At 40.3% G+C, this 270,628-nt stretch overlaps 11 protein-coding genes and 1 long non-coding RNA gene across 16 annotated transcripts; 7 read left to right on the forward strand and 5 right to left on the reverse strand.

Annotated features, from left to right (window-relative positions):
• Positions 1–77,183: 77,183 nt before the first annotated feature.
• On the reverse strand, positions 77,184–78,580 carry LOC138200606 (uncharacterized). The gene is made up of 2 exons (XR_011178410.1): positions 78,450–78,580; positions 77,184–78,096 (listed from the first exon to the last, which is right to left on the reverse strand). It is a non-coding gene; the product is annotated as an uncharacterized lncRNA (long non-coding RNA).
• A 7,441-nt stretch (positions 78,581–86,021) lies between these two features.
• On the reverse strand, positions 86,022–90,391 carry hykk.2 (hydroxylysine kinase, tandem duplicate 2). The gene is made up of 5 exons (XM_069153433.1): positions 90,331–90,391; positions 89,492–89,800; positions 88,114–88,256; positions 87,696–87,876; positions 86,022–87,119 (listed from the first exon to the last, which is right to left on the reverse strand). Exons 2-5 carry the CDS (start codon positions 89,793–89,795, stop codon positions 86,677–86,679), a joined length of 1,071 nt encoding a protein of 356 aa, XP_069009534.1. The 5' UTR covers positions 89,796–89,800; positions 90,331–90,391; the 3' UTR covers positions 86,022–86,676.
• Positions 90,392–109,021: 18,630 nt separating this feature from the next.
• nmur1a (neuromedin U receptor 1a) lies at positions 109,022–122,279 on the forward strand. Its single transcript, XM_069152899.1, has 3 exons — positions 109,022–109,063; positions 117,084–118,026; positions 119,899–122,279. The coding sequence occupies exons 2-3, from the start codon at positions 117,108–117,110 to the stop codon at positions 120,267–120,269; spliced, it is 1,290 nt and encodes a 429-aa protein (XP_069009000.1). The 5' UTR covers positions 109,022–109,063; positions 117,084–117,107; the 3' UTR covers positions 120,270–122,279.
• Positions 122,280–136,208: 13,929 nt separating this feature from the next.
• On the reverse strand, positions 136,209–139,635 carry dynlt2b (dynein light chain Tctex-type 2B). Its single transcript, XM_069152900.1, has 5 exons — positions 139,506–139,635; positions 139,110–139,243; positions 138,514–138,583; positions 137,997–138,060; positions 136,209–137,903 (listed from the first exon to the last, which is right to left on the reverse strand). Exons 1-5 carry the CDS (start codon positions 139,550–139,552, stop codon positions 137,856–137,858), a joined length of 363 nt encoding a protein of 120 aa, XP_069009001.1. The 5' UTR covers positions 139,553–139,635; the 3' UTR covers positions 136,209–137,855.
• Positions 139,636–142,967: 3,332 nt separating this feature from the next.
• Positions 142,968–144,524, forward strand: LOC138200608 (receptor-transporting protein 3-like). The gene is made up of 2 exons (XM_069153436.1): positions 142,968–143,228; positions 143,851–144,524. The coding sequence occupies exons 1-2, from the start codon at positions 143,080–143,082 to the stop codon at positions 144,179–144,181; spliced, it is 480 nt and encodes a 159-aa protein (XP_069009537.1). The 5' UTR covers positions 142,968–143,079; the 3' UTR covers positions 144,182–144,524.
• A 355-nt stretch (positions 144,525–144,879) lies between these two features.
• Positions 144,880–146,854, forward strand: LOC138200607 (receptor-transporting protein 3-like). The gene is made up of 2 exons (XM_069153434.1): positions 144,880–145,136; positions 146,306–146,854. The coding sequence occupies exons 1-2, from the start codon at positions 144,994–144,996 to the stop codon at positions 146,637–146,639; spliced, it is 477 nt and encodes a 158-aa protein (XP_069009535.1). The 5' UTR covers positions 144,880–144,993; the 3' UTR covers positions 146,640–146,854.
• A 1,887-nt stretch (positions 146,855–148,741) lies between these two features.
• LOC138200331 (5-hydroxytryptamine receptor 3A-like) lies at positions 148,742–154,828 on the forward strand. Its single transcript, XM_069152903.1, has 10 exons — positions 148,742–148,768; positions 148,884–148,938; positions 149,235–149,398; positions 149,694–149,738; positions 149,853–149,959; positions 151,565–151,734; positions 152,150–152,310; positions 152,463–152,673; positions 153,407–153,599; positions 154,552–154,828. Exons 1-10 carry the CDS (start codon positions 148,742–148,744, stop codon positions 154,826–154,828), a joined length of 1,410 nt encoding a protein of 469 aa, XP_069009004.1.
• Positions 154,829–157,122: 2,294 nt separating this feature from the next.
• Positions 157,123–162,754, forward strand: LOC138200641 (5-hydroxytryptamine receptor 3E-like). Its single transcript, XM_069153520.1, has 10 exons — positions 157,123–157,143; positions 157,824–157,887; positions 158,201–158,364; positions 158,982–159,088; positions 159,410–159,511; positions 160,222–160,391; positions 160,545–160,708; positions 161,278–161,488; positions 162,128–162,286; positions 162,423–162,754. The coding sequence occupies exons 1-10, from the start codon at positions 157,123–157,125 to the stop codon at positions 162,752–162,754; spliced, it is 1,494 nt and encodes a 497-aa protein (XP_069009621.1).
• Positions 162,755–168,338: 5,584 nt separating this feature from the next.
• LOC138200642 (uncharacterized) lies at positions 168,339–180,243 on the forward strand. Its single transcript, XM_069153522.1, has 17 exons — positions 168,339–168,440; positions 168,536–168,580; positions 168,729–168,838; positions 169,612–169,781; positions 170,038–170,198; positions 170,947–171,157; positions 171,862–172,152; positions 173,150–173,357; positions 173,476–173,480; positions 174,999–175,159; positions 175,246–175,290; positions 175,722–175,828; positions 176,297–176,466; positions 176,577–176,737; positions 176,870–177,080; positions 177,885–178,094; positions 178,867–180,243. The coding sequence occupies exons 1-17, from the start codon at positions 168,339–168,341 to the stop codon at positions 179,172–179,174; spliced, it is 2,676 nt and encodes an 891-aa protein (XP_069009623.1). The 3' UTR covers positions 179,175–180,243.
• Positions 180,244–180,877: 634 nt separating this feature from the next.
• rubcn (rubicon autophagy regulator) lies at positions 180,878–204,995 on the reverse strand. 4 transcript variants are annotated; one of them, XM_069153437.1, is made up of 22 exons: positions 204,817–204,995; positions 202,142–202,295; positions 201,436–201,519; positions 199,885–200,044; positions 199,661–199,767; positions 199,117–199,342; positions 197,513–197,953; positions 196,828–196,875; positions 196,018–196,113; positions 194,828–194,943; positions 194,479–194,677; positions 194,150–194,257; positions 193,291–193,365; positions 190,472–190,532; positions 190,004–190,136; positions 189,670–189,815; positions 189,011–189,075; positions 188,440–188,678; positions 187,610–187,671; positions 187,359–187,512; positions 187,134–187,227; positions 180,878–184,027 (listed from the first exon to the last, which is right to left on the reverse strand). In XM_069153437.1, the coding sequence occupies exons 1-22, from the start codon at positions 204,852–204,854 to the stop codon at positions 183,891–183,893; spliced, it is 2,943 nt and encodes a 980-aa protein (XP_069009538.1). In that variant the 5' UTR covers positions 204,855–204,995; the 3' UTR covers positions 180,878–183,890. The 4 variants fall into 4 exon arrangements, with proteins under 4 accessions (XP_069009538.1, XP_069009541.1, XP_069009539.1 ...); XM_069153440.1 differs by lacking the exon at positions 204,817–204,995 and adding an exon at positions 202,446–202,633; XM_069153438.1 differs by lacking the exon at positions 196,828–196,875.
• A 4,752-nt stretch (positions 204,996–209,747) lies between these two features.
• Positions 209,748–243,313, reverse strand: tsc22d2 (TSC22 domain family 2). Of its 2 annotated transcripts, XM_069153441.1 has the most exons (4): positions 240,857–243,313; positions 225,640–225,711; positions 213,274–213,325; positions 209,748–212,368 (listed from the first exon to the last, which is right to left on the reverse strand). In XM_069153441.1, exons 1-4 carry the CDS (start codon positions 242,509–242,511, stop codon positions 212,021–212,023), a joined length of 2,127 nt encoding a protein of 708 aa, XP_069009542.1. In that variant the 5' UTR covers positions 242,512–243,313; the 3' UTR covers positions 209,748–212,020. The 2 variants fall into 2 exon arrangements, with proteins under 2 accessions (XP_069009542.1, XP_069009543.1); XM_069153442.1 differs by lacking the exon at positions 225,640–225,711.
• A 17,220-nt stretch (positions 243,314–260,533) lies between these two features.
• LOC138200611 (profilin-2-like) lies at positions 260,534–267,056 on the forward strand. Its single transcript, XM_069153443.1, has 3 exons — positions 260,534–260,897; positions 263,998–264,190; positions 266,899–267,056. The coding sequence occupies exons 1-3, from the start codon at positions 260,769–260,771 to the stop codon at positions 266,994–266,996; spliced, it is 420 nt and encodes a 139-aa protein (XP_069009544.1). The 5' UTR covers positions 260,534–260,768; the 3' UTR covers positions 266,997–267,056.
• The last annotated feature ends 3,572 nt before the right edge of the window (positions 267,057–270,628 follow it).

A 270,628-nucleotide genomic window follows, 5' to 3' on the forward strand; every position in this document is an offset into this window, starting at 1 on the left:
TATGGATACGTGTACACAGAGCCCCTGCAGAGGGAGGCTGCTAAACGATTCCTTGCGTGCCTTGGTAGGATATGCTTTGGAAAAGGTGGGCGGATGAAGTCTCTCTTCCACTAATCTGTGCTTCAGTGAAGACCACAGATGGACTGAATGTCCTGTTAGTGGGTGAGTGTGTCAGAGGGAATGTGTCCCAGGGATTAGACACTCTCTTTAGGAGCCTGAACAAGGCCCAAAGCAAATAAAGCCTTCATGATTAGTTATATGTTACAGCTTCTGGTTTTCCTGCTCTAAATTCCATTGTGATAGTAAAGTCAAACAGTGAACAAGTGGGAGAGGAGCATTGGACACTTTGACTGGTCAAAAGGTGGCTCATAGCTGCTAAACCTTTGAGTTTCCAGGCCCAGCATAAAGCTGGGCGATGTGGACCAAAACTCAGACCTTATTATTTTTAGGCTGAATACACAAAATATATCTCGGTATTTTCTGTCAAGTGAGCTGAATATTAATTTGTAAGTTAAACCACACTTAAGACAGTGTAATCAAATTGAAATATAGACAGGCTTTTACCCTGATTGAACATATGTAAATGAAAAAAGATATAAAATGAATAGTCTACATATAAAAAAATATTTTCGGACAAAACTCACTTTATTAACAAAAATAACTCACTACAGTAAGTGATAACATATGTATTCCTTTATCAGGTAGTGCTTACATTTTTTTTTTTTTTTAAATCACATTTTTCTTTCTCAACTTGCAACTTTTTCTAATTCCTGCAATTTTTCACAAAAAACTCACTTAAAACTCCACAAATTACATCGCAATTTTTGAGAAAATTCACTACAAAATCAGTAATTTTTGATTGCAACAATCACAAAAAAACAGCGAAATCATGGAGACACTGATAAATGGTATTGTCTCATTCTATATCTAGTTTGAAAATGCATTGATACACAAGTTGAAAAACTGCCCATCTCTAATAGTTCCTGCAACAATGCTTTCATATGAGCATAAGTACCATTAAAATAAATAGTCATTACAAAATATTGTAAAGACTTTTTTTTCTTTTTTTACTACATGTGATAGAGATATGAGCATTAACTGACAATAATGAAAAGGGAAAAAACTGAAATAGTATTTCTACAGTATATCATATAAAGATGGATATGCTGGTGTTGAATCTGTTGATTTTCCTGATGCGATGCACACAGTCTTACAAATACAGCTTTCATTCTTTACCAATTACGAGGAATCTGGATTACTTATCAGTTAAAATCCAAATCTTCCCTCCCTTTCTCAGACATGTTTAACTACCTTGTCTGAACTCCACCATCAGATTGACTCCATTCTCAACTCTAGTTTCTTTTTCTTCTTCTTTGTGGTCATCAAAGGGGTTAGCTAATCTCTAGTCTGTTTCAAGTACGCTCAGAGTTACTACATCCGCCTTCCCATAGAACCTGCATATTCTCTCCAAGAAACTCAGACATGAATCCACCGGGGAGAGAGCCTTTGAAATGTATGCTTTGGTTGTGTCTTCAGTGAGAACACTTGCATAAATAACCACACACAGATCCTCATGAATGCGTGAGACACCAGATACCGAGCCTGAGCCACTAATGGTTCTCAGTGTATTCTGGCCCTCCACTTACTAACTGGTTTCTGTCCTGTGATTCTCAAACAGTGATTGTGAAATATGTACCCTTGCTCTAAAAGATAACACCTAGCCTTTCGTTATTTTTACAGCCCTCATTTAGATGTTTGACTGTTGCTCTGGTAAGTAGCACTTCTGTCATATTTAAACCTTCCTGAGTTTGTCGAGGGAAAAACTGTGGAAGGATCGCATTTATATTTTATGAGTAAAACTTAGGCTCATATAGTGTATCTGAGTTCAAGTTCCACTATTTGACCTACTTTAAAGAAACCTAACCTTGGACTTTTAGTGGAAAACCATGAGGTTAAGTGAATGCTTTATTGTTTGTTCTTGCAAAATGTTCTTAATAGATATTCCTTATGCCTTTTTTCTATAGGAACATATATACATTTGACATAACGGTTACTGTATGGTTCATTTTCTTGTCACAAGGGATTGCATGATTTAGTCTTTTGCAATTTTCCAAGATTTGCTTACCATCTATAATATCTGTGGGCAATAAAAGTGGCCTAAAGTTTTGCTTATATTTTGGATGTGATCTGTTTTCCTGATTCCTCGCTTTCCTTTGAAACGGTGACCTTCGTCAACCAGTGGGATGCTACTCATCATTCTACTCAGCCTCCACAATGCAATGAGGGCTTCTTATATGAGGGTGTGATGCATCAAAGTGATAAATATCTTTAGGGTATTTCATTAAATTAACAGGCTGCCTACTCATTTACCCAGTGAAAAGAAAGCAAACGCAGTACTGCATTATTCTCTCTGGTACGTGCTTCACAGACCTCTGTATTCTATGGCCTTCAGGGAACTATGATTTTACCTGTATCTCTCCTCAATTTCTGAAGCTAGAATTCACATTATTGCAGCTATTTTCTGAGCTTCTGATTCCCTTTTCTATTAGTTTTTGTAGAATTGCTGGAACTGTGGCGATCCACTGATAATGATCTCTCTTGAATGTAGCAGTGTTGCGCAACCAATTAATTGGCTACTGGTCTAGGGCTACTCTGCAGGCATCTGAATTCTTGCATAGTGTAGGACCTCTGCATATTGGAAACAAATGAAAGGATATAAGGGCTCCTCACAGCCTGATGACCCAGAGGAAGTCGAGGGAGGTGAAGTCATCCTTGTCTGATTTCCAAATAAAACAGAGGACAACAGCTGAGAGAGCCCATGATCCGGTAGGTCTCACTCAATCACCCACCAGCGTGTCTGACGCCCATGAGGACATGCATATGCTCACACGGACCAGCATGTGCTCTGATGGTCGGTTAACTTCTTAAAGAGTGATGAAAGGGTCCAAGATAGAGGTTCTCGTTAAGTGACGGATAAGTGACCAGTGATCATCACTCAACAGTTTTACAAATGGCTTGTCTCAACTCAACCCAAAAAACTCTTTCAACTCATGAGGTTTTACCCTCCACTTCTAAATTCGACTTTTTTTTTTTTTTTTTTTTTTTTTTTTTTTTTTGGGGGGGGGGGGGGGGGGGGGGGGGGGGGGACTAAAGGGCACAAGATCCAGGCTATGAGGTCCAGAAACTATTGACTCCAAGTGTCCAGTGTGGCAGAAACAATAAACAAAATAATTTATCATGAAATTGGTCTTTTTGGGGAGGATTGAAATACACAAAGACAGAGAGCTGTTTTTTTAGACTTCTACATTTGTGTGGTCAGGCGCCAAACAAATCCAAGTGGTACCACAAAGATGAGATGTCCCTTAAAAGTAAGACTCCTTTCCATGTAAAACATCTCCAAATAATGGAGTACTGCCCCACACCTGACCATCAGAGGGAAACTACATATGTTTCCGTTCCAGAAACACTCCCAAAGACTGTCATTTGTGAAGCCACACATGTCCCTCACTCCAATACAAACCCCTACCATATGGTAGCAGTTAGCTCATCCCTAAGCATTGATTACTATGTTGGAGTACGCACAGACAAAAGAAGGCCCCTTTTCCTGTTATGTCTACTTGTTAAATTGTGTAGTTATACTTCAGATTTCTATTAAAACCCCCATAACTAAATCTAGAAACAAAAATTGAAGCTGTCTGATACAGCAAAAGCTTGTTTTATTTCTTCTCTATCGGCACGTTTTGCAGACAATCAGAATTATAACAGGCCACTCAGTGCTTCTTGGGAGTTTTTTCATGAGATTACCTGCTGTTGCTGGCTGAAAAGAAGAAGACAGCAGGACATAAAATGGAAACTCCTCAGGAATGGTGATTACGGGCCACTGAATTGGAACCAGCCAAGGAGAAACCAGATCTGAGCCTGCAAGAAGTATTATGGTAGATAAATCGAATAAAAACCTCGGCTCAACCCATCGCTAGTGTTTTGTCCCTGCCTCCCCCACCAACACCGCACATTAAAAAGCAGATGAATCAGAAGTCTGTAAAACATAGAAATAACCCTTTGAACTGTCAGTGGTAGACAGATTAAGAGGACGCAGTAGAGAAGGAGAAGCAGCGAGAGCTCAGGTAGGAGGGGAGCGATTTGAAAAATGGAACGCCTTTTATCATAGTTATCACCAAGAGTTACCGGTCTGAATTAGAGATGCAGGCTCCTGGCTACCAGCGGCTGCTAAAGAGAAAATAGTACCCAAGGACTCCCCTCTGTGACTCCCATCCCCCCTGACCAATCACAGTCCAGGTGCCTCACACTTGCTGGCTCATATTATTGAATTAAAGGCGAAGATTTATATCTCCAATGCCACAGCAATGGCTTTAGTCAGATTTGGAATCATTTATCCCATCAGAGTGTCGGCGAGTTGGAGGTTTGATTGATAGAGCCAGAGCAGTGGGGGGAGTCTACAGTTACACACTGCTGGGTTGCAGGCCAGAGCTCCTGCATCTTTTAATTCAGTGCTTAACAGCCTTATGGAGTCCAGAAGTAGCAACACTGTGGCACAGATAAACAGTTCCCATGAAAACAATGGCGGGGATAGAGCCATCTATATGTACCCCAGTGAAAGAGCAGATTGCAGACTATATTGTAATATGAACTTTTGATGAAACAAACAGCAGGGCAGCATTCTGGTTATAGTTGCCCAATCTCCTTCTCTTTCCCATCTGGTGCTATCTTATGTCCTAAGCTTTTCTTGTATATGAATGTTTTACAAAAGGATAACCTATGAGGAGCTATCCAGTTACTAATAAATAAAGCACAAAAAGGAGGCTAATCTTAACTCTGAGGTCAGACTGGATAATCTTGTTTAGACCATTGCTACTTGATAAGCAGTAAGTAATGGTATGTTCCCAAAAGTGATTTTCCTCGGCATTAAAGCACAGGAGTGACCTGGATGATCTTGTAAGCTCTAGTGTATGTAAATCAATTCTTATCATTCTAACGTCATTTCTGAAGAATCATATTTGGACCAGATGGGCATTTTACGTTCTAAGATATCCATTAACCTTAGCAGCTTTTGTGATGCGCCGAAGCCGCTCAGAAGCACAAATTGGACCAGAAAAGGATTCAAAATGCTTTGTTGCTGCAAATGGCAACAAAACATTACTCTACAGATGCTGAATACCTCCAAAATAGACACAGTATCCAAACCTGACCTGATTTGAATAGATCTATGTTTTATGTCTGTGTCTTTTAATGACGATCTTATCGCATCCCTTTCTTCTGCAGGGGTTGAATGGCACATGAGTGCAGAACTAGCGGGAAGCTTCACGTCTAATATTCAACCGATTGCAATTCAATGAGCATTAATTGACATTGCATCATGGATTTAGCTGCAAAGCCGAAACAGCAACAAACAACAATAATAAATGGCTCGTTTGCTTCATAAAGTGGATTATTAAACTATGATTAAGCTTATACAAAAAGAATGGTATAAAATTAACAGGAAAAACACAATTTCATTTTTAATTTCAGTTATCTGTTTAACAAATAATTGTCAAATGAAATTTCATGATGGCTCCTCTGGAGGGTTCTTAGCAAAATGATCCTTTGGAGCTATTGTTGACCATGCTCACAGCATGCAGCCAAGCTGGAGCTTTTAATCTAATTCAACCAGGGGAGTGCTATGCCATCCAAGACTTTAAAGGACTCCGAATGCCAGTCCCCTGATACATTAATGGGGCTTTTAAATCCAGAGCTATAAATGCATAGATGTAGATTTGTAGAACACAATAGATGGTGTGCTGGTTGGTGGGAAACCAGTGACAGATCATGTCTTTCTCACTGCACTAGCGGTCAGTCAGGGCGTCTTTGCTTGAGATTCACTAGATACTGAATGATGCTCGTTTTGTAGAAGTGTGGTTCTAAGATTCTGTGGTCCTTAATTTGACTCAAAAATAGCAACCCGAAACTTGGGAAAAAGATTTTAGCACATTGGAGGCAGAAAAACAGGATGCCTGCCTCAATTAGCTGATGTTATTATTTTCTCAGTTCCTGTAGGGATGCAGCAATAGCTGTGGAAAATCATCAAAAGACCACAGCAACACATGCATGTGACGGCAGAGGTTTAAAGTTCACCCCCAGGCCCCATTGCTCCATTTCCAAATTTTTACCACTTGACGGCATATTATTTTCATAAATAGAGGAACCACAATCCCAAATGAAAGGTGCAGGGACAATTAGATGATTGAAATTGGAGCTGTCTGAATTTGAAACATATGATCTCCAGGAATTTAACTTAACGCTATTAAGAAACACTAAAGGATCATATTGAGGCCTGCTGACTAGCTGTAAAGTGTGCGTTGAATTACAGTGGGCCTCTCTGATGCACTCAGTGGCCTCTGCACCTGGTTTCAACGCCGTGACATCACCGGTGGAAACGGGACTGTTTGGATTCTCACAACTGCATCAGAGGAGTCAATCAATCTTCATGCTTCATGGATATCCACTATCACAACAGCACCTAATCAAGAGATTAAAGGAGGCTCCTAATTTGTCCAAATTTGTGGTAAAAAGGATCACATAGTCAGGGCTGCAAGAGAAGGAAATTGCAGATAATATATATGTGGAAAGGTTCCATCTAAAATATGGAAAAATATGTAGAGGTTTGCCACAGCATCCACATGGATGTAGCGGTTTCACATGACATGGATTTTCAGAGTGCTGGTGGCAGTGAGATCAAACTCTTACCACAGTTACGGTGATTGGATTTGAGAGAAAGTCTGCTTTTTTTAAGTCACACACAAAATGTGGTGTTGGAAAAATTCAGGATTTCCAAAACATAAATGTGTAGAAATTAGAGATAATATTAATTTAATGGAATAATGCCCAAGAATGTATGAGTTTATTAGTAAGTGTCTCCATTTGGTGCAATTTGTTATAGCATTTGCAGCAACTAAGATATTATTAAATGTTTATAAATAACAGGATAATACAGCTTAAATAATGTACAATGAGTCAAGAAAATTCTATATACTTAATAATATTTAGAATTGCCGCAACATACTGATTGATAGGTCAATATCTGTCTGCTAGCCGATCATGTGTCCACCTGTTCTGTATCAGTCGTAAGAGGAAGCAGCTGTGTTGACGGCACGGAGCCGAGCTGACACGTGATACGCAGAATTTTCAGTTGACTTCACAACACGCAGGTTGATATAATGACCAGGTTAAAGGTCAAAGAGCCAGTTGTTCAGTCTGACACTGTGAATGGTTTATAAAATCAAACTAAAGAAATACATATTTATTATTAAGTGCAAATAACAGAAAAGCTTAAAGAGAAAAAGTATTCTTTCTTTATTAAAAAAACTACTAATTCATAATAATAATAATTTCTGTGACATTAACATTATCTCCTACATAGTGAGTGATGAACCTGTCTGCATTCTAGCCAAATCAGATGAACAAATAAAATATAAAAAAACAAAAAAACATTACAACAGTTTTTTTCTGTTTTTTTTATCACACTTTGCCCAGACGCTAATGTATGGAAATACATTTGCAGTTATACTGATTGAGGTGATACTTTACTGTGACTTTAATGGAGATGTCTAACTTGATATCTTATTTCCAAACATTGTTTTGGGGGCTTTTTTAAATTTGCCCACTGGATCAATAAAATGTGTTTTTCTAAGTTTCATCTTGCAATAGTAAACCTTTTAACAGTTATTTGCATTCCCTTTCATCAGATTTTTTTATGGGTGAAAAGGGGGGTTGTTGGAGAAGATTACTTTATGCACAGTTTTCATGTGCTATTTTCTGATAGCTTCCAGAAAATCGGTAAATAATCAAAGGTTCCAGAAAACATCTGGCAGACACTTGGTGTTCCAACAGTGACCACTTAACCAGAGTAGCCCCCCCCCCCCCCACACACACACACACACACACCCACAGATATCCTGCTCGAATATTTTTTTGGCCCTGACACTGTCTTGTGATTTCAGGGTGGTTGTAAAAACAGCAGGTCTGTGTCGGGCGATATGTTGAGCTGTTGGTGCTGACACAGTGACAAAAGAAGCTGCTTGGAACCCCTGTTGGTTTCCGGAAATTATGTATTTTTGGCCTGTTGAAAGGACTGCAGGTGGAAGCACTGACTGCAGTGTGAAGCGCAACATCAGCTTCCACAGTACTGTTTACAAGTGCATATATATGTGCTGTCAAATGACAAAAAAAACACCACGTTTTCATTGTCTCTTCTTTGATGTGTCATTTGAGGATGCAACTTTAAGTTTAATTTTGTGTGGAACCACATTGTTATGTTTCATTGTCAAATGGCACATTTAACTAGCAGATTTCAGAGCCCTGAACTAAACAGAGACAAAGATAAAAAAAATAAATAAATAAATTTAAAAAAAAACTGAGTCTATTGAAATATATATACAGTACATGCCATTTCTGTCCACAAGCTTTCATCAACCAGACTTCTATTTAATCCAAGTGGACCATATCTGGTAAAAAAAAAAAAAAAAAAAAAAAAAAAAAAAATCCCAGTTCTCATGTCAGTCAATGCACAAGCATTGTTCAACAGTCACATGATGCTCTGAAGGCAGTTTTGGTTCTTTTGAATGCATTTCATCTCCGAAGGTAGTTTGTTCCAGAGCATATGTTTGGATCTGAGGGCTGTTTGAAGGCAGATGTAGTTCCTGGCTGCATCCTTTCAACAGACTGCCTCCTGGTAATTGGCCATTACTCTAGAACTGAGAGACGTGCTGTCCAGAGGGCAACTACACTTGCCTGGAAACAATCATGGAGTTAGCAGGCTGGCAGACAGCCTTGTCACAAGAATATGTCTCTCCTGCTGAGTGTGTCTTCTCCAGGGATGATGAACTCTGACAAAAAAACAAAAAAACATGGTTGGAACCCAAAATATAATTCTGCAGGCTTTATTACAATCAACTCATTGAATCTACATCTTTAAAAATATATATATATTGTAGCAATTTGTCATTGTATGACAGGAGTTTTTGGCTGAGGGGTTCTTAAACAGAAACTCAAAACTGGTCTTTCTAAAAATTCAACCCGGTCTCATGCCAAAGCATATAATACACTTGTCAGTCTAGACGATACCATGTCAGTGTCACAGTACACGCATGTAAATTAGGCACCAAAAATGATGCGGTTAAGTTTTAGAAATGAACATGGTTTGAATGGTTAAATGTGACATGGGCACAAATTTGATTTGATTTAGGCACCAAAACTATTTGGTTACAATTCAGAAAAGGTTTACATGGGTAACGTTAACATTTTTAACTTATGTAACATACGTTATTTCAACGAAATCCAGGTTGACTTTTGCTTCCTCAAACGTTGTTCGTAAAGTCCTGTGTTTGTTCCATCCAAACACTCCTGACCTACTCCTTACTGAAACGTTATTTGGGTCCAAGCACCAATGGTGTGAAAGCCCTATTGTTCTTCAAGGAATTATCATTATTATTATTATTATTACTATTATTATTCTCCGTAAACAACTGCATTTTTTTTTAGGCTTTATCATGAAAGTTGGTACACGCGTAGATATACATGTTTTCAAGAGGGTCCGCAGTGATATTAAATATCTTCCTGTAATGTGTAGTGTATGCAAAACTTTTTCAATTTCTCCAAACGTTTCAACTTCACTAAAAGTTGAATCACCATCAACAGGCCAAGGTGGAATTTGAACCATTAATAGCAACCTTGGTGAAGTAGAATATTTTACCTGGTGAGTTAACCAGACTGTCGGTTGAGTCACTAGAAGCTCTGAGTGAACTCCATGAAACTGTTTCTCCTACCGCGGTTCATCCTCCGGCGCCGAAGATAGTCCAGCAGTCTACGACGCCGATGTTGACGCCGAGCTGGAAATGACCTCATGAAGATACGGGTTCGAGCCCCGCCAAGGTAACACACATGGTTCATGGTTTACCCGCCGAGGTAACACACAAGGTTCATGGTTTACTGAGGGTGAGTCCCCTTAACAAGCCACATGGTTCACAGAGAGTGAATCCCTCTAAGAGTAAGCCATGTGGTTCACAGAGGGCGAGTCCCTCTAAGGGTAAGCCACACAGGTTCGGGTTTGTACGTGCAGTCATACTAATACCAAACCAAAGGTCAACAACAATACAAAACAAAAAATACAAGTCCAAAAGTGACTTTTCTTTTTCATATTTCAGACAACATGATAGAATATTACAGTGGTGTTAGAGCAGTTGCCTCGCAGTGAGAAGTAACTTGAGGCATGCATGTCAGTTTAGGAAAAGGTCATACTCCAAAAAGTCATGAAAAGTCATCCAAAATATCCAAAGTATGTTGTCCAAAATATTCAAAGAAAAGTCATACTATAGGATGTCGTCCAAAATATGATATAAAAGTCATTATATAGCATGTCTTCCAAAAAGTGACCCAAAAATGACTTTTTTCTTTGCTGTAGTATGACTTCTTTTTTTTCATAATTTGGATGAGATGCTATGGTATGATTTTTTTTTTAAAAGTCATTACAGAAGGGGGAATCGAGCCCTCAAACCTTTTACTGAGAGGCAACAGTGCTAACCACTGTGCCACCAATCTTCCCATCATCTTTTCATAATTTGGACAACATGCGATCATATGATTTTTTTTTTTTTAAGTCATGACAAAGGGGGGGCTCAAACCTCAACCCTTCTTATTGACAGACAACAGTGCTAACCACTGCACCACCAATCTTCCCAGGAGATGATCTGCATTGTGACAAATCTTTGGCTCACTGCAACCTATGACGCCACCATCCACAAATATTCATTCAAATATGACCAAAATTGCCGCAGACATTGTTTAGATTGTAGATATATACATGTTTTCAAGGGGATCGGCAGTGATATTAACCAGACTGTTGGTTGAGTCACTGGAAAGCTCTGAGTGAACTCCGCCGCGACTCCTTCTTCAAAATGTCATCCTATAGTATGTCGTCCAAAATATTAAAAAAAAATTCATAGTATAGCATGTCGTCTAAAAAGTGACCCAAAAGTCATTTTTGTACATAATATATAGTATATATAGCCAGGGCGATGCGGCTAAGTTTGATGTTTCGCCGTGACACAGGAAGTTGATGTTTAAGGTCAAATGATGTTTCAAACCTCACGAAACTTTGCACGTGTCAGGCACCAACTTTCATTCAGTTTTTGAAGATGTTAAAGCCGCCAAAAAAAGGCCATTTAAAAAAAGAAAAAAAAGAATAAGGAACAAGATCGAGAAACAAATGAAAACTGCAAGCGGGAATATGCGGACCCTCGCGTGCTGCACGTCGGGGAGCCGGCAACCCGACCCGCCAGATCCCCGACGTGCAGCGTGCGAGGGCCCGCATATCACTGCTTGCAGTTTTAATTACTCTGTACTTCATCACATGACTTCCTTCTTCAACCCTGGTCATACATATGTGTACAATTGACACATAGACAAGGAAAAACAACGTGACACTAACAAGGTATCGTGTAGTGGATGGCCACTTTGGCTGAACAATTCTACTTTATCACAAAAATAATCAAATAAATTTAAATATAAAATATCAACGACATTCAGAAAAGACATATGGCATCTGGGGGAAAAAAAAACTACTGATATTTTTTTGTATATTTGTACTAGGTTTTGGTATGTGGTGTGTGTAATAGCTGTTTTCCTGTGCTGGATATTCACCCAGCATGTGGATGTGTTGCCCTATGAAGCCATATTAGGTGACCTTCAACAAGTGACTACATAATTACAGAAGAGCACGCAAGGTATGCCAAGTGACCTTCCTTCATCTGTGACCAGACCTAAACATCAGACAGAGAAAATATTAATAACAACTGACACATCTACCTGTGGCGCTGACTGGCAACTGGATCCAGATGGAGGGAGCATATCATTACCATTTTATTGGGAGATATCAAAACAGAAAGGCACATTCCAGGAACCCTTCACTCTCTTGCAGATTTTTTCATTTCAAATGAAGAATTAAAGCTGATATTGTTTGTCTGCTGTTTCTCTTTGTTCTCAGTGAGTGCTTGAGATTTGGGGAGGGAGAGTGGTGGGGGGTAATGCACTGAGGTGTTGAGAGAAGCAGAAAAGAGCAGGCTGAGATAGCGGAATAACAGAAAAACTCCAACTCGCTCAAAGACGTATTCCTTCGACACTCCTCACCTAACTGGAGCCTGCAGGAGCACACAGCCATAGCGAGCCCTAAAGCACACTCGCCAAGCTTTTTTAATTAAAACACATGACTGGAAGCAGACCTCCCACCCCCTCCTTTGAATTCTGCTGCAAACATCATGCTGACTCAATTCTTAGACTTGAGGCAGTGTGTGAATACCTGAGAACTCAGTTGACTTTCAGTGTTGCCACCCTTTCATCATTGAAAGGCAAGACTCCTTCTTTTCAGTTCATGCTTTTGCTGTGTGCAACCAGGGAGGCTTTCAGACCCCTCCGGCCCTCCTTCTCCTCCTCCTCCTCCTCCTCCTCCTCCTGCTCTCTCTTTCCTTTCGCCCCCTCTGACATCCTGGAACCGCTCTTTGATGGTCTCTGCTTCCACTTGAATCTTGCTTATTTCTCTGTGTACCTGAGGATGTTTAGTTATGTATATTTCTAGCAGTCCGTCCCTTGCTGCTGCCTCCGCACACACAGACAAACTTCTGTTTTCTTCCTCAAAGAAATCTCCGCAGGGTGCAGAAATCCCATGTCTTTTCGCCAGTGTGTCACAGCCAGCGTTGAGTTGCAGATTTCAGCAGGGAACGGTACAATGTACGTGCAGGTGTTGAAACCCACCGCTGCACCCCAGAGTCAGCATTAGCCTGATTAGATCACTGGCAGACGTGGCGCTCCAACAACAAGCGTACCCCGGCTCCGGGAGAAAGAAGAGGGTTTGGTGTATCCTACTTTGATCCAACGTCAGGAATTATTGAGAGGCGGCTCATGAAGGAAGCTCGAAGACAAGGCAAGAGTGATGAGAGGAAAGGTGACCCGACCAGCATCAGGCCCCAGACACCACAGAGGAGCCTCGGTGCCCGTCGACTCTCTCATACATTATATGACTGAGCAAGTGTGATTGGTAAAGTTGTGAGTGTAAAATTCATAAGGGAAGGTTACAATTTCAGTGAGTGTGAGCAGGAAGTTGGCAGTTGGGTGGAGAAACAGTTACAGCAGAGAGGCAGGCTTTTGTGATACAAATCTTGGAATTCTGGCAGTCTTCAAGTTTCAGACAAAATCTAACTTAAAAGCAGAAACATTATGATATTTTTGTCGTCGGGTACAAGGCTATGATTGTTTGTGTGATAGAAAAGGCCAAATTGGAGGCCAGATGTTTCCCTGTCCTCTGTGGCATTGATGAAAATGGAGTACAAATAATAAAACAGTAATATAAAGATATCAATATTTTGATGGATATTTGTGATTTTCATTATTAGCAAACTCCATTATGTGAAAAAATCTAAGTTATCACAAATGGCCAGGAGCAAGATCACTGGGCGAACAAATCAGCATTTCCCAGCGTGCATTCCTGCATCATAATGTTTGAGAATACCAACCCAATTAAACAGGCCGAAGTGATGAGTAAAAATAATAGCCTATTTATTTAAAAATATAGTTTTAGATCCTTTTAATCAAGAAAAATAAAGATGTATAACATGAGATGACTGAATACCATGAGAGTTATACACAAGGTGGGAAAGTGGCATACACAGCTATCATAAACAGTGAGGAGTAACAATATAATGTTGTGATAATGTTGAATGGTTACTTAGAAGACTGTGTGAAATGGTCTGTGCTTGAGAGGGCCTGACTTTCTTACATTGGCACCCAACAACTTCTGTGCCCCCGGTGCACTGGTTGCACCATCAATAGTTTCACCACCGATAGAAGGCCACATGAAGTGGGTAGTGATGACTAAGACTTACAAGCCACCTAAGAGATTTCCAACTCTTCTAAACTATTTTAGAACTTTTAAACTCAGCATAAGTTATATCTAATCAAAATGGCCAAATAGCTACTGAGATATTACCAGGAGAGACATTAATAGAGAACATATTTTTCACATTTTTGTATTTTTGTCTCAACCTAATCCAGCCACAGTTTGCACAGTGAAGTACTTCTTATTTTCACTTTTATTAACAAGTCATGGCAGTTGTTGTACATTGTAGGTCAGAAAATGTTTTGGTGATTCTAAATATACTTTTTTGTGAAAACAGAATGATTGTGGTAAGACGGAAAGAGAAGGTGTAATTATGAAGTAATATATTTTTGTTGACTACATAATCTGAAGCTGCCACACTTTCAAAAATAAATTCTAGCCCCTGTCATGTCCCTGTTTTCTAGTTGTTGGTCAGAATGCAAATAGCTGGGATAGCAGTGCAGGCATCTATAGCCAAAACAATATGGGACGGGGTAAAGATAGTTTCTGCCATCATTGTAGCACCTATTTTCTGAACCTGGGACACACTTCATGCAGAGGGACAGTAGAGCTCACAGAGGGTTCCCCCATTTCCCTTTAGTGATGGCAGTTCTCCTCGGCTGATGTCCACAGGGGGACATCACCAGTGTCGGCTGCAGCTCATCTATTCTGCCAAATGAAATGGCGCACTTTAAGCCCAAAGGGCTGAGGAGAGAGACAAGGGTGTCCTGAGGAGCTGACAGCATTCTGGCATTGAGCCCATGTCAACATTCACACTACGAGCCCTAGAGTGATATCACTGGAATAGAGATTTTTTACAGCCCAGCAAGCCCAAACACTATCAATCATATCTTCACACACGTGTAGGGTTTATGGCCAATGGACTGACACCCCAATTCCAAAAAGGCAGAGAGAAAAAACAACCACATGTTTGGAGATTTCTAAACAGCGTTCCAAGCTGCGTTAGTATTTATGAAACTATTTCAAAAGTATCTCGTTGTTATGTTATTTGATGATCCTGCTGCCAATAACAACTTAATCTGCTTCATATGTGGCCATGATTCAATAGCCCTTGAAATCTATATATATATATATATATATATATATTTTTTTTTTTTTTTTTTTTTTTTTTTTTTTTTTTTTTCCTGCACTTTTTCTGTGTTTTTGTTGAAAACCTGTAAACTCCTGGTTAGGATAAAAAAAAAAAAAAAAAGGAAAAACTCCAAGGAGCTGCAGTGTGTGTGCACAAGCGAATGTGGCTGACCACAATGGTTCATGTAAGCACTCAAAAGTGACAGTGCACAGACAAAGCTGAGCCATGGAAATCAAGAAATAATGTGGTGGAAAGAATCCAACAGCTATAAACAGGTTAGACCACACCATGCAGTGCATGGGCTTCAAGTCCATCTCCATCCCTGCATTCCTCTTCCTCTTTGGCCTGTGGAGCAAATTCCTTATGCTGATATTCTTACCTGTTTAATAGGATCTGTTCTGATGGGTCATACTCCCTATAGAAACTGTCAAATGTTTCTGTGTCTGCTTCCAAAGCCCACCTTTAAGAGGGGGGGGGGGGGGGGGTGGCAGTTGGTTTCATGTCCAAGAATAAAAGTTCATGTGTTTTCTGTCCAAGTGAAGAGCAGTGTGTTTTCTAAGAGCTGTAACTACCACTGCAGTGGGTCTATTAACTTTACAGTAACACACCAAGTGAGAAGAGTAAAACCTGTAAAATAGAAATACAGGGCGGAATAAAGTGAGGAAAGATTCATGCTGTTATGAGTCCCCACTTAGGATGTGGCTTTGATTGACATCGAGGACAAAATACAGACCGTCGAGATTTATAGCTACATGGGATTCAGCACTGCAGCACACATCTGGTTTGACCAATGTTTATGTGGCTTTGTGGAGCAGTGAAGAACTTTCTGTGAGGCTGGGGATGAAAGTCAGAAGGGGAAAAAGAAGAGTTATGCCATACGTTTATCATGTCTGTGTTGATAGTTAACAGCAGTAAAACTTTTGTTGATGCTGCATTTCATGTTAAAAGGCTGGATTTCTGCTCATTCAATAAAGGAATAGTAAAAAATTAGAGGAAACAGAAAATGATTTTCTGGCAGAGAGTTAAGAGTAGAAGATTGATATCTCTACTTTAACTCATAAGCTACAACCAGTTATCGTAGTTAGCTTAGTTTAGCATAAAGACTGGAAACAACTAACCGGGCTCTGTCCAGCTGTTACAGTGAAACACATACCATATGTGTGTGTGTGTGCGCGTGTGCGTGTGTGTGTGTGTGTGTGTGTGTGTGTGTGTGTGTGTGTGTGTGTGTGTGTGGGTGGGTGGGTGTGTACGTACGTGTACGTGTGTGTTATTATTTAAAAGTTCCAATTATTTTTCCGGTATAAAATTTGGTGTTGAAAATTGTGGAAATTTAATGGTAATTGGGCCGGCGACCAACTATGGTATCATGACACCTCTAGAACTCAATACTGTACCCGAGTGTCTCCGAGTGTGTCATGCATGGAGCATGGGAGCTTCGACTGGTGCTGCTGCCAACATGCTGCTCACACCACACCCAAAATATTTCCCAAAACATCAATCTATTCCTTGTCATCTATTCAGATGACAATATAATACCAAAACAAACCATGTCAAATATGCTCTACCCAAATATTTTTGCCAACTTTTTCTGCCTTCATTTATTCTTTTCTCTTTTAAAATGCAGTCTTCCCTCCTCTTGTCCGTGTGTGTGTGTCAGCAGAAGAACAGAACAGAAGCACGATATCGGTTTAGGGACACTCCAGTAAGTAGCTGAACTGTGATCAGCAGCTGCAGGACACGCTTTAGCACCTCGTGAGTGTTTCCAGGCAACAATTAGGGCCGAGCGTTTGTCTTCATTTGAGTTTAGGATGTTAAATATGCCTCTGGGATGGCCACTTGACCCCGGGAACTCTTATGCAGCCACAGAAAATACTTCTTCCTTTTTTCATCAATTGCTACTCTAATGGAAGGACAAAGCGGGGAGGTGAGCGGTTCAACAGACTGGTTACCAAAAGGAACGGAGGCGGTGCACCTATTTGAGAAGTTCATTAGAACTTATTTGTGATCCGGATGGACAGATACCAGAGAATGTGTGTGTGTGTGTGTGTGTGTGTCTGTGTCTGTGTGTCGCTGCGAGTATGTGTACATCTCTTTCCGTGCATGTTGTGTGTGCTTTCATGAACACATCAGGACACATGAAGTAGCCTGTTGATGCATGTTAACAAGCTGTGTGTGTTCTGTTTAGAAAAGAGGTAGCAATGTGAGTCACACATGGTGTGTGACATCTGAGGCGGCCTCTGGGAGGAGAAACCACAAGACTGTCTAATATCAGGTCGGCACAGAAACCAGTCACATGACAGACTTCAAACCACCCACTGCGACGTGTACACACAAACACACATAAGTAGAAATAATACACGCACATGCCGGGTCATTCGTCGTTACTCACACACATTATGTGTTTCACATCCCAACATGTTTACATAGACTTACATCTCCTAACTTAGCAGGGTGACCCTCCAGTGACACCCCTTCAGGGGACCCACTGTAACCCCGCCTCACCCCCATGTCGCCCGGGCGTCTGCAGGACATGGCCACCATAGGCCCGGCCCTGTGCAATCTGTCAGGAGGCCCAGAGATGTCTCACTTATCAATAGGCGAGGTGTATTATTTCAGGGGGCTTCCTCTTTCCTGTACAGGACAGTCCTACAGGGGAGGGCACCATGGGGCCATCAAACCACCTGGGGCCACTTAGACTATGAAAGGTGTACATGGTTAAAAGAAACGGACTTTCCCTGCAAGTTAGCATATCATGTGACAATGCGACTGCCAGGAGTGTGTTTTTCACTGCTGAAAGTGCCTCCCTACTCTCAACAGATTATGATTAATTTGCTTATTTGTTTGCTTTTGTCAAAGACATGCCGCGCACGGTTACAGTTGGTGCTTCCTTTCTTTAACTACACTGGAAACAAACGTCGAGCGAGCGGCTCGATTGTGTTCTTCAATGTTCTTCATTAAGCAGCCGTATTTAAAGAGGCAATTTAAATCATGCTTCACGATCTAAAGGTGTCACGTTTGAGCTCATTAGTGAGTTTCCCTGAGTCAAGATTATGATTAAAGCAATTAGACAGGAAGGGAAAATGAGCCTAAGTAATATGGATAATACTTCCAAAGTGCTGTCGAACTAACTTTAAAAGCAATAAAAGTTGTTCATGGTTTTGTTTTTGAGAAATATGAATCGACATCATGTCAGGAGGGCTATTAGCGCTGCACCAGAGATATAAAATGATCAGTGATTATTAAGGAGGTATTCTTTTTTTAATACACTGTATGTAACTGAACATAGGAAGGGATATTTTTTGCTGTTGGCACAGACTCAGATCGAGGCGGCCACTGGGCAAGCAAGGGGTGTTTGCTCAAGTGGAGCCAATTACTCAAAATAAATTGGGTCTTCCTCTCTAGTCTCTTCTTTGCTCTGCTCCCCTCTCTTCCCCATGCCATCCCTTCATCTCCCTGGTATAGGTTGTCATTTGAAAACCAGGTCAGATCCACAGTGTACCCCTCCTTCCAAATAAACAAGCTAGTAATGGCTGTTTACCCAGAGCACAAGAGCCATTATACGCAAGGAAGTTAAACACCTCTGACAGGCAAAATGGCCGCAGACAAATCACTGTTGTCCTTTCTGGAGGGATTGATTGGAAGAATGCTGATCTTTCCCTAACTGTTACCAGCAGCCGTACACGCCGGTGATGGCTTTTCAAAAAGGCATACCAACTGAATGGTGTAATAATTCAAGTCAAAAACCTTTTGTTTGTCTGCAATTACACTGTAGAGTGAACAGATGACCTTGCCTAAGATGGATTTCATCACCGTGGTTGCCACGGAGCCGCAGGCCTCCCAATCGGAAAGCACCCCCGTTCTTTTCAATCTGTTCAATCACCTCACAAGATCTGGACAACATAATGTGAAAGTATGGAGGACATGTAGAATGTATGTGCATTCATAATGGACTGTAAGGCAAACTATAATGAGCTTAAGGTCATCCCACCGAGTCATTATGAGATCAAAAATGAAGTCGGAAAATAATTTGAAATGAAAGGCACTGTTCTGTGACTTGCTGCTTAATTGGAAATGAAATGGTAAGGGAAACAGAACAATACATTTGTGGTCATACATGTGTGGAGAATGAACTGCATTAAATTACAGCCTGCTAACTGGGCCATAATGGATCATCACATAATGGGTGCCAACTGAGTAATTTACCGTCAGGCTGTTCGATTTTGAAGGTCGGGAGCAAATTAACTCAATTTGGTTCCAAAGTTTTACTGGAATTTGAAGTACACACATTATACAGTTATACTGTAGCTCCAACGTGACATGTGGTTTAACAAGCTGTTGGCGGAGGAAAGGTGATCGTTCTCAAAGAGGTTATCCTGTAACTGGATGGCCACAAATTGGATGCCAGAAATACTGACAAATAAAACCACAAAAAAAATGTTCTGACAATTTATAAACCAAAAAAAAAAATCCTTGTTTGGTAACCGGATGTTTTCTGTTCGGGCACCTCAGTTATGGAACGACCTGCCAGAGGTGATCAGGAACGCTAACACACTGTTTTCTTTTAAGTCACTCTTAAAAACGCACTATTTTAGACTTGCCTTTTGTTGATTGCATTTTTATTGATTGATTGTCTGTTTTATTGTCTGTTTTACTTTTGGTGTATTTTATCATTATATTTTATACTGTTGCATATTGTGTTTTAAATGTGTGTAAAGTGCTTTGTAACTTGTTTTTGAAAGGCACTATAGAAATAAAGTTATTATTATTATTATTATTATCGTTTCGTAAACAAAATATTCATCAAAGAAAGGAATTATGAAAATAATGGTTAGTTTCAGTCCTACTCACCGATTGATGTATCCTTGGGTCTAGAGCAGTCTTTCCCAACATGACTGGGAGTCTAGCCACGGGGCACGGGTCGATCACATTGTGCATGTGAAGTTGTTTTGTTCCGTCCTCTGCGTGGCTTCCGCCCAATTTTGGTGACTTCCTGATTTGGTCATTTTTTCTTGATTTTTGTGCTTCTGGCAGGTAAACATTGTTGTTATTCTGTTTTGGACTTTTTCCTTGCTGTTGTTTTTGTTCTTGTGAAGACCGTATAGTTTTGCCAATTAGGGATTTAAAAACATATTTTGATTAACCCAGAAGTGAAAAGCAAAAACGTATCAAAACCTACTTGTTGACTGAACTACTCCAAACTCATACACATGCACTCCGTGACAAAAAGTCCAAGAAGACATTGTTCTGTACTGAAGGGTCACAAAGCAAATAACATTGGTAAAAGAGCTGTTAAATAAATGTTTGGCATGTGGTATAATTCAGAATGAATGTCTCAGCTATAAAGTTGATCAAAACTCAAACTGAAAACCTATTTGATCATTTTAAAACAAAACTGTTCAATCCCATAATCCTAGAGAACTATAAAGAATTGAAGTTTTTTTTTCCCAAAATGGCTCCAACTTTAAAACAACAATGGAGTGTGAAGCTGGTTGCAGTTAGAGCCGGAGTCATATTCTTTACAGATGGTGCCAGAGGCACAACTAGCTCCGGGTCTGAGGGTTTTCCTCCCAGATTTGAGCTGTGAGAGAATGTACAATGGGCCGAGGCACGTTGTTGTAATTGGCTCACAACAGAGCAGTCTGCTGATCCTGAGATGTCAGGCTAACTTCAAATGGGTGTTGCCTGAGCTGTGATTCAACCCATCATCATGGCTCAAATCACAGACACAGCGGACAGTTGCACAGTGTTGAGCTGTAAACCCTGGCACAGCACCCAACGGGAATTTGTCTCATGCGTTTCCAAATGAATGGTTGGCAGGATAATGCAGCATGCATCCGGTGGAAACAATATGGCACAACACAGCCTGTGTGTGTGTGTTGGAATCTTGCATGTGTGTTTTCCTTTAGGCTATGCATGTGCATGTATCTGCACAATACCTCTATGTCCAGTAAAGCGTGCATTCTCTTCCCCTTCAGCTGTCAGGGTGCCAGGCAGCATTCAACACCTGGATCAGCAGGTCTCCCCCTCATGCACATCTACTCTTACACACTCCACTGATCTCCATCTCCCTGCAGAGGGAGAGGCTACACAGCTGCTAACTTTCCCAAGACTTCGAATACAGTCTCATACAGAACCGAGCTACTGTAATCGAGCCCCAGCAACGTTTCAGCACGTCCAACAATCCACTGATTCTGTGCTTGAGAGTCTAGAGTTGCATTATATCCGCCTTGTATTGTTTTACTTTACTTTTCATGTTGTATAATGTACTATGACAGCGTGGACTTTATTCTTCAGGATTACATTTCTCTACACAGGTTGTTGATAGATGCTTGGTGTCCTGTTGTTGCTGGGTCAGCCTGAGGGCCAGCTTTGGTAATTGTGCCAGATTACTGGTGCGATTAAAATACACTGCATGGTAAATGGGGGAATTATCATTGAGGCATTTGTATTCTCCTCCACAAGCCTTTGTTCAATAATGCATTCCTGATGTTGGCGAAACAATACACTCTCCTACAGTGCATGCTTAATTCCAAATGTGGCCGCAGAATCCAGAAAGGTGTGTGTTTTCAGTTTAGCCTCGGGGTCCCTGAGAAAGCCAGGCACAAATAATCATAACATTGCACTATTTTTAATCGTTTCTTCGGAAGTTTGGTTTCATTCAGCCTGAGCTCAGAGTCACGCTGAACCATCACAAGGACCTCCAACAACAGTCACTTACGACAACTTCTCAGGTGACCGATTACAATTCTGTAATCACACATGCAACCCTGTTGGCAGCCAATCAAACGGCAGCTTTCTGCCCACATCCCTCTGTAAATACCCCACGGGTCAATTTTCACTGGTCTCTACCACAATACGGCTGTCGTGAAAAGGACACGCACGCAAAAACAATCCGTCCCTGGGTAGAAACTGGCAAACCCACTGCATAGTTTTGGAAGGATGGGCATTACCCAGCTTTTATGTCACTCTCCACTGTTTCCTGGATACTTGGTGGTGAGTTAATTATGAACGCCAGGTGCTTTGGTTTGTTGAAGAACAAGTGGACGGCTGAGAAATCAAAGATTTCCTGGTTGAGTCCCATGAGAGGGCAAAGGCAACGGGTACGTTATTTTTCTAGTTTCAGGCTGAATCTCAAACATAAAATCTTTCTCTGAATTTCTCGAGTGCTAATAAAGCTTTAAGTTTAATGAATATGGTCATCATTCTGCAGCTGAACCTCCCTTTGAGAGTTCACTGCTCTGATCGGGTTCTTCAGCTAATAAGACAGACACCACTCTACCGGAGTCTGGCAGTACCGAGGGCAAGGAGAGGCTGGAGAAGTCTTACAGCTTGCAGATAAAGGACTTCATTAAAAGCAATATAGCATCTGAGCTGAAGGGGATACTTTGAACTGAGACTCACATCAACTATTCTCTCTAAACAAAGACTTCTCTACTATTTTGTCTAAAATGCTCCTTTAAAGCATGCACAGTTGATCTTACTTGAATTACTAAGAGCCAGTCTACATATATAATGTGGATCAGTGAGTGTAAAATCAGTATAGATAATTTTGAATAAGGTTATATTTTACATTAGACATATTTTATGTTATATAAGTTGTTTTCTTATAGTGATTATGAAAGTCTTTCACAATTTCTCCATAAAAACTTGCACTGAGAACACATTCTCAACAAGTTAAAAATGGTTTTTTTTTCGAAGCTTGCACTCACACTGAAACGTATGTTCATTAGAGATCTTAAGGTCTGCACTAGCATATCAAGCGAGCCCCTAAAAATAGCCTCTTTGCCATCCTGCAGCCCTTTGAGGATCAGAATGGAGTGAGGCAGCTGAACAGTGCCGCAGTAAAGCCTCAGTCCGTGGACAGATGTTTCAGAGAACAGGTGGCTGGGGTTGTCCCTCGGATTTGCATGGCTATGACAGACAGAGCAGACCTCACAGACTTCAAAGGCAAGGACTATGACTGCTAATGATCTGTGGAGAGAGGAAAGAGGAGTGGCTAGCTAGCCGGCGCCATGCAGGCAAGCACTTCCAGTACTAAGTCCACAGAGAAACTTTTTCCTGCCACTGCATTTTTCCCATAATGAGGTCATGGTTTCGACTACTGTTGAAGGGGTTATGTGTTACATGAAGCTACATCATCACATGTTACTGCATGCAATAACTGCAATCTGTTTGAGTAGAAGATGAAAAAAAAAATACTGACATAGATTTAAAAAATGATAGGACAATTACAAGGCCTCAATTAACATAATGTTGTTATCAAGTTAAATGATTACATCTTTTTTTTTCATAATAATCTGGCTGCTCTCAATGTGATGAAGGTGGATAAATGTGATTAGTCACTTTATACCCCTTTCACTTTATCCCATAAGGAGCTACGGCACCCTCTGAAAAACTATTCAAAAGCAAAGGCAGTGTTTGAAGACAAACTCCAAAATTCAGAGTTTTCTGAAAAAATGCTAACTACAACTGTTACTCCTCAGCTTCTGAGGCAGATAGAAACATCAAGTAGAAACATTTGGTAGCTTAAACCTTTGGCTTCAATAAATAATTGCACCTGCCCTTAAGTTCATTCAAAATCAATAGACAAAACAAAAAACAATGCATGAACTAGATGAAGTCAAATGTATGAAATGGGAGAGGGATTTTAATTTGAAACAATACAGGAAGTCACTGCATTTGGACGACCAATGGTGACTTTACTAGTCAGTGATGCCACATTTGACCAATATTGTGACTTTACACTCACTCAGAGATTTTATCTAGTTTATGGCCTTGTTGTGTTGTCTGCACCCATATATGGTAGTCAGGTCTGATGATGTCATCTAAAAGGTGCTGACATCCCATCCGGCTCCAAAAGGAGAAGCATACAAACATTGCTCCCAGTCTGAAAGGTATTTACACATATATGTAACATATATGGTAAGAAACAAGACTGTTTTTAAGTACTGGGTCATTAATAATAAAGAATCATGGATAAAACAATCATGTTGATGAAAGCTAAATGATGCTAAACGAATGTGGAGAGAGCGTGTTTAAAGAGCCTCAAAAATACTCTCCCAGAGTTTGAAACCAAGCATGAACCCTTCAGAATCTGAGTTGATGAGATTTCATCTTGTAAGGCAGCAATTAAGCCAGACAAGCCAAATCTCTGCCTACCCCCTCCCCTTCATCTGTCATATTTCCAGCTTTGATCTCCTCTAACCCCATTCATTAAGCAAATACAACACACTGCCACTTAAAGTTAGCAATGGAGCCCTTAACATCTAATAAATAATGCATTAACCCCAGATCAAAACATGCGAAGAGCACCAGGCAAAAGGGGCTGAACACATGGCTGGCACAGAGGGAGCTAAATGTATGCTGAATGGAAAAGGAAACATGCAAGGACACAAATGAAGCAAAAAGTCGCAGCAGTCTAGCATTTTGATTAATAGGACTGATTATGGATGCAGTTGTTTCCACCTATCAGTCTGAAGCAGAGTGTGTTGAGAGTAAAATTTCATACTGGGTAGCATCATCAACATGCATTTTAAGTAGCCTGCTGTCCTGAGTGAGAAGAATGAAGAATGGAAGAATACAATTCTTAGAATGAAACTCAGCACACCACTTTTATAGCAAAACCCCATTAAAACGTCATCCATTGTTGTACAGAAATGCATTTGAATTAATAGGTTTCAAAATTCTCTAATGAAATTATTGCCCTTTGCTAATATGCACTAAACTGCAGCTGAGGCTGACGACAGTGGAAATTGCTTTACTTAATTTGGTCATAAACCTGAGTACAGGTCATGTGAAAATCTTCACCTGATGACAGCATCAGATGTAAAATCTCCGGTAACGTTTGGTCACCATTACCGACATCATGAATGGATGCACTGACTGCACCTCTGGCATGTCAATCAAACAAACACACCCCAAAACATAGCTCTGTTTGAGGCCTAATATAATCAATTGTGGAATTATTTTCAGGACGACCACCAGAACACTGATCCAAAGGACAGAATTTAGCTGATAACACCACAACGATTTGTAGAAAAGATGTACTGAATTTGTACTTCATGAGAGAAGCTGATGCTCTTTGAATGGTAGTGTATTGAGGCCAGAGGTATTTACAATCCAGCCCCTAGTGGCCCTCGGTGGTAGATGCAATTTATGGCACTTCAGCATTGGCTTCATTTTTCAGACCTGGGCTATGTTCATTTTTATATACAGTCTATGGAGGTCACCAATGTCAGTAATGTTGATCCTTTAGACGCCACAAATGTCTTTACCAAATGTCATGGCAATCAACCTAGTAATTGTTGAGATAATTCAATCAAAACTGAAGTGGTGGACAGACTGACCAGCCAACAAACTGACATTGGTCTCCATAAAGCTAGCCACTAGCATGGTTAAAGGTCTCCACGATTAGTTGAGGAGTTTTCCTATAAATCATTCTGTAAGAGGAGCAGTTTAAATTGATCTCACTACCCACCTTTCTGTGATTTTCTATTAATACAATAACGTATGCCTTCATTTAAACCTACATACAAAACAAACCCTCCATGGTAATGTATTGTGGCAGGCCAGCTTTCTCCCGTGTGTGTGAAAGGACAAATAGTGTCCTCCTATTTCAGTTCCGGGGGCCTTACTGAGGAAAAGTGACCTGAGTCAGCAGGGGGGCTTTGACTACATCTTGACTTTATTACTCCCCACCCTTAAATCCCACAGTGACCTCCCTCTCTTGTGTGCCATGTTCAAATAAACATCCAGAAAAAACTATTATTCCTCCCTCTGTCCACTAATGTTCTTTGGGTTCCCTCCTCATCTTTCTCTCATTGTGTTTGTTTTCCCTACCTTCATCCTCTGATGGGAGACACGCCATTACCTGATGTTGAGCCACGCCGTGACCTTTGCCGACCCAAGCCATCCCCATCACACACACACGCACACACGCACGCACACACACACACACACACACACACACACACACACACACACACACACACACACACACACACATAGAGAAGCCACCCTGACTCGGCTTGGCGGTGGGGTTAAAGAGCTGTGTTGACTTTATGTCCGCTGGGATGTGACTTTGCTGCTGTATATTCATGATCTCCTTCAATGCAGACAGTCATCTAAGCCCTTGAAGCGGGGTTTAAAAAGGGATTTTGTTCATACTGCTCCATAAAAGCAGGAGCCCTGGATTTATTACTTGTTCACATTGCAAAAAGAATAACTTTCCAGAGATCAGGAAATGGTTCTATCACATTTCCATACACACCGAGATCTAGAGTAACACCTCAGTATGATTTCAATCTCAGGACGGCATCCTGCTGTGTCAATAACGCCAACACAAAATCGGCCTCTCTGCAGGTTTATAAATGTTACACTATCTGTACCGCCCCACCATTCACACATGACCTTTAAGAGATTACCGTTGGTCCCAGGTGGCCTTCATAATATGGGCCTTTGTAAATGGTCACAGTTTAGTCCGATCCAAAGACCCAGCTCCTTTTCTCCTCCAGTGTGTTTTCCATAATTGGAATATTGTCTCTAGGCTTTCAGTTAAAATGAGCACTCCGAGGTAATCTCCACCATCTTGACGAAATGCAAACACTGTCTCCAGAGGAGCCGCCTACCCAGAGAAGTTTTTCCTCTTTAATAACATCTTTTATTAAAGCAGGGTGAAGACAATTAGGGGTGTGTGAGTTTGGTGTCTTTAATACAGCCTTTATTGCATAAGCGTCCTCCTGTCCACTGAGGGAGGGCCTCTGAGTTTGACACAAGCGGTAGTGCCTGATGTTTAAAGGGGGAGACGCCTGAAGGGATTGGAGGAGTAATTTAATTAGAAGTTACACGCACCAAACCTCCCCAAAATTGTGGTGTAATTTCTTTTCACTTAGAGAAAGAATAGTAAATGATCCTGAGGTCTCCGGAATCTGTAACTGCCAGAGAAATGTACCCACAGTGACAACATATTTGAAAGCTTAATGAAGGCAGAATATTTGATACACAGTATGAAAAATGTCTAGATTATTTGCATCCAAAATTATTTAATGAGATCCCGCAGGGTGAGAGAAGAAGAAGAGGAGATTGAGTTGTGTTGCAGGTTTTGAGTAGAAACTGCCACAAGTTCCAAATCTATTGACATTTAAAGGAAGAAGTGATTATGTCTTATGTATTAAGTGATTTACTGTTAATTTGCAACAAAAGAACAACTTGAAATTTTGAGTTGAGGAAGTATTTTCTCACTCATATCTTTCTGAAAACGTGTAAATTAGCGCTGGTTGAACTGGCAGTAAGAAACAGCAGCAGCCTGAGGAATTAAGGCATTTTAAATGTTTTCCCACTTATTACTGGAGTTATGATGTTCACTTTGGTTTTTAGAAAAAAATTCAACATTGTTTATAGTTTTCCATCCACCTCCTTCTTGTGTGTGGTACTGTTGTGTTCGTGGGTGTTGTTGGAGCGGATTCCCTGTAGCTTCACCGACTCACCACAGGGTGCAAGCTGCACCAAGACATCAAAAAGCCTCTCTATCTGATTATGAAAATCCCAAGACCACAGACTCACAGCCAAAGAGAAGTTCATCCACTCTCACTCAAAGTAGTCCCACCACAGGGATGCACTGCAGAAGCAGCTGCCTCCTGTATGAGGCTGCAGCAGCTACTCCACTGCTCTTATAGAGGACTTTGTGAGACTGATCAGATATTCTGTTTGTTTTGCAGCAAGGGACTTCAAACTTTTGGAATTATTTTAAGATCAATGTAATGCCATTAAATTGAAGAAAAACATATTTTTGTGACTTTTTGGAATAACATGTCAAAGGCATGGAGATAGAATCATAATTTCTGGCAACATGCAATTTATTTACCATTCACTTTTCTCCAAAATCCAGTAAACCCAGTAGAAAAACAAATAACAATTTTGGCTATGGCAAATATTTTTTCTATCAACTTATTCATTTGCATTCTGCAAGCTCATACATTTCACAAACTCAATTTCATCTTCGCTTTACACGAGACTGGAATGTTTTCCCAGGCAGTGTGTGATTTGAATAACTATTGACTCTCTAAAAATATCTACTTTTTGCACTGCAGCCAAATATGGGGTTTTTAAATGCATGAAGAATAAAGGGGAACAAAAGGAGAAAGAGAGAGAAGTATTTGCATGCAGAAAAAATCTCCATGGACAATACTATCCTGAGGGTTACTGACCGTGGGGTACTTGGACTTTACAAACATTATAGCAGTTGACGAACGAGGATACTGAGAAAAATAAAAATGCCGTAGCTGAAAATATGTTTTTTTGCATGGTAACTCCAGCTAAATATAAAACTTCACATTAAATATCATCTACAAATAAAAAATAAAAAATATACACATATATCATTTATTTGTATAGGTGCAATAATACTTTAAAGATAGTATTGATGTGAAATGCTATGAAATTGCTATAACAAAACATGCTCTTGAAGGTTTTGACATTGCTGCAGTGTTAGACATTGAGCTAATGTGAATGCCTGCACCTTTAAATACAGTGTGTAGCTCATTGCTGAGTGTAATTAGACAATGGAGAACAAAATGAAATGACCAGTGATGAGTGAGAGTGAAAGAGATAGTCCTGAAGTGCACAGCTGATCACAACACGTCTGAGCACAGAAACATTATTGTATTTGTCAAACTGTGGGATGATTAGAGCTTGTCAAATTCAAATGGACAGACAGATGTTTGGGTGAAGCAGCCTGTGAAATCCAAGCCTTATTCAAAAGGAGGCTGGTTTGCAGCAAGCGTGAATAAATATGTAAACTCAACCTACTCTGTAAGGCGAACATGCCTTCTCTCATTGCCAGTCCTGCTCCGTCCCACATGTCATGCTTTCGGGGTCCATTAGTTATAACGAAGTGTAAAAATAACCTTCAATACACCTTTCTGGAAGGCTGCAGAGGTTTCTGACTGAAAAAAACAGGGATTCTTGCCAGTGGAAATCATTTCAGGATGGAGATTTTTTGAAAAGGGAACAAACGGGAGAAAAAGAGAGAGACCCTCGTTTGTCTCTGGTTTGAATCAAAGGCTTACGGAAATATGTCTCGATGGAGGTAAACTGTTCTCAATGGGAAACATGTGACCTCCGAAGTGGCAAGGTGCTTCGAGAGGAGTCGAGGGCTGCCCTCCCTACTCATGAAAAGGTGCGACGTGAAGCGCCGGAAAATCTGCAGGGGGCCTCTTTTTGTTTGCATTACAAATGGCTCGGTGTGGGGTGAGAGGTCAAAGCGATAATCACATATATAAACACCAGCTCATCCTGAGCAGTGCTTTGGAGGGCCTGCTGCTTGACCCTGCTGTTTCTGGCAGGTAAATGTTTGCAATGCATCAACATCCAGGGGGCCGTGGATGCATGAGCAGAGCTGCATACGGTGAAGTGTTTATTGGGTACGGTCTTTTAAACAAAGAAACGCTGAGGCAAAAATTATGGTATATGGTAAATTGTCACAGGCCCACATGTGCAAGCAGGCACACACGCTTCCCCAGACACACACATATAGCTCTCTAATTAATAGCTCCTCTGCCTCCTGAGTCTGTGAGGCAAGTCCACCCTAATCCCTTGGCACTTAGTTCAGAGTAATCAGCACACAGCAAAGTCTGCCTTTGGAACACTAATTAGCATCATTGATTTTCTCCTCAGACTCTGACATGCAAATAGCCCCAAAAAAACAAGTCACTTTTTTCTTTTTAAAGAAGCCCATCCAGTCAATGTAGCTCATTGTTTTAGCTGCGCTAGTTAAAATAGAGACGAGTCAGAAATGTGGGTTAAAGGCAGGAGAAGAAGAATGTTTCATCAACTGTGAAAAGACGTGATTAGAGTTTGTGTTTGCTGACATATTACCATATGGTGCTGATTGATCACACATGAAACATAGAAAAAAAAACTCAGGCATTTGAACACGTGGCACTTTCAAAGACCATCATTTGCAGAAGCTAGAGTGTGCAGTGGGATGTTGGCTAATGTAGCAAAAATAATCTAAAGGCATAACTGGCTTAAAGAATGTTTACACTGATACACTAATTAAGGTATCTCTCTGGTGATTACTTAGTCAGTCAGTTTAACAACCTCTCTTTCTGGTGGAACTGTGAAGCCTGCAGCCTGAGACGAGCCAGCGTGTGTGTGAGGTAACTTCAATAAGAATTGCCAGTGTCCACATGCCGGGGGGAGAAGTAAATTGCAAGTAATGGACTCTGAGAGCGCTGAGATGTTTATCAGACTAAATGAACAGAATCACACCAGAGGGATGTGGGGCTCTGCGTGTGGGACAACATGCCAGAAAGGAATCCCGATTAGGAATGATGGCTGCCATGAATTTATGTATTAAAAGTCGGAGGGGAACTCTGGCGGATCGTTTGGAGCAATCATTTTCATTACGCTCCAAATGCATGACAGTCGGGCATTCTTCTGTTTTGCTCTCACTGACAAAACAAATCCTCATAAACACTCAGTGTGTGTGACACACACTACCACAATAAGTTATTGTTTCCTATAATTAAAAAAAAAAGGTTGGAACTGTACTATTTTCATGTTAATTAGCTACTGGCCATGTCCAAGAAGCTGAATCAAAGTGACCACAATCATCCCTCGCCTCCTTAACAAGAGTCAGTGTGGAAACCATCACAGCTTAACTTAACCAAAACCCTCCACTGGCAAATCCATAAAAGGAAGGAAGAACAAGGACTTAAGGAGATTTTCTGTCTTCCAAATACACAAGCCAGACGCCAATTTATCGCTCTTCTCTTATTTTCTCCCTCTCTCTCTCTCTCTCTCTCTCTCCGGTTTCCCCTTCTCTCTTTCCTTCCATTCAGCTCCTATATTTTCTCTCTCTCCCTCTGCATGATTGCATCCATATGCTCTCCAGGGATAGATAGGGTCAACACCCTACTTACTCACGCCACAGAGAGGCACTGACACTTGTGAGAAAGCTTTTGCACAGACTCAAGCACACGCACACACAGAAATGCATGCAGATACTATGAGCGTGATTTTCTCCCTGCAGCCGGCCCAGACCGTGTAGCCTCAGCACTTAGTGGAGCGGATGGGCTCTGGGATCTTCATGCCAAATGCTTAATTCCACATCGTGAACATATAGAGTATGCTACTTTGCAATGATCCTCCTCCTCCCCTCCAATACATGTAGGATTGGCCCCTGAGAAGATCTGGCATCAATTAAGTGGCGCTCAGAAGAACTGGGCTTGATGGGGCCCGATGGATCTTTCTGCCTTCAATCCTCTATTTTGTTCAACAAAGCCAGGAGAGGTTGCAAATTTGAACCTGAAGACAATTGCAGTCACACTTGCAAGCGAAGAGAACCAAGGCCAGGAAAAGGAGACGTAATTAGGCTGCCCTACACCGGCGGCCCAAATCCTTTCCTCTTTCCATCTCAAGAAAAAACACGGCGCAGACACACGCAGATTTGTGCAAACAACACATGTTGTAAACCACAGAAGTTGTGGCTGTCTGCCTTGTGCGCAAAGCAACAAAGTACATGAACACACGCACCTTCAACCAATCACGCAAAAGAACAGAGACAAGCACGCATATCTGGAGCCACCAATGAAGCACCATAACATAGGGAGCAGGGATGGTCACTATTTTTGAATTTTCACATTGTCATTAACAAATAAATGTTTCTGCAGTTATCGTCTTCTCTTAATTTCCTTGTTTTTATCAGAACATACACCACAGCAATGTGTTACAACTACCAGAAGGCGACGGTAATACATGAACTAAACAACAATACAGAGAAGAAGAAGAACCCGTTACTACCAGGCTCCAGTAAAACATGTGAGGTGCTGTAAGATTAGATGTGACGGTAAAAACAGCAGACACATGCAAAGACGACAACAGCCGTCAAAAATGTCTGTGTGGAACTCTTTTAAATGCAAATAGATAGTGCTGCAGTGCAAACTCTGCAGGTAAAGCTTAGACTACCATAGTCACAATTGAGAGTAAAGTGCAGAACAGACAGATATCCCACAGATCAACAATCAATGGCTAGTTTTGTCACCAGACAAAGTTTGATGTTAGACTTGGCGACCAAACAACGACCCCGATCTCAAAGATAAAGCCAAAGCAGTTGGAAGTTTGATGGCATTTGTTGATCCCGACTTTACAGTGTGACTGTTACAGTGTGAATGTTTTTCTTTCTTTCTGTGTGTGTGTGTGTGTGTGTGTGTGTGTGTGTGTGTGTGTGTGTGTGTGTGTGTGTGTGTGTGTGTGTGTGTGTGTGTGTGTGTGTGTGTGTACGTGCAACGGCGGGTAGTCTTCAACTAATAGATTAATAGTTCCCGGCGAATATCGATTTGTATTGTTGCTTGAAACGGCCATCTTTAATGTGCAGAGAACAAGCAGTTCAGAAAGTCACTATCCACTTACTTTGTTCCATCTTTGTCTTTACTTCTGTGTCCATCGTGCTCATTCTCTGTCCCTGCTCTCACTTAACACACACACACACACACACACAGATATGATTGAAGGACATCGATAAAATCTGCTATAATGAACCCCTCCCCTAGACCTTGCCAGTGACCTTTGTGAATCCGATTTACTCTGCCGCATCTCTTATCATATCTCTGCTGTCACTCATAAATTATGCCAATATGACAATGGGTGATGGATCTACACGGACCTCCACTGACGCTCCGTGTATATTCAGCCACCCAGTCCACATCCATTTTGTCTATATCTAGGAGAAAGACGAGAATACAGCGTGGCGTTAACACACTTGTAGGAACATGAGTTTCATTCCCTTTAAAGCTAAACAGGCAGCTAAACAGGCAGCTAAACACAAATGTACAGCAGCTTAGAGACACACCACCGCTGTGATAGCCTGCTCTGACTGCCAAGCATCAAGAGGCTGTATGCTTTTATGTCTATGTTTAATCATCTTTCTTCCAGCAGAAATTTCCCCTGTCATACACATGTGTAGCATCCATTTATATTGGCTGTAATCCACTTAAACTAGAAACTATATGCCAATTGATCATTTTCAAGTGTGCCTACTGGCTTGGCTCACTGGTGCATCTAAAGAACAGAGCCATCACTAGGAGAGGCCCAGGTGGCCAGCAGGTTGAATCCTCGCTTGCTAGTACAGAGGCTCTGAATTCAGTGGGTGCTGCTGCACCTTTGATTAGGTCATGCATATTCACAAGAGGTGCCAAGGGACCGTTACATTCCTGATGCCCACTGATTGATTGAGGTGTTTGCAGGGCTGAGATTTGGGGTGGAATAGATTGAGCCTCCACCGTCGCGCCCTCCCACCCTCCGAGTGAAGTGCCCTGCTGCCAGGGGGAAAGAAGCTGCCGGCAACATAATATGTCACCGAGGTAACACACATCTGTCTGCACCCTCTGAGGCCAACTGCAGAGTTGGCAGTGACATTAACCACACTGAGAGGGGAGTAGTCTTTTCAAATTAAGAGAACATGCGCAAAAACAAATGTACACAAAAAAAGAGGCTTTAGTGAAGTTATTAGTTAAACCTGTGCTATTTTTAGTTCAGGCAGCTTAGGCACCAAATAATACACATCCACAACCAACATGTTGCATTACAAGGTACAAAAATTAAATGTTGAGCTTTTCTTTGTTTAAACATTTTCTGAGTATGAAAATGTTTAGGTCCACAATCGAAAGCTTTTATGATTTGTCCAATAAAACAATATCTGATCTTATTTTATCACAGTGTCTCACCTTCAGTATAGATAGAAATAAGCAGTACTGTTGCAGTGAGTCCTGAAGAGCCAGGTGCTCTGTATACCAATGAGCAATACTCATCAGGGGAAGCAGCGGTTTGAACAAGGGGTCGTGAGGTTAAACTTATTTTAATCAGGAGCTATCCAGTGCTGCGCTACCTCGACCCTGAAACTGTGGTCACAAGATCACAGAGGGAGCTCTCAGATTAGCTTGCCATCCGTTTTGAAAAATAAGGAGGGCGTTCTGCTGTTTTAATCCTATGAGAGAATAACCTCAGGCAAGGCCTTGACCTTGCAAACCGCAGACTTAACAGAGAACTTTGATTTGTCAACGATGACCACAACAAAGCCGGCCACACTGGCTTTCAGGGCTGAGGCTGCTGCTATCTTACACGTGTCATGTGGGTCATGTGACACTGAGGTCACAGGGGATTTAAGATGTTTTTGTGTGCGACAAGTATTATAGTCATAACAGCAACCCCTTAACCTAGTAAATGAACACCAAGTTTAACAATAATAACTATAATGATGAAGGAGACATAAAAGTGTAATTTCTCTATTTCAAACCATGGCAAGGTACTAATGGAGAACTTAATTTGGTGGAAAAATTCTACTGTTTAAGGAAACTCTCAATTAATGTGCACAGCAACAAGGATTCTGTTGAAAGCACTAATCCCCCTTATAATTCCCGTTATTAAAAATCTACATGAACATTAAAGTACAATCAACAATAGGAGAAGGTTGAGAAGGTAGAAACGCTGTGGTAGCAAACAGGGATGGCATGAGAGTAATCAGCAGAATAACAGTAATGTCAGTTTATAATGTCTGCTAAATAAATATACTTGGACAATAAATGTAGAAAACAAAAGCAGGAGCACTTTGACGGTTTTGAAACACTTTATTCCATAAACTGCCATGAAGGTCAGTTAATGCAATAAAATCTCCAGAGCATTGTATCTCCCATAATAATAAACAGTGTTGTACAAGTTACTGATAATTTGTAATTAGTTACCATCAACGTTTCTTTTTCCAAAGGTAACTCAATTGCCTTCCCAGTTTTTGCATACAAAAAGTAGTATGTTAATCAGCAACATAACTTTTGCATTGCTTTAAATGTCTGCCTCGCTGGCCGTATCATTTTAGCATTGGCTACCCTCCTTTAGCCCCCCGGATTAGTGACGTTTTAGTCTTTCACCCGTTCCAGTACTGGTGGAAATTGTGGGGATAGACTGCATTTGTCTACTATAGTCTGCAGTTCATACAAGCAACAATCATACAAGCCAAAATGAATGAGTAACAAGCCTACTTAAATTCAAGTAATTGTTGTTGCAATATTTAATTTGAAAAAAATTACTAGCAGGGTAACATTAGACCTTTCGAAAAACTACGACTGCCATCCTGAATCTATGCTATAATGGTGCCGTTTCCTTTGAATGCTAGCAAGCCCTTCTCACCTGAGATACTCACAGCATCACAAATTAAGATACATATTTACAATTACTTGGAGATGACTATACAGAAACTTAAAGTATCTTGATACAAGGAAAATACATTACAATTACCGTGTATCTACACGATAAAGAGAGACACATGTCCCCTTATGCAAGCCAGGCCTTCTTTTTTTCTCATAAACCAAACCAAATTAGTAATAATGTGGAGATCAGCTAGAGATTCCATTATGATATGACAAACTATAAGCCAAGCTAATACTGAGCTAACAGAAAATGCCTGAAGCAAACCCAAATAGCCAGGGGAAAATATGCCCCGGGCCAATTCAGCCGATTCAGGAGTATTCAAATTGTCACTTTGGACACAATCAAAAAAGCAAGTACTTGCCAGACATCATCACAAGATATTAGCTCAACTGCTACATGACCCTATTTTTGTAATACCAATGCAAATGAGATTCAGCAGCAAAGCATACTGATCAGCCAGCAGCACAGCATCACATGCATGCAGAGCCATATATTCCAATAATTCATGCTCATCTCAAATCGAATTTGAACAGCAGCCAAGCTGAACCAAGAAATAGCTAAAAAAAAATTAAAAAAGAAAAGAAAAAAAAGAAAACTGCAGCCATAGCTTACTGGTATTATTAAGTAAACACAGCCTGTATTAGCCAAGGCATGTGATACTACAGACTTATTAGCCTTCTTACTGCAGGCCCCGGGATACTGGCAGTCAAGGACCGGTAAACAGGCATCTGACAGTGTGGTTGTCATCCAACTGAACTGGTTGCTGTTTGACAACCAGCTGTTAGTTCCTTTTTAATAAAATCATCCAGACGGAAAAGTGCAGACAGAGTCAGGTAAACTATGGCTGGAAACAACGTTGGCATAAGACAGAGTTGACATAATTTAAAGCTTGTGATTGGATGTGTCTTAGAGAAATGCAACTTTCCCCTGAGTATGTGCTTGTACCTTCAACTTGTTTGCAAGGAATATAATCTCCAGCTGTGAGCACCTAACAGTTTTACTGGGAAAAATTAATGGGATTGTTACTTTCAGAACCTCAGGCACCACAAAATAGCTCCACCCACTTCACATCTCTGTTTGACTTAATGTTGCTTCACATCTATGAATGCAAATTATTGTCGAGTATATAGCAAAACAGTTGATGTCAATCAACAAAGCAACCGTGACTTCAGTCAGGATTTTATCCACTTAGACACAACAACAACAGTCAAAGTGGTGTTACATGTTTATGACCTTATAATAAATTTGAACTGCATATTTTACACATAATTCTTGGGGTCACAGACAGAATTGTTGCATGCTCATATCTTCCTGTCTGAAAAATTTTTTCCAATGATTGTTGGGGTATTTTAAAGCCAATGATGAGCTGAGTTGTGGTTATTAAGCTGCAGGTAATAAATGCAAAACAAAAGCATAGTGAAACTGAAAAACCTTAAGAAAATTGGCATTTTATAGCTGATTTTCTGTATTTACTGTCTGCTGCTTTGGCGCCCGTTGTGGTTTTATGGAGGTTTATTTCCCTTTAGCCAAATGTAGTTTTAAGGTAGTTGGTACATCAAGTTGATTGGCAGGTGTTGGGGTGGGAACTGAAGGAGACAAAAAGTACACTTTGCTCAGTCAAGCAAAAAAAAAAAAAAAAAAAAAAATTGTAACTTGAGATCTTGTGTTTAAAATGTTTAAATCAGGTGAAAAAAAAAAAGACACTTTTATTGATCATTTTAGAAGCTTTGAGCTAAGTTTTGACGATTGACAAGACAGTGAAACTGGAAGCACTCTCTGGTGCGCTTTCTCTTTTAAAACGGCACAATAAAAAAAGAGTGAAGTCGTAACTTTCCCACATGTGTGATGCCCCCACCGTTTGTCCCGCAGCATGCTGAAAGCACAGGCCAAAGAGCATTTTTGTTTGTTGTTTCATCACTGACTCATGCTTTATTGGTGGTGACTTAAAAGCTCCGACTTCCACTGTATAACATTAATGCTGAGAGGTTGAGATCAGCGGTGAGCGACATTCCTTTTATAATGTACCAGCAACAGTATGACATATTAGGCGGCAGACTGTATGCTTCACACACAATTCCATATAACAAAATCCAGAGCCATTATTGCTGCCTTTTGCGATCTAAAAAAGGTCGAGGGAAAATGTTAGAGGTCGGAAATGAGTGTCGTAGAATAGAGAAGGAATGAGGTCATATGTTGATGTGAAGTATTGTGGATCTAAACTGCAGCAGTGTTTAAATCAGGCTGTTGACGTGCTGCATTTGTGAAGCACATCCTGCATCTATTACAGTAAAATAACTGAATCATAGAATAACGGGCAGCCTATGGCCGGTCTGAACTTACACTCTAAACAGGACACACCCAACACACAGGGGCACACGTACACACAAACAGACACACACCTTCTTTCTAGCTATGCACAAGACTGATGGAAACCATAACATGGAGCTGAGGTCCTCTGGGGGATTGAGGAACGCCACACACTAACACGGCTCCAGTTACCCTGTAACCCGAGACGCAAGACTGGAGAGACAGAGAGACTCACACAGAGCCAGGAAGACAGAGACAGACGGAGAGAGAGAGTATGTCCAGAGGTAGTCAGATGACACCACAAACCAGCATGCGGAGCTGGATCAAATACTTCATCTGCAAATAACTGTCAACATTTACTACAGCCATCTCATGATACCAGATGGACGAGATTTAGTCTATCATGAAACTGTCTTACAGTCTTGAAAGAGTAGTGAAAGTCTATCAAATGTATTTACAGTATAAGTTCTAAGTAATTTATCACCATCGTTGACATTTACAGGCTTAAGTGATAATCAAATGAATAACACCGATCAAACCTCTTCCTACATCATTACCTCTTAAAGGCAACACATAATGGATGCTTCATGCAGACAGAAGACATGTGTGTGTGTGTGTGTGTGTGTGTGTGTGTGTGTGTGTGTGTGTGTGTGTGTGTGTGTGTGTGTGTGTGTGTGTGTGTGTGTGTGTGTGTGTTGGCTAGTGTCTGCACTAGGCAAGCAAAAGGGTGTGTCCAAACAAGGCGCTGCATTGCATTACATCACAAGGTGAGGGTGGCATCTTAAAGGTTGTGTCACTCACCTTGTGAAGTAATGCGTTGTTTGGACCATGAGTCAGCCTACATGGAAAGATGAAGGTGATTCAACATCTGCATGTTGCCCTTCACTGCTGTATATTAGACTCAGCAGTATGGAGGTTAAATAAATTTTTTTAAAAAGTGAGTTTTAAAAGCATCCAATTTCAGTGTCTGTAATTTAACTTTGAGTTAACTGGTATTAATTATAACCTGTTCAGTATATGTTAATACAGTAGCATTCAGCTGTATGCACAATAATCATTATTACAACGATCAAATCCTGTAAGTGAGAAACAACAGAGATAAGCCCCATTTTATAGCAGAAGTTGAATGAAGGATATGCCAGGAAGTACATATTTTCTAAATTGACCTCTAAAGGTCCTGAAATGTTTTTTTTTTTATTAACTTCTCACTCTAAGGAATGAGTTTCTGACAAGTTCGGGACAGTTTCTGTCATTTCGCATGATAGATTTGCATATTTGTGTTACTGTCGGAGCTCATCTTAATTGGCTTGAATTGGGCTGGCCTCAGTTTAAAAAAGGTGATGTGCTTCCATTCGCCAGTTGGGATTTAGCGATGGTTCAATCAAACTTCGACAGTTGTTAGCTCCAGTTGTTAGCTAAATACTGCCAGGCCCAAAGAAGAAGAAAAGCAGAGTTTTTAAGAGTTTAACTATTTTCAAACTATTCCCAAAGTGTTTTTTTTAAAACTAACATTGGTTAATGTTGATTCCATTATGAATAATTAAAGAAAAAGAATCAAGATCTACCCCCAAGTTTAGCAACATTTTATAAATATGTCTAGGATATTGCCTCAACTGTCTGACTGGGACCGTGCATTAAGAAAAAAATGTTGCCTCCTTGTAAATAACTTAAATCCAGGTGTGCAGTGAACACGGCAAAACTTTAAGAAAAAATTATGATCTTTGGATTTATATTTATATGATTTTAGGATTATTTAATAAACACGCATCATCAGGGGAGCCATTTCTAGAGACAGGAAAAGACAAGGCATAAAATAAAAATTTGAGGCATATCTTCATTAGGTGAAGTAAGACTCTGGGAACGTGGGAGGAAGATGGAGAGGGAGCAAAAGAGTCAAGGATGGAGAAAAGTTAATAACAAAGTAGATTAAATCTCCTTCACCCATTAATCAGCATGCAAGCCAAGAGGAAGAGAAAGCATCTTCCTGACTCTCTCAGAGCACTGATTAAATCCCTTGTATTATTGCAACTTGTATTTAGTTACATTATCTCACGGTGTTTGTTAATAGGTGGTCAAGATGGAGGAAAGATAAACACCAGAGGGAGTAGCAAAGAGCAAGTGAGGCCAGCACTGGGTAATAGTGATTGACTGAGTCTGCGGTGCACAAACAGCACAGCATTCTGTCGGTGAAACTGGGGCATTTTTATCTGCCTAATGAAGTCACCCCTGTTAACCTTCTCATAACATTTGAAAAGGTGAGGTAAAAGTTAGCTAATGAGGAGCATGTAACACGTACACCCAATGACAAACTACACTGTCAATTAGTTAGAAAATGTAATGTAATATTGCTCCACCAATACAATTGTTCCTTACCACTGGGGCCATTTGTGCAGCAGTCTGTATTGTTATGAACATCCACACGTATTTCCCTCGTATCCTTCTGCAAGACACCAAGGTCCCAAATCACTATGGGTTATTATGCAGCAGCTAAATGCCTGAAATGTAAACGTCACTATGATAGATGACTTCCATAGCTCCACTTCCCTTCTTGTGGCATCATAAACAAGTAAACACCTCAAACTGAGGGAACAAAACTAATCCCAGACCGCCCACCTCTGACCCCTCCCACTTTACACCAGGGACCAGTGTTTGCCTTGTGACAGCACTGTGATCCTGCTTCTGCTCGCCTCCGACTCAGCTTCATGCATGTGACATACTTTTGACGGGGGTACAACGCCGTCAAGGAAGCTGAGGAAACGCAGAAACGTTGAGTCCCGGGGTTTCCTTCGGGGAGCTGGCATGGGGTCTGGGGTCTGTTTGAACTCTGGCCTTTGCTGCTTGAGCTGTCCAAAATGTTGGTATTTGGAGTACATGGTTAAATCCACAGGGTGTTTGCATACCTGGGAGGTGAAGCGAAGTTTACATGATGCACTACATTAAACATTAAACAACCCTAAAATCTCAGAAAGTTACCATTTCTCTCTATAGGAATTTATTAAACAAAATCATATGAAATCTTTACTATAACTACACTTCGAATCCTTTAAAATCCCACGTGAGGAAATGTATTTTTGCACACACCATATTTTAAGCACATTTATGTTTTACATTGCAATCAGCACTGTGATTGCTACACTGAACACATGGCTTCATCTTTACATATAGTCTTCGCAGCAATGCCAAAAGTAGACAAGCTTTGGCAGTGTCTCTACATTTCATGATTAACTTTTCCATTTACATGAACAGAAGAATCAATCTGAACCATCTGCCTGGCACCTTCATTTATTTTCCAACAGCCTATGGAAATCCAAATTGTGCAGGCAGATTTAAAGTAAAAGCACATTCCCAGCTCGCATGCCAGTATGAGCCACGGTGACTTGGAGCTTTTTATTGTTGGTATGGGTTGCTAAGAAATGGTTCCTCTCTCATTTTAGGGGTCACCAATATAACTCTCCTAATTTGGGTGGGAGAGCGACTGCATGTAATTACAATAATCTTGTGCATCCCAGACTTGAATGGAGATGTTGCATCATGCTGAAAAGCAGCAGGAGGAGGAGAATTATGTTGAAAGTGGAGACAGAAGGGGGTTACGAAAACATATTCAAAAGTTTAGAATGAAAAAAATCAAGTTGATAGGCTATCTACCAAAGTCTTTACATTACACGTGAGCATTGCTGCTCTGTGTTTGCTATTCATTTCAGCAAAGGACTGAAATCGTTATCAGCTGTGCATTACTGCATATGTGAATCATTTAACTTTCAGCACCGGCTATTTACAGGATGGCAAAAACCAATCACAAACAACTGCAGGCCTCATCAAGCACACATTTTCAGACCATACATTCCACGGACCTACAGAGAGCCACTCATCTCCTTCACATATTCTCTACACAAGTCCACATCCCTGAACATTTTCACACTTCCAAACCAAAAAGAAAAACAGCTCAACTGCACTCTACCCTGGGCCAGTGTGAATATTATTTGCATTTTAAGCATCAACTGATGCCCTTATCCAGAGCAGCTATCAGTAAAAGGGCAAGCAGGGGTTCACTGGGCACTCCAAACTGCAGCGTGGTCCACCAGAATTTTGTAACATCAGCACAACTCTTAAAATGCAAACCCCATGCTGGGTGAACAAGAAGTGAAAGATCTACAGTGCATGTTTATCCACAAGGCTAGGACCACATGGAGGAGACTATATATTTAGCCTGATACTGAACCAGGACCTAAAAGTGATGGGTTAAGGGGGAAAATGTGCAGATTCATTCAAACTCAACTTTTCCTAAGTGATGTTAAAAGTTCTCTCCAACTCTCCGTCAACTTTGGCCAAACACCGACATGAGATTGTAGCGATAGGCTGGAAACCTGACCTGAGTTTGACCAAAGCTCTGGAGTTCGTGACAGTAAACTCCAGAGCTGAAAAAAAAGCATATTAAAGCCACTTTGTTTAAATATGGAGAATTTTTTTTCTGTGCCCCCAGTGGAATTATTAAAAACATGCCGTATGATGGTAGAGAGTAACACAGGCCAGATTGTCTGAAACTTTTGGAAAATGTCTCCAGATAACCTACCCAAACAAAGGTACAAACTGAGAATGAAAAATTGAGTATAAGTTCCCAGGACCTATCTGAAAGCTTGGAGAATATATTTCCATAGTCTCATCTGGAATACTATTTATACTTAATGCTGCATATCAAAAGCAACGTGGTCACAAGGAATCAAATAAGTTAAAAGTTTCTGAAGGCTTTTTAGTTGTACTTATGTCACTTGAATAGGTTTACACTAGAGTAAAATCCAGGCAGTTGTTTTAATAATGTAGATTATTCAGAATAGTGCTTTAACTAATACATTTAAAGGAACTGGTTAGCAAATATATTCAGACCAACATACCCAACACATGTATCTTACTGTGTTAAATGTGGTACTTAACTGAAGTGTTACTTTATAGATTGTGAAAATTCCCTTACTTCTTAAGCTAAATATTTAAAATCACCTCTTTATCTCATGAAAAGTTCATGTTTTGGACATTCGGCACAGTGGCGATATGCGAGCTCGCTGGCAAAACTGGACCTTTTCAGATTCTAAATATGCTTCTTTTGACTTGTGAAACGCAGATACAATAACATTATTAATGGGTGCATTTGAATTAGGTGTAACAGGATCAAGGTCCTGGTACTGTACATGCTGGCTCACTGGTATGGATTACTGGTGACCTTGGTGGAAGACACCTTTTTCAGAGCAGAAACTTTTGGCATGTCGTACAGGAAAAGCACAGGTGTGACTGATTATATTAAATAACAACAAGTCAAAATGTCCACTGTGAAAAAGGTCTGCAGAGCCATCATTTAAGTTACAAGTGGCACCTAAGATTCTACTGCAACAAAAAGTCAAAATGTTTGTTGTGAACAACCGTTTATTGCAAGCTTTCAAAGCTCTAACCTCTGATTCGTGCTTATTACAGTATAGACACCTACGAAGCCATTGGCCATTAGGTCTCTACATTCAGCAAGTCAACCTACACCATGTGCCCCCTAAAAAAGTGACAGTGATAAATGTTCCAGTCTACTTGTATTTCCTGCCACTGACGCATCACTCGTCCCAGTACACTGATGTCACCGTGGGGTGCCACAGGACCCAAAGAGCTGGTCAGAGCTTTTGCCTGTGAGTAATTACTCTTCTCTATCAAGGGAAGCTCAGAGAAGACATGCATCACTCATTCACTGAAGAAGAAAAAAAATCTCAATGGCTCACAATGGCACCCAGGAGCAGTGTGCAATTAATTGATAAACGCCAGGACGTGATGTCCCCTCAGATAGTATGGAAGGGCTGCAAAAGGGCGCACTGGTGCGTGAATCAAAGACTGAAAAATGCATTAAGAGAAAGTTAGTGAAATGCCATTAACCTACCAAAGCCCTCAACTGATAGTGATGGGCCATGGAGTGAGTTTTAAATTGCACCAAGCCCCCGAGATTATGGCAAAGTCTGTAAGTCTTCCATGAAGGCTTGAAACCCATTTTGATTGCTTCTGACACAGGCTCATGAAGCTCCATCTGCAAGACTTTGAATCTGAAAACCATCATTAGGGATGCGGTAAATGTGTTTTGACTGAGTGATTATTGTATATACACGTGCTGATGTATAATCAGATTGAAATTTTAGGAAAAAATATCATACTCTGCTTTGGTTGGCTGTTTTGTAAATACTGTGCACATGCCAGCATGACTACATGTTTCCCATAATAACATTACTATTAGCCCCTTCCCAAAGGGCACCATCAATAAAGCTGAGGGTTGAATTCCTTTCCTACACAGTGGATGACAAATCAACAGACTTGGCAGCAACTAGGAGCTCTTTTACACAGGAATTTGGTCATCCTGCACGCACAAAAACATATGTATAAAAACGTACTCATCCTCCCAAAAATAAACACACTCACACACACAAAGAGACACACACAAGCATCTTCCCTCCTCGTCTTACTGTAGAGATTCCCTCGGCTTTGATTAATATCCGGCGTCAGGGGGAAGTTCCTGTGTTTGGTTCCCGACAGGCAGGTTGCCCACTCCACATCTGGAAGCTCTAGCCCTGCCATCTCCCCACACACACACACGCACGCACGCACGCACGCACACACACACACACACACACACACACACACACACACACACACACACACACACACACACACACACACACACACACACACACACACACACACACACTAAAAGACTGCTGCCGCCAACACATTCAACAACTAAAAGCAGTCTCTCATTATACACCTTCCTCCCATTTGCTACCTTTGTTTTCTCCTCTGTAACCAATTATTCCTGTGATTCAAACTGTCTGATGTTGATTTAAATCTCACTTCTATTCCATTGTCATTTGGAATTCTTAAGAGTCAGGTTGTCTATTATATTGTAGTATTTTGTATTTAAATGGTATTAGGACAAGTCTAAAGTCTACATTAAAAGGGTGGGCTACAGAGAAATTTAAAATCATTGTAGAAGCATGAATACTGTAGGCAGGTTGGATAAGTTGGTATATATTTTTTTATTTTCAGTGGATGACCACAGTCTGATTACAGTGACAGTTTTGTGAGGTATTTTCAGCTGCTACAGTGGGGTTTTATGGCAGCGAATTGTCATCTGTCTGAAACATCAACCCAAACTGCAACAGGTTTGGAGTCTTGTTTGAACAGGTCTTCTTTGTGAAGCTGCCATCACAACAATGATCATACAGAGAGGATCTATTATAGCTGAGAAAAACAATCCGACAAACTAGACACAAAGTTAACTAAATACACACATGGGGGTTAATAACTGCTGTCCAACATGTTAACTGCGCACAGCTCTTTTCCCACTTTGGAGACGCACTATAAGGGTGCCATGCATTTATTTGTTTTTGCTTTTTGAGGGGGCATTGGTATGAAACGTTCAAATTCATCACACAAATCTAGGAGTCCATTTATTTGTTCTCCAATTTAAACAGTATATAATACTGATCTGGACTTAAGAGAAAAAGACAAGAAAGTCTTGCATATATTATTACCAATCTATTTGCTTTTCAATACTGTGTTTATTAGCAATACTGAACAAGAAAACACTGATTAAATTGGGTGACAGCAGGTTAACCAGCTATCAGTAATTCATATTTAAGGTACGTCAGGAAGAATGTTTACATTCTTAGCATGTAGCTGTTTGACTTGAACTAATTACCTTTTATGTCCATCTATTGTTTTTTTTGTCTGACTTTCAGTGCTATCGTGTTCATTTGTTTATACAAGTAATTTTGCTGCTCGTAGGAGAGTACCATAAGCGGACATCACTGTTAATGACTTGTGGGTTAAACACTTACTCTAAATTCACTTTAAACGGGAAATTCTATAGTGTACAAATTTATACTTCACAATGAGCAACAATTTTACAGAACTTCCACCGCCGGGCTGCTGAGCAGTTCTACCACAGACCTCCTCTGTTACTGCAGAGCTTTCCAACTAGAAGGAACCAAATAAACAGAGAGGGGGTTCTGTTTGTACCAGTCAGACTTAGATACAAATATAAACAACAGTATAGCCATCCAATCTGAAATGTTTTGGGGAGTACAGCACCTCTGGATCCTGGTGCTGTCTGATGGTTGGAGGGATTTTTTTTAAACTTGGAAACTCATCCAGCTGCAAGCAACATACAGAACTTCTGTAGGCATGCTTGACATTTCAGAAAAACTCTAGATGACATTTAGTGGCAACAGGAGACGTAACTGGTGAATTTACAGATGTTCATATGATTGATGTCATAGCTAGCTGACAGGTGTGCCAATTTTGTGTCAACAAAAAGGCGGGAAGATGACATAATCCAGCAGATGCAGTTTTTGCACATCAGTTTGTCTGTTTGGCATAGTTTTATTTTGAGTTAGCCTAAACATCACTCATTTTACATTACATTTTACTTAAATGAATAAAACTTACAGTTTTTGGTCCTTCCTGCAGGTTCCACACCATTGCAAGATGTGCTTAACTGCCTACAAGCGGGAAGGAGGTTTGCACAAGTCCACAATCACTTCTAAGAGCTTCTTGACTTACGATTCTTTGGAGAAACACCTCTTAAACTTCAAACTTAAAGGCTTGTAAGATGGATTTTATGACCATCTAAGCCTTAAGATGCTTTGGTAAAACAGGGCTCAGTATCATTTTCACAGTTTCACAATTGCTTCCAAACACAATTGGCTGTCTTTTGCCTCTTATGGAAGTGTGTTTAGCTCGCTGCATATCTGTGCACCGAAACGGAGAATGTGATACATTTGCTTTTATTGAGTTGGTGTATCAATAGAGCATAGTCTCAGTATTTAGACAAAGAGATACAAATAAATAAACAAACAAGATGCCCTGGCACGCAGTTAACATCTACATACATTGGACTATTATACTGTAACAATGCAATCCCCAATACAGCCAGGCTTTGCTGTTGCATTGCCATGTATAGACTCCAAACACATGCAAAACTCATGTTTAGCTGCCAGACCCTGCGAGTCCTTGTATCCAAAGCTTAGACAATAACTCTTACTGAAAACAATGTCCTCAATGCAATAAATCACCATGTAAACACAGCCAGTATACTCATAGCAGTATTTCAACACTGCACTGCATTTACGAACTGAGCCTTTACGGAGATAACAGGATTCTGTCTGGGCTGAGTGCATATAGTAGGTGATGTGTTGGTGTGCCAGGTACGGGCATACTCCATTCTTCATAAATGAAAGCCAAGTGAACTCAGTTATTCTGCAGAGGATGGGTGTGCGCTGAATGACACAACAGCATACAGTGGACCAAGGAAACAATGGACATGCTAATGTTGCAGCAACTACTTTTCACTAGTAGATATGAAGGGCTAAGTTTAGTTGGAAATTCTACCACTGGCGAGTCATCCATTTTCAAGCCCATAAATCAAATATCAAATAAAATTCACAGCAGTTTGATGATATAATTAAGTCTGAGGAAGGCAGACAGAAGATTAAAGAGAACAGTGTATATTATTATGTGCTCAGAACTTTATTATCTATGTACAATATGTTTTTATAATGTGCTGACCAATATTTTGAAGGAGTATGTGTCTGTTGTTTAAATATCCAGCCTCTTTAAATGTCCATGTGACAGAGTGAGAGTATGACACATTGGCTCAGAGACAGGCCTGTTCTGGCTGCTCCTTTGACCTTTTTTGTGAGCGAGTGAGACATGCCACCTTTCATTCCCAGACACTTCGTTAAGTCAACTTCCTCTCTCCCCTCAGACCAGTGTTATTGTAAAGTGTCACTTGGTGCTGTCAGAGACAGAAAAGATCGTTCTGTTTCTCCGTGTGTGTGTGTGTGTGTGTGTGTGTGTGTGTGTGTGTCCCACTTTCTGTCCATATATCTTATCAACTAGTTTGTAAGTAGTTGTGTATCTAGGTGTGTGTGAGAGCGTTTGAGTGGCCGCAGAGGGCGCTCATCTGAGAGTTAGCTATGACATGATACTGCCACTCAGTGGAGTGATGCCAGAATGCAACATCAATAAATGGAGGAGTGAGGCCCTCTCCACTGAGACTCCATTACATAGGAACAGCTGTTACTACATGTGCTGTATTTAAAATTGCATCAACTCATCTATATGGACGAATGAAGGAAAGAAGAGCAAAAACATTGAGTAACTGGCACAACTTACACTGATGAATACAGTGGTGAATTGTTGCTGCACAAAAGGTGAGCTCACAATTAAAAACAAACACGATAATAAAAAAAAAAAAGTGTTTTATTGTTTTTTGTAAAGTTATTCTCACTTCTAAACTTTTTATGCGTTTAACTTTTAAACGGTGGATGGAGCCTGAATTAATTGAGTCAACAGATCAATAATCTATAACAAATAATTCCAGATTTTGGGAAATATATTTACAACTTATATTTAAGAGCTGGATGAAACGATGGTGCTGTCTTATATTGGCAATGTAGAAATGAAGCTACTTCCAGCAACTGGTTAGCTTAGTTTAGCATAAAGGCTAGAAACAGCTGGAGACAGCTGGCTTGGCTCAGTCCAAAATTAACAAACTCTTCCTACCAGCACCTCTAAAAAAAAGCTCATTATTAACTTCTTATATCGCTGTTGTTTCCTTTGGATAAAAGCCGGTTAGCTGTTTGAGATTGCTTTTGATCTTCTCATACAACTTTCGGCAAGAAAGCAAAGTGTTTAATTTTCTTTAAAAATTACAGACAGGAGCTCCCTAAAACCTACACACTCAAACGTCTATCACTAAAACACTACTTCTTGCTGCATGCATTAACAAGGCACTTTCAAGACACAGGATATCTGGTTTCATTACCACAGAGGAATTTTGATAACACCCCAATTATCGCAAAGAGCTGTAGCAATTATCAGAGTGTGACACCACTGAGGCGAATTTTAGAAGATAATAGTTGTTTTAATTTAAGTTGCCACTGCAGAGAAAACTTTGCTTTGAACTTTGAACATGCCTTTCACCATGAAGCCCATCACAGATTGGTCCCCTGGGTTAACTTTGGGTGGAGAGGGTTATGAGAGCAGACGGATTCGTGGACAAATGAGGGTGATGACACAGACGGACGGGCAAGAGAGCAAGAGACAGAGACAGAAAGGGAACAATGTAGTAAAAAGGATGACAGTGTCGATAAAGTGAAATTGGAGATCAAGCCAACAGATGGAGGAGCGAAGACTGTGACCTGCCAAGTTGCTTGTGGCACTCCGGGCCCGGATAGACGGATACATACAGTCGGGAGATAAAAAGGGAGGGAGAGTGAGAATGACAGATGCATGGCGGGGAAAAAGCTGGGAAGGGGGAAGGAAGAAACAGCGAGATGAGAGAGAGAGAGGGAGAGAGAGGGGAAGTCAGACTCACACAAAGGGGAAATGAGCAGGGGATGAGTGGGCAAGCAAACAGGGGAGATCTGTGACATCGAAATAAAGAAAGTGTGCACGTAGAACGAGGGAGATAATGAAACCAAGCAAGGAATTAAGAGAGCGAGCTCAGGAGAAGTGACCAGTGAAGTAAAAGAGGGAAGCAAGAGAGCAGGGGAGAGGCCGCAGCTTGCCTTCCTCCGATTCAGATGTGGAACAATAGCTGCCTATCAGTCTGTCAGCACCTACAGCCGCAGAGGGAGTGAGAAGGTAGGAGTGACACGGTGCTCGCATCAATGAGCTATTGTCTGTCCATGAGTCTCCGCTGAGCCAAATCTCACTCGGTTTCCTATTAAAAACTTCTAACGCTATGAGTAATGGCTTGAACCAAGGGACACTGTTCCCTCTTAAGAGCCTGTAAACACAGCGATTGTGCAGATGCATGTGAATGTGTCTCAAAGTGACCGCGGCGTGCACAACCATAACACCATCTAATACTCGTAGAGGAGCTTTCACAGATGCAACACACTGTCCTGCACAAGGACAGACAAGCACACACGCATAAATATTGAACAATGATGTCCTCTAATGATTTCCATTACCTTCCTCGAAGCACAGGCTCTGTTTTGTTTTAAACTTTTATTGTTTCTTGACAACATGCATTAAATAACAGAGGGTGGGAAAGGATTGGGATAAACATCCCGGGATTCAAAATTAATGTAGTGTGTGTGCATGTGTTTATATGTGTGTACTGTCTTTCCCCCAAATAACAGCTAAAACAGACAACTGGACTTTGTACATTAAAAAAAAAAAAAAAAAAAAAAAAAAAACAGTCTTCCTGTTAGTAGACAACTGCTGCCAACACCAGCCACAGGTCCAAGTCCATAAGCACTGACATGTGGCCACACGCTGCACATAAACATGTGCATCCACACGTACACGGCTGGACTAAACTGTTAAAGCATTATGTAGCCACGGAGTGTTGATCGTCCACTTGCTGACTTCTATGGAGCAAGAAGCAACGCGGCACCAGACAACACAATGAAAATCTAAATCCCAAAAGGAGCAGCTAATGGTCACAGTGACTGACCTTCTAACAAAAAGGCAGCCATGAGAGCTGTCACTGCACAGAGCTTACTCATGTCTTTAAATTTGTTAACGACAAGATTGAGAACCTTACTTTAAGTCTACTTAAATCCACTCTACTTACAGACAGTGCTGTCACATTTTCAAGCAGGACTGCTGTCTTTCAGTGAAGCATCTTTTAATTGAATTAACTGTTATGTGTCTAGTTTATTCTCTCTTTAAGGAAAGCAGCTTAATTAATTCCCTCTACTTGCAACTGCTAAATAATGTATCTGAATTTGACCGAGAAAATCAGTAAATACATTTGAACAATAGAGATAAGCATGCCATCAAATCAGAGCTGTGATCTAACAGAAATAGTTTAGAAACTGTTCATAGTATTGTGATGGAAATGCTGCTACTTCTGCTGCTTTGTATTGTGGAAGAATTGAAAATGTCAGGTCAGTGCGGCTTCACCGACAGCCCAGACTCTGAGGAGAGTCCCTGTACATTTCACTACCGTTTACTATATGTCCTGAAAGCATTGAGACACTGTACTGCAGTCTTTCTGCTTGTGTTTTGGGGGTCAGTCGTGGCTGAAATTAAACTTGGATAATGAGAAAAATGTCATAGGGAATAAGGAGAAATTTCTTTGCAGCCAATGCAAATATTTTTGGTCTGCCTCTAATTTAAAAGGACAAGGCTCCAAATATTGCACATTCAGCAGGAAGAAATATACATATATACAGAAAATTATAATACTACACCCTATACTCTTTGCACTTAATTTTCAACATCAGCAGAATTTAAAAAGCATTTAAAAACATTTGTATTTTCTTCATCTAGCACAATGCACAGGCTTTAACTGAAGTTTTGAGAGCTACAAAGTCTTATCAGCTGATAAGTTAGTGGTTGAATTAGTAGTATTGATCAACAATCCAAGCAAACCTTCTGATATATTATGCTCATTTAGTTTAAAGGGGGAATAATACATCTTATTTAATACCCCTTTCAGCAGATTTTGTTGCACTACCCTGAAACAAATATTTACCTTTTCATTTTGTTATTTGCACATGACTGCGAATGGTAGCTGTGGGAAATAATATGTTTGCATTAGAAAAAATTCTGATCTATCCAGAAATTTTCATGTAATTGAAGTGAACTTACAACATACAGAGGGTACAAACCTCAACACAGACGCTTTTATAGCTTCATCAGCAGCTGAATGAACACCAAGTAATTTTGACAAGGTAATCATACAGAATACCAGGAAAACGTATGGCAAACCATCAGTTTATTTGACTTCAGCCCACTACATGTAAAAACATGGCTCTTCTGTGACCTACTAATATGGTGCAGTTATTAGTGTGGCTTCAGCCCAGCTTTGTATGCAGCCATTCAGCTCATTTCTACGTGTAGATCTGCGCTCGGTGTGCCGTGTTCAAAGGCAGGGTCAATGTGGTTCTGGTTAGGAAGGGAAACCGGGAGACAAAGAAGCAAGAGGAAAGAGAGCGGCCTATGTAAATTTTCTCCTAAATCAACATGGTGGAGCACACTTTCCTCCATGATTTTGACATGCAGAACTTTAAACAGCGTAAAATAAATATCTGCAAACAATAAAGGAGCACTTTGGGGTTTATCAGTCCCGCGTGTGCGTATGAAGAGCTAAGTGAGGAAAGTGACTGCTGAAGTATGTGTATGTGTATGTTAATGTATATATATATATATGTGTGTTGTAATGGAAATGTAAGGTAGAACGGTAAAGAATATGCATCTCTTTGCCTGCCATGCAACTGTGCATCTGTGAGGGGCGTGGTGGTGGCGGCGGGGTGATAAATGACGGCGGTTTCTTGGGCGTCTTTTTCGGACCTGTATGTATAAATACATATGAAAAGCCACATGTAGAGAACCAGCCAACCAGCTAACCAGCCAGCCAACCAGTTCCACACAGTCTCAGACATTCCACAAACCTCATTTCCCCCCACATTTCCTCTACTTCCCGCCCTCCCCCCAGTACCAGCAACTCTCTTTGATTCCATATCAGCTTGTTATCTGCCCAGTTTTACAAGCAAGAGGGAAATATTACAAGCACTCTCTTTGCTGGCTCACCATTACTCATGCTCTTTGAAGTTCATGTTTTCTCAGAAAAAAAAAAAATATTCCTCTCATTAAATCGTTTAAATGAGTAGTCGAGTGAAAAAAAAAAATCTGCTTTTTATTCAAAGTGTGAAAACGGGAACAAATTAATTCCCATGCAGATCAACACATTTCAAAAAATGTTCTTAGGTCAACAACCTCTTGATGTCATGACAAGAGGCTTGCCTTGTTATGTCAATAGATTAATTTTGAGAATTACATCATTGTGATCAAGGCCGCAAAAAATTTTTTATTTTTTATTTTATCCAAAACTGGTCAAATGTAACACTATAATGAGGTGTAACCTAAACACAAAATGAGTGACACTAAAAGTTACAACTATTATTATATGTCAGCGTTGGGAAAGCCACTTTCAAAATGTAGCCCGTAAAGCCCCGGGCTATTCTTCAGACATTCATTCTCCTTTCAAATAACTCAGAAAAAAAGTTTCTTTGAAATTTTGGAAATTGTGCCATTCAACCACTACAGGAAAATGTAGTTCAAGAGCCCCTCTGGTGAAAATAACATTATGAACTTTGTGAACATGTGATGTTTTTATGTCAGAAGACTTGTGAGCGAAATAAACAGGCAACACTGTGATTGAGCGTTTTCTTAACTGGACCTGCAAAGACAGGCTGAAAGTCTTAAAAATCACATATTCAGACAGTCAGGGTTTCATACATCACATACCTAAGAGAACCAAAGAGCGGCACATATTTGTGTATTCATATACCAATGCTTCATGAGCAAGGACCACAACCTAAGCTAAGTGATAACTTAGTGTAACTTAGATGTTTATTGATTATGATACTGTAAAAGGCGATGGAGCTGGGTAAGTGACTGTTGTTTGGGGGAGGCTTGATTGCGGATCCCCTTGGTATTTACAGTGGGTACGGGAAGTATTCAGACCCCTTTACATTTTTCACTCTTTGTTTCATTGCAGCCATTTGCTAAAAATCAAAAAAGTTCATTTTATTTCTCATTAATGTACACTAAGCACCCCATGTTGACAGAAAAAAACAGAAATGTAGAAATTTGTGCAAATTTATTAAAAAAGAAAAACTGAAATATCACATGGTCATAAGTATTCAGACCCTTTGCTGTGACACTCATATTTAACTCACATGCTGTCCATTTCTTCTGATCCTCCTTGAGATGGTTCTACTCCTTCATTGGAGTCCAGCTGTGTTTAATTAAACTGATTGGACTTGATTAGGAAAGGCACACACCTGTCTATATAAGACCTTACAGCTCGCAGTGCATGTCAGAGCAAATGAGAATCATGAGGTCGAAGGAACTGTCCAAGGAGCTCAGAGACAGAATTGTGGCAAGGCACAGATCTGACCAAGGTTACAAAATAATTTCTGCAGCACTCAAGGTTCCTAAGAGCACAGTGGCCTCCATAATCCTTAAATGGAAGAAGTTTGGGACGACCAGAACTCTTCCTAGACCTGGCCGTCCAGCCAAACTGAGCAATCGTGGGAGAAGAGCCTTGGTGAGAGAGGTAAAGAAGAACCCAAAGATCACTGTGGCTGAGCTCCAGAGATGCAGTAGGGAGATGGGAGAAAGTTCCACAAAGTCAACTATCACTGCAGCCCTCCACCAGTCGGGGCTTTATGGCAGAGTGGCCCGACGGAAGCCTCTCCTCAGTGCAAGACATATGAAAGCCCGCATAGTTTGCCAAAAAACACATGAAGGACTCCCAGACTATGAGAAATAAGATTCTCTGGTTTGATGAGACCAAGATTGAACTTTTTGGCGTTAATTCTAAGCGGTATGTGTGGAGAAAACCAGGCCCTGCTCATCACCTGCCCAATACAATCCCAACAGTGAAACATGGTGGTGGCAGCATCATGCTATGGGGTGTTTTTCAGCTGCAGGGACAGGACGACTGGTTGCAATTGAAGGAAAGGTGAATGCGGCCAAGTACAGAGATATCCTGGAAGAAAACCTCTTCCAGAGTGCTCTGGACCTCAGACTGGGCCGAAGGTTCACCTTCCAACAAGACAATGACCCTAAGCACACAACTAAAATAACAAAAGAGTGGCTTCGGAACAACTCTGTGACCATTCTTGACTGGCCCAGCCAGAGCCCTGACCTAAACCCAATTGAGCATCTCTGGAGAGACCTGAAAATGGCTGTCCACCAACGTTCACCATCCAACCTGACGGAACTGGAGAGGCTCTGCAAGGAAGAATGGCAGAGGATCCCCAAATCCAGGTGTGAAAAGCTTGTTGCATCATTCCCAAGAAGACTCATGGCTGTACTAGCTCAAAAGGGTGCTTCTACTCAATACTGAGCAAAGGGTCTGAATACTTATGACCATGTGATATTTCAGTTTTTCTTTTTTAATAAATTTGCACAAATTTCTACATTTCTGTTTTTTTCTGTCAAGATGGGGTGCTGAGTGTACATTAATGAGAAATAAAATGAACTTTTTTGATTTTAGCAAATGGCTGCAATGAAACAAAGAGTGAAAAATTTAAAGGGGTCTGAATCCTTTCCGTACCCACTGTATAAGGGTGACAGAAGGACAGAGAGGGATTGCGGGTGGGGCACAGAAAACAGACAGGTGTATGGGATTGGTAGGTATAGAGATGCATGTCCGGTTTAATCACTGCCAGGAGAGGAACTCCCTCACACTGGCTAATGTATAAATGCAGTGACAGACTGGGATCAAAAAACAGCCCTTGCATTTGAAACCGATCGGCCCTATTTTCAAACACAACACCAACACCAACCAAATACTAACATATAAAGAGAAACTAGTCAGGCTGACTAGGATAGCAGAAATTTCTTAACACAAAACACACAACAAAACAACACACACTATAATCAATACAGTTACTGACATGTGCTGACAACAACTTAACACAATTGAACAGGATGCTACAATCTGATACGCTCCACTAAAAGCACATTCAGCACAAATCACAGACTTCACCTCCCAAAGGTCTCACTGGTTCACAGAATGCTATGCTAACTCTATGCATGCTGTGCTCACACACCCGATTAAGACATCACCTAGTACAAAGCCTCAGCAACAGGGTGAGAGTGTGCAGTGTCTCACTGGGGGTTTCAAGTGGGGACGCCTCTCTTCACTGGTGTTTTGCCGAGTTAGACCCACGATACCTCAGGAAAGCTCAACAGCTGTCCGGGCATCCCAGAACTACTCCCCTCAATATTCACACCCACCACCCTGCTCTACCTGCTTTACCTCTACAGTAGTAGGACGCCTTGGAACTTCTGCTCCTGAGGCGATGCTTCGCTGTGGAGAAACTTCTCAGAGGCTCCTTGTGTGCAGGAGAGGGTTCAACAAAAAGTTTGAAGGCTTTTCGTTTAAACAAGTTGAACTGCCACGCGGCCACTCGGCCGTTTAGTGCCCTGACCGATGATCTGTTGGCCTGCCACGTTTGCTAATGTTGACATTTATTTAATTTCTGCCTTCACCTTTCAACTTTGCATCAAGAGGATCATGGGAGAAATTCTGTTTATGAAAAGTTATTTGGGCGATAAAAAATGTTTGGGCCTGAATCAGTAACTTTTGAATCTAAATCATCAAGGACAAACTAATTATTATTATTTTATTCATTTTGTTTTAATCGACACAATGCTGACTCATTCTGAGAAGCCTAAGTTGCCCAGAGTTGGGCGGCCCTTCTTGCATTTGCCCAATCCATATGGCCAGATGGTACTGTGTGCATGATTTGAAATTGTTTTTCTGACACCAATTTTGTCTCATTTTTGAAAATATTATATATATTATTATATCAAAATGCTTTGGATATTGTAAAAGCATAGGCTATAAAGACTCAACACTTGGTTCTATCACATTTAATTTACATCAATGTGAATTAATCAAGTAATGCTGGTTGTGTTATGTTGTTGCTAGACCTAATAAAGTGAGTGTATCATTTGTGAAGGGAATCTGTGTGTATTGAATAGAATATAAAAAGAACAAGCCCGAGCATAAAAGAACACAACAGCAGCAGGAATATTTGCATACATGTCTCTATAGGTCACGAGCTTGCAGCTGATTTACATATTTTGAGTTAGAGCAGACAAAGCACACAAGTCAGTCAACCGTTCTCTAGTGCAGACTTTTAATCCTTACATTCCCCACTATCTGACAGACATACTGTGAAGCAGGAAGGGTGGGATGCGCGTTCAAGAGCAACGATGGTTTTCACGGTCACAGACCGCTGCACAGGACCCTATAAATGTCATTATGCCGGGTGGGAGGAAGGAACGAAGATAGGGAGCCAAAGGTGGGATCATCCCAGCGATAATGTTTTCCACAGGTTTAAATCAAAGCCCACTATCTCTTACCCCAACAGTGGTGTCAGAGACAGAGGTTTAACTGCAAAAGTCTGGCACTCAAACCCAACATGCCCTCTCAACATTCTCACAGGAACGTTCCTGTAATTTGGGGATACATAGACGTGGGGGGAGGAAGGACTGATGGTGGGGTCGCTTCCCAGCCAGGGCTTTTCAGGAGGAGTAAGGTTCCAAACCATGTTGGTGTTGCACAACCATCTTGTGGACAGCCTGATCCTGGTTAGTGTTGGTCATAATTACAGCTAACAGCAATCACGCTGAGCATGGAACCTCGGTAAAATAACCCGAACAATTCTGGCTTTGGAGGAATTGTGGTTTTCCTTTTGGAAACTTCGAGGGTAGATCATGTTTCTATTTGTGGAGATATCTCGTTAGCGAGCAACACAGTGGGCAAGAGGAAAATCAAAACTAATATTTCCATGTGATTTATGGCCACCTTGAGTCTGTTTGGCGTGGTCAAGCGGTTTGGGGTTTGTATGCGTGACAACTGTGGAAGTAGTTGAGACTATCCAGACGATTTAAAGACGCTTTATCAGAGGAAATATGCTTTGAGATCAAAAGTGCTGTTGGACTTTATGATGAATTTTCCAAGTGTGTAGCATGCTGTGTGACACTGTGCAGTGACATAGCGGTTGAAATTGGCTGGTAGTGCAACCAAGAAAAAATATCAGCCTGGCTGGTGGCCAAGATTTTCAAGAGGGCTTCATTCATCCATGTGCTCGTATACATCTGCTGCTATCACTCAGTGTGTCTTTATGTTTATTTATCTACATCTCAGCCTGCCGCTGAGCATTGAACCGCAGCGATAATAATCAGAGGTGCTAATGGTTACTGATAATACACCCGTTACAGATAGTACACAGTTCTTTTAGCGCTCTACTCTCATACAAAAACAAACACACAGGGAAGTGCACACATACACAGAAACACACCCGGTCTGGCAGAGCTAATCCAAACGGCAGGGCTTCTCACTGACTTCCACAGGCGATGCTGGTGTCTGTGGCCCGCTGCCCCGAGGGCAGCAGCCTATCACTCTGCCCACAGGGTCTGACCGGACCCCCAAGCCCTGAGGGCATATGCTCCTCTCCACCATACCAAGCCATCACCTCGTCTCTGCTGCATTATTGATGAGTTCTTGTGCCCTGCGGAGCTCTCTGACAGCCGCTGCACTACAGATGGATTCCACTCTAACAGTTCGAAGCGAGACCAAGTTGGATTGGAGTTTGGGAGTTGTAGCAGTGCATGTATGTGCAGATTGGATGTGTCTATGTGTGGGGAGATAGAAACAGAAGAGTCTGAATAACAACGCATGAGTGTTTTTTGGCTCCTGCACTCTGCCCAGTAAGACTGTTTAGTGAAACAGTGTGTGGTGTGAAATCACGCTGTGGGTCATGGATTGAAAATGTTGATATGCTGTGTCTTTTTCTAACACTACTCATGAGGACTTTTGAGGACTTGGAGAAAACCTCAGTACCATATCAGCAACATATCCAGAGGGAAGGCTGTAGACTACCGGAGGGATTTCAAAGGAAACAGAGCTTTGTACTTACTCTGCGAAAAGAAAACTGTATTTTTCAGAGTCCAGGTTGTACTTTGGTCTGAGAACGTGAACTTGTGAATGCACTGCACTATGTGGAACGATGACGAGTAATGGTCTTGTCTGAGAGAAAGTTAGCTCCCAGCCAAAAGAACTGCAACCTTGGGAGCCTTTAACTGGCACGGATACCATAAACCCTCCTTTTTAAAAGCCATAAATCAACACGAGTAGACTACACTTTTCAAATAAATACCGGACTCAAGAAAAGAGGGTGGGAGTGGGACATGAGGGGTTGTATTTTGGGCAGTCGAGCGCTGGCAGTGGATTGGAGCTGAGGTGACGTCATGTGTTTAAAAATCACCCACACAGTGGTAGCTGTCCATTAGCCCAATCATTTGACCTTCTTCAGCACTCAAGGTTAAGCTAAATGGGATGTGTGGGTATTCTCAACAGTACTTATAGGTTATAAAAGGTAAAATCACCTGCAGACATAAGCATTATATTAGGATTAAGACTTTTTGCTTTGCTCCTGATTTGAGATTTAGTGCAGTTTGGTCCTTTTCAGGCGACAGGGTCGGAAAACATCAAGATAACACTTCGCTAGAGACTGCTTACATGTCCCCAACCAGTCCATCTTGACTGCTTTTTTGTGTGTGTGTGTGTGTGTTTGTGTTTGATCAATGGTTTGTGTGTTGGAAGAGTTGGACTTTGTATTTTTTTTTATTTTGCAACCTTACTATATTTAACTAAGTAAAACATTTTCTGCTGCTTCAGGTTAGATACATTTATTAGATTTTGGATTAAAGATGGCTCAATTCTTTGCACCTGAATTGGGTAGATCAGTAACAAATATCCATAAATACTAAGTCTTGTTTTTTTGTCTGGATAGTATTGATATATTATCAGACCCCCAAGAGCAAAGAAAAAAAATTCCTCATGGTTGGCAAATCACTCAATTTATACAGAAGCGTATTTATGCTCCATTAAACTTATAAAACATCACAGTACATCAGCTTTTTTAAATACAGTAATTTAAAGCATCAGTGATGGTGATTCTAAAATTCAAAGATCAGAATCAGATTTTTTTGGAATGGGTGGGCCATTCTTCACACTCAGAATCCTATTAATCATCTGCAGAGGTACAAGACTTCACAATTTATAAGTTGAAAAGGATTAAAAGAGAGATATACTAGAAAAAAAAAAAAAAAAAAAAAAAAAAAAGGAGTCCTAATTACTGTTTTCTAATGAGTTTATTGACCATTACAAGTCATTTATTGTGTCCTAGTGTTTGATCACCTCTTTATTTCTGACCCTGGCAACCACAGCTTGAAATCTATTACTATGAATATGATATTACCCTTATGCTCCGTTTGAACCTGTATAACTGTCGGGCTGAGGTAATTCGAAAACTGTTCAGCTGTTGTCTCCACTCCACTTGAAAAAACACCGGAAGAAGAGGAGAAACAAAAGAGAGAAAACAAGAGAAAAAAAAAACAGAAGTAGCACAGAGGTTGATAAAGTAACAGGATAAAAATAAATAAAGTAAAACGACAGGAGAGACACTCACTGGCATTCAGTCAGGGAGAGATATGGTCAAATAACGACATTGGCCGAGTTTGTGTACTGCAATAGAGAAGCGTCTATAACATGATTTGTAAGGAAGGGAGAGGATTACTTCTGGGCAACAAGCTGAAGTTTGCATACTGCAGTTAGCTCCAGCCAAGCTCAGCTAATGCTGCCTGTCTGTCTGATTCCCGGTGCTGTTTGTGGGCAAGGAGCCTGGAGACTGGAGCTGTCAGGGTTCTTGCCTGAGACGCCAGGCGCTCTCCCCTTCTCTCGCCCACCCGCAATTCACCCTCCCCCTCCCACCACCACCACCACCACCACCCACCTCCATCACCCTGCCGCAGCCTCAACCTCCCCAGCCGGTAGGCCAGCACGGCTCCTCCAACCTCTGTTTTGACAAGTGCTTTAGACATAATGTCACAGGGAACCCCCGGCCTGCCAAAAATGCTAACTAACCATAACACTAATTAGTCAGCGGGAGAATGGGGTTGGAAATGGTAGCTTGATGGTGGCGGCCATTGTGGGGGGACTTGGACCCGATCCTGATTGACAGAGGGAAAAGAGACGAAGAAGAGAGGGGAGGGAGTGGAGGTAGATGGAGGGGCCAGACTGGAATTTCAGGGAGTCCATTTCCCCAAATTCACTGACGGCAAGGTGGAGAACGAGGCTGTCAGACGGTGGGTTGAGTTTCGCATGATCTGTCCCTAGTGGGTTCTCCGCCCACTTATCTCCAAAGCCATCAGTGTCAGCGGGGTTACGTCTCCCATAACCGTTTAATGGTTTCATCACCCATGTCCCTAAGACATTTTATAAGACAAATAAAGTCCTTTCTCTTGTTACTTAGAGGTTTCTTTTTTCGTGTGGGTGTTGACGCAGTCGGACCTTTTGGCCAAAACATTAGAGCTGTCAAAGAAGATGGATACAGTATTAAAATGATTCAATCCTAAGCAATTTTTTGATGAATGACCATTAGTCATGCCAGTTGGATGACGTTTGGTCTTGCAGATGGTTAAAGTATTATTATTATTAAATGTATATTAAAAAAAAAAAAATTAAAAAAAGGGAAATTATGTGGTATATTCAGATAATTCAGCAAATAGTTGTACTAAGTTTTTCTGGTCGATAAAACAGGAAGTCAGATTCTCTTTCATGTGCGCAACAATCGATAATTCTGCTCAACTCTTGAATGACTTCAAAAGAGAAAGCTATTGTTTTTTACTTATGTGAAACATATGAAGAGGAGGCCAGTCATCGCCCTGCAGCTGCTTTCAAAATAGCAAACACATGTTGTCAGCAGAGTAATGACAGTCATGATTGGCCCCTCACACCCACATGAGGAGGACAGTGGAGCGAGAAACCCTGTCCCTGAATGATGCCTCCAAGCTCTCAAAAATCCATGTGGTCTACCGAGAGAATTTTCCCCCACAAAAGTCATCTTCATGGGCACACTGAGTTATTTGCTTGGATTGGCTGCATGGCGGCAGTGAGGCAACGGAGACAAGAGAGAATACAGTCAATGAACTTTGTAACATTTGTCTCATAATGTGCCAAAAATAAACCAGAGTACATTTTGCATAAAAAATGTCTGCAAAAAAATATAGACAGGTCAGTGAATTCCAGCAGCATCTTTAAAGTAAAATACATGACATTCAACTTTTCATAAACTGCAGAAGTAGTCATGCAAATAAGACCAGAGAGAAGTAGCAGAGATTGTGTGTGGTTTCTTCTAACACTTTACCCATTACAGTCTGACTTAGAGAAAACACGATTGGACTGGGGACGTGATGTGTTCAATGTTTAAAGCTACAGGAGGTTTGTGCTTGTGGTTTGTTTAAATATCATGCAACCGCTACCGGAGTTTATTGTTAATGGCATTAGTTGGGTTTCCAAAATGAGCCACAGCGCCTTCCTGTTACTCATCCAATGGGCTCATCAGTGTCTTTTCCTGACAGTGAAGTTGAATATCAGAACCTTAACATAAACTGTCCCAATCAAAGTTGTATGCGTGGCGCCTGAGTCACTTGCGAGTGAAGGAGGAACAGCTATATCGTGTTGACTTTGGTGGGAAATTAAAGGAACGCCGCAAGTTGTGCATAAAGTTGAACTGAATAACAATACATTTAATCTGGGTCATTAATCAAACATGAATACTCCTTATAAATACAATTGCAGGCGCACATTGCATAGCATCACACTTTGACGCTCATGTTACTCGTCTTGTGTGAACATATTCATTCTGCTTGTCTGCATACTACGCTTGGGCAAAGCTAGTTTCTTTAGTTAAACAATGCGAATTTTCATACTATAAGAAATGTGTAAATAATAAGGGGACCAAATTGTTGTTCACTGGTGCAGAACATTAAATCAGAGAGGTGCTCTTGTTTCAGTTTACCCATTACCTCTATCCCCAGGATGGATTCAACAGCATGTGATTTAATAACAACATTCTTGGACAAAGTCAAGGCAGTGGGATTTGGAAATGATGGGCTTTGATAGAAAGAGTATTTTTAAAAGCAGGGATATGTTTTCTATTACTGGCACCGGGAGCCAGAGAACGAAGTGGACAGTTGAAACACCCATCAACATGCACTTACACCACACCTAACGCGTGTATGAAGAGAAGGATACAGCCTTAGGGAAGTGGTATCGGACACAGACGTCATATCCTTGGGCTGCAGACTAAAACTCTCGACACTATTCTGTTACATAGCATTTCTAGACATATTAGTTGTGCATTATGTTCATCGAGGCCATTAACTGTGTGGTAAAACATCACTCTGATCCAATGCTATGTGAAGAAAGTATGATGTGAAATGTCATTATATTGGTGCTCAGTAACTGTGTCTTAATCATTAGAGGTTGTGAGATAAAATTTTGGAGCAGACGTTGAGTTCTCAGAATGACAGGCATTGTTACGAGCACCGTTATGCTCAGAAGTGAGACAGAAGTGGGATTTTATTCGAAAGCAATTCAAACGTATCACACTTCTTGTCACTGACAAAGGATGAAGAGATTTAAGATAACAGCAGAGTTGGGCAAATACAATAGTTATTGTATACATATCAGTAATATAGTATAAGCCTGGTATGAGTTGGGTGTAATTTTACTTCTCTGATGTTGCACTTGCTAATTTATATTATTGTACTAAAGGCATGCAAACAAGCTGAAGATATCTGACATTAGTGCTAAATAAAGAAAACACTCTTGATTCATTTGACCTTGATTTGTTCTGTGTCTGATGTGACACAATGGCCATACAACTTTTCTACTTTTCCCTCCTCTTTAGCTACCTGCACCCACACAAACTCGCGTACGCTGCCCTGACATTGTACCATAAAGTTTTTTTTACCAAAAGTTGAATCAGTTAAACATATTGTGCTTCTTATTAGTGATACCGCTGCACATTGATCAAATCTAAATGAACAAATAGATAAAAGGTAGAGACCCTCAATTTGGTGATTGTACACTGAGGAAGACTGCTTGTGTTGGTTCTGATGCTCATGTTTTTTTTGTGTGCCTGCTGGGGTCAACAAGGTGAAGTTTTGTGGCCTTCCGGGAAATTAGAGCTTATTTTGCATATTGGAATCAATAACAAATAGTGATTATTAAATGATACATCAGATTTCAGTAGTCGGGTCTTAAATGTTGTGAGTCCCTCTCCGTCCAGGCTTTAAAAAACTAAAGTATGTCTCTTGGGTTTCGATGCTCCATTAAAGTCACCATGGTGATGCAAGCTGTCAGTTTGCATGACTACTGCAGAGACTGACATCACGACTGCTAATTTGAAGCTACCACAGGTCAGCGCAGCACTTGTTGTGAGGTCACATCCTCAGATGAGCTCTTCCGGGACATGACAGAAGGCACAGCATCACTTCCTTTAAGCTGAGAAAAAACACAACTTGTTGTTTCCTCGGTAATTTGAACCACATGACAATGGAAGGATTAAGCCTTTGGCTAAGGGTCATTCCCAGAGTGCCTTATTAGTGGAAAAGGTTATTAGCACCACAAAGAAAATCCTGAGTGTCAGCAAAGAAACAAAAATAGCCACTAAGAGTGGAGCAAAGTTACATCACTGGACAGGATTAAAGCATTAGTCTGGATTCTTTCTCTCGGATAAAAAGGTACCTCTGAATCCATCGCCTGGTGTGAGTGTGGAACTGTAGGCCCCTTCCCAGGAAACCACATTTAGACTTTCATGTGTCTGTGAAATCCAAAATAAGAAAGTGAAACAAAAACAAAAACATTTTCCTCTGGTGTCTGAAATTCTGAAAATGTTCGGTTTCACTGTACATTGATGCAAAATGTTACAATTTTATCATCCTGTTCAGTTCCAGATGTCAGAAAGTCAACTGATTGCGATCGCGTTTTACATTTAGCTCGGTAAACGCACACCGCAGCCTGTCTAAAAATCAGATCTCAAATTTAACTGATCATTCCTCGGAAAAAAACAAGCTAGTCACAATCATAACTCCACTCTAAGGTGTCAAATCATTCACAAGTTTGTTGCCATTTGTCCGTATCAGAGAAGTCTAGGAGAGTTCATTGTATCTCTATGATTCACACTTTAGCATTCACATGCAGTGTAGAAACTGAAAATGCACTTTAAATGACACCTTGTACACAAGCAAATATTCTGCAACAGATCAGTGGGACTTCACCTTGACTCAGAGTGGACACATCCTGCAGATGTGACATGTGGAGACGTGACGATACCACACGAGGAAAAAGGCAGTAAAGGTACTTTTTCGTAAACTTTCAGTGATGTCAGTTAGTTGCACCTACAGCAACTATCTGTCTCTATGATAACATTTCTACTTATATTTTCCAAAGGATTATGGGAAATGTTGTTCTAAAACTCAAGCATCCCTCAAATCAAAGCAGGATAAAGAATAGTATTAACAGATATGACAAAATCCATTATTGTTATCTATGTTGCGCTATCAAAATCACAAATATAGTGGGAAGAACACTTGCATGGATATTCGAAAACACATGCACATTGACCCCTGCTGGAATCTAATGAAACCTGTTGGAAAATTAAGCAAATGTACATGTATAAACATTAAAGCAAATACATAAACACACACACACACAAGCAGCCACACATAAACACACTTCTTATTTCTGTTGCTTGCTTTTGATCCAGCAGGCCAACAGATGCCTCTGTGTCCTTCTCTCAGAAAAGCCAGTTTATACAGCCTCTGATTTATGAGGCTGCTGCATGCAGTCAAAACAACGCCTCTGACCCCTTTTCCCACAGTTCTCCTCTCCTCTGTCTATCAGCAGACGCCGGGTAGAGAATCTTTTTTTATAATAAGTGCAATAGCCGTAGGCCGATGTCACAAAGTATGTGCTAAAAATATATTAAGCATATAGGTGCTATAGGTCTATAGGTGCACAATTTAATGCATAACACCACACAAACGGGGCTGGAAAGTTTGGATGAGTTTAAGACCATCCATTATGCAATTTATTTATAAGTTACCAGACACAATCGTAATGGCTCTGATACTGTAAATTACATCTATCCTGTAAGATAAACCACTGTACAGCAATTTATTTTTGAATTAACTTAAAGACAAATTGGAGGGTAATTGTAGGATTATGAAACTGATTGTACTGGGAGACTGGAGCTGAGCATAAAAAATAAACATAAAGAACAGTCCTTCTCACAAACAGAAACAGACCTTAAAACAGATACAGATAATAAATGAGGAGAAAAAAACAGACTCGCATTGAAAAGGGGGAAAAGAACAGAGAACATTTTTGGGCTGCAGGAACATGTGTCTAATTCCTCAAAGGCCCATCTGGTCTTGTAAAACAGAGTTTAATATGTGCAGTAGGTCAAATAAAAAGGTTACAATGGGCAGAAAAATAGGCCAAATAAACAAATTCCAAAATGAGCAATCAGGTGAGACATTCGTAATGGAGAAATCAAACCTGGCATTGACAAATTGAAAACTGGCCCCTGTAAACTGTAGGAAATCTGGTATTACATGAATTATTTGACTATTTACAGAGGGGAGGGGGTACAAAAAAATGTTTCTTTCCTTTTCCTTTCTCTTCCTTTGAAAATGCATCACTTCCTGGTTTTTGACCAATAGGCATTCACACTAATGGGGATCCAGACTGAGTTCCCAATCACATACTTTTCCTTTTTCCTTTTAGTCCGTATTGCAGCTGCCATTACAAAGTATGTATAATTGGGACATACTACTTCATCTTAAAAATGCAGCTTGAACATTGATCGTATCGATCACAATCTGTAGCACGAAATTAGACGTAAAAAAGAAGCCACCAACTCTCTGCAGCTCGGTCGATGTGACATATCTTGCGCTACAGAGGATTGTGTGTCAGAAAAGCCAGAGTAGCATGCTGGCCTGCACACTGCAAAATACCACTGGATGTAGTAGGGCATCCTGGTACTTTTGGCATACTACATTTCACATACTATGTACACTAAATCTGTTTCTGGCATACTAAATGGTATGATAGTATAGGTATTGGAATGCACAGCTATCCTCCTGCTCAACTATAAAGTACAACACAATAAAGGTGTGCAAACCACTGCTAAAGATGATCCTGAAGAAAACCTGTGTGGGCCACAACATGTTGGTAATTTTAAATACATATTTCCATGTAAAATAAAGGCATTTTAATTTTTCATGAACCCTACGCTGTGCCTGATTGTTTGGAAGGAAACTTGTATTTTACATTTTGGTCTGAGACCATATTCCACAAGAGCCCTTCACAGTATAGAATTAGCCCAATCTTTCTATATGTGGTTGAATTTAATATTACAGAGAAATCATTAGCCAATGGTGATTTGAACAAATTAACATTTCTCTTCAATGGCTTTGATTTTAGAGGGCCTGAGAAGATTTCCGACCAACAAACACATGAAATCACACAAAAAGGATTCTTTTTTTTTGGTATGTTGGGGTGAATAGGTCTGAGTTCTTATGATTAATGCATCTTAAGAAACCTTTTTTACGATAGTAAAAAACATATTTGTAATGTTTTCTTTTACTTTTGTCTTGTTTAAACAAATCCTCGACCGAAGTCTTGACATCAGTGATCTGTCTCCATGTGTTTTCATTTATTGCAAGCAAAAACTCCCAAAACACCCATGAAATATTAAATATTTTTGCTCTGATGGACATTGTTTGTAGTTGAGAAGGTGCTGTGGAGCCAAGGCTGAATGATCTGGGTTACACTTTGCAGGAGAGCCTCATGGGTGCACAATGTTCTCTGATGCTAGCTGAATAGAAAAGTTAAGCAGGCCAACGACAGACCTCAGAGGGACGTTGCATCATGTAGATGGGTGTGAAGGGTCATCGGGGGTGATGCTGAGCCCCCTCCCCAGGGATTCACACTTCAGATGTCCACACCTCCCACTTACTCACTTCTTTCTCTCCTGATCTCTTGCCATCTTTTCCCCACCGGTGGCAAGTTCTTTCCGCCTCTGTCTCCACTGCCATGTACTCTCAGACCATGTATCTATAAACACATGCACACGCATATGTCCCTAATTACACGCAGCCAAACATCACACAATCACATCAAGACTCTTATCACAAACACGTGTCCAGGGTGGAACGTCCTTAGATCCCCAGAATTAATACTGAAAAGAATCAAAATATTATGTTCTCCATTATGAGTGCTGAAAAACTAATGAACAACAGCAGAAAATGAAAGAGTCTTAATACTCTTTCCTCAATCTTGCCAACAGCTGGAAAACAAAAATCAACCCCGCGTCACCTCAATTTCTCCCCTCAAAGACTGAAGAGATTTTGCAGAATTACTGGAAATTACATGTTGAATTAAAGCCCATTTTATCTCAAAACAGAGGGCTTGTGACAGAGACAAAAATATTATGGAGAGCTGGTAAAAGCTCTGCGTTGGCTTAACTACCCCTGCCACCCTGCATAATCTTACATTACTTTATTGTTTCAGTGAAATAGCGTTTTGTTTTGTTTTTTTTCAGCACTCAGCTTTCCTCCTAATTTCTCAACTTCTCTTTTAATGGACGGCATTAGTCAAAAGGGAAAGAGATAAACACACGTTTCAGCAAGACATTACAGCTCTTTTGGACTTTGCTTGGTCTCCAAACTTTTTGGACTCGCTGTTGCTCCTCTATTTTCATATCATGAGCGTTAACTCCAGTTTCTCTGTACCGGATCTCCCAGTGAAGCTCCTGGGCGACCGTCCAGACTGACAGTCTGTTTGTATATCTACTGTCACTGTCTGCCGTTCAGTGGTGTTGCAAAAACACACACACACACACACACACACACACACACACACACACACACACACACACACACACACACACACACACACACCACCTCCACTTACAGGGAGCCATGTTTACACACAGAGTCATACTACACATGCTGACCCACCCACACAGCCACCTGCCGTACCTACACACACACACTATGTTGGAGGTGATGAACTGTGCTTGACTTGTGCACTCTCTTCCAACAAATTGTCCACACCTCATGTTACAGTCAGTTCAGAGTGCACTTAATCACAGAGTGTGTTTACATTAACTCTAATGATACGGTTACAACCTCAATGAAGTGATACTTCAATAAACATTCAGGTAAACACCTGAAACATGTTTATTGTAGGAACTGTAACTGAATCAAGAGCTGGGATCATTCTACATTATAGTGATCTGGTGGTGTCTGCGCGCATGCGCACGCACGCACGCACGCACGCACGCACGCACACACGCACGCACACACACACACACACACACACACACACCTTGCCGCATGACGTAGCCCAGATGCACAGTGATGTGTTTAATAAAAGAGAGGAATGGCTGGAGGTGGAGGAAAAGTAAAACCTGCTTTTTGCGGTGACAGCAAAGCAGCTGTTACAACACAGCACATAACAGAACTCGAACTGAGTCAGTGCAAATTAATCAGAGCAACAAACACCAGCAGAGTTCTTCAGTTTTCTCATTACATTCACTGTATTATTTGCCTGCAGGCTCGCACATAATCGTAACTTTAGAATGTAACTTTAACTTACTTCCCATGTACATCTGGGTTTTTTGGGCGGAGAGGTGGAAAGCAACTGAGGTACATTTAGTCCAAATACGGCATTTTTGTATAAAATTTGGTTACTTGTACTTTATTATTTTAATTCTGTACAATGAGTGGCAGTCAAAGGGAGGACTTATAAGTACTGTACTTGGAACTGAAAGTACCAGGGCCTTTTCCTAAACCTACCAATGTTGTTATAAAGGTCCTTGTATCTGTGAGACCCTAGTGAGCTTTGACAAAATGGCAGTATTTGATGCCCTAGAATGAGAACGGTTTGACTTCTCCCTCTATGCCACAGGATATCAGTAAAAGAAAAAAAAATTAGCGAGATGTCTCTCTCCTCCTACACAGTCTTACTAAAACCCCCTGAGACAAGCTGGTTAATGACCTGAAATTCTGCAGGGCACAGGATGATACATCCTTCTTTCACTCGAGAACTTTCTCTGTCTCTATCACCCTGCTCTTGCCCTTGTTTATAGGAGACGTGTGTCTCCAGCAATCTCACATTTTCCTTGCATTTTGGACACGTTGTCTTTTGGGTCACTGCTCTTCGCACTCTCTCAAGTTGATTGGGGGGGGAAATGTAATCAGCCTCATCCAGGGTGTAGATTTGTTTTCAGCACTGCTAGCTTCCATTCGGCTCTTGATACCACTCATCATCCACCCAGTACTAAAGCAGAATAAAGTACTCAACAGCATTCTGTCATTAAACCTGTGGTCTGCAGTGCATATCTGAGTACAAGTTTCCAAGTTACTTAACTGAAGAAACAGCTGAGCTATTGTGTCTCCTCACTTCTGTCAACATCCAGCATCTCTGATGGCACATGTGCCCACACAACACTGATATCAGGAGGATATTCTGGCATCACTGCAGCATGGTAGGAATTTGAGTCACTGCAGGTCAGCAACAACAATTTTCACCCTCCATGAAAAGAATAGTTCAACATTTTGGGAAATACATTAATTCATTTTCTTGTTAAGAGTTACATATTTCTGATAAAACTCTAAAAATGAAGCTTGAACCAAAAAGCAATTCACTCGACTCATCATCCAGGCCAGAAGGGAGGGGAAACGGTTAGCCAGGCTTATGGTGCTTTTATCAACAATTGGGGAATGGGAAAGTTCCAACCCCTGAGTGGGAAAAATACACCTGAACGTCTGTCAAACTGGGAATACCCCACCATTAAAAAGTAAGAGGTTTCGGAGACTTCTGTGAAATAGGTTTGACGCCGCTTTACATGGCAGCTTTGTGGTGAAAAGAAGAAATGTACTCGCTCTGAAAATAAGGTGAAACAGCCCGACCTGGTTAGTCTTGCTTAGCTAACTTGCTCACTCTGCTAAATGGCAGCACATCAAAATGTGTAGAAATATTGTGTACAATTAATATTGACCCCTTCAGCTCCATTTCACAAATGGAAAGTTTTCCCAGTTCCCAGCTGCCTGAACGCACAATTAGACAAAGCGTAAAAAATTATATAATCACCAACCTGAACCTCTAAAGAAAACTAATAAATGTGGTTTATTTAAAAATTGGATTGTAAAAAACACAAGTTGTGGTTAGTTTTGTGTAAGAAATATTAGGCCTTATTCAAAACAGATTATTGAAATGTGGTGTTATCTGTATTTATAAGAGGCAGCACTGTTGTATTGTCCAATAAAAACACAATTCTTAACTTTACCGATAGACAAAGTGGGAGCAACAAATATTATATTTCAATTCTCCTTTCCAAAGGGATTACATCATCAAGAGCCAGCAGTAAATTATCAAAGTGTTGTTTCCAATGAGCTGACATTAATATCTCCAAACTGACCACATGCTGGGGTAAATGTTTACTTTATCACCTAAAGAATATCAAAACTTAATAAAGTAACATATTAGCATCCGAGGAAGAAAATCCTAACAGCTGTGAGGCTCAACATTTCAGCCATCACCGGAGGCTAGTGCAAAATGCATTCTGGGACACCTGGGCTACCCACAAGTCCACACAAGTCGGGTTGAGCAACATCACCTCCGGTCATTTGGACCAGTTTTGGCAAGACTTGAACTTTGAATTGGAGCAGTACTTGGACTGCGACTGATGACATTTCACAAGTCTGCGAGCACACAAGTACAGACAAGAGCACTGATTGAGAAAGGCCTCTTCTTCCCCCCGTTTTAAAGAACATAATGAATCATTTTTTTGTACCTTTTCCAGTATTATGATGTTCAACAGATGGAGGGAAAACAGCTGGTCGATTTTGAAAATGTCACACCCTACCATGGCTACATGAACAGAGACTGTAACATATATAAAATGCTGCCTCACAGTTACGCAATCAAATGTTGAATAAACCAGAGTGGCGAACAAAACAAAGGATGGAAGTTAAAGTCATTTGGAAAATGCACATTCATATAGGTCACAGCAGAGAGCAGTATATTTTCTCCCTTGTGTCTGTAATTAACTTATGTAGGGACAGTGTCCAGCCTGCAAAGACTCCGTTTGTGTCATCACTTTCTCAGTATTGACAGACATAAACAACACTTCTTCACCTTTCCAACAATCGAAACTTTGCACAACTCGATGGACAAAAACATTTGAGAGCCTCTGGCTTCTGTTCGGACAGTTGATCACAAAAAGCTGTTTACTTCATTGCAGCAGGACTTCCCATCAAATCAGACCGAGTTTCTTATTCATTTATCTTTTAGCTCTTTAAGATCAGATCTGGGTCAATATTGTCATAACATTTTTTTGTCAATGTTTGTACAACGTGTTTGAAAAACCACATGTTCAACACACCCTGCAGTGCGGCAGTAAAAGTTGAATTTTTCGTGACTTATGGAATTGACAGGAGTCGACTAGAGAGTTGTGGGTCCACTATGCAGCCGTTGGGTATGTGGGGGCGTTTGAAACTCTTTAAGTGTCAGACATCGTGTACGTTTTTATATTCTGAGTTCAGCTATACATTTGCTGTGTGGGTGGATCAGGATCATAGCACCAGCGAGTCAGACAATGTCGAGAATGTGAATCACAGGATAGAAAAAGTTGAGAAAAGTATATTAAATTTCACTTATATATAATTGTAAAGTAAGTGCGTTTTATGTTTTACTTTCCGGTTGCTAAAAGGATGACGTTTAACACAGCAACGTCGACTGCGTATTAAAGCCAAAGAGGCTAACAATTTAGCAAGCTAACCGGCGGGTAATGTAATGAGGAAAATTCAAAGACACAGAGGGGAAAATGTGGCCGTTGTGAAGATCAACATTTTCCTCTGACGTAAGGTATTATTTAAGTTATGAAGAAAAACTCTGCATAGCTAAAAGTACAATATTTAAGCTAGACATCCAACAAAAAAATGTACTTCTGTGGCCTCTGCCATTTTCATAAATGTCAGCAGACACGTCACAACTCGTGAACTGAGGGCGTATCGAGCATTTTGAGTTCCGACATCGTGAATACCACAAGAGGGCAGCGTTCATACGGACTCTAATATATAGGATCCCATTTAAACACAGCATAATATCAGACGGACAGATGCTAAATAAAACTTTTTTTTTTTTTTGTAAAAACATGGGCTGCTTTTAACGTATGCACCTAGTGGTTGAGCCAAGTTAGCTTCAGCAACTTTGTATTAGAACACTAAATTCTGCACATATTATTATTTACCTAAACACAAACTGTTCTTCAAAAGTACTTTATGGTATTTCAGAATGTGAGTTTCTCAGTGGAATCAGACAACTTTCTCCTCCCACACACACACACACACACACACACACACACACGCATTGCCTCCGCAGTCACCCTGTGACTCAGTCAGCTCAGTAAATCCAGTCTGTCCAATCGATTAGCCATCCCTCTCTATGCACCTCCCTAATGTTGGAGCTCTGAGAGGCCGCTGTGCTTCCCACCTGTTCGGTGCAGATAGCCCGTCATAATGCTTGTTACAGCAAATGTGACGTCCAAGACGTCCATTGAAAGGCGACATGTGATAATGTGCGAAAGTTGTAATGAATTCATGCCGACGGCTTTCTTTCGTTCTCCCATTGGTAAGCGTTGTAGGTTTGATGGGGAGCAGTTCATGACAGAAGACTGAGAAACAGCATCCGGCTGTAAAAACCCAGACGCTCTGAAAGGAACTGATAAGACTGGAGAAGCCACTGAGCAACCGCAACAGCTTACTAATTGAGGCCACTGTGTCTTGCTCAGCCTTACTCCCAGTTTGGGGAGCATCCCCTTTGTTTTTGCATGATTTCAGTAGCCAGATGCTGTATCGATTACACTGCTGCTAGAAAGTTGTCAAACTTTATAGGTGACTTTATCCTTGAAGTTTCTTCTGAATACAAATAAAAATGTCATTTTCTCAGTTTTGCCAAGATAAAGAAAAATCATTAGTATACTTCAGCCTTGCAAATTGGTGATAACTGCTTCTGAGTAAGCAAAGTTAATCAATAAACATTAGTCAACTGCATGCTCAGAGTGGTGCACAATTAAGCACTGAACACATCTTTGTGTAAAAGCTGCAAGTTCAGCGTCTTACCAAGCCAACATAATAGAAGAGAGGATTCATTAGCTTTGTGTCAACTCTGATGTATATATATAAACCTATAGATCAACCATCAAGGTAATATGCATTACACAAAAGTCTGTCAGGGATCCATGTCGTGAATTAGTCCTAACAGGTCAGTTTGGCAGCAGCGACAGCCTGGCAAGGTGGCCAAGAGCTGTAAATCTTACGAATTAAAAGACAGAGACTAACAGTTGTTTTAAATTAGACAAAGATATACAACTGAATACAGAGCCAAGGGGCAAAGGGCTTGTTTTTTGTTTTTGTTTTTTTATTCTCATGCAAGTATGGACTCTAAGTGCCGATTAAATCTGGGTTTTAATGCATTTTCTTATCTATTGAGTTAAAGAGGATGCTTTACATTTGGACTAAGGATTAGTCATTATCAGCAATGATGTTTATTTTTGTTATGAAATGTACAATTTCCTCTATGCGACAATTTTAAAACTTGTTTATATGTCACGTTTATCTAGACTCTAAATACAAAGGGTTGACTGGCAGCCAGTCAGAGATCTCAGGGTGGTCTGAAACTAGCTGCACTGCAATCCACTTCCAGTTTTACTGCAAATGTTTCTGATGTGAAGAATCTGTTCTTCAGCAGTCTCATTTCTAAAGTAATTAAAAGGTTTTTGGTTTGTTTCACAACAGTATTAAATAAGGTTGGCAGGTTATTTAGCCGTGGTTAAAGGTTTATGGCTTTACAAGAGAGAATTCAGCAGTAATTTATCATTTTCTATGTAATCGCATATTTGAAATGTCAGAAAACAAATGTTGCGTAACTGCTAGGTTAACAGGTTGTATTTATAAGACACATTGTGCACTTGTCTGACAATAGAAACGGAAAACTGTGTAAATAAGAACAAATAAATCAAGAATCCAGACACAGACTGAAAGCTAAAAGAAGAAATAGTTTTGCTGCAGACTGTACGTTACTAAAGTCAGTAGCAGTAAATTGTTTCATTCAGTATTAATTCAAACGAAATCACCATAAACATGGGTATTTACAAGAGAAATGTATGCAGGTTTCTGTGGCAAAACCAGGTTTGAAGAAGAGATAGCAAAGCAGAGAAAACAGCTGGACATGAATCCTAAGCAGGATCACGGTGCCGTTAACATCACCACACCAGCTGGAGGAGCGGACAATTGTCTCTGACAGTCATAATGAAGCCAGAATCTGATGGACATTCTTGATGAACATGAGGACAGAGACATTTCCCTACTTCCAAAAATGAGGAAGAGTATATTATTTGCAGTTTAATACCCACGTAGATATTTCATGAACAATACACTGCTCTTATTGGTGAAGACCAGTCCAAGAGATATTTTCCCCTCAATAATGTTCCCATGGTCAAAAAATACAAACGCATCTGACAAACTGACCTCAAGGAGATGTGGTTGAATATTTTGGACAGCCCAAAAAAAAAGTCCGGAGACTGTATTTGCCCCATAAATATATATATATTTTTAATACAGTATTTGAGATCTTACTTATGACATTTCATTATATTCTTCACTAAACTGCATCTTGTAGCCTTTTGTTTGAAAATAGCTGCACAAATATTTACAAGTATGGAAAATAAAGACATAAAAATCATTCAAGAAACCTTGAAAATAAGCGCACAATAATAAATTCTGATGCTACAAGGCTCCACAGTGGTGGTCTTTGTAAATTAAATTTCTCATCTGTTTTTTTTTTTTTTTTTTTTAAAGGTGCCTGCGTACATCCAGTGCTCTGTTTTGAAATGCCAAGAGGATTAATGGCACTGATAAGTGGGGTTGGTGTATTAAGCGAAGTCCTTTGAGCGTTGCCATTTCTATTTCAACTATAATTTGTGGAACACGGATTAAAAGTATTACAAAGACAAAAAGAGAAAAGGCAGAAAAGAGAGAAAAAAAGAAAAAGAGAAAGAGAAAGAGAGAGAGAGAGAGAGAGAGAGAGAGAGAGAGAAGGGACTGTGGCTCATAATGGATACAGTGCAAAGGTTCAGATTCATGCCTCTTTAGGGTCACTGTGCACGAACGCCGGTGAACTACAGCGAAACAGACGGAGAACAAACGTGAACACAGGCAGACATTCACAGACGCACACTGTGACTTTTTCTGCATGACTGGAGGTTCGTACCGCGAGCTGCAGCGGGGGCAGAGGGCAGATGGTGCCTTTGAGGTGGGAGGTTGAAACGTAGGAAGGTAGACGAGGTGTGTGTGTGTGTGTGTGTGTGTGTGTGTGTGTGTGTGTGTGTGTGTGTGTGTGTGTGTGTGTGTGTGTGTGTGTGTGTGTGTGTGTGTGTGTGTGTGTGTGGTGTGTGTGAAGCCAGGCTCTGGCTGAGCTGTTTGCAGCACAGCAGCACTAGAAAGTGAGATAGCAAACGGAAAAAAAACAAAAAAAAACATTTTTGGTATGCTGTCAAACATATTCTCTGAGCTGTAAAATCTGGTTGACTACTGATAATAAACTCGTGGGCCAGATCTTGTTTCTTCAGTTATTGTGAATTATTCTGCTTGTGTGGTAGCTATTTGAACATTCCCCCAGTCACACCACAATATGAATTTTTAACCAACAATCAAAGATGTACACATTTTCACACTTTTGAACAGTTTAGCCAAAGTTCACACGCATATCCACAAACTGCTAATTTGATGCAGTTACAATGTGAGATATGACGTCTCGCCACACCTCCCAGGCCTGTCAGGAAAAAGGTTTAAAGGCTGAATGTGAGTCTGAGACTGATTCATTAGAGCCTTTTATGCTGGATGGGTGATGAGTGGGATGATGGCTCCATCTAGTGTCACACTTGTCCTTATTTTGTTTTTTAGCATCACAGCTTTCTTTATGATGATTGTTCAGAAGCTTCTTATTATCCCTGCCTTTTAGAAAAAGTTCTATAAATTAATATTTAGTCAATTCCACAAACAATACACGGTGCAGGTTTGACATTGCTGTGTATTACAATTACAATTACTTTTTAAAGCTAATAGGTGATCAATAAAGAGGTTTGTACAACAATCCACTGTGTTTGTTTTATTTAAAATGTAATATATTGCATGAACATAATCCAGATTCTCTGCAGCCATTCTCCAGAAGTTAATTTGTCATATTGTCAATGGTATCTTTTCTATGAACTAAAAACCTCAATAAAAAAAAAACAAATAAAGAGTCACAAGATAGATATGAACTAGCCAGAGAGATGTTCATAACCCAATTTTTTTTCTTGTTGATAGCTTATTACTGATCTGTAAATAATTATTTATGAATAATTAAAATCACTACTTACAATGTATGAATCCTTTGGGTGCCTTTGGGAATTATTGGGAGATAAACAGCAACAAAAGCAAAATATTGTTTGACTCAAACATGTTGAAATTCCAGTAAAGATAAACTTAAAAACCAAAGGTATCTCACAAAAAATAAAAGTAGATCAGTGGATCTTCTACTGGTTTAAAATATTGAATTTAGTACATTTTGATTGTCTTAACTCCAAGGAATACTGGGTAGGATTAGTATGCACCTATTCTCTTTCATGCTCATCCCTTGAAATTCCTTTACTTGTTACATGAATATGTGTTGGCATCTGTGAACCATTTCCTTTTTACTTCTTTCGTGCCCATCTTCCAGAGTTTAGCAAGAAGCCAAGTCCTGTTTTTGGCTGTCATCAGGAGATATTTTTGGTTGTCTAGGAATTTTTGCACATTGTACTGACCATAAACCAGAGACCGGCACAGCCGTCCAACCACCAGCCGGAAGAGGCTGGTGGTTGGACGTCGCTGAGCTGCATAACGCTCTCCCAACCAGCACTGCTCCACCCACATCCAGCGGACTGGGGTTCTCCAGCATCAAGTACATGATTACTCCCGCCACCTTAAAACACTTAGCATTCATTCATGAGCAGAGAAAAGTCCAGGATGCCTGACACCTCATGATGCCCATTGTCGACAGGCGTGACAAGGATGTTTGTGTTATTTAGGTTCCCATGTATAATACCTGAGAAAGACAAGAGAGACCAATTTTGGAGATTGGTGGCTTAAATATAGTGTGGGGGAAAAAAAACTTTATTTGTTTGAGGTAATTGAATCGTTCCGGTTTTTGACATAAGGCAAGACAAATTCCACTAATTCTGATACTGTCATGGTGGCAGCCGGAAAGATGTACTCCCTGCATCCCACCACCTCAACACCTTCATTTTAAGCCTCTGTGTATGAAGGCTGCACCACCTTCTGCCTCGTCACTGAACTTTGGCATTGGTTGTATTATAAACTACTAAAGATAATAGACTGAATTATTATGCACCCTCTTTACACAGATAGAAAATTAATCTTTCAAAAATAGTAGAACCGTAAACCGAAAATTACAACTGCTTATTTCCACATTCAGAAAACACAAAATTAGCATTATTCTGGTTTGTCATTATATTTCTGGACACCTGACAATAACCTGCATCCTCTTTAGTTCTCTTTTGGTCTTCACCAGCTACATTTTAGGAAACAATATTACTGGGTCTTTATTATCTAAATGCTCCACTATATTTACTATTGTATGTCTGTCTGCTTTTTGGTGGTATATATACAGTGGGGTTTACAATAAACAAAAAACCAAAACATAAATAAAACAAATTTAAAAAAAAACCAACCCTTTAAGATGCCGTGATGATGGTTTGATTTGGGCATTTCCACAAGGGTCCGCATGAAATAAATGCCATTGTCTGCCCAACTCTGCACAGGTCTGTGTGGACCTCCCTGCAAAGTTTGTAACCACCTGTACTGTATGCACTGTGCTGACAAAAGTCATGTTTATTTTGAGGAGAAACTTGCAAGGAGATTCGCCATTCAACTTCAAAAATTCAAAGGTTCCGGTGGACATCAGAGGTGCTTTGATTTGTACATGCTTTCCGTTGATGGCGCCCAAACTCAGTGGGAAGTCCGAAGTTTTCCAGAAGTTCATGGTCTGAGTAATAGGAATGGTGAGAGTGGTGGTTATAACACCCGTAAACATCCTCCGAAAGTTCACCCAACATAGAATTCCCCCCCGACTCTGAAGGTCCCTTTAGCTCTGTAGGGTTTTGTAGCTTCTTTCAGCTCATTGTTTTGGTTTTCTGATCTGCACCTTAACTTCTTTGTTTCACTCGCTGCTCTCATGGCTTCATGTTTAGCCGCAGCAGGCAGCTTTTTACAGAGAAAACAATGAAAAATGACAACACCAAACACATGGCAGAAAAAAAATCCATTCATGGAAAAGAAAGTCCTCCTGAACGTGAAAGGTCTATGATCCTATCATTAGAATATGACCTTTACACATACCTGTTGCAGTGTGTTATCCAAGAATGCATCCAACTTGCCGACATGATAAAGATCCTGCAGTCTTACTGGAGATTCTGAAATGGTATTTCCAGGAAGGCAGGATATCAGCCTCACGCAGTAGCTCTGTTTGCCTTGTCCGCAGTCTGAAAAGGTAGGGTCTGAAATACACAAACATTTTCAGTTCAACATGGTGTCATAATTATGTAAACTATGGTTAGAACTTCTAGAATTACAAATTCTAATTCATGTAAAACTATTTAATTGCAGGATAAAAACGCCTGCCCTGTCACAGCCCTGTATTACGCTGAAGGGTGTAATGCACCCGCCAGTCCACTAGATGACAGTGTGTCACATCACAGGTCAGTTGACGAAGCACAAGTGCTAAGGTCCGTGTAAGGAGGCAGGTGGTGGCTCGTCTGTGGATAAACCACCAGACTTAATGTGTGGTTTTGTTTTCCTAAACCTTACCACAATGTTTTTGACGCTTAGCTGGGAAATCTGTGACACCGAAACACTGCCCTCTAGTGGACTGGCAGGAGCATTACAAGCGTTGTCAAAGTACCAGGTTGCCTGTACCACTGGGCAGAGCTAGTGATGTTGCTTTCATGACATCAATACCTTTAAAAGAGCTAATTTTGTACTTATTTCCAGTTTTCACCTGTAACATAATTAGCAGGGGTTTTTTCTCAGAGAAGTGCAAACACTTGTCTTTTCAGACATTCTTAACAGTGCGGTAAAAAAAAATTCAGGGCAACACTTTGACCTCATTGCTCTTGAACGTAGCCCATATTGGTTCACTCGCTCAGCCTGTTCTTTCAGTCAGGTGGAGGGATGTTTAAGATACCTGTTGTGAACAGTAGGTGGTGTGCTCTTGCTGCATGTTTGCAGACATGGTGTGGGAGGAGTGTCATCTCAAGTCTAAACTTAATCCTATCCATGAAGTAAATGAACTGTAACCTAATAACCTAAACCTCCGCATCTATTGCCTTCCTCTCTTTCTCTAAATGCTCCTAAGTGATCATTGCAGGAGCCGTGGCTTCCAAAACAAAAAAGTCCTTCTTGGCTGCTTGCCTCCTGCAATATAGATGCAGCAGCAACACACATTCTTTATAGTAGGAAGGTGAAGCTCTAATATTCAGTCTCTTAAATCCATCTTGGCGAGGGTGAGAGAGTGATTGTTGCACCTTCCTTAGAACTAAATGAATAGTGCCAGCTTGAATGGAAGATGTTTTTAAATGTTATCCGTGGGGATATTTCTGGGTTCAATTCAGTTCAATAAAACTTCCAGTTGACGGTTTGTTTTTGAGCTTTCTGTGAGTGGAAAAACGAAATAATGAAACATCTGGTATTTTGGGAAATACGCTTAGCTTTTTGCTACAGGGTTTTGTGAGATCAATACTATTCACATTTCTCAAGACTAAACATAAGCAACCAGTTAGCTGAGCAATGAGGTTAAAAACGGGGAATCTGTGTGCTCACCTCAGTCAGAAAGATGATCAAATTCAAAGATAAGCACCTAACTAAACATATTGTTGTTTAATTCATACAAAACCATAGGTGGAAAAACAACAATTTACTGTCACAGTCAGTCATTCATTTAAGCCTCTTGCTACATGTGCTTGAGATTCTGACTTTGTTCACACATTCTGACTTAAGGTCAATGAAATTTTATGTAGCTGGAGATATTTTCCTTTTACCTATTTCCTCCAGACTCATTGGTTGTCGGTGGGCACAACCGTTGGAGCGGGCATTCCTCGCTGGCGTGGAAAGGACATGGCCAGAGTCTGCACCTCCAGCAGGGTGGTGTTCTCACGCTCTTCTGAGTTCATGATCTTCAGGGCGTACTTGCTAACCTCTTTGTCCACCAGCAGGAAGTTCTGGTCAACATAACTCGGCAAGGTGGAGATCTCCGTCACGGTCACTCCATATAGCTGCAGGGTCATTTCTGTTGCCTGCTGCGGGGTGAGTGTCAGCCGTGGAACGACAGCTGTGGTGATGTCTGCACATACAGTCACAGAAAATTCAGAACAACGGCTTGCACCAATGTAAGCAGATTTTCACAGGTTGTTTTTTTTTTGTTGTTGTTGTTTTTTTTTAGGAGTCTCCTTATTTCACTTTCCAAAACTGCAGCTTGACTGTGTAAAAGAGTTTTCTTACAAGGTGTGAGTTTACTGAACACAATGAGTATGCTAATGCAGAGAGGACAGAAACTCAAAGAGGAGATCACTTTCACTCTGGGTCAGTTTCTGTGCTACTTTACTCTGTTGACCGAACTTGTTCACTGGTCCACTGACAAAGAATAAGAGGCGGTGTGAAACTCTCCAAAGTCAGACAGGACGCTGGTACAACAGTAGTTGCCACAATAGATGTTGGTGTAGTATTTGTGCCTGTTGTAACACCAATTCCAAAAATACCTTTTCTTTGTGATTTACATCTTAAAATGGCCTTTTGGTAAAACTACTAGAACCCTAAAAAATAGCTGCAAGAACAAGAGTGGAATTATGCACGATGATGTTAATTATCCTGTGGCATGTCACTTTAATGAGCTCTTTCATCACGTCTCTGAAGGAATTTTCTTTCTCCGTTCGGTGTCTGTCTTATCAATCCTCGTGAGGTCACTATGTCTTCTTGAACTCTGCCATAAGGTAAGATCTGTTACGTCTATGGACAGAGACAGTCTAGTGTTCCAAGGTTAAGGTAAAGTAAATAAGTACATTTTATTGATAAAGCACTTTTCACAGACACAGTTACAGAGTGCTCCAACACAGTCTCTGCTTTAGGTTTCTTGGATATAGAAACGATCTGCCTCCCCTCAGGAGGCCACAATAAAACCTGATCAAACGCTCTAATTGTTGTCATTAAAGGTTGTTTGTCACCTTGTGTTTTTTTTCCGGTCATTCTGCTTTGATTTGAACTTGTGTTTTGCATTACTGTTTTGTTTTACTTTTGTGTTTTGTTCAGTAAACCAGCTTTGTAAATTATATTAAGAGTAGTTATTGTTTGCATCATAACAAACATCGACTGCAAAACAGGATATTCCACTGAAAAGAAATGAATTACAGAAGGACAGAATGCTCAAACCCCAAAGAGCAATACTAGTAATACATGCAGTGATATACAGTACAATTCACTTATAACTCAATAGATCAAGCAATAGAATAGCGGCTCACCTAACATCTGAGCTTCTATTGGACTTTGTTTTAAATTAATTGAACAGAAAACAAGTGCACTTACCCATTTGTTTCAGCAGATAATGTGGAGGACCTCAGAGACTGGCAGATCAGAATATATAAGACAGCAGCTTTAAATTGCACAATTGTGGAAAAGCCGGTCCGACCTGATTCCCCCACCACGCTATAATTTCCTACCAGCGTCTTTCCTCATCAAACTCTATTGATCTCACCCAATACAGACAACAACAAAAAAGAGTTTGGATGCTTTCCTGTGTAAAACAAACAAAACAATGTGGTTTCTGATCACTAACAGAGACAGCTGTATCTGCAACTTGTTTTGCATACATGTCTATCTGCTGTGACAGTTCAGTTCAGTTCAAAGTATTAGAATCAAATCTGTCCATGTGTATGTCAGTGGAACAAGTAGAAGCTTAGCATGAGCCCGACGGGCCTCGGGGCAAATTAGATATTGAATTGTTGATTATTGAAGTGGAAAAAAAAGAACCTCTGCAGCAGACAGATGTTAAAATGAGCCTTTCTTCAAATGTTAATGTGCTGTTACATTTTATTTCATGAACTTAAAAAAATAGGAAGAAAAAAAAAATCAAACAATGAATGTGGCATTAAATGCTCTTTAGCTAAAAGTATTTTTTATTCTTAATTAAATTTTCTCTTACTACTCTTTGTAGATTGCATTAATTTCTGAGATATATTTCGACTGTATTGTAATATGCGGCATATTAACATCCCCCCCCCCAAACATTTTCTATGATATTTAGGCCAAGGGATGGACAAAGATGTTCCAAAAGCTTCATCTTGTATTTGTTTGAAGTAGTGCACTGGTGGTAAAAGGTGACTGGCTGCCACACAAACAAAAAGCAGAAGATTTGCACCTCTACAACAGTAAGGTATTTTTTCCAGGACTCATTTTTAAACCGTCCCACCAATTTGTGGCTCAAGTCACACTATTAATGTGTTTCATACAAATCATTAAAACATTATTTTGCACATAAAGTTAATTATCAGTTTCAACAATAATAATGCACGTGATGCACCATAATGGTCCCTTTCCTATTTTCTACTAAAGGCAGTGCAGCTTTCTTTGGAAGCAGGAGCTCATGACAACCACACGAGGGCAGTATTACACCAGATTCTATTAGGAGCTGTGAAGAAAAATACTTGTAAAATAATTGATGGGAATTATTTTCAAGGCAAAAAAATTTGACTTCCCTGGGAAAATGGTGCAAAAATATAATTGATCTAAACTATTTAAAACTGGTGTTTGAGTAAAGTGGCGGACTGAAAGATCAGCCGAGACTTCCATAGACCCTGCAGAGCTGCTGAATAACTGTAATGTGGTCGAATCAGTGTGATCAACCCAGAGGCTGTAACACACCAGCGAACAATGAGATAACACGAGTTCCTTGTTATATTTTCAATTCAGAGTTAAGTGAACTGACCTGATTCACAAGTGGAGTAATTCCATGGACCATACATATTAATTATTTACCACATGACAGACAACGACACTGAAGAAGGAAAACACCCGCAGTGATACCCACCAATGTTCCAGTTAATCATTTTCTACAAAATTGACCTATGACTTCATGTGTACTTCCTCTGGGTCATTTTAGTTTAAGAGGCATTTTGGAGATAACTGAGGTTGTACTTAGGCGAACTACACTGGGGCGGACGCTCTCTTTTACAGACACATGAACTCCTATTTCCCAAGCAGGAATTAGATGAGCGTCAAAACCCTGTCAAGGAGTTAAGCAAAGAGTCATGCTAAAATATTCACAGAATATTTACAGTATATATATATATACACTCTTAATTTACTCCAGAAACACACTTTACCTGAATAAATATAAGTCTCTGTAAAGGAAATAATTAGAACAGTAAATAAAAGTAATAAAATTTGGACCCAGTCACAGCATTGAACAATCCTCGCGGGTGGCTTGCCACTCAATGAATTACATGTAAATTAATGTGTAACCAGGAACAAGATCTAATTTGCTTTTCTACGCACAAGTTCTGTTGTACAGGAGACACTGTAGCCTATTGAGGTATTTATTGTGTACAAACACACAGTAAAAAAGTCACATTTTACTGTCAGGATAAACAATGTGTTGACAATCATTACGGGAGCACAACTAGTGTTAACTAAAGGCACTTACAGACACATGGTGCCCAGAGTTTGGTATCTTTATTTTATGCAGGGTGCTTCTTTATAGTTGCGGCCAAATGTGTTTTTTCCATCACCGGTGCACCCCACTCTAATGGGACAAACTAATACACGTCATGAGTAACTTTTTGTGTGAACTGGGAGTTGCATTATCTAACTTTTAGTGGGAATTCTATGGTCACAAGGCAACTCGACTTTTGTTTTCAGTGATTAGATTTGAATCTATTAATTCCTTCACCTTTCGTCTGCCTTGGTTTGAGCAATGATGTTGAGAAACTTCATTTTGGCTACAGTGACGCGCAGGTTCATACATTTATTTATAAAATGTATGAATATTATATAAAAATGTTGAGTTAATTGAATAGATGTTATGATTTCGTGTGTGCAGATTTTTGCAAATGAAGAAAAAAAATATATATTAGTAAAGATGACATAATCAGTGGCTGAATCCACTCCTTCATTTACACCTTCACTACCACCCAACTTACTTCACAGCGAACCGTAAACACTTGTTAATCATTGTCATCTATAAAATGCGACGCATTGCACCATGGTAGTGTTAGTAAAAAGTGGTGTTCAGTATACCGTGGACATTACAGTTCTATTGAGAAAATGCAGTACAGTGAATAAATTGACACACTGCTGCGTATTAAACATCGTGCACTGTGTAGCAAACAGACACGGTCAGCACCTCAATATGTACGTGTAGATGCAAATGTTTGAATAGACATAAGTAGGTTGATCTTATTTTCGTAAACCATCTGCGGCTTTGTCAAACATGTAATAGGATAAAGCCAATGTCCATACGAGCAGCCTTGGTAAATGGAGACGAGCACCTTGGTACACAAGTCCACTGAAGTGTATGAACCTGGATGGCAACAGGCACCTAATAAACATTATTTAGTACCTTAAAGGTAATGACGGGTCAGTTATATTATAGTTGAATTATAATTGACTATAAGTTGCTCACAAGAGTCACCCTCCCTGGCTGTAAAATGAGGCCAATGCGGAGGTGCCAAATTCTTTTTTTTTTTTTAAGTGCAGTACCTTACCCACTTGAGGAAAGCAAGTCAATCCCCATAGACCCCTTTGTTAAAATACCTAAGTTTAAATCAAAAACGTATATGTTTACAACCAGGTGCAAAACATGCTTTTGGTCACTAGAGCTAATTTCCTTGTTCGGGAAAATCTTTGCCAATTTTTTGATAAGCAAGAACTGAGCTTCAAAACAGCTCTTCAGGAAACCTACTGGTGATGTCACAGAGGCTCAGTTCATTTTTATAAACAGTCTGTGGTTACTCACTGACTTTTGCTTTTACAGTACATGATTGCTTGTTCCCATAGTGTATCAATGCTTCCTGTACATAAAGCGTTTTGTCACTCTACCCTTTGATTGAGACATATTGCAGTATTCCCACTCCAATGCGTCTGAAATTGAAGGATTGCTTACAGTGCATCCGGAAAGTATTCACAGCACTTCACTTTTTCAACATTTTGTTATATTACAGCCTTATTCCAAAATTGATTAAATTCAGTTTTTCCCTCAAAATTCTACACACAATACCCCATAATGACAACATGAAATAATTGTTTTTGAAATTTTTGCAAATCTATTAAAAATCAAAAACGAAAAAAAAAAATCACATCAGTATTCACAGCCTTTGCCATTACACTCAAAATTGAGCTCAGGTGCATCCTGTTTCCACTGATCATCCTTGAGATGTTTCTACAACTTGATTGGAGTCCACCTGTGGTAAATTCAGTTGATTGGACATGATTTGGAAAGACACACACATATAAGGTCCCACAGTTGACAGTGCATGTCAGAGCACAAACCAAGCCATGAAGTCCAGAGAATTGTCTGTAGACCTCCAAGACAGGATTGTATCGAGGCACAGATCTGGGGAAGGGTACAGAAAAAAGGCACCTGAAGGACTGTCAGACTATGAGAAACTAAATTCTCTGGTCTGATGAAACAAAGATTGAACTCTTTGGCCTGAATGCCAAGCGTCATGTTTGGAGGAAACCAGGCACCGCTCATCACCTGGCCAATACCATCTCTACGGTGAAGCATGGTGGTGGCAGCATCATGCTGTGGGGATGTTTTTCAGCAGCAGGAACTGGGAAACTAGTCAGGATGGAGGGAAAGATGAATGCAGCAATGTACAGAGACATCCTTGATGAAAACCTTCTCCAGAGCGCTCTGGACCTCAGACTGGGGCGAAGGTTCATCTTCCAACAGGACAACGACCCGAAGCACACAGCCAAGATAACAAAGGAATGGCTTCGGGACAACTCTGTGAATGTCTTTGAGAGGCCCAGGCAGAGCCCAGACTTGAACCCGATTGAACATCTCTGGAGAGATCTGAAAATGGCTGTGCACCGACGCTCCCCATCCAACCTGATGGAGCTTGAGAGGTCCTGCAAAGAAGAATGGGAGAAACTGCCCAAGAATAGGTTTGCCAAGCTTATAGCATCATACTCAAAAAGACTTGAGGCTGTAATTTCTGCCAAAGGTGCTTCAACAAAGTATTGAGCAAAGGCTGTGAATACTTATGTACGTGTTATATTTTCGTCCTTTATTTTTAATAGATTTGCAAAAATTTTAAACAAACTATTTTCACTTTGTCATTATGGGATATTGCGTGTAGAATTTTGAGGAAAAAAATGAATTTAATCCATTTTGGAATAAGGCTGTAACATAACAAAATGTGTAAGAAGTGAAGCGCTGTGAATACTTTCCGGATGCACTGTATAATGTGAAAAAACACAATCCTTTGTTTTGAAATAGCGATCTTATAATTACACTTGATTTGGATGACTTGTGGCTCAACGGAAGCACCATATTTATGAATTCCTCGCATATCTCTCAGTTTCTGTCGCTGAACTGAGCAGCACTCTGAAACCACAACCTCTCCACCTGCTCCTTTCCTAGCTCCCAGACCTGATGGAGAATGCTGACACCCTTCTTGGATGAAATCATAAGATACTCTGCATTCTCTGGATGCAGGGTCACAGAGTAGCGAGCTAACACCAAGGACTGGCAGAAGCGGGACAGCACCAGCAAATAGAGACAATCTCTCTCCACCTCGCTGAGAGGGAGGACACTTTCCCAGCCAGCGAGGACGGGTCCACCCACCTCTATGGGGTTAGGGTGCACCGTCATCATGTACATGATAGTGATGGCGAGCTCATGGATGTAGTAGCCACTGTTCATGTCCCCAAAGTCAAGGATGCCGGAAATCCTGTAGCCGTCGGTCTCATCAGGTTGCACCAGCACGTTGAGGTCATTGAAGTCGCCATGGTTAACGCCTTACAAAAGAAAGAAAGAAAATGTTGTGATTTATGGGAGCTAAAATGCATTAAATCAGTGGCATATCCAAAGTCTGCTGACTGTGTAGAATCAGATAATGAGAAGATTTGGAACATAGTGTCAGCTGAGTCAAAGCAGGTGACTCTTATTATTTTTAATAATTAATTAAATAAGTATGAATCACTGCTGAGCATTACAAGCAAAAAATACTATTTAATATGCAATAGGAACTATTTAACTAATATTCTTCTTTTGTTGTTTAATGGGCAAAGAGCTTTTAGGTACATTACCGCCGCCTTCTGGCAGTAGTGATGCATTATTACCAAGGACCATTAAAAAAAACAAGAAGAAAAGGCAAGACGATTTTTTTAATGACTATTCAAAAATTCAGAAATGATGGTCAATACCTGGTATGAATGTGATAAAGATCAAAGACAAAAAAAAGGGTCTCTGATCACCTAAATCTTTTAAGAAAAAGCTTTTGACTGAATGACAATATCATAATTAAAAAGAACAAATCCAAAATGTAGGTTAAAAGTATGTCACAAAAATTTAAATAAAATGGATATACTCACACTTGCGGAAATTGGAGCGTTTGGGGTCCAGAGAGGTCTTGTGATGATGAATGACGGACTTCACGACCTCCTGAAGAGGATCTCCATCTAATACATGGATGTATGCTTCCAGGAGGGCAACATTAGACAGACTCCAAATGAACTTCTCCCTCTGCAGCATGTTGAGATGAGGGTGTTCCATCTGAAAAGTGCATGACACAAGTTAAACAAAGATAAATACATATTTTTGTGACTTGTGAAGTGTTGTGTTGTGTTGTGTTAAATGGCTTTACCAAGCTCAGCAAAGTTTCAAGTGATAAAAAAGTGATAAATTCCCTTGTGATTGCTTCAGTAAACAATCTTTAGGTTTTGTCTTGCAGCAGTTTTAACGCTACAATTCAGACATTTTAAAGCATTATAAAAGTTTGTATCATAATACCTTTTCAAGGATTTTGTCCATTCGAGCTGCTGTCTTGCCAGTTTCATACAGTAACTGCGGCGTTAGAGGAACCTTGGCGATGGTGGTCCCGGGTAAATACGTCAACAGCCGCACCAGGTACTTCTGACAGCCATAACCACAATCTGCCAAAAGTGAAGACAGGATTCGAATTACAGCCATTTACCTCACTCCCACGCCTCATGAAACCTGAACCTGTATGCTGTGGCTTTGCTGAAGGGCACATTTATCATTACTACATTACATTACTACAAATGTGAACCTGCCATGTTCTGCTACACTGCAAGAAATTGGAAGCTACAAATGTCTTCTTTTTTTTTTTTTTTTTTGCCTTGAGGCAGGACGTGTTAGTCTACTGGTCAAGTGGCCCATCACTTATCTTTATGAGCTCCCTGAAACGGCTGCTGGCCCAGGGCCGATTCCACGGCACGTTCACGCAGGCTCACACACATACAGTACATACTGATGATGTATGACGCGTAGCATCCTACAGATTTGCTCCAGTCGGACGTCAAACAAGGTTAATTTGGTAAACTGAAGCTTTTCTACAAACCTCTGTAAACAAATGCTAAAAACATGAAGACTGAGCTGTTTACACTGCTCATATGTATCTCATCAGAAAAACATTTAGCCGATTCTTCAACACAGGAAATAGAAGTCTGACCAAAGACCACAAATCACATCAAAAGTTTATATTGTTCTACACACTGATGTGAATTAATGTGATTATGCCATGACAGGCATGATTACATTTTCATTTATTGCTTAACCACAGGTACGTGAACGTTAATAAACACAGCTGCTGCATGTGTTGCTGTGTTGAAATACGTTTGAATTGAGCTTTGACGATGGTGGATACATTTTATCTTTATATGTGTATCGAGAAAAAAGCTTTGCAATTCAACTTTGTGACATAAAAAAAATAAAAAATAACGTACCTGACAACAGTTACCATCTTTTAAATGTTTCTAATTCAAATATTCCTCTCCACAATATGTGAAATAAGACCGACAGAAAGGGTCATAATATATACACACACTACACAGTTAATGTGCACTGAGCTGCTTTCACAACTTGTATGAAATAAAGTCCTCCTCCTTGAACTGTTTCAACTGAGCAGCATCTGGTTTATGCTCATTTCTAACTCCCATTCATTTAAATCGTTATTTGCGATGTAAACAGCATGCTATTTCATGAGTAATTCACAAGCGACTTCTGACAGAATGGATTCCAGATAAACCTGATTGACATATACTGAGCGCTAAGCTGCTGTGAGAAACTCAGTTCTGTTGAAGATTCGTATTTCTCCCTGTGGATTCAGTTTTCTGAAAATGGCAAATGTTGTCTGCTGGTTTCATACCCATTTCCTCCAGACTCATGAGCTGTCCTGAGCTGCTGGGCACAGCCGTTTGAGCAGGAAGTCCATTCTGGTGGAGGTAGGACATGGCATATGTCTGCACCTCAATCAGGCCGAGGTTCTTACTGTCCTCCGAGTTCATGATCTTTAGGACGTACTCGCCACCCTCAGTGGACGCTACGTAGAAGTTCTGGTCATCATAGCTGGGCAGTGAGTGAATTTCTGACAGCGTCAGCCTGAAGAGCCTTTTCACCATCTCAGACACCTGAGACAGGTGGACGTTGGGTTTGGCGTGCTTCCCTGACATGTGTGCTGAATGAAAACAACATGTCATCAGAGAACAGAATTTGCGTAAGGTAATTTAAAAAAGAAGAGCATAACTGCAATCTATAATGTGTTTGAAAAAATAAAATTAAATATACATTTCAGTTTAAAATGCCCAAAAAGTGAGCTAAACAAACCTGCACGTTCTGCAGGAACTCAATATTTTTTGCATTATGTGGTTTTTTGTTTTTTTTTACTTCAATACTGTTATTATTGGTGTACTTGTGTGACTGTGACTCTTAATATTTCGGACTCTGATATAATTACGCGATCTGTCAGATGCATGTATTAATCCCTGTACAGACACACATACACACACATCCTGAAGCCTGAACACAGTCAAACGGAATAAACAGAAACTTTCCTGTATTGTGGCCAACAGTCTGGTAAGTAATGTTAGCTCTCGTATTCACCTTGCACTCAATAAATAACGGTAAGCTACCTCTGTAAAATACCTTCCATAACCTCCAACAACATCACACATGTTAATATTACTGGACACAAGTCAGCAGACCAACCTCAACCTGTAAAAACAAACGGGGAAACAGGAACACGTTGCGTGGCCAGCGGACATTTCAGGATCTGAACTATTTGAGCCTGTTGAAAAAATATCTACATCCGGTGGGGTTTTTTCAAAATAAAACTAGCGCCAGAAGCGAATGAAGCCAAAAGGATGTAATTTGTGTCAGAAATACAAAGTAAAAATGTTTAGTATTGTGAGTTTACTAAGCTTGTTTTTTTTTTTTTTTCTTTGTTTTTTTTTGTTTTTATGGCTCGCATAAAGCCAGAAAAAAAAAGAGATAGCTTTCGGGTTTTATTTTCGAGGGGTGTTGGCAAAACAGAAAAAGCAAATCAATCTGGTCTCATACAGTGTCTCAAAAATCTTAATATAATAGGCTTGCTTATAGCAGGATCATTATCAAGGAAAAAAACGACCTGAAATAAACATCTTTTGGGCACTATTTGTATTTCTGTCCTTTTTTCTAGGTTATCAAACCTCACTCTAGTCTATTAGGAGGAAACAAGATTAAAACAAACACATGACATTATATGATTCACTGTATTTTCTGTGGTTTACACATGCAGGAGGTGGTGGGTTGCAAATTTTGAAATTAACTTAATAGAATGTCTAAGATATGTAATAGTTGTTCAATTAAGATTGTTTTAGTGAATAGCAAAGACAATATGTTTGGAAATTGTGGGTTATTTTAATGCACAAAGATAGGAAAAATGTGCAATTACAGTATTTTTTTTCTGTTAAACAATAAGTAACAACAAACAAATGGAGCGACGCCTGCGAGCCAGTTCAGGCAGTCAGCTCGAGCTGCTCAGCTCTGCATGTGACATGCCACATACATAATCATCTGACACACACGCTCTCCAAATTTGGCGGTCTATTCAAGTTGGTCAATTTCTCATCTCCCCCTTTCTGCCTGTCAACGACACTGCTGCCTGCCTCAGTTCTGCTGGCTGTTTGCTCAGCCCCACCACCACCCCAGCATCAACCTACAGGCTCCGGGGTGGTTTAAGATATTTGCTCATCACTCCCCAAATATATCTGTGTAATGCCATCTACAGGGAGTGATGAGTCCAGAGCCTAGACGCCAAGCTCAAACTATTTCCAGCTGTTGAAATAAACATTTCAAATGGAGTTGTATGACTGAACTATTATTTTGTATTATTTTTAATTGAACAAATGCAGATGCATTGCTATCTCATGCTGACTTGCAGTGCACATGGATTGAATCTCTTTTTTTCTCATCTTCTAAAGAACAAATTAATGAACAGCTACAACAGGTAATTGTAGTCACATTGCTTTAATCAGTGAACCAGTTCCTCCTCTTGGTCTTTTTTTATCCTGATTACAATGGATGCTGCCGGTATTCTTCAAATAAAAATGAGTTTGGCATTAAACCATTGGCAAAATGGCAGGTTTTTGATCACAATAAAGAGCATCAGATGGCTGAGGGTTTGTGCATGCAGGCAAGACAAATTGTAACATTTCCATTTTTAGATCTTATACCTCCTCCTAGTCAAAAGTATCATGAGATTGTTTGCTTTTCATTCATGTCAGATTTTTTTGGGCTGATGTTTCAATTTTTTTTCTCAGAAGTTCTTCCATCTGGCATTGATCTGCTAACAGAGTGCAATTGTATTGTGACATTTTCTCAGAGTCTTCTATTCATGCTCTTCATTCCCTCTTTTTTAGCTTTCCTTTCAGTCTCCATCTCCTTCTAAGAAAAATACAGCCTTTGCTGCTAAACGCTCCACTAACTTTGTCTGTCATTTAGTACTGGACAGGTAACGTACAAGGTTTTTTGTGTTAAAACTTCTGTCTGTGGCTGAAACTGGTGAACATGAATCAAAGAAGTAAAGTTGTGGGACATAAAATGAAAACACACACCAGGACATTCCAGGCCAAGTCCTCTCTTATTGTGCTTGTTAGACTAACAACCACACACAGATGGCGACAACATATAGAAAGTAGACTAACCAGATAAATCTGAAGGACCAAGCAAATTCACAATGGTAATACAAGGATGTTAAGAATCTATTTTTTTCTCTGTAAATCCTTAGAGGAAACATGACATAAAAGTCCTCTTTTAAACCATCAGCTGTGGTCAACCAAAATAAAGAGCCGAAGATAAAAGATTAGTTGAACTAGAAGTGGAAGATGAGTTACCAATTTCACATTATAGGCTGTTATTTGACCCATTATTGATATGAACATATTTCTTATGGTCAATGGCTTAATGCAATATGAAGTATCTAACATCAATTTGTGTGGAGGAGTGTTTGAGTGTGGCTGTCTGCATGTTGTGAGCTGAATGAGATAGATGTGTGCACCTGTCTAGGAGTGTGTGTATTTAATGCCACGTGCATGTCAGTGATTGGTGATGAGGTTCAATGGCCACAAAGGTGTCCACAGTTATCTTAGACCAACTGTCACAAAGCACCCCCACCACCCAACACCAACAGGAGAGGCACAATAATAATGTCAGCTGGTCACTCAGTGATGGAGACGGTTTTGTTTGTGCTGTCTGGCAGCCCCAGATGGAGTCAGCATGTAATAGCAAGCATATTCAGTTTATCCTTTCTCCTTCATCTTTACCCACCTGAGGGTATCTTCAATTTCTGTGCAATGCACTGACATTTATATCTCCCTTTGAAACTCTTGATGGATTGCTGCCCTGACAGAGCTATTTCTGGCTGTTTTTATTCAGTGAAAAGACACAAAGGAGCATTTTGGCCAATTTTTCTGAAAAAGACAGCCCTCCTCCCAGAAAGCAGTGTTTCATAGAAACCATGTTACAACTAAAGACATTAAAAGAAAGGTAAAATATGACCATCTTTAATCACTTTAGTCCTTTAACTTCCATCTGAAAAAAACATCCCCAAATTCAGTCAATAGTAGCTGCGAAACTGTAAGGCCAAACATTTGGCTCCAGAAGAGAGTTTAGTTTACATTGGGCTCTAAAATAACAAGATGGCAAAAGCCAAAATCCAAACTCGAGGCTTCATAAACAGCAGTTCACAAACCAATGGGTGATGTCACTGTTAGTTGCTGCTTAGCCTGGCCAGGTTGAATATTTTGCATAAACTATGACAGAGAAGTAATATCTTTCCATGCATCTATTAACGTTGATCCCCACACATGGAGAGCAACATGGTGGAGAAAACTCAATTACTGCCCTGCAGCAATACAGCTCAGGAGAGCACTGAAGGATGTGTTATGTGAGATGTTTACTCATTCTTGTGGGGAATAAGGAAGGCTGAACACACACTCACTCATGTGTCATTTGATTGCATGTTAGTTTTTTGAGGGAGTAAAAATTATGCATGTTCTTTGCCTTGGAGCTGTGTTGTCAGTTCCACGCAGTATTGCCACAGGGAAAGCATTCGGTCTAATAAGTAAAATTACCATCCCTGATTTTTATACAGCTCCCATGTGACTGAACATCATGTAATGAAGTAAATGAACCTGCTAGAAACCAAGGTTTTAATGATATAATTTTTTATCAATGTAAAAATGTATTTAAAAAGTCAAGGTTGTGATAATTTATGAGGCATTATGACTAATTAGATCTAATTAGAAAATGTATATGCTGTGACTTCTAAATGTAGTTTATATACTTTTTAATTGAACATTTAATTAAATTTATATTTTTGTAATTCAGTAATTTGTTGAATTCAGTCTATGAAATTACTTCAAATTAAGAGTTCAGAAATTAAGAGTTGAGGCCAAGGTGACTTTGACCTTAGACCTTTAATCTACAAAATTGTTTAGTTCATCCTTGAGTCCAAGTGACATATGTTCATGAGAGGGGGATGGACAGATGTGCGGTCACAGTAACATTTGACCACCAAAATCTAATCACTTTGTTGGAACGTTCTGTTCCAACTTTGAAATTCAAAGTGTTCTTGAGTTATTGGGCTCACAAGACTCGGACGGATTGATACACAGACCTTTGTGCAGACAACTTGAAAACGTAATGCCTCTAACCACGGCTCTCACCAGCACAGGCATAAACAGTTAGCTCATCAGGCATCTCAACAGCACAAACACAAACTTTTTAGGCTGAACATGACAGCTGGATAAGCTTCTGTACTTTGCAAAGAAGAAATATAAACTGTTTCAAATTACAAAACAACAACAACAAAGTGCCCTGGATATTATACAACCTTCCATTCTCACATTTACTTAATGCATCTTAGGAATGCATGTTTTAACAAATGGAGATCAATATTGGTGAACTCAGATTTTCAGTCCTCGGTGAAACAGGCTGAGGTGGTACGAACAAAAATTTAAATCATCCACAGTAAATAGTTACAAAGAAAGAGCATGGCAAATACAAAGAAGCAATGGCACACTAAGCTCCTTTCATCAGGAGGCAGAGAGCAGTTACATGGGGCACACTTACCACATTTTTTTTCTGTAGTGTCATAATTGATTTGAGGTAGTGAGACCATGTGAAGCAACCTCAATGGGATCACTAAAAGGTCCAACTCTTTGCGTATAAAAGACACCCAGAAGAGCCTGTGTTGTTTCTCAGATTGATTTGATATGCCAGTTTATATGATGTGGAGGGCAATAAAGGAAGCACAGAAAATGTAAAATGTGAATTGAATAGGTCAAAGCGAGACCACAGGGTCTGATTATGGCTCTGTGAGACCAGGCAGCGGCTGGAAATAAAGAAAACAAATCATTTAAAAAATTGCCAGGGAGCAGAAGTAATCGATTATCTCAAGGGAAAATTACAAAGAGGAAACATAAAAGAGTGCATACTAGTTGTTGCATTTCAGATGATGTCCTGGACTGATAGTTCACCCAACTGTGGCTCTGTGAAAGGTAGTCCAAGCTGTGTCTGTTGAGTTGGAACCACCATCTGGCTTGTACAGACAGACTGTTGACAAAGAAATGCACATTCAATAGAACACACTGTACACACTTAATGAAGAAAGTTTAGTGTTTTGTGTGTTTATAGCTGCAAAAACGTCTTGCTTATGAAGTTGACACCCCATTCTCAAAATAAGGATACAAGCCAGACATACCAGTTTCACGTGAAATTATCTCATTGATGAAAATTTCTGCTGGGTCTAAAACATTTTTTTTTAAATTCTGCAAGAATACTCAGAGGTAACCAGAGGTAAATGTCCCTGCTTTGAATACATATATGAAAGATACAGATAAAGGGATAATGATGTTGTAAAAATATAAAATACTGTGGTGTAAAATATTTTTTTGAGAAAGAGAAACCTTAGAGGTTGGCTCCTGTAAATCACCTCCCTCATACACGATACAACATCTGAGGGGAAAAAAAGAGAAAAATTAAAATGCATTGTGTTTGTAGCCTCCATCTGCCATCCTGTCCATATTTATGATGTGACCCTTGGCTTATCCAGTCAGTACCATTATCAACATTCGCTTGCTCATGACTTGATGAAATGTGCCATGAGCAACACGTGTATGACATGGCAGCCATGAAACAGACACTGTTGATAAGCAGCATTAGCATAGTGCATATGGATATCTTCCAGCAATGAATGATATACTGACAACCATGTATCATGTTCCATGACTGCCAAGATATTTGGCAGATATTTGATATTTACTCTGCATATTTAATATATACATATTCAGTGAAGTGTTCATAGCTCCTAAATGCAACCAACTCCTCTCGTGAAAAGCCTGTTATCTATGTCTATTTTCTCTTTTGGTAAATTGATGTGGCTTCCTGCAGGGGTGGAAGAACTATTCAGATCTTGAAGCAAAAGTAGCTCTACCGCAATGAAAAAAAATACTCAATTACAAGTTGAAGTCCTGTCAAAATTGTACTTAAGTAAAGCACATAAGCACTGTCAACAAAATGTATGTAAATTATCAAAGTATTTAAGTATTTAGAAAAATAGCCCAGTTTAGAGCATCATATTCATCATATATAAATTATTGGAATATCACTTCATTGACATGTGAGCAGCATTTTAATGTTGTCATGGTACAGCTAATTTAAAAAAATGATACTGTTAAAGCATTCAATCTATGTATATTAATGCATATACAGCCATTGATCATATATTTTAATTATAAAATATTGATTTGAAAAGTAACCAAAGCTGTTTGATAAATGTAGTGGAGTGGGAATATAAAGTATCATCAAATGGAAATATCAAAGTAAAGTACAAGATCCTCTAAATTGTATATAAGCATAGTACGTTGAGTCAATGTACTTTGGTATTTTCCACAACTGGAAAATACCCCAATATAAGCTCCAACTGTACAATTGTGTCCAGGTGTGGAAATGCTTTACCAGCTGAGAATACTTTGGAAAGTTTTGGAGCCAAAGTCCTTCACAGAGTCACGATTCCCATGATTAATGTAGAAGAGTGCAGAAGTCTCACGTCTCAAGCCATTACTACTGAGTGAGAAAAAGCTTGTGTGTGTGTGTGCGTGTGTGCATCCATTGTGGTGTGAATATTTCAGTTGATTAAAAAAAAAAAAAAAAATCAAAGTCAACAAGATTGCTGAAGATATAAAAAAGACAGCAATATATATTTTTTTCCAAATCTACAAAGGCTAACGCATCGTTTAAAGTAACACACATCTGCAGAAAGAACAAGAAGCCCTTCACCTACTGCAGGACGGTAAAAGAGAAGGTAAGCACGATGGCAGAAATATTATTCAAGGACCATTAAAGTAAAACAGAAACTGTGTCACCCACTGCCAATGTGTGGATGAATTGGAGGAAAAGTGTACAGCGCTTTGAAAAGGCACTATATATAGACAGATCATTTAGTGCAGACCATTTACCGTGTTATAGAGAGTGTGTGGCTTCCTTCAAATGCAATGGATCAGTTAGAAAGGGACACGGTCCAGGTGTGAAGGAATCTCCATTCATCCCTGGGTCTCCCTGTCTCATCAGTACGGTGTCTCTGTCACAATTGGTTCCCCTAACTCATAAGACCACTATGTCCTCTTGAACTCTGTGTTGTCATATGGCAAGGTCTATTACAGATGCAGACACTCTAGTGTTCCAAGGTTAACCAAGTTTCAAGGATGAGGCAGACGCCTCTCCTTATCTGGAAATATAGAACATTCTGGGGGACAATATGAACTTGACCTGTGAGGGTAGGAACATAGAGATGGATTGTCTAAACACTTTAACAGTTGTCACTCCGTTGCTCCATGATCGAGTTCTATCAATAAACATTGCGTTTTTCCACCCAAGGCGGTCTCCTTTGACTTCTTCACCCTAAATCCACAAATTCCATCACACACATGCAAATAGTTTTTAACCCAGTCTGATGTGGAGAGGAAAATAGAGATTATAAACCTTTCAAAATAAAATCGCAACATTTCTAGAGCCCGGTACACCTGCAGAACTATAAGACTTTTAGCTCTTTATTTTGTTTTGTGTAGTGTGATACAGTCATATGTAGACAAATAGATAAGATTAAAAAACTATTAGCACAAACTACAACTTGGTTTTGTTATTTGTCATGAATGAATTTAAGAAGTACATTTAGTGAACTGAACATACTGAGAGTGAAACATTTGAAAACAGCATTTGACATGCAAACTGTTTACATAAAAGTAGCTAAGTCAGCTGGTTTGGCACAGAAATCAGCTTGGGTGTTTTTTGATCACATATAAGGGTGGAGACTCCAGGTGTAGAGAGTGAAGTTGTATTTTGTTATGTGTTGGGTCTTACAGCTAGATCTGAAAGGAAATGCCCAGAGGTGTGAAATGTGGACGGACATGAATATTAATGACAAATTGTCTGTCTGATGTGATGATTGATCCAGTGGCTAGAGGCATTAGCAGGCAACTGACTCATCCTGAGTGACACTGTCCTTTGGGCTATGCATGAAGCAAGTGGAAATACAAATCTTGCATGGTAAAGCTGATCTCCCTGATCCTCCAACTGAGCAACCTTTTTTTGTCCATTGCCAAATTTGTATTTTATAAACTAAAAAGGCCAGGCTGACGGCTGAAAGTGTAGGGGTGGGCTGCCAGTTAATATTGACTCTGTTATCTCTGAGTACTTTGGACTATGCTCGCATCGAATCTCCAGGGATGGAAATATTGGGCTTTTGATCAGTCAATCATTCAGTCTCCTACTTAGGTACGGACTGAGCTACATCCCTAGCTACTGAATCAATTAACGTGACATTTAAAGACATGGTCTCCAGAGGACAAAGAATACCAATCTTGGTAATCCCCTGATTTTTCCTCTAGTTTTACCATGAGATTGTGGTTTTGAGTGAAAAATCTCAACAGTTAATGGATAGCCTGTGATCATATTTGGTTCACACAATGATGTCTTCAGGATGAGTTTTTAGAGAAAAATAAAAAAGTATCCAATACAGATGCAAATGTTGATTAAGTAACGTAACTTGGAATACTTACTTACGAATGCTCATTACTTTGCTGTGCAAAGAAAAACAGAAAAAAACAAATATTCTGTGACATAAATTTCAGATTTGTATAAAATAACCTCATCTCATGTTGCATTTCAGTCGACAACACATAAATGTAGCATGACAAGCCCATAGGTCGGAGTCACGTTCAATTTGCATAAATTGCTGTTTGCTATTCACCCTTTTCTGTCCAAGTTAAAACTCAGGTCGGAGAGTGCAAAGCTCCCACTGTGGTCTCATAAACAGAAGCAGAAGATACTATGAATACCCATGTTTAGGTGGCACTGACCAAAAATGACCAGGTGCATATTGTGTTGTTTGTGTCATGTGTTCCAAAACTTAAAAGAACGGAAGCTGTGACTTGAATGCCATGTCAGCAACCTGTCTGTTCTGTTTTGTCGTATTCACTGCTGATGGGAGGATAGAAAAAGGGAATACATGGGCACAGGCAGACTATCACATGGCACCAATGGAACTGAGAATTCAGCTTCCTTCAAAAATCATCGTAGTTACTTAGAGTGGGAGTTGGAAAAGTTGCATCCTGTAATATATGAAAGTTCTTCACATGCTAAAGGCTTAACATGTGACCTGTATTGTTTATTGTGTGCATTTATTTTTTGAAGTTGAATATACATTATAACAACATTTTATACAACGTATTACTTCTCAGCATTGGTAACGTGTCTCACACATACATACTCTTTGCCCCACACTGGTCGACATGAATGAATATCTGTTCTATCAGGTGTGTTGTTAAGGCCCGACAGTGTAACACTGAGCCTGCAATCCCATGTGCAAGACTCTGCTTTTTCTAATGTGATTAGTCAAAAATGTTTGAGAAGAACAGTAAAAAGTCAATTTCTCATTGCAACAGGTTAATTCTTGTATTAAGATATTTATTATAAGAAAAGTAAGCTTTAATCATAAGAAAGTAGTAGTTATCCTAAAAATGACATCCATGACATCCATTTTTTTTTTTTCAAACTTGCAGGGTCTGTGCAGTGGACTTTCAATCTTTCTTGGCCTTACCAACTTCTGAAGAAAAGATGTATCAAACTCCCTGCTAGGTAGTTAAAGGCAAAACCAGCGTCAACAACACACAAACAGCACAAAGAAGCACCTGGGCACAATCACCTTTACCTCTGTTTTAATCAAATCTTTTATTCATATTGTGTATCTTTTTTTTGTGATTTTTATAGGTATTCCCTATGATTAATTAACAATATGACTGTGGACATTTAAGTCTAAAAATTCACATAAAATGTAATTCCTAAAACTCAAAGGGAATAGATAATACTTCCCTGATGCTTTTGGTTCCACAGAAGCTTTGAAGTGCAGTGGCATTACATAACTAAAGAACATGTTACAAATGCAGTGCCTCATTATGAAGAAAACTGAAAAGGAAAATTATATGTAAGCATATTGGTGGGTCAAGCAGGTTGAAGCAGGATAAATAAAGCCCTTCAAGCAGTTACTTCACATGATTGGTTGACTGTTTTAATGATTATATTGATTCTTATTGTGGTTAATTTGTCATTATAGTCGTAATAGTTACGGTTCCTGAGGAATGCAAATCAATTAAAGAAAATCTGTTAAAGATTGCTATATAGGTATGGATGTGGTCTAACACTGCAGTAGGCAGGATGATTGTCTCATAATGCTGGCTCGGTGAGGATGTAGGGAAAAAAAAAAAAACATTTTAAAATAGAAAAATGTAAAGAGTACTGTTTGGCATGAGTCAAAGTTATTGTGTCCAATCTAAAACGACCTGAAGCGATAAAGGAATTGAGGATCTATTTATATACCAGTCTGTTAAGACCAGGGTTCCCCAACCAGTAGATTGCGATTTACCCAGTAGATCAAAGAACACTCAGAGGAAAAATAGTTGGAGAACCGTGGTTTAGACCGTCCTTCCCGAAAACAGGTCGCATCAGTTGTCTGTGCAAACCATGTGACGTCTAGCGGCTGTAGTAATTATGATGAGAGCAAAGGTGGAAAGCAGGGGACGTCATCTAAAGATCGACAAAGAGACTTTGCTTAGGTGCCGTGAGAAATCAAAATTAATCGACTTATCTTAGCGCACGTACATAATGAATGGAACTCACACTTCGAACATAACACAATGCATATGTAAAACATGGCTATATAAACGAAGCGACAACCAATAGTGTCGTCACCCATTGTTTTTTGAACGGCCGTTATTAGGCCTCAAGCTCGGATTTTGGTTGATGCCATCTTGTTGGTTCCGAGCAGGCTGAGGCCCAAAGTGACCATATTTTGACGAGCTAGTTGGGAACTAGCGGGGCATCTGACTCGATCGCATTGGCAACCAGACTGTACTACATCCTGCCCACCCAATAGTCGTAAGCTGACTGCACCACAGGCCTGTCAATCGAACAGACCCCAAAAACCCTAGTATCTAATTAATGACGGGATAATTTTCAAATGGGCCGACAGAAAACACTTTAGCTAACAACGCTGAAATAGTTTAAATATATATTGACTCCAAATTTCATAAAGAAATGTTGAATGGGAGTCCACAACCGCTGAGAGTTCTGGGAGAGGAGGTGGACATGGTTGAGGAGTACAAGTACCTGGGTGTGTCCATTGACAACAGACTGAACTGGAAGACCAACATCAATGCTGTCTACAAGAAGGTGATGAGTCGACTCTTTTTCTTGAGGAAACTTCGATCCTTCAATGTGTGCAGCGAGATGTTGGAGATGTTCTACCAGTCTGTTGTGGCCAGTGCTTTGTACTTCGCTGTGGTCTGCTGGGGGAGCAGCATTGGAGCCGGTGACACCAACAGACTTAACAAACTGGTTAAGAAGGCCGGCTCCATCATCGGCTACAAGCTGGACAGCCCGGAAAAGGTGGTGGAGAGGAGGACGCTGAACAAACTATTGTCCATATTGGATAATCCTGTCCACCCTCTCCACCACCTGCTGCAGGGACAGCGGAGCACTTTCTCTAAAAGATTCCTCCAGCTCCGCTGTCACAAGGACAGATACAGGAGATCATTCCTGCCCACTGCAATAAGACTGTACAATAACTCACCTCTGACAAAATCCATCACATAACAATAACACTGTTGACTGTGTTTCTTGGTTTGTTTGTATATTATATATATAGATATATACTGTACTATATATATATATATATATATGTTGACTGTGTTTCTTGGTTTGTTGTATATAATATATATAGATATATAATGTACTGTATATACTGTGCATTTTATATTTTATATTTATATTTTTACTGCTATTTACTGCTATTTTATTTTATTGCTTTTCTATTATTATATTATTCTATTCTATTCTATTATTTTATTCTATTGTTTCTATTATTGTCTTATTGCTTCTGTATGTATGCTGCTGTAGCGAAAAAATTTCCCCTCGGGGATTAATAAAGTAAATACCTACCTACCTACCTACCTACCTATGGAGCTGGAGGGCTTTTTGGAGTCAATCTCTAGCGGCCCTCTGTGGTATTGCACCTTAAGGCACTTCTCCATCAGTCTCATTTTTCAAAACCAGAGCTACATCCACTTTAATATACAGTCTATAATATACATTTTTGGTGCACAAACCCAACCAAACTTCAAATGTTTTACAACATTCACCACAATTGATCATTGTTTTGACGACGAAGGTTTGGTATACTTGTCGCTGGTACTCTCTAGCTGTCACAGACAGTATAATGTTTTGAGGGATGATCTTGTCTGTTATTTTGGAATGAGGACGTGTTGGCCTGTCACACTATGTGTGGAAGTCTAGATACATATGTAGTTGGTGTTTTTACCAATAAACGCCCTTAATGACACCTGACAGACACATCAGCTGTTTAGATTGCTCCCTAACCTCTAGGCATCTCAGAGAGATGATACATGAAATGTGTCAAAAATAATGTGACAAGATATGCTGTGATGGCCATAACACAACATAGACTGACACTACAGTGTCTAAAACAATAAATCTGACCATCCCTCTCAGTGCTTTTGATGTATCTCTGGAGTGACATTAACATGGAAATTAAAATAGAGAATTTTACAAATGAATAATGTTTTTCAAACTTAAATACTTTTGAAAACAGGAGCAAAGTTTAGTTTAATTGTAGTGGTCCTTCGGTATAGAACTTGTCTTCTTGTCACCTTTTTCTCTAGATCTGGCAGACCCTGCGGTGCTGATGAAAATGGAAATTACCTTCAAGAAAATGTATCACCTGCACATGAAGAGTTAGTGATGTGCATACATCAAATATAAAATACGATATTTTGAATTACAGCCTTGTGAAGATGATTTGTGTGTGAGAGTGAAAGGTCAGTGTGCTCACTCATTAATACACATTAGTCTTGTCAGGTAAAGGCTGACATCTGTTCAGCAAAGATTTGTCATTCATGAAAAGCAGAAATGCCACGGTATACCCGTGAGCCACTCAATTATTCACTCTTTTCATCTGCCTCTGTTATAACTGAAATGAGGACAATGACCAACTAATGTCAAATTGATCCCTGACAAGGAAAACCGGTCTTATCAGGCAATGTGATTGGTGGAAAAGATTTAAAGATGCCTGTCTAATATAAAGTTCAGTGTGTATGCTCTCATGAAATCATTTTTCCCTCAGGCTTCATTTTGAATAATTAGAGAACTTCTTCATTCTTAATTAGCAGTATAGGTTGAAAATGACATGATTTTCACATAACCGGCTGACTTTGTAAACGTTTGCATATATGTTTATAAATTCTTGTCAAATAGCAAAAAGGAATTCTTTAAGGAAGATGTACTCTGAACACAGAGTCAAAGAAAAATTGTAGGGGGGTATTTTAATAAACTAAACCTTATCATCATCACTGATCAGATAGAGTTCATTTTATGTTAATGAGTTCAACCTGAGGGTAGAGTTGAGAAATGACAGCTTCAGGTAGTAATATTGCATATTGCAAGAACTATAACTTCTAAACTGAACTTTGAGCACATATAAACACCCCTGCCTTCTGCAGCCTAGAGGGCTTGAACAAATTATTTCCCACCACTTCGAAATGCTGTTACTGTTTATAACTTGGCCATTATACAACCAATTCCACTGTCATTCAAGGCAAGTAAAATTATAAAAGTTTTTGTTTTTAAACTTGCAGGGCAAGACTATAGCATCTTTGCAGCTTCATACTCATCTCTACCGAAAGAGTTGCCAAATATAATTATATCAGTGATCAGTACAGTTCCCACAGGCTCTGGATGCTGAGTGTTGTCAATTACTCCAGATTATCCCTGCTGGTCCCAGTAACTCCTGACTTTACTTTTGAAAACATGGTTAGGCAAGGGTAATATAAAATAAAAACATAAGAAAACAAAACACCCCATAAAAAAAGGGATAAATAAAAACTTTGTTGAGTCAGGTAAATAATCAGTGTACAAAAATACCTTGTATATTAGCATGCTAACATATAACTGGCCCAAAAAGAGTACAGCTGATACTGATGTTAAGTTCATTAGTTATATACCGAAATTGTGTACAAAGTGGAATTATTTCCTAATGAGAGATTTTCCCTCAGTCTTTTGTGAAAGCAGATTATTACCACCTACTGTTAGGTTTTAAAGTTAAGCGACCTCTAGCGGTCAGATAAATAACGACAATCTGGAGTCACAGAGGAGTGATGCTGTTCAGATGAAGCTGATTAAATGCAACAGCGGACCGGTGTTTGTTTTTACAATCAGACAGTTTTTTAAAACCATTTTTACTGTTGCCATGACAATCAAGGTTTCCACTGATCACACAACACAGATCATACCATCATTTTAAACCAAACAATTACCGTTCTCGAACACAATGCAAGTATGTTTGTGCCTATTCCTAATCAGGGGGGCTAATTTCAAAAACGCTCCTGTGGGTCATATTTGTGGGCAGGACCAAGCGACCTGTACGGTTGTATGGAGGAATTGTTGCCTGATAATGGCAGTAAAGGAAAAAGTCCATCGCTTTAGAGATAGTCTGGACCAAAGTTGTGGTACAATCAACACACCATCCTTGACATCCCTAGACTCATGTCCCTAGCATGGCTAAATGTCAAACTCCATGCAAATATATGATATACAATATGTTTGACAAAAACAATGTATAAAACAGTGTTAAGCTTGGTAAAAATGTTACATTATACTGTACATTATTGGTAATAGTCTGGACATAATTCAAGACTCACATATTCAGAATAAGAGCTTCGGCACTAAAATAAACCACCCAAATACAAAGATGGAACAAAGCAGGACACAAAAAATTGGCAGTGGAAAATGAATCTGCAGTGCAGGTGAGGTTTTATAAACATACCAAACAGAGGTAATCGGGGCATATTAGGAGATTCTAGCAACAATCGTTTCAGTGTTAATTTGAATGTGGCTCTTTCAAATTGAACGGTGGTTCCTCTGTGGTCAGTAAGAAAGCTTTCAGTGTGTTCCTTGTTATAACAACAAAACCAGATGTGATGTGGCTCAGAGGAGGATACCCTTTCTATCTGCTGTGAGCCATTTTCCTCAGAACACGCTGGCAAGGAAGACAGGAACATAAAATAAGAGAGAATGAGGTGAGAGTCCGATTAAGGAGGGTGTAGACACTGACAGAGAGGGACAAGCTTGCAGGCACTGATGAAAATATTCCAGCTCTCGTGGTTTCAAATTCGCTTGAAAAAAAAAGTGTGACATGACCCCAGTCACGTGACATTTTAATTAGAGATCGCTGCCAGAGTACAAGCTCATTTTCCAAACCTACACATCCCTGTTATTGGGTCTTTGTAAAATGAAGCAATTTGAAAACATAGATTCAATTATCTGACAATTTTAACCTGGTCATTAAAGTTAGTTAAAGGAACAATCTCACATTTTAAGAAAAGCAGAGTCACATAGAAGAGTAAATTATTGAGATTTTATCTCTAGCTTTTTTATCTATAACTGCTAGTCTACCTACATCAGAGGTGAAAAAACATGAACTGGAAATGTTGCAATCATGAGTTATACAGGCAAAGGTTTGATGTTTCATAGTTTTCCACTGAGCAATCATACCAGTTGTACAGAAACCACAGCCTCGGTTGGACATTTCATTCGTCGGTGTGTGAAATGCGAACGATACGTGTGAATAAAAAAATGTAGAAGTTGGTGTAAGGCATATTCTTAATCTTTTGACCACCCTGTGACAGTTGCCCATCATCTTGCCTTGTACATGTATTTGTACAAGCTATGCTTTTGGACCACTCTGCACAGAATACCGAGGGCTAAATTCATTCATTTAAACAGATGTCATACGTTGACTGTTTCATGAAACAAAAAACATGTCAGGTGTGGCTCAAGCTGTGCAAATAAGGACAACTCCTGAGTTCACATTTGAAGAAAAATTGTATAAATTTGAAGGTGTCTCAAAAACCATTCAGAGGGTTTGGGAAGGAATCTTTGGAACTTGTTTTTAACATTAAATCAACAACTAATTATCTTGGTACATTGTGATATCGTTTTATGGCTTATTGTGCTCTGTAACTGTATGAGTTCTGTAGAAAACATACAGCGGTAAGGATGTGTACACACTTAAGAACTGAAAAATGTAGTTAACACAAGCGGATTAAGATAGAAATAAAGAAACTATGGCTATGTTCAGACTGCCAGTCCAAATCTGTTTATTTGTCATATCCAGATTGTATCCAGATTGATCTTTGAAAGTTTGAACAGAAAAAAAACACATATGAAATGGGATTTTTGCAAATCGGATCCAAACCACATTTGGAGGTGGTTTGAAATGCGATTCCAGTCGGTTTCCTGCAAATGCGTATCAGTCAGGGAGATCTGTTTTGAGAGCAAATGTCTCTGAAATTTCTTGGTTGTAAGTAAAAATATATGAACGGACAATAAAATGCATATGTTTTCTTGGTTTTGGTCACACACTTAAAAATTATGCTTACGGCACAAAAAGTTTTGGTTAGAAATCAGAGCTGTTTCCTGGCACCAATTCGACTTCTTACATCACTTGCAATGCGACAGACAGTGACGATGTCATTTTTAGAGTGACAAAGTGAGCAGAATCTATTCTGTCACTAGCAGAGCCATCAGAGAGTGGAGAGTTTGGCTATATGGAGGACAACAAGAGCAACAGTCTGTGACCAGATGCCGAAATAAACTGTCTGCTTGAAATTGTGGTTCATAGTTGGAAAGCCGCATCACCAGCGTTACCACAGCAACCCATGCAGATTAGTTGGTGATACCTGTATATAACAAATCGAATTCGCTCACTGGTTAGTGATCTCCTGGCAGAAGTCAACAAAGCTCCCGACTCAGTGGAGTAGAAGCAAACAGACATGGGCGGTAATTACTGACTGACAGAAGCTGTCAGATACGGCTGCCTTCCTCTCACAAGTAATGCTGTAAATTAAGATAAACTAAAGATAAAGATAAATTAAAAGGCCTGCGGGCATTGCTCAGTCCACTTATCCAGAGCTTAATCTCCTGAGTGAGGTCAGTTAGTTTACTGATCAATTGTGCAAAGTAATGGCCGGAGGCAAACCCCAGTGACACGTGTCTTATCTTCGTGAGGAGTACCTGCTCTCAGCCACATGCAGGTGCTGCCCCCAGTTGTCAAAGCAATGATGCCATTGACACTGTTCTGGGTGGCCTGGCTTAAATCCACACAAAATTAGACTGCTTTTCTCAGAGCAAATATACCAACAAATCTCACGCTGTTGAATCAACACCCCGTCTGCTCCCAGGGTCAGTGACCTGCGGTTAGAGTTTACTGACCTTAACCTGTTTTACTCTTTTATTGCCCAAACTCATCTCTGTCCACTGCTGATCTGACTGGTCCCCTCCATGCTTTGAGGTACTGTGTTGCTATAACTTTCTCCACCAGGCCATGTGAGTTTTGTGGGAGATGATTAATACTAGTCATGTTTTAATGGACATCCATTTATTTATAGGCTACATCTCAGTCGCGGTGCTGGTGTTGGCTTTGAAAATAATTTCTAAATGGCTTCAAATATGTTGTTATTCTGGACCAAACAGTTATGGTGTGGAGCATTGTGCCACGTTACGCCTGCCTGCTATGACTGACTGAGTGATGCGTAATGGCAGAGGCTGCTCTTATGGGAACTCTTCCACAAGGGAGGAAATTAGAAACATATGGATAGAACTTTCTCTTCAGTCTCAGCTGCATCAGCCAGCTGTGTATCACCATCCAGCACAGAGCACAGACCGGCCCACCCGTTGTGAGTGTGCTTTCTCTTTATTGCCCATTGCCACTGCTTGAACAAAGTCAATCAGCCCAAATTTAGAGAGTGAATAATGGGGAGGCTAACTTTGCTCTTGATTATATGCTTGGTGCGTGCATGATCAATAAGGTCACCAGGCATATATCTCACCTGCTAATCCTCAAATAATGTCCCTGGTAGCACTTGGCACTGATGAATCCTTGAAATAATGAATGCGCTCTGTTCACGCACAACAGATGCAGTCTTCTTGATTGCCCCTTGTACCAACGTGTATCTCGTTGCATGTAGTTGAATAATATCGAAAAGTAAAAAAAAAACTGTGTTTGCAAACACTTTATGAGACTACAACCAAGGACGAGGCATACAGTACAAACATACAGTACATGGAACAAGCGTCCAGTTTACATTTGTAGCGCAGTGAAGAGTAGTGCACTCCATGTGGTCAAACATTTTTGGTGGAATGCGGACCTCCACACAGGGCCATAAATGGCGTTAATACTGCAACTGCACAGCAACCTTGCAGGTACAACGCATGTTAACCAGCATCTCTACAGAGGAGATGTAAAGACCTGAGGACTAGTTGCAGACAGACTGCAGGACCGTGGGAAATACAAGTATTTACTTTCCCAGACAGAAAACCAAAACCATTGCCAACTCTCACACGAGGTTAAAAGAAAATTCCCCTCCAAATATGGTGCAAGAGAACTGTTGGAGAAATAGCAGTATACGAACAGACTGAAATACAACCTGCATGTGAGGATTTGTGAAAAAGGCAAGTAGTTCATGATACTAACTTCAAATCATCATAGTAATTATATTTTGAGTGTGGGCACTGGACAGAAAATTTAAATGTAGTTTTGAATGTCTACGTGTTCATGTGTGGGAGGGTGGAGGAGAGGGAGAGTGACAGAAAGAGAGGACACGTGTGTGCGTGTGTGCGCATACTGTATGTATGTGTGCGACTGCAAATGAGGCTTGGGGAGAGAGAGCGACAGACCAGGCGGCGAGTGGACTCAAAGAGCAGCACATTTTTCACACTGGAGACACTAATCTGGGTTTACACCAACGAATAACAACAGGGGAGCACATTAGAGGTAAGAAGAAATATACTCTCTGGAAAGCTAGATAGTCTCAGTCCAGGACTAAATTAGAGTAATGATATAAATTAAAGAAATCCCTCATCATTGAGTGCCTCAGAAATATAGAGGATCCTGGCGGGTGTCATCACGCAATCAACCTATTTTTGCAATTAACCTTTCAAACTCTTTCTTTTGCTGCAGTTGCTTTTTCAACAGTTTCCCCTTTTAAAATGACCAATATCACATTCAATATCTGCATGTTATCATATTATAAATTGAAAATTCAGCATTGATGTACAGTATGATTTTAAAAACATTCTACTACAACACCTAATAGTTACACAACTGAATAAATTTTTCCCATAAGGAACACTGTACATAATTAGAAATTTCTATTGCCTAAATATTTCTGCATGACATAGGCTACAACACTGAGGCTCTAATTAAATTTGTGTTTCATCTTCCACCTTCATTCATCTAAGTGGAGTCTCTGTTAAAGCCGATGGCAAACTGAGCATAAGTGGATTGCAAGGGAAAGCGTCACTGAAGGAAAACCACTGAAACTTAATTAAGGAATCTAAGAAAAGGAAAAAAAATTTTTCAAAATCCAACGATTATGTTATAACTTCTTTTGTAACAGTAAGCACAAAAATTGAATTACGTAAATTGGTTATAAATGGTGTTTTGCTGTACAGCATTTATCCTGGACTCTCTTGTTCCTTTGTTTCTAACTTAAAAATACCAAATATAAATTTACAGCATGAATTTGAAAAAAAAAAAAAAAAAGCCTGATAGTGACCAGAAAACCTTTTCACTTCCTCTGTTTGTGAGAAAGGAAGAATAAATATAAAATAAAGTCATGAAAGGTGCAACATTTTCACACAGAAAAACGTGCACTTAATTCATGCACTTTCTATGAATTCAACCCCATTTTTAGCCCACAAAGAGGTGACATTTTTGACCCTCATCGGAGGCAGTGTTAACTTAGCTTTGCCAAAGCACAATGTCATTTTGGTCTGTTGAATTTGCTCAAGGCAGATGCACATGATTTGGACTTGTGATTTAGATTATTTATGACATACGAGAGAAAAAAGAAATGTATAGAGACCTGTGTACTCTGGAGACAAAAACTGTGTCACCTGTTACAGCCTGGGTAAGATGATGAATGTTTTCTTTGATTCTGATGTAAGAGGCGTTAACAGTTGCAAACTGGATTTGTATTTTTGTGTTGGAGGGGAAGCTGCCACATTGATTTCATCATTCACTGGCGATCAATGAGGAGATCAATGAAATATAACCTACAGAACCAACTTGATGGAGAAATTTCCATCAGTGGCCTACCAGTGGACAAATGATAGTTTAATAGACTTTCCAAGAAAGCAACAGCCTTTTTATTACTTTCAGGACAATGTGTGTCTTGACTTTGTTTCACTTATTTAAGGTGAAAACAAGTCATGACTCACAGGCGGGCATTGCAATTATTTAACTTCAGAAAAATATAAAACTTCAGGCATATGTAATCATCACTTAGCGTCTGCTGTATAGAAAACAAATCAATGTGTGAACATTAAAACAAAAATCAATAGTTGATTAAACTGTCATAAATCCACACAGAATTAGACTGCTTTTCTCAGAGCAGTGTGTGAACTAGAACATTAGAGATAGATAACTTGCAGACTGATGAAGATAGACCCAAGCTTGCCTCTGAGCTTTCAATCTGCAGAAGCTAATATAATACAACACTTAACCCTCGTGTTGTCCTTGGGTCAAAATGACCCGCAGCTGTGTTCAACCAAGTTCTATTTTATTTCTATATTTTTATATTTTTTGGGGATCATTGGTCATCATTCTTTAAAGAAACCCTCACAGCCTCCTTGTCACCAATGATCCCAAAAAATATTAAAATAAAATAGAACTTGGTTGAACACAGCTGCGGGTCATTTTGACCCAAGGACAACACGAGGGTTAAGCATTCTTCTGCGAGCCTCCTGTGTGTACTATTGTAAGGTATAATTGGCTTAATGGACATCAGGGGCTGTGGTACTCCTGACACAAGTAGTATATGGCACAGAAGTGGCTGCACTCTACAGTCACATGGGAATGGTTTATAATACACAAATCATTGTAATGCAGAACACTGACAAAAAGCATGTCACCACCATTTCACGCGCTTGAGGGCTTTAGTCGATGGGCACAAAACTCATCCTGGTAAAACACATAATACAGTAACTGCACAGGAGATAGAGAAAAGATAGAGAAAAACCTCTTTTGATGGAAAATTCATTATTGTTTTCCTGCATGTCAGCACCAGTTGTTTTCATTATCCAGCGCTCGTAGAAAAAAATAAATAATACATTTAACTCTGACTCAGAAACGTGCATTCAGCTGATTGACCGCTTCTTTTTTCAACTACATCAACTCAAGTGTGAATGAAGGCAAAGACTTGGGGATACTTTTTCCTTTTTTTAAATGAAATCTAACAGCATCCCTTTTTAAATCCTTCCCAGAGGGTTTCCTGTAAAAGGATAATCAAATTCCCTTTGTGTAATGAAAGTAGTCACAAGCTAATTGAATATCAAAAATCATTTTCAAGGAAACAGCTCATTTAAATAGGGAATTATCAACATAGTGCATCATTTCTTTTACTCTCATCTTGTCCAGGTTCTTTTAAAGTCCTTCAACTAGGAATGTATTTATTACCAAATTACTTTCCTTTGACTGGAATATCAAATCTCCCATAGATTTCATGGTATGCATCTATAAAAGGAGTCACTGGTTTATAATGTGTGTTCCTTTGAAGAGCAGGTACAGTACTTCTCAAGGAGATACTGACGGTTTGTCCCTGTACGTAAGATGAGCAAGCGGTGGTTCAAGGTTAGGGAAAGGTTGCCGGATTGTTGTCCCCAGACATGCAGGATAAATCTGGTCCAGTCAGTGAAAATGCTCAGCACTCCCTCATTAACACTGTTGAGGCACCTTAAAAGGAACAGTTAAGACATTTTGGGAAATATGTCCATTCACTTTCTCACTGAAGACTTACATTTAAAGCAGTAAAAACAGTGGGCCTCATTCACTAATATGTGCGTAGAAATGTTCTTATTTTGCGCACAAAATGAGTGCGCACGCAAAATCCCTGTGGGATTCATGACACGTGCGTACCGGCCAATTTGGTTCTCACCACCGTGCTTATTTTAGTGAGTCAGAATCATTCTAAATTGACAGGCGCCTGTCCGTGCACTGTGATTAGCATACTGACACACCCCCCGTTTCTCAGAAGGACACCTGTTTGTCTGGAGCTGCATCATGACGAAAGCAGTGAAGTGAAGAGAAGTTGACAGAGATGGCACCAAAAATGAAAAATAACAAATTCAACAACAGCGGGAATTAAAACAATAGTCTCTGAGTTGGAAGACAGAAAAGGAACACTTTTCAAAATTGTTTCCTTACAAGTAATTATGGTTAAAAAAAGAAAAGAAAAAAAAAAAGAAGCGTAGGCTGCTGTTACTGAGGCTGCCGTGTCCCCTGAAGTGCGCACTGTGGCACAGGTTAATCCTCAGAACCTGGTGAACGCAATAGCGCAGCGAGTATTCATCAGAGATGTAGCGGATATATCCGGAAACTGCACAACTTTAACTTTCACAAAATGTTAGTGTTAGTAACGAAGCGTTACAGAAATAATCGAAGTTGAAGTTGTGTCGACGTTACACCCTGCATGAAGCGCTACATCCATCTCACTACTCTTAACTGAATAATTCCCAAAGTCCCGATCCTTCACGACGTGCTCTATATCCAAATAAACAGCAGAACTTATCCTTTCTGATAATACCCGGTGAAGTGATATATTCTTTAAACTGAAGAAATAGTTTGTATGTATGCTTCAAATAAGAAGACAAAACTATGAAACAACAATCATAAAATACAATATAAAATCAATTATAGAACGGGCAAAAAACCCACAGATAAATATTTGGAAGCAATCTTCTGTAATAAAATAAACTGAAGAATTATATTTCTACAGAATCTGCTAGCAGGATGACCTCAGAGGGACACCCTGGTCTCTACAGCCTCTCCTGCTGATGCCCTCTGAATCTGAAGTCCTGATGCTGAAGTGCCTTAAGAGCTGCTAGTTGTGTGCTGTTTATCAAGCAGCACTGACCCTGCAACAATTTTGAAATACAAGAGAATGAATTAGCATTTATATGCAGAGTTAATTATGCTTTTAAGACACTTAAGCTTGAAGGAAAAACTGGGCCTTAAGAAAGACGGCTTTCAGTTTAAATAAAAACAAAAACAAATTGTAGTATAAATACTTCAAATAATTAGTATTTTTCAAACCTCGTATGGTTAGCAAAACTTTATGTTTAAATTTACATTCATGCAGGAAATTAAAACAAAGACAACTCAAGTTCAGTGTGTCGGATTCAGGAGGATACATTTTCAGGACTGCAATATAATCATATTCTTATCAGTGTAAAATCACCAAAATACAAAAGAATTACTGTATTTTTAACACAAAACAATTACTGCATTTTTGTTCCCGAAGAATGAGACCCTTATATCTACATAGGGAGCAGTTCCTCTTCCACAGAGCCCACCATGTAACTCCGGCAAGTTTCTACAAACCGAACACTGACTATGGGCCTATCACGCTTTTGGCATATTAATATTGAGTTTTACGTTAAAGTTGTAAAAAAAAAATGAGGAGAAGCATGTAGATTCTCCTTCACTCTTAGAAAGGTGAGGGTGATGTGAGGTGTGTTCAGCTGATCGCAATCTACAGACATCAACGCTAAATGCCATCAAATCCTACACACTGCTTCTTTAACTCAAACATTACAATCTATGATAGATAAATTCAAAATGTATACAAACGATACATTTTTATGAATTTTTGAATTGTTTTCTATGTAACTACGCAATGGCCGTAATGCCATTTTCTGTAGTTTTAATGTAGGGCCTATATTTAATTTTCCTGTTCCTGTTGCTAATATTAACTTGCTGGCTTAAGAGGTTCCCTACCATTAGTGTTATGCATACATAGGCTATCGGGTTTAAGCAATTTCATTCTTAAAAAGTATTAAGAAATACAAATTTTAAACATAAGCATTGCACAAGTATCATCCCAGTTTCTTCTCTTCTATGGCCTTGACTTCTTTCGCCTATTTGGAGTCATTCTTTCATTTTATTGCCATGATCCCTTGTGGTGATGGTGGAGGGCATCACAATTTATTTTATAATTAGCAATAACGTATATATTGCCTGTCATGGTCTAATGGTGCCTATTGTAATTGTGTTTCATCTTAAATTCAAATAAGTCATCATTATGATTACTATGATTATCTTGCTGAAATGAAGCAAAACACAGTACAGGGGCAAACAAAAGCAGACTGTGGTTGTATTGGACAATTTCCAGGTTTGTCTTTTGTGTTAGTTTTATTTTTCCGACTTTTTACCGTTACCTTTAGGTGATTGATTGTTATGCACCACTACACCAAGACAAATTCCTTGTATGTGAAACCTTACTTGGAAATATACCCTACTCTGGTTCTGAAATGTGTGTAACTGTATGTGCTTAGTAACAAGAGACACACTTTGCCGAATGTGACACAAGGTAAATAATAATGTTACATCCAGCCACTTAAGTTTAGAGACAGTGATGCCAGTACATCGCGTTCAGTGGCTCAAATAGATCACGCCATTGAGAAACAAACTGAGAACAGGGACAGCTATGTTCATTATGTACCATTATGTGCCACTCACACGGGGAAAGGAGCCCCCACTACTTTCACTGCCATTTCCACGCTGTAGCCATTCATCTTCAAAAGGCAGAGGTAATGGAAATAATAAGAATACGGCAGAGGACCTTTTATCGCAGTCTTTATGAGTGCTTTTATTCCTAAGCCTCCCCTTGCAGATTGACCTTATTTATCTTGCCACTCATAACACAGTACAAAGAAATGCTAAATAGGTTAATTGATAGTGATAGCTGATAAATGATAGCTTGTGATATTCGATATTTTCTGAATATTCACAATTACCAAAACTAAAGATAAGTTAACACCACAAGTGTTGCTTACGGTGACTTGATTTCTCTGTTTAGTAGATCTCCATAGTCATCCAAAATGAATGTTAAGTCCAAAATACAACCCTTCCACCTTCTCTGGGCCAAAGCTCATTTTAAGATGGACTGAGGCAAATTAGAAAACTGTCCTGTGGTCTGACAAATCAAAATTTTATTTGATCTTTCTCGAAATCATTGATGTTTCCTCCAGGCTAAAGAGGTGAGGGACCATCCAGCTGGTTGTGAGCGCTCAGTTCTAAAGCTAGCATATATGAGGGTGCATTAGTGCACATGGTACGGTTAGGTTACAAATTCAGGTTCAGTCACAGTCTCAGGTCCCCTTCTGGTCCCCCTCTGTAGCTGCTCACTAAGCAGATTAGTGTGTCCGACTGTATTTTACAAAGCAGTGGCCGGGATCAACAAAACAATCTCTCTGGGGTTGTTTCTCGGGAAATTGGTTTACTGAAAAAGAATTTGCATTTTTCAGTTCAGTGAAGCACCAACAGAAAGCTTTTACAGATTTTGTGCTCCTCAGCAATTGCAGGAAACAGATGGCCAATCTGTTTTCTGCTCGCTGTCAGAAGTGAACTCAAAGCCCCTTAGGAATAAGCACCAGTAAGAGCTCATCTAATTAACAGTTTTAGTAATTGGTAAGGAAACATAATGGAGAAAGATGAATGTAGAAATGTAAAACAACTTCCTTCTTTTACTGATGACACATGCAAATGTATTGTTAAACTATAATTATAGATACATTTTTTTGTTATTAAACTGTTTTTATTTTTGTAGAGATATCACAGCAATTACTGAGATGAGTAATGAGTCATCCATTACTAATTAGTTAATAATTAGTGTTTCTGTTTGTGCACCACTAGGTGATCATACATCATACTGAGCTGTTACTAAATAGTCCCTTATTACTTCATGGTTTACAGTGAGCAGCTTCTGAGGTTTGTCACTGGGAAATTCACAATTAGATGATAAACCAGTACCAATGTAACTGAGCTGAAATATTTGACCATGAAACTGTGTGGAAAGGCAATAGCACCAAACGCAATCTGCTTCCAGAAAGCATATTTGAATATTATCAAATATCTTGCAAATGAACAGTCAAATATAAACTGGGAATTGTTTCGAAATAAAAAAATATATATTGATTCAATTAAAGGGCAGTAAACTAATATTCGTTCATTGAACAGCCAGAGTAAGAAAACATTGTTACAGTAGTTCAACTAGGCCTAATGCGCGAAAACAACCAACTTACACCAAATTATTTATTAACGGTCAAAACACTGGTGACATCTAATGGATCCAGGCAGAAACAGTAGCGGTAACTTGGCATAGGATTCAAAATAGGAACAGGCTAAATGCAAACATGGTTAGAATACACCTAGAGCATGCATACAAGTGAACAACAGAGACGGGTCATACCTGTGACATCACCTAGCTTCTTTAAAGATGGATGCTCTCTAATGATGAAAAGTTAAATATTGTCTGGCTTTTTAGTGAATCGAAGTTAATATCAAGTTTGATTGCAGAGCCATATCTTGCCCTGGGTAAAAATCAAACAAACCACAGTCATATTGTTCAGTATTTAATGCCTCGCAGCGCAGGCTATGGGTAGACACTACAATTTACAGATATTTCCTAAACACCTCATATGCAGTCTATTGGTAGACGGCGGCGAGGCGGCTGCACACAAAATGAGTTACTGCAGCGTAAGCAACTCAGACAGGTTTGTGGCCAAAGTCTGTTTGAAAAGAGTGAAATAAGGCATTCTAATGTAACACTTACATTAACGCTGTATTATGAACTAACCATTACTTAATGATTCACTGATATGGTATCTCCCTGTTTGTTCATTCCACATTAATTCTACTCACCACTCAAACCACTAAAAATGTTGTGTACTGCTTTGTAAAGTGCTGTCAATAGCTTTTGTTGCTGATAACTGTAATCTCTGATATTTTCCAGAGCGAACCTGACTACTTCAGCAGGATGTCAGCTTACAACTGCTCTTTTGATATAATGGCCCAAAAAGGAGAGGGGTTTTGTCCTCCAGGAGAGAAGTGTGTCAATTTGACCTCTGGCATTAACAGCAGCCACACTGAGCTGGATGATGCGTGTCTGACTGAGGAAGGGTACCTAGAAAAATATCTGGGTCCTCGTCGATCACCCGTGTTCCTCCCGGTCTGCCTCATCTATCTGGTCATCTTCTTGATTGGTGTTGTGGGCAATGTGTTGACGTGCACTGTCATTACACGTAACAAAGTCATGTGGACGCCAACGAACTACTACTTGTTCAGCTTGGCAGTGTCAGACCTGTTGGTGCTGCTGCTCGGCATGCCATTAGAGTTGTACGAGCTGTGGCAAAATTACCCCTTTCTGCTGGGAAAGGGAGGCTGCTACTTTAAAACCTTCTTATTCGAGACGGTCTGCTTGGCATCCATACTCAACGTGACCGCTCTGAGCGTGGAGCGTTACATCGCTGTGGTGCACCCACTGCGAGCAAAGTATGTCGTGACACGTACCCATGCCAAGAGGGTGATCCTCACGGTGTGGGGTGTGTCGGTGTTGTGTGCCGTGCCCAACACAAGTCTGCATGGGATCATCACCCTTCAGAGTCGCTCCACCGGCCCCGCTGGGAGCAGAAATGCGGCGATTCCCGACTCAGCCATTTGTACACTGGTGAAGCCGCGCTGGATGTACAATCTGACCATCCAAGTGACCACCTTGCTATTTTTCATTCTGCCCATGCTTACAATCACCGTTCTCTACATGCTCATCGGGCTGCAGCTGAAGCGTGAGAAGATGCGCCAGACGCTGGAGGCGAAGTCTGGTTTTGGACAGGACAGCTTCTGTAACATCCGTACACAGCAGCAGAAGGCACGTCGCCGGCAGGTCACAAAAATGTTGTGTAAGTATAATGAGCTGTTGAAACCATAACTTTTAATCTTTCCAACTGTCTTAACAATCATTCTTACCCAGGCCTGTGAGCCTAACTCAGCTGTAAACAAACCTGTTCACTTGACTTTTAGAACACAATGAATACTTGATTTTTAAGGCCAGTGCCAGAGTTTCTAAAGATCAGATGAAGAAGATGGTGAGAAAGGCAAGATGGCCTACAATTCAACTAAACGCGTCCTGTGTAGACGGCATCTGGCAACCTCTGGGCGGAAAAAATGAAGCCCACATTAGACAACATAGAAACATTAGATAACATTCTCGGAAAAGCTGATTGCTGTTCAGCAAAAGTATCTAGACGTTAACAGCGGTGTCTGCTCACAGTGATTAACTACAGACTAACAAACAAAAGGCTTGCTTCAACTCACCAGAGTTTCAATAAGTTATAACTCTACAGAAACCGCCTGCCTCACTCCCCTGAGAAGTCATGTAAAATGTACTGTATCTAATTGCTATGTCATTGAAAGTACAATCCGTTTGGTATTACGTTCCTTAAACATGTTTTGCTCATGGTGTTCAATAAATATTGATGATATGATAATTCAAGGTGACACCAGCTGTGCAGATGATATGAGACAGTATCCTCTATCAGAAAACAGACATGATTCAGATGTAACAGAGTTTGTGACAGTCTATCATGTCAGATTAGTGACACAGACCACATGCGCTTCAGTATAACTGAGTTGAAGATGAAAGCAAACGTAGAGGTGATTATCCTTCATGATGCACAAGCATGAACTGGTTCAGCCTATGTTCTATATCTTATCTTTATATAATGCTGTGGAATAGATTCATATATCCTCTAGTGAATAGCTGCACAGGCGTGGATATTGAGATTCTGTTGAATTGGTACCCTAAACATAAAACAAAATATATTAAAAAATTAAAAATAATAATAAATAATCTTGCTACACCTACATTACTCAAATGACACTTTGTATAAGTTATTAAATGAAGAATACTGTTTCAGCAAAGTGTTCAGTTGCATATTTTCAGTTTCATCAACCCTCTTTCTCAGACATCAGCAATGAGACCTCCGGGGTTTTCTTTATCCTTATTTCAGGTAATATTTTGTCAAGAAATTCCCCGTTTCACAATCAGGTTTTCTCTCTTTTAAAAGGTCAGAACATTCATAGAGGATTTTCATCAGGGTGGTTAAATGGCTGCAGATCTAAAGGTCAGAGAAGCAACGAGAAAGTAGGCACTTAATGCTCCAACAGCCAGAACTAGTCACTGATGACCAGCTGGGAGTTTGTGTCAGCTCCTGTAAGAAAATCTGTAACGCTGCATGAAATTGAGGAACATTGCTCACCACGCTTGCTCAACCAAACGATGTTCTGGACAAATAAAGGTAAATACAAGAAATTAGATCTGTGAAATAAAAATCCATCAGAGAACTCCATGAGACAGAATAATGTCTCCCTTAAGCAGAATGCACTATTAACTTTCAGAACGCAAAAGGGAGGTTTAAATGTGGTCTGGCATTTAAAAACAAATCTCCTCCTACCATCTCTGTGGAAACATCACAAACCGTAAGCAGGGCGGCTTATTTGATGTTTTCAAATCGTGACTGCCGTTTCATTCTGCCGTCAAACTCTCTAAAACCAGTGGGGAAAAATAAAAATGTTAAAGAATCCCTTTTTTTTTTTAACGGTAATGTACAAGACTTAAAGTCTGAGAGTCCAGGGCAAATGTTGCATCATTGGCATACAGCCTGCAGAGGGACAATCAGAGAACATGTTAACAACATTAACATATTAATGTCCTATTTAGATCCTCTCTACATTTCTCTCATCATGTCTGTTTTTCTCCTGCTGTTTCTCAGTTGTTTTAGTGGTGGTTTTTGGGATCTGCTGGGCCCCGTTTCACATCGACCGCCTCATGTGGAGTTTCATCAGTCACTGGACTGACAACCACCTGGAAATCTTCGAGTATGTGCACATCATCTCTGGAGTGTTTTTCTACCTCAGCTCAGCAGTCAACCCAATCTTGTACAACCTCATGTCCACACGCTTTAGAGAAATGTTCAAGGAGGTGATGTGCCATCGGCCGCATCACATCACTCCAAGAAAACACTCGCTCAGTGTCACCCGGGTGACGCTTCGCAGCACCCTGAGTGATGCACCACTCAGCAATGAGGCCAAGGCAGAGGATGGAGAACGGAGAATGACAGATGAGACCATGTTTTCATGTTAAAAAAAAAACCAAGATGTAAAAGGTTTGTCAAGGGGAACATATTGTTGGCAGGATGGCAGTGTGTTAAAAAAAAAAAAAAAAATTAAAAAAAAAAAAAAAAATAGCTCATTCTGAGCTAGCGCATCCATCAACTGTCATCAACATCCAGTTTGCACAGGTGTATCAGCAAATTATCTAAAATAGGCTGAGTAGAAGGGTTGCAGAAAAAAGGTACACTACTCTGCTGAAGGCGTCAGAGAGTGCTACTTTTTTCCTTTTGAAATCTTAACCCATTACTCAGCAAATCACACTCTTAAGATGAATTCTAAACACACCTGGGAGGGCTTCTATCCACCCATCAAGCCATATGATGCCATCCATGAATGTACACTGGAATGTCCACCTCAGTTTCCCCAGTGTGAATGACATCCAGTGTGTGATGTACTACTGAAAACATGTTTTTTGTTTTTTTGTAAATACTTTATCCCATCTAGGAAAAGACTGTATGTTTAAATAATGCAGGAAACCAAACAAATCCCACCGTTCACAAGTGGAGACAAAGTAGGTGGACTAATGAGGACAAACGTTGGGCCAAGCCAGAAGGAAGTGGACAACATAGTTTTTTTATGTTGAGTAAAAATATGTGGAACACTCTGACAGGGTCTTAATAAAAGACTTTGTAATATTAATAAAAGATTGTTTTGTTTTTTTTTACAAAAGTGACTGGAGAAGCCGTGCAAATGCATATTTAGAATTATTAAATGAGTAAAAAAAAAAAAAATCTATTTACAATGACTTCTAAAACGGCTTATATGTGTGTTTTCAGGGCAGTCTGCAAGACCAACACATCCTCAGACCTAATTGACAGAATTGCCGACACGTTTACATTCCCTGGATGTCAAATACTAGTATTTTGTCAAAGCACACTGGCGTTTCACAGATGAACACATAGTGGCATTTGGCAAGGAGTCACAGTTTTGCACCAAAACTACTTTGTTAGGTTCAGGAAAAAAATTGTAGTTAGGGGCGGAACTATGTTTCCTACGCAAGTAACGTTATATACGTCATACAAGTACATAATTTCTGTAAAACATGTTACTTAAGTTCACTTATATATGTTACTTAAAAAATATTCACATTGACCTTAGCTTTTACACGGACATGAACAGCGGTCTCCCAGGCTAAAGTCCTGCATTTCAGTCATCCAACACGGTTTCCTCCACAAGCGGATCTTCTCACTTTATTCGATCTCATCTGACTTCCTTTTTCAGCCCGCCAATAAACGTCACCAAGTGTGTATCTCTGAGACACCAGCAGCTTTTAGAAAATGGCAGTATTGTCAACATCTCTGGGAAAGACATGGATGGGTTTGTCAATGATCGGTGATCGGTGTTATTACGGTCACAATAAATATCAATAAGGGTCATATAAAGCTATTTGCACAGACCACCTACAGAGTATAGCCATGTTTCAGGGCAGGATGGTAGTGGATATAAGATGATGGAAAAATATGTTCTTTTAATCAAGATCCTTCATGTACATTTTTATTTATTTTTTTTATCTTCATGTAACAAAAATAGATATGTGTACTGTTTGCATTGATGTTTGTGTGTTAAAGGAATTTCTATTCAGTGGCACGATGCTTTTTACTGTTCAACACTTTAGAAGTGTCCTGTATTTGGTGCTGGTATTCAAATCTATGGGTATGTGATAAGTTTAAATCAATAGCTTTTGAGTGTATTTTTTTGTTGTTGTTGTTGGTTTTTTTGGTTGAACCATCTGTGTTGAGTAAAAAACAAATATGCTGTTGTTTTTCTGGCTAGTTTGTTGTTGTTTTTTTCAAAAAGGAAAAATAAGGAAATGTTGCTTCCCAATTCCACTTTCATAAGGCACAAAACACATCTAACAGGTAAGGAGGCAAAAACAAACCGTAGCAACTCAAAAAACATTTCATGTCAAACATTCTTTACACTCTAACAAGGCCAGAGGTCGAGTAGGCTACTGAAGCCCAATTTCCACCAATGGGATGAAAAAAAGATCCTGAAACTGGTCAGGAGAAGAAACTTTCTCAAAATATTGACTGAAGTGTGTATACATGTACACATGACAAAATGTAGTAAAATACTTTGATAATGATTTTAATATTTTTGAGAAAGTTTCTCATTATAATGATTTACGGGATGTATTTCTTTTTTTTCCCATCAATTCCATCGCAGAGAGCTCACAAACATGCCATTGAGTTGTTTATCAAAGAGGAACTGATGTGTCGCTTTAATCAGTTCATTAGATACTTCCTGCGGATTAGGAAGAAATTCATAATTATAATCCCAAATTATGTGCTACAAGGAATTTAGAAGTGCTGGGATTGTCAAATCTAGAGTTGTATGGAAAGTCATTGAAAATGACATAATTGACTGAAAACTGGAAGAATCATCTCACATGGATGCGAACAGAAAACAAAGTCACAGCCCCCTTGGGGTCACTAGAGGTATTGTCCCTGAAAAATTAACTATACTAATGTATCATTGTTAACAACTCAATTTTGCAGCAGTCTGGAGAGACATGGGTAAAAGCCCCAAAGTTGTTAAATCTCTCTCAATATGAGCAAAGATATCTGTTAATTTGGAGAAACGTATAAATTCGAACAAGGCAAAAAAGTATTATAGGAATCACAGTGATCTGTAAAATAATCAAATTAAATCCTTTCAAGAGCTTAAAGATGATTTTGGATTCAGAACAATGACTTTTGGAGGTATCTAGAGTACAACTAAGGAGTTGCCATAAAGAGTCTGGTTGTTCATATTAAGTCATAAGGAGAACATATTATTATCCCATTGCTTAGGAACACAGTCAGTATCTTTTAAAGTGATGGCTAGCACTTAGAAGAAAAATCTGGGATGGAGATATGAGGTCAAAAATAGAAGCAGATTAATCACAAACTATGGTGGCAGACAGCGGGTGGTGAGAAACAGCGGGCAAATTTACACACCACAAAATCATCCATAGGTATTATTATATACCAGTTAAACTTAAAATTTAAAAAAAATTGACATGTGAATGAGAATTACTTTCATTCGTGTGATGTGGTAATGTTCTGTTGTTTTTCTTGTTTGGGAACAAGTAATTAAAGTTATCTGAGAGGTGGCACGCTGCTGTCAGAATCTTCTCAGCTGTGCTCATTAGCAGACCGGTCTCTCCTGCCACCGGCTGTATTCTAACAGAACTTCGAGAGTTGCACTGGCAGGATCTGTTCCTTCTTCACGGAGTGTTTTCTGCCACTGAAAAAGCCAGACCAGAGTTTGTAGAATGGTTAAAATTGATAAATGACACGGCCTCTTTTCAATCCCAAGGAGTTTTATGAAGCTTGGTCAAATATTTTGATGTATATAAAACGAAGGAACCTAACCTATTTATTTATTTATTTTAAATGTGCAATGCCAATTATTGATACAGCGTGCCGCCTGATATTATTTTTGTTAATATTTCACTCGTCTCCAGTTGACAGTTTTTTTTCTTTCTGTTCTAATGCCAAGATGTCCTTTCTTTTCTCCTGTTTGATGTTTTGCCTATTTCTAATCAATTTACTGTAAGTGGTTTTGTAAATATATTTGAATATAACGTTAATTAATAAACTTTAATTAAATAAAAAGAGAAATGAACTGGTGATGATGGATGGTACAAGCAACATATAGATAATTTTGCTGTTTTTATTGCAAAGTGTCTGACCCCATGGTGTGGCACAAAGTAATGGAAATAAATGAAACCACAAGTCCAATCAGACACATAAACACAGTCATTTTCATGGTTATCTTGAACCAATGGCAACACTAAAAACATGAATATACCACAAAACATGCTTGTTTTTGTAGCCTGTCAGATATCTTGTTCTGAACCAATTAGTTGAAGAGTAGGACAGACCATCGTAAAGACCTCTCAAATCATGCTGTTAGTCACACTGGATTTTAAGTGACATTTTCAAACCTCCACAAAAACGAGGCTGGCATTTCCCCCCAAGCGTTTGTCAAACCATCCAATGTAATTGGATGACATGACAACACAATTGGAAGCACCCTCCATATATGGCTGTACCGAAGCCATTTGTTCTCAGGGTCAACAGCACACTGAAGCTATTTCTCAGGTGTGACATATATTCATATGCCGCTGCTTTAAAGCTGGAATGGGTCGTTGAGAGATTTAAAATTCATCAAATGTCTCAGAGCTGAGAGCCTCAGAAGACCTAGAGGTAGTTCCACTGCTGTTCATCAAGTATCTGGCCTTCAGGTAGAATATAACGGATGTATATTTCTTCTTCTCTCATGCTCTGCAAAGCCACAGGCATTACGACCATCATCATGACCATTATGTACTATTGATCACGAGATGCTTCAGTGCTTTATCATTCAGTGTTAGATATGATTCAGCTTCCAATTGTCACTTACGTCAATCATACAGTGAAGCGGGCTTTGTTGCAGATACAGTTTCGTGATAAAACTTCCTGTGACATATCTGAAGGGCTCAATCTCATTGCATCAACTGAAGGCTGGGCTGTAAGGCGATTAAATGTCAATGATGAAATGGACGACAAGATCTTTACCTTATAATCAATCACACCAATTTCTTTTTGAAAAAAGAAACGGCATTGGAAATTCCTTGAATAAGTGAGCCAAGTGCTACAGCCCCACGAAGTTTCATGAAACTTGGGCTGGTAGTTTTTTTTTTAATCCTGCTGACAAACCTTCTGAAAAGCTACTTATCAGGCTTAGGCTAAGTATGCAAGCACAAAATATCAAAACACAGAAGCAAAATGTTATAACTTTTATTCTGCTCATCTCAAGACTTCATGAATCCACTTTAACAGAGAGATCAGAACAAAAAGAGGGTTTGAGGGAAGACATTACGCCACAATTATACTTCTACAAAGGTACACATGAACATCTCTGTGAACTTCAACAAATAAAGCAAGGTGATTGATTTGATTCAACTGCTGTCAGGAGGCGGGTTCGAAATAAAAATAAAAATAAATAAACACATACATGTATAGAAGGAACAGCTGTGAACTTAGCCCTGTGTGAGTTTGTCGATGTCCTGCCTGATAAAGCATAAGCTTTAGCCAGACGTTATACACAAGTGTATTTTAATCTTTTGTGAGTGGAGAATTAATTAATGAGTTCATTTCTGTACAATTTAGGCTCTCCTTTATATAGTGTGATGCTCCTTGAACTTCTCATACGGCTGAATATATTTTGTAAAGGGCATGCGGCCCTCAGAAAACAGTCTAAGTATTCATCCTTTTGCTGTTCAGTTTATGAACATGTTTCACATCTCAATAGAGAGTCCATAAATACCAATAATTAATGTCATTACTTTAAAACGTTATCAAATTAACATATTAAACTAAAGCGTTTCAGCCTTATTAGGGAAATGTATAAGTGAATTATACCATCAGTTTGAACAGTAATTACAGAATGAGCAATACCACTAATAAACTTGTAAATCTGATAAATCTGATGACCTCACATTCGAGCTGTACACTGCAGATTTATCTGCCTTTAGTGTAAGCTCATGAGACAAACCACATCCTTACTTACACTTATTGCAGTGTTTTCGTCTTGTAAATATTTAATTTAGGATAGTATTACACAAAAGAAACGGTATTAGATGCAAGACGTTTGCATGGCACAAATATCCATCTTGGAGGTACCGTGCATTATCTTCTTGCCCCCGGTCAGATGAATAATGAGGGCACTTCACTGGAGGCTGCAGCTTGTTGTGATTGCTTCAAAAGCTTGTTGAGGCTTCACATTAAACCTTTTAAGCAAAATGTAACTTATACCTTCCTCTCAATAAAAGTTTTGTATCTTGATTAGAAACGATTGGGGAGCGGTCGACATGAATCAGCCACTTAGAAGATACATGTTGGAGATCAAGGGAGATACTCCACTCCATACTCTCCTTGCAGAGTTCACTCGACATGACTATTATCTGACTAAAGCGCTCAGCTTCACCACAGCTCATGTATCTTTCTTTAATATTTAGACTGAACTCTGAACTGGTTGAGGCAGCTGTGTCCTCAGAGTAAAAAAAACCACTTATTCGTCAGTAAATTACTTTTTTGAACAAATGCAATCTTCACAGTTCAAGCATCAATGTTGTGACACTGTCTATTTCACGATATTTTATAACCTTACGATCTAAACATTTTACCCAACACAAAAATGTATCTAACTCTCTGAGACCTCTCCAGTCATGACTGACAAGCAAAGTGCAAGACGAAAATGAACACAACTATATCATTTTTCGAGTGTGTTGAGCAATGAATACACTGTCATAAATTAAAATTATGTTTACATTTTTGTGGCAGTACAACCATAAATAACTGAAGTTGTGCTAAAAAATCATATCAGTTACTTGGCTGTATGTTACAATACTGAATTTATAACAAGTTTTTTTTTTAACAAAAATAAGATCTGAAGCACCTGTATAACAATAGGCGAGACTCAGAGGAGTGATGTATTGTATATTTAGCAAACGTCCGATCATTTAGAGGAATAGTTTGACATTTTAGGAGATACGGTTACTTGTTTTTTGTCAGAAAGGGTTTGGGTAACCAAAGAGACTGACACCATTTCCTATCTGACCAACAGGTATAAGGCTACAGACAGCAGCTTAGCTTAGCATGATGACGAGAGACAATTCATCCACCCACCATTCCCTCTAATGCTGACAAATTAACATGTTTAATATATATTTATATTCTTAAATATGGAAGGAAGAAATAAGTTGTTGTTGTTTTTTTTTACATTATTAGTACATGGTGTATGTATAAACACATTAAAAATACTCTCTGAAATGCCTATAAACTCTCAGACTAGTTGCTGAAATAGATTTGGAAGAAATATTGGGTACCGCTGGAATCTCCTCTTGTAAATAACAGTCAGTAATCATAGCCATCATTCTCCAGAGGGGGAGGTGAAGATAATAATAAAAAAAAAAAAAGAGCTCAGACATACAACCTGCGCTTGGACCCATCTGGGAGAGCGCAAACAAAAGCTTAAACCTTAGGTGAAATTATTTTATAAAATGGGAGGAACATTAACCTCAAACTTCTGAAACATTTCCACATCTCCAGTGGGTCCGATCCTGTCACTTTATAGACAGCAATCAGGAACAAAAGACAGCAATAACAGAAAGGCAGACTGAGGTGCTTCCATTGTATGTCTGGCACATGGGGTCATAAAACAGCAGATCTTTTTTAGATTTTCCTTTCCTACTTTCAACATTTCACCATAAAAAAATACAAATGTAATCCATCAACACAGTCTGGTATTCCTGTCAAACTGTCCACTTTAAAGCCACTAAAACCTGGCCCAGTGTTACCAGACTTTTGTTCACAGTTGCCTTCGCTATACAATCTGGATTAACAAGTATTTAGCCACTGAAGGACAGACCAACAAACAACCAGAGGACGGGGCTCAGTGTGATTTTGTTTTGCTAAATGAAGGTGCTGGTACAGCAGTAAATGAGTTTAAGCGGATATGTTGGTCAATGTCGACTAGTTAAAAGCTGCGCCAATAGTTTGCAAATCAACTCGAGGTCTACGCGATGACTGGATTCTCGATGGAGAATGTATGCAATAAACTGAAACCTACCCGACTCAGAGTCTCAAACAAATGTTGCATTTACAAATTATCAACTAAAATAATCGGAATTATAATCACAACAGCTGTACTTACGATGAAGTAAAAAATAAAATAATATATCTTGATGGCACCAGCTTAACAACAAAAGCTTTCAACAAACATATTGCTTCCACTTTGCTGTCTTCAAGTAAGTTGTCTATTTTTGAGGGGATAAAATGTTAAGAGTGCTTTTAGATGGACAGAAATTTTGGCTGCAAATAGTTATTTCCATTATCGTTTAGTCTAACGAGTATTTTCTCGATCAATTGATTAGCTGTTTGGCTAAAATGGGCTAAAGGAAACAGAAAATATCCACATTTAAGAAGCTGGAATTAAGAGTTTTAGCATTTCATCCAAAATAAAAAGAAGACACAAAATGATTATCAAAATAGTTGGCCATTCATTTTCTGTGAATCAACTGGTTAATTAATCAAGCCTTCAGCTCTATCAGAAATTCAAATACAAAATAGAGATGGGCAAAATGAGATAACGATAACACTGAAACAAAAATGTTGGCAGACTGACAAAAATATGAGGCTATGGCACAACTAGAGCATGATACTGTGGACATTACAGGTGAGAGTCTTGTGATATGGGAGCTCGAGCATCCAGGCACTAGTGCAATAATAAGCTTTCTTACCAGCTTCACACCAACAAACAAACAGAGACAATTGTGTGTGTGTTGGAAAACATGGCCAGTCGTCTGGCTACCAAGTATTCTGCTCCTATTCCACTTTTTAAATATATTCACTCAAACAATGTGTTTGGTACCATTTTGGTACCTATGATTATTAAGTGTCAGTGCAAAAAAATCTATCTGTAAATGTATTGTTCATCTTGATTACTGTTTTCTTGCAGAAGTCTTTAAAACCCTGCAGAGCTTATTGATTCATTCATTGTTTCTTGTCTCCCAGTACCGACAGTCAATAGATGAGGTTGCTATAGAAACTGGACAATGTCTGAATTAACTCAAAGGGGAAGGCAAACACACACTGTCCCCTGCATCCTTCACAGGTCCATCAATTACAACAGGGTGTAAAAATGTTCCTTGCGATGATGCCTCCTCTGTACACTGTATTCTCAGTGAATGTTACAGTAATCAGCATCTCATCTTTCAATTCAAAGTCCATGAGTGGCATCCCAGACAGAAAATAAATAGGGAATAGCAAAAGATTAATGGTTTGCAATCTCCAAAAAGTAATAGCTTGAGTGGCAATTTATTTAATGCATTTTCTAAACTTAATTTTAACCTGTCAAAGTCCCATTCAAATGTGCCGAGGCTACCTTTTGTTTGGAGAGTTGTTTTAATAAAAGCTAATGTGCATTGGGAGATGCATTTAAATCAATGAGAAGTACACACTTTTTTATTCAACTTAGACTTGCATTGTATTGACCAATTGGAACTGCCAAAAGGCTTAATTCTACAAGTGGAGGAGAGCTTCAATAACAGCTCAGAGGTGGGATTTGACATTTATCAGAAAGCATAAATTGTGCTTTCTCATATTGTATTCATTCCTCATATGGTGACATATTAATCAACTAACATGCATTTACTGAAGCCTCCTGCGTACTCCCTCACAAATGTTTTCATGTCTACTACTACTGAGAACTAAATCTTCTGGAAAATAGAAAAGAATAATATGGAGTAAAAAGATGCAGGAAGGTTTCCTTAAAACTGGATATTACCATAACTATCTCATTCTGAACTAAATCAGCACAGCCTCCCTGCATACTAATGATCCCACCCAGTGTTTGCCATCATTGACAAAATCAACTCTTAATATATTCAGGCACATTTTTTCTTCTTTGTAGAAGCAGGCAATAATTCTCTCTTAAATTCATACACATGAAGCCAAAGTGCTTAACCTGAATCATCTCATTAATGCACGGTGTGCTTTAGATGACAAGAACATTTTAAAAGATTGCATGTACAGGATGCAGAATGCACCTCAAACAGAGTCGTTGATAATCCTTACATGCTTTTTCTTGAGATGATATGTCATGATCACAATATCAATATCTCTGAGTACAGGTAGATTACAAAGCAGATTTATCAAATTATTAGAGATATGTTGAGCAATGCAGCAGCAACAGCAGTTTCCTAACATGAGAAAACTAGATTTACCATCTAGGGGTCATATTCCTCCACTCACCACTAAATTTGTTGTTTACCTGCATTTCTTTCTAAACTCATGTCAATGTTACTGCAAAGATGCTATAGATTCTGAAACGTGAATGCATCGCACACCACCTCGATCCTGAAAGCACATAAGAGCTATACAATTTTCTCGATGGTCACGCAGGGGTAATGTCGCAAATTCAAAATCTGTCATAAATATGACATATGGTCTGGACTGTCACCTGTGAGGAGACATAAAAATCTCAGCAATGTGTTTAAAAAAAATAGCTAAAATGGTGAATAAGAACAATAAAAAGGGACAAATATGGAAACCACCTTAGTCCCATTGGCAGAAGCAAAACAAAGTTTGACTGATTTATCAGCTGTCAGTCAAAAGTGAGGCATGTCACAGGTGTTAAGAATGTGACAGAAGAAGATTGGAGAAATGGGCAGGCATGTTGATGACTGATGTATTTTTGCCAAGCTGAATCTCAAATTATCTGTGAACACTGTTCCTGAAGGCCCCAGAAATTGCTGCTGGAAGTGGAACTAAAGCAGCTGTGTGCACCAAAGGAATCACACATCAGCAATCAGTGTCACACGGTCCTGACATTGCAAAAAAAAAAAATAAAAAAAAAAAAAAGGACAAAAATACTTGTCCATTAAGGACTTGTGGTCTCTACACATTGCCAGTGGCAAAACAGTACATGTATATAAAGACTGCAAAAGCTCTGATTTGGTTTGTATTTTCAGTTTGTTGGGATTGTTGAAAGTGAAAACAATAAAACCCAAAGAAAACTATTTCCATTGCGAACCTTATCAACTTAATTTATTATTTAAGACTAGGTGAAAGAAAGTAAACACATTTACTTCAGCCATGGGGGATTGCACACAATCTTTTCCAATTCAGCAGTGTGACAAACCTTTTCGTGGTCACTCTTTATCAAAAAGTGAATAACAGGATGTAAACACAATCACTCTGTGGAAGTGAATTCAAGCAGCATACAGCCTGATGATGTATATACCATGTTGAAGTGGTGCTGTCAAAGGGTGAAATGTGACACTGAGGTACAAATGAATTCCTGCCAGAAGCACCTTTGAGTGAACTGTCACACACCGTGATGCTTTCAGCAATTAATGAGTGCTAATAGTAAGAATATATTTTATCCATTCACACACACAAGAAAAGGAAAAAGGTCAGCAAGCTTGAAAATTATGAAAATGATCTTGAATTGCTGAAGAAGAAGAGTGCTTAATAAGAACAAAGACTAAAAGAAGAAAACACAAATTGGAAGCAATTCTTGTTTTTTATATTAATCATGCTAACTACAACTTCTTAATTGCGAGCCTGGAAATGATGCCAAACACTGCATTGACTGCAATTTTAGCAATCTGGTAATTATAACTGATTTATAAATACAGCTATTGAGAGGGAGTTTGAAAATCTTTGCATGAGCATAGAATAGAGTCAACCATATTGCTATAATAATTGCATGCTGCCAATTTAAACAACAGTATACTTTTGACAAGATATGACAGAGTATAAAACAAAGTCTCAAGTCTCAGCATCAGTATTGATGGACATGGCTGCCTCCTTTTTCAACATCCTGTTTTCTCTCCCACAACTTTTACAGTTTCAGTTTCATTTACTGACTAAAATCCTCTTAGTGCACAATCATCAAAAATCAACACCATTGAACTGTTCAACTGCCCATTTACTCACACATTAGGCTTTAAGTGTTTTCAGCTAAAGCAGTTTGGGATTACATTCTGAAAGGCAGGTTTTTAAGCCGTAAAAAGCAATCAAGGCTCAAGAGACGGAGTTTACTCTGAAAAATCAATTGACCTACTTAATCACCACACAGTCTTATGGGAGTAAGGCAACGCACAACCTTGGACTGAAGGTTGGAAGGTTTAAACATGTACCAAACCATGTACTTTACAATTTGAAAGCAACTGGCAGACAAACATATTCATGCTGTTTTACATCTATGTTTAATTAGTGATAGAGAATTTCAAGTCAAAGATGGCAGAACTTTCCAAGCTTGGTGTTACCAGACTCAAATTCACTGCATGAATATATGGGCCTGTCTTAATGGATATGGACCTCGGGTTAATTTCAAAACTACTGGAGCAGCCTTCAACCAATCAGCATTCAATACCATGTGCAGGGAAACTCTACCACCACTCCTGCAACTACATCTAGAAAAAAAACTTCTCACCTCACCATCATTGCACTTAGACACTAGTTGCTGATTGTTCGGCCTTTCAGAGTGGCTGAGTGAACATTAAGGTTTCCAGACTATAATCACAGCAAAGAAAACTGAAGCGATAGTGTGGTGGTGGCAGGCTAATATTTTCCATCAAAAGGGCACATTTCCATTGAGTATATTATTTCCCTCATCTATGCCTGTTCACTATTTGGTTTTCTTAAAAGGAGCTTGATTGTGGTGGTGGGATGAAAGAAGCAGCAGAAAGGTTAGTAATGAGCAAGTTCAAGCACAGTTCAACTGCAATTTAAAGATGTCAATGATTTTTAATTGAACCTCCAGCCTGTTCAAACTCAGTCAGAGGCACAGGTGAAGAAGAGGCTTCGTCACCCATTTTATGATGTCCACTACTTTGTGTTTGACATAAATCTTTGAAACAAGAAATAACAAGGCACTGTTATTTCTTTAAAGATTAGACTGCCAATATTTTATATCTCCGTTGTCAACAAATCCCATGAAAAGAAAAAAAAGAAAAAAAGAAAGTAAAATGAGACAACAGAACGCGAGTCTATCTATTCCGGCTTTATATTTCCCCATCCTGTGCCTCTTCACCGAAAGCACATTCGTTGCCACTGGAGATGTAAATCTTTAACAATCTTTTGACATGAAATATTTATTGGGGACTATGTTCAGCTCTGGATTTAATAAGCTACTGAGCGATGTATGTGAAACAATCAAAATACTAGAATACAGTGCCCATGTTCATCATAATAAACACAAGTCAGCCAAACTAACAGTGTAACTTCTAATGCATGTCATGACATTTTTGGCAATGGAAATCAATGGCACAAAGAAATAACCTCTATCCGATTTTGGCTTTATACAAAATACCAGTTCATGGGATAAATTCATGGTTGGCTTTGGACTTTTAATAGGATTGTCACAGCTCCGAAAACAGATCCAAATACACAACTCAGAGACAGCTAGGTAAAAGTCTGCACGGGGATTTGAAAACAAAAAATATGGAAAATCACCAGCCTTATCCTTTAAATGTAATTTTCCCCAAAAGCAGTGGAGCCTGAAATTTAAGTTAAAGGTAAATGTGCTAAGTGGAAAGTTTCTGGTTCAAATGCTGTAAATTGACCGTTTGAATTTGAAGAATTACACGGCTCATCCGAGGTTGTCAGTAACGCCCTGCTGTGATATGTTATTGGAGCTGGTCTGAATATTTTGAAAAATAAAGGATTTCTGTAAAAGTAATAACTAAAGTAAAGTAAAGCTAATTAAATCCGTCACAGTGTCCTACAGGTGTATCTATAGTGTCAAACACCATAATACTGATTCCACAACAACCGACAGCAGGGAGGGGAGAGCAGAGGATAATAAGTCACCACGATCACTGGCCCCAGAGAGGCAAACACTCAACAGTCAGCATCTGTCATTGTGTATTCACATGGAAAAACAACATCAAATCTTGCTGCTTAAATTATAAAGAGCTGCTGTGTAACAGACAGCACAAGCAGATTCTCAAAGAAGTCAGGCAGTGAAAATATTTTCATTTTTAAGTAATTTTTTTACAGACAGCTAAAAGAGAAGAGAAGCAGCTTGCAAAAATATGTTCTAACAAAGCACACAGTATTCTGAATGTATCAAACTCTTTTCACATTATTATAATCAACACCATTTCTGCTTTATAGAAAACCTGAATCCCTTCAGAATCTCATCAGGCTCTGCATGATGTTTTAATATCGCAGTGAAGAGGGCACTGGTCACTACAGTCTACATAAAGCCTACAGAATATGATTTCAAATGAAGGAAAAAGGGAATGCCTGCCATTCACTATTTGATATTAAAATCTATTTTGCTTCATCAGCCGGAAGAAGATTAGCGTGAATGAGACATGTCAAAACAGAAGCAGCTTCAAGGAGAGAAAAAGATTTAAGCAAACGTTACATTTAATTCTTCGGATGAACATTAGATTGACACCCAATAACAGGTGAAGCGCGTTCCTGTCCTTCTTACTCACAAATGTTGATTTATGTTAAGAAACCACAAAAGAAACAAACACTGAATGATAAAGTAAACAGCATTTTCCAAATATTACATCAGCATCCAGGTAACACAGTAGTTTGCGCAACATTAAGAGCAGCAATGAAGATGTTGAGAAGCCTTTAACAGGGAGGTTAGTCGAACATTTTTGTCTCACTGCTGTATTTCATCCTATTTGGAAAAACCTGCACCTCAAAAACCCACAAAAGGAACTCTTTTTCAAAGTGGTTAACCTTCAAAAATACTCAAAGTTGAAAATGAAAAAGACTCAAATGAAAGAAAAGACACTGAAGAGAGATTTAATGAATTTTCTTTTTTTTAAAGTTTCAGTTTGAGACATGGGAGAATAGAACAAAAGCCTCTGCTGTTATTATAAGTATATATATATATACATATATATATATATAAGTAAATAAAATATATATAATATATATAAAATATAAATATATATATATATATATCAGTAAAGCAGTTCTTCTTTAAAGTAGCAAAAGTGGAAACCATTACATTTCATATTAACTGAGAATAAGGAGTATATTTCGTGACTGATTTGTGAAATTACTTAGGATGTGGTTTAGAAAAAAAAAAACACCACTGGTTATTTTTTACAAATTGCTGCAAAGGTAAAAGTTAATATAATATTTGAGACAAAATTTCTTATTCATATCAATCACAGCATTTTTATCCTATTATACTTCTCATAATTCAGCTGTGCAAACAGAAATAGAGCAGCAAAACCTACTTATATGTATATTATACGTATATGTAATATGAGTCATTTCACTAATTGAATCACCTAAACTTTGTCACTTCACCTGCTCACTTCTGTCTCATCAGTCTTTACATGCAATATCAAAGGCATCTAGGTTTCCAGGGGGGGGGGGATCCAGTTTTCTGATATAAATGTAACAGCCCCATGTGTAATTACAAAAACATCAGAATATCTGAAAATGGCCTCCCGTCTAATTAAAGATAGACGTCTCACTTTTCTAAACAAATTAGGGAAGAAAAGTTGGCCACTCCTCACTGATGGACTCTTTGTTATGATAATAATTGGCAAAGGTTGCAAGTACTGTAGTTAAAAGGAAAGTTTGTTGAGTAAACATAATATCTACAGTCAGTCTTTGAAGAACAAAAGTATGCAGCCGCTTTGACAGTGTGATGTAGGCGCTTTTTAATGAGGCAAACATGCCACAAAACAACTCTTAATAGCTGAAGATTCTCTAACTCCCAACACTGCTAACACACTGTTAAAAGGTCTTGAAGCCGCAGACGCTATCAAACCTAAAAGCTGCATATTGGGTTGGAATTCAACTTAAATTAAAAATGTTGCGGAACAGTTACAACAACTTTCTTTCCATCGCAGTCTGATAGGGACATGTGGGAACCATGAATCAGCCCTTAAGAAATGGAAATGGTGCTTTGTGATGACTCACAGTGTGAAGGGCTGTGTTAGCTGTTCAACCTGCAGTGCTGCAAAGGTCCTGTGAAGTGCGACGCCTCTTCGCTAAATCTATAATCTCATTAATAAATACATACAAAATCTGAATGATAAATTGATTGTTATCATATAAAACAAGTGTATAATAGTATTCATTCAGTATCAGTGGCACAAAATGTCCAATTAATGTAAATTCTTGAGAGAAAGTAACTTGAATCCAATTGAGAGTCAGAGTGAATTGTCTCTGGCTGCACTCAGACATTTGTCATTTTAGTCTTTACAAACAGTTTGAAATGTAATTTTCCTATCGTGTCTAATCCTTATGATCACCGTTTATCTTCTGCTTGCTCTTAAGCTTGCACTGTGACATCAGACAACATGTTATAGTCTCACTGTCTAATTGAAGCCACTTCCGCTTGTGGATGCTACACAGCAGTCAATAAGTAGAATTCCATACATCCGTTTTTATGCACATTTTCAATTTAATCAATTCAGAAAAATGTCCAAATGAAAAGTTTTGCTTACACTTGACTGAGAGGGAAAAAGGTGTATTGATAAAAAAAAAAATGTAAAAAAAAAGATTCATTGTGACAGAAAAAGAATATGGAAAATAAATGATGACAGATTGCGCATGAAGTATTTGAATTAAACTTCCTCCGAAGTTTCCACTCCACTAAAGAGACCAAAGATTGCCACAGACGATAACTTCACAATATGTGTGGAGCAATAAGGGGACGGTAACATTCCTCCAATGAATACAGCCAATAACAAATGCCACATTTCAATAATACTTCTACATGGTTTTCCTTCATTTAAGAATTGTTTAGTGAGCTTTAATTAAATCAGCTCATCACACTTTGTTCTTCTGCGATGGCATCCAAACGAAGAATTTTCCTTTCACTTTATCTGAATGTGCCAAACCGCAAATATTCAGAGACGGTAACAGTGGATCGTTAGTGTTTGGTTGATGTGGATTATTTGTTTGTATATTTATTTTAGTTATTAATTATTTATTTTTATGTTATTATTTATCTATATTTTGTGTGTTTATTTCCTTTGCTGTGAGCCCTGCAACCTTTCGAGCTGCCATCAGCTCGCCAGAATGCGTTACGGTCTGTGTTAGCCAAGGGCATGACCGTCAGGCAACAGGGAATTGTGTTAGCGGAGGCAGAAGTTGTGCTTACTTCAGCTAATCAGCGACTAACACAGTTTCCTAACCAGTCTGACTGGGAGCCAGGAGATAATAGATTGCACACCCAAAAGAGACACTGAATGGAGAACAATTTGTTGATAGGGGAGCTGGTTGAGCAGTCAGGGAGAGGAACAAAAGGAAGCCTCTAAAATAGTTATACTTGTCCTATAACTGTAACTTATAGTTAGACCTTTAACTATGCATACAAAATACCTTAAACTAGAATTCATGGTTCTGCATTATCATCTATAATGCTTTGGGCATATTAGCAGACCGTGATGTACTTAAACATTCAATCTCAATCACTACAGGTGGCATCTCACGTGGAGAAATGGAAAAACAAATTCAGTATAGCTAGAAATGTAGTAGACAGTGTTACATTTGACTTTTGTAAAAAGGGTCAGTTGTAGCATGTTTAATATTGTTAAATTATTTGTTATACTTTAGTTTAAATAAACTAGCGGTACCATGTTAGAATGGCTTGTATTCCTAACGCCAGTGTTCAAATATACTTTACCATAAACCTGTACAATACCTCTTCCGTTTACTCCAGCGCTGTTTATTTTCTGCAAAAACGCAGCTGCACCATATTAGTTCAAGATCTTTTCAGTAATTGTTTGATTTATTTATAAAAGGTCTATAAATGCTGTTGTTCATAACAGTGTATAAGAGGCCTCACTCTTTAAATTTCCTCGAACCAAGAAAAGAAATGCCAGTAGATCCTTTTAAGTTTAAGACTCCAGAGTAGAAGACTTCCTCTTCACTGGAAGATCTGTGCTGATCTCAAGATGCAGCAGTTGCATACATTGTAACTTCAGAGCACCGTAGAGCTGAAATGCCGACAGTGAGCAGTCTCATCAATGTTCACCTCACATCTCTTCATCTGAGAGAATTGTCTGTCATCCGTCCCCTTGTCCTCAGTAGTAATAGCTTCCGAAAACTGCCACCACACAGAACAAGCTGTCCTATGAAGGAAACATAAAAATGGATTGAAAAATGGTCTTTGAGAAGTCTGGCACATCCTCATAACATCTGACAGAACACAACACAACACTTACATTCATGTAAACTTCTTCTGCGTAGTTGTCGGTGTCAGCGTCCCACGAACACCTGGAAGAAATCCTGGAAAAACAAAAACAGACAGTCAATAGAGTCAAAGATTAAGAAGTCATTTTCAAAAATGTCTGAACTAAAAGGAAACGTAATCAGAAGGAAGATCCCTTTAATTAAACCATGTATTTTGTTGACAACAAACACTGGTGTTTTTTTTTTTTATTATTTCTTGTTCAATTCCACTCACTGTATTTACATGACGTGGGCAGAATATTCAAAACATCTTTTAATATAAAACATCTCATAAAAGGGTCGTGGTAAACAAAATCTGGACAAATTGAAATTCAGAGATAAATTGTAATACTGCTGTTAGACAGTGCTCCTTTGACACTTGGAGCATCCATGAAGTGCACTATGTAAACACATCCTGTAATTTCCTTCAATTTTGCATATTTCACTGAAGGCCAAGCGGCAGTTTTCGCAGCTCTTTTTGTGTTTACCAGTGCAAAAATGAAAACTTACTTTACTCCTTGTCCACGTTGTTCCCCAATAACCACCTGCACGATAAGCTTATATTTGTCAAGTCCTGCATCTGTCCCCAAAGACAAAGAAGTTTTATTTGTGTGCATGAGTAACTGCGCTTCAATTAGACAAAAGCAAAACAGGAGTGGGCAATAATATATTTATACGCAACCGTCATATATTCTATAGTGAGCCAATAATGTGACTTTTATGACTGAATTTAAAGGGATATTTTACTGACGACTATAGTTGCAGAGACACAAATGAACATGTGCTGTCACAGCTATTTTCTGCTGGCAGCAATTTTAATCAGTCCGCATCCTATCAAAAATTGAGCCTCCGATTCTTTAATAAGCCACACCGATCGAAAGCACAAGTGGCAGAACATCTTTACATTTACAGGCCGAGTGTGCAGTCCTCAGGTCATCTGCACAACACTTGTTCACCTTCCTAACGGTGATTGTAATAGATGTCCAGCGCCTCAATTTAAATAATAATGATGATAATAATAATAATAATAATAACAATAATAATAATAATAGACAAATCTGTCGTTCTCAGTTGTAGAAAAATAAGAGGGAGAATGCATCACTCACTCTTCACTTTGTCCTTAACGCAGTCTGCCAGTGAACAGGTGAGTTGTGAGACATTGTCTGGGTCAAACTGGACCCCTGACAGTCGCTCCCTCACAATCTCACGAACACACTCCTTCACAATGGCCGGCTTAAACCTGGGACATTTAGAAATAAGGAACAAGAGAATCAGTGGCCAGACATCACCAGCCTCTCAGATGGGTGGACACATCAATCATAGAAATCTCTCAAAGAATATTATATATATATATAATATATATAAACCTTAACTTTAAGGTTTAGTTACACTGGAGAACACAAACTTAGCGGCTCGCTGAAAAGCTACCGTTAGCAACGAACTTGCTGGCTAAAGTCCAAGCTAAACCTGCTACGAATAACATTTAACCACTTTGAACTCACTTGTGCTGATGATTAGGTCTTATGAGATATGTGTCGGTCTGCTCCATGGCGTCGGAGTAATCTAGCTACAAAAATCAAGAGCACCTAAAGAAGGCAGACTGTTGTCAGCAAGTAAATCTTTGACGCGATATTTCCGTTACCATAGCGACGTCTTTTTTACCGGTTTCCTGTTTCAAAATAAGAGCACGGCTCAAGGACGCCGTAGTTCCAACTAAAATATCCAGTGGTGGAAGTTAGTATTTAGATCATCCTTTTATATACAGATAGTGATGTAAAAGTACCAATACAGCGATGGAAAAAAGTATTCCATTACAAGAAGAGCCGGTTTGAACTGTTATATAGAGGATCAGCAGATAAGTCTGATGGATTTTTTTTTTTTTTTTTTTTTTTTTTTTTCTGAAGGAAGAAAAAAAAAAAAGTCCTAAAACAAAACTGATTATTTTTTTTTTTTAATGTTTGACTTTTGGTGGAATATTGGATCATTTAGACATTTATTGAAGAGGTAGATTGGGTAAAGTCAGTATTTGTTGGAGTTGTTAACAACACACCTGTGAAATATAACCCCGACTCAACACTGATTATAAGAAGTCAGAATCCTGAAACATTGGAAAGCACTGAGTAAATCGTCAACAATATGTTGTGTTTTAAAAGCTTGTTATATCGTCAATGGTGTCAAATCATCATCTGAAAAGTCACTAAAGTTGTTAAATTAAGTAGAGTGTCCAAAGTACAATGTGTGCCTCTGAAATGTAGCACAGTGGAAGTATAAAGTAGTATTGAATAGAAATACTCAAGTAAGGTGAGCACTTTAAAATTGTTCTACAATAGCTGAGTAAATGTACTTAAATACTTTCCACCACTGCAAATATCATTTCTTTAGCCCACAGAGATGTCTAAACCACTTCCACCACAGAAATATGTTCAGTCTCCTCCTACACCATATGAATTTCTCTTCTTAACACTACATGATGAATCAAAAGGCATTTGTCTCATGTTTATTCATGCCCTTAGACCTTTCATATCTTCTAAAATGTCCCTTTTACTGCTACCACCTTTTTCACTTCACTAAATGGTAACTGCAGGCTTCGTATTCAGAAAAGTGGCAGTGCATCCATTTTAGTTAGGTCATTGTCATTCCTCTGCTTTCAAGGCTTCTTTAACTGCAGCCAAATCAGAGCATGTCTCATTTGACTTCACTTACCTGATAAAAGGAGCATAAAACTGTAATAATAGGACAGAATTAAGGTTGCTCTTTAGGTTTAAAGATCCACCACCGCTGATAGCAGTAGATACAGTGTACTGGCACATTTCTACAAAAGGTAGACTTTGGTTTAAATTACAACTCCAAGAAAACAAAGCAAGGTATCACAGAGATAATTCTGCATTGTAACTATAAAGCATTTTTAATATTCAATACAATATTTGATCACACATTGAACACAGGCTTTCACTTCGCTGCAAAATCCAAATTCTGCAGTGGCAAAGTGTTGCGTTGAATCAGCCAAAACTCACATTTAACAGTGCTGTGTACAATCTAACTTCATGAAAATTTATTAAAATAGCTTGTTCGGAATTTGAGATCAATTGGGCCTGTCAATAAGCCAGAGGGGTAAACACTGTGTGCTCATTTTAATTGCACATCATCTACAAGACCGCAGGGCACTGGCAGGGAAAGGCATTTAAAGGTCTGCAAATACAGAGACTGACAGTGGAAATAGGAAGGATTCATTCTACTCACTATCCTCAGGCCATTGATGAGGTACAAATTACAAATTGCAGTAATTGAGTTACTCTCTCACCCAATTTTAAACCTGCAAATGAGGTTAAATGAGCCATTAGAAGATATTGGTTGATTACAACAAAATGAACAAGTGTCCGTATGCACAGTTCTCCTGGAAGAGATTCAAGGTTTATGGGTTTACTGTTTAATGTTAAGGATCATTTACCCTTTTAAATAACTAACTTTAATGTCAGTCATATTAATAAACTATGTTGGCATCATTTAAGAATTATTTATTGCACTAATCAACTCAATAAAGATGTTTTCATCTCCAGTTTCCAAAAAAAAATTTTTAGATAAGAGCGAGGACCTAAATACACAACAGGAGGCAGATGTTTAGGCAAACTGCTATCTTTACTCACGCAGGTCTGCAGGTTTCAGGTAAACAATAACTCAGGTTGCAGGCAAAAAGTTAAAGCTCCGAATTCAGGCAAAAGTACTACATGAGGAGCAGTAGTAATGGTCCCTTGGTAGAACAATCTGGAGAGACAGACCTAAATACATAGAGTGCTGATTGGCTAATGAGACATGGGTGAGCACACACAAAAAAAAAAAAAAAAAGGCAGGAAGAAAAACAAACAGACCCAAGAAATGAGTGATTTTCAAACTGTTCTGGGGTTAAATTCTGGCAGGGTGATTCAAGGGCAGTCAGATACTTGTCTTAAAGCATCCGCCCTGGCTGTATGCTTTGATGGTGTCAAGCTGAAAGGTGAACCATTGCCCCATTTTAAGGTTTCTTTAGGAGGCTCTCTGTAATTAGCTGCATTCATCCTTCCCCCAGTCCTGACTATTCTCCCTGCTGAGATTTACCCCATAGCATGATGCTGCCACCACAGTACTTCACTGAGGGAATGGTATTAGACAGGTTAGAGTAGTGCCTGGTGTTCACCAGACATAGTGCTTGGAGCTCTGCCCAAAGAGTTCTGTCTTTTGTCTCAGACATCATCAGAGCAGAGAACCTTTTTCTTCATGCTCTCTGAGCCACTTGGTCAACTCAAAGTGGGCTTTCGCATGCTTTTTACTCAAAAGTCTAGCTACTCTACCACAAAGGCCTGATTGATAAAGTGCTGCTGAAATGGTTGTACTTCCCAACAGCTTCTCTCATCTCTGCAGAGGATTTCTGAAATCTCTGCTCAAGCAACTGGCAGATCCCAGGTCACCTCCCTGACATAGGCCCTTCTTGCTCTGTCACTCACGAGCAGTTGACTCTAGGAAGTGTCCTGGTGGTACCAAACATTGTATTGAGTCCACTGTGCTTATAAATTGTATGTTATGTCATGTCATGTCACCCTATCATATCTTATCTTACTGTATCTTATCTATAGTCCATTCAAGTAACTTTGCTTCAAGCAGACTTTAATCACATCTCAATAATAATGAATGCAAACAAGGCCTGTATTTAGTGTTTGATTAACGGGCAGAAATGGCAAATTTGTTTATTTAAAATTAAAAGTATAACACAAGGCGCTGACAAATGAATTGGGTCTAAATACCCTCTGCATCCAACTGTAGATAAAGGAGACGCGTGGTGAGCAGCATGACACCAGTAGGTGTCAGTGTTGCACACAATTCAAAAACGTTTCAGTTTCATTTGTCTTGCTGGCTTCAGCGTCATCATCCTTTGGTATAAACCTACACTCAAAACTCTTTTAAGTTTCGTTTTCCTTTCCACTGGCAGGGCAACTATATAGTCTCTGGATCACAGAATGTCAAGTCATTCTCAGAAGTTGTTTGTACACTGTACAGATCAGCTGTCTCAGTTTTGTTTTGTCTTCAGCCACCAGCACTGAAAAGATGGAACTAGCAGTGTTGACAAGCATCTTTCAAGACAAAGCACAAGATCTTGAACAAGGAGACACATGGCGACTGGAGTTTGATGGAAATATTGTGCCCAATGATCCAAACCCGGGCTGGGTGGAGTACATCAGGAACACAAGTGCATGGTGAGTGTGGACTACTGTTGATTTCAGCAGCTGATGTATACCATATGGTACATATTCAGTTAATGTGAGTTATAGCTGCATTGTGTCAATGTGCATGTACTTGCAGCTACTGCTTTTCTTCACAGTCACATTATGGTGACTGGCCTCAGATTTGGTAAAAAAAAACCTCCAGGTAATCAATAATAAAACAAAATTTGGAAAGGGTTATAGGTGAGAGTCATGGTTGCGGTTGAGGATATAAATGCTTGTTAAAGATTATTTAATTTCATGTCCAAGATGACAAAAACTGGGTTATTTTATTTTGAGTTTATAAACAGTTTGAATTAGATCCTGTAAAAGAAGCTACTGTATGTTGGAAATCAAAAACAAGTGAAAGCCCCGTAACTTTTGCTCCATACTGGACTTAAGTATATCTCATATGTCATATCTCATACGTTGTAAATCCTCATATCTCAGTGGCGTTTTGAAAGAGATGAAACTAAACATCTGAAACCTGAGTTTCCAGGCCAATTCAGACTAACATATCCTTTTTAAAGTGTTTAAAGTCACATTGAAGTCACCGCCTGCTTATGAACAGCTAGATTATTTGCTGTACTATACCTCCATGTTATCTGTTTTCAAGGTTTCATTGCAGCATGTGTCCAAGAGGCTGGCCTTCCAACCGGGTGATGGTGGTCTTCCACATGCGTCTGGTAGACAGACAGGGCACCGTCAAGGTGAGGGTCCTCCGTCAGAACTGCAAGAACTGTGACGACGCTCCGATGGAGGACGCCACCATCACACCCGAAAACATCGCCATCCTCATGGAGAATCTGGTGAAGAAGATAAGAATCAAGTGCTACCATGAAAACCTTGGCCAGCAGTTCAGGCCTCCCATGGACTTTGAGGTCAAAAGTCCCCACGAGCCTGAACACTGTGAGGGCTGTTTGAAAGGGATCTGTACAAGAAACTGAGTTTGTGTTGCTCTGAACTCAGCCTTTTATCATATCTATAGATATATTACAAACCAATATAGATATGTGTAATTGAATACAATGTTTTATGCCTAAGATCATTCTAGCAAAGTAGCAGCTCATCAAAATCTTCTCTCCCATCATTGTATTTCATTGCATTAATTCCTCTGTTGTATTAATATGATAATGAGGTGCATGTTTTCACATTCATGCTTGCTGGCAGTCAGTTTTCCCTAACATTAATTTGTGTTCTCAAAGCATTAAAACAAGCTTTCTCAAAACAGGTGTATATGAAAAATGTATAAATCTTGCTCAAGCAATAAACTTTCTTTGTGATTTCTGATTTGTAGCATCTATATTTACTGTACACAATTACACTACATTTCAATTTAATTGTTCTTTCATGTTTTAATTCAATGCAAATTGAGAAGATGAAGTTCTGCAGGAGTCATAACAGACAGATCAATTTTGTTCATTTACAATTAAAAGTATAACAATAAAATGCTGACAAATGAATGGGGTCTAAATACTCTATCCACTGTAGATAAAGGAGACGCATGTAGAGCAGCATGACACCAGCAGGTGTCAGTAATGCAGGCAATTTGGAAACGTTTCAGTTTCGTTTCTTTTGGTATAAAACTGTACTTGAAACTCAAAGAAAACTGGTTAACACTTATAAGTTTCATTTTCCTCAAACTCTCTACTGGCTTAATCATTGCCTTCATCCTGTGACTGTCAGAGGTTGTTTGTACACAACACAGATCAGCTGTCTCAGTTTTGTTTCAGCCACCAGAATCACCAGCACTGAAAGGATGGAACTAGCAGAATGGACACGCATCTTTAATAAAAAAGCAAAAAATCTTAAACACTCCTGGAATTTGAAGTTTGATGAAAATATTGTGCCTGATAAACCAAATCCGGGATGGAAGCAGTACATCAGGAACACAAGTGCACGGTAAGTGTGGACTACTGCATTGTGTCTACTAAAATGTATGTGCATGGACTTATACTTCTCACAGTAAGTTATGCAACAAATCTCTTCACATAGGCCCATTATAGTGACTGACCTCAGATTTGGGGACTAAACCTTTCCCACTCTAGATAATCCATAAAATGTTTATGTCAAGACTTTTTTCTTCTTCTTTTTGTTAAAATAGGATTAGAGGTGGCAGTCATGGCTGGTGTTGGGGATTTGAATGTTAGTTAATGATTTAATTTCACTTCCAGAATGGCAATAAACTAGACTATTTTAGAGTTTGAAAACAGTTTGAGCTAGATCCTGTAAAAGCAGTTACTGCATGTTGGAAATGAATAAAGAAAAAAACCCGAAAGTGAAAGACCCCAACTCATGAACATGCTCATTTATCAATAACATTTCGATCTGCATGAGTAGGTTCATCCTTCAGGGGTGGGGCCAAGGAGACACACACATTTTCATTTACAATCAGCATGGCTCGGCTACCTCTCCTCTTCTTAAAACATCAAAACAAACTCCGTGCTAGCTATCCGGAACAACTGGATAAACCGGAGCTGACAGGGTGTGGGCAAAATGTTAATTAGTTTTGCACACAGTTCTACATGTAAGGGAATGCACTTTGTTTTTGTGCTTACAGTTCACCTATGTGTTGAATTAATATGATTAAAAAGCATTTAAAGCCTCCCTTTTTTTCCTTTTCTTTTTTTTTTTTACAGCAGTCTTTCAATTATAGACTGTCTACTTCACTTTAAGGAGTCTTTTGTTAAGCCCATGGTTCTCTTAAATTCAAAACATAAACTAAAAAAAGATTAAAAGTAAAACAGTTCTGCATGTGCAGAATGCTTATAATCATGGTAAGTGATTACATATTACTCTTTATCAAGTAGTTGTTAAAAAATGTTTTTTCCTTGACTGGCAATTTCTGCTAATATTGCAAAAAAAAAATAATGAAATCTCTGCAAATCATATCTCCATTTTTCAGAAAATCCACCACAAAAACAGGCATTTTTGATTGCAACATGTCAAAACAAAAACCCTTAGACTTATAAGGCTAACATAAATTGAAAGTCATGAAGTTTTAGATGACATGTATTCTCTCTAGGATCTTTGCCGCAATTCATACTTCCATGCCCTCTGTCATTTTTAAGGTTTGACTGCAGCATGTGTTCAAGAGAATGGCCTTCCAACTGGGTGAAGGTGGTCTTCCACATGCGCCTGGCACACAGGCAAGGGGGCACCGTCAAGGTGAGGGCCCTCCGTCAAAACTGCAAGAACTGTGACGACGCTCCGATGGAGGACCCCACCATCACACCCGAGAACATCAGCATCCTCATGGAGAACCTAGTGGAGAAGATAAGAATCAAGTGCTACAATCAAAACCTCGGCAAGAAGAGCAGGCCTTTCAGAAGCTTTGATGTCAACAGTCCCCACGAGCCTGATCACTGTGAGGCCTGTATGAAAGGGATCTGTACAAGAAACTGAGTTTGTGTTGCTCTGAACTCAGCCTTTTATCATATCTGTTGTATTAATATGATAATGAGGTGCATGTTTTCACATTCATGCTTGCTGGCAGGCAGTTAGTTTTCCCTAACATTAATTTGTGTTCTCAAAGCATTAAAACAAGCTTTCTCAAAACAGGTGTATATGAAAAATGTATAAATCTTGCTCAAGCAATAAACTTTCTTTGTGATTTCTGATTTGTAGCATCTATATTTGCTGTACACAATTACACTACATTTCAATTTAATTGTTCTTTCATATTTGAATTCAATGCAAATTGAGAAGATGAAGTTCTGCAGGAGTCATAATAGACAGATCAATTTTGTTCATTTACAATTAAAAGTATAACAATAAAATGCTGACAAATGAATGGGGTCTAAATACTCTATCCACTGTAGATAAAGGAGACGCATGTAGAGCAGCATGACACCAGCAGGTGTCAGTAATGCAGGCAATTTGGAAACGTTTCAGTTTCGTTTCTTTTGGTATAAAACTGTACTTGAAACTCAAAGAAAACTGGTTAACACTTATAAGTTTCATTTTCCTCAAACTCTCTACTGGCTTAATCATTGCCTTCATCGTGTGATTGTCAGAGGTTGTTTGTACACAGCACAGATCAGCTGTCTCAGTTTTGTTTCAGCCACCAGAATCACCAGCACTGAAAGGATGGAACTAGCAGAATGGACACACATCTTTCATAATAAAGCAAATAATCTTAAACACTCCTCCCATCATTATATTTCATTGTATTAATATAATAATCAGGTGCATGTTTTCACATTCATGCTTGCTGGCAGTCAGTTTTCCCTAACATTAATTTGCGTGCTCAAAGCATTAAAACAAGCTTTCTTTAAAACATAAATGTACATAAGAAATTAATAAATGTTGCTTAAAAAATAAACTGTCTTGGTGATTTCTAATATGTAGCGTCTATATTTCCTGTACACAATTTAATTACATTTAAGTTAAATTGCTCTACTTTAATGTGTAAATTTAATGCTCATTGAGAAGATGAAGTTCTGCAGGAGTCATGATAAAGAGATCTGTAAATAAAAAAAATTCAAGAATACTTAAATATGAAAATTTGGACATGCGCAAGTGAGAACTTAAAAAGAAGGATATCATACATAGAGTTCTTTTTTCATTCAAATTATAGTATAGTCCATGGCAAATGAGAAGTGACGTACTATAGTTTTGACAACAGTAATTATGAGAAGTAATACAAGAACTGCATTCTTCAGTTGATCTTCAGTGGCAGCAGGGTGGAACAGACAGAAAAGGATAACCACTGTTGAGGTTCTTCTATTTCACAAACAAAACCACCACTGCCATAAACAGTATAGCATAGTAACAGCCTGTAAGTTTCAACAAATTCAAGTGTCCTTACTTATAACTACCATTCAAAAATATAGAGACCTAAATTTACTATTTTGATACATTTGTCGTCAACAGAAAGTCCTTAAGAGCAGCACATTGAGACAACTTGTTCGAATGTAACAAATCATAAAGAAAGGTTGATGAGTTTTGATTTATTTTAATAAAACATGTTATAGAAGATGAAAAATAGATGGCTGGCAGGACACCTGTTTCTCACATGCTATCCACAGTTTATTTGCCTTTGACCAACATGTGTGACACTGACGCCGCTGTGGTCGGACTTCACCGTCTGCAAGTCACACACCGCGGTACATCACATTAACTGTGGGTCATGTTTGCTTTGAATGAAAACACCTACAGGGAAAGCAGCTGCCCTGCCTTGAGTTTTCTCTTTCCCACATCATTTGCTGAGGGTTTGTCCACATCACGCTTTGGTTACAGCGACATCATGTATATCTTGGCCTCGAAGGCTGACTTTAGTCTTGCAAGAGCTGGTTTGCCAGGTAAGTAGCAGGCATGGTTTCACCATCTAGTAATGGTTGCTATTTTTGATGTCTGTCCTGTTCATATTTGACAACTAAAAGTTTCCAATAAAGCAGTATTTAAAAAAAAAAAAAAAAGGTGATTATTCTGTTGTCCTGCAGACACGAGACACTGAAGAAACACTTTCCATTTGACAGCAATACAAAGATTTCCCTCTCAACGCCATGGCGTCCAAGGATACTCCACTGAAGGTAAAGTAGTCCTGAGGTTGAGCACAGTCAAACAGGTAAGTCCTGTATGTTACATTAAATACTTCTTAATTATCTATCCATCAATTGTAATGGTTTTACTTTATTTTAATTTTAGTGGCTCCTTCCATCAGTCAAGCCCACCCTGGTTATGTTCATTATCTGCATGCCAGGTAAGCTTTTTATAAGTATCTGAGTTACTGCTTCACTAAGAGGTGAACACCAGTCACATAGTGTACATTATATACTGAATTATGTGGAATATTGTTGGAAAAGTACTGGAGGATTTTAATTTCTGTGTATTGCACATTAAATTGGAATAAAGTTAATTAAAATCAAACTGATTCCTGTAAACTAAGAACAATCCATGGAAAGAATTTTTTTAATTCACTTTGCTGGATTTGTTTTTTATTTGCACCATAAGCTGAAGCGTGTTAACACAATGGTTCATAATTAATACTCTCATCAGCTCTGTGCAGTACCAGCAACCTGACCTGTTCTGAGCCAAACCAACCCGCGCTACTGCATGCTCTGACTCCAGTGTTTAACCTGAGCGCCATACGGCCTGTCCAGAACATAACAACCTGCACCACAATCAGCATGTACTTCACCTTGTACGGGATACTTGGAGTGGTATGTTCAGCTGTCAGTACATACAATTGAGGAGCACATTATAGTCTCTAAAACTCTTCAGATGAAGGCAAATCTATATTGTTATATGTTTTTAATTTAACATAATATTTTCCCATTGATAAACTAAAGATGCAGCAGAAAGCAAAAACTTCTATTAGCCCGCAACTGTATTTAATCAAATAATTTTAACTATTTCTTCATGTTGCTGAGCTCCACTTCCTTTATTGCTCCCGCACAACCAAACAGAAAACACTCATTGTTTTCATGTCTTAAAATTGCTCTTCTTGTCTTCCAGGATGAAAAGTCTCAACTCCTCATGACTTATATTTGGCTACATTATGTAAGTAGGGCGATCACCCAGTTAAAAGAATGATTGTGAGATTATGTTTTGTGAATGTAATTACTATTTGTGGCAAAGCTTCTCTGTTCACTGACACATATTATGTTGTTTTAGTGGTGGGAAAACGAGTTTGCCAGATGGGATCCAGCCCAGTGTGGATCCAGCAAGATTTCTCTTCCCAGAAGCAAAATGTGGCTTCCGGATATCGTAATCAATGAATTGTGAGTTGCCTCTTACCAGGCCATTTATATATCTCAAACCATGCACTGTACTTAATGACAAACACTCACTTAGAGAAACTGTTACAAAACATATTTGTTAGAGGATAAAGCTGGCAATAGTCTATATTTTCCTTATTGCCAACAAATCACAGGAACAGAAAAAAAACAGCAATGTGTTAGTTTGTCTCTCAGTACTTTCAGACTTCCCTCTCCTGTTACATTCAACACCAAGAACATTCATTCCTCCTGAGGGTGTAAATCTGTTAACAAATTTGTATTTCATTTATTTATTATGCCCATATTTCATTAAAAAAAACAACTGGGCACTGTAGTAACATTCAAACAGGAATAAATATTGCATTTTTACAGGCAGATGTAGCTGCTGATCAATATAACATAAATAGTGCCCCAATTTAAGAATAATGTTCCTCAATGTAAAATTTAAAAGAATTTCAGGATTTTATCATTTATTGTACAAAATATCATTAAACAATTCAGAGAATCAGAAGGAATCTTTGAATGTAAGGGACAAGACCCGAAAACATGATTCTTTAGTGGAAATCACTGTTTTGGGCTCAGGAACACTTCCGAAAACCATTATCTGTGAGCACAGTTTGTCGCTGCATCCACAAATGCTGGTTAGAATTCGACCATGCAAAGAAAAAAGCATATATTAACATTCTTTTAGCCCCAACTCATTTAATATGGACTGAGATGAGGTGGAAAACTGCCCTTTTGTCTGACAAATCAAAATTTTAAATTCTTATTGGAAGTCATGGATGTTGCATTATCTGGGCTAATGAGGAGACAGACAACCCAGTTTGCTATCACAAAAGCCAACATCTGTGATGGTATTGGGATGCACATAGCATGGGTAGCTTACACATTTTTGAAGGTAGCATTAATGTTGAAAGATATATACAGGTTTTGGAGCAACATATGGTGCCATTCAGACAACATCTTTTTCAGGGAAAGCCTTGCTTATTTTAGCGAAACAATGCCAAACCACATTCATTTACAACAGCATGGCTCCATAGTATTAGAGTCTGGGTACTAAACTGTCCTGCCAAAATGAGCATATATTTTTCATAAAACAATTAAATTTCCCCATTTCACAATTTGATATGTTGTTTTTGGTCTACATTCAGTTGAATACTGGTTTAAATTATTTGCAAATCATCACAATCTGCTCTTATTTAGATTTTACACAACGTTCCAACTTTTTGGGAAACGGGGTTGTAGATGATATCGTGTCCATGTCAGACGCTAAAAGTACAGGCATGTGGTTTCGGCAACAAAACTACTTGATTAGGTTGACGAAAAGATCATGGTTTGGGTTAAAATAAATCATTTTATGTAAGTGACATTACACATGTTATGTAATGTAACTTACTTTTGTTACTTTTGCTTTCTCACAGAATTAAACACTGGACAGTCTGTGTTTGACCTCTGACATGACCTCCTTCTTTGACCCCGATCCTGTATTTTGCATGCCTAGCGAAGCAAAACGTGACATTGACACGGTATCTTCTAGTGGACTGATGGGTGCATTAAATGTTTAGGTGTGATACCGGGCTGACCTTTCTGCTTGTTCTATTCTTGCAGTATGGATGAAAACTCAGCCCCACCTGTCCCGTATGTGTACCTGCACAGTGATGGTTTGATACATGATGCTCATCCTGTCAGAATTGTCAGCTCATGTAACCTCGATATCTACACCTTCCCCTTCGACATACAAAACTGCAGTTTGACTTTCAACTCCTACATCCACTACAGTAAGACACGTCACCAAATGTTTAATTTCCTTTCTCAGAAAACACAGTGGGAATTAGCAAGCTTTGTAGGCAATTAGGAACAATGACCTGACCTTGTATTATTTTCTGTTTTGGAACACCGACATGTACTACACTTCTCTTATGCAGGGGCTGCTCATGACATATAGTCTTTTTTTTTTTTCTTTTAAATAACCATGCATTGATTCAGAGGTCTTTAGCATTTGAATTGATCCATAAACTGCAACAACAAATTTGTGCAATGCGTTATAGCTTAGACTTACAAAAACCTGCGCCATTATGAGGCAATTCAACTGCTTGTTGTACTCCTGTACTGTGTAGTGTTCTTCTGCTCCTATCATGTAGTTTTGTTTTTGTTTCTTTTTGCATCTTCTATTAATAATAACTCTCTCCCTAGTACGGGACATAAAGATTATCCTTGGGATATCTGCAGAAGTAATCACAGGCAGGTCCAAGAATGTGATGACCACGATGGGGGAATGGGAGCTGCTGGATATCACCTCCCCCAATAAAACAGACACTGAAGATGGTTATTATGTAGACACACTTGTATTCCATGTAAGTTTGGTATTAGATGAAAAGCAAACAAATATATGCAGTGTGCTTTTTAATTTATCACTTTGTCTAGAAAGTCAGTAGCTGAGTAAAAGTTAATGGAGTCATGACAGCAATATTCCTTACCAAGTTTATTCTTCTTCTTTTTTCCACAGATCAGAGTGAAGCGTCGGGCCACTCTGTATGTTGTCAATCTCCTGCTCCCCAGCTGCTTCCTCATCACGGTGGACCTCTTCAGCTTCCTGCTGCCTCCACAGAGTGTGGACCGATCCTCTTTCAAGATGACCCTCATCTTGGGCTACACCGTCTTCCTGCTCATCATGAACGACCTGCTGCCGATCACTGGAAACACCATACCTCTCATCAGTCAGTATCAGACTTAAAAAATATTGTCATTAAAGATTTATTGAAGCCTGTTCAGAGTACCACTGTTCTTTACTTTTAAATTTGATTGTGAGCTTCTGTAAGCAACTGTCAGCTATGATCCAAAAGCACATACAATTTGTAAATACAGTACTTCTATTAGGTCTGAAGGATGACTAAAACTTCTCCTTTGGCACCATCATAGACAAATCAATTAAAGTAAAAATCACAACAATTTTCATTTAAATGAACGTCTGTTTAGTCACTATCTACTGAGTCAGTGACCAACAAAAGAAAGCCCTTTTATTTACAGTATTACAAACTGAACGATCTGGGTTTCTGTGGTGACACTGCCAGAAAAATCATGAGCAGCGTACATTTAGTAACGCGTTTCCACATAAATTGGGAATGTAAGCGTAAACTGTCGTCCTTAATTAATATCACACGTTGAGGTTTATTTTAGCCTGCAAAGATGTCATATTTGGTGCTCACCAGTGCCATCACAATTAAGACAGTACAATTTTTTATTGAGAAATTCTAAAGATGCCTAAAATCGACATTTTCCCATCCTAATCCATTAACAGTTGTCATGTGAAGAACACATATCGATTTACATCAAATCAACATATGTAATTCCAGGAGGGCCTCAAAGAAGTTAGTATCTAAAATCTAGATTTTCACCGCAGTAAATCCGATTCTGACAAGAAAAATCCTACTTTGTCTCTCCCTGTGCCAGATGTGTTCTTCTCCCTCTGCCTGGCTCTGATGGTGGCCAGTCTACTGGAGACAGTCCTCATCACCAACCTGCTGTGTGGGTCTGCTGACTTCTCTCCTGTCCCTCACTGGATCCGGGTCTTCGTTCTGCAAATTCTGGGCTTCCTTGTCTGTATGCCACAAAAGACTAAGGAACCAAGAGATTCAGGTATGGAGTTTGTCAGTACCATGTGGATAATTGAAAAAAAAAGAGAAGGAATCACAATTCAAATTAAAACTGCAAGTAGTGGTATGCGGGCCCTCGCAGCTTCACGTCGGGGATCCAGCGGGTCGGGGCCGCCAGCTCCCCGACATGCAGCTCGCGAGGGTCAGCATATTCCTGCTTGCAGTTTTATTTTTTTTCTCAATCTTGTTCCTTATTCTTCTTTTTAAAAAAAAGACTTTTTTTTTGGTGGCTTTAACATCTTCAAAAACTCATGAAAGTTGGTGCCTGACGCAAGTTTCACGAGGTTTGGAGCATCGTTTTTTACTTTGAAAATGCCGGTCATTTTTTTAACAACATGCCATAGCATGACTTTTGGGTCACTTTTTGGCCGCCATGCCACGGGCACACCGATCGACGAAAACAAATTATTTTGATTACTTTTAATTCCAAACATGTTCAGAGTGCACAGACTAAATTTCAAGTCGATCTGACAAAATCTGTAGGAGGAGTTTGTTAAAGTACATCATGTGTGAATCGCCAAAAATGGCGACTAAATTTAAAATGGCAGACTTCCTGTTGAGTTGACATAATGGTGCAATGTAACTTTTTTTGTACGTCTAGGTGTGATACACATGTCCACCGAATTTCGTGCATGCAGGTAAATGGAGCCGCCGGGGCATCTGTTTAGGGAGCGCTAGCGAGCCATTTGGCCACGCCCACTCGCGACTCCACTAAAATAAAAACATTTTCGCTGGGAGAGACGGGTGTACCAACTTCCATGAGTTTTTGAATATGATGAAGTTTCCAACAATGCAGTTGTTTACGGAGAATCATAATAATCGCTTGGATAACAATAGGGCCCATCGGTGCTCGGGCCCTAATTAAATTGAAGTATTTTTCTTGACTGATCTTTTTTGTTTTCATTCAAACCTTTGTCAATTAGAAATCGGCCTGAAGACCAGCACTGTGGCAGCAAAGAGTAAAACTGATGATGGGTCCCCAGAGGTAAAGAGGATGGCCGTGCAGGACAAGGCCCTGCAGGAGCTGAGGAGCCTGTCCAAGGACCTACAGGCCATCCGTGTTCAGGTGGAGCAGCAGCTGAAAGGGAGCAATAGCTCAGAGGAGTGGAAGCAGGTGGGTTTCATCATAGACCGCCTGCTCTTTGTCCTCTACATCCTCTTCGTATCAGTCAGCTTCATTGCCATCATCATTATCTGGGCGAGCTCATTCGGTCAGTAAAAACATATTGTCTGTTTTAAAGGGTTCCATTCATGTTGCAATAGTGGTTCAAATGTTTGTTGAATTTTTACCAATAAATTGTAATTGTTTTAGGGTATTTTTTAGCAAAACTTTTATGCATTAAGTATGCAGTTATTGTACTACTGTCCTTAATAGGTAATGGTCATATTATCATAGTGGTCTTTAAAATAGTTATATTAATTAATTATAAGTAGTTTAAAGGCTTTTGTGTAACTGTACAATTTTAAAATGGAGGAAACCATTGTATACAAAATAAAATTACTTGGAAAATTTCATTCAGTTTTCGATTGACATTCATTTCAAACATAATAATCATGTTCCAAATATTTGTTCTTTTTATTAATTTATTTCAATGTCATTTTTAAATTGTGACATCAAAAGAAGTTTATATTCTGCAGAAAATGCTGAAATGCTAAATGAAGCTAAGCTAACATATTCAGAAAATGTTTTACAGTTATCAATGGGTCCTCAAAACAGAGTTTAACATGGATTAGCACCCATCATTTCCATCTATATATGCTATGATTACATTGAAAAAAATAAAATAAGTAAATATAAATGTTGAGGCAATATTCCGTGATGACACATGGGCCAATGTCTTTAATTGTTACCAAGTTAAATATGAAATGTTATTTTTATCTTGAGAATGTAATCATTATAAATTAACATTCCAGTATAGCAATAATCCCAATTTCTCTCTACAACAGTAGCTAAAAAACAAACATTTGTGTAGTCACACACAGGGTTAGGGTAAAGGAAAACAATTTTAGAAAACCGTACACTAAATGGTCAAACGTATGTGGAAATCTAAGACCATGGGCTTTAAAAGTGCAATTTTTCAAATTCAACCCCATCTAGTAATACCACTTTGTACATACGATAGTGAGCACAGTAGGGTCCAGGCAGTCTGCCTTTGGTTCAGGGTTAGAGGGTGGATCAAAACTTCCGGTACGACATGGACAGAGCAAGGAGAAGCTATAACCTTCGTGAGTAAGTATTCCAAGTTTCGTCGCTTGATCAACATCAGCTCCTGACTGAGACTCGTCCTTGTGACCGCTGGTCTGGCGCATCTACGATTTCTCCATGAACCTAAAACTTGAGCAGAGAGCGCACATCAAAGTTGGTGTCAAATTTGTGGAGAACAGAAAGAAGTAGCAGGGAGCCAAATCCGGTGAGTATGGGTGGTGAGTAGCAACATTTGCCCATTTTTTTAACGAAGTGTGAGCTGGCGCATTGCCGTGTAGGAGATTCCAATTGCCACTGTGACACAGTTCAGATTATTTGCATGGAATGTTTCCCCTCAGACGCCCCAAAACGTCTCAGTAGAACTCGGCGTTGACAGTCTGACCCTGGGGTACGAATTCACTGTGCACAACCCCGCCATTGTCAAAGAGAACCCGCCTGGTTGCTCCTAAATCTGATGCGCCTTTTTCAGAACGTTCTGTGACGTTCTGAGCCTCGGTATTGCGCATGTCACTCGAAACAAATCTCAAGGCTCATTGCGTCATTGCCATATGCTTTCTGAAACATTTCAAAAGGTCTCTGTTGACGATTTCCAGAATTTGACACAAAATTTGATGTGCGCTCTCTGCTCATAATCAATCGCAGACGCACTCTAGCCACTGCTCACAAAACCATGCTAATTTTAATCAAGCGATGAAACTTGAAAACTTACTGCCAAAGGTTTTAGCTTCCCTCTGCTCCATGCACGTGACAACGCTGCAAACCATTCACGCGCAACTGTCCCTACATAGCCACCATTAGCATTAGCAGCATTTTACTCACCAATCAAAGAAGAAAAGTTGCAAGTTTGGCATCAAACTTCATTCTTTACTCACCAAGAGTTGTTTCCAGTCTGCTGAACGTAAGGCAAAAGGTAACTTTTGGTTTTCTTCTGTTTTGCAAAGAGTTTCAACGATTGTTGTGATTACTGTTCCATTCATCATAATTAGGTTAGTAAGTGCCCCCTTTCTTTTTTCGCTAATGTTGGACTGAGGAAAGATCTGGATGCTACAGTGACTCACTATCCCATCTTGTGGTATAAAGTGGTATTACAAGACAGGATGTGCCCGGTGAAGCTGGTTGGCATGTTAACTTCAGTCGACATTTGCGCAAAACAATTCATAAATGACTTTGACATGACGTGAACACTAATTCTTCACAGTGGATAATTTTCGATTTTATTTTAATGTTTTGAGCCAAATATCTTGCACATTGCACCTTTAAGATACTATCACATTTCAATTCTGCCATGAGCATGAGGTCAGGTAGTGATGTTGCGTGATGAGGCCAAGGTCAGCTTTGCGATTCGTCCAAAACGTTTTTGATGGAGTTGAGGTCAGCGCTCAACGCATCTATCTCATAAAATTCTATACCATTAGGATGTCCCTTAATTGATACTAAGAGGCCTCGCACATCACACATTCTTCGAGCTATCTAAACTGTATAAAATATGCGTGCCCAATCTCCTGTTTCAAATGTATCTTTCATTTTGAAGATTGACCATAGGGTGCTTTGTTTGAATGTTATCCCATATTTAACTCAGGATGTAGGAGAGTGTATTCAGTAAGTTTATCATATGTTTCCTGCTTCAATGGATCATATTTAAGGGCTGTTTTTACATTTGCCATATAACAAAACTAGCATCGACAAAAATTGCTTTAAGTCCTTTTAATAATGTAAAGAAGCCTGAAACATTGACTGTTCTTTTTAGATCTTAAAGATTTTTTTTTGTTTTTTTTTGTAATTTCTGTATATAATGGTTTCCCCTATTGTTGGAACTTTGTGGGATTCAGGGAATTTTAAAATAACTCACCTGTAGATGTAGCCTTGTTTGAATGTTATTTAAAACAAATTACAATTTATATTTAGATGATACCACCTAAAATCTGTGCAGAGCTTTACAGGAGAGGTTTCAGCACCTGTACACTGTAAAAACTAACAACCACTCTTGACCCAATGTTAATGTTTTTAGTGCTGTCCGCCGAAAGTCAAGTCTTCTAAGGTTCTATTCATCTTCATCTCTGTGCTCATGCATGGTAAGTGGAGCTCCTTTAATATAGTAATACATAGATTTACAGTCATCTCCTGCTTGTTAATGATTTTCATGCAATCATTTTCTTACAGTTTGGATTCAATTTATAAATGAGGTATTATAAAATTCCTGAGGTCATGTGATGCTGTTTCAGATGCATGCTTTCAGCAGGTTCCTTAAGTTTTATTCATTAAGTTTCATTTTGGTTTTGACATTCATATAGTTGGGAAACAATTTTGATTTGCCACTGGCTGGTGCAGCCGCTGTGACGTCCATTTTACAAATCAAGATGACACATCTCTCTCTCTCCTCTGCAGCTCCATGCAGCTCCACACAGTTGCGCTGCCCTCAGCCTGATACACCGTCACTGTTAGCAGCTCTTGAACCTGTCTTCAAACTGAGTCCCATTCGACCTGTCATGAATTTATCAACCGTGACCAACATCACTCTCGACATGACCATGGTTGGCATTTTGGGGGTGGTAAGAAAAACTACATTAACCTAAAACTAAAAGGCCGTGTCTAATACAAAAGAGTGAAACCTATATAATCAGTGATTATTAGCTCATTTTTTTTATATTTGACCACTTCATGTTATTCCGCTGCTGTGTACAACTGTAATTGATACAGAAACATTTTCTATAAAAATAAATATCTGTTAAGGAGGAACGCATACAGCCCAATGTTGGTTCTTTTTCAGGATGAGAAGGCCCAAGTCCTGACAACGTATATCTGGCAATATTTAGTAAGTACAAGTTCACACTTTGCCAGCAATGATAAAAATCATTCATATCTATCCAGCCTTGAAAGTCATAAGAAGAAGTTGTCAGTTTAAAACCTAGTATAAGCTGGTGGATAGATCCTACTGTAAATACCACCACCAAGTCAATAGATACTATGTGATGTAATCCACCACAAACTAATGAGATAGTGTAATCCATTATGGACTTCTTTAAAAAGAAGTTAGGCAGAGCTGCTGTTGTTCAGTTTCTGATGTTTCTACTCAAATGGAAACATCTGACATCTCAAAATGTAAGCAGCCATTTTTACACCCTATCTAAGTGCCGTCCATGTTGTATCTGTATGATTGATGTTGCAGATTTGGCAGAATGAATTTGTTTCTTGGGACCCAGAAGAGTGTGGTTCCTATTGGATTACTTTGCCAAGAAAACGGCTCTGGGTACCAGATATCGTCATCAATGAATTGTAAGTCCCTTTGTTTCTGAGGCGCAGTACAGCTCTCACTGTGGTTTCGCTTGATGTACAGTACTGATCTGATACTGACCTGATAGAAGTACTGAAAATAACTTCAACAGAGAATAAGAGACGAGAGATTGAGAATAAGGAGACACAACATAAGAGTACACTAACAAGATAACAGAGACACATCCCTTATCCAAAATGCTTCTTCAGTTCTGACTGACTGGATAGAAGTCCCAGGCTTTTAACCTTTTGAGAAGTTGTTCACATATTTAGAGTAATTTAGGCCACATCTGGAACCCACCTGCCCATCCTGTGACTCATTAGGGTCAACAGTAGTCGTGGTGTAAATGGGGTCTGGGTCTGTGATCCAAGGCCCAATGCCAATATCTGCCCTCACGGACTCACAGATTTCGAAGTGCGTTCCCAGTAAGTCCGCCAGGGTTTAAGGCTGTCCCGCAGTCAAATCTTTAAGTCCGCGAGGGCTCTCTGGGAGACATTTTGAGCCCTTTAAAGCACCTTTAACTCCGCACTTCTGCAGACTGTGCCTAAGGGAATTACCCAGAGTTCACAGCATTATTGGTGACGTATTAGAAGTGGAACAACTCTTAAGGTGTTAACCACCCCACATGAGGTAAAAGTCTCCCTCCCGCCAGTCAGAACTGAAGAAGCCTTGCATTTGGAAGGTGAAGTGTACTTTAGAAACTGAAGTCCAGCTACACTTAGGCTGAACATGACCTGGATGACTGAGACTCTTCACAGACTTATCACATGAACAGTCTGACCATTTTATGCACTTCTATTTCGCTAACAATAAGAAAAGTTTATATAAACTTATATATCTGCCATATTTTACATTTGGTGCCACTTTGGTGCACTGCCTGAAGTCTACGACCCACAAACATCAGCTGATACTTGGTTATGGACATGGTGACTGTCTGACAGGCTACAGTCATTTCAACCCTTTGTGCATACATTTTTCATCCACAACCCTGCACAGTGCTAACTTTGCTTAAGAACATTTTGACCAGTTTTTTTATTGAGCATATTTTTTTTATATAAATATCTTGATTTTCACATAAACTCAGCATATAATCAATTATATTTACCGGATTTTTATGTCGTTTGTTATCCTGCAGCATGGGAAAAAACACCGCTCCATTTGTTCCATATACCTACCTGAGTTACGATGGCACTGTGTTTGATGAGCAGCCTATCAGAGTGGTCAGCTCCTGCAGGCTCGACATCTTCACGTTTCCATTTGACATTCAGAACTGCACTTTCAGCTTCAACTCCTTCTTATACCTAGGTGAGAAAAAAACGTGTCTATGAGAATCTTTGATACGAATCTATCCTGTGAATTGAGCTGTAATGTTTTTTTAATGTAATCTAACTATATTATTGAAATATTATTAATATGAATAGTTGTAACTGAGAAAAATGTTGACTATTTTGCTTTCAGGTACTGATGTGAACCTTGAACTCATTTGGGCTGGAGAGGACATGTTTCAATTCTCGCAGCACAAAATAACAACGATGGGTGAATGGGAATTAGTTGGAGTCACAGCACAGAAATTCGAACGAAAAACTTACGCAAATGAAGATTATGACGAGATTCGCTTCTATGTAAGAAATTGCAGTCGACTGTAAACATTTAAAGCTTAACATTGTATTACTATTTTTTTATTTATATAACAGGAAAAATGAGAGGAGGATACAGAGGGAGGTAATGTCTTTTGGAAAGTGATCCAAATAAACAAAAGTTTAGTCTACATTACCAAATATTTTACTGCATAGTGAGTGTATGTGACAGGGAAGTATTCAGCAGGTGAGTAAGGAGACAAACTACAGCAAGGTCATAAGAACAAAGCACACAAACTTTGCTGACTGTATTTAAGACAACATTCAACTTCTCCTCTTCTGTACATATACAGAATAAATATTTTATTCTGTATATGTACAGTATAAATTCAGTTTTATATTCAGTTTTATAGTTAAATATTGACAGTCTTTCTATCAGACAGTGTAAAATGGAGACAAACGTTGGGACAATATGTGTTGCCACTAAGCTGCATCTATAAATCTGACTGAGTGATTTTACTTCAGAAAAAGTGTTGACGTTTTTTGTATATTCAGATCACCAGAGAGATACGCGAGACTTACCAGCTGCTGTGTACCTGTCAACTCTACTACAGATTGCTTTGAGGCGTCGGGCCACACTGTACGTGGTGAACCTCTTGATTCCTACTTGCTTCCTCATCACGGTCGACCTCTTCAGCTTCATGCTGCCTCCCAGGAGCGTTGACCGGTCCTTGTTCAAGATGACCCTTGTCCTGGGCTACACCGTCTTCCTGCTCAGCATGAATGACCTGCTGCCGATCACAGGAAACACCATACCTCTCATCAGTTAGTTGACAACACCTTCGTTGATATTTATTTGATGTTGCCAGGAGGCAGTCTAATTGTTGCCCCCATGACAGTTGCATTGCTTGTTCTGACCCAGCTGTAGGTAAAACTAACATAAATCCTATTTCAGTTCTGGACAAAATTAAACTGCAAACGTTAACCAAGACCATAAAGAAATGTTTTCTTCACATGCAAAATTCATATTGTAAATAACAAATACATAAAAAAAAAAAAAAAAAAAAAAAAAAAAAAAAAAAAAAAACTGAAAAAATCTAGACAGTTTGCAGGTGAACATAGTGCAAGAAGTAGTAGCTGAAGAGTCAGACATTACTGGACATCAAAATAGAGCTAAAAGACAAGTGAATATTGGTCTTACATTCATAATCAATACATAAGTGCAGATTTAAATGGTGGCTAATCTTCTTGATATGTAAAATATCAGCTGTTTCCTGGCCGCTTCAGCTTATCAACTTTCAAATGGGATAACAAGCTTTCAGTGTTGTTGTCTGCAGCTTGTCTATACTGCCCCCAAGTGGCCACAAAACGTAAACTTTTGTTTCTTGGATTCTTCTTTCTGGATTTAACTCTAATTTATCTCTGAAGCATGTCTGTAAAAAAAATCTCCTATTATTATCTTAGATGTGTTCCTGTCTCTCTGCCTGGCTCTGATGGTGGCCAGTCTCCTGGAGTCCATTCTCATTACCAACCTGCTGTGTGGCTCCGCTCACTATTCTCCAGTTCCTCACTGGCTTCGAGTCCTTGTCCTTCATATCCTAGGTCCACTGGTGCGGCTTCCTCCAAAGCCCAGAGATGGAGAAGACACAGTGATCCAAAATCCTGCCACACAAGGTGGGAAACTAGATGAAGGGTGTGATTTTACACAAGCAAAACTATACATGCAGTCAAGTGCATAACATGCTGCGGATATTTTTGGACCAGTCAGAAAAATCCTCCCTTGTCTCCTCTGCAGTAGAAATTGAAGTTTACTCTATAATGGAAGATGACAGCAAGACTCCAGAGCAGACGGTGCTGCTCAATGACGACATGACCCTGCAGGAGCTGAGGAGCATGGGAAGGGACCTCCAGGCCATCCGGCTTCAGGTGGAGCAGCAGCTGAGCAGAAATCAGAACACAGAAGAGTGGATCCAGGTGGGGTTCATCATAGACCGCCTGCTGTTCATCCTCTACATCCTCTTCATATCGCTCAGCTTCATTTGCATCATCATCATGTGGGTGAACTGGTACAAAACGCACTTTAACTTTTGAGTTAATTTCTTTTCGTGTTGTATTTGAAATAATATATTACATTTCACCTCTCTACTGAAATGCTCTCTTTTCACTGTTGTTTCAGCAGTTTCATGTGTTATATATTCTCTTTTTTCTCAAATTATTTTGGTTTTAGTTATATTTAGGACACTTCAAACAAATATTCCTGCTCTTGCATTGTCATTAAAGCAATACATATTGACATGCTTCAATAAACAGTTGGACAGCTGAAGTTTTATAACCGGTCAACACCTTTCATGTATAATTTTCAGCTATGATGATGTTGAAATCAAGCTTGCAAAGCGTCTTAACTGAAAACCCTTTCAGTAATGACTGTAGATTAATGAGTGTCTTAATAGAGGTTAAAACGCAACTTTAGAAGTTCTGTAACTTGCACTTTTGTTTTATCTTTTTGATGCAAAAATGAGACAAAATGTTTCATTTAGAAAAGTGAATAATAAGACTACTCGTTTTGATTAATTTGCACAAAGTGTCTGCAAGTTTCTACCTCTCCCTCTTCTTGCCAGATATATTAAGGTCTTTCACACTTTCTTTAGGGTAATGTTTTAAGTTCCATATGTAATCTTATTTTAGTTTCTGGTACTGATGTTGTTTTCCTCAAGCCTATACTCATAATTCAGAAATTACATCAAATGTGAAGAGCAGCAAGCTGAAGCTGCAGTTCACTGCACACTCCGACATTAAAAGTTGAAGAACTGCTGATTTGATTACACAAATATAGACTGGAGATCATTTTATGCATCACATCTATGTTTTCAACCATCATACAATAAAAGGTTTTCAACACATATTGTTCTGCTTTGTTTTGGCCCTTTTCTATTCGTACAGAAGTGCTCACTTAAGCTTGTTGCACGTTGAGGGGTGTGTTTGAAACGTTTGTTCAGGACACACAAACTGCCTGAATAAACAGACTTTAGGTTTAAAACTGCAACCGTATTCACATTTCAATGACATGTAAACAAAACAGCATACTTTCTTCTTTGGCTACTTTTAGTTAAATTTAGCAAAATTGACAGTTCAACGAGGGCACACATGAAAATAAATTAGGAAGGAAAAGGTGCGAGTTAAGGCTGAATTTGGCCAATCACAACAGAGAGACACCATTTGCTTGACGGTTGACATTTTTGGTTTGAAATCGAGAGGACATGTCATTGAAATGGTTTTGGTGATCCAGACAATATGTTAGAGGTAAAGACAGCTGGGCTCATCTTCATCTGTTCTGCACTGCTTCACGGTAAGAAAGAAAACATTTTGACGATCTACAAAATTCAGCAAAATGAAAAAGGAAGGAGGTTTAGCTAAAGCTAAAGCTGTTTGAAACCAACTGATGTGGTGATGCTTCGTGGCACAGAGAAAAGTGACGCTGAACTTAAAGCAAAAAAACTAAAACAGGGAAACTATGACATGACAGTTTTATATTACGATGGTGAGATGCGTTTGATTCGAAATGTTGCATGTATGACTGAATATAAGTTTTGCAACAGTTCTGCAGAATATTCATGATGGATACTGTTATAGGATGTTAATGAACTTCGAGCTTTAAACTTATCAAACAGACTGAAAACCTGTGGGGTAACAGAAGGAATAAATAGCCTCCAGAAAACATATTATGACACCAGTAACTGCAACATGTGTTAAGACTAAGTGCTTACAGCACTCAGTGCTAACAGCTCTGTAATGCAGTATATAGGTGTGGCAGTGCTTTGAGCTAAATACTGTCAGCATGATAACTTACTCACATATGACAGTAATGTTGTACAGTATTAGTTTAGTACGTTAGCATAAAAATATTCACCAGCATGGACAAACACAAAGTACAGTGGAAGATAAAAAAAAAAAAAAACTGACCTGATTATAGAGCTTGATGAAAAGTTTAGGGATCACAAATCTGTTAGACTTCATGCTGGCAGTCCGTCACTCATGGCTAAAGGAATAGAGAGAAATAATTTAACACTAGCTCGAGAATTTTGACATAATGACATGCTTTTGTGTCACAAAATAAAAACACAAAAAATGTGTGAAACAAAGAAGTGTCACAAAGATCAAACTTCATTTTCAAAGTATAACCAAAGGCCCCTCGATCAGTGAATTTACACGTGCCATCAATCAGTGGTCACAAAGAAGGATGTCGAAGTGTGGGTGGAAGTGTTGAAAATGGCTGTACCTTTGAGCTGATGTGAGGCACTTTGATGAAGGGTTCAGGAAGTGCTTTCTTATTCTGTGCAGCTTAAAAAATATTTACAAAATGTCAAAAAAAAAAAAAAAAAGAGAAAGCTGTTTACTTGGGTAATCTCATCGATGTAAATTTCTGCTCAGGCTTTGTTGCAGCATTGAACTGCACCAGTCCAACTCCTGAATCCTTGTTTGATGCACTTGAGGAGGAATTATTTCCTAAAAAACTTCTGCGACCTCTAAGAAGCTTTTCAGACTCGCTGAACATTTCCATCGGTATCACTGTTGTGGGAATTTTAGGAGTGGTGAGTCCAACAGCTACACAAACATTTATTCCCATGTTACTTTTGTTTTTACTGTACATGGATTGTGTCCATCATCCAACATCATATATCTGTGTCATCCATAGAATGAAAAAGCCCAAACCCTGACAACATTCATATGGCAAGTTCTGGTAAGTTTTGGTGGTCAAAGCTCAAGGTTACTGAGTTTACATCTATTTTCCACTGTGAACACAATATTTCTAAGTAAATCTCTTCTAATGTGGTTCAAACAATCCTTGGACACAAGGATAAACTGATCTGATTTTTGGGGTCAAAGGTCAAAGATCAAGGTCACATGGAGTTCAATATCTATATGGGTTTGGACAGATATGTATGTAAACTAATAACTTGAGTGGTTAGCAAAGGCATACAACCACTAGGGGGTAATTATATTAAATTGTTTTATCTTAGAACCTCAAATTTGCTTTCATCATAATTGCAATGGGTTTGTACTTGTTCACGAGACTGAAAATTTTCCGTCAAATTTTAGAAGTAATTATGCCTTTTCAAAACCTGACTCGGTATTTAATTAAATGTTTTTAAATTTGATCCCAGCTAATGACATAAGGACGATTAAAGGTCCCAACGCTGCCGAGATCTTTGGACTGAAAAAAGCATAAGGGCCATTACCATTACAAGCTTTGTCTAGAACTTTAAACCACAGGGTTCGGTGCTTGGTCCCCTTCTATTCAGCCCCTGCTTTTTCCCCTTTGTTAACATCATACATCATTATGGCCTCCACTTCCACCTCTATGCCAATGACGTCCAGATGGACATCTCCACTTAGTCCATTGCCATTGCAAATCACTCCAATCTGACCTCACTCACATTGAATCATGAATGCAATTCAAAGTCCTCAAGATAAACTGTGGTAAGTCAGACATGATCATCACCAGTCCCACATCCCTCTCTAAAACCACTCACAATTTCTGCCTCACCAGCAATAATCAACTTTTTTTTTTTTTAAAGTGTCAGAGTATCGCTGTATTTTTAATTTTTGATAAACCCAGAAATGAACACCAGCATCATCTCATCAAGAGATCTTCAGAGTCTCTCCGTTGATGCACCTCCAGAGAAACCCCCTCCAGATGCAGCCCTGGATGAGCTGAAGAGGCTGAGCAGAGAGCTCACAGCCATCCGCATACACATGGACAAACACTTCCAGGTGTCCAAAACCTCGCAGGAATGGCAAATGATCGGGGTGGGTGGTCATGGACCGTCTGTTGTTTGGTCTGTGTACTGTCTTCATTTCTCTCAGCTTCCTAGCCATCGCATATGTCTGGCCCTGGAATGATTCATACAATATTTGACTTGGAGGGGGATTTAAATTACACAAACACACAATGATATTGTTCACCAGCAAAAGTTTGATTTGTTTGCATCGTAGAAACCTAAAATTAATCATAACATGTTATAGTATTTTATATGACAAGTTATGACACATGTGGTGCTTGAGAAAAAAATAACAAATGGGGGACGTCCAGCTGCATTTAGCTTGTGTTTTTGTGAGATGTTTTTCTGTGTAAGAAATCTTTTCAAATCAGGTATGTTGCGACACCGACGCTCCATACAGAAATCTGCTCTCACGATGAATTATACACAACAGAATTGAGGGCTGACTTTTTAACCTATCTATTTTGATTCATTTGACTGATTCAGTGACAGATAACCGAGATGCCTAAAAGACGTCATAGTGTACTCGAGGGTGCTTTTGGGGCATCACTGAGTCACAGGTTTTTAAAACAGCGTAAGTACATTGTTCAGCAGCCTCTCCAGAGCACTTGAGAACGGAACAGACTGGAACTCCCTTTGCTGGAGGTGTTGAAAAATACGATGGGTGAATGGTTACCGGAGGTGTGAAAGAACAAGTTCTGTGCTTCCCTGTGTGTGTTGTTGACGTGTCTGCACATCTTATGTGTTTTGCATTTCAACTCATTTATATCTATTCACAGGAAATGGATAGTCTGCCTGCGCAATTATTTGCATGGTTAAAATCTTTTGCCAGAAAAAATATATCCAAGATTATATTTATTGGGGGAACTGAATGTCTCTTTATCTTTTTGTAATTGGTTCAGTTGTGTGTTTGCTTGTACTGAATAGTCTGTCTGACAGTTCACGAACCGGACAATCTAACACCAGGGTTCAAAAAGTTGGTTCTCACAAGGCTTAGTTTTACGTTTTCACTCTGTTTGGTTGGGCTTATGTTATAGTTTGAGGTTCAGCATGTAGCGGTTGTGGTGGGAGTACATCTCCAGAGAACTAATGTTCATCATTACAATATGCCTCTAAATACAATGTGTGTACAGTGTGTGTGTGTGTGTGTGTGTGTGTGTGTGTGCGCGCACTGCCAGGAGGAGCTATTCTTTGTGCATTATTAGATCTGTTTTGGTGGAGAAGATTTAGTCCATCACAAACAGCCGGCATGAGTCTGTCTCAGCAGAGTATCAGCTTCATTGCAGCCTTATTCTTGATGTCAGGTAATGATAACCTGCTTTTATTCACTACTTTATTACTTTTTTTAGTTTATTTTTTAATGCAACTGAAAAGGTTCCTTAATAATAAGGAATACTGCTTTAATTCCAGAAATAATCATTGTAATAGATTATCCCGTCTGTTTCAGGTTTAAATCTTTCTTGTTTTATAACGATATCATGACATCTTTTCTGTTTTGCGAATTCAACATTGTCTGTTGTATTCAAAATAAAGGCGTCTTTCAGCTAATTCAAGGAGCAAGTAATGTTTGAGGAACATGTTAAAGTATTCAGTGGATGTCTTTGTGTATTGTCTATTTTAAAACAGAATTAGTCAAAATCAACATCAGCACTACTTAATGAGTCTGACTGTTTGGGCTCCAGTTTAATGATACTATGATTATTTAAAGCTCATCTTCTGTTCCATATAACTATGGCTGATTTTTATCTGATATTTAAATAACTTTATGGTTGATAAACATTTTTGTTCAATCATTTGCTGAAGGGTTTTAATATGCTTTCTTTCTCTGCTTAGTGACTTTATGTTACAGTAAACTGTCTTGTGAAGAAGGCTCCAGGGGCCCGACCCATGAGTCCATGCAGGCTGTGTTTGACCTAAAACCCTTCAGGCCAGCTGTGAACCTCAGCAACCCCACCATCACCAACATCTCCTTCACCCTGTACGCCGTCCTCGGGGTGGTGAGTTTCTATATTGCATTTAAGCTTCACGTTAACCAATTTTGAGTGGTAGGAATCATCGTCTAACTAGGTTTGTCTGATTTTTTGTATTTCAGAATGAGAAAACACAGATACTGACTACTTTCTTGTGGCTGAGACAGGTACGTATAAAAAATACATGCAAAAGTGATGTAATCTGATCAAATTTATGCAACCACGGCAGAAATAAATACAGACTTTATGAACTGACAGCCAATCAGATTTTTTTTTAAGTTTAACAATGCATTATTTCTGATTAACTCTCTGCAGCACTGGCAGCACGAGTTCCTGGTCTGGGACCCTGACGAGTGTGATGGTGTCACTCGGATTTCTCTTCCTGTTAAGAAGCTCTGGTCTCCTGACATCATTGTTTATGAATTGTAAGTTAAGACTCGTCATGGATGAAAATCTTGTACAATCTTGTGAAAGTGCAATGTGTGTGTTCAAGCTTTGCACCAACTCGGCACAATCAACCTTATAGGCATTAAGTGGCTCATCTGAATAGTGGCCAGCATTGAGGAGTGATAAATTATTAGGTTGCAAACAAGTGGTGCTGACACAGATCTGGACCAGAGGAGGTCACACCTAAGAGCTGCTAACAAGCCAGGGACCAGCCAAAGACCCTTGGTGCAGATACAACCTGGCACACTTTCAAGATACCAAAATGGCGACTTCATTATTGCTCCCTGAGGTGCTGACACACACATAAGCCCCAGAGAGGCGACACTGGAAGAGGCATCGCTCATCCTAAGTCAACGGGGCAGTATGTCCCTGAATGCAGAAAGGTCTGCTGGTGGCTTAAATGATGCACAAGGTTGCCACGGGCTGTGGTCCTCTGGACATTATGTCAACTCTTGTGTTGAAGACATGAGACGTGGCAGGCTGTCAGGGAGTGAAGTCATTGTTCAAGATCTGGGATCTACATATCCCAGAAGTTGATTTAGAGGGTAGAGAGGTCCAGGATTAGCCTTACACTCTCCCAGTTTCCTCAGAACCAGAAATGTCTATGAATCCAACATGCAACAAGGGAGAAGAGGAAAAACTGATGAAGTCTAAAAGTGATTTTACCCTCAATAATTGAAATACCACCTCTATGTTCTGTCACTGTCTTCCTCTTCATTTTTCCTCATTCCTCCACCTCCAACCCTCCCAGCGTGGACGATGACGTTTCCCAAACGTGTCCCTACGTCTACGTTAACCACACAGGTCACATCCGCTGGGACAGGATGCTGCGGCTCGTCTCATCCTGCAACCTGGAGATCTTCAGTTTCCCTTTTGACGTGCAGAACTGCACGTTTACATTTGGCTCTTACATGCACACCAGTAAGAAAGGGCTTTTTAATTTACACAACCGCACTAACATGAACTCATCGATTAGCTTCGACAAACACAATCCAAAGCAGAGTCAACAGAGGCTATGCAAAGGGAATACAAACGAATATGAAAGGAAGCAGAGAGAAAATAAGTTTGTACTAAATAAGACTCATTCAGCATTTAACGAACTTACTTATTTAGGTTGGTTAGACCGTGTTGTAGATCTGTCTGGTCAGCCTTCTGTCATTGTTTTTCTCTCTCACAGTACGGGATGTAAGAGTCAGTCCAGCCCTGACCTTTCAGGAGATGTCTGGAAACTCAAAGCGTTACCTGGAAGCCAGCGGAGAGTGGGAGCTGGTGGACATAATAGGAGAGACCTCCATCCTTCAGTTTGGGATTGACGAGTGGGATATCATCACCTTCTGGGTGAGAGAGAGAGATGCGTTCATTGAGTTTGCATCTGCAAATATAAAGGCATTAAATAAAACATCTGGATAGCAGACATTGTACAGCAGCAATAAACGCTTCTGTTAGAGTTATAGTTTGAAATGTATTCTCTTACGTGTCTGTATCTGTAAATATGTAGCCGAGATTGCTGAGCCAAAGTGATTCTTTCTGCAAAGGGAAACTCATTTCCTGCTGGCTGTAGCCTTTAACATATAGACATGAGATTGGTGTTAATATTGTCATCTATCTCTGAAAAATAGCAGAAAAATGTATTACTCATAATGTCAAGTTATTCCTTTAAAATGGCTTTGATCAATACATTTACAATAACAACATATCACATGATAAAGTGAAAACAAGGCAACAATAAATGGGTGGCTCATAGTAATGAACCTTCAGAGAATTATCACCTCATCTTCATGGAGCTTTATATGTTTAAGCTGATCGTTTTCTCTCTTACTGCTTCTATGGCACCTTTTTCAGCTGCAACAGGCAAAACAAACACAGCACTAAAACCTCACAGTACTCTACCATCTCAGCACCAAGCAGCACACAGACACAGTTAGAGACTCCATCACAGCGCAGAGTGTAGCAGGTAACAAGTCAGGTATTTATCTCAGGAGTTGTTAGAGACCAGAAACAGAGCAAAAAGAATGTGCATACTTATTCTGAACACAAGATTATGCGTCCATAAAAATGCATTAAAAGTTTTTTTCTTGCTCACCAGGTGGTCATAAAGCGGCGTCCAGTGCTGTACGTGGTCAACCTGCTGATCCCCAGCTCCTTCCTCATGCTCATTGACATCCTGTCCTTCTACCTGCCGCCTCACAGCGTCGACCGCGCCTCCTTCAAAATGACCCTCATCCTGGGCTACACCGTCTTCCTGCTCATCATGAACGACCTGCTGCCCAGCACAGCAAACGGCACTCCCATCATAGGTCAGTCTGCACACAAACATTGACTGGTGCAAAATACAGTTTTTATTATACAAATAGGTAATATAACCGTTAGAAACAGATAGTAACTGCTCCAAAAAGTCCAGTCCTGAAGGTGAGTTTTTAAAAGGTGAGTTCTGTTTCTCAGGGTGTCACATATTGCAGTTTTTACAAATTCACTGACTCCTCAGTTTTACAGAGAACCGCAGAAGATGGCCTTTGGGATTAGTGCCACCACCACCAGATTCAAAGAAACTAGTCAGGTGGAGGAGTGTAAAGAGAGCCCACATAGAGAGGAGGGTGGGGATGGCTGGCTGGATGAAAACATGGGACTTTAACCCAGGAGACAAATTAGTCCACAAGAAAGAGTCAAAATGGATTTATTTTAAGTTGGTAAGTAAACCAACCAAACATATATAAATCAGTAATATATGTAAAATAACTTAAAAATATATTTTTTTTTAAACCCCAGATCTTTTCCTAAACTTAACCGCCCGGTTTGAATCCTGAACTGAAAGCACCTTGTGTGTATCACTGTGACACCAGCGGGCTCTGAAAAAACATGCCACCAGAGGAGAAAAAAGTTCAAATCATGAGTACCTTGCGAAAGTAATGGCGAGGTCATCTGACCAACAACTCTGTGAACCTCTTAAAAGTTTTACCTCTGACCTCTTTAAATGTACATGTGCTTTCTTTTGTCAATCCAGGTATCTATTTCTCGGTGTGCCTGGCCCTCATGGTCATCAGTCTACTGGAGACAGTCATCATCACCAATGTCCTCCACCACAGCTCCATGAAGTATCAGGAGGTTCCAAACTGGGTTCGAGTGGTCGTTCTCAAACATATCGCCACGCTCATCTGCTACCGCTGGCCGGAGGATGTTCGGCCTCCTTCTGTGCCGCAGCAGGACAAACCTGAAAGCTCAAATGGCAGTTCAGGCCCCTCGACCATCCAACTAGCCGGTGAAGCACCTGATCAGCAGCCAACCACCAACACAGGTGATCAAACTGACCCTGTGTGTGACGAACACTATTCTGTCATCAGTTTTTACATCAACAGCTGCAGCTGCTCAATGAAATTATATTAAACTTAAATTGAAGTCATTTATTGAAACAAAATAATGAGATATTAATCTATTCAAAATAATTGGTGGAATCTTTTGCCTTCTTAATGTACATGAGACCATTAGTTGTGTTGATATACAGTAAAAAAAAAAAGCCCTATCTGCCTACTATTATAATCTATATCTATCTATATAAACTATTATCATGGCAAGAACTGCTCAACTACGTGAAGAGAAATGACAGACAATCTGTGATTTTAAGACATTAAGATCAGTTGGTCCAGAAAATCTCAAGAAAAATACTGAAAAACCCGAGAATGATGTTGGTGTGTCCAGCCAGTAATTAACTGTATAAATCAGGATTTGGCTTCATAAATGTAATTTACAGCAACAGCCTTACACCAACTGTTGGTCCTTCCAAAATTCAGCACATTTCAGATTATTTCTTTACTTAAAATTTAGGGATTATTAGAAATTCTGAGAAATAGCTAGAAGTAACTGCTCAATCAAAAACAATCTACAATCACTGCAGCATTGCAAGCTTTAATATAGCTTCCAAAAATCATAGTTTTAGGAGGTCAAACAACATGAAAGTGAAATGTAGGTTGTTTATTTGTTAATAACGTATGACAAAATACCTGATAATGCAAAGCTAAATGACAGTATGTGGTCATTTCATCAATTATTTTTGTAATCTGAGGTATACTGAATTTTTCTTTTTTCTTTTTTTTTTTAAACGCAATTGAATCAAACGTGTCAACCATATTACTTTTTTAATCTTTAAACAAGTCATATAGGCTCGTGTTAACTTTGTCCGAAGGTTCACTAAACTACACAACCGCTACTCCATATTTAGTCAGAACTAATCTCCACGTAAGAAATAGTTTGTACAGTAAAACCTGTTTTAATTGATTGTAACATTTTGCTGCCAGGTGTAGCTGCTCTGCCTGAACTGCAGCAGATCTGTCAATACCTGGGCGACCTCCGCGCTCACCTCATCTCCCTGCAGAAGGAAAGCGAGCTTCAGGGCCAGTGGTGCCATGTAGGATATGTTCTCGACTTCCTGCTTTTCCGCATCTATCTGCTGCTCATCACCTTCTACGCCCTGGTCATCATCTCCATGTGGTGCCTCTGGATCAGGCAGTCCTAGCTGGACATGGTTCGGGTGTGAAGCAGGCCTGGGAACAAGGATGTCTAAATGACAAAATTAAAAAGCAGTTACTGTTAAATCATTGCCGTTTCTTTACCATGTTCTCAGACCCCGTATGTTCCAACTTGGGCTAAATTCTTCTTAAAATCTTTTGTAATAAATAAAGAAACTAATTTAACAACACGTCAGGCTTTTTGTGCATGATGGGAGACTTTTACTTAATTGGCATTGGTTCATTCTGCTTCTTGTAATGCAACAATAAATAACTTGAATGAAGTCGGGCTAAGTGCGTGCTGCCCTGTTTGCTTTGGTTTCATCTGTCAATACAAATCCACCTCAAGATGATTTAAAAACCTGTTGTGAATCATTATGTAAATACAATAATCAGATGTGTGGATCTCTGCGAGCAAATAGGAACTCCCCAGAAGCTGTAGACATGCTGCAGTGCATCATATTGCGAGTTAACATCAGCCTCTGGAGGACACATTTCACTTCGTGACAGTTTCGCGTGGATTCAGCAGAACATTTCCATCCGAAGGGGGAAAATTGCTGACTTTTTTTACTTTGTAATTCGAGGCACTTGTCATGATAATAATTACGTATTAACTGAGACTGAAAATGTCAGATATAAAGCCTGCTGAGCTCATCCTCGTCTGTTCCCTGCTGCTTCCCGGTAAGATGAGAGGATTTTTTTTTTTTTTTTTTACTATCAACAAAACTAGATCAAAAGTTACTTTAGTGACTTCTGATGTGCTGTAGTTGTAAAGTTTTTCAAATAGAAATCAATGATTGGGTTTTATTTATAATTAACTTATGGTTTGTCTTACCGAATGACAAACTAAAGTGAAATACAGGAATTGCATTTTCTTGCTTTATATAAAACATAAAACATTTTTGTAGCTATTTAATACAACAAATATTTTAATGTATGCTAACAGCTCCCTTTAATTACGCACCGGATGTTGGACTAAATATGTTCTATAACAGGTAAACGGTACAATTATAAAAATTGTTTTATAGTTTCAATGAGATTCCTTGTTTTCTATTAATTCCTTATTTCCTGATTTTATTTTACCCCCCCAAAAAAATCTAGTTTAAAAACATTTTAAGTTACCTTAGTACAAGGCACCCTATTTAAAGTAATGCTTATATTTAGTTTATTGGGTATTATGGGGTGTTGTTATTGATAGTAGAGCATTGAGAGAAGACATGAAATGAGGAAGAGAGAGAGATGTAACAAAGCATCCCAGCCTAACTCCAACCTGAACCAGGGGTACATCTTTTCTCCTACAGGTCACGGGTCACTTTAATAATGACTGTATTGATAAAACCTTTGGATTTACTGACAGAACATTAAAGTGCATCTCAACATCCTTTGTGACGGCTTTTATTTTTTCAATATAGTCAGTCATTACGGGAACACATGATAATGAACTTCTGATTTTGAGATTTGAAATCATCACATCCATTCTCAGCTTCCCTGTGCCCTCACATCGTGCACAGCTGACAAACAAAAACCTACAAGGCTTTTGTGTGCACACCAAATAAAAAGGACTAAACCGGAATGCTTTGCTGGGCATACAGTGAGACAAACTGGGAATTTTGTTTTCCGTTTCTCTTTGTGAACTCAGGTTTCGTGACAGCTTGGAACTGCACCAGCCCAACTCTTGCCTCCCTGTTTGAGCAACTTGAAAAGAATGTATTCCCTAATAAACTGGTCCCTCCCGTGAAAAGCTTTGCGACTCCAATGAAAATAAACATCAGCATCACCCTGGTGGGAATTTTAGGAGTGGTGAGTCTACACAGTCTTTACATTTTCACGCACATTTGAATTTTTCCTGTGAATTAATATTAATTCTAAATACGTCTCATCTGTAGGATGACAAATCCCAAACCCTGACTACAGTCTTGTGGCAAGTCCTGGTACGTTTTTAGAGCACGTAGAAAAACACTAGTGGAGTCATAAATAAGTGTTTTACTGATTAAAGCCAAAATGATTAGATTATAACATATTACATCAATTGTTTGTAGGATGATAATCGAATCCACTTGTCTTATTTAACAACACCAGGCCAAAGGCATAAATTTGTGAATTATACAGAGAGAGCAGTAGGATGTTTATAATAAAATAATAATTGATGCATAATGTACTGATTGTTATTCATGAACTTGTGTCTAAAAAAAGGTTGAAATGCATGGTGCAAATATGTTTTTAATGTTTATCATTATCAGGTTATTATTAACCAAAATGAACATTTGAAATTAAATGTTATGTTTGTCACTGTTACAGCAGTAACACAGTTATAACTGTTGACATGTCGTGCATCACACTGGTTTTTCTCTGTTCGCTGTAGCAGTGGCAAATAGAGGGACTGAGCTGGGATGAGAAGGAATGTGGAACTAAAAGAGTCTCCGTCCTTCGGGAAAACCTCTGGATCCCAGACGTCCACATCGCAGAGTTGTAGGTTTGAAGCATTTTTTTTTAATGCTTTTGTGAGCTTTTTGAAATTATCGTCGAAATTAGAGAAATAAGCTTTTAAACCGTAGTGAGAGACCTCTACATATAAATGCACGACCGCAACACAACGACTTGCCAGACAACTCTCTTATGTCTATCTGCATTTCAAGGTTTACAGCGTTTTTATATCTAGTGTCTGGTGAGACATTCCCGTGCTAGTCAGCTGGGAGAAGGAGAAGGCAAAAGTTCCCCACCGCAGGTTTAAAGTAAAAATCCTAAAACGCCAGCACTTTAAAAATCAATCAAAGATCCCTTAACCCTGAGAGAACAGATATCTATGCAAGACGGTGTTATGATATTTTTTTTTTTGCCACTTAAAACATTTTCTACCAAAATACAAAATTGATTTCATTTGTAAATTCAGCGATTAAAAACTGAAATGTTTTGTTATTCTGTTCTGTTCTTTTTCAGCATGGATGAGGCGAAATCTCCTGAAACTCCCTACGTCTACTTGGACAACACAGGATATGTGTATGATGATAAGCCCATCAGAGTGGTCAGTTCCTGCAAATTAGTGATCTACACTTTCCCCTTTGATATCCAGAACTGCTCGCTGACCTTTGGATCATATCTACACTTTGGTAAGTCTGCCTCAAAATTAAACACATATTTGTATTCTCATCATTTGACACGTTGATACTTTTTAGCGCATCTCATAACTCACAAACAAAACTATTAAATGTTGTCAAAGCTACGGACATAAGGATGATTCAAAGTGAGACAGCTGAGTATATCCTTGCGGAGTCCAGAGATGTGTTGCAGACCAGTGGGGAGTGGGAGCTCGCAGAAATCAATGTCGTTAATTCCGATCTGGAATTAACAGATGGGAGTTACTCCGAGATCAAATACTTTGTAAGTGCTTTTTATTGTATTGTCATCTAATCAATTCTTTTGAATTATATGAATTAATCATGGCTATAGTGTCTATGTTATATTTCCACAATCAACTGGCTCAAGGCTCCGTACCTGTCTCTCTTTCCAAAGATCATTCTGAAACGCAGACCGACCACCTACGTGGTGAACCTCCTGCTCCCCAGCTGCTTCCTCGTCACGGTGGACCTCTTCAGCTTCCTGCTGCCTCCACAGAGTGTGGACCGATCCTCTTTCAAGATGACCCTCATCCTGGGCTACACCGTCTTCCTGCTCATCATGAACGACCTGCTGCCGGTCACCGGGGAGACGACGCCTCTCATCAGTGAGTGACACCTGTGTAAAGGAAACAAACATGTCAGGAAGGGTGGCAGGCGTTAACTGTTTATTATCGGACTATTTCTTTAGTAAAATGTGTGAAAACTGCTGCCAGAGTAACTGGGACGTTGATTCCAGAAAGAAGTGCTACTGTTGTGAAATCACATTTCATTTTGCTGCAAGCAGCACAAATTGAATTTCATTCCCCCTTCTTTGTATTGTGGTGGCAGAATAAATCAGGGACCACTTTCTGCTGAAGAAAGAGTCACCGTTTTCAAAGGGAAGTCTACAGTTTGTGGTGGATAGAGACAAGTTTCTCATTGGAAAGTAGTTCCAGTGACTCCGCTGTTTCTGAAACGAGATTGCGTTGTTCTGTTAACTATACAGCACTGATGTCCAACATTTGAGAGACAGATGTGTCAAATAAGAGCGAGGTTTTCAAATTATCAAAGATAAAAACTTTTTTTTTTTTTTAAATAAACAGTCTTTTAAAACTAGATCTTCCACAGCAGCTCTATAATTTAAAGTCAGTAAAGAGTCGCCCCTGGACTCTACCCTCTATAATAACGCTCCAGTGAGTGTTTACTTTGGTTATGATCTGGTTCGAGTGTCAAAGATACTCCTCCAAGCAGATGATCGGAAACCTGGTCACTGTCAGATTCCTGTGAACAAGGAAATGAATAGCAGGTTTCTCCAGTTGTCAAACAAACATCATTTTATGAACAAGATCACCACCAATACAAGACTGGAAATTACGATAGTGGCATTGGTATTGAACATTGAAGTACTGAACCTCAGTTGTTTCCTGCAGATGTTTTCTTCTCCGTCAGTCTCGCCCTGATGGTGATCAGCCTGTTGGAGACGGTGTTCATCACAAACATCCAGTTCCGCTCCGGCCAATACACCGCCGTGCCTCACTGGCTCAGCGTCCTCGTGTTACGTTATCTAGCTGTTGTTGTTTGTTTCCCTCCAAAAGAAAAGAGCAACCGAATCACACTCTCCCTCAACCCATCCGCTAAAGGTAAACTGTTTCTAGTATTATTATAACATTTACAGCGCAAGACTAACCTGAACCAAGTTTAGAAATTGAATAAAGACATTTAATGGACAAAATGTTGAGTTTCAGTAAAATAATATTGTGTCGTTTCCTGTCAATTTTAAACAAACTCTGAAGTTTTTACGAAATACTGCAAGAGTGTTTGTTACTGCTTATTTTTTTTTTTACCTCCTTTTAAATCAGTTACTGGGACAGGTTGCTTGCCTGTGTATCTACACCTGCTGTATGTCAGCCTGCAGGGTACTACCACTGATTCAATGTTTCTCTTTCATAATGGCCATCGGTGTGGAGAATTTTAGGTCTGACAAGTGATGAGTTGTCAGCATACAGGTGATTTTTGTTTACCCTCGTTCAAGGCGAGACGCACAGACACACAGGTGCTCTCACGCCGAGACGGGCGAGCGATACAGAGAGAGGGGGGGAGGAGAGAGCAGCGGGAAAACCCCCTCCGGTACCGGTTAAAGTGTCGACATGAGAGTGCTCATGCGATCACAGATCATTTCCCTGTATATTTCTGCTGGGAACCGGCTCGGCACGCTTTAAAATAGGCGTCGGTTCCATTTGATAAATGACGCACCGCACATGCGGGGCAGTGTCCAACGCAGCTGCTCTAATCTGTTAACGTGGACGTCCATAATTAAAACACGCCACGCAGCAACGGGCAACGCACACTGCAGGCAGGCAGTGTGTCCCAGGCCTTAGAAATCCTGACAAGCTGTTATTTTGTTTTTCTCAGAGGCAGCAATGAATGTCTGTGCCACAAACATCTCAGGGGGTCTTCACCACAGCATCTCCGATAACACACTTCCGGTAAAACCCCCTGCGGAGCCGGCCCTGGACGAACTGAGGAAGCTGAGCAGGGATCTCGCAGCCATCCGAGCCGAGATGGACAAATACTTCCAGGGGTCCAAAACCTCGGATGAATGGCTAATGATCGGGATAGTGGTCGACCGTCTGCTGTTCGGCTTGTACATCGTCTTCATCGTTGTCAGCTTCCTCACCATCATTAGTATCTGGATCTTTAATGACCAATATGGAGCATGATTTGGGGTTGGAGGGTTAAAAACATGACTGGAATCATACCGTGTCGTTTGTCATATCACACACACAACATGCTGATGTTTACCATGTTCACATGTTCAGTGGCACGTTAGCTATTAACATTTGCTAATTGTATATAAAAATGGATGTAGCCTACGGGCCAAATGTGAAGTGCTTTAAAGTGCAACACAACTAAGGGCCACAAGGGGCTGGTGGCAGAAACCTCTGGTTCCATAAGAGTCCCATTGAAAAAGCATAAACTTGTATAACTAAATACAAAGTCAAAACATTTTTCATGATCAGTGTTCTCGTGGTGCTTCTGAAAATAATTCCATAATACATTAGATATTAGGCCTCAAAGAGAGGTACGTTTGGGGGTGTGGCTGGTTTGATTGACATGCCTGGGGAGCAGTCAGGTTTCTGGAAAAGGTGGAGGGGAATAGTGTCCTCATTTTCAGTCAGATTTCTCCTTCGCTCCTCCCCAGCTCATCCAAATATGGTCACTTCTGGGACCAAAAAAAACAAGATGCTCACACCAAAATGCCAGATTTGAGGCTTTAAAACAGCAGTTCACAAACCATTGGGTGACATCACGGTGGATTGCCACAAAGTACAGCTGAGCCTGATGGGAATGTCTGTGGTACCCGGTTGTACCACCAGGTGGAGCCTCTCACTATTTAGTGGGATGGAGTTACAGGTGTGTTTGCTGAGCACCTGTACGGATACACAAACTACAAAATAAGCCCATGCCCCTAGTCCAAGAAGAAAGAAAAAATGTTTTATACTTACATCCAATATGGTTACAGGTCATTTACCGTTTAAGAGTGCTGCTTTTTTGATAGATGAAAAATGGGTTTGAGTTTGTTGTATTTGTTAAATATGTCCAACGCATCTGATGTAGTTGGAAGTTAATGCACAGTATGTGTAGTTTATGTAAAGCATATTCTGGTTTTGTGATGAAAATTACAGTGTTTAAAAACCTGATCCATTAGATTATGAAAAAAAAAACATCCAATACATTTTATTAAATGTTACTTATTGAGCCACTATTGATTGTTAATGTACCCGATTGTCCAAGTCCCTGATACAGTATATAAACTGTGATATTTCTTCACTACACTGATATAATTTTAGGTGAATTATAATTATATTAGGTTAAAATTTTACTGAATGGCACATTAGAGCCACTAGATGGCGCAAGTCGAGAGAAGCTGAGGAAATTCAGGTGTGTAGGCTATTGACATAGACGGCAGCTAAAACTATCCTTTCGGAAATACTTCACAACTGTCCACAAAACCGGGTAATACAAGTAAATTCACATTGTGTGGATGATTGACAGTAATGTGATGTCTCACTGAATCCTGACAGTTAGACAATTAAGGTATTTCTTGTAAAAGATGTTTTTATGGTTTACTATTGTTCAAAAACAAGAACATTTCACAAACCAGAGCAGCATAACCAAATCATCAAAAGCTGGCATTTTAAAATGAGCGAAAAAAACAAAAACAAAGCATTTCCCTGCCAGATAAATCTTTCTGTATTTCACAGAATGGAGTTTTTAAATCTGGTGTCTGGTGAGACATTCCCGAGCTGCCACCGGCATGTAAACGTGTGTTTAACGTTAGATAGCAATTGATGGCGAGCGCAAACGCAGATAGTCTTGATTGGTTCGAAAAGGTTTCGTACTGCAGGTTTAACAATGACACTTGTTAACAGTCAAGCCAGTCATTTATTGTCAACATAATTACAGAACCAAAGCAAATGAACACATAAAATAATCATAATAACAATAATTAACCATTTTAATAATAGACAATTTCATCTGTAGTGCACTTTAAACCTCCTGCTCCTCCGTGTTAAAGGCAGTCCAAAGACAATCAATCAGCTGAGTTAAGGAGGTTTTCAGCCGTTTAGGAGCCTCAAAATGAAGAGTTCAGCGTTTCCTTTAAAAGCAGCCCCCTCAAAACTCAAGACATGGTCACAGCGTCTCTTTAATGCCTGAGGGACACTTGTGAGGACATAAATACTTCATCTCACGAGGGTTTGAACACACAAAGTAAAGTCTGTTTGTCGTTTATAGATGGGATTTACCTAATCTATTAAAAGGTTAGTGCACATAAAATTGGATTTGGGGTTCAAATCGAGGGCAAAAAAAAAATGTGAACTTGCATTCGGGTACATATTTGTTTTCCTAAAACTTTATTCTTTAATCATGACAATACTTTGGTGGTTAATCCAGCTCACAAAAGAAACACTAATTAGACACTTCAATGAAGCCCTAAAATCTTCCATAAAAAACATTGAAAAACTGCATGAGTTACAGACAGGCTGCAACTGGTAAGAAAATGTCTAAAGGGTATACTAGACCATGGATACTAAACGTTGAGTTAAATATGAGAGGGTCATCAATTGATTGAAAGTGCAAGCAAAGAAAAAAAGCACTTGTTCTGTAAAATGTCCTATTTTGTCCGACGCTCCCATAATATTTGGATTATTTTTCTTTCTGATATTGGGGACTTTTACCTCTTCGGCCTTCGGAAAGTCCTCCAAATAAAAATTTAAAAAAAGAGACGAAAAGTTACCGTTTGCTTCAGCAACTCAAAATTTGCCCACGGTAAGGCCTCAACCTGTGAGCATTGGTTATGAGTAGATATTGTTTCACTTTTAAGAAAACGGCTGGGAAATATGCTTAATTGAGCTTTTGCAGGAAGTTAGAAAGTAAGATTAATACCACTCTCTTGTATGTAGCTAGTAGCAGCCTGTTAGCTTAGCTTAACCAGAGACCCAAAGGACATTCAAAAAGGTTAGTGGTCCCATTCACAAAACACCCCGGCAGATAGGCCCATTTAACAGCAAATAGTTGTTATTACACTTTCTTTTTTACAACTCTTTTGACCTTTTAACAGCGTCACTCTCAGAGTTTCCGGTCTTTAAGCTTACTAAATAGGCTGCTTGCTCAGGCTAAATATGTAGCACAAAGGCAAGACTGTGATATAAATATTTAAAAGAATATTCAGACATTTTCTAAACTGTCAAGGAGGCCACAAACCTGGGAACCACTGCACTGCCCTGACTGAAGAAAAAAAAAAAAAACACAACTAAAATATGAAGAATTAAGGCAAACAATTCTGCTGCACATTAAAAGCACAACGATGTCACACCGTGGAACTCATGTTTTGAACTGAAAACCCTGCACAAAGCCCAGCTGACTGACAGGAACTGCATTAAAGAAACACTAACATTTCAAGATGAAACTTCATGTTCTTACGACAAACAGCAGAAAAAGAGAGCGACGTCTCAACTCACCCCCTCCAACAAAAACACACAGGATCAGTGCAATTAACCGAACGCTCTCCGTCACTCCAAAACCTACAACGTTAGAAAACAGGCGGATTAGGCTGGTGCAAACCATCTGTACACAGCAGGTAGACATGTGCGCGCGCACGCACGCACGCACGCACACACACACACACACACACGCAGCGTTTTTGCAGTTTCATTTAAAATATTTCCAACATTGACACCGAAACCATCTGAAGTCCAGTCCATCTATAAATTGAGCTTTCCAATGCGACTCCACAATCTCTGCCAGTTAATTGGTCCCAGAGGCACATAAACGTGGCTAAAAAAAAAAAAAAAAAAAAAAACAAGCTTAAAAAGGTGACAGTAAGGAGACAACAAAGCACGAGTTAAATATCTTCAGAATCTTCAAATTCAAACTGTATCTGCGCTGACCATCAGTCAAATCATAAAAGAGCTCAACTGTTAAACTTCCAATTCGATTCTTCTTTAAAAATAACAAATGATCCTGACATTTTAGGTCACACAAAAAAAAAAAAGAAAGAACAACAACTTTAGCTGAGCCTTTTTTTTTTTGTCAAAAGGTATGTTTTAGTACAGATACCATCATACAGGAAGCGGTGTCAAGTTGAGACAATCTTTGGCTCTTTTCACACATGAAACTGCAACACGGGTCACGTCAAATATCTGTAAGGCAGCAGGTTTTATCATCCACACTTTCTCATACAAAGGAATTAGATTAGTTGAGGAATGATTCAGCACTGCTGAAAAAAGGTGGAAAAAAAAAAAAAAAAAGGGAAAATGTGACAAAAGGAAAAGTGTTCTCACTTCTCTCCCAAGCCGCCACAATAATTCAGTTTAAAACTTGGTTTTGGAGCAACAGGAATTACTGCCAGCAGTGACTTCGTTTTGAGGCGACCGAAAGGAGACGCTGTCAGAAATTATGGTTTTTGTACAAGGAAATTGAATCAAATTAAAATAAAACTAAGAAAATTCTGATGATGAGCCAAAATTATATTTTTGAGAAAATGTGAGAATATTCTTTGAGTAACGATCAAACTAGAAAAGTGCCACATGGAGAGGGTGAGTTTTTTGTCTTTCCCATGAACGTCACTTCATTCTTTTATAATAATCACTCGGTCTACTTTTTCAAGCAGGATACATAGTAAAGTGCATGTCTGCAAGGGGGCTTAGAGAAAATATTTATCTGGAAATCAGCAGCCATGTTCCTGCTAACAAATGATGCCCTGATAAAAATCAAACCTGCACAGCTGTTTGCAGCGGCTGCTGTCAGCCAGGTCTGAGAGGGCTGGAACGGACAGAGAGATGCTCAGTGACTACAATCATGGTCGCGTTGTGCTCTTCTTCTTCTTCTTCTTCCTCCTCCTCCTCCTCCCCGAGGTTCTTGTGGTGCCAGGACTACCTCCCGCCTCCCTCGTCTTCTTGTTCCTCCATGTTTTTGCGCGCCATCCTCTCTCTGCGCTCCGCCAGCCGCTGACATCGAGGGCAGCCTTTACCTGTTTGGAAGCAGCTGCGGTGGTAACACGCATGGCACTCTGAAACAGGAAAAACATCACAGAAACAAGAGTCAGGGATTCAGCAGTGCAACACAGTCACAGCACAGAAGGGGAGAATGGGAGCCGTCCTGCGTCCACAGCCAAACCACACAACAAAGCAGCGTTCTCAAACGTCAACCAGTTCAACCAGTTTTCTGACAATGAGATGCACAAACAGAGCAACCAATCAGACCTGAGGGAGGATAGGTGAGGGAGAGTGGTATAAAACGCGCAGCAGTTTGAGACAGCGAGGCAGTGAGCAGGAGGAGCAGGTACGAGACAACTCGTGTCTTGGGAAACACACACACCTCAACCTGTTCAGACACATCTCGCTCTTCACAAACAGACCAGCAAAGAGTTTCTCGACTGTTCAACCACTCTACCAAGGTGCTCCAAGGACAAGTAAATAAACGTTTTCAAATAAAAGTAGTGATGGATTCATGAAATGACAAACAACTCAAATTCAAAAAATAGTGTTTATTTCATGTTCACATGAAGATGGAGCTTAAATAGCAGACAGACAAAGAAAGCAGCCCGTAAGTATAAATTACACATTCATTCTAAAAAAAAACATGTGGGCACCTCCAAAATAAAAACAAAATGACTTCAAAATGAACAGATGAGGCGGCACAACAACAGGTGCAAGGTTTCCCCTAAACTGAATCTACACGACTGATTTCAGAGACAAAGAGCTAGAGGGCGATGAAAACACATCAGACAGAGGAAACCTCCACTGGCTCAGGAGACACGTGTATCACAGCCCACTGTTAACTAAAGGCCAAACTGAAATACGGGACCAAAGCATACTGAAATGTCAACATTTATGAGTGGTTCATTACTTAAGTAGCATCTTCCATCCCTTCCCCAAAAAAGAAGTTATCTTTTAGCAGCAATCTCTCTCTCTCTCTTTTGGGGAAAGTGGCCAAGAGAGAAGCAGTGCAAAGCTCAGAGCCAAAGACAGGAAAGTACGAAACCGAACCAACACCTCCAGAGACTAAACCAAAAGATATCCACCACCAAATAGCAGCCAGACTATCTACCCTCCACCAGCTGAGCCAAAACATTACCAACACCACTGCAGCACCAGCAACTCCACAACACAAGAGAGCAGGAGAGGAGGAGTGTGAAAGCGTGTCGAACCACAAGAAGGTTGAAGGAGCGAGAGGTATGAACATGTAGAAGAGTTTAGTTAATACACGTGGAAAAATTAAAACACCTGAAAAAGGGATAGTTTGACATTTTCAGAGCCAGTTAGGAAACACTGATTCACCTGCAGAGTTAGAGTACATGAGGAGACGGATCGCTCTTAAACAACCCTCATTACGCCACAGATTAGAGTTGTAATAATATATCTTCAGTTTAAACACACGGGATGTAACCCATCAAGTTGGGAGCTTTAGACCAGCTGCTAAACTGCTTTTGTCACAGGCTCGCCGTTCGCTCTCGTTTCCGGTCTCTATGCTAAGCTAACGTACCGCAGGCTGTGGCTTTACGTTTAACGGGCAAATGTAAGAGAAGAAATGATCTTCTCGTCTAACTCTCGGTAATAAAGTGAATACGAGTTTTTCCCCAAAATGTCAAACTATTCCTTCACTTGACTTGGTTACTATAATGCTTGTGTCGTAGTTCTATTAGTTGTACTAGTGATTATCTCATTACAAACAGTCAGGATTGTCAGTGTGGTTAAAATTGTGCAGCACTACAAGGAGAGATTGGAGAACCCCAAACGACAAACACTGTTAAAAATAAAATGAGAAAATACAAAATACAACCACTATAAAACTAAAATGAATACAGACTTTTGCTTGATTGGGTTATTTAAGGACAATTAATCCGGAAGTCTTCAGTTTACTGTAATCAATAATCCATTTTTGATATCTGGAAATAAACACAATCATCTTTTCATGCTTTGAACTTACTGTCCTGTAACTTGGCTGGTTAAAGTTTTACTTGGGTAACTTCAGTTTTCTAGACATTTGTGATCCCAGGAAACAGCAGTTCTCACTCTCGTATACGTTTTAGCTTTATGATGCTCTTCCTCCTCTCCACCTCACTCACTCACTCACTCACTCACTCACTCACTCACTCACATCATCCGTGTCATCTTTCGCCCCCCTTCCTCTTAACTTCCTGCCTCTGGTTTCCCTCCTGGCTTTGCGAGTTTTACGGCCTCTCCAGTCAGTCTGGGATTTAACTGCTGGTGGTTCTTCCTCCTTAGTATTCATCTCTCTTTTCCCATCATCCTCTCCCTCGATTCTCCCTCGGGAGAAGACAGTGGTCAGCTGACGAGGTTTTAGCAGCTTCATCACTGTATATTTCTCAGTTTTTACTGCCTCTGGTTCGGGCCTTGTCTGTGCTTCCACTTCCTCCACTGTATCCTCTCCTCTCTCTGATAATCTGTTTATAAACTCTTCGTTTCCATCTTCCTCTTTCACTTCTGGTTTCCTTTCATCCTCTATCTCTCGTTTTGAGAAACTCTTGACTCGACTGACTAAACCCGATACCGTCCAACGTGCTTTTCCCTCTTGTCCCACTTCATCTAAACTTTCAATGCTGCTGCATGTTTCATTGTCACCGTCTCTTCGGTCTCCTCTTGGCATGCTTTTCTTTATTCTGTCTATTTGTAGGACCTTTAATAAATTGGCTTTTTCCTTTCTTGAATGCCCATCTCTTTCCTTGCTCGTTTCTCTCTCTTTGCTAGACGCCCCCTTACGTTGATCATCTCCTCTCTCCTCTCCTTCTTTGTTTGACTCCATCTCTTCCTCCTTCTCCCACACTGCCTTTCCTGTACTCTCCTGCTTCTCCTCATTAACCTTACTCCTGGAAAATGCTTTGAGCAGTTTTCCAGGCGCAAAAGCTTGAAATATTCCCCCTCTTTCTTCTGCAGTGTCCCTCGACTCCTCTCGCTCTCCACTCTTCGCCTCCGGATCTACTTCTAGCTTTAAATCCTCCTCCCCTCCCTCCCCCTCTCTCCTGTCTTGGTGGAGGGCCCTTGCCAGCCTACGAGGTTTGGAGATCAACCAGTCTCTCCAGGAAAGTGGAACGGCTGGGCGGGATAAGGGGGCTCTTGAGCCGCCCAGGCCTGCCACCAGCAGAGAGGGCTCACCTTCACAGCGCTGGCACTTGTTCAGCTGGAAGGGGAAGATGATGTCTTTGTCGTTGCCGCAGAACTCGCACACAAAGCCCTTCGCCTGGCACAGCTGGGGACGGTCAGAGAAAAGGTGACAGGAAAATGAGACGTTGGACTACCGCCGATAGTCAGCGATACATAAACAAGATAAACGCTCTTTATTAGAGGAAAAGGCACCAAAAACCTGATGGGTTATCTTACCACACAGCCGGCTACATGCATGGTACCAAGCTTAAGCAGCTCTTTCATCCGGGGAGCCAGTTCCCCGTTGCGCACAGCGGTGAGGTTGTTGAGGGAGAAGAGGTGAAGGTCCTCAGTCAGGTGACCCGGCAGGCTGTCGAACTGGTCCAGCACCCTGAGGGACACGCACACACAGAAACACACTCGTATCATTTTGCCCCCAAAGTTTCTGAAATAATTGTAAAACAAAAAAAAATGCATAGACATCTTACTCTTTCGCAAAGCGACAGGTCTTGAAGAGATTTTTCATGTGAAACAGCTGCACCCTCAAAACCTAAACAACAAATTGGAAAACACCGGTTATCCATTAAAAAAAAAAAAAAAAAAGGAGAATTAAGCCAGTTTCTCCACATCCACCTGAGATGTTAAAGCGTTTAATATTCAGTGTTCCTGCCGGTTGACTGAGGTGGAAAACAGTTAATTTCACATATTTCTAGCTGCCAGAATAACAAGCAGCCTCAACCCACCTTTAAGAAAAATGCTGTAACATACTGTACAATATCGCCCATTGGGAAATTAGATGCTCTCAATCAAAAAATATTAAATTAGTGCACAACAAAAGAAATTACAATCTTTTAGAAAATGGACTTCACATTTGTGGAACTTTACAAAACCACAATTGCAGAGAAAGCAGTTTTTGTTAGGCTGCTGTGGAATTTTTTTCAATATCTTCAAATAAAAAAAAACAACCATACCACAGGACAGATACTGTATGCTTCAGGCCAGTGAACAGCAACACTGAAGAATTTAGCGGCATTTTTAGCATCATCTTAATGGTGGCTGTCAGAGGCATGAATGCCTCTTTTCATTCTGGTTTCTCATCCAGATAACGACAGGTCACCAGTCTGGTATTTAACAGTTAGCGATACTTTACGCTCAGTGAACCCTTGTTGGGTTTTGGTGCACTGCGGCTGTATCAGCTAATTGTTGTAAAGATCAACCACTGTGGAACTGGTAATTACAATAGATGCTCATAAACAAACATGCTGACAACAGCCACAATTTAAAAGAGTCTTCATCCCGCTGCTGCCTCTGAACGCACCCTAACAGACTCCAGCACTTTGACCTTCTTGTACAGGCCACTGTTGATGTCGTTGGGGTTGAACAGCGGATCTCCAGCGATCTTGCTCAGCAGGTCCCGGGCAAAGTTGCTGACGTAGTACTTGCTGAAATCCCACTTCCTCAGCACTCGACCAGGAACCACCGCTTGGGCGTTCTCATGGCAGCACTGACAGAAATAACGGCCGAGGTATTCACAGTAACGCAGTCGCTTAATGTAGTCTGAGGTGGGGACAGAGGTAAGAAATGGTAAGAATCTGTGTCTGAGCACAACATGGAAACATTTCTTTTGTAAATCATTTATATATATATATACACACAAAGGAAACAAAACTTGGAGGGCAGCTGCTTAAGTTGGAATAAGTCTATATTTGAGCAGAAGTGTTAGAGCTTCTGATTGTGAAATTAAATCAAAAACAAGAAGTGAAACCCTAAATGTAAACAGATTTTCAGAGTTTAGACAGAAACAAAACAAAAAAAGTCGTTAAAAAAAAAAAAAGCTGTTTCCACCATTTGCAGTAGTGCAGAAGTGTTTTTGTGTTTGCTGGTCATACCCGGGTCGATGCGGGTGCCACAGCCGGCGCAGCGGTAGTTCTGCTTAGCAACAACTATCTTCCTCCTGAAATGGAAAAGAAACTTGTGAGTAACAGACATTTGGTGGCACAAAGAAGGAGGACAGTGGTCTGAAGATTATTAAGGTAAATGCACTTTACAGATGACCAACAGGATCAAATTCCTCAATATGTATGGAAAAAAAAAAAAAAAAATCTCTGTTGATAAAACTAGAAATGAAGACAAAAAACAGTTGAGCTCCTTACTTAGAAAAACAAACATATTTCAGAACTCAAATCATCAAACAGTCGCTTGTTGGTCCTTCACTTTGCATGTTGCTGATCAGTGCATATTAGAAGCAATTAGAAGCAAATTAGAAGCTCCACAGTCTTTTTGTGACCAACACAGTGATAACGAGATCAGTTCAGAAACAGAAATGTGCCATTAATCATTTAAAAGTCCTGCAGGCTCGTCCCCAAATTCTGCTGTAATTTTCAGCTTCTTAGTAATAAATACATTCATTATTTAAGCACCGCTCCATTTGTGCTTGTAATGACAAAGATGAAGCAGCAAGTGAATGGCAGATTAAAACGGGAAGACATGAACAACACAAGAGAGGGAGAAAGGCAGTGAGGGCAGGTAAAAGCTGGTGTGGACTCACTTGGGGGCGGGGTGAATGTTAAAGATAATCTGCGGTCGAGGCGGTGCCCACTCCAGGTTGCCTCGGACCCGAATCCTCAGCTTGTAGATGTCGGCGTGTTCGCCATCATCAGGAGAGATCGGCAGAGAGTCAGGAATTGGCAGCAACTGGGAGAGAGTGAGATCAAAGTTCAGTTCTGGTGTTTCACTGTGTGTAAACTACCGGGACCACATTTAGAAAAAGTCCTGCACGCGTGTTTTTTTTTTGTTTTTTTTTAAATAAATGAATTACTGCCTGTCGAGTGTCATGCTTAGAGAAGTGCTATTCTGCTCTGTACTACAGTGAGATGTCGCACCTTCTGTGGAGCGTCGTGTTCTGGGACCAGCCAGTCGAGCTCGGAGGCTGCAGGAAGCTGCATACCCTCAAACTGCCTGAGCAGGCCCATGGCTACTGACTCAGCCGAGTTGGACTGCAGGAAGGAGGGAGAGCTGAAACGCGCACAGAAAGACAGCAGGTTTTAAAAATGTGAGAACAGGTTTTGACAAAGGTTTTTCTGTTTCCACTACCAACTAAAACCCCCGACGTGGTTTACATTTCTGCTCAAATTAGAAATGAGTAAACTTTTCAGAAGAAAGTCCCTGCTGACATCCCCTGGGCTTTTTTTTTTTTTAATCCAATGTGTGCTTTTTCTGTGAGGAATAGAAACTTTAAGTAATACAAGTGAGAGTAAAAGTACGAGATGCATGTATTTTGGCACTCAGTTATAAGGATTACAAGAAATGACAGCAAAAAAATCTGAAGGGAAAGGGCAATGGTTACTTACATGGACTCTGAGCTGAGAAAGGACCTGCCGCTGGAGCTTACACTGCGCTTTATGTCTGCATCTAGAAGATACAGCAACAGTAAAATAAAAGACACTTTGACCACTGAGGGGAAGAAGCTGAAACACGGTGAAGAAACCCTTTTTATCCACAAGCTATAGATATTAAACTATTCACACTACTTGTATAATAACACCCAAATGTATGATTTTTAGAATTGGATGTAAATGTAAAGATGATGGATAAATTTGCCCAGAAAGGCCTTATAGAACAGAACAGAGTGCTCGCTACAGAAAAGGAGCGCTCAAAGCTGTGAGAGGAGGTCATTTGAAATAGATGTGTTCGGGAGTCAAAAGTAAGACAACTCGAGGAAAACTATTTCTTCTTAAAATACTTAAAGGAGCAGTGTGAAGGATTTTAGAAGCATCTAGTGGTCAGGTGGCAGACTGTAACGATGAAGGGAAGCATCTACGGTGGCCACAAAACTTGCGAAAAACATGCGAGTTCAGTTTGTCTGTTCCGGGCTACTGTAGAAACACGGCGGCTCCGTGGAACAGGATCTGCTCCTGATGCAGAAATGAAGGGTTCATTCTGAGGTAACAAAACACAATGATTCTTAGTTTCAGGTCATGTTACACTAAAGAAAACGTAATTTTAGATGTTTTATTCCATTTCTGCCGAAAGGTACTCTTAAATCCTGCACACTGAACCTTTAAGTCAAATTAAAAAAATCTCATCTCTGATGAAATTCAAGCATGTGTTATATATAATTCAGCAGCTAGCATGCAATGACAGATTCAGTAGGATCTCCACCACATTTATTTTCTAAAAGTTCACAAACAACATGCAGGCGAAGACATAAGCAGCACAGGTTTGGCAGAACAGGAAGACCACCTGGAGAGATTTTTGTATTTTTTTTTTTTCACTTTATTAATCCCCGAGGGGAAATTTCTTATCACAGGATCAACATTCCTGTTTGTTGACATGAAGTTCAGATTAGTTTGAGAACTATTCAGGTTTACAGTCAACAAGAGGAAGCAGAAACAGGAATCAAGAATAGTTTCTACTAGAATTATTCAGCAAAAAAAACATTAAGCTTTAGAGGTACAAACAATACTCAGGTTGGCCTGAATGGTGTCTGAAGATTTTTATACTGATGGTTTGGGCTGATTGTCAACTGCAAAGTGATTATAATGGGGGATGATTTCAAACACACAGCTCAAAGCACGTGTGAGTAGAGGCCTTTGCCTAAAGATTTCTGGTTCATTTTGTGTCCAGAAGAGTGAAGTGCAATCGCAGCACAATTAGAGAGTTGATGGGATTTGGAGGAATATTTAATTGATTACTCTCTTTCCCTGTCTGTCTTTAAGCACCTTATTATAAACCAAATGCATTGAGAAAATAAGACACAATCACATACGAATAGAATCCATTTAGGAGAAATTGCACCCTGATCTGTAATTGAGGTGTAGCACATGAAGAATACTAACTAAATTAAATAGAGACATTTTTTGACATTGGTATCAAGAAAATGACACTACTACTTGATCAAATCCAGAAGCCTTTTGGTGAGGGAACAGCAAAGATGGAAGGATGTGTACAGTACGTGACAACAATCACTCCTCATTGTCGCTGGACACGTGTTTGAGACAATGAATAATGACATGGACGGATGGATGGACGGATGGATGGACGGATTTTTGAGTGATAAACCATGAAGTCAGAGTCATCACAGGTTGCTATTTGTTAACTCCCTCGTCTAATCCCATGAACCATCTTAAACTAAACAGGTACAGGCACATCTGTCCTCCTGCACCACCAAAACCCCAGAGCACTGAGCAACAAGCACCAACACAAACAGCCAAGCGCATAGTTCAACAGAGTTGATTGAGAAGGCTGCTGGCTCATCTCCAGACTGAGACACTGTAGCAAGATTTAGTTGTATGATACTGGAGAGCCTTACCCGGAAAATACACTAAAGGCACCGAAGTACAGCAGCTGTGTTTACCCTTTCGACAGCTGAACATAATTAGTTCAAAGGGAAAATCAATTCTTATTGACAGCTGATTGCCGGTCTGGACTGAAATTGCTGTAAATTTAAGCAGTTTGTCTCAGAATGGAGTTTATCTCCAACTTTCAGAAGTTTGGATTTTGGACAAAAACTGCAATTGTTCATGTTTTTTTTTATCTAGTATTCTGCTGTTTGTACAAATTAATGTTTGTATGTATCCTGTTACTCTAATCATATCTGCCCCTCCCCAATCAGGCTGATTATTTTTGTGCAAAATAATCTATTGTGAATCTTCAACATAATCCTACCAGGCCAGCAAGCACTGCAACTAATTCCAGATCAGTGAACGAAATGAGATATGTGATGTTAATGTTGAATGGCTCTCCTGTACAGTTTGCATTGTATCTTCAAATTTGTTTTCTGCGGGCCGCTGCTGCGAGACCTCGTACAACTACGAACACGAGTGTGAATTCGAAAGTGAAAGCTAATAGAGCAAGAATTCTAAAATAGAGAGTGTATGCATCTCATCACAAGGTGACCCTGTTGAAATGTACATTATTAGTACATTTTGGGGTTGACTTGTAACTGTAATGAGAGCTGCACATAATGATAGATTTGGACTAAAATCAATCATTATGACTAAGCTAAGAGAGGAAAGTAAATTATAAACAGGTAATGTTAAGAGGATTAAAAAGGTACGATTCTTCAGTTTGGAGCGGAGCCACCAGTTTCCTCTCAGAGGAGCGCGGCCAAGGCAAATAGTCGGCGTGCAGCTGTGGAGCCTCGCCCACCATGACAGCCTGCAGATACCTGAGAAGAGGGAGGCGAGTGACAGCGAGAGGCCGTTCTGAGACACCGCCAGCAGGGACTGACCCTCGCAGCCATCTGAGAGACAGAAACTAACACTCAGCACAACCGTCACCACATGCACAAACATTTTACCACCCACAGAGCTGCACACAAGCACAGTTAAACACATACATATAGAGTGCAACCCATATATAAAGTATATATATGAAAACCTCAACCCATGGTAACGGCATCAAAGCTATCCATGTTCAGATACGGTATGTTAAAGGAATGCATCCTGTAGTATGATTTTCTAGACCAACCACATCCTCTAAAATGAGTACAGCCGTATAAATCCTTCATGTGCTCAGTCACATGACTGTAATATATTTCTAGATACCAACATTTTAAATCCACACACACACACACACACACACACACACAGAGAAGACCTTTCTGTAACCTCTGTACTCCTTCATGTTTATGGTCCAAGGTAAAACCCGAAATGCTTGGTGAGCAGGCAGTGTGGTGATGAGGTTATGAATTATGACAGGAACAGAAAACAACTCAATCACGTGAAAAAATTATGAAATCTGCAAAGGATTTTTCTGAAGATGTCAATACTTTGGTCAGAGGTTTCTGAAGCTGGAAGGTAAGGCTGTTAACTGCATCACATCACTGTGTATACGTGACATGCCGTATCTTCATATTCCTGTATTAAAGAGGTTTGATTACATTGATTATAATGTTCAGATCCTAATCATCGAGACAAAACCTGATTTTTGGAGTTCGTTTTTTTGTGAAACTCTAAAACAACCCTCACAATACGCTGAATTCAGTTAGTGTTTTTCCGTGATGTTTCCTCATTCCCTCTCTCTACCTCGTAGTTCGCACTCCTCCACCTCCTCATCTGAGCCGGAGTCAGACAGGCCCTGGTAGGAGTCCTGAGAGCTCCTCCTGGAGCCTCCGCTGTCAGTCGAGTGGAAAACTGCACAGAGAAAAGGAGATGAGAGAAATTAAGCACAAGACAGAAATCAAATGTCAAATCAGAGCATGTCTTCGATGGATAACAACATAGACCGTGTTTGTATTGCATTTACGTTCCTCTGTATGTGAAAGGATCTCTCATCATGTGAAAGAAAAATAGTGTATCTGTACAGATGATTAGGTCATTTATCGAACTGCAGTCCTCTTCTAATGCTGGCCTACTTTGTTGGGCGGTTGTGCAGGGCGGCAGACGGCTGCGTCGGATCTGCTGCCTTCGCAGGCGGATCTTCTGCTTGAGCTGCTGAATCTCACAGTCGCTGTCTCCTTCCTCCTCGCCCTCTTCCTCCCGACGCCGCAGGTTGTACTTCATCAGCTCGATGGCTGCAATAAGGGACTCTGAGATGCTGAAGTGAGCGTTCTCCTGCAGAGCAGAGAGAAAATTAGAAATCAGACAGGGGAGGATACTCATTATCATTCATTTCGACCATAAGTTCAAGTTCACCTGTTCTTTTTACATTATGTTTTGATTGAATTAAATCAAATTTAGATTTATATTGGATGAAGATCCGACCTTTTCAAGATCAGCACAGCTGCCAAAGTCCTGCTCTGACAGGTAGCTGATGAGGCTCTGCCCCTCCGACGGCTTCCTGAACATCCCATCTGCCACATTTTCGTGCTGGGATCCATCTGAAGGAACCAAAAAAAGACAACTAAAAACCAATACATTAAAACAGATTAATGATATTTTTGCACATAAGTGTTTTGCTATTGGAACTTTAATGACATCTTTTTCAGCTTACTAGACAATGTTTTTTTTTTTTTTTTTTTATGTTTCAAAAACCAACAGCATGGTTGCATCTTATATAAAATTTGAAAATGACCTCTGTAATTACTATACTATATAACTGGGTCATTTCTACTAATGAATAAATGTGGAGGCACCCTTTAACTGCTATAGTAAGCCAAGGTGGAAATAGTTTTATATACTCTTAGGAAATATAATCAGTAAGAGTGCATCATAATTTATCAGCTGATTATATCTTAAGAGTGCAGAATGAAAAAGAAAAATATCAGCTGAAGCCTAATCAAAAATTTAGTAGTGTAAAAAATTAGTATAAACTTGTTTGAATTGGAAATACTCAAGTACATAAACCTTTAGATTACAGTAGAGTGGGCACATTAAGTAAAGCACTTGAGTAAGTTTAACGTAACATTTTACATTACATTACAGTATCGCCACCCACCACGACACAACCTCCGCACTGAGACAAACTCAATTTCACTTTAAATACTGTGGTGAATCAATAAGAACATGCTATCCTCAATGAAACATTTACAGCTATTCCACAGCCTCCCTGCTGAGAATGCAGAGTGTCTTGTTTACAAGTCAGCTGACATAGTTGCAACATGAACTTTCAGGAAGTGAACACTCATCTTTCTTCAAGGAACTTCCTACTTTCTTTCCGCCCACATTTAATTGTTATGAACTGCCTCTAGCACAGATATTCCTTCAAACAATCTCTGGATGAGCACATAAAACCTGTAACTACAAAAAACATTTAACTTTTTTCTTTTATTACTATAACTATGTTTTCATTTTTCAAGTTCTTTAAATAATAAGAAAGAATTTAATCTTTGTTTTAAAAACATTTTCAAAAACAACTGAACTGAAACTTTTCTTTTACCAATTCCAACAGAAGCTAAAACATAATTGTCAAAGAAAATCATTAAGTTCCGCAAACAGAATAACAGAAAACTCACGAGACTCCATGTAAAGAGAACTGGAGGTGCTGGCGTCACTGCGCTGGGGTGAGAACGGGCTGTAGTCCTCCATGCAGCAGTTGTCACCTGCCGATTCTGAAAGAGAAAGCAGTCCATGTTAACAGCCTTTAATCAATAAAAACCCACAGTCACTGAACTCAACACTGATGGGAACATGCATCAAGGCCGGGGAAGGAACCAGTTAAATGGGTTGATTTTATTGTTGTCTTTGTGTCAAACAATCAATAAAATCTATGGAGATGGTTAATTTTATTGCATGCAGAAACAAATCTGTACCGGTAAACAAGTGACCCAATTCTGACTTTTCGTTAAAAAAAAACATTTTTTAAAAAGGGTATAAACTTACACTGAATTATTTCATTTCTTTGTAACTATGTACTGCAGATGTGATAAATACAAGAAAACTGCTCTCTTTATTTCTGACATTTTACTTGTGGATTTTTACATATTGTATTAGGATAAATTATTAATGTCGATCGGGATATCAACGCTTGAACACTCCATAATTCTTTCAATGAAACAATGGATCTATCATGAAAAATGTGTGCATGAACAAAGAAAACAACAACAATGACAGTGATCATTCATGGCTTTGTCAAATCAATTTGACCTGAATAAAATAAACAACTAAAACAAAACAGTTCAAAAGTCCAAAAGCACAAATGATGAGCTGAACGCAAGACTGAAAATGAGGAGGATGGAGAGAGTTTATCACCATGCAGAGAAAAATAAAAGAAAGGAGGGTGAGCGGGATCAAGTGATGGAGCACAGTGAGACTGCACTGCCAACCTGCTACTGGATCCTCTATTATTATGGTGATTTTTCTGTGGCCCCCTCCTTCGCACAATCAGTAAAGGAAAGAGAAGAGAGAGAGATAGAGCAGAGAGAGAAGGTTAATTCAAGCCAAGGGGAGGAAACAGTCTGAGCACAAAGAGTCCGTGTTAATTTAGCAAGCAGTAAAACCTTCAGACAGGAAGTGTGCACCTATTAAGAAAGTCACAGCTAAACCACGTTACGGAGTTTCAAAAGAAGCACAGACTATGCAGCTAACGCCAGCTAAATCTCACCTTCAAATGTTATGAAAACATAATGTGAAGGTTCACTTTAGTCTTGAAAGTGACATTAACGCTAAATGAGCAAACTCTCAATTTCAGATGATTACTCCAAGTTCTACTAACCATGTTTTAATCTATGAACATGCAGCACAACGCAACTGAGGAGGAAGATAACGATCTACTAACTGAAGCTGAATGGCACCATTTGAATTCATGTAAATGGTCTGTGTGTACATATATATACATATGTATACGTTTATCACATGCTAACAATAAGGCCTAGATGTTTCCAGACTGAAGACGTTGCAACATTCAATCATAAGAAAATAGTCTCATTCATTTAAACTGAAAAAGATGTCGTAAAAAGGCATTTATGAAAAAAAAAAAAAAAAGATCACAGATCACCCCGACTTACTCACCATTCCTGAGTTTTTGATTGAGCCCCGTGTCAGAAAATGAGCGGGTGTGTCCTCGGGACCCCCTGCCCGGCCCCTTCTGGCCCTCTGAAAAAGAAGAGCGCCTCGGTGGGGCCGGGGCCGGAACCAGGGAACTCCGCTGGTACAGCTGGTACGGCTGGTCCTTGGTCTCAACCCGCTCACTGCTGTGGGTGGAGCTTCGGGAGTCACGGCGACTGCGTTGCCCCAGGTTACCGATAGCCAGGTACTCCGGACCATCGTCAGAGTCCCCGTCACCAGAGTCCCCGGCCTCAGGCTGAAGGGGAGAGGGCGAGGGGGACTCGGTTAGGGAGATGGAAGGGACCGACCCTGGGCCAGGAGGGGACGTCACGCCTTGCTCGCTCTCCCCTGGTCTGGACACGCACACCCAGGGAGCTCCCGGGCTGCTGGCTGGAGAGGTAGTGTCTGGAAGATAACAAGCAGAAGACATGAGGAGGGGTTGAGACACGTGCTTTTACAAAACATTTTCCAAAAATAGGAAAAAGTTAAGGTAATGGGTCTGCCTCTCTGTCACTTGCTCATGTTTTGCCGATGTAGAAAGGACCAAGGTTGGCTTACATTATGTCTGTACGACTATCCGTCTTTGATTTTTCGGTCAACCGTTTACTCACAAGATCTATTGCACGCTTTTCCTTCTCTGAACCGAGTGTCTAAGGATGGAGGTAGTCATATGCTGCAGACTATAACTCCACTGACACAAATTCAGGCATGTATAAATAGAGATAATTTGACCTTTTTGTTGTCTTTAATGCAAAAAACCTGATAAAAATATAAAAGAAAAATATGCACAGGATACTTAGTCCAGATAAAATGTTAATCCATTTTAGTGAGCACCCTAAATTCAGGATATTGAATTTTGTAGCCTGTATCAACACATTCTTCAACAACTGACCTTGTCCACAAACAATCAGGCCTCTGTATGGGTGAGTCAGTCGGTCTATTCACATACAAACTGTAGTGTATTCATAGCAACATACCCCAACCCTCCCCAACGCCACGCTTGTATGTAGTGATTACAAAATAGTGACCAAATTCTCTTCGTTCGCAACACTCACTGTGCATCCTCAAAATCCTGAACCACAGCAGACACAAACACACGAGATCAGGTCCAAGACTAAACTACAGTATTTCCTGATTCTGTTGCCAAAAATCAACCACCCAAATGTTGGTAAATATTGTAAAACAAAGCTGCAGATTTGAACAATCATGACCCTAAGCATCCGTAAAATGGACCCAACAATAATCTCTGACCTTCCTGTTGGGATAATTGAAAAAAAAAAAAAATATATATACAAATTTTTCACCTCAGTGACATTACAAGTAGCACTTCTTCTCAAGTCCTACCCTTATTTTCAAAAGATATTCACCACTAAAAGTAACATAACACAAATAAAGGACAAATAACCTTGAGTTATTATTACAGCACATTCAGTTCTCAAACGAGCCTTATAAGAGCTGTCAAAGTGACAACTACGCCACATTAAGCATCCGGCAAACCCAGGAGGAACTACACATTAATAACATTACATGAACAAATCACAAATATTCGTCATTCTGCCTTCGCTCACTCGTGCTGATGCCGTTTTGGGATGCAGCTCCGGTTGTGCTCGCAGACTTGTGGCTGGTGGCGACTGCTTCTCGTAGAGAACAGTTGGAGGTGGTGAGTCTGCGGTTTAGAGGTTCTCCTCTGAGAGCCGTGTCAGCGCTCCTCCAGGCCCCGCCGGCTCCGGGCAACAAACACAGGCTCTGGCTCTTCAACAGACCCAGACATGGTGGGCCCTTCAGAGGCGACAGCTGGAGGGCGAAAAGGGAGAGATTAAAAATGTAAAGCATGTTCCCGTTCTCCTCCTCACAATTTACCCTCACTTTAAAGTCAGTTTTAAGTGGCGCCCTAAAAAGAGAAACACGGCGGATGGGAAAAAATATTACCAATCAAATACTGACAATGGAAAAAAAAAAAAAAAAAAATGATTACTAAACAAATCTGACAATATTACAGCATGATGACGTAAATTAACCTCCAGTAAACCGTAATTATTACATCCACACAGGTCACCTTTTCAACAATACACAGGTTCTGTGATGTATACGTGAAGGATTCAGAAAACCCACCCCTACAGTGTCGACTTGGGCCAGCAGTTTGGGGTTATTCTGCTCCACAGCTTCCAAACACTGGAACATGGCGGTCACATGAGGCTCGCTCAGCAGAAAGGCATCATCTGAAAGGAAGAGACGGGGAGCGACGGGGAGAAGGGAAAGTGAAAGACGAGAAACCGTCATACACCGACAGGACGGGAACACGACACGGGTGCTTTTGTCTTAAACTAGACACTTACCGCTGTAGTATTTGCGTGTGTGTCCCAGATGCCTGAGCAGAGGTCGGAGCTGAGCGGACAGCATGTGAGCCTGTAAGCTGTGAAGCAGCCAACGCTCGGCCTTGTAGCTTTCACCAGCACTCTGCATCCCGCTGCTCAGGACCGGCTCCAGGTGACTGAACTGAGGATGGACAGAGAGAGAGAGAGATATTAGTGAGAAACACGTGTATATTGTGATCAAAGAGGTTAATGGGATGGTAGAGGGTCAGGGGGCATAAGCAGCACAGTAACTACTTCATATAAAAAAAGAAAAAAAATGCAATCACTTGTTACAGTGATTAAACAAATTAACTGAAAATGTCCTGAGCTTATCTTCACTGGATTTTCTGTTGATGACATTTTTTTGAGGCACCTTTTGCTTTTAGAGATGGTGGTGATCACTGTTTATACCATCTACACAGATATTCTATTTATTGCAGACACACTGCTGATGTTGCTGGTAGAAAACATTAACCAAACACTGTGCAGTTTTATTTATATTTATTACCATTATGTGTCATAAACTGCAATTCATGTCCCCAAAGGAAAACTTCTGTTTTATCTAATAAAATAAAGTTTTCAATCTGTTCTTCAGTCATTTTTTTATAGCAACAAAATGGGATTGTCAAGCAGCTGAGAAATGTATTCATTTATAAAATAATACTTGGCACCCGTGTATCAATATTAATACGCTGTATCGATGTAAGCGAGACAAACATACCAGCACCAAACTAGATGACGTCAACAAACAAATTATCACATGACGGTTACGTCAAGTCTCAGCGAGCTCTAAGCCCTGCTGGTCAGAGACAGAGGACACAATGATGATAATTAGATTCTGACTGCAGATCTCTCTGCTGTTGCATAATCCTGTTAACACTTGATAGACAGGACTGACTGTTCTGTACAACACACTGCTAAATGCAAAGATAGCAAACAAGGAAGAGGAGCGAGTCTGCTCAGGGCATCCGATCAGTGTGAACCGTGTGGCTGCAGACTGCGACTAACTGGGCACATTTTGAAACCTTTAAGATGTTTTTGCAAAGGCGGCGCTGATGCAACTGCAAGATAATGTAGCCAAAGGCAAGCAAACAAAGATGAGCAAACTCTCTCTGCAGACTGAAAGTGTATGTCAGTATTTTTCTTTATTCATTATTAAGCATTATAATTTTGCCCGTTCTTAGTCATCTGTTGATAATCAGAATTTTGTCACAAGACCACCACATCTGGCACCAGCGCTACCATCTGAGAAACATGGTCGGACGAGTGCCATCAGTCTGAAAGTTAGTCTGGAGCACTGAATGAAAATGGCATATTACTACTTTCCAAAAAAAATCGACTGTTTTTTTTCTCCTGTAGGAAGATTAGTGATCAAATTTCACATACAGTTCAGGATCAAGTCGACCCTGAACTGTATGTGAAATGTACCGCTACTAGTTAAAAATCTTATGTCACATTAAAAATGTTAAATTAAGCTTTGTCTACTTATAAATATTCACATGCCACTCTGAACGTGGCTGACCCTGACCATACCTGTTCAACATGCGAGGCGAGGTGGGGACTGATGTAGCGAACACACCAAGCAAACGGCCAGTAGTCTCTCTGCTTGTAGTACACCTGCAACACAAAACCAGCCGCTTGCATGACCCATTTACAAAGAACATCAGCTTCAATACACACAATAAGCCATCGGGGAGAAGCGGCGCTCCTCATATTTCAGTATTTTTGGAGGTCAACATGCAATTCCCGTTTGACAAAGTTGTCAAAAATAAATAAATAAATAAACTTCACATGCTGCCAGAGTCAATTGTTTAAGCATTTAAGAATGATGTCAGATTTACTTTTAATTCAACAAAATGGATCTGCTCTTCACAGCAAGCAGAGTATAATGTCAGAGGTATAGTGCAGGTAGTCAGGTGATCAGACCTGACTACCTGTCTGTCTGTGGGGCAGGTGTCTCAGCCCTGTGGTGCTGTACTGAGTGAGTTACGGGACACAACTAAAAATCAAGGAGTCCCTTGTGTTCAAACATACAACGTAGTAAGAAACACAACATTGTTCTTATTGACCAAGAATAAAGATTTGGAGGTCAAAGGTCAACACATGCCAGAGCTGAATGGAGCCTGTGCTGAAAGTGATCAGTGGCGCTGTAGCAATAACAGATTGGACAAAAGCTAATAAAAAAAATGTTTAAATAAACTATTTTTAATAGAGGGAGACTGAAACGGTATTTCCTGACCTGCTCATTCCTCAGTCCATGGCTCAGGATGTTGTTCATGTCCTTGTGTAGCCTCTGTAAGCCGCCATACCGTGACCACACGTTGGGGTTGTTGGTGGACACGAGGCCCTCCACTGTGGTCTTCAGGCTGGACAGCAGCTTCCAGTGCTCCCTCCTGGAGGAAAAACAGGGAAGCAGCAGCAGCAGGAAGGAGAATGAAGGGAGGACGTTTAACAACGAGGAAGGGGTTGCTTAAATCATTACTCGTGTTGAACCAAAACATTTTTCCCAGAATTGAAAATAGACTCTTCAGCAGTTCACTTACCGATAACCTCAGTGACTAACTGGGAGTGCTTTTGAATGTGCTAGAAAGTTGTATCCTCACAACCTAACATGAACGGATGCACTGTCCCACTCTCTCCCTCTAAACATCATGTTCACAAGATTCAAGGTCTTGAGAGCCGATCAGCAAACCAAGAGTCACGCTTTTTTGACCCCTTAATGACCTTTACAGTCATTGATATGAACATTGGATGGATATAAACTCCCCCCCCCCTCCCCCAAACCTACAACAGGCCAACACTCGTGCCACAGAGCCAAACCTTATCTTTAGGATACAGCTATGGACAGCTGGTGCCCAAGAAGTGTCGAAACGCAATAATATTATCAGGTCACTTTCCCTCACAGACATGAAGGGCTGACTCACAAACCAGAACTTCCTCTTTTTCCTGTCAACTCAGCAGTCAAACTGAAAGCTATTTAAAACTGAACACATTACTGCAACATCAGGACAAACAAATGCGCTGTCAACACCCGAGAGTGCATTGTTTCAGCACTGAACAACTTAACTGTACATCTTTTTCTTTATCTTTAGCATGTGGTGTGTGCTTAAATGAATTATAAAACACAAATTTGCCTCAATTTAAATTGAATCAAACTGGAGAAATTATTATGCGATTCGTTTGTAAGCACAACATTTTTGAAGGATCCAAAATGAATCCAGGACGCACACAGGACCACCGAACACTCACCGATGAAACCCGAGATAAAAAAAAAAAAACAACAACAAAAAAAAAACAGATGTTCTCATACCGATACAACTCCAAATAGCAATTTCTATATTTTCTTTTAAAATCACATCTTAGACCGAGTAAGTGGGTGAACAGAGTGGCCGCTTGAGAGGTGAATGAAACCTAGAAGCAGCACATGTATGAACACGGGTCTGTTCTCGGTACGAAGCAGCTGAACTGAGCAGCAGCAGCATCACGAGTTGGGTCACAGAGATAACAAATCAAATCACATCATGTAACACGGACAAAGAGAGAACATTCTCCACATACAGCAGACCATTGATGCACTGATTGATGCATTGTGTGTGTGTGTGTGTGTGTGTGTGTGTGTGTGTGTGTGTGTGTGTGTGTGTGTGTTGGACATCTTTGAGTGCATTTCCTCAGGACTCGGAGAGGTTGTTGAGGTTAATGAGTAACTTCTCAGTGCTCCGTTTCAACAGGGTGTGTCCAAGTGTGTGTCCGGGTGTCTGTCCCTCTGGCAAAGCCCTCAGGACAGATTTATTTGTACTGTCTGACCTTTAAAAATAGCAATCCTCGCAGTTTGAAACTCAATTTATTAGTCCTACAATGACAACAAGGCTGTCTGGAGAAGGTGTCTGGCTCTGGATGGGGCAGTGGCTTTATTGGATGAAGATAGTTGTACCCAGCTGCTTGCACTCACTTAATCTACACCTTAATTACTTAGATCTTTTCATATTTTTTTGCGTCAACAAATGCAAATATTGTGATAATTTGTCTGGACGAGACGCCTACTGCTGAACAGTATAAGTGAGTCCGCTGCAGACTATGAAACGAACAAATTAGCGTCCTTTGTTACAGAATAATAGAAAACCAGTGGACTTGTGCAGAATTTATTCCCCCCCCCAAAAAAAAAAAAAAAAAAAGTCCTTCAGCAATTGTGTTGTAAAATAATGATATTATTTAGATCATGTACATGTCAACCAGAGTAAAATAAAAAAAAAAAAAAAGCACTTAAGCTCGGCTAACTGACTCGTGTTTTAAACCCTGTTAGAGATCATTTCCATTTATAGTGTATATATATATATATACACATATATATATATATATATATATATATATATATAGACAGATAGATAGTGTGTGCGTATCCGGCACCACCAGAGACAACGAGCACCAACACGTCGCACCACCATCTAACTACCAATAGCCACGAGCACTATTAATGCTGGCAGGTGAATACCAATCGGTATCTATCAAAGCTGCGGGTGGTTTAAACGCTGCCAGCTTTCATCTCACAGTAACGAACCCACCCGTCGACCTTTGACGGGAAACACGCCTCGCAGCTAACGCTGTTAGCTCCCGACTGTCAAACCTGATCGCGTCAGATTAGCCTAGCCTAGCTTCCCAGCTAGCACTCCGGCGTTAGCGAACTACCGATCTTCTTTTGTTTGTTTGTTTGTTTGTTTGTTTGTTTTTTTTACACCCCGGCTTAATTTAAATAAGTTTTCCTATGACATGACTAGTTGTCTTTCTGTAACTAACGAGTGAATTCCCACTGCTAGAGGTTTCTGGTCATGTTGTTTATATAACCGCGGTGATCTTAACCCTCCACCACCACCTCCACCAGCTAGCCGGTAGTTAGCCCAGCCCAGACTCGTCACCTACCTGCGCTCCTCCGCCTCTCCCTCCGCCGTGATCTCCATGTCCTGCGGCCGGACTCGAGCGCCGTACAAGGCGGCCAGCTTTCCCCTGTAACTCCCGCCTTCGATATGTACAGCAGAGTTGTGCAGCAACTGCAGGGTTGCTTGAAAGAGTCACCCGGACGTCCAGTCTTCCGCCATCTCCGCCGCGTCTGTCCGAGCTGGTACATGACAGGTTAATGAGCGTCGGTCGGTGCTGCCACCTGCTGGTAGACGTCAGTACTGAAGCGGTGACTGCTGCCCCCTGGTTGAACTCTTGTCGCCCATCCATTTATACTCAAATTGATTATATTAATTCACAATAACCCAAACCTGCATTTACCAAACGTGAACATAATCTAGGTTCAAACCGTTTTCATGTCATCACTCAATCAATAATTCGGTGCATTTTTGGAGAGTCCGCTAAAATCCGACATGATGTTTAATTTTACATTTAAATACAAAGATATTGTAAATGTACTGGGAAATCAAATAAGAGCTGGGTAAAATGAGCGACCTGACGGGAATTGCTTGTTTTTATCTAGCGTGCTGCTAAATCAAGAAATTCAGACTAAAATCCAACATTGCGCACAATGGTTTAAAACGTTGCTGTGATGCTCTGATATACCCATAAATATTAAAAGGCACAGATACCACAGGATAAACAGAGTGGCAAAGTTCCCTGTTTAGCACAAGTATAAATAATGAACGTATCAGGTGACAGTAAACCACAACAGTCATCCAAGTATGTAAAAAGGCCCCAGGACATGAACACAAGGTCCTGTCCTCCTCCATTTTTTGTTTTAATTCTGTCCCGGAGAAAGAAATCTGAAGACATTATTACTTTCTGAAATCTAAAATGTAAGAATGTAAAACTTGCAATCAGAATAAGTTCCTCTTTGGTTGTTGTGTTTATTGCTGGTGAATTTAATACTCTAACATGCACATAGTATGTCAGCTGCATCTTAGAGGCTACTTTCATATCATGCCCACATGATGGCACCACAGGCTTGAACTGTGTGTTAATACCATGTGAACAAGATACTCTGGATCTGTTCAATCACTTGATGGCAGTGGTGAGTCTGGAAAGTGCAGTATTACTCTGTAACTCTGTAAGCTCATCCCCAATAATTGTTAGGCGTGGTGAGGATGACTGAATGGTGAGTAATTGTCCTATGCCACACATACACACACACACACACACACACACACACACACGTAGGCAGTTTATGCAAAGCACAAATCCCTCCTGTGACTGACTAAGGTTTCCTTCCTGTGTGCTTTTTGTATGACGTTAGTGACATGAAATATTTTTCAGTACTACACATTGCTGAGTGGGAAATCTGCTGAAATTTCCTGTCTCTCTGGAAATATGTAAAATTTCTGCAATGTTGCACTTTTAAGTCCTGCAGCCAAAATTTGACATCGGGATCATAAATGGACTTTACTTTCACAAGTTTTAAAAGTAAAAGCTTTGAATATGAAGAATGTTATTTTATATCATAATTATTGAATTTACTTTATCATGTCAATAATATTTAACCCAGCGTCTTCCCAAAGTCAGCTGCGATAAACTCCAGCCCCTCATGACTCTGTTCAGGATAAAGCAGGAATAGATGATGGACATTTTCCAGTACCCGATTTTTTTTTTTTTTTTTTAAATCATGTTTTTTCTCATTAATTCAATAAAATGCTATTTTATTCACAAATCACAGCATAAGTCATATCACGGCAGAACAACATTACAGAAAGAAACACAAAAATTCAAGAAATTCATTAGCTGGGAGGAAAAACTCTGTTTTAACATGAAGAAACCTCCAACAGAAGCAAACTCAGAGGTGGGCGAGCATGAAGGGAGAGCAGAAAGAGAAAACACCAGCATAGAGCGATCAGTTCAGACACCTTCGAAAAAAAGAGATTTTATGAAAAAGTAAAATATTATAATAATAACAATAATAATAAAGGTAAAAAAAATATTTTCCTCTGATATAATAGATGTATTAAGATGCTCAGAGTAAAAATTCTGAGGTACTAGTACCATAGAATTGTATTGATTGCTTTCAAGCTCTGTATAATAGACACAATATGAAGAGGATTAATATGTCCTGCTGCTGACACATATTGAAATGTGTGTCAGGAGTCAGAACATGTCAGAACAAGTTGTCAATTAAATCATAGGAAGGGCGAGTGTTGATCTAAGATTTAATCTGTCATTGATGCTTTCAATGAACTGCTTTTGCCTACAGTGACGTTGAAAGCACTCCCCAGTCTCATCACAACTGAGTCGCTGTGACTCACTGCTGTGTCGTGCTACTGCATGAACACGCAGGATGTTTGGAAAGTAAGGGAAGAGGAAGGTTACACAAGGCCTGGTTGGTCCAGTTTTTTAGTTTACAATAACGTGCCAGTTAGTGCGTCATGTTGCCATTGTAGTTTCCTCCTTTATGTTGTACCTCGGTCAGAAAATGGAAGATGCTTTGTGTCTCATTCAGCCTTTATGTAGCCCAAAAGATGGATTCAGGTCGAACGAAATCTATAAACTGGTGCCACGGTTTTCTGAAGTCTCCTTTTGTTTGTGTTATACCACAAACTGTTTCATCATTTCCATGCAGAAAGTATAATGTTAAACTGAGGGAAAGATTTTAAAACACATAAAAAAATAGATCAAATAAAAATCAGTCAGTCACGATATTGCAGTAAAAAATAGCCAGAAGGGTCACTCCACCTTTCTTTGGACAGCAATAGTTGATCAGATTACTTGTAACTTTATAAAACTCTGACAGGGAAATTGGATTCACTTTTTGTCCGCTAATAAAATGGAAACTGCCATTCCAAGGAAGCTGGTGGCGGTTTTCTCCAGAAAAGTGCAAATAGGTGCAACACCCCGCCAAACAAACTAAAGGCTTTGTGTGTCGGGTTTTGTTTGCAGGAAGGTTGATTGGATTGTGAATCAGTTAAGAAGGAAGTCGCTGATATTTCTTCGGAAAAGTTTTGGGACAAAGTTTTCTACTCACCTGAAAATATAGAAGTTATTTGCATCAACAGGCCACATTTCAAAGAGATAACAGGAAGGAAGCAATAGGGTCATGTATTGTTTCCTTTTGTCATGGTCACAGGATAAAAGATTATTAAATGCTTTTCTCTGAAAACAAAACAATTTTTTTCTGTCTGCCTGAGAGAACCTGATTTTATCTTCAGTCCTGCTCATAAACATACTGATAATTATTTGCATAGAGAATCTCTGTTGAAGCTGAACTGAAGCCAACATCCTGTCATTTCTGAGGAGTCACCAGATTACATATTGTATTTTGACTTTGTTGAAAAGCAGGTTTGTAATTTGATAATGAGCATGTGTCAGTCTTTGCCAAAGACAGTATCTATCTTTATACTTTTATTGTGTCGTTTTCTTTGATCATTTTTACTTTTTCTTTCTTTTTTTTTACTTTTAATGTCTTTAAGTCTGTTGAAAATTTAATAAAATAAATTAACAGTGTATAATTATTATTATTATTATTATTATTATTATTATAATCTGGAAAGAAAAAATGAACAGAAACACAACAGTGAAGGACAAAAAGGACACAGTATCAGAGATTTGGGCAGCCGGCAGCAGGAGAGGTGTTTCATAAGCGAGGCTCAGAAAAAAAAAAGTTGTTAGGTTAGGTTAGGTAGTTACTTTATTAATCCCCAAGGGGAAATTTTTTCGCTACAGCAGCATACAGGAAGCAATAAGATAATAAATAATACTAATTATGAAAAGCTGTTCCATAAAACCAACAGAGAGCTGAAGTGAGTCAAGCCTCATTATAAACTGTGAGTTCATGACATTAAAACACACACCTCTAACATAGGTCTCATCAATTTACAAAATAAAAATAAAAACTTTGGGAGCTGGAGTCCAAAACTCTACTGACTAAAACTGGGAAATGAGTTTTGTCATTATTCAGTTGAGATAACGAAGCAGTTAATCCCAGCAGCTGTCAGTGTCTGTCAGTGTGAGGGCTGATGGAGCTCCACTTACATGAAAATGCCATTTCTGACCGAGTGTCAGGTGTGGATTGATGTCTGGAAGGACAGGTAGCTGATGAGTGAGGAAGAATGACATCATCTGGGATTTCACACGTACCTCTGTGTGTGGGTGTCTTCTTTCCTTCCTCCCTCAGAAAAAAACGGACTGCTTTGCCTCATTGAGGTCGACACAGGAAACACTTGGAAAAAATGAATTCCACCAAATGAACAATGATCTTATAATACAGCAATTTTGTATCAATTAGTTCTAAGGGATCTGGAGAGGACGACTTGAGTTGCTCAACTGTATATAGATGATAAGGGCTGGGATATTATGAGGTCAGAGTTCACCGGATGCCTAATTAGTGGCAAAATAAAGTCTGTGATTTCATAAAACAGAAAATAAAACATTATAGACGTGTTTTATATTTTGTTCAGTTTCATATTGAACATTTTAAGTATAATGATTTAAAGCTTTCTATTAAAGATGTGATAATGTAACTTCGATGTTATGACCCAAAAACTGTGGAAAAATATGTATAATTATTTATTTATTGCGGTTTTATGAAAATATACCAGTCAACATACACTTTGTAAACCAAAGGAATTGAGGTCACTATATTATATTTTGTTGAGATGTTCTTCAAGAATTTAAATATGTTTTAGTTTGACCCAGTTTTCCCACCACTACCTCAGTCTCCAGTGGATAACTTCTAACTTCATGTTTGTGTTTGTTAACGTGCAGGACTTTTACTTATTGTCATGTTTGTATGTCCAGTAGCAGATATTGAATAATAAATAAAAGAAGAGCACAACTGATATATTGATTAACTGGTTGTGTCAGCCAATATCAATGTCACAAACAGGAAGTGCAAGGTAGAATTTAAAAAAAAACACATGACAACAATCTCATAATAAAACAGTAATTTATTTTGGACTGAAAACTAAAATCGTCTGAATAGCACATTACAAGGGCATCGTTAAGATATTTTCTCCAAGGCTCAGTGATCACTTTCATACAGTACATTTGGCATGTACACGGCATCTCCTTCAAATGAAAGAAAAACAGGAAAAAAAAAAGAAAAAAAAAGAGAATAAAGAAAGACAGAAGCCCATTTGCAAGAGAGAGAGAGAAAAAAAAAAAAAAAGAAACAAAAAGAGAAAATCAAAAAGTCTAAAAAAGGTGACTGATTGTACAATTACCAAGCGATTTGGTTTGGTTCTAAGCCACAGAGAAAGAAACCGGATCGCCCGACGACAGCAGGCGACGGCACAGGAGGCACAAAGACGTGACGCAGACGGGACATCCCATAATATGCTCATACACAATCCAACCGGGTTCCAGCTCTTCAGTACGAAATGTTTAATACTTTTCCATTGTCTTGTTTTGTTGCAGATATTGCTGTCTAGTTGTTTTTCTTTGTGAGCAAAGTGTTGCTACGTTACATTTGAAAACTAGATGCTGCGTTCATCAAACCGTGCAGAGTAACAACCTCCTCTTCTCTGCATCTGAAATTTAACGTGAAAACAAGAAAGATGGCTCCTTTTCTGACTGATGTTTTGTGCACGAGGCCCTTCCGTCCATCCCACAAAAACGCCTTTCCATTCTTTCTTGTTTTTTTTGTTTGTTGTTGTTTTGTTTTTTTTAATCCTCACCATCGACTACTTCCTCCACCCTCCCTGCTCATTGTTCCCTTTCACGTTCAGAAATCCTCTCAATCATTCACAGACTTGACAGAAACAAATAAAAAGAGTGTTGGATAAAAACATGAGGTAAGAAAGTGGTTTGATTATAGATCATGCAGAACATGCAAAACAAAATATAGGGAAGGAGAAAATAGAAAAAAAAATATGTGTGCATTTTAAAAATGGAAAAAAAAAAAAAAAAAAAAAAAAAAAAAAAAAAAACTTACACAGCTTTGCGTCTTTGGTTATAAAGTAGGTCGAACAATTTTCACAGCTTTTCATTCCCCCCAAACCAAACCCTACCCGCCTCCCTCCCACAATTCATTTCTGCTTTTACGTTTTTGTCTAGAAAAAGTAAATGAAGTTTTCTTTCTCCAAACATCCCATCACATATTTCATATCTTAACAACAGGTGTTCTCCCTGTACAGACCCTCCACGCTCTTAATACTTTACACTTTACAAAATATACATTCAACCTGGATTTCACCTAATGTAAGCTCGGCTTTAGTGTTAGCACTATTTCATGAGAAGAAAACATTTCTATTCTGAAACTTATTGCCTACTTATTGAGATCTACTTGTTGCAAGAAACGACCAAATTTAATACCTGACAGATTCTAAAATACCAAAAGACCAAAGAGAAAGGTTTCTTTTTTGTTTTTAATAAGTATCTCTGTGACATTGTTCATTTACATTATGAAAATAGCAGCCCTGAAATAAATAAATGCAAATACTAAAACTGAACTAATGAAAATTCATTATGTTTCATGTCAAAGTATGGTGGCTCTGAGAAAACAACACAAGCTTTTGATGCAGCATATAACAAGCCGAGGCTCGCGTCTCGCTCCGCTCAAGCCGAGGTGCCCGCTGGCGTCCTCCTCCGCTCGGGGAGCACGAATCCTCGATGCCCCTACCCCCTTCTGCACTGTGGTCTCCTGCAGCGACGTGGGCTGTGGACGCTGGGAGGACAGTCTGTCCCTGCCAGATGGTTTACAGGACAGCGCACTGGTCCCTCACAGGGTTACACCTCTGTCCTCCACCACTTGTTGTTGCCCCCCTGCCCTCCCCACCCCTTAAAAAAAAAAAAAATTAAAAAAAAACCCCGAGCTCTCTGTGCCCGTGGACCCCCGTCTCTTGCACCAGAACAACATGCAGGTTTTGTTTGGTGCGCAGCGGCTCCCCTGCTTCTCCTCCTCCAGCTCTCTCTCTCTCTCTCTCGCAACCAAACACAAGGCCAGAATAAGACTTTGCAAAGGGTGGTAACTGTCTTAATAACGCGAAGGCCCGGTGACGGCAGCGTGCGCACACTGAAACATGACTCTCGGTGGTAAACAAAGATGTTTGCTGTTGTCGATTTGTCTTCGAATGGAGCAGATTGAGCCTTTTGCTTTATGGGGTTATGGGGACGGTAGTAGTTGTTGTCTTTACGAACAGGATCTTCCTGTTCCTGTCTGTGGGAGGTGTGTGTTTGACTGCGTGTGCTAGGGGACGGGGGCTCACGCCGAGGTGATGTTGGGCTGATGGGGGACGCTCTGACTCCCCTCGTGGTGAGCCAGAGTCGGGGCGTTGTTGGGGACGAGCGGGTTGTGGTGGTGCTGCTGCTGCTGGTGCTGCTGCTGGTGCTGCTGCTGCTGCTGCTGCTGCAGCATCGGCGGCGGCGACGGGCTGCTGCCCTGGGTCAGCTGAGTGGACAGCTGGCCGAGCTGATCCGAGTTGGCCAGCGACTTCAGCACTGCGTTCTCGCGCTCCAACATCGAGTTTCTCTCGTACAGCTCCTTGATCTGCTCCTTCAGCACCTCCACCTCCTCCCGAACGGCGTACATCAGGTGGCTCTTCACCAAGTCCTGAGAGAGGAGACAAGAGAGGGGAAACTCAAATTAGCACAAAATAACACTGTAGTAAAAAAAACAACAACAAAAAAAACAAGTTTTGAGATTCCGTCATCAAACAAAGCAAAGGTTTGTCTACGCAGTGCTCAGAGCCAATGTGTGATCTTTTTTTGGCAACATGCTTAGTGCTGACGTGCCGTTGCCGTGGGGATACTGCCAATGCATTTCCAAGAAATCCCTTGTCAATCAAATGACATGAACAACACCGTGAGAGTGAATATTTGGCTTTGTTTTCTAGTCTTTTTTTTTTTCTCCCTCCGGTTGAAGGCTGATCAGATGTGCCAGTGTGGAAGTCTTTTTTTTATATATTGATGGAAAGAAAATAAGATTGTTTCATCTTATTTTCATGCGGCTCCGGAAAGTTTCTATGTATTCATCTTATTTTCATGTGGCTCCGGAAAGTCTCTCATCTTATTTGCAAGTGGCTCTGTAAAGTTTCTTTTGTTTTACTCTCCGCATCTAATTGACGACTCCCTTGTGTCCTTATCTTGTGACCTGCAACCAACTCAATATTACCATACGAAAGCAGATACAAAGGAAATGGGGGTGACCGTCAATTGTTTGTCACACTGTATAAAAGCTGCTCTACGGAGGAGTGACGTTGAGCAATGCTGGACGTCCTTCTTGCAAGAATAAATGTCTGATATGTTTGATTTTGAATCTGGCCTCTGAGTAATTTTTTATTATTATATAAATGATAATGAAAAGATCCTCTGGCTGAGTTTTATGTTCATCCACTCTTTGATGGTTGTGTCACTTAGTGTCAGCGTGGAAAAGTCGTTATGAATCAAGTCATTGTATGAACTAGTGGAGAATCTCTTTTGCCCGATCACAACTTCGAACATCTGTGGAGAACTCACCATTGCCTGCTCAATCTTGTTGTCGATGGCAACGACGCTAGCACCAGATACACTGTGGAGAAACAAAGAGAGAACAAGAGTTACCGCGAGATCTCACGTATGTCACAAATGCTTCGGACGGATTCCAGCGTTTTCTATTACGTTCAGCTGCCAAGTCTGGTCGGTAAAGTGCTGAATATGAGGCGAGAGATTTAACTTGGATTTCAGAGGTAAAACTAAATGAAACCTCGTGGAAGATCAGGAGTCAGATCTACTCCCAGAGAAGGAGATGAACAAATTGGAGATTGAATCTTTTTCCAAAACACACAGACCAAAAATATAAACCCGCATCGTATTTTTAGTGTATTTTATGAAACGCGTTCCACCCCTGCAGAGGCGCCGCTGGCTGAAGTTACAGTAAGAGAGACTGGCTGATACAACCATGACGCTGCTTTCAGCTACTTCAGACGATACACAGCCATTACTGGAGACTTCAGTGAGTGAGGAGGTGAGAGGTGAAGTTAGTTGAACACATCAAGCTCCGCTTTGTGATCGGTCAATAGCTCGTTACTTGAACAAAGGTCTTTAAAATGACCTCAGACGACCTCCACAGAGTGGAAAATAGATCCATTTCAGTCCCACTTTACACCCAAATTTACTGTACAAACATTCCTGCAACAAACCACATCTTCTAATTTTGGCTTTCATATACTGATCTATCTTTGGTCTTCGTCACTGGCTAAAAAGAGTAAGATTTCTCTACAAAAACTGCTTAAATGATTTTAATTGTGTGGGGAAATATAGGGTCATATTTATACTGCGATAACAGTGATGACGGGGATGTACATAGAAGAAGCAACAAATGAGAATCCGGACTTTAGCTAAACAGTTAAAAAGGTGTCCTGCATTAGCCAGATCATAACTCAATGCATATAAACACGTCATTAAAGGCATAATCATCAAGAACTTGCTATACTGATTAAAACACACAAAGAAAGAAAGCAGCTCATCATCAGTAACTGAAATCTTTTTGTGGAAAGTCAGGAGCAGGAAGCTGGATAGCAAAACTAAATTAATAAAACCTCTGTCTTTGTAAAGGAAAACAAAACAAAACACGTTTATCGCATTTTTATATTATGTAAAGATCTTCTATGTGCATCTCACTTTGTTTAAAGGGAGGCTGTGGCTCAGACGGTAGTGTGTTGCACACTTAATTGTAAAGTTGGTGGTTGGATCCCCAGCTCCTCCTTTACACATTCCTAAGTGTCCTTGAGCAAGACACTGAACCCTAAGTTGCTCCCGATGGTGTACCGTCAGTGTGTGAATGTGCTCCTGACGGCAGCACTCTGCGTGGTGATCCGTCTCATTAGCGTGTGAATGGGGTGAATGGGGGGGGGGGGAACTATGTTAAAGCGCTTTGAGACTGAAAGGTGATAAAGTGCTGCAGACCATTTACCAAATCTTGTTTTCCACCCCTCCTCCTTCCATATCAAAGGAAGCAAAGAAAACGTGACTTTAAACGCGAGACGATCAACTTACTTGGCCGCGCTACAGATCCTCACACAACAGAAACCACGCCACCTTTCTCCCGTTATCCTTTCACGGATTAAAAACACACACGGGAGCCTTTATTCTTCCCTAAATGTCTCCGCACAAACGCTCTCTTGCGCAACCACCGCTCGGAGGTGGATGCAAAACAAGCACCGACCGACGCATGCTCGCGCCGCTAGAAGGGGCTCTGACCACAGACTATATATATATATATGTATATACATACACACACATTAGTATTCTGGAGAAAGAGGGAACAAAATGTGCCACAGCCTCGACGAAATCCCTAAAGTGTTTCTGATTTATAATGTGAAGTCAAGACGAGAAAACTGGAGGCGAGAGATGAAAACAGAGTCTTAACTACTTCCAAATGAAGAACAAGTTTGGTTTTTGTTTTTTTTCTGGATGGATCCACCACTTAATGAAGACACAGACGTTTATAAAAGGGAAATCATTTTTCGCTGGCAAGTCTGATGGAGCTTGAGCTAACGTCGGTAAAAACAATAAAATGTTTGTTTTTAAACCGATACAAAGTTACTGTCGATTAATCGGATTGCATGATCCGTCAAACTGTGACCGACATCGTGATATGAAGCTCCTGAACTCTATCTATTTACATGCTGCATGCTGGCGCGCACGTACCCGAGGGGGGGGGGGGGGGGGGGGTTGGAGGCACGTACTACATTACATTACATTACATTTACATTTAGCGGACGCTTTTATCCAAAGCGACTTACAATAACTGCATTTCAACCGCGAGGGTACAAACCCCCAGAGCAACAGGAATCAACTACAAACACACACCAAACAGATGCCACGTTTTGAGTGCTGTGAGAAAGAAAGAAAAAAAAAAAGACAACCGGCAGAAAGAAAAGACAACCAGCTGTGGGACAAACACTTCACGCACAAAGCAAATGGCCCCGCGGATCAGATGAAGTTCCAGCCATGTGCAAAAGGCGTCAGACGCGCAGTATTACACACACACACGCGCACACACACACACACACACACACACACACACACACACACACACACGGTTCACTGTCTCACAGGGAAAAGTACCTTTTTGTTTTGTTTTAGTTCCATATAATAAAGCACAGAAGCTGTAAAACCTAAAACCGCGACCCCGATGGTCTCACACACACACACACACACACACACACACAAAAACAACAACAACCGTATATTAAAGTGCATTACCTCGCGCATCTCGCCCTGAAGGCCACCAAACGTCCTGAACAGGTGGGTGAAGTTCCCGGCGAGCAGGGCAGACTGTAGTTCATTTTGCAGCGCATGTTTCCTCCAAAGGTTTTCCTTTTTTTACTACACGTGTCCTCTGAGTGAAAAGACACGAACCGACTCCTGTTTGAGTAGCTTGAGTGTTTCTTAAAACCCTGCTTGATCACATGGAGAAAACAAGGAGGCGGAGCTTAGCTCCCCTTCCCCTCCCCTCCCCTCCCCTCCCCTGGTCCTTCGTCTTCCTCCTCCTCCTCCCGAAGCCTCTTGCACAAGTTACATTATTCTCTTGCCACCGTCTGCCAAAAAGATATACACTGACACTCCAGAGACATATTTCAATGTTAATTAAAGAGGAGGCAGCGCTTGGCATGTTGGCAGAGAGGTTTGGTTGGCTCTGTCCTTTTAGTAGGAAATGTTCTGGAACCAAATGAGCTATTCTGAACTTTGCCTCAACAACCAGAAGACTTCTAGTCTTGTTCCTTGTCTTTGGCCCTTTCGGTGTGTTTTTATGTCTCGAGTTTTGAGGAAAAGCACCTTCAGGGAGTTGGATTGTCAAATGTGTGAGATTGAAATGATAATTTAGCGCCCGGACTGGGGCGGGCAGTGAGTTGCATTCCTCAACAGGCATCTCGCTGGCATGCGAAATCTTAATGTTGACAAACAATGCCAGCAGAAGACATTCCTCCCTTTGAACTGAGCATTTCCACATCTGGGACAGTGAAGGAGAAGTATGTCCTGTGGCTGGAATGTGATTTTAATCGAAAAAGAAAAGAAAAAGACAACAACAAAAAAAGACAAGACATGCAGGTTGAATTAAATGATCTTGTCAAGTGACAGGGAGATCTGACCGGGAGGAGGTCAAGCAAAACAAAGTGTACCTCTTATTGAAAGAGGAAGACATGTGATGGTTTATATAAGGACCACTGGCTGTGATAACCTCAACATGGGCCTTCCCTGCAGACTGAAGCAGCGTACACATGCACCCCCCCCCATCCTCCCCTTCCCGGACACCTCCGGCCCCCGAGGCCAGCGCGTCCAAACCCAGACATCTGTGTCACAGCCACCATCCCGCTGGGACGACACACAGCTCCACACTGAGGGACAGTCCTGTAACCGCAAGGTTGCCCGTCTCCTGTTTGACGCGGAGCTCGCACACCTGCAACCTCTTTCCTCTCGTCACCGTGCCAACTTTGAGACACCCGCTGGACCAAAGTCCTTCTCGCCTTCATCTCAGACTTCATCACATTATGTTTTATGGCGGCAGAAAACCAAATGTGTTCTCCATTAGGGCACCGGCACACGTCCCCGTCCCAAAGCATACAAACAGTCACTGCAGGGGGGGACAGCTGAATAAATGAGAGCTGAGCCTTACAGTGAAACCCCCCCTCCCCCCTTAAAGAGTGCCTTACAAAACAATAGCTGGAGGGTTGGTGGGGGCTGCAACAACAGATGAGTGGGCTCGCTGACAGCTCACTGTTGTCCTCTTTCTGATGCAAACACCACCATCAGCCCGGATCATGAGGCAGGTTTTTTTTTAAAAGGTGGAGTTCAGCTGCTCCACCAGAAGGGGTCAGCAGAGGCGCCAGATAGCTGTGGCACAGACCTTCAGTGAAAAGCAGCTTCAGGCAAGCACTGTTCAGTCATGACTTTACTTAAGGAGCTCAATGAATTCATTGTTAAGGCAGAAATCAAATAGAAGCTTATATTTGATGAAATATTCTTTGACATATATTCATATGTCAAAGAATATTTGGTGGTGCATGTTTCACTTTGTGTGCTGCTCGTAAGCTTTGTACCCCGTTTCTGTTCGCTTGTTCCTGTACTAACTTTACATGCCGTCTTTCATGGCTAATTTCACATCTGGCCAGGAGACAAAAGTTGAAAAAAATGATTGCTTTGGCAAAAACTGGGACATTTACAGGCATGCTGTGTATGCCAAAATGCCATTCGCAGTTTCTGTGAGAACATTATGATGTCTTTGATTTGTTTGTTTTATCCAACCAACAGTGCAAAACCAAAAGACAATCAATTGCCATCAGCTGAAATTTCTCTAAGTTGAAAAGTTGGAACCATGAGAATGTTTTGCTTAAAAAAAATAAAAATAAAAACCTTAGTTGCCAATTAACATTCTGCTGATCAACTCCTCGATCGATTGATGGTTGCAGCTCTTCAATGAGCCTTGAAATGTGAGATGCGAAAGCGGATTTTCTATTGGTATTTTTGCAAGAGGCCGTCCTGTGTGTCCCTCAGGTTTACAGATGCGGTTCGATCAATCATATCAAATCCAGTTTTCAACTGACACATGCTGTATAAACAAAAAATTTAACATTTATAAAAACCCACCTGGGCTTCAGCCAGTGGAATTATTGGTGAGATTAACTTTACAAACAGCTCTCAGTTAAGTGACAGTATTTTGTTAGTAGTGACGTGTTCTGTTGTATTTTGAAGGTATGTCCTTTTGGTTAAATAAAATAACGAAAGCACTACCAGGACTGCAACTAAATCTTTATTTAGATAATAATATCAGTTCTTTTCAGTTAATAGATTTTTTTTTCTAAATGCTGCAGTGACACAAAATGAACAAGACCCATTATAAGTTTCCAACTTACCCCTACGTGATTTATTCACATTGCTAGTCGGAAAACTTAAAAGGTTTGTAGCCATCAAACATTTGGCATTTTTACATAAAAAGTGAGTGAAGCTGAAGCCAAAACAGTTACAGGTTAATTTTCTACCAATTACCTAATCAATTAATTAACAAACATTTCTTAAAACCAAGACTGAAAAATGGCAACAATGCAGAGATGTCCTTAAAACCCTTTGAAATTTGAACAACTACATATTTACTGACAACTGGGTGAAGTGAGGAGGACGGTGTGACATGAGGCATTAAGACATAAGCCTATTCACCTAATACCATAAGCATTTTGTTATTCAAAATAAATTTAGAACTGAAGACGATTCAAGGTAAACATGTTAAGTTCCTCCACTGCTTGCTGAGACGATACCTGACACGTATACCAGGTGTAAAGAAAAGGATCATTTACATTCCAAGATGTGTGAAATTAGGACCCTGCATACCACCAACACGACTCTCAAGAGCCGACAAATGATCTGAAACTCAAGTGTTACATGAGCCAAGTTACACAATCCACGAGGACTGCTTGGTATTTCCTAATGCACACTTGAAATCCCCCAGAACTTAATTTGCATACTGAACTATATTAGTCACAAGAGAAATGATTTTTGACTGAGCTCTTCGAAAACAGTCAAACAATGGTGACAATTATAGGATGCTGGAAGTATGCGCGTCTGCGAACATGGTGGAATTTTGGTCTACATAAGGGGTGGTCCATACGGACACAATGGAGGCTGAACAAAATAATACAGGTCTCTGAGAAGTTTTATTTTTCCAGCACTAAATCAAAGTCATGAGTGGGTGCGTCTGCTGCCACCAAGCTTCCTCATAAACAGGCCAGAGGGACCGTCTCACTCGCACCCTTGCACCCTCGCCTGTTGCATAACCGCCAGACTGGTGCATAAGCAACTCCTCGTCCAGAATGTGTCCGTCCGCGGCCTGCTGGAAGCCGAGCAGCCCGTCTTCCCCAAAAGCATGGACAGCTCTAGTAGACATCTTGGTGGACAAACCGGATGACAGGGAGCATGAGAAGTGCTCGAGTCCCTCAGGGGCTTAATACAAGCAAGGATAAGATCTGAATTCTTGAGACAGCGGATGGACTTTATCCATCAGTTAATTTAAGCAGATTAATAAAGCCTCCATATTTCAGCTTGTCTAGTGGCTAAAATAACTGCCAGTGGGGGTGTCTGTTAGCGGTAGCCGAGTGACTTCTGCAGCTCCTGTTACGTACCCATCAAAATCCATATGCAGACACAGTGGGGGATCCAAAGCAGAGGCCCGGCAGCCTTAAATAATCACTGCCAAAATGGCGTTCAACTAAAACCAGATCTTCAGCATGCACCGTGTGCCTCGATATCAAATTTCACCACTTTTTCTCTGCCCGAGTGATTTGGGCCTGCGCAACTTGTTTGGCTCCGATCCGGATTAAGACCTCACTGGAATGTGTTAAAAGTAATAGTGTTACTCTCAAGGCTTGAATGGGAAAATTCTGGCACCTCAGCGTTAACGAGCCTCTGGATTCAGCAGAGCATTTATCACAGGATCAAGGATTTAGCCTTATTTGGGCTTCCTCTCTGAAGTAGAGGGTTTGGGTCAGACCAATGTCACTGGGCACGACACTGTAAAAACAAAGAGCCCAATACACGTCTGGGCCGCTGTTCATCACCGTGGCTTCGAGCTGGAGCTTCAGACTTGACTTCACATCGCACAGTGGAGCTTTAACGCTATCGTGAAGATTAGATAACCGATTTGTGGACACAAGTGTCAAAACTGAGGTTGGAGCGGCAACAATTAGCCGACCCGACAGAAATGCAACTCATTTGCCAGAGTTGTTCAATCGCATCCAACATCACGGTCATAAATCGTGGAGAAAATATTTTGAGGTGTTTGAATGTTGGTTTGACAAAACAAGACGTGCAGTCACATTGTTGGTCTGCGCTAAATTATACCAGGCATTTTCAGCATTTACTGACATTTTATAGACGTAATCATGAACCCATTAATCAAGAACATTTCCCAGAGATCAACTGATGACACAATCACTAGTTGCAGCCCCAGTTGAGTAAGTGGTAAATACAAAATTCACTGTCCTCCTTCATCAGCTACTGTTGACATGTGTGACCCTCTGTATGTTAATAGCGAACAGTTGACGCCTGTGATTAAATTAGGTATCTCCTAGGTGTGAATGTCTTTAACTGACTGAGTCTGAGGCAGGACGATGTTGAAGAGGCCCTTGTGTGCTCTGCAAACTTCTACTCGGTAAACACAAGTCAAATGTCAGCACAGTTTCCAAAGATAAAGTTGACAGAATGAAAAGGCTGCCGCCGTACAATGCTATCATTGAGTCATGAGGTCTTTTATGTAAATGGTGAAAGTCTTTGATGGTTATGATCGGCATTCACCCGTTCCCTCCCTGCAACTGAAAAGACTTGTTCAGTTGGGAGATCAGAGCTCGGCACAATGTCAAGTCACGCTACGTCTATTAAGGCTCCGCGGTCGGTGATTCCGCTCGAGGGGGGGCTTCTATACAACAGCTGAGTAATACTTAGTGAACAGAGGGACCCTGCGACTGACGGGGTCCTCTGAGGATACGTGCCCTGCCCGAGGCCGGTTAGCAATTACACATTTTGTGCGTGTTCTTCATTTGCATCGAGGGAAGGTGACTCCAACTGAGCCTACGCCGAGGATAGTGTAGTATTTGATCAAATCTGAGTGTTCACAAATGTGCACTAAACCAATCATAGTTCTGAAAGACGCAGAAAAGGGGCAGACCATTGATGAAGAAGGCACTTCTCTCCTTCCTGCAGCTTTCCCACGTTTAACTTTCCTCCTCCTGCTTCCTGAGCCCAATAACGAATGTCTGTTTCTTAGTCGTAAGCAGCGGCCACATACCTGGTCTGGATCAAATAACTCTCTGTGGCGAAAGCCTGGGGTCACTGATCAGGTGTGCTCACACCAAATATAAATCCACCTTTTCTTTATTGTTGATAAAAGTTGATAAAGTTGGTCATTGTGGAGAGAGACGGCAGTAAAAGGGCTACCGCTGCTGCTTGTTTACCGGGGGACCGATCAAAGCCTCACAATAAATCCATTCAGCCGACCCGCGGGTCGCTTTCCTGGAATGTTTACAAATGCAGAGCGTAATTTGTAATCTAGTTAGGTTAAAAACTAAACTCATATTTGCTGTGGAAAGTGTAGCTGTTAACAAGAGGAGGTTTAAGCAGAGCTGTATGGGATCAAATGAGGGTCAGTCATGTTTTTGGAGTTTGTATAATGATGTTCAGAAATAGTTTTAAAAAACCGCAGCTTTACTATTTATTGACCTTTGAAAATCTCAGATGGGGAAATCCAAGATAGAAAATAGTCTGACAAGTCTGAGCAGAAATAATGTCAGCTCAAAAAAAAAAAATATTCATATTAATTGGTTACTTTAGAAAATAAATGACAAGTTAATTGTTTGGTCTGTAAAATATCAAATATCGAGTTTACTTTCACACAAAGAGAACAAGAAAAAAAATTGACATATTTCAGGAGCTGGAAGCAGGTAACGCAGCAAGGCTATAAAAAAAATAAAACAGCCTGGTTTTAAAATTCCTTCTGGACATTATTACACAAGCCCTGAATTGTTCTGGCCTTTATTTCAGCCCGAAGAGCTGCAGCAGAGGTGACAATGTTAAACAGGCAAGCAACTCTAGATGTCCACAGTGTTGAAGAAACTTGCACAAAATGCGATTGAAGGATGAGGCGGCACGTTTCCCAACTGAGGATTTCCATTTTTCCCAAAGCAATCATTTTGAGGAATGCTCCTTTATGCCCTTTCGCTTCAGACAAGTCCGACCTTGCAGGAGAGCTGCCTCAGGACAAAGGGAGGTGGAATGAGGCGCCTCCCTGAGGTTTACCTGCGGTTAGTTGAAACGTTTTGGATAAAGCCGCACGGTTACTCACGGAGCCCGGAGGCGAACATGAGCTGGACGAGGAACATACAGAAGAAGCGGAGTCTTCTGCCAGCTGTGACGACACACACTTGCTCAACTGCTACTGTTGCTTTACATCTCATCTGAAGTATATGGTCGCACAGACGGACTCGTCGTCACTGCAGTGCATCTCACACACGCGCGCACACACACACACACACACACACACACACACACACACCGGATTGACCAACGTCACTTCTGTTTTACTGCACTTATTGCCGACTTTAAAGCCGACAGCGGTCCATATGCACCAATTATGATCATCTGTCATTTACCGTGCCGTGATCTATGTTATCTACATCAAATGATGCACACGACTCCTCTTTTTTTTTTTTCTTTTTTTTTTTTAATCACAACTACGACAAATAATTGGAAACAAAAACATAAACTGTGCTGCTGACTGACAATGAAACAAATAAACAAACGAATATCATTCCACCCTCTCGGATAGAAATCATTTGAAGCTCTGCCATTTCAAAATTTGATGATGGGATTCATTTAGATCAGAGGGCACTTCTGTCACAGGGACTCCTCTGGCTAAATTCAGCTTATTAAGTGATGAAATCGAATTAAAATCAAGCCAAATTTTCTTGCAAATGTCCTCAGACTACCTTACGGATCTCTTTGTCCTTTGTCCCAAACGAGGAATTGTTTTTTTGGCTCATTCCAGTTCATGACATGACAAGCCAACAACACCTTAAATGCATCTGAAGTTTGTTTGCCGGTTCGTGCTGGCTATCCATCAGATAGCACATGGGAACATAATTAAAATGTGACGAATGCAAACCACAAACACGTTAACTTCAAAGTAAAAAAAAAAAAAAAAAAAAAGACATTCATTTTCCTATAGTATTTAAATACACAACGGGTACCTGCATGCTTTGCCCTGATTAATGATTCAATGACAAATCAGCCTTACAGCTGAGAGTTCTTATTAGCATTTGGTAAATCAAAACATTAAATGAAGCGTTTCCTTTATTCCCTATGCAGCATCTGCTACATCATGAGCAAACACCTGAAAGCTAATATTCAAAAGAAAAGGTCCAGATATTAGCGCTCTCTATTTGATAAGACAAAGTAAAGTGCAGAGAGAAGAGCGAGGGATTTTAAGAATGGGACAAATGAAGAAATAACCAAATCAATTATTCAAAGACGAAGATGACCGCGGGTCATATAACTGCATGCGTAACCAAATTTAAAACGTTTCTAGCAACTTGGCGGCACATTTTTGACCACTAATTTATTTTACGTGGAGATTTTCTGCAAAGTTCTAATCTTTGTCAGGCTTTTAAAAATTTAAGTTGCTTTTCTTACGTAGCTTTAAAATTTTGAAGCAGCGTGTGAACAGCATCACTAATGATCCTCGTGCGCTCGATACGTTTCCATTAGAGCAATTTTCCGTTCTATTTTATAGAACTACATGCAGCTGCAACAAGCAATTTTTTTTCATTAATTACTGATCGAACCATTACTGTCTTGATCAACCGTTTCAGCCATAAAAGGTGAAAAGTAAATAATATAAACGTTCACCCTAACATCCTGCGGCACAGCGAAGTCTTTGAATGTCGTGTTTAGTCTGAGAAGTCTGTAGGACACAATGGAACAAGTGAACTTTATGCTTTTTGCCTTCAAAAAAGGATTTCAGTTTTCCGTTAGATCATTTTCACACACTAACCGGCACAACTTTGGCGAGCAGCGCATGACGACATGGGAAACACTTGGCTTTGAATTGACCTGTCAGGATAATTTGATTTAGCTCACAGCGCTGAGCACACGAGCAGCCGTGACAGGTTAGTAAACGAGCGCAGCTCGATGGTCCGGCGGCAGTTTCTCTAGATTTAAGGGTGATTTTTGTTTTTCATAACGCACTCTCCGGAGTCAGTGAATTTATGTTGTTAAATCACCAGCGTCTTCGCTGCGCTTGCATATGACACACTTCAGAATGAATATATGTGATGTTTACGCTGACAGAACGCTGAGCATGTTATCCAAGTGTGATCTTCTATTTGCAGGACTAAAACCCTATTGTACGTCGCCGCCACGCACGCACGCACGCACGCACACACACACCCACCCACCCCCACACACGCACACACACACACACACACACACACACACAGTACGGTCAAAAGAAACCCGAGCACCGGATCCTCGTGGCGGGCAGAATGTAGATACTCAAGGTATCACAGAGCCGTGAAACGCTGCCACATCCAGAGGGTCACAAAACGCACCTTGCTGCCTCTTCCGTGCTTTCTGCATGCTCCACACACTCGCGCCTGCTGACATGTCCAGCCTGACGCCACGTTAAAATGAGCAGGTAGTCCCAAAATGACATCTTTCTTTTTTTAAAACGTTTGTCAATTTATGCAAGTATTTAAATGCAACGAGGAAGGTGCGGATCGAATTTTTTTTGCCGTCATGTTCACGGGATCCTTTTTCAGTATATTCATTTTCCTGCGTTTTGTCCTCACAGCAAAAATGTGTATGGCACAGTATTAAAAACATAACGAGACATTTATTCTTTGTTTTAAACCTGCTTGCTCTTTAAATATATTGAAATATCTATTCTTCCAGATCAACATCTAAGTGGCTCTTTAACCAAAAGCCCCCTGAAAATCCTAAACAAGACAGCCGATGGAAGAAAACAAACAATAATGTGCTTTTTTTTTTTAATATGTTAAAATGCACAATGGCGCAAAAAACACTGTTAAGTTAGAACCCCAAAGACATCCGAGTTTAACCTGCGAACAATGTCATTTATCCAACAAATGCAAACTTCTGTGTTGATTCTCCTCGAATGGTTATCTCATCTATTGTGTCAGAAAAAAAAAAAGACACTTCAGGACTCCACAAACGTCTACATGACTCGTGAGGATGGACATGTTCTTGCAAGGTGCACGGGGTTGAAGGGGTGCAGGGTCTGGTTTAGCCAGCCAGTCCAGTCCAGGCCACACACACACGTAAACACACCCGAGCTCATACCTATCGTTGGCTGGCTTTGACCCTCGTAATCTGCTAGGCCGGAAAGCCTGGTAGAAAGCAGTGGACGGGTTCCTGCATTTTAATGGGGGAGGAAACAGAGACAGGAGAAACATGAGTAAAGCAAGAGGAACACACCCACTGGGAGGGAGAATGTGAATGAGAGAGTCGACGAAGACCCCGAACCACACCGAGAGGTCAGAGGAAGTGGGGTTGCGACCCACGCTGCCCACCTCGTTTCAGCAATGACGTGATGTGGAAAGACCAAGTGCATCATGGGTGCATAAACTACCAACTGCTTCCGCTGAGGGTTTTTTTTCTACAATGCGACGACAACATGCGCAGTTTATCCACAGTTTAGAGAACTATTAGTGTCAGAGTCTTCTAGTATATTAAAATAAAGATGTTTCAGGGGATTTGAACTTCTCAAAGTACGGACTAAGGTCTGAACTGTCAAGCTGTCTACATTTGATGCAATTAGTTTTGGACGTGTACACCTACGTGGACTTCACAGGGTTTGATTTGCAGACAGGCGAGTGTCTGACGTCAGCGTGCTGTCAATTCGGCCACCAGCCTTTTTAGTTTAAATTAAAGAAACGAACAAATTCATTTTGGTTCCACTATGTAATCACCATTATTATTATGGCATTTCTACCAACACTTAGAAAATTAAGTTCTCGGTTTTTGCTTTTTTTTTGTGCGATTTTTTTTTTTCCCAAGTTCGCTCTTGATTTCTTCGTGGGACCACTTTACCATGAAACACTTTGACTCCTCGCCCCGCCTACTACCACGGCTCAATTTTTTTTGTTTGTTCTTCTTCTACTGTTCAATGGGTGACGATAACCTGAAAGTTTGAACCATCCCGAAAAGTGTTTTCAAACCGAAACAGTGATTCAGTTTGATCCGGACTCGGCCGCCTCTCTGGAACGGGGTTCAAGGCACCTTTCACACCTGCTGTTTCGGTTCGGATCGAACCGAAAGGTCTGAAGGTCGGGATTTATCAAGGTAAGTGTGAGGGCACCCGGAGCATGAGAAGTGACACATAATGTTGGTTTTTGCACTGCTCTGCACTCTTTTGTCAGTCGAGTCCTAAATGTCAGTTTCAGTCGAGACGTCTCCTCCTTGCTTATCATGTGCTGATGTTTAATAGCACAGTGTAAAGTTGCGTGACTCTACACAATTTACTGACGCATTTTCTAATCTGCTTTTGTGTGATGTTGTTAATCTCTGATAAATAATGTTAAAGGTCACCGAAAATCAGGGATGAGTAGGACGCGCGAGACAAAGACGTTGCAGTAAATTTGTCGGCTCCCGTCATCTATTAGCATTTGTGATTTTACCGCTGATCTTTAACTGCTTGGCGGAACGGATTGGAAGGATACAAAGTGAGCTACAGAGAGGGCTGCTTTTCCTGACACGGTGGCTGAGGGAGGATAAAATTACAAGCCACATTTAATATTCATCAGCATTGAGGTACCTGCTGGCAAATGGTGTTAATAATACACCAAGTTTATAATATAGCCTGACTGCAAATCTCAGCCCCAAGATGACAAAATGGGAAAACAATCCAAAATACTTAGAATATGTTTACAGTCTGGTATAATTTTAAAAGAAAATATTCATGTGGTATTGGATTGTAGACTTTTTCCTCCTCTGAGGTTTACATCTAACACTTACAATTGAATAGTATTGGTTTTTTTTAAATCTCGTTTCATTAATTACCCTTATATTGTGTCTGTCTTTTAGAAGAGAGCAGATTAAATTAAACTCAAAGCATTTCATTACTCTCCACACAAAGCATGAAAAAAAAAAAAAAAAAAAACTTATGAAAACAAATTTAAGATTGAAGTTTGTTGAAGTGGACAGCGACAAATGTGACGTCTACATTAACAAACTGCTTTATGCTTCAACAGTTGCACTGCAAACTTTATGAGAAAAGAAAAAACAACAACAACAACCAAACAATCTTCAGCGGCGCGAATACTCAAAAACAACCACTAACGTGGACAGCCAGGGGGACAGTGGTACCTTTACATGCTAGTGTCGGGTTCAAGTTCACGTCAGTCACTCTGCTGCCTCAACGTAAAACGTTCTACTAGAGCCTCGTCCTGCAATAAGAGCAAGGGTGGTCTGCAAACCGGTAAGCTGGACGGTTTCACAACATGCAGCGCCCAGAACGACCGACGCACAAAAGCGGGAGAGGAATTCAATTCCAATACTAGAATAGTCGTATCGGTGACCGTCAAGCCCGATTCCCCGGCAAGTTTCCGTATCCGAGCCCATGACGGGTTTATCTCCGCCACACCCAGCGAGCAGCAGCTCGGGACCTTCGAGCTTCCTGAAGCGGGGGGGTGAGCCATTTCGACGAGGCAAGTTTAAAGATCTCGCAAACAACACACTTCGAGACGGCATCTGTGGCCTCGTTGCTCTCTGCGAGAGCCAAAATACCTGGTTTTATTGGGACCGGGAGGATTTTGTACGCAAGAGGAGTTCATTAGGCAGGAGGGAAGACAATCTGAGGGGAAGCGGAGTGAAGAGGAGTGATTTTAAATCAGGAAGACGTTTCACTGTCTGCGTGTGAGGGGCTCTTTACTCGTTGACTTTACTCGATACGCTATCATGTGCTAAAATTAAAAGTATTTATGAAAACGAGACTTCAAGTGTAAGAAGATTCACGCGTGCAAGGTATGAGTGAATCCATCTTGCAGTTGCTTCAAGAGGTTTCAGTATTTTTCCCGAGCAAAACATGGGAAACGTTTACGCTGCTAGCATCTTCCCGGGCGTGAAGAACTCATGTTTATTTTTGTCATATAGAACAGTAAACTGCACATTGTTGAGGGTTGGATCGTTGTTGGGACAAAACACGATATCTGATGTCACTTTCAGCGCCGACAGCATTTTCCACCATTTTATGACATTTCTTTGAGTCAAAATTTGTCAAAATCCAGCAAATAACGACATGTAAATAATCTAAAGTTGCATCCGTACTCAAACACCAATCCGATCCTTGACTACAATCATTTTTAAATTGGTATTCAGTCATGTTGCAACCGCAGCTAATTGGGTCAGTCTCAGGAGCTGAAACCAGCATCGCTGCGGGGAGCAAAGTGACGATATGCAAATTAGCTCCTTAATGTGTGAAAGGCATGCGTGCACGTTTTAACACCTTGCCTGTTGGCCTGCAGCGACATGGGTTTGAAAACGTGATGGGAAGTCTTGTGCGCTCCTCAGGCTTCAATTCTGAAAGCATTTTTCTGACAATTTCGACTGATGTGCAGAGGACTGCACATGGCCTCATGACGAGTTTCTGTCAATCAGCTAAAATTTATGTTTCTACTTCCTTATTAGTGAAGCTTCGTAGTGCCTCCAGCTCTGGATATTGCCTGCTCATTGTTTGCGTGACACCAGTTAAGAGCATTCAAATCCACGAGATGTCAGGAGGAGTCATTTTTCATTCCTTCTGTCAAAGTGTAAAAAGGTTGCCTGGCTGTAATTATCAGACGAAATATGCAAAACCTACCAACCGTTCACCTGTTTAAAAAATGTTTTGTACCGAAATTGATTTGGTTACTAATAAAGTTTAGAGGTCAGAACTGAATGCAGGATAATAATAATAATAATAATAATAATAATAATCAATAAATTGTCAGTATTTGACTTCAAATAAATACAGTGGATTTAATGAGCAAGTTGGATCATACAGTCTGCTAAAGGCATCCACTGATATTTTATTTTTTGGTTAAAAAGTATTAATGCCAAAATAAAAAAAAAACATTTTAATCTAGCAACTGTCAAATGTATTCGTCATGAAGTGGTGTTGAAAACATTTACAAATTTCATTTAGATAGAATCATTTGACAAAAGTGCTTTAAAACTACAACTATCATGTATTGACTGAGAATCGGTTTGAATTCATAAAAATATTATTTGAATTGTCACAACGTATTCAGGATTTGTGTGGTTCAGTCCACTTTCATGACATTTTTAATACGTTCTGGGCGTATGTTGTTTTTTTTGCTATGAAAGACATGACAAGTTTGTACAACAGGAAATAATTTAGCACCAAAAACAATGTGCATCCACCCTGCAAAAACATGCCAAAACTGGGTTTCTCATGTTGGGAGACTTGCCTGAAGCAAAGTCACACCATACTGTCAGATGTGAGGGACGGTTCCTGGTCTCGTGATGTGGGTTTAACAAGGTATTTAGCAGCCAAAGCTTCTGTCAATAAAGAACCTTTTATCACATGTAGAAGTTCCTCTTCACTCATCTGCATTATTCTTGAAGAAGAAAAAAGGTTATTCAAATATCATGGATTGCATGTGCTCAAACCACAATGACAACAATAATGGTTCAATGAGGTTCCAACTCACGGCCGCTGTGATACACGAACCTATAAAAACAAATATGCCCATAAAAATCCTGATGTTCTGACTGGTTAGCAATAATATACACAAGATGAAAACAGTGTCTCGAGAGGGATTTTTGCCTGTAAACCCCATTTAGTCTTTAAGCTCCCAGAGAAAAAGGATAGTGCATGAACTGACAGGCTTGAATGTAGACATGCTGCCAAGGATCACTTGCGGAAAGCTTTCAGTGGATAATTATTTAAAGTTTTCTACCTTTAAAATAACTTCAGAGTCTTAAGGACAAGCCGCATGACAAAAAAAGACCAAACAATATTGGAGCGCGGCTTGTTTTCCTGAAGTTGTTTTTCCTGCCACGGACTTTTTGATGTTGATCCCTGGGCATGTGACTATACATCCTTATCTACATGTCATGGATTCAAAACTCTCTCCCTATTCGTATCACAGACGTTAAATTTGGCTGTGGCCCGTGGCGAGGGGGGGCTGAATAAACTGGACGGGGGGGTGGGGGGGATGAGATGTAACTGAGCAGTTGGAGTTCTTCTCATAATGCAGTGATTAGGAGTTGCTGTGGGAGAGAGAGAAAGAGGAAGAGGCTCAATGGCAACCAGGGGACGTGACCCTCTGCATGGGGGCCAAGCCTGCAGCCATACCCGACTCGGGCAAAGTCCCAGCTGCGCAGCTAACCACAACTGACAGCACAACCCCGCCCACCCTCCTATGGGAGGCTACAGAGTGCGGGAAATAAAATTGGGGTTTGCAGGGGTATCTGTGACTCAACTTACAAAATCTTAATAAATAAGGTCGCAGCTCAGGCTTTAGCATTGTTAAAGGCAGGCTGGAACAGCTCAGCAAAGACGGGCAAACATGTAAAGTCAGTGAAAGATTAGTGAAAATATGTCACACTGATATGAGCATTCTCGTAAGCAGAGGGTGTTCATTTCTGCCTGGGTTACACATAATTGTTACCGTGAGTACAGATGACTCAGTATAACTCACAATGTGGGGTGGCTCCTTCAGCTGGGCGGCAACCGATAGCATCAGCCTGAAGCTACAAAGCCACCCTATCTGCTCAATTTCACTTCGCGGGGCTCCAGTTCACCGACTTCCCCGGTTAAATAAAGTGTAGAATTGGTTCCTGAAGCGTAATGCTGGCCCACTGAACTCTGCCATACAAGCCGTCCGGGCTGTTTCTGTCTCAGCTTGTCAGCTGCTTTGTAACAACACTCGCCTGTCACTTTCCAGTGACTTTGCCTGGGGTTAAGCAGGCAGGCAATTGAGGAGCACGTATCTGACAAAGTTCAAAGGACGTATTCAGCAGGAGAGGAGAGCAAGCATGACAAACTTGAGATGGTTCACGACACAGCTGCCTCTGAAAAAAAGGGTCGCTGTATTTTTGTGACTACTGCTCGTCATAAAGTCTAGTAGCCCAATCTGAACAAGTACTATAGAGTTATGGGTTCAGTGACCCTGAGAACAGGCGGTCTTTTCTGCAGATCTTTGGATATTTATCCAAAAATAAAACATTACCATACACTCCTTCACCTTACCACACACAGTGCCATACTTTTACTGCTACTGCAAACGGTTCAGTCTCGTGCTTTGATCCAACATCTTTGATCCAAGGGCTTCCCAGCTGCTGTATAGCTGGTTGCCTGAGCATTCATATCCGCATGCAGACAAAGCACTAGCAGATTCCTGTGACAAATCACAGTCAACTCCTTTTACATACCTTACACTGGGTGTAGGCATTGCCGTTAGTGCCCTAAGGTCAACTTTTCTTTTCTTATTAATTTAATCTGTAATGATGTCTGAATCAATTAAGAAATTCAGTATGCCCTAAAAACAAAAATTGTTGTAAAACAAAAATGACTGCACTGAGACATAAAGCTTTTTGGTCACCACTGACACTGGGCAAAACTAATTAAAACCTCATTTCTGCTGATTGATGAGGACCATATCTAGTAAATGTCTAATTTTGCGCAAGAGCGATACTTCAGTGTCTCTGGCGGCCGCTCACACCCATCAAATAAACATTTCAGTGACGAGTTCGGTGATAAAATGCCAATGCGCTGGCCCTTCCCCGATCTCAGCTGCTGTTGGCCGGCTGAGGTACACTCACTGACAGCACAGGAAGTAGTAGCTGAATATTTTCCATTGTTTGGTATGAAGTTTTGTTTGGCTGACCTCGCTCTGAGCTGCGGTTTAGAGTGGCAAAGCGACAGAGTGGTGCAAAGAGGCAGGATAAAGAAAAAAAAAAACAAGCGGGGAAAGTGAAAAAGAAGATGGTTGTTAGACCTCAAGTACATAAGCAGCGTCTGTAGGTGAGAAACCAAGAATATGGATGAATCAGAGAAAAATCAGGGTACCTTTAAGTGCAGTACTCTGGTCAGGATGTGTTTTCAGCTGTGTTCATGTTTCACAGCTCGATGATAGTTAAGATTGCGGCTGGAATATTTGAACATGTTAAACATAGAGGCTGACTCAGACAAAAGGTACAGACGCATGACAGTGTGAAAGTTCAGTACGAACCGGTCAGCCCACCTCGCCAATGTGCTGACCAAGAGGTCAACTTGTCTCATGTTGGTTAAAAGCTTCTCAGATTCTGCAACACTAAAAAGAGACAAAGAGTTTTAAAGCTATCAGTTAAAAAGTTAATAAATGATGAGTGACTCGTGGATATTGTAACAGCTAGAGTTTTGAAAGATTTCAGCATTTGTCCTGAAGAAGTCAGGACTGAATCACAGCAGCATGATGCAATAAGTTCAACATGGAGTTATGAAAGGGTCTACCATGTCATAAGGTGGCCCACTCACGGAAACATGATTACAGGAGGTTATCTGTTGGTAGGTGGGACATAACTAATATCATCTGGATGGTCTCGTTGATTAAAAGAAGACGAGTTTTGGCACCTTTGACAAATTAAAGCTGATGTAGCGATAAACTGAGGTGCCATCTGGTCCACACCGCTGTTTCAAACGCGCGATTAAACTGATATCGGTCTACCCAGTCACAATGACTCACGTCCGTTTCCTTGCAAAACCCTGCTCATTGTAAGACATGGGAGGTGTGGTGGCGGGGGGTTGGGGGGGTTGGTTCACTGCTGACGAGAGGAGACACTCAAGATGAGCTTCACATGAGAAGAAAAAGAGGAAGAAGACAACAGAGGAAGCGTTTGACAGAATATGAAAGCGGGCATCAAAGCAAAGAAGGAAACTTGAGGTTCTTTCAAAACCTGCACAGCAGACGACAGAAGAAAAAAGAACTCGCTTTAGCTGCATGTACGTTGGATTCATCCTGTCGAGCAGACGTGACCCGAGTTGGCCTTTACAGCAGGTTGTGCTCGTCGTGGTCACATCACTCATAAATGAGTCAATCATAGTCATAATTGAGAAGTCTTAACATCTTGCTATGTTAAAACTGGGCATTAATGAGCGTCATCCTGAAACTCATTACATGTATACTCGCATAACTACACACACACACACACACACACACACTATCAGAGTGTATGTGAAAACTGAGAGACACCAGTGAGCCAGCTCAGTCGGTGAAACCCATTGAAAGCAGGCAAGAGCACAGAGGCAGGATGGATGACTCAAATGCAGCTGCCTGCCATGCTTTCCACACATCCTCATTACTCACGAGGCAGACATCTTGGGCTCTGAGGGGGCCCTATAGGCACTGAAACCTCCTTGTTCAAACTTCACTTCTCACTCAGGGAGGCCAAATGACTTGACACACAGCTCCACACTTTCTACAGCGACCGGTGAGCTTGTTTAGAGCCGAGGACATTTATATCCCTCAGACTTCCAGCCGACTCTCCTCCGTTCCGAAATAATAAGCTCTGATCTGTGGTCAGATTTAAAAGCCTTCCTCTACAAAAAGGCATTGTCCGAGAACTGCTGAATCACCTCAGCACAGCATTAACCCCAAATGATTTGAATTTTCTTTCTTCTTCCCCTTCACTTGCTCAGAGATATATTTTTCGCCTATTACCAGAAAGTATCCATCCCTATTGGGAGCATTGTTACCACAACAAAGCATAAATAGAACAAGAAAGAGAAACGCAGATGTGTGTCCAGGTCTGCGGATGGGTCGTCCAGAAATCTGAAACTAGCGCAGAAACAGTCCATGAATAGACTTTGAAAAAAGTTTTCTCTTTTTCACTTCCTTAATTCTGTATCAGAAAATCTGACTTTACGGTAAACCAACACAGCAGCAACAAAATCGGAAATGGTGACCTTTGAGGAAGCAACATCGAAGTTGTCAAAAAGCATTTTGCTTTAAACACACACAAGTGTTATCTTGTCCAAATGTAAAATGTGGTCCAACCAGTGTGAAAGTTTAAATTCACTTCCCAAAGCCGAGAGCACGGACAGTCACAACCGTAAAACATTCAAAACTACCTCCAGGCTTTGAACAGATAGACCTCCAGTGTGACCATGCTGCAGTTTTAGGTCAGCAATAATATCTACGATCAAAATAATTTGAAACATGATGTTGTTGTAGTGTGAAAACAACGTGCAGCTGTGGGGGGAAAACATGGCCCTAAAATAATATCTGAGGGTGTTTCTGCAATAACAATATTCTTAATATGACAGAATACTGAAGAATATTTTCGCATTATTTGCAGGAAAATACAATTGAAACAAAATAAGTGTTCTAGTTATATCAGTATATGTCAGCAAAAAAGCATAACCAACTTGCATCCCTATTTTTTTCAAACTAACAATTATTATCGTCGTTTAATTTGCCAAGTATTTTTCTAATTAATAAATTATCAACCGTTTTGTCAATAAAAATACTGAAAATTGTGAAAAAACTACCACATTTTGGAGCTAATTGTTGCAATTCAACACTTTATAAATCTGACCCCTGATCAGTTATCCTTCCCGTTTGAAAACATGGCAAAATTAGAGCTTCTGAACGCACCGATGGAACTAGTGTGTAGAATGAAGGCATGATAACTTTATATATTTGAGATTGATCAAATGCTGATCGGAGATCAATTAATCACGGGTAAACTGTTAACATCCCATACCAAAGTTACCATACATCCCCTCCAACATCACACAGTCCTGAGCTCAGTGTAGCCCCCCCCCCCCCCCCCCCCCCCTCTTCCCCATGTAGCAAGTACAGAGGGGTAATAAGGACCTGTCCACAGTCTGTCCCTCTGCTCAGAGGCCGTGCTTTGAAATGAGTCGGGGGCACACTCAGCACACCCTAACCACTCGAAAGACGGGTCGGACCTGCTCTGTATTGAGACCATTTTGGAAAAGACAACAAACACCCAACAGTTTGCACACCTTGTCCTCATTCCTGGAACGACCTGCAACATACTCTGCGGCTGATTCAATTGCCTCGGTTCCAGCACAAACTGAGTTAGCCATCGTGGGCCGCCAGGAGCGTGGTTGTTTACTTGCTTTGGCAGAGCCACTCTAATTGGAAGTGATCCCCTGACCGCATCTTGCTGAGATAACAGGGTGGGTCCTGCTATGCTAACTTATCCAACCACTTTGCCTCACACAAATGGCCTCTTTGGATCTCCATGAAAAAGGGAAAGCTATAACAAATCCGTAATGTTTTAAAATCAAACACGCTTCACCGTACCATCACAAAAAGGGGAGAGTGTTTATGCTGCTAGAGGTAGTGCTGTCTTTGGCTAAATCAAGAAAAGAACTAGAAGTAATGAGCACTGTGAGGGTTGTTCCAGGAAACATTATTAAAAGCCAAATCTGGTGGGTAGTAAAGAAAGAAATACTGGCGATTGCTCAACACCTAAACCTCCAATGCGATCTTAGAACAAAGGCAAATCCAAGTATGAACTGAGGCTTCTAATAAAAGAACTGCTCCCTTAATTATATAAACCAGAGGGGACAATGGCATGAAGGGGAAACGGAAAGGACAGTGTGTGAAGACTAACAGCTCAGTCAGAAGAGACAAAGCAGCCACATTAGAGGTAGACTGACAGGACGGGAGGCCCAGTGATCCAGCCCAAAAAACAGAGCCTGGTGCAGATCCGTCTGCGGGACAGCCGGGACGTCCCACAATCACAGCCATTCAGGACTCCTGGAATACGTCTCCTGGAAGTTCAGGCGGGTCGGCTATGTGTGGAAAGTAGCTGCTGCCTTGTTTCCAGGCGCTGCTGTAATCAAACTACAACCAACCAACACAAACAGAGACACATACGCCCTATTCCAAACCAGCCTCTCCATCAACCTCCCCCGTCTTCCTTTGTTAAAACTGTCAAGAAGTAAAATGAAGGGAGGCGCTACATTCACGCATTGAACACGTTCACGTTAAGACTACAAGTAATCGGTGGAGACAAGATTTCTAAAAGTACACAAAAAAATACCTTTGTGACAACAAAGAACCTTTAAGGTCTAACTATCGAGATAAGCTGCTAAGCTTCAAGTCAATCCAGTGTTATTTCAGCTGTTTTCAAGACTGCCTTCAACATTAAAAGGTTGACATTTTTCACACGATGATCACCAACTAAATTACTCTCCACCAGCTGGATAGCACTGCTTCCCCGACTGTTACAGGCAGCACCTCAACTGGACTTGGACGACTCACAATTTCCACCAAGTAGAACTCGCACTCACTTCGCTGCTGACCTTTCACAAAGCTTTCAACCAGATCGCAAGTTTATGACATTCAATGTGTGCGAGGAGAAATTCATCTCGTGTGTATTTGAGTTTCCACAAATGCGCGGTGACATCACGCGTCGGCTATCAGACAAGTCTGAGGGAGGTCAGTACATTTGGCTGCTGCTTCCTTTTTGTTGGTTTAAGTTCACAGACTTGCTTGCTGATAAGAGCGGCAGTCATTTAATTAGACGCAAACAAGCTAAAGTTTGTAAAACCGTGCTTCTGATTATATGGTGGCCGAGTCAAATCCCCATAATGACCTGGCACAATAATCTTTACTCAAGGTCTTCGCAGTCTTCAAACAGAGCATACCGTGTATCTCTCAAGTATGAATGTGTATACAGTCAATGCACAAAGGTGAGGCAGGGTAGTCTTTGCAAAACCCTGCAGGTGCAAACATAAAATCTCTTACTTGCTCATCCCTCACCAACCATATTCGTATGCTACAATATTACAGCCCATGTTAAAAAGTCACAGCAACTGTAATTTGGCTTTCGTCAAAGCCGTTTTGGCAGCTTCACCAAAGGTAAACCCACATTTCTACCTGGAAAAAGAAGTCAAACTTTTTCCAGGAAGACCGGGCCACTGAAATGGCCTCAAGAAAAATAACAACAAGCGGTGTCAAGGTGTTATACAGAGAGCGGAGGAGGCTGGAGGGTGAAGGGGGTGCAGGACAAACCGGCCTGAGACGCCTCAAAGGAAGGAGAGGGTGTGTAGTTAGAAGTGCATGTAAAAGATTTTCACCACGAGACAAATAAATCCGGGAAAGGTTAAGTAATTATAAACTGTGCTAAAATCAAAAGAGCAGTATGACTCGACATACAGAGAGCAATACAGACCAGATCCCTCTGATATAGCATTAATCAATCATAAATCATAAATCACTTATCTTAGACCAGTGAGAAAATATTCATTCACATTCACATATCAAGCACAATGGTCAGTTTGATTTATGGTCAGTTACTGTGTTACTTTCCGATATAATGAAATAATGTAAAAAAAAATTTTTTTTTTAAAAAATCTAAGAATTAGCTACATGCTGCATTTCGTCCTACTGTACAATTAACACAATACTGTTAGTCTGCTCAATAAAGTGTAATCAATTATGGATGCATAATTAACATTTCTAAGTGAGACAATACACTGTTCAAAACAGAACAATGAAAGTTGTAACAGGTTCCTCGGCTAGACGAAGCTCGTTCACAGAACAATGCATCACTGTCAAGAGAAGAAAGTCTGAAAATCTATGTCCAGTCATTTTGGGGTGTGTTCCATCAAATAGTCATTTTTTTTTTTTGTCCTCACTGAGATTTACAAGAAAAGTTATGAGTTAACAAGGCATTTTAATTATGACTTATGATTGCTGAAATTACGCCCATGACGGTCAACTTGCCTTTGGCCCCGCAACCACACTCACAAAGTTTTGAGGTTTACCAAAGTTCAACGTGTTGTGTGTGTGTGTGTGTGTGTGTGTGTGTGTGTGTGTGTGTGCGTGCCTATAGGGAGCAGGCAGAATCCATATGAACTCTTTCATAGAAAGCAAAAAAACAAAAACACAGCTGCTAGATAGATTTGTAGCACTGTGACAGAGTGACAAAACTGTGCACCTCCTGTGATCTACCATTGCAAATATGGAAATAATTTGCTGAAAGATATGTTACTGTGGTGTACAGTGAAGCAAGTGTGCAGCATGTTGGACGCTGGAAAAAATATCTTCAGGGCAAAGGCTAACACGCGATATGAAACCCTCTATCGTGGACTTTTTACTATATTTCAAATAACTGTCAAAAATGTGAAAACTGGACAAACGGTCAAATACTTGTATGTATGCTTGTTGTAGGCCACAGTCTCGGGCTGGGTTCATAGTTCAGGCCTTGGAGGAAAAAGGGTTTCTAAACATATTCATAAGCGGCAGAAATTATCATCCCACGTAGCAGAGTCGAACAAGTGAAGTGAACTTGCACCGAGTCAGATGCAAGTTTTTGAATCTTTAAACTTTTGTCCAAATAGTTTAAGAGATGAGGAACTGCTAAAATGCTCATCTAGATAAGACTTCAGTTAATGCATATCTTATAAAAACAGTTAGATAATCCAGTTGTTAAATGGTTATTGTATTAAATCTCATCAATCAGAACAATAAAATAAATTATAATGGTGATCCAGAGGATTAGATGATGCGGCCGCCTCTATTATTGTGTTGAATATGTTACATTAACTCCAATAACACTGGGCATCAAAATCAGTTTTTTGTCCCACAAACTAAAACAGGTAGATCGTTTACACCGAGTTTGAATCTGGTTTTAGACACTTTCTGTCAGGCGGTGGTTTTCAAGTGACAGATTGTTTATTATTTATTGATATATAAGGCTGTTGTTACACCTAAAATATGTAGAGAAAAGTGAATCATTTTCATTAATTTGAACATCTCTCTACAGTGTGCAGCAATAGTCTGATTGACTCAAAGGAGCATAAACCTCTCACAGGCGAGCAACAGGTCAACAGTCAGTGAAGTCTCAACATGGACATCCCTCACCAAGCCTGGAGTCTGAGAGCCAGAGCAGAAGGCAGCCGTCATCCTGCTGATTCAGTCTGGCCATGTCATCACTGCCACAGACAGAGTGGCTTACGTGCCTGCTATCATTGCTACAGGTGTGTGTGTGTGTGTGTGTGTGTGTGTGTGTGTGTGTGTGTGTGTGTGAGATGCAGGTGTGCGCACGTGCTCCCATCCGTCTGTCCACTCCACCTCCCTGACACGTCCTGTCCTGTCCTGTCCTGTCCTGCTGCCAGCATCACCATAGCTACACAGACAGCCTCTGATGACACTCTTTTTTTTCTCTCTCTCACACACACACTCACACGCACTCTCTCTCTCTCTCTCTCACACACACACACACACACACAGAGAGAGAGAGAGAGAGAGAGCGAGGAATGACAAGAAAACAGGTACTGGCTGTTCCTTGTGAAATCAGGGACAACACACACTGTTTCTGCCCTCCACACATTATCAACCCATGATTGATGCTGTCGAGATAAAGTCTCTTGGTAAACAATAATTTGCTTCACAAGTATCTGGACAGACGACGATACGAGTGAGGACTGAACCTCCTATTACACACACAACTCCTCCTCTGGCTGTATCATTCATAATAAGCACAATAGCACAGAAAACAGCACACTGATAAACACTGAGGCCTACATAAATACAGGACAGACCAAGCACGTGTGTGTGTGTGTGTGTGTGTGTGTGTGTGTGTGTGTGTGTGTGTGTGTGTGTGTGTGTGTGTGTGTGTGTGTGTGTGTGTGTGTGTGTGTGTGTGTGTGTCTGTGGACGCCAGCTCTCATCTCAGTTATTCTTGGCTCAAACATCCCCTCTCCAGCAGCACTGCTGGCTTAAATGGCAAAGAGTGGCAACATTTCAGCTCAAGCTCAGAGAGGGTCATTCGGCAGACCCTAAAATAGAGTGTGTATGTTCGAAGAGTACTGTAGACAAGAGAAGAGTCTGTATTTACAAGGTTTAAAGTTGGGAGGCTGGGAAACCTGCCAGGGCAAGTATGCTAACCGTCTTTTCTCGACAGACAGGAGAACACGGTCAGTGCGTGTGTTGTAATCTATCCAAAGACTTGTTAACACCTCTGAGCCCAAATACCCTCTATATCTGTACAGAAGCTTCTGGGAGGGGGCTGCAGGAGTCTGAGGAGACAAGTTACCATCCAGATTTTTGTGGGCTGCCTATTAAAAGATAAAGGCAGAAAATTCCTGGTGTCTCTGGTAGTTCTTGTTTGCACTCTTCCCCTCTAATTCCACCTCCATCCTGATTTACAGCTTTACACTTGAAAGATCTAAGAACAAAAATTGTGTCTTGTGTTTATCTTCTTTTACTACAACTAAATACAGAGTTATTGCGTGCTTTATTTGAGCATGAATGAAGGTGGAGTCGTTCTCCACAGTGTTGAGTACGACCACACTGCTGTAGTATGAAACAAGAATGTTTAGTATGAGGGAAAACTTCCAGATACACACTCACTACCTCTAACAGTCTAACAGTACCCCTTAGCCTTTTTTTTTTTTTAACCCTCATAGGCCCAGGCAAACAGACAACCCTACTAGAATATTGCATTACTATTTGCCCAAAGCTGAACAAAACAAACTGTAAACAATAATCATTTCTCAAAAGGTGATGTTTGCATTAGACCCTCTTACCTGTCCTCATCCACATCCATGGTAATATGGATGCCAAACAGGCTGTTGACAGCACGGTTGGGCAGGTTGATGCCCTCGCTGATGAAAGGCTTTACACCATCTTTCCAGGGAACCACACCGGTACTGTGCTGAGGTAGGGCATCAGTCTTCTGCCTACTATCTTCTGCCTGGTTACTGAAGCCAGAAGGGAAGCCTGTTGTGGCTCCTCCGTGAGCTCCCTGGGGTTGGACAAGTCCTCCTGTGCCAGGCGCCTGACTTGGCACGCCCGGAGGTGTGGTGGTCGTACTGGGCACTTTGGCAGGCACTTTCTGGCCACCACTGTGGGATGTGGTGGTGGTGATGGAAGGTGCAGGGGCAATACCTAACCCTCCTGAAGGCGTAGTCTGGCTGGCAGGCTGCTGCAGTCCACTTCCTTGAAGGATGAGGGCCATGGCTGGTGCATTCCCCACTTGTAGCAGGAGGCCCTGGGCGGAGGCTGCCTCTCCACCCAGCCCCTGTGATCCTGGACCAGCAGGGGTGATTAGAGGTGAGGGACCCTGGCTGGCTGGTGGCCCCACAGGGAGGGATGTCATGGGTAGGTTCTGAGTGCTTGAGCCAAAGGGGTGCTGATGATAGTCTGGGTGGCCAGCGGGATGAGTAGAATAGGCAAACTGCTGGGCCTGCATGGCAGGAGGTATAATGGGCAACTTTTGCTGCATGGCACCTTGGTGCACACCATTGAGGCTGTTGGAAAGGAAGGTTTGAGGAGCAACGGGCTGCACATTGCCCTGAGCCTGCTGTGGTTGTTGCGATGCTGAATTTGTGTACCCTGTGGGCTGGAAGGCACTTGCTCCGCTCCCTATCTGAGGGGCCAAGCTGTAGCCTTGCTGCAGAGACTCTGAGGGGGGGTGGGGGTGGTGGTGTTGGTGGTGGTGGTGGTGGTGGTGGTGGGCGGAGGCGGCGGCGTGCGAGAGAGAGACAGAGTAGCCACTATCAGCAGCGTGGTCCGATGCCTGTGCAGAAAAAGCACTGCTAGTGACGACAGAATTACTGGTGGCCCCTAATCCACTGTCCCTGTCTATACTGTGATCAAGGGTTACACTTGGCTTTATGCTATCCACAGTCCGATTGACATTTGAATCCGAATCTCTCTCATAGAACTCAGTGCAAGTCCACCTTCCCCGTCTGAAGGGCTCTCCAGTACCATGGTCAAGTTTAATGACCCTGAAACGGGAACTACAGCTGGTGTTCACGGGAGCCGTGTGAGCCACGCCGGCGGAGACGGAGGCAGCAGGGACCGAGCCGGCGGCTGGGCTTGGAGCAGCGGGTTGAGCTGGAGCTGGCGCGGGCACACTTCCTCCTACGTTAAGAGGGGTGCCACGACCAGAGGCTATACTTTTATAAGAGAGCCCCCCGTTGACGGGGCCCGCGTGGGCCAGCTGGCTCTCCTGAGGCTCTCCCACGTTGTTTAAGGTTTCCTCGGATGAACTCCTGTCACACACTCCCAGCTCGGCCCGCGAAACGTCAAAGATCTCCGACGACACGTCCTCCGTCCGGGACTCGTCCGGGTCGTCCAGGCTCTCGGTGTCGTCGGGGATGCTGCTGGCCGCCACCTGAGCCTGCGTTACACTCGTGATCTGGAAACAACTTTTCTTCTTCGCTGGCATTTTCGACATGTTGACTATCTTGCGTCAAGTCCGTAAAGCTCCCAGACAAAAAAAAAAAAAAAGAAAAAAAACCCCAAGTGCCGCACTAATGTCTTGCGAAGTAAGTCACAGTTGAGGGATATTACACAGACACGTACCGTCACAGTACATTTCCATACCGCTCCGCTTGTTTCTCTCTAGTCCGAGAAAAGTGTCACAACCGAGGCCAGACCCCTGCGAAACTCCCGAGGACCCCTTTTTTCTCTTCGCCGCGTCCCGCGTCTCAGCAGCCGGGGCGAAAGCTGCGCTGCTCCTCCGGCCTCTCCCTCTCTCCTTCACACCCGGTCGGCCTTCCTTGTGTCCCGGCAGCGGAGTTGCAAACAGGCCCCTTTGTCAAAGTTGTTGTTGAGCAGCTGCCACCGGTACTTTAGTCTGAGGTCTCCCAGCTCTTCTTCTCTCTCAGCTGCGTCTGGATTTCTCACCACTTAGCCGCCAAGTTAGCTGACGTTAGCTCGTTTCTCCCTCTCTTCCCCCCCCTCTTCTCCTCCTCCTCCTCCTCCTCCTGCTCCCCTACCTCGGGACCAGCATGTGCGACATCGCGATGTAAACAAATTCATCGGCTCCTCCAAAAAAAAAAACCGGTATATAATCCAGCAGTACGCGGAGAATAAAACAAAAAAACGTCTCAAAAAGTCGGTGAAGTTTGCCTCTCGCCGTGCGGACGGCTCACTTTTAGCAGCTAGCTGGCAAGACAACCACTTTACCACAGCGGCGGTAAGCTAACGGGCAGCTAACTGCTGCCTGCCGCTCTCCTGACCGACCACTCCACAAGATGGCAAGAGCGAAGTGCATCCTGGGTAAGGGAGGTCAAACTCGTTTTCTGTTAGCTCAAAAAAATATATATTTTTTTTTATATAAATTAGCGGAGCCACACATTTTCATATTACGTGCCGAATGGGAAGTTAATCCGACAAAAAAAAATTTTTTAAAACAGCAATATTAATTTCACACGCCTTAAAAGAGATTTCTGTCGTCATCGTCACTTCCGGTAAAGTCACTCCGGTCGATGCAGAAAGACCCCACACGTGTTTTACGTTTTAATTACTGCATATACGACATTTAGGATGATATACATCACCTTTTTAGAATTGTTTTCCCCAAAAGGAGCAACCCTCAACTTTTGGATGCACTTTTAAAATAATCTTTTTTTGCAAAACGCAGTTCTATCCAGGATTAAAGTATGACACATTACATTTATTTCAACTAAGTCATGATAGGAGTTGTTTTTGGATGAATCATACAATATTTCTTGGAATAGATAGACAGACAGACAGACAGACAGACAGACAGACAGATAGATAGATAGATAGACAGACAGACAGACAGACAGACAGACAGACAGACAGACAGACAGACAGACAGACAGACAGACAGACAGACAGACAGACAGACAGACAGACATAGATAGATAGATAGATAGATTAAACTGTCAGTATTTCAAACATTGACATCATAACAGAAAAAAATGGTTCAAAGCTGTCTTGTCATCTGCCAAACCAGCTATGATGTGGAAATTACAACCGTATTTGGCTGGTGGCCAGTTTTCATATCCATATGTCTTCATGTCATGTTCAAGAAGCAAGACATGCTTCATACACATGCCTCATGGCTATGGTGACCTCAAAATGGGAGATCACAAAATAAAACACATTCAATTATGTAGAGAATTCATACCGTTGTCTATGTTGTTGTATTTGGGCGATCGTGTTTCATAATTGGACTGTATTTTATTTTTGGTTGAGACTCCCCAGAGGCCAGTGTACACACCACAAAGTCGGTTTCTGAGAAACAAAGTTGGGCCTTGAGAAACAGCTGTGAGCTCCAGTTTCCTCCTACAAACCGTTTGACTGAAGCTCTACGATTACTGCACCTTCGGTTACTTCTTCTGTAAAATATTTGAAATAAAGGTGAAGGAGGAGGGTGGAGCAGGGTTATGACACACCTCATATTGGGAACTTATTGCCCTTCTAACATGTACTGCTCATGTGATTTCACACTTCACACCTTAAGTCATGTGACCTCAGCAGCTCTAATGTAACTTTAAGGAATGAATGACACAGGTTTAAATGATATTGACTCCCCCATAATCAGTTACACTGACAAAACTTTTTTGATAAATGACATATTTACAAATAAGTTACCTCAGTACTCTTAGACACCGAACTTACCTGATTTAATGTTGTATTTACACTTCATTAATGGCCTCTTTTCCTGGTAGTGACACAAATCCAATGAACTTATGACGAGGAGTTATTACATCAATAAAGGCAATCAAAGGCTCATGCTCAACTGCAAGACAGTTTGTCACAAGATCAACACATGATACAAAGAGAAAGAAATCAGTCATGATGTTGTCTTATGCTTCATGACATCAGTTGTGTAAAGAATTAGTCCTTTTATAAAGACATCCGCTAGAAAGGTTACACTTTCTGAATTGTTCATCTCAAAAACGTATAGCAGATTTCACAATTAAAATTTGGTAGTTAGTAACACCACATGTCCAAAAAAAAGAAAAACAATATGTGGGACATCCTGGTGGCTTTGAGTAAAATCCCCAGTTACAGAGAATTTCCGCAGAGGGCCTCTCTCGTTTCATTTCCTGTCAGCTCTCATCTGACCTCAAAATAAAATATTCTCACAATTTAGTCTTGCTTTTTAATATGTATTGCTGCTTGCACTTATGCAGACCCAGATGCAGCCAAAGATTGCAATCATTAGAATAATTAACTTTAAGGGATGCACAGCCTTGAAGGAGGTTTGCTATAATTGATCAATTATGATACTGGAAACAGAGATGATAGAATTTGGCTTCAGAGGGAGACAACATAAGTTTGGAGTGTTACTATTACATTCAGAACTCAGCAGTGAAAGAAATATCCAGGTTCCCCTCAAATACAGGTAACAATACCACATTAGAAAAACTTCATTAAGCAAAAGACCCACACAAAATCATACTTAAATAAAAGTGGAGACACATTATCATATAATTATACTTAAACCAAAAGTAATATAAATCATTGCAGCTCCAACTGGCTGCTGTCAGTGTTTTATTGTAGTGTAAATACTCAAGTTAAGTACAAATGTCTCAAAGTTTACTTCAGTACTTTAATAAATTGATTGAGTTACTTTCCACCACTGTTAAAAACAAACTCTGAGATCCTTTGTTCAAAGCTGAAGACTTCCATCTGAAAGAACTTTAGATTGAAAAGCTGATCATGTATGGTTCACTGAGGGCTTCACAGTCACAGTTTTCAGCACTGTGTGGCCAAGTTTTGAAGGCATCAGAGGGACACTTTGTCAGCCTGTGACCTCTCCACCTCAGGTCACCTTCCCTCTCTGCTTTATATTTATCGCAGCTTTATTGTTGTTAAAAACAGCAAAACAGTGTGAGAAAGGGCAAGGCAAATACTCCTGGTATTTTCATATAGTTTATAACTTTGGTGACTGACATTGAGTTTGAAAATAACATTGTTATATTATTCCCCTGTCGCAACTGACTACTGCTTGAATTACACAGTTACATAAGCAACTCACAAGGTCTGTCTGACAAAAACTATTTCATGCACTCCTTAGATAAGACAAGGAGATGGAAAACAGCTCAAAACACAAGTTGGCACACAGTAATATACACAATCATAAAGTGTAGAAAGACTCTTCCAATGTTACAGGATAATGATTTAATTTACGTAAACATCATGCAAGTGGATGTAAGATTACACATATTGAAAAGTATTTAAAAATGTCTTTTTTGAGGCGTTTTATTTAATGATTGAAAAATGTATTTGTCAGTTTGAGGATGAATCATTAAAACTAAGTTACTGTAATAAGAGTACTTGTGATTTGAATTAGATTTGCACACATCTCAGACAACAGTGGGCCTTGTTTCAGGATTAGATATGTTTTTATTAGCCAAAAATTGCCTTTTACTCCTCTCTAAATGGGCCTAGAAACAACTCCCTGTAAAAACAATGTTGCGACATCAGCTCCAACAAGCCCTCTATACTTAGACGCCTTCCTTTACTAGCGGGCTGTGCGTGGGCTTTCCCTACCTCAGCCAAAGTGTTTGTGTAGCTGGTTGTGTTTATTTATTCTGGTCTGAGGGCGAAGACTACCAGGCTGTGCTGCGGCGCGTCACAGTCCGACATGCTGGGTCCACTTTCAGTGTACCACCACAGTAACAAGACCGGCCTTGTGTCGCCTGTATTTTGGGGGCCGGGGTCCTGGCCAGTGGTCACTTTCAGCAGCTCAACCTGGGAGACCTCTGGCCTTTAGCAAAGCATTGTGGGGTGTGAGATTGCACGATCAACAAACAGACTGACCAAACATCACTCAGCATTTGCTAAAAAAAGGGCTTCCCCAGAGACCAGGGTACAAGGGGTTGGTTCAGTTCAACTTGACCAGGATGAAACTGGAATAATGAAACATGCATGTGAACCTGGTGCATGGTTTCAAGTTTATTCGTCTCCATTTCCACAACACACTTTGGATTGTTAGTCTCGACCTGAACCATTTATTGCGCCTTGTCTGACTGCTAATAAAAGTAAGTGTTTAAATAAAGTTTAACTGCCATCACGAGTCTGCTTTTCGAGGTGCAGCTTCGTCTGGCTTTGTGCACATGAGCTGCCTGTGATTTCCAAATATGCACAATTTCACAGAACCGGCTCAGAGTTAAAGGCGGGTGTATTTTTGGAGACCTTCAGCCTTTTGGGGGATTCATACTTCAGTTATTACACAATATCCTGACATTATATAATCCTTTATAAGTTAATCTAGAAAATGTACAGAGTGTCGGCCTGAGTGGACGATGCATTGGGAGCTTCTACTACACGGACAGAGACGTATTTTGATGCTCAGTAATTTCTTCACACACCCTCAGTCCATATGATATCATAGTTACATAACATGTGTCTGTTCGCTGACAGAGACTCACAGGAGAATTTGAGACCTCCAAAGTAACCATTCTTTCCCTTTGAGGCTTTTGGCACAACAGCCAAGACTAACAGTTGCGAATACTCTGACTAATACAACATCAAAAGGCAAGTAAGCCAACGTGGCGTCACGTGAATCATTTTTCTGATACACCTGCTTGCGTAACATCTATTCCTACTATGTCCCTTCGTAAGAAAAGACAGGTGCAGTACAGTATTGCATGACATTGTTGACATTAGCAGGGATTTTGACAATAATTCTCCTTTTGAGCTCTGACATTTCCAAAAGAACTGCATGTATTGTGTTTAATTTTGCCAGTTTAGGATTTAAGTTGATACAAAGACGACCTGCTGAATGTACTGATATGTTCAATGGGCACATAATTACAGAGATTTCATGGCTCAATGAACACAAGACAGTCCTGGACAGCTACTCTGGATTGCGACACATTTAGAGTTTGATGCTCTTCCTCAGACAGAAGGCCTTATTAGTCCGATGAGTGCACATGCACTACAATGACATGCACAATGCAGTTCATCAAAATATAATCAGAGGTGTCAGGACAACTGGGTTTGATCTCACATCTTCATCGTTGGTGAAAGAAAAAAGAAAAACAGTTACTAAATAAAGTGATTGTTCAGTTGCCAGAAAATGTATCTGCTGGAAACACTTGCTTAGGCTTGAATCTTCTGGTTTTGCTGATCTTCTGTTTTATAATAGAAAACAAAACAAAAAATCATCTAGCAAAATAAGCAACTCAAATATTCAACAGGCCCTTTTGGAAGTTTTAAATTTAATAAATTTCTTGACACTTTTGATGCAGAAACTTATTGGCAGTACATTCAAGAATGAAAATAATGGTCACATTTGGACTGACTCTCTTGTTGCACAGCATCTCACCTTGACATCTTCAGAAATACCAACAAAATCACCATCTAGAAAAGATGCACACCAATTACATAATAAAACCATGGTTCATAGACCATAGATCCTTCATTCTTTAAAAAGATCTACTTATTTGATGTTTTAGATGATGGTGGTGGAGAGCGCTGTGAGTGCCTCACCTTTGAAAGTTCCACAGTCTCATCTGAAGACAAAGGGGATTGGGCTTTAGTGCTTTAATTGCATAGATTGACACATTTATATGTAATTGCTGCAGTGTTTATAGAGTGTTCCTTCTCTAATTTCTCTCTGGCATTGTTTTTTTTATCCAGACATGTCAGGCATTTCATTGCACCGTCATATCTGGGGCATAATGAGCGCAATATAAGGATTAAATTCCCTAATTACCAAAATCAGAAGCTACCAATAACAACAAGTCCAAAGTTCAGGGCCTTGGACTCTTAAAGCCCTTAATACACAAAGAATAAAGCCTGTAACCATGAAAACTGAAGAAAATAGATGCAGGGAAGGTAAAACAACATTCCTGGAGAGGACAGATTTTCAGTTGTAATCCTGAGTGAGAAGGAGTCATTGCTTCATTGTGTAAAACTGCAGCAACGGCAAAGGAAAACAACAAAAATCTCCCTTATTCAACCACTAGGCCGAAAGGATTACCTCTCAAGTGGGTGCGAGAGAGAGAAGCGCAGTGATTCATCTGTCTGGCTACGTGTTACTAAGCATGGAAACAATAGAGTATCCTCACACGCCCACATATTACAGAATGTGTATATTTTCACGGAGATGTGAAAAGTTCAGAGTCAGAGCAAAACGATAACAAAGCAAACCTAAAGTCCACTCGAACTGTTTCCTCTGTATTTCAAACATTTTATCGGAGCTGCTACATGATGTAATGCAGGAGGGCGTACTGCCTGTGCAAAGCAGGTATAAACAGGCATTTGTGAGGGAACTTTGGAGTGATTAAATCCCACTCTGCCTCCTTACTCATGGTCAGATGTTTATCTTGATCATTCAGCAGAATCATTTTACTCAACTTGTTTTGCCAGAAAAGTCCAGTTCCAAGAAAGAGATTCACGTCAAGAAAATAGAGTCTTTATTCCTAAACAAACTTCCCTCATGGGAACATTTTACCTGAGTGTTTGAGTGCTGCAGTGAAGGCTGCTGTCTCTATATGCAAATTCACAAACACATCTCAACATGGACTTACTGTAAACAGGAAATATATTTGTGTCTTCGTGCATGAATGTGTGTTTGTGATCACCAGTATTTCATGTTTTCATCATTTATGTCTCTTGTGTTATACAGAGAGGTTTGAGCAGCTAAGGTCAAACCAGTTTTAGAGGTCAAAAGGTAAAACTTAATAACGGGACTGACAGTGGAAACATGACCTAATCTCTATTCCCTGACCGCAGCAATCACATTCATCTAATTCATTTATGCATTCACCCAATGTGCTTAGTTCAGGGTTGCTGCTACAGATGGCAGCAGGTCATTGATTAGCATGACATGAGATGTAGCTTATCTTTAATTGATCTTATTGATCTTATCTTCAGAAGAAGCACAACTGATCAATTAAACATCAGTAGGCACGAATTTATGTACTTCCTGTTATGTAAAATAAATTTAATGTATTAGTCATATTAATATAAGCTTTCATCTCACAGTAATCCACCTCTGTCTGCAGACTCCAGCAACATAAAACCAGCACTGTGATAAAGCTGCAATCATTCATTCAAAAGTTCTTTAGAAGAGTCCCTTTTGTTTAGTCTGAGGTCATCAAATTCAAGGATAATATATATAATAATATACCTGTATTGTTTATTCATCTATCATGACTGCAGCCATAGAATCAGTGTTTGTGAAAAAAAAGAGGGAGAGCAAAGTGCTATTCTGCACATGTGAGTGCCTAACCTTGACATGTGGGATGTCACCACCCACTATGACTAAGTTTTCCCTGAAGTAAAAAATATTTTGTCTCTTCAAGCTTGATTCTAATGTGAGATATATGTTGAAGATGTTATCTGCTGCTGTGCCGCAGTCAAATGAGCTTCAACAGGAAAGGAAAGGAAATGATAAAGCTGAGAGCAAATACTTGAAACTATCATTAGTTTGATTTGTGTTGTGCATTTAATTTAATCTAAATTTAGTACAATAGAAATATAAATGTATAAAATCACAGCAGTGAAGCTTGAAGAACTGTGAACGATGATACAATGTTGTTAATAGTTACTGATAATTCTTTCCTTGGCCATATATAATACCAGTTGCTGATAATCTGATAGACTCACCTAAAACCATAAATGATACGCTGGCAGAAAAAACAGAAGTTTGTATGTACACCTTCAGTGTATTATCTGTCCTACTCCTCTTCCTTCCAGCAGCTTGTACAAATATAACTCCATCCTATGACCTCTGACCTGAAAGGGTATAATATCCCCAAGTGTTTATACTAGCAGGTGTGCTTCCATCTTATAATCTTCTCATTGTATTCCAAATCCACAGCGATTTATTTTCTTAATTGCCAGGCTTCAGGGGGATTATGGTGTCTTGTGGGAGTCTCTGAGGCCAGCGGGGCCATCGGGAGGTTTAGTGTTGGGTGAGAAGTGGGTGTTCGAGTCAAAATGTCCCACCGTCACTGGACATTAAGTACAATATGTTCAGTGTACAGCTGACTGTGATGAAGACTGTGGAGTTGGTGTTGCTTTGAGATGTGAATGAACCACATGAAGCACTTTGATGCAGACGTCACATGATCACTTCTGAAAGTCTTGAGTTGTTTACGCACTTAATCTTTCTGCCTGCTGGAAACAATTCTTCAAAAACAGCAGAGAGATGCTGGTTGGAAGTAGCACAATGATGTGTGCTGAGCTGTCGGCCACTTAAAAGAGATTTGAACTATTTTCTTTAAGTAAATGTTTAAATGTTGTCATCTTAGTGAACAGCTTTATTTTAGATAATGATAATAAAATGACAAACAGAATGAAAAATGCTCAAAACGTTAACAACATTTTCAAAATCAGCTGAGAGAAAACTGTGATGACATTTTTATGGTGGTTTTCATTTGTAAATAAGAACTCATGAACAAAATGATCACATGATCCTGAGAAAAAAGCCTCTCCTAACTTGTTTGTGCAGCTTGGAGGAATTTTTGTACACTGTCAGTTTACAAAGAATAACATTGTCTAATCTCTTTTGGCTGCACTGAAAACCGAGGAATTATTTTATAGAGAATACTGTGTACCAGTATCAGATTTAGGGCAGGTACATTTCTTGAAAGGTCTGGAAATTTCTCACAGATGATTTATGCAGTTGAGTTAGAAAAGTTGCCAGAATATTGCAGTTCATTTTTATTTCAGAGCTAAATCTTTTGGAGAAAACTTACCATTGCTTGTAAAGCTCAAGTTAACGCACGTCTTTCTGAATGAACAGGTAACTGACAGGTAAATGAGAGCGGAGTGGCAGCATTTGTTTCATCGACCTTGATGGAAAATAGCAGCTACTTTGGGACTTTTGGGAGTTTTTAAGGAACTTCATCAACAACTTTTACCACCTTACCTGTCACGGGCGTCAGGTCCTTTGATATAATATGACAGAAACGATCTGGCTTTGAGTCTTTTCCTTTCCTGCCTGAGGATTTCTTGTGCTGACCTGCCAAGTTTTTCTAACCAGCAGCTCTAGAGTACCATCTGTGTCCCACTGCGCCCCCTGAGTCCACTCAAAGCGTCTGTGCAGGAGTCAACACTGTAGGAAACCAACACAGCCACAAGGTGTCATCACTAAGCAGTGAAAGAACTCTGCAGATGATAAACATACTTTGGCCTATTTATTTATATATCTCTGTCTATGGATCCCTCTTTTTCAATATACTGTACACATAAGTCATCAATTTGGTAAGAATATTAGTGGATTGGGGATTGTGATAAAAAATTTTTTTTTAAAAATCATATAATTGAAAACGTAATAATTAATGTAAAAAATATTGTAGGATACAGTATATCATAATATGTAGAACCATAGAAGAAGAGAGATAGACATTAGTTGCTCTGTTGTGTTGAATCATATTACTTTGTTCATGTCTGCATCATTATGATATAAAAAAATAATGATTAAAACACACAGCAGAATAAAATCAAACTTTACCTGTGTCAAACTAACTTACACACACACACACACACACACACACACACACACACACACATAGTGCTGTATAGTATACTGCATTGGTACCTTTCATCCATTATTCATTTGACTTGGAAATGACAGCCACTCTTATAGGCAGTCTCATGATGGTTGTGACGTGTGTGCATGCAGGTGTGTAGATGTGGGCGTTCGGTTGACCAAGCAAGGTGTGTTTCCTTATTTAACTGTGGCTGCTTCATATGTGACCTGCAAACAAGGATCCATATCAGTAGGTGTGGTGGTCAAAGGACTCACCAGGCGTTGCTCAGTCACTTAAAGACTTTGTACAGGCACAAAAACGTTTTGCATCTGTAAATTATATGTGAGCACAAAATTCGTTTGCACATACACAATATATGTTTACAGCTGCATAACAGTTTCACACATTCACAGATTTGAGTCTGAGAAAAGTTTTCTTTTACAAGCTTACGCATTCAGATATAAGCATGCAATTTGTTTTTTACATGCACCCAAAACATGAAATACAAGTGCAGACTGTGAAATTATTTGTGAACATCATTTCACAAGCACAAAATCCTTATGACCCTCATTTGATCCCATACACTCCCTCTGAAGGGAGTCCACCACTGCAGATGGAAAAACAACCACAGCATCAGACGAGTAGCTCGCGAGGCCCCGAGCTGTCACAACCGCTCACCTTAAGAGTCATACACACCAGACTGAAAGCATTTGTACATGTATGTTTATCATGGTAATTAAATGAGCAGTAAAATGAACAACACAACCGCGCGGCAGTTTTAGTTTCCAGGATTTTCCCCACAATTTAACGTGTTTTCTTTTCCGTGTTCCGGAGAAGTCACTTGAGGGCTGCTCTAAAGTCCACTGACTAAAATCAAAAGGTCACAGTTTAACCTGCGCTTGATTAGTTCAACAGTTAATGCTTGCGCAACACAGTATATGGTGGATGCTTCTTTTCCAAGCTCGAGACCATGACAGTGAATTCTGTGATGTTAAAAGTTATAGAATAGTAAAAACTGTCATCACCAAATTCAATGTGTTCAAGGCACTGTGGCTGGAAAAGCACTTGTGCTGTTTGGCTATTTTTCAACACTAGAAACTTTGAATTACACAGATGTAAAACAGCAAGTGTGGCAGTCCTCTTCCGTAAGAAGCCCAACTTAAACTCAGCATGTTTTGAATTAGAAGGTGTCAAACATTGTCCTATTTACCCACAAACCAAAATATACAGCTTTGGAAACATTTGAAAGATGCAACCAAGCAATAAGTGCACATCTATTGGCCTAAAATGTCCATTTGACTTTCTTTCTCCGCTTAGAGAGGTGCTGGTGTGCAGTCCATTGCAGCAGGATGTGATGGTGGTAAAATATTCATTGTTTTTTTCTATTTTTCCATCAAAAAGTCATTATCCGTCACATTTAATACAAGTAAAGACCTATTTGTGCTTCACACCGGACAAACACAGCACAACCGAGATCCAGCCTGCCATTTATGCATGACAGCTTTTAATCTTTGCTTTTGTTGAGCAGCGGGTACGGTAAATCTTTCCTGGAGGGTGTGATGCAGTTTACACTTTCAAGCTGTTTTGAATAAGTATTCGAGGAAGCACGCAATTCACATTAAAAAACTGAGAGAACAGCACCACCTACGGACACTCAAAAATCCTCCGAACAACAAAAGAAAAACAAAGGAAAGAAAGCAGCACAAAGTTTGGTGAACTGACAGCTGATGTGCAGTGCAGGAACACCAAAGCAGTGTGCCCTTTACCACAAGAGAGGGAGACAAAACCAGAAGAATTTAGACCTCACTGATGACCACATGCATGCCATTGTAGAAACCAAGGTTACACTTTAAATTGCAGTCATACTTCTGGAAAAGCAGTGCCAAATGCAGAGTTATTTCCTACTACCGCCATTCTTATTTATGGACTGGAAAAATCTAAATTTATTGTGATTTGGAGAATCTACAGTGGTTCATCAATTCACACTTTTCCACCTTTATTTACTCCTTGCAGCTCAGACATAAGACTGACAGTTTTTTGTTTTTTTATGATGAAACATGTTTCATTATAATTCTGAAATGACTAAAATTAAAAAACCCAACACAAAATTAAAATCCTGATAAGAAGTTAAGAGGGACTCAGGGAAACAGGGAAACTGATCAGAGAGCATGAAAATATCCTTCCAGAATTAGACTCACTTCATCCTTCTCTATGAATCATGACTATTCATCGTAGAACAGTGGGGCTTTATATCCAGTCTGTACATTATCATGCCACTCTACCAGTGAACGGAGGACTGGATGTACAGAAACCTGCCCTGCGGAGCAACAACAGTGTCCTTCCTGACCAGTTAAAACTCAAAAACTGTTTCTGTTCATTTTGATAGTAAAGTATAGAATTATACAACTTCCACAAGTGATTCAGACAATTACACGGTCTAGATACAGATAGAATCAGATGAAGTACTTGTCCATGTTTTGTTTTTTTACTGTAAGTGACCTTTAAGAAAAACAAAATGTGGGTGTTGGATGAGCCACATTCCTCCAGCATTTTTATGGAGAGAGCGAGAAAAGGGAGGTTTACAAACCAAAGGAGGAGCAGGCAGGGTTTCATACCAGGCAGCTGAGACACATAGGAAGTCATTTCACTGCTTACTGCTGGATGCATATGTAGAATTTTGATTGATTCATTTCTCATATTTCTTATTGCCCCTGATTATAAAATAATAAATAATATTGACAAAAATTCAAGATTGTCATTATGGCAGTCAACAAGTTAGACAACAATTATAATAATCTCTACTTCATATGCATGTATATTTGTACTTTAACTTTTTCTTCTTCTGTCCACTGCAGCCTCCTGGCCACATCATCACTATTCAAACCTAATCCACTGCCCTTAAAGTGGGTTTATGTAGGCTCACCCTTTACTTGTGTGTATGTGGAGACCATGTGTGCATTTGCATGGCCACACTTTACGAGTCTGTTCACATGAGAATATGTGCGTGCTTTTCTGAGTTTATTTGCATGTGTGTGTGTGAGACGTCCATACAGTGCAGTCACAATGATGTGGTGTTGTCGATCCATTCCAAGCATGTGTGTGTGTGTGTGTGTGTGTGTGTGTGTGTGTGTGTGTGTGTGTGTGTGTGTGTGTGTGCGCGCAGGCCTCTGTGAGAACTGCCTCATTGTATGTCTCTCTCCGGGGTCAACGGTTAATAAAGCCATGCGAGCTGATTGGCACATGTTTTATCCCAAGTTGCTGTGAACAAGAGATATGTTTTCAACTGATAATGGCATTTTTCCAGCTCTGCCCTGACAATCTGTCACAACCACTCTTGAGGGGACACTCGTCACTCATGTCTTACATCTGCCTCTGACAACTCATCTGTCAAAGCTTATGCTTTACTCCATCTCTCAAATGGTGAGGGTGTGTGAATGTGTTGCCCCGCTAGCCTTGGCTATTATTGATTTTCTTTGTCTGTGACAGCCCAGGACCTGGTGAGCAGAGAGGAGACATTTTCTAGGAAAAGCGCAGTGCTTGTGCTCCATCTTCTCTACCTGCTGCTGCTCAATATTTAATGCCCCGCACACGAGCTGCTCCAGGAACGAATGACAATGAAAAGCTCCATTTCTTTTATATCATGGTCATTATGTTGAAATTTGTTTCATAAGACCACCAGTTACACCGCTGATGCTGCTGTAAGGCACAGTATATTGAATTCCTCTATATTGGCTTTAACACCATATCACAGCAGCGGCACTCACCCTGTTTAGTTAGAGTCAGTTAAACATGCACAAATGAAAATTCTGAAAATAAAAAAGCAAATGGCACAATGGTATGGTATGAGTACAAAATCCAAGGTTCAGGTAAAAATTGTGCCGTGGAGTGAAAAAATTACAAGTCTTATTAAAAATACATCAACGCATGTCAACCTTTGTGAGTCCTCATCTGTGCGAGACAAAAATGGGTCTTTTCTTCTGTCACTAAGACAAAGAATGAACTCAGGTCATGAATAAATAATTTTGTCAAATTGTGGTGAAAAAATTTCCTGAATTGTTTTCAGCTCAGGCTGCACAAGACAAAGCAAAGCCGCCTCACAGACAGTAAGGACAGCAGGCTAATAACTTCAAACTGATCAGCTAAGAACAAAACGTTATGTCACTCATTGGAATGTAAATATATTGGTTAACACTGTTCAGTGTGTTGAGTTTTATGTCACCATCAGACAGAGGATGAGGTTTGGGCCTTGAGGAAATATGAGACTGTAATGCATTTTTTGAAATAACAAGAAAGTTGCATCAAACTGATAGTTTGGGTCAGAAAATGTGGAATTCGTAAAACCTATTTTTACTAATAGTGCATTTGAAAATATTTTAAAGGACAGTTCTGGTGATATTCTGTATTTTATTGTCAGCAAATTCCAATGTAATTTTCTTGTGCACCCAAAGCTTGAAAAACCACAGAATTGAGCCAGGAGGTGACATATTCCTTCATTGCAGCAGAGCACAGTTGGTTAATTTTATTTTGGAGTCAGTACTATATACTTTAATATACAAATGAATGTGTACTAATCAACACAATTTTTTGATATATAAATATATATAATTCAGCCCTTTTTAAAAGTAAAAGTACATATTTGTGACCTGTTTTTTCTTAAATGTAAGTCTTTAGAGAAGCGGATGGGTTTCAGAGGCACAAGCAGGCTAAGGGAAAGTAGTGACAGACGGACTAACCTTTGCTGATTTTGGTTTGTTTTATTTTATTCAAAAGATTGTTCCCAGTATGAAAACTACATCTCTGCAACCTTATCTTTTACCAACAGCATACATATACAAATGTGAAATAAAATGCTTCTGTTTTTGGAACTCAGGAATGACATTTTGTCTCTGTGGTTTTAAACATGTGTGTCATAAACTTAAAGTTTCTAACTTTTCTGAAAATTGTGAAAAGTCTTTTGTTTTCAATCAGCTTTTCTTTTTTTCTTTTTTTTTTACAAATGAAAGAGCATGAAAAGGAAAAAAGTATCTGATGACCGTTCCTCATTCTGCATGTGGAACTTGTGACAGGTGGTCACAAGTGTGCACTACCTTGTGTTATGGGGTCACAGGCCTTTAAGGCTTCCAAACAATACCAGCTGTCAACAGCTTCTGTGTCAAAAATAATTATAGAGCTGTGGTCAAAAACTATTGCTTCCCTGCAGTCTGAACATTTTCTACATCATTAGAAATATGTGAATACAGAGGCAGGAAAGACGGACAAAGAAACAAGGACAATGTATCTCAGTAACGTGCACTGTAAGTTGTACATTAGCGGCACACACATGGTTTATGTGTCATCCTGATGAACAGGATGCCACAGAGCCAGGTGTTAAAGTCAAGAGTGTGCACTATACTGACCTGAACACACTGAAAACTTGAAAGTTTGTTTTTCCAACGCTCTCAGTCAAAATGGGTCCATTTTCAGCAGTGAAGTAGCTTCGACCTGCTTACTCTCCCCTAAACTATACAAACATTGATCACTAAACACTGAGTCCTCCCCTGGCTTAAAAAAGAAGTAGTGCATGTATCTACAAAAAAAAAAAAAAAAAAAAAAAGGGAGAATGCTGAGGTAGCCCGTGTTATCCAGCTGTTAGGATGACAATACACTCTGCCAGGGGCCTTGTGCAAAACCCAGTCTTTTTTAAGCAAACAAGTTAGCTCTTTTCTGCATCGCCATGAGTCATGTGCAGGCTGAGTGGTTTGGCGGTGACTATTTTGACAAAGCAGAAGTGCAAAACAGAGGTGGCCATGGAAACTGTCGGCATCCAATACGAGGACAGGCGATGGGTGTGGCTTTCTGATTGACAGAGATTTCTGTCCCGCTCACTTCCTTCAGCCTGGTCAATTAATAACTTTGTCAGCGAGAGGTAGAGTTCTGTGGACGTTTCTAGATAAAGATAAAACTGTCACATGCTGCACAGCTTGAAAAACAATCAGATAAAGGAAGATTTTGTACAGCACTATGGCACATGACAAGACAAACACAAGCCCTGCAAGTTGAAACAGCTCAGTAGGGATCATCCATTTCACTTATTTTAACATTAGTCTGAGTGTAAATGATTGTCCCCTTGTTTGTATATTAGATTTGTGATTCTACCCAAACTCTTCAGATTAATTTAGGTTCATGTTTCCGTCCCACTGGAAGGTTTTGATTTTTAACATGTGCCCTTTCATTGGGATCCAGGTTGATTTGGGCGGTGATAGTCACTCATTAATGTTCTCCAGTCACTCCTGAACTGCAGTTGATTTGCCATTAAACAAGGTGCCAGACTTGCATTTGGTTTTGTGGAGCACAGGTGTACCTCGGGTCAAAGCAGGGTGCTTAGTGCTGAAAAACAGACAAAAACTTAAAAAAAGAGACACGAACTTCTGTTAATTTTATACTCAGTACACAGATATGAGAGGAGAACAGGCAGAAAAAACAGACAGATCACAGGAGTCATGTTACCACCTTATTAATCGTTGCCATGGAACAAAAACACAAACACAAATACATAGTGCACCAGAGACGGGTGTGGTTTGATACTGTCCCATAAACGTCACAGGTTGGATTCACTAGCTGACATCATCAACAGGTACGTGTCTTGTTGAGGTACCCTCGAGCGCATTACTGTACTTCCGGAGGTTGAATCCTCTCATCACTGACTGTTGTGATCATCATTGTTAAAGCTGGCGGCAATGTTAATACCGCAATCTTAACTCGTAAATCACTGGGCTGTTGAGACTCGTGTTCAACCCACTCTTACTGCAAGTAGACCACACACTTTGTGATGATATAAAGTCAACATGGTAATGCTTGTTTTAGTCATTTATTTTTAATATTATTTAATAGATAAAGGTTTCATTGTTTTATGTTTTTATCATGTGTTTCATGTCTCAGTGTAGTTGCTGTATGTGACGTTGTTCTTTTTTATATAAACTCACCAAGAAAATGATAACAAAGCATTGTTTTGAATTAGGCTAGCCAATACAAGTCTCACACTTCCACATATATTTTCAGAAAAGCATAATTTCCCCCTCTAAGAGGCCCTGTCCCCATATATGCAAACCCAACAATTATTCACAAACATATACATATATAACTTGTCATTGAGTATATGTGGAGTTTATATTACACTAAAGTATCCCAAGTTGAAATGGTGTGAGTCACAGAAATATATATACAAAATAAAGTGCAAAACACCCCTGCTGTGTATTCAAGGGGACATTATGGAGTATTAACTATGCTTCAAATATAAACATCCACACAAATATGGAAAAACAGATTTGAAGTCAAACACAATACTATAGCCTGCTGTAGATGGCTGCCTCAGATAGTCATACACATTAATAATTTTCTTTAATGATTATAAGATACTGGTCTCAGCTCTGTCATGCCCAACGTGTAAACTTACTCTACAGCAGGATCTCTCCCATCATCCAAAGATATTTCGTACTGGGGATCCAAAATTACCTCTCTGTGTTTTAATCTGTGATACCTTGTGATCCAGTGATTGTGTCCATAAAGAATGTGATTGATATGGAGAACTATATAAAACTGCATTATGATATGAAGATGTTGTTACAGGCCAATGATTTAGTGTTTAACTAAAGAAGTGGCAGCTGTGACTTAAGTGATCAAAAAAAAAGTTTCATTAATGATCTTAAAATTCTATTCAAAACTATTTGACATTACTTTATAATAAAAAATAAATTGCACCAGTTTGCCTTTGCAATTAAATCTGAAATCCGCATGAACATGAAACAATAACTCTACAAATTCAAAGCTATGCAAATGCACTTTTTGGCTGCTTTAAGACCCACAAAATTCGCAGAAAATATCAAGACTAGACACCATCCTAGGCGGTCTGGGGAAAACAAAATAGTCCGTCTTGGTTATTGCCGTTGTGATCAACCTTGATATTCCTCCGCCGCGGAGTATATTATGCAATGTAGCGGCGAGACGAACAACGACCCAGGCGGAGTGATTTAGTGAAGACTACACCCAAGCGCCTGTCCGATCGCAGCGGCTTCTCTTCGTTGCCGAGACCAGAAGAAAGCCGGGACGTGACGGAGCCGGGGGGGTTTTGCTTGCTGGAGGCCCGTTAAACCACCGATAAATACAGCTTCCTCGCAGCTTCTTCGTCGTTTTGAAAAGACGATTCTGACCCAACTCGACCCAGCGTGCTTTTTTTTCCAGTTTAGAAACTAATTACACAAACATGTCCTGGCAAAGCTACGTGGACAACCTGATGGCTGATGGCAGCTGCCAGGACTCGGCCATTGTTGGGTACACGGACGCCAAATACGTCTGGGCATCGTATACCAACGGTACCTTTGGCAATATAACGGTTAGTAATCTCCACATTGCCTTCGTCTGCGGTTGCGGTTTTTTTTTTTTTCTTTTTTTTTTTTTTTGCATGCCCGCGCTTGCCTCCATACGAGTCGGGCCTTGTTGAATGGGGATAAGCGAGCGGTGTGGTACACATGGTATCCGGTCAGCGCACCGCAAGATGGACCGGCTCGGAGTGCATTGTTGCTTTTCAGCCCGTCGTCAAAGCATTTATCGCTTTTCTTCTTTTTTTATTTTTTTATTTATTTATTTATTTTTTTTAAATCGATCCCACTCGGCAAACTGCTTTCAATTGATTGTCTTTAAAAAAAAAAAAAAAAAAAAATTATTATTATTATTTTTTTTTTTTTTAAGAAACGACCGACACGACAGTCGGGAGTTCACCCGAGCTAAGAGCCGAGCGGTGCCGCGAACTCGAGCTAAAGGAGGAGAGGAGGGAGGAGGAGGAGGAGTGGGGGGGGGGGGGGCTAACTTAGCAAGCCAGCTAGCGGGGGCGCATCGAGCCGCGTTTTGTCAGCGATAACCGGACAGTTGAGATGAGAAAAGTCGGATAAGGCGCGACGGACTTCCAGACTTTACTCTAAACGCGGCGGTGGTTCATTTTTTTTTTTTTTTTATATATATCAACAAAGCGCGTCTAGACCGAAGGAATGTTAACGTTGATTAGCGGTTAGCTCGGATCGGGCCGGTCATCCCCCCCCCCCCCCTTCCCCTTCCTCCTCCCCCCCTCCATTGGAAATTCATTGCGAGCTTCACGCTAAAAGCGCAGAGTTAGCGCTGCTTGTACGCGCTGCTCCCGCTGGTCTCCATCGTCCTTCCCCCCCCCCTCCTCCTCCTCCTCCTCCCTCCTTTACTCCGCTTCTGTGAATCACGCTGCCGCTGCCGCCCCAAGATGGCGGACACACTCCCAGTTTCTTATTCATTTTCGTTCATGGAAGCTGAATGAAGGCGTCGGTGAACGCGTGTGGCGGCGGAGGGGCCCCGCGTTGCACATTGTACGCGTAAAAACAAAGAAAAGAAAAGATATAAAAGAAAAGCTTCGTGGCTCTTAATCGATTGCTGCGCTTATGTACATCTAACTTACTAAATAGTCGCCTATGGCGTTTTCCGCGAGCCTCCATTTTGTGTTAAATTAATTATTGGGTAATATTTTAAATATTTGCGTGAAAGTGGGGCCCGGCGTGAGTCATAATGTGAATGAGGGGGGAAATAAGTCAAAGTTGGGTTTGATGAGCGTTAAGGACGTGATAATAAGCACCGGGGAGAGACGCGGTGAGCTGAGGGTTACTTTGGGAGTGTCCACGGGGCTGAGGCTGGGTAACGTTGTCCTTTTCTCTTTGAAGACGGACCGTGTAATAATAAATGGACATTTATTTTTTTTTTAAGCGTTGTTTTTCATGGAAGAAGTCTGCTCACCGGCAGCCGGTCCGGTTTTTGGTTTAAACCCGGTGGTTGTTTTTTTGTTTGTTTTGTTTGTTTTAGATTTGGTGAACGACATTCAAGTTGACACGAGAGACGTGAAACTGAAGGGCGACTTTTCACGTATGTGTGTGTGTGGAGATTAAAAATAAAAAAAAATGGAGGAAGAGGAGGGGAAGAAAAAAATTAATAATAATAATAAAAAGGACTCTCGGTGTAATTAATTAGCTGACCGGGGCCTGGGCATGCTGCTAGCCGCCGTGCTAACGTTATCCGAGCCAGCAGAAATCCTTTTGAGTGTCTCGTTTTTCGTCCTGAAGGGTGTGTGTGTGTGTGTGTGTGTGTGTGTGTGTGTGTGTGTGTGTGTGCCTGCCTGCCATGACTGTGCAGTTCTGGAGTTGAGGGCGCCGCCTTTTGTTCTGCAGATTGGGTCCAAGTAAACCGGTTTCGATAAACACCGTTGTTTATTGATGGCGTTAAAAGTGTGCATTTAAAAAAAAAAATATATATATATATATATTTTTTTTTTTTTTTTTTTTTTGTGTACGTGCTCAAGAGGACACTGCAGCAATAGAGGTGAACTAATCAGCAGTATTCACACATTGGATGAGGTTTCTCAACACCGCGTTGTTGGCCTCTGAGATTTCAGGACTTGCCACGGGAGGTATAATGGAGGCAGCTGCGTCTTAAAACGAGTCCGGTGTGCACTTTGATCTGTCCAGGCCTCCGTAGTCTTTATCTGTACCCGAGCACAGCCGTCTGTAATGAGCTGAACGTTTAAAAAAAACCAACAACAACAAAAAAAAACAACAAAAGCAACCGATTATTTAACGTTTGCCATGTTGGGTCAGATTCCCAGTCTTTATGATTTGGCTTTGCAAGACTTACTAATTTCTAAGGTTTCAAATTGTACGTCTTAACTTGAAGGGACAACTTAAACTAAGCAAATGAGAAAAGCACATTTGTAGTATTGTCAGAGCTCTTGCAGCCATATTTCTTAACAGTCGGCGTACTTGGCACCCGGCCACCTGCCGATCCTGTTGAGGTCGTCTTCCGAGGTAGATTTCGTTTATTAAAGAAATGAAGCTCGGAGGTCTTTCGTATGCTTTGGTTCTGTCAAACCAAATTGGTTCGGGCGAAGGCATTTTGTCTTAAGGTTTTTAATTGGAGCTCAGAGTTGGTTATACGGCTGCCTACATTTTGAACGTCTCCTCTAGCTGCTGTACGACTAAGTGTCGTAAACTGGTGCCACATTGGTTTTTACTCTGAGATAGAAATTCTGCCGAGGTGTATAGATCAAGGAAAATCCTAAAACACTATGAAATGAGATTTTTTTTTTTTTTTTTTTTAAAGGGAGAGAGAGACTGCAGTCATGAGTAAAAAAATAAATAAATCTGTAAACTAAGAAAATCTGCACCCTGAAGCCATCCACAGTTAAACCCACATGGCTCATGTCCTCAATTTAAAAAGTCTTGAGCGTTAAAAAAATAGGGAGAAAAAAAAAAAAAACGACGTCTTAAAAACTTTTGCGCTGCATAACCATGTAATGTATCTTGAAGCCACACTGGTGGGCTGCTGGCAACTTTTTGTTTTTTGAAGTCTCTCTACCTGAATGTTTTGATACTCCACACAGATGAGTAGACGTCACTGACTTGTCGCTTTTGTGCTTTTTCTCCCAGCTCGATGAAATCAACGTGTTGATAGGAGCGGACCGGGAGGCGTTCTTCACCAGCGGACTGACCTTAGGCAAGAAGAAGTGCTCCGTAATCAGAGACAGCCTCCTGCTTGAAAGCGACTGGACAATGGACATCCGGACAAAGAGTCAAGGAGGAGAGCCAACATACAACATTTCTGTAGGCAAAGCAGGCAAAGGTGAGCATAACATTCACTGTGGTTGTTCTCGGCAGCGTGTATATTTTAGTGGCGACACAGTAGCCTGCTTTGAGATATATATATATATATATATATATATATGTGTGTGTATATATATATATAATGTATATAGTACCTCTAGTTGAGCTATTTTAGTGACTTTTGTGTTGTGAGTGCATGCGAGATGGATGTTGAATGCACCTTTCCTCAATATATATATATATATATATATATATATATATATATATATAATGACAGACGGGTATAAAATGTCAGTGTCGGCCGATTATGATAGTGAGCAAGTTTATATCGGGTATAAGGGCAGAAATAAACATTCAAGTTGTTTTGGCGCCATCTCGTACCGAGAGGTTTATGAGACCAGGGTAGACGGGATTTTACCTTAACTTTTGGCACGGGTCAGTCATAGTTGCCGTTTTAATTTCTGTGATATTTATATTTTGTATGCAAGGAAGACTTAACATCTGCTGATGAACAAATTCTAGCGTAAAAGGTACGAGTCGCGTCGGCTCCCTCCCTTTTAGCACAATGAATCTGTTGTACCGGGAGATTTTTGGCTTTAGTTTACCGTCGGTTAATTCTGATCTTTCATTTTTAACATGTCCCTTTTCCTAATTATTCAGATTTTCACACGACTGCCGCTTATTACAAGATTCACGATTTTAAAATTCACGCATGTATTGGATTATCCTCTGTGTAGATGGTATTGCGTAATCACAGTAGATGAAAGTTCGATCTATATTAGGGTGCAGCTCAGTCTTAAACTTCAGCATCACTGTTGGTCAGTTAAATTGAAGATGTATCTGTTGGCTTTCATTTGCTGCAGGCTCTTAAACTCCCACCAACAAAGCTGGCACTGGATTTTGTGCATGGTTGAAATGTTTTAAAGGCCACAGCCCCCCTTGGATCACTTGCCGAAAAGCATCTTTTTAAACAAAGTGTGCGTGTGTAGACGATGTGTTGAAATTTAAAGTAATATGTATTCCACGTACTTAAAATTTAATGCGCGAGTGCTGAAGTCTTCCCAAAAAAAATTGAAGTCCCGGCAGCCTATAAATGTTCAAAATAGTGTTTCCAAAAGGCCAGAAGCCTGACAATGATATGACTGCAAAATGGTTGCCAGCCCCGCACACCCATCTCGACGATCTCCTTTGGCATCAGATCAGATACCATATTAGAAATTGACGTTCTGTCCCTCGGTGGGACGGGCCTGAGAGTTGTGCCAGTTTAATGTTGCCTGTATGGGCCCCGATGCCCCGTCCTCCTCCCCCCCCCCCCCCCCCCCCCCCCCCCCCGCTCCGCCCAGCGAGCTACTAAAGCGCACAGGTGAGAACGTATCTGGGCGAACCGGTTCCTGTCTCAACACAACCGGGGGCTCCCGACTCTCGGGCCGGGCTCTTCTAAACTTCCTGAACTTGCATGCATCTCTTCTCCTTCCCGGTTAACACACACACACACACCCCCCCCCCCCTCCTCCACCCCCCTCCCCCGCCTTCAAACTGCGACTCACACGCTTCCACTCTGTCCCGGTGACCAACGTATTCAGGGTTTTACGTGTATTGAGGAGAGGTACTCCCGAGCATGCTGCTTGCACGTGCGCTGCGTCGGTGCTGGTTGTCAGTCAGAAGCTTCATTTTCTTATTTTTTTTTTTTTTTTCCCGCCGCCGGCAACGGTGCACGTCGACGGATTAAAACGAAGGCCCGGCTCCTCGGCTGAGCGTGCAGCGGGAATACAAATGAACTCCGGGGCCACGCACGCACGTCTAGTCCGCTCCACAACCGGCAGTCACCCAGACCGAACCGAACCGACCTCCCATTTGAGGCGTAAATTGCGACTAAAGCATATCGACGTGGTATTTCGGGCCAAAAGCACATTTGTGAGGCGGGTAACGTTTCTGGTCGCCGCCGGTGCTTTCAGAAAAGTGTCACGAAGATCAAGATCAGTAGTCTGGTTTTGATCCACACAAAAAAAAAAAAAAAACTATTTTTTTTTTTTTTTTTTCTTCTCCTTAAAGACATTAAATCTATTTTCTGGCGCAAAGTGTCTCATTTGATAAAGGAATAAAACGTTCATACAGCTTGTCCTGACGGCCTTCCGTCCAAATTTAAACGCTTCATGGCAAGTTTTTAGAGTAACGGGGGGGGTTGCATTATTATATATATATTTTTTTTTAGCTGTTTAAACACGGCGTCTTTAAAGACCTGTATGTGGATGAGCTGCGCCTTTTTTTTTTTTAAAAAAATTGTTGTTGTTGCTTTAGCTCAGCTTGGAGCAGCTCGTCTCCGAAGCGCTCCTTCGTTTTTTGTTTGTTTGTTTTGTTTTTTTCGGTCGCCGCGAGTGGTTGAGCAGACTTGACGGAGCAGCTTTGCATGTATCCTTTACATCCGTTCTCCTGTTGCACTCTGCTCTTTCTGTCTTCCTAATTGTAACGTGCCATGTCTCGTTTCACCGCCAGCCGCAGCACTGATAAGGAAGTGAATGTTTAAACCCTCGGGCACCGCTCCGCTCTCCGTGCCGTTGTCCTCCTGGCGTAGCCGTCCCGTCCCGTCCCGTCTCGTCCTGCTGCTGCTGCTGCTGCTGCCGCCGCTTTCGGCTCCGTGTGCTCCGTCTCGTCTCGTCTCACCTTTTTGTGTGTGATCGCCGCACCTTCTCTAAATGTCCCTTCTCTCTCTGTCTCTTTTTCTTTCAGTCTTGGTCTTGGTAATGGGCAAAGAAGGGGTCCATGGAGGCGGATTGAATAAGAAGGCATACTCGATGGCAAAATACTTGAGGGATTCAGGGTTTTAGTTTTAGTTTTGACGTAGCTTATGTGGTGTAGTTGAGGTGGGGGGGGGGGGGGGAGGAGGAGGGGGGAGAACCCCCGACCCCCCCACACCCACCCCCCCCCCAAAAAAAAAAAAAAACGAAAAGGAAAACGAAACCAAAAAAAAAAAAAAAAAACATAAAACTCGGAAGAAAAAAAAAAACATACAAAAAAAAAATAAAAAAAAAATGTTACTGTCAAGCCCATGTTCCCCCTTCCCCCCCCCTCCCCTCCAAACAGCCCCATTTAAACAGGATCCCAGGAGCGTATCTAACGCGGCGCAGGGTTCAGACTCTGCTCCCAACAATGTAGCCCCCCCCCCCCCCCCCTGTATTTAGCAGAGGTGGCAATAAGTGTGTTTCTTTTCCAGCCCTGCTGTCATCATGCCTGTTCATTTATTGTTTTTTTTGTTTGTTTTTTCCTTTTGTGTACTCCAGCATTGGTTTTAGTCATGGGGAAGGAAGGGTATCCATGGAGGGCAGCTCAACAAGAAAGCATTTCAGTTGGCCGAGTACCTGAGGAAGGCCGGGATACTAAAGCAGCCTGTACCCAGCTATCTAGCAGCTCACCCTTACCACCCCTGTTGCTTTTCACACTACAAGTCCTAGTTGGTAGTTCAAATTTTTTTTTCTTTCTTTCTTTCTTTCTTTCTTTCTTTCTTTCTTTCTTTCTCTGCCTTCTCTCCCCCCCCCTCCATTTGTTATCCCTCTTTTCGTTGTCATACTCCCCTAACCCGTCGTCCCTCGACGCACTCGCGCTATGTACTCTTAAACCCCCCCCCCCATCCCCTTCCCCCTTTTTTAAGCACTCGAAGTTGATCCATAGCAAAGATGAGCATGTTGCTAACAGGATGTCACGACAAATCTGTACTTAACGAAGACCAGCAAAAGAAAAAAAGAAAAAAGAAATCCCCCAAAAAAACGATTCTGGCAGAACACTCGGACAATGAAAGCTGCAGCGTCAATTTGAAGTCGATATTCTATTTCTTTTGTTCGTCACGGTGCCCGTCACTTAATCCCTCCCAAACCTGACCGTGACACCCCCCCACCACCCCCCACCCCCCACCCCCCCCCCCACCCCGAGCAGCCGACGCTGTAGAGCCCTTCAGCTGTAACGGAGCTCGTCACGTCTTCCCTCTTTTTTAAATTTTTATTTTTTTTATTTTTTTATTATTATTTCCTCCGTGTCCCGGAGGGGGGGGGACCGTGTGCGTTTCTCGGCCTGCCGGTCGTTTCCCTCCCACTGTCACCACTACACCCCCACCCCACCCCCCTCTCTCTCTCTCTCTCTCACACACACACACACTTGCCAAATTGTTCAGTTCCTCCCCGTTTCCCCATCCCGTTTGCTTAATTAGGCGACACTACAAACCTCACAGGAGACCCTTCATCACCCCTACTCACCCCTCCAGATTCACCGCTCTGTCCCGAATACACTTTGTAAAAGGAGGTGGGGGGGGGGGGGGGGGGAGGGGGGCGTGCGCGGATCGGATCGGCTCCGCTATCATGACCTGGCTTCCCAAGCGTTGCCGTCGTCCAGGTTCTGGTAGCCTCTCCTCCCGGCATCACAACCTCCCCGACTACACGACAACAACCCCTGGACATTCCACAGTAACAATGGCTCAGGCACTTAATACTGTTTTGTTTGCCAGCTCCTGTAATATATATATTTTTTTTTTTTTTTTTGAAAGGCTGCCATTTTTTTTTTGGACAGTAGCTATCCCAGCATATACCCACCTGGAGTGTGTTCCAGTTTGAAGGTTGTTTTTTTTTTTGTTTTTTTTTTTATAGGACCAAGTGAAGTCGAAGCTCGAGTGTTTATACAATCGCTCCAAGTCATGTGAACAATGACCGCTAACTTCTTTTTCTGATGAAGGAAACACTAACAAGTCAGTCATACTATGGTTACAAATATAAAGCTACAGGAGAGGTAAGGGTGGGGAGTATCTGAAGGAAGAGGGGGGGGGGGGAAACAAAAATGCTCGTCGGGTTTTTTTTTTTTTTTTTTTTTTTTTGGTTTGTTGTTTTTCCCTTCTTTACTATTTAGAAGAACAAACGACTGCATTTGTACAACCCCATGCTGTGTTGACAACTACAAAACTGTGGAATAAATTTGCCTTTTACTCTTTAGGTCAGCCGAGCTCTGGGGTATCACACGGTCTGTCCACGCTCAGTACTGCTTACTGTAACGTCCAACCGAAACGAACCAAACATTTAAAAGTAGAAATGACACTCAATGGGAGATGGGATTAGTTGGAATGAAGACGCTCATGGTTTTCTTGTCGAAACTTGACTGCAGAACCTGTGTATTCCTGTGCCATAACGTAGAGAGATCTGTTGCTGTTGTAAAACTGATTTTACCCACTGTCCACTAAGAAGTCATTTCATTGGCACTTTTCTCTTTCTCTTGTTGTTTTTTTTTTTTTTTTTTTTTTTTTTTGCTTCTGCTCCACTGTTTAGGCTTTGTGGGATATGTGTACTCCATATATAAAAAAAAAAAAAAAAAAAAACTTTAAAAAAAAACGACAAAAAAAAGAAAAAATCTGTTTCAAAGTCCCGTTTGCTGATTTGTTCATTTCTTTTCCTCACCACTTTTATTTTTTCTTACATCTGGGATACAGTCTCTTTAATGCATCTGATTTCATATGCATAAAACCAAGAAATGCCATAAATTGATTTATCACCTTGTTTACAGACAGATCAAATAAATTTATTCCAACCAGATAAGTGTCTACTGTGCTATTGTTTTTGATAATGTTTTATATATATATATTTTTTTTTTTTGCCAACTGCTGGTTGAGAAGCTCGATGTCGCTCTTGCTCGTTAATTAAACCTAAATAAGAACACGGCACAAAATGGCTAACCCCGGCTCTCCGTAAAAGGCAAACCCAGAAGGTCTCCTGATGTTGTGGGTTTAAATCTTCAAAATTTAAGAGGATTTCTCCCGGCGGGAGTCGCGGGACAGTTTTCCAGCCCCCTCGGTAATCAAGACTGTTGGTAACGTAGACCGGTCGGGAGCTTCATCCGCACAGCTTTCCCACAGCCTGCTTTTTTTTTTTTTTTTAAGAGTTTAGTGATGGATTTTATTTACAGCAGGGACCATGTACAAAATGCACAAATCTAAAAGAAGGGAAGAAAAAAAAAAACTGCTTCGTACCAGATTTGGCTCGTTTCCATTCCGGGTCGGTTTTTCGTCGCCGTCCCGGAGCTTCCTCTCACCGGCGTCACGATCATCAGCAGGCGGGAGTTTGGATAGTTCTAGAAACGTTTTAGTTTATTTGTGGCCTCCGGACGCATCGAGGTGGATTTACTGTCGCAAAACATAAGGCTGCAGATGGGGAGTTTTAAAACTCAACTTTTAAACCGTCGGTTTAACCTCAAGTTGGATCAGAAAAAAAAAAAAAAAAAAAATCTGAATTTGAAGATCGCGTCTCCACGCCGATGAAGACGCGAAGCTCCGGAACGGCTACCGGATGGACCGAGGTGATGGGGACTCGACTATTTGGGATGTTTTTTTTTTTTGTTTTTTTGTTTTTTTTTACAGACCTGAAATTAAAAGGAGGGCGGGAGCGGTTGGAGTGAATCACTTTGACGGTGAAACGTTTTCCTCGACTCT

This window comes from Embiotoca jacksoni, unplaced genomic scaffold (assembly GCF_022577435.1).
Source record: "Embiotoca jacksoni isolate LCO1_2020_lvr unplaced genomic scaffold, fEmbJac1.0.p SCAF_19, whole genome shotgun sequence".
Lineage (NCBI taxonomy): Eukaryota > Metazoa > Chordata > Actinopteri > Embiotocidae > Embiotoca > Embiotoca jacksoni.

What these genes read in the sequence shown, in the direction of transcription:
- LOC138200607 (XM_069153434.1), top strand. Translation starts at nt 144,994, where the DNA reads ATGGAACTAGCAGAATGGACACGCATCTTTAATAAAAAAGCAAAAAAT. An exon ending in ATCAGGAACACAAGTGCACG is followed by an intron (nt 145,137 to 146,305) that starts GTAAGTGTGGAC and finishes GTCATTTTTAAG; the next exon opens with GTTTGACTGCAGCATGTGTT.
- LOC138200642 (XM_069153522.1), top strand. Translation starts at nt 168,339, where the DNA reads ATGCAGGCTGTGTTTGACCTAAAACCCTTCAGGCCAGCTGTGAACCTC. An exon ending in TGGTGGGAATTTTAGGAGTG is followed by an intron (nt 175,160 to 175,245) that starts GTGAGTCTACAC and finishes TCTCATCTGTAG; the next exon opens with GATGACAAATCCCAAACCCT. An exon ending in TGGATCATATCTACACTTTG is followed by an intron (nt 176,467 to 176,576) that starts GTAAGTCTGCCT and finishes ATGTTGTCAAAG; the next exon opens with CTACGGACATAAGGATGATT.
- hykk.2 (XM_069153433.1), bottom strand. Translation starts at nt 89,795, where the DNA reads ATGTCAGGGAAGCACGCCAAACCCAACGTCCACCTGTCTCAGGTGTCT. An exon ending in CATGAGTCTGGAGGAAATGG is followed by an intron (nt 88,257 to 89,491) that starts GTATGAAACCAG and finishes CACTTTTGGCAG; the next exon opens with ATTGTGGTTATGGCTGTCAG. An exon ending in ACGCTCCAATTTCCGCAAGT is followed by an intron (nt 87,120 to 87,695) that starts GTGAGTATATCC and finishes TTCTTTTGTAAG; the next exon opens with GCGTTAACCATGGCGACTTC.
- rubcn (XM_069153437.1), bottom strand. Translation starts at nt 204,854, where the DNA reads ATGGAGATCACGGCGGAGGGAGAGGCGGAGGAGCGCAG. An exon ending in TTTCTCAGCTCAGAGTCCAT is followed by an intron (nt 190,137 to 190,471) that starts GTAAGTAACCAT and finishes TGCGCGTTTCAG; the next exon opens with CTCTCCCTCCTTCCTGCAGT. An exon ending in AACATTCACCCCGCCCCCAA is followed by an intron (nt 189,076 to 189,669) that starts GTGAGTCCACAC and finishes TTTCCATTTCAG; the next exon opens with GAGGAAGATAGTTGTTGCTA.
- LOC138200611 (XM_069153443.1), top strand. Translation starts at nt 260,769, where the DNA reads ATGTCCTGGCAAAGCTACGTGGACAACCTGATGGCTGATGGCAGCTGC. An exon ending in GTACCTTTGGCAATATAACG is followed by an intron (nt 260,898 to 263,997) that starts GTTAGTAATCTC and finishes TTTTTCTCCCAG; the next exon opens with CTCGATGAAATCAACGTGTT. An exon ending in TGTAGGCAAAGCAGGCAAAG is followed by an intron (nt 264,191 to 266,898) that starts GTGAGCATAACA and finishes TTTTTCTTTCAG; the next exon opens with TCTTGGTCTTGGTAATGGGC.
- dynlt2b (XM_069152900.1), bottom strand. Translation starts at nt 139,552, where the DNA reads ATGGAGCAGACCGACACATATCTCATAAGACCTAATCATCAGCACAA. An exon ending in CGTTAAGGACAAAGTGAAGA is followed by an intron (nt 138,584 to 139,109) that starts GTGAGTGATGCA and finishes CTTTGGGGACAG; the next exon opens with ATGCAGGACTTGACAAATAT. An exon ending in CAACGTGGACAAGGAGTAAA is followed by an intron (nt 138,061 to 138,513) that starts GTAAGTTTTCAT and finishes TTGTTTTTCCAG; the next exon opens with GATTTCTTCCAGGTGTTCGT.
- LOC138200641 (XM_069153520.1), top strand. Translation starts at nt 157,123, where the DNA reads ATGTTGCGTGATGAGGCCAAG. An exon ending in GATTTCGAAGTGCGTTCCCA is followed by an intron (nt 159,512 to 160,221) that starts GTAAGTCCGCCA and finishes GTTATCCTGCAG; the next exon opens with CATGGGAAAAAACACCGCTC. An exon ending in CAACTCCTTCTTATACCTAG is followed by an intron (nt 160,392 to 160,544) that starts GTGAGAAAAAAA and finishes TTTTGCTTTCAG; the next exon opens with GTACTGATGTGAACCTTGAA.
- nmur1a (XM_069152899.1), top strand. Translation starts at nt 117,108, where the DNA reads ATGTCAGCTTACAACTGCTCTTTTGATATAATGGCCCAAAAAGGAGAG. An exon ending in GCAGGTCACAAAAATGTTGT is followed by an intron (nt 118,027 to 119,898) that starts GTAAGTATAATG and finishes GCTGTTTCTCAG; the next exon opens with TTGTTTTAGTGGTGGTTTTT.
- LOC138200331 (XM_069152903.1), top strand. Translation starts at nt 148,742, where the DNA reads ATGGCGTCCAAGGATACTCCACTGAAG. An exon ending in CCAAGGATACTCCACTGAAG is followed by an intron (nt 148,769 to 148,883) that starts GTAAAGTAGTCC and finishes TTTTAATTTTAG; the next exon opens with TGGCTCCTTCCATCAGTCAA. An exon ending in CTTATATTTGGCTACATTAT is followed by an intron (nt 149,739 to 149,852) that starts GTAAGTAGGGCG and finishes ATGTTGTTTTAG; the next exon opens with TGGTGGGAAAACGAGTTTGC.
- tsc22d2 (XM_069153441.1), bottom strand. Translation starts at nt 242,511, where the DNA reads ATGTCGAAAATGCCAGCGAAGAAGAAAAGTTGTTTCCAGATCACGAGT. An exon ending in ATGGATGTGGATGAGGACAG is followed by an intron (nt 225,712 to 240,856) that starts GTAAGAGGGTCT and finishes ATTAAAATGCAG; the next exon opens with GAACCCGTCCACTGCTTTCT. An exon ending in TCAAAGCCAGCCAACGATAG is followed by an intron (nt 213,326 to 225,639) that starts GTATGAGCTCGG and finishes GTTTCTCCACAG; the next exon opens with TGTATCTGGTGCTAGCGTCG.
- LOC138200608 (XM_069153436.1), top strand. Translation starts at nt 143,080, where the DNA reads ATGGAACTAGCAGTGTTGACAAGCATCTTTCAAGACAAAGCACAAGAT. An exon ending in ATCAGGAACACAAGTGCATG is followed by an intron (nt 143,229 to 143,850) that starts GTGAGTGTGGAC and finishes TCTGTTTTCAAG; the next exon opens with GTTTCATTGCAGCATGTGTC.